The sequence below is a fragment of the Ascaphus truei genome, chromosome 11 (assembly GCF_040206685.1).
Source record: "Ascaphus truei isolate aAscTru1 chromosome 11, aAscTru1.hap1, whole genome shotgun sequence".
Classification (NCBI taxonomy): domain Eukaryota; kingdom Metazoa; phylum Chordata; class Amphibia; order Anura; family Ascaphidae; genus Ascaphus; species Ascaphus truei.
This window is the reverse complement of record NC_134493.1, coordinates 45,834,513-46,122,870: the sequence shown is the minus strand read 5'-3', so window position 1 is coordinate 46,122,870 and position 288,358 is coordinate 45,834,513. Positions and strand designations below refer to the sequence as shown.

The 288,358-nt window shown below is 44.1% G+C and overlaps 1 protein-coding gene and 1 long non-coding RNA gene across 2 annotated transcripts; one reads left to right on the top strand and one right to left on the bottom strand.

Moving 5' to 3' along the window:
* Nucleotides 1-109,761: 109,761 nt before the first annotated feature.
* On the bottom strand, nt 109,762-172,148 carry GPR139 (G protein-coupled receptor 139). The gene is made up of 2 exons (XM_075565189.1): nt 171,951-172,148; nt 109,762-110,827 (listed from the first exon to the last, which is right to left on the bottom strand). The coding sequence occupies exons 1-2, from the start codon at nt 172,060-172,062 to the stop codon at nt 109,893-109,895; spliced, it is 1,047 nt and encodes a 348-aa protein (XP_075421304.1). The 5' UTR covers nt 172,063-172,148; the 3' UTR covers nt 109,762-109,892.
* Nucleotides 172,149-173,776: 1,628 nt separating this feature from the next.
* LOC142462989 (uncharacterized) lies at nt 173,777-209,694 on the top strand. The gene is made up of 4 exons (XR_012787324.1): nt 173,777-173,984; nt 194,682-194,778; nt 208,736-208,864; nt 209,309-209,694. It is a non-coding gene; the product is annotated as an uncharacterized LOC142462989 (long non-coding RNA).
* The last annotated feature ends 78,664 nt before the right edge of the window (nt 209,695-288,358 follow it).

Genomic DNA, 288,358 nt, shown 5'->3' with positions numbered 1-288,358 from the left:
GCTCTATCCTGGATCTCCTCTTACCTCTCCCATCGTACTTTCAGTGTCTCTTCTGCTAACACCTCTTCCTCTATCGATCTCTCTGTGGGGGTGCCCCAGGGCTCTGTCCTGGGACCTCTCCTCTTTTCTCTGTACACACTATCTCTAGGTGACCTAATCACATCTCTTGGGTTCAAATATCACCTCTATGCTGACGACACAGAAATTTACTTTTCAACCCCTGACTTTATACCTGCTGTGCAGATCAAAGTTTCTGAATGTCTCCCTGCTATATCATCCTGGTTGGCCCTCTGCCGGCTTAAACTCAACATATCAAAAACATAGCTCCTTATACTTCCTCCCAAACCTGGCCCCACTACCTCCTTCCACATTACTGTTGGAAGTTCTGTCATACACCCAGTAGCGGAAGCATGTTGCCCAGGGGTCACACTCGACTCCTCTCTCATTCTCCTCTCACATTCAAAACGTATCTAAAACCTGTCGCTTTTTCCACTGCAATATTACAAAGATACGACCTTTCCTCTGTTGCTCCACTGCTAAAATTCTGACACAGGCCCTCATTCTCTCCCGATTACGGTAACCTCATGCTGTCCGGCCTTCCTGCCTCTCACCTGTCTCCCATACAATCTATCCTAAACACTGCTGCCAGAATCACTCTACTCTTTCCTAAATCTGTCTCGGCGTCTCCCCTACTGAAATCCCTCTCCTGGCTTCCTATCAAAACCCACATTTCGCACTCAATTCTCATCACTTTTAAAGCTTTACACTCTTCTGCCCCTCCTTACATCTCAGCCCTAATGTCTCGTTGTGCACCATCCCGACAATTGCATTCCGCTCAAGGATGTCTTCTCTCTACCCCTTTTGTATCTAAAGCCCTCTTCGCCTTAAACCCTTCTCACTGACTGACCCACACCTCTGGAATGCCCTTCCCCTCAATACCCGACTAGCCCCCTCTCTATCCACCTTTAAGACCCACCTTAAAACACACCGGCTTAACGAAGCATATGAGTAGCTCCGTGGCTAATACCTTACACCTGATACATAAAGCTTGCCCCCTTGCAGACGCACTTACTAGAACCCCCCACCCCCCCACAGCCATCGGCTGCACAGTGAGGGAGAGAGGCAGCAGCTGGAGAGCGGCAGGTTGCCGACCCCTGCACTAGGGACTCTAGTAAAATAAGACTCTCTCGACCGTGATAGCGCAGTTCTGTTTCCGGATGATAGCCGCACTTAGCACTGCGTTGTTGAGCTGTGAAGGTGCATGTTAACACTTAACGAGGTGTTAAATTAGGTTAATACCTCGTTAAATTAGTAAAAGACTTCTGGGGATCAGGGCTGGGACGTTGACAAGTCTTTTATGCTGCGCAGTTTGGTCTGACCTATTTCTACTTGTCTGCAGACCTGCTTGACAGCCATGAGTAAACTAGGCTTTATTTCCATCCATCTGTTTATTCAACCGAACAACCTATGACTGCAGTGCCATTTACTGGCACTGGGTTGCGATGCGTGTTAAAATGAGATTAAAAACTGCTACGAAGCTCTGTAAATCACTTAAAATGACATTAACTTAACAAAACGTCCAGCTAACACCTAACGGTGTATCTTCAAAGGACAATAACATAACCTACGTTTTCTCCCGTTACGAGCATAGCGTTAACTGTACCGGTTGTAAGAGATAATGATATGCAAATTAGGCTTTTTTTTTTTTTACATGGGATTGAAGCTTGGGGTCCCCGGAGCTGAACCCCATTAAGTTCAGCTCCGGAGACACTTGCCTTTGTACAGGATGCTGGTAGCCCTTCTGCTCGCTAGCAGGGTTCATGTAATGGCCACTTTTCAAAGCTCTCACATCCTACGGGCAAACAGGAAGCTGGGATGTCGCCCGGTGCGGCTTCCTGTTGGCTCACACGATGTAGGATCTTTAAACCTGCAGGAGATACCAGCACCCCCTTCAGAGGTAAGTATCTCTGCAAGCAGGGGGGGTCTCCGGAGTTCAGCTCCGGGGACCCCTGTTTCAATCCAACATAATGATTTTAAATGAACTGCTGCTAGGATTGCTCCTTTAAGTATACATTAGCTCAGCTATTAAACATATACAGTAATATGTTTAAATGTTAAAGTTGTCACATGGTTCCAGGCTTATACTTTATTGGAAATCCATTAGATACTGGCAGTGATACTGAGGCTGCATCTTGGGAAGAGCCAGGAGGAAGACTTTGTAGTCAGATAATGTACACGTGAAACAGTGTTGGGCTTATATTTGTTCTGAAGGCAAAGAAGGATGAATGCAGATACATTTCTGGTTCCAGAAAACACATTGGAAGACACTTATAGAAACCCTAATGTATGTTACTATAAAAACAGATCTTAATTAAATGTAATACATTTTCCCTGTAGTTCCCATGTTTCCAGTAGTAAATGCAATAGTGCAATGTTAAACATCTTCATATGTCTCCTGATAGCTATTGATGTGACATGTAGCATTGACCTAACACTTTTGATTTAAGCTGGTCAAACTGTGTGCTGATGAGGAGTGGCGTGAATTGCTGAGTACACGTGAATGTCTGCGGCAGTGCTTTTCAACCGGGGTTCTGCACCCTTCGGGGGTTCCGCGAGCACCCCTCAGGGGTTCCGTGGCTGTCAGGGGGGAGAGCTGCGAAAACGCTCCCAGCTGTCCCAGGTGGTGACGGCACCCCACACAGCAGGGACCCGGTCGGCTCCCCAGCTTAGCAGCAGCCGCCCGGTCACTGCGACCCTTCCTCTCCCTGCTCCTGTCGGCGCCGGAAGACACATTCAACTTCCGGCCGACAGGGGATCAGAGAGCTGCGGATCGGCACAGGCCCCAAGGTGTAGAGAGGCGTGTGAGCGCTTTCTGTCGCTCTCTCTGCGGTTCTCACTGCAGGGATTTGTATAGCGCACGCCGGCAGCTCCCAGACGTGTGTGTAGAAGAGGCCAGGGTGAGGGGGAGAGGGAGCGTAAGAGCTGGAGAGGGAGCATAAGGGGGAGAGGGCATAAGGGGGGGGGGGGGGGAGAGGGCATAAGGGGGAGTGAGAGAGGGAGAAGGGGGAAGTTGGGAGGAGAAAAGAGACGGTGGGAAGGGGGAGGAGAGACAGGAGAGATGTAGGGAGGGAGAGACGGGGGGAGACAAGAGATTGGGGGGAGAGGGTTGGGGTTCCCCTAGAATTTCAGAATCTAACACTAGGTAGGGCTGCTTAACCAAAAAAAGATTGATAAACACTGGTCTATAGGCTTCCCAAGCAAGACACCCTTGAGTACATTTGTTACCCTCAAAGTACCTCCTTATTTTTATGTCTGCAAGCCAACTGGTTTTGTTTCTAGACTCGAAGAAGCATTAAATGATTGAAATAGTTGTATTTTTAGGACACACGCAGCATGATCGGCTGTCGGAGACTAAGTTACTTTCTCAAGTTTGCCTCCCAAGTAATGAGACATGATTCTCTGGCTGCCGAAAAAAGACACCTTACAAACACCACTACGGGAGTTTATAGATGTGTAGTTGGTTGCCCTATAGAGAGTGTGAATCAGATCTTATATAGGGAATGGATTCTGTAGCAGGCAAAATCAATAGCTAGAGTAATACTTAACCTTCATGATTTAGTCTTTACCAAATTAATTTTTAAAATGAGCCTAATTGAAAGGTGTTTTCCTTTTAAGAGAGACATTTAAGTGTTGTTCTATTCCATCTTATCATAAATGTTATTGAAGATGTTAAATGGTTGAGTGACTAACTCATTGCAACTCCATTGTATGTTGCCCAGTAAAACGTGAATCTTTTAGCTACCAGATGGACTTGCAACTCAATTTCCTACAGTAGCTAATGACCGGGGATAGAACAAAATGACTGCCTCTGACTGAACAACTTCGGGGTCATTACTCTGAAATGCATGACTCGTCCTTCACTGAAAGAGTTCTGCATACTAAATACATATTAAATACAGATAATACTAGAAAACGTCTAAAGACTAAATCCAATTGGCGTAGAAAGGCAGGAGCAGATAAGATAATAGTACAGACTGAAAAAACCCACCTTAAACGCATGCTTGCTAATGCAAGAAGCCTGACAGATAAAATGGGGGAGCTTGAATTAATAGCTACAAGGGAGCAGTATGATATCATAGGCGTTACTGAAACATGGTGGGATGAAACTCATGACTGGGCAGTTCATTTAGAGGGTTATTCCCTTTTTCGGAAGGATCGAGCAAATAAAATAAGTGGTGGAGTATGTTTATATGTTAAACCACATATAAAACCTATTATAAGGGATGATATTTATGAAGGAATGATCAAAATGTAGAGACCTTGTGGATAGAAATTAGCAGTGGAGGTAAAAGTATAAAGAAAATGTTTTTAGGGATATGCTACAAACCACCAAATATCTGTGAGATTGAGGAAGCTAAAATACTTTTGCAAATGGAGAAGGCATCAAAACGAGGTCATGTTTGCATAATGGGCAATTTTAATTATCAAGACATAGACTGGGGCAATGAGATTAGCATTACAACAAAAGGAAACAGGTTTTTTTTTTGGGGGGGAGGCTTAAAGACAATTATATGACTCAAATTATTGAGGAACCAACCAGGAGAGGGGCAATACTGGATTTGATAATATCAAACAATGTAGAAGTAATAGAAAATATTCAATTCCTGGAACATTTGGGTCACAGTGATAATAACATGGTTTTTGGGGGTGCTTAAAGACAATTACATGACCCAATTCCTTGAAAACAAGAGGTAACTCTCAATGTATTACTTCCTGGTATAACATTTCATAAATAAATAAAATAAATAGCCTAATTGTGTTTGATTGGCAAACACTACTAGCTTCACAGAGCAGAATCAGTGCCCAAACTCGCAACTCATTCTGTATCTACCTTGTCCCAGGGTTGGCTTTATATGCTGTTAAATGCAACAGATAGAGGCTCTCGTGAATCCACATTACAAAGTGGATAAGAAGCTAAACATGGCATGCCCAATGAGTGCTCATCTGCATGCCACTACCCAGAATCGTTGCATCTTAACCACTGTATGCAGCAATGGGGACAACAAAGCAAGTTTGGGGACCTGTGGAAAACATTCAACTTCTCTCATGCTTATTTTATCTTTACTGAATAATGGAAGCAGAGATCAGTTAGTTGTGTTAAAAATGTTGCAGTAAATATCTTGGGTGAATGACCATTGTCTATGTTTGAATGATGACATTAAATCGCTATAACTTTATACAAATACTGTTCAAACCTTTAGCAAGTAGTGCATCATGCATCAAAATAGAGTACACTTGATTATAACATGCAGCAAAACGCCTCTCTATTACTCAGCTTTCACTTGATTTTTCTGAGGGTAACTAACTCACTAGTTACTTTCAATTTCTAATTTATGCTGACATGTATCAGAACCTCGTGAAATGGAATACACGGATCAGATAATATGGCCTATGTAAGACAGTAGCAGACAGCATGATAGAAGCATTTTGGCTAAAGATTAAGCAAGAACAATATTCATTGTTAAATTAGACCGCTGTTGTTGCTGTTATATGATTTCTTGGTCCTAGAAACATGCATTTACCAAAATCTGCTGACAGTAATAATTTGCAAATATGTTTTAAAGCTGTGGTTTCTTTGATCCCGTTGCTGCAGCGGATTCTGCATACCTGGGGGGTGGGGGGTGGGAGAGGGGATGTTGGAGGGTCATAGAGGAGCTCTGTTTTGATAAGATAAAAATATATAAAAATACAAATAAAGAACAGCTTTGTGGGATACTGCTTTAAAATATTTGTTGGCATGATAGGAATTGTAATCAAGATTGGCAAGTGGTTTCGTTGTACCTTCACTTCCCTGGGTGCAGCTAGGTAGGGTATCACCTTTTAACCCTAAAAGTTAATCCACATAGAAAGTGGATAAGAAGCTACAAATGACACACCCAACGAGTGCTCATTGGTATGTCACTACCCAGAATCCTTGCATCTTAACCACTGTATGACATGTAACCATGGGGAGAAGGAAACAAGTTTGGAGACCTGTGGAAAACATTCAAACGCTCTCATGGGTATTTTATCTTTGCTAAACATTGGAAGGGAAGAGATCAGTTTGTTGGGCTATGCAGATGTTGCAGTAAATATGTTGGGTGAATGACCATTGTCTAGGTTTGTAGAATGGAATGCGGCTTTAAAAGACTTGTTGGTATAAGAGGAATTGTAAGCAAGATTGGCAAGTGCTTTCATCGTATCTTCACTTCACTGGAGGCAGCTAGGTAGGGTTTCACCTTTAACCCTAAAAAAAGTGCCCTAATGATGTACGTGACACGCCAGAGGCCATTATGAGGTACCGGTTACGTCATGGACAGTTGCTCATTTTTTATGGCCAGATGTGGCTGACCGTTGGAAGGAACGCCCAGTCCTCTCCACTTCTGTTTCTGGCGTCGGTGGGTCATGTGATCACTCCAGAACGGTCACATGATGCGGTAGTGTTGGAGATCCAGTGTCACCACCAGGCACCGCAAAAGGTTAATGGAACAGTCCCTCCTAGAGTCGTTTTTTTAACGAATGGCAGTGGAAAGTTTAAATATGAGTGACAGTACCATTTAAAGTAAATAAAACATGTAGGAATAGTGTTTTGTTTTTTTAACATCTCTATAGTAACCAGACACGTTGGGGTGTTTTTACAATCTCTACCTAATTTCTTTCGTGATAACACTGTTTGTAAACTGTTGTATATAAAGACACGCTGATTATCCAATGCTATTCCCTTTCGTTGTGTTTGCCATCATTAGCCAAAGAGATAAAGGGGAGGATCAACAATTACCAGCTAAGATTAGAATTACACCGACCCGAAGAAATGAGAAACTCATTCATTCCTACGCAGGAAGTAAATAACGGCAACATTTCTATTCTAAGGAAGCACAATTCTATTGATAAGATGTTTAAACATTAAATAAATGTATTTTTGCACACTAAGTGGCACTGCGTCTTTAATGCAAAATCATTCTTTATTGCCAATGTTATTCATAATGCAATGGAATAGACCGCGTGGTAATGGCAATAACTGGGGTATTCGTTTGCGGCTAATTAATATTAACCCCTTGGCTGCCAGAAGAGCTACAAAACCTACTCTACATTACAATGACCTCCTTACTTTCTAAGATAATAGGAACTTTTAACCAAATGCAACACTCTGCTGGGGAAACATACAATAATGAGCCCTTTTCTTGTCTGTTGTACTGAGCAGCAATTAGGTAGACGTTATTGGCAGTGACAGCCGGTTTACCAGATAATTGCCTGCGATACGTTATACCCAATACTTTCTTACTGTTGCAAAGGGCAAACACAGTGGGTTTTTTTGTGGTTTTTTTTTTATCACTATAGTTATGGTAAATTGAATGATAGATTTCCATGGAAACAGCAGTTAGGAACACGTCTGGTGAGTTGACTTTCTCTCCTCCGGGTTACTAAACGATTTCTGGGGGCGGAATTGCTCGCTGTGACTTTAGCGCCTCCGGGAGTATTTGGAAGGTGCATTGTCTTAATGGTTAAAGTGAAGGATGAATGTCATGTTCTTGTACACGACAGACGTAGCAAGGCTCACTTTCCCGGGGCAGCGTCTGCCACAATCGAGGTGCAGCGCGGGGGTGGGGGTGGGTGGGAGGGGGTTACAGGGGGAATGCAATGGCAGAACTTTGCCTTAAAGGGCCTTCGGGTGACATCATGAAGTCACGGCTTCGTGACATTGCTGCGTCACATGTCGGTCGTCGCCATGTGATGTTGGGTGGCACGACGTCATGGCGGAGGGCTGCTGTGCTGCAGAGACCCTACTCTCTCCCCGGCAAACAGTTTAATTGCTGTGACACACTGGGTCCATGCTTCTGACTGGGACCCCATGCAGCATTAATCTTCTCGTGCTGGGACCACCGTGACCTGTGGCACTGAAGACAATTAGGCCCATATTCACTAAAGGGTGCAAAGCTTGAGCTTCCATCTGTTTGAATGGGAGTTAGAGCATGCTAAAGCATAGCAGATTTTAGTGACTACGGGCCTCAGTCTTTATAACACTGTATATTGAATGTGGAGCGAGTCTCGGTGGTTTTCATTTTACTGTCCGCCACTTTTTTGTGCGTGGTGTTCCCTGTATGTGTAAATATCACATGGTGAGTATCGGTCATTAGAAGAGAAACATCATCATCATTCAGAAATTATGAAAGAAAGATGATTTAAAGGTGCAATTCTACATATGAATAAATGAAACTAGCAATTGTTAATTTTTTTAACTGTTTATTTGCAATTTTGATCAGGGTGCAGAAGAATAAGACAAGATTCGATGGGGTATACACAGCATAGACGGATACAATACAGAGGTTACAGTTCGCATTTTAGTATATACCTTGTTGGAGTAAATCATAATACGAAAATATACAACACAGATGTAAATAAGGAAACAGAACTAAATGATATTAAGGGAGGGGGGTCTCCACCACCATTATTTCAACTAGTCTCTACATTTTCTATCATTTATTTATTATTATTATTTCCTAAGGGTTGGACCATGTCGTGGAGTCCTCGGCTGCAATCCCTCTGGTGGAGGAAGCCTCTTCCAACCTAGAGTAAGGCTGTTTCCCCATTTCCTCCTCGGCCACCCCCTCCAAGGCAAACCAGGGCTCCTAGATCTTGATGCGTTTATGGCATTTCTCACTCAAGAAAGCCGTGAGTTTGTGTATTAAGGAGATGTGTCAGATCCTGTGTTTCCCCGTGGCTAAGGTCGGAGTGTCTTGCTTTTTTCAAGATGCAGCAATACAGCATCTGGTAGCTGACAGGATATGAGTTATCATGTTGGCTGCTGCTCTCTGGACATCTGGAGCTGGTCTGCACAGGAGGGCCAGCCAGGGATCCGGTCTCAGATTAATGTTAAGTATTGTATTTATTAGCTGGAAAACTGTTTCCAGAGGGGAACCAGTACTGGGCATCAGGGCCTTTGACAGGAGGGGAGAGCCGGGACAAGTGTCCCGGGCCTGGTGGCTTTGGGGGGCCCGGCTGCCAGCTCTCGCCTAGCTGCAGGCCTCCCTCCTCAGTGACTGTCCCACGCCGAGCTTCTGATGCTGGGGCGCGCTGGGCCTCTCTGACGTCGGAAGCAAGCTGGGCCCAGATTCTGGTGCGTACCGGCATGAGAGGGATGCCCAGCGCATGCTGACGTCAGAAGCTCGGCATGGGACAGTCGCGTGGCACAGTCAGTGAGGGAAGCCACAGATGGGGGAGAGCCTGGCCCGGTGGCACCTAGAGGACTGGCAGCCGGGCCCCCCGCAGCCACTGGGCCCAGCAAGAGGCCTGATACCATCCCCAAGGTAAGTCTGTATTTATTTGGTGTATTTTTTTAATATGTGTAACACCTCTATCCCGCCCGGCAACCAGTGATAGGGTGTACATAAACTCTCAGTCTCTGATATTTCCTGACAGGGTTTAGACCTGTTCCGTTAGAGTGTTAGCTCAGTGGGTTACATTTGATGTCAGGGTCTCTCTCCGTCTGTGGGTTCAGGCCAAGGCTGTGAGGCGTGAATAAGTAGAACAGGGCGCCAGGAACTTTTCAAACCGACTTCTTTAGTGGGTGCACCACATCTCACATCTACATCCTCCTCCAGATTAGATCCCTGAGGGAAGAAATCCCTCCAAAGGTCTGTTCACCCACCCCCATGGGGTCTGACCCCCCTAGGGATACTCTCACCCCCAGCAGGAGTCACACATTTATACCTGGGGAGTGGCCAACCCCCTGCCTCAGTAACTGGGCAGATCTAACTGTAGCAAAGGCCACCCATCCTGGCATGTGACTCCAGCATCATCTAGACAAGCAGGTGCCTGGAAGTGCAACAATATAACAATAACTGGGGATGTGATCTCACTTGCCTAGCCTGGTGGCTGATTAACCCTGGCACTGCCTGCAACTCACCAGGGCTGACATGCAGGGCAAGGGGAAGATTATAGCAGGGTGCTACATATGTATTTTTTTCCCCCCTTCTTTATATGTATTTGGCAGGTGCTTTTTTTTAAATATGTATTTGGGGGGTGTGGTTTTTATATGTATTTGGGGTTATATGTATTTGCAGGGGGTGTTTACATTTATTGGGGGGGGGGGATTGTGTGAGGGGGAGGGAATGAGTGAGAGGGGGGATTGAGTGAGTGTGGGATAATTGACGGAAGGGGGGAGAGTGAGTGAGGAAAAGAGGGAGTAAGACGCAGGGGAAAGAAACACACGTGAGGCGGGGAGGGATTGAGGGAGAGTTCGGTAATTGATTGAGGGGGGAGAGTGAGAGGTAAGAGGGGGTGAGTAAGGAAGAGATGGAGTGAGTCGGAGGGGAGTGAAATACGTGGGAAGAGGGGGGAAATAGAGGGGGCTTGCAAGGTGTGAAATGGAGGGTCTCGCGAGACCGCCGACACGTGGGCGCCCGGTTGTAACTCTAGTCCCGGGTCCCGGGGTATCTGTCGTGGCCCTGCTGGGCATGACCAACAAATATGGGACATCAAGCCATTCTGGTCACATACTCTAAAGCAACTGGAGAATGGGAATTATATGTGGCGTGGAGTCTGACTGGGGCCATATACCAGTTTAATAATGTGTAGGAATTTTCTTTAACGATCGTGCATGTCGAGCTCTTTGTTGAGACTTCCCATATATTTACCCAATCCTCCTCATCCAGCGACTCTCCCAGCTCCTCTTCCCAATTCAACATGTAGGCACATTTGCTATCTGTCCCAAATCTTAATAGGGTGTGATATATTGCGGATATTGGGCCCTTTTTTTTTTTGGGTACCGATCGCTAAATAGAGATTAGAAATATGCAGATGTGGAGGGTTACATGACTTTGCTTTAAATTTATTCCGGGAATTGTAACATTGTAATATGAAAATAAGGGTGGGTTTCTGGATACCTACCATATCCTTTCCTTATGTTGTCTGTTTTCTAGTTGGTCTTCAGATTATCATTGGGTAGGTCAAACAAGATTGACCATCGCCCATTGCTTTCAGTGTGCATGCTAAAATTAAAACGAACGTTGAATCCAGAGGCAGCTTGATGACCTTGTGACTGCACCGGGCCCCACATTTGCAGAGGCCCTGCGCTCTCCGCCGGACCCCACCTGTGGGGTAGGAGTGGCGATGGAGGGAGCCCACCCAGGCGGTGATCATGGAAGCCAGGCCCGACTTCCTCTGGGACCCAACTTCTGTGTCAGAACTCCTCGGGTGGGCTCTCTCCAGTGCTGCCGCTGTCACCACAGCCCCACAGGTAGGGCTCCAGGAAGCGTAAGAGACCCCACACTCGGTTTGCACCGGGCCCTGCGATTTTTCCAAGCTGGTCCTGGTTGACACTTTCAGGAATGATTGCAACCAGAAGAAGTGAGTTATGGGGAGTAAAAAAAACCCTCCACCGTACAGAAAATAAAACCACCACTCGTGAGCACAATCACTTCCCAGACAGGTCCACAGCCCTGCCTTTCCCCATTATCTCTTAACATACAATGTTTCCACTGCATCCAGGGATTCTGGGTAATGACATGCAAATGAGCACTCAGGAATGGTTGAAAAATACTTATCCTAGTCTGTTTCTTGTTTTTTTTTTTTTCAATGTTTTTATTAGGCATTTTTAGAGGGTACAACATTTCTGACAAATTTTGTTGCCTAACATTTTCCAAAACATATTTTTTTTAAAGGGGGGGAAAGAAGGGCAACCTAAGTTGTCCATGAAAAAAAAAAAGGGGGGGAGCCTTCATAGAGAGAAGGTAAGGAGGGAGGGTGGAGGGGTGGTTGAGGGGGTGGGAGGAAGAAGGGGGGGGAGGGGGATGGGGGGGGGAGGGTATTGTCGTCCTACAGGGCTGATAGAGTGTGGTTGATGAGGTTCGTACTGATTTTGTCTTATGGGGGGGGAGTTAGTCTCCCACCTCCCTGGGTTGATCGGGGCGCTCTGGAAAAGTGGAACCAGGGTTCCCAGATATCCTCAAAGGCCGGGGTTTTTTGTTTGATGTTGGCTGTGAGTCTTTCCATGGTCATAACTTCCCCAATCCTTTTCTTTATTGTATTGAGCGCTGGCGTAGCTGTTTTCCTCCAGGAGGCCGCAATACAGCATCGCGCCGCAGTGAGAATGAAGGATATTAATTTCCTGGTGGGCCGAACTATATTCGGCATGGGTGCAGCCAACAGGAAGGTCAGTGGTTCAATAGGAATTTCTAGGCCTGTGACCTCTTTTATAAGAATTTGGACCTTGGCCCAGTATTTCACAATTTCTGGACAGGTCCACCAGATGTGGGCCATGTCCCCTCTATTACCACAGCCTCTCCAACATTGGTCTGATGCCAGAGGATAGATCTGGTTTAATCGTGCTGGGGTAAGATACCAGCCAAACATGATCTTATAGATGTTTTCCTTAATTGTGGTGCAAAGGGAAGTTTCTGAGGCTGCCTGCCAGATTTCCTCCCAAGTCTCTCTTTCTATATCAACGTTTCCATCGCAGCATGTAGTCGTGCTGTGTAGGGGACGTTGAGCGCATTAGGATATTATATATATCAGAGATAAGTCCCTTCTGGTAAGACTTGTCCTCACACAAGAGTTCAAACGTCGTGAGAGTGGGGTATTCTGGATGAGGGCACGTAGTTCTAACAAAGTTTCTAATTTGTAGATATTTAAAGGTGTCCAATTTTGTAATTTTAAATTTGTTCCTCAGTTCTTGGTAGCTCAGGAGCTTCCCTAGGCTCAGTACGTCGGCAATCGCCTCTATACCCCGTGTGTGAAAGTGGGCGAACAGCTTAGATCCGCATCCTGGAGGGAATTTAGGGTTATTAACGAAGGGGGTGAGTTGTGAGTTTATGGATGTGAGGTTAAATTTAAGTTTGCATCTGGACCAGGTGTCCCACGTGAATCGTGAGGCCTGTAGCTTAAGATTGTGTAAGTGGCCATCTCCTCTGTTCAGGCTCCAGAGGCAGGCTTGCAGAGAAGGCAGTTTGGCACACCGAGTTTCCATTCCCACCCAGCAACATCGGGTCGGGTCTGAGTTCCACATTACTACCTGCCTGAGCTGAGCGGCTAGATAGTATTTATATAGGTCAGGCACCCCCATCCCTCCTCTGGATCTCGTGGTCATCAGGACTGATCTGGCTACCCTGGGTCTCTTACCCTGCCAAATGAAGTGGAGTAGTCTATTCTGTATATATTTTAGATCGGCGGCCGGGACCTGGATTGGGAGCGTCTGGAATAGGTACAACATTCTTGGGAGTATATTCATTTTGGTAGAGATCATCCTCCCAATCCATGAGATCTGATAACCTTCCCACCGATCTAGATCCCTTTTGATCTGATCCCATAGTTTCGGGTAGTTATCCCTATATAGGTCCCGATAGTGCCTAGATACATTAATTCCCAGATACTTAATGCATGAGGGGCACCATCGGTAGCTGAAATTCAGCTTGAGGAGTTTGATTGTGGGGTCGGGAAGATTAATATTTAGGGCCTCAGATTTGTCGCTATTTATTTTATATCCTGAAACCTTTCCAAACTCCGTCAGTTCCATCTGGAGGTTGGGGAGGGAAGTTAGGGGTCTGGTCAAGGTCAGGATAATATCGTCAGCGAATAGGGAAATTTTGTATTGTTCCGTGGCCATAGGTATACCCTGGATGTTTGGGTTTTGTCTTATTTTGGCCGCCACTGGTTCAATCGTGAGAGCGAAAAGGAGAGGGGAGAGGGGGCAACCCTGTCGGGTACTATTTCGAATGTGGATTTGTTCCGCTCCTCCACCCGATAGTCTAACTGAGGCGGATGGAGTTTGGTAGAGCGCCTGGACACCTGTAAGAAAGGAGTCCCTGAATCCGAATTTTTAAAATGTTTGGTCTAGGAACAGCCAGTCAATTCTGTCAAATGCCTTCTCTGCGTCTAAGCTTAGTAACATAGCTTGTGAGTCTGTAAGGTGGACCTGGTCAACAAGGTTAATGATTTTACGGGTATTGTCTGAGGCCTGACGGCCCAGGACAAACCCGACCTGGTCCATGTGTACTAGTCTCGGGAGAATTGGATTAAGTCTGTTCGCCAATATTTTACTGTATAGTTTTAGATCATTGTTCAACAGTGAGATTGGTCTATAGCTACCGCATTGTGTGGGGTCCTTCCCTTCTTTAAGGATTATGGCCAAATTGGCGGACGACATTGAAGATGGGATAGGACATCCTTCTAAGAATGAGTTGAACAATTGTAAAAGGTGGGTGGACAGAGTGGGGAGAAACTTCTTATAGTAGGCATTTGTGAAACCATCAGGGCCCGGTGCTTTAGAAATTTTGGAGGCCTTAACGGCCCATTCTAGTTCTTCCGCCGTTATTTTGGCGTTCAGGAGAAGGAGTTCCTCCTCTGTTAATGAGGGGAGGTTGCAGTCAGCTAGATAATCAATGGTAGCCGATAGCTCCTTCGGGTCTGGGCTAGCAGAGTGAGCCCGTAGGTTATATAATTTAGAGTAAAATTTAGTGAATTCCTCTGCAATTTTTTTTTCATTGTATAGGAGCTCACCAGCACTATTCCGAATCGCCGTTATTTGCGATCTTTTGTGTATGCCTCGTAACTTGCTAGCAAGAAGTCTGTCGGCCTTGTTCCCTTTATCGTAATACCTCTGACCCGTCCATTTAAGAGCTTTTTCGACATTGTCCATTTGAATTATTCTTAAGTCGCTTCTGGTAGAAGTCAACTATTTATAAATTTTCCGGGAAGGGTTATTTTTATGCTGTTGTTCTAAACTTATTATTTTGTCTGTTAGCTCTTTGGTTTGTTTAAGTTTAGTTTTTTTCCTATGGGAGGCAATCGAGATGAAATGTCCTCTAATTGTCGCCTTATGGGCTTCCCACAGGCTCGCTGGAGAGGTAACAGTACCTATATTTGTCCGGAAATATTCCTTAAGGGATTTTTTGATCTCCCGTACTGTCTCTGCGTGATTCAGTAGGGAGTCGTTCAGTCTCCAGGAATACGAGGTTGTTTTCACGAATGGGATGGATAGGGTCAGGGTGATGGGAGCATGATCTGACCACGTGATTGGGCCGATGTCAGTATCTAGGGCGGCTTCTAGGATGTTCTTGGTAGCAAGAAAGTAGTCTATACGGGAATATGTCTGGTGAGGGGCCAAGTAAAAGGTATAATCCCTTTGTCCCTGGTGTTGTGTTCTCCAGATGTCTAAAAGTGAAAAGTCCCCCATTATGTCCTTGAATTTTTTCCCCAGTCTTTGTGACTGGGTGGATTGTTGTCGCCCTGGGAGGCTCGATTTATCTTCTTTAGGGTTGAGAGCCATATTTAGATCGCCTGCAATAAGTAGCGATGATAGGTATTGGGGGTCAATTTCTGCCAGAACTGTTTTTAAGAAATCTGTCTGGTTCTCGTTTGGGGCATATAGGTTAATAAGGGCGATTGCCGAGCCTGAGAGCGAACCATAGACCACAATAAATCTTCCCTCTGGATCTGCCTGGATTTTAGCAAGATTAAATGGGGTGCCCTGACGAATCAGAATGGCGACCCCTCTGCGTTTACTACTATATGAGGCAAAGTAGCTCATCGGATACACATGCTGGAATGTTTTAGGCGGCTCCTGAGATGTGAAGTGTGTCTCTTGGAGGAAAACAACATCGCCTCCCAACCTCTTAAGTTCCTGTAGGGCCAGGCGTCTTTTTCTGGTGTTGTGGAGGCCCTTGACATTTAGGGAAATAAACTTTAGAGCTTGTTGGCGTGACATTCTGCTTGGAATGAGCGTTGACTATTTGTAAGTTAAGATGGTAGCTGGACAACCAAGTGGGACGGGGGGTAGGGTGGGAGGGGAACCGCTGGGATAGGATCAGCGGAGGTAGAAAAGAGGGAAGGTAGACCCTATTGGGGTCTGTAAAGTTTGAAACCGATCTGGTTTAAAGACCGGCTGGGGTGGTTTAAGACCCTAGGGGGGCGGGTCCGACGACTGTCTCCAGTAAGGGTGGGCCGAGTAGAGACCCTTAGCTATTGGAAGTTACAGCCAAAACATGCAGACCGTGGGCGTCCTAGAAGATTGGGTTTCTCTCCTGTATGGGCACTGTGGGGAGTGGGAAGGGGAGAGGGCAGGCGCAGGGCTGCTCAGTTCTGAGGGTGGGCGGTGGGGGGGAGGTGAGTGGGTGGGGGGTTCAGGGTTAGGCTGGGTAGGGGACCGCTTCTGGGAAGAGTCCGATTAATGTGTACCTAGCTTCTGTACTGTGTTTACAGGCGGCCATATAGTGTACCTTGACCGCTCGGGTAGGTGTCTATAAGTGTTGAATGAGCCTGAGGTCTCTTGGGCCCTCCCGGGGCGGTGAGGTTCTGGTGCGTCCCCTCCGTGGAGTGGTCCTTGGTGTGAGAAGAGGGGAAAGAAAGGAGGGTGGGGGGGGTGGAGGGGAGGAGTTGGGGGAAGGTGTGGGAGGAAAAGGGGGGTGATACGGGAGGGGGGAGGGGGTTGGGGGGGGAGATAAGGGGCAGAAGGGGGGGGAGAACAGTTCTGACATATCATAAGCATAGCATTCAATACCAACGTTGCCTCCTGCTTTTAGTCCGAGCAGTGTCTCTCTCACCTGTGTATTGGTGGGAACAGTTTTAGCAGAGTGAGAGGGTAGTGAGTTGGTGAAGGCGGGGGGGGGGGGTTGGTGGTAGGGGTAGGGTGGGGGGAGGGAGAGGGGAAGAGGGGGGAGAGGGGGAGAGGGGGGAAGGGGGGGGAGGGGGGGCGGGGGTGGTGGGGGGAGGAGGGGGTGGTGGGGAGGGGGGAAGGGGAGAGGGGGGGGGAAGGGGAGAGGGGGGGGAAGGGGAGAGGGGGGGGAGGGGGGGGAAGGGGGACGAGGGGAGAGGGGGGGGGGAAGGGGAGAGGGGGGGGAGAGGGGGGAAGGGGAGGGAGAGGGGGGGAAGGGGAGAGGGGGGGGGAAAGGGGAGAGGGGGGGGGAGAGGGGGGGAAGGGAAGAGGGGGGGGGAAGGGGAGAGGGGGGGGGGAAGGGGAGAGGGGGGGCGAAGGGGGGGTAGGGAACGGGGGGGGGGGTAGGGGAACGGGGGGGGAGATACATATATCCGCATGAGCAACAATTAGTCTCAGCCTGTAAGTGAAGCGAGCATAATAACATGAGCTCCATTCGGAGCAATAACAGTAACGTTCGCAGCAGCAACAACAGAACCCTTTCATGGGGCCCTGAATCAAAATCAAAATGGGGGAACCTCTATAACGCTAACGATAAAGGAATGGGAGCTTGAGGAAAGGAGTCAATGTCTGATCCTGATAATCCTTCTAGTGGGGGATAACACAACTATAGGGTAGTGAGGGGGGTACCCAGCTGACTCTTAGGGGTGGTAGGAAGAGACTCAGAGGGGAATATATGTGGGTATCATAGTTTTACAGACCCCATCCCTGGAAGTATGACCGCGGAAGGGCTCATGTGGGGCTGTGGAGACTTGCGCTGGCAGCACTCCTCCAGGGAGGGAGAGGGAGCCCGGGATCCGGTGAGGGTATAAGATTGCCCCGGAAGGGCCCACCGGGGGGAGCGCCAAGCTGCCCCGAGCTGGGAGTATCCTGTGGTATCAGCGGTGTGTCACTCAGCCGCTGGGAGTCGCTCGGGGGGCCCGGCGCCCCGGCCCCGGTACCGCCCCCCGGACCAGGAGCAGACGAGGCCTCCGTCGGCGCCGGGCGCGGGTCGCGCACCCTGCCGACGTCATTTGCGGCTCGTCCGTGAGCCCCATGATGCTCCGTGGGCGGGGACGGCTTCCGGGTTCAGGCGGGGTCTCCGTTGGCGCCGGATGTGAGGCGCGCCTCCTGCTGATGTCAGCCGTGGCGCGCCAGCAGGTCCCACGGAGCACCGCGGGCGGGGACGTCCCCAGCGGGCGCCATTTTGTGGAGGGAGCTTGCAACTCAGCCAGGGGCGCCACGTGGACCGGTAAGTTCATTCCGGACGCCATTTTTGGGGAGAAATTTGGAGCAGGCGATGGCGTTGTCCTTGTCGAGCACCGCGAGTAGCCGCGAAGATCCGCAGTTGGTCGCGCAGTGTCCGCCCTCCGATTATTCTTGGTGGGGCTTCTGGGACCGGGGAGGAAGAAGGGCACCCCGCTGCCGCGATCCGGAGGTCTTCTCCATGGGAAGGTAAGGTCGCATCAGGCGCCATTTTGGGTGAGTTTCAGGGCTGATGCTGGCGTGGATCCGGGCGGGAGGTTGGTTTGTCTCTGAGTGTTTCTTTATTTGTCGCGGGATTGTCTTTGCTCGGCAATCCGCTCCGAGGCTCTCACAGGTTGGTCATCTTTTTCCTGGTCCCGGTTACCAGCTGGGTGGGCAGGTTGGAGGGAGTCCACGGGAAGGCCCAGGGTTTTTGCTAAGTGCATCATATCCTCAGGGTGCCGGATGGTGAGGAATTTACCCTTGTGGGGAATAATCAATTTGAAAGGGAACCCCCATCTGTAGTTTATTTCTTTCGCACGAAGGAGTAATGTTAGGGGACGTAGTGCTTTGCGTCGATCCACCGTAAGCTTGGAGAGGTCGTTATAGACCTGAAGCCGGTCGCTGCGGAACGCGATCGTGTCCCTCCCTCTGCTAGCTCCTATTAGTTTGTCTTTGGTGGAGTAGCTGTGGAGCCGCACGATCACGTCCCGCCGACGGTTGGGGTCCTCGGAGCGCGGGCCCAGGGCTCTGTGCGCCCTGTCCATTTCCAAGTCCCGGGAATCAAGGTCTGGGCATATGGAGAGGAAGAAGTCCTTCAGGTATGCGCGCAGATGCGTGGGTAGCACCGCCTCAGGGATGCCGCGGATCCGCAGGTTCTGGCGGCGATCCCTGTTTTCCTGGTCCTCCAGTCCGTCACGTAGTATATTTATTTCTTGGCCCAGGCGTATGATCTCATCATGGGCCTCTGACTGGTGGTGTAAGGCCTCATCCAGCCTGGTCTCCAGTGTGGTAGTGCGTTCCTGCAGCCCCTGGATATCATGCCTAATTTCCGCTACCGCGTCCTTTATATTAGCCTGTAGTGAACTTTGGAGCTTGGCATGGAGGTCCTCCAGGTATGCCTTTGTGATCCCCCCGTCCGGGGAAGGGGGGGTCTCAGTAAGGCTTGCTGAGTCTGAGAGGCCTTGTCTGCCTCGTGGGCCCGAAGCCTGGGGGCCATCTTGCTTTCTATTCCCTGTCTCAGCAGGCTGTTTTGCAGGAGAGAAGTAGTTCCCCACTCCCAGAGTCGGGGGATTTGTCCCCTTATTAGCCATCTCTCTGGTTTTAGAGGGTCGTCAGGGGCTTTTTTCAGGGTTTTTGCCCGGGATAAAAGGGTTTAAATCTGCGGTTATTCAGGAGGGTCTCTGGAGCTCAGCTTTTACCCGACTGTCCTGGATGACGTCATAGACACGCCCCCCGTCTGTTTCTTGTTTTTAAAGAAAGGCACCAATCACCAAGATTTAACCGGACAGTATTACAGACTCAGTTTGGTTCTACTTGGGACTGTATCATCCCAGGAGGCCCCCATTCAGCATGCGATTGAATAGCTAATGTACAATGGTCATTATCTTCAAGTCACTTCACTTGACCTTAATAATTTTTAACGATGCATTAATGACTTTACCTCCCTTTGAAAGTGAGGCTTTGCTTTAAAAGCTGTGTGAAACAGCAGGCATGAGTTGAAGGAATAAGAAGCAAAAAGTGACGTACAAACTATTTTTTGGATTTCTACATAGGCTATTCTCTCTACTGTTGTTTCAGATTCTGGTAGCTTATAAGGTTACTCATTTGCTTATTCATCAGGGGAGCTGTTTATTGTTATTGGGGTACTGGGGTAAGGGAAGTACCTCTTTGTCCCTTTGGGGACGAAAGGTAATGGGCCTGAAGAAGGGGTCTGTCCCCGAAACGTTGCCCCCCTATTTTTCCCCATTTATTGCCCCTTGTCTCCTTCCCCCCCCCCCACTTGCTCTCCACTTCTTATCCTTGGGGTTGTGTCCTTTTGCTACCTATTTTTTCATTTTGTATTTTGTATTATTGTGTCTGTGTCACATTGCTCTGTGTATTTAAATTGTGCAGATATTAAACACTTTTTTTAATTGGCATTTACCTACTCCTGAGATTAGTTCCATTAGTCAGTGAGTGCTGGAACTATTATTACTGTTTTGTAATTATTTAGGATGAATTGGTTCCTTCTTTTGTTCCTCATTTTGCACCCTGCATCTTGCATTTATTATCAGTCATTTTTTTGAGTGCTGTCTATCATTACTTTCTTTCTGTGTATTTTTTAATATGCATTGGGGAGTGGGGGTGCATTTTTTTAAATATATTTTGGGGGATGGGGAGTGTATTTTTATTATGTATTGGGGTGGGAGGTGTATTTTTATCATGTATTGGTTGTGGGTGTATTTTTATTATGTGCGAGGGTGGGGTTATATGTATTTATGGAGTGGGTTTTTTGGTATGTATTTTCTAGGGGGGAGGATTGAGTGAGAGTGGGGTAATTGACGGAAGGTGGGGGCGAGTGAGAGAAGAGAGGGGGGAGGGAGTGAGTGAGGGTAAGAGGGAGTAAGAGTGAGGCGCAGGGGAGAGAAATACATGCGAGGTGAGAGGGGGTTGAGTGAGGAATAGGGAGTGAGACGGAGAGGAGAGAAATACATGGGAAGATGGTGGGAAATTGCACTGACCGGCTTCCGGCCCCCTGCAGGCTCTCTCCCCCAGCAGCAACCAGTCCCCCGCTGCCTCCGGGCCCGACCTGAGACCATCCCCAAGGTAAGTCTTAATTTTGTATGTATTGGGTGTGGGGGGTGTATTTTTTATATGTATTGGGGTGTATTTTTTTATGTATTGGGGGTGGGTGTATTTTTTTTATATGTATTGGGGGTGGGTGTATTTTTTTATATGTATTGGGTGGGTGGATGTATTTGTTATATGTATGGGGGGTGGGTTGATGTATTTGTTATATGTATGGGGGGTAGGTGGATGTATTTGTTATATGTATGGGGGGTAGGTGGATGTATTTGTTATATGTATGGGGGGTGGGTGGATGTATTTGTTATATGTATGGGGGGTGGGTTGATGTATTTGTTATATGTATGGGGGGTGGGTGGATTTATTTGTTATATGTATGGGGGGTGGGTGGATTTATTTGTTATATGTATGGGGGGTAGGTGGATGTATTTGTTATATGTATGGGGGGTGGGTGGATGTATTTGTTATATGTATCGGGGGTGGGTGGATTTATTTGTTATATGTATGGGGGGTGGGTTGATGTATTTGTTATATGTATTGGGGGATGTATGTGTTATATCTATTGGGGGTTATATTTTTTTTATGCATTAGGGGGTGTATTTTTTATATGTATTGGGGGTGTATTTTTTTATATGTATTGGGGGGGTGGGTGTAATATTGGGCAGGGTGTATTTAAAAATAAATGTATTTGGGGAGGGGGGCCGGGGGTCGCATCTTTTACCATTGTGTGCAGTATTTGTTGGAAAGGCCACCTGGCAACTATTAGTAATAGTTATGCTGTGAAAATGATGAAACATCTGTGTTGTGAAAAATACATTTTTGGATTGATGCATAGCAACTTAATCGAACGCTAAACCGATTAGGGTCTTTTTAGGGTTGATTGATGATTTTGACTCACTTTTAATTGATCTTGTGAAATAGCCAGTGTACAGATATAAATGGTACTAAAAAAAAATATATATATATATATAGTTCTGTGTGCAAAAACAAATGAAAAAGTCATTTTTGGCGCAGATGGAGAAATATGAGCTTAGTACATAGGTGTACACAAGCGCAAATTTAAGTGAGTTTGTCATGCACCAAAAAAATCAGTTTGTAATTAGGCTCCTATGAGTGCACGTTTGCATATTATTACCCAGAATCCCTGGCTACAGTGGGAGGAAGCACTATATGCTGTGTGATTGGGGTATAAAGCAGGTTTTTGGATCTGTTTCACACATGAATGTGCTCATAAGTATTCTCTATCATCACCGTTTTGAATTGGGAGCAGTTTAAATATTTGGACAAACATATTCACTGTAAGTTAAAGGGGGCAGCAGATAAGGACCGTCAGGTCTCGTCTTCCACATACATTACTGCATAATTTCCTGCTGTGCAAACGAACAACTTGCCTTAAAACAAATATGAAAATCAGAAAACACGCAGAATAATATTGTAAAAGAAATTGAAAGAGAAAAAAAACGCAAGTTAAATCTAAGAACTATCTGACCTGACAAATACTGCCAGATTCTTAGATACAGAGATGTTGAGAACCAGATAGAAGCTAAAACATTAACCCCGTCACTGCCAGAAGGAATTGCAATGCACTTTGATGCGGCAAATGGATCCCAATTTGAAACCCATATTTAGTTTGAATAGCCCATGAGGCGTCTTCCAGCGGGAAAAAAGTATTTCGGGACAGCACTGCTTAGTAAATTCAGCCCTATGGAGGTGTCCCAAAAAGTGAAGTGCTACATGCTACATCTTCTTTCGATGTACTTGCATTTTGCATTTTTTTTCCTCATTTCTTTTTGTTGTGTGCAAACGGAATCGATCAATAACCCAATAATAACAGAGTAAATGGAACAAAGGAAACATCCAGTTCTATTCTGAAGAACAAAGAAATGTACAATCCACTCTGCCAGAGTCTAATGTGCATCTTTTTGTTAATGTTACAAATGAAGTCTGTTTACTTTGCAACGTGATTGTTCCTCTTCGTTTTTTTATTTATTTTTTTAGAGCTAGAGATTTGTTGTTGAGTCCAAAAGTGAACTAGCAACGGTAGCATTATATATTAAAGGAGCAATTCAGGTTTTTGTGGTATTACTGGTTTTTAACATAGGTTTGAAGCAGGGTGTCTTCAGAGCTGAACCCCCATTAATTTCAGCTCCCGGGGACCCCCTGCTTCCTGAGATAGAGCTTCCTGATATCACGCGGACCAATAAGAAGCCGAACCTGATGACGTCACGGCTTCCTATTGGCCCGCAGGGCGTGGGAGCTTTAAACGCCGACATTACGTGAACCCTGCAAGCGGAGTGGCTCCCTGCACCCCATATGGAGGTTTGTATCTCTGGAAGCAGGGGGTCCCCGGAGCTGAAGTGAACGAGGTTCAAGAAATCGCTGGCTTGGATTGCCACTTTAATGCCACTTCTACTATTCATTAATATGTTTGTAGGTGATTAATGTGTGTTTAAAAAAAAAAAAAAAAAATCAGATAAGGATCCATAAGCCATTAGATACCTTATGAACCCATAAAACATATTACAGGCCATTTTCTTGTGTTTCAATGCAGGAATGCATGTAATGGCATTTATTGCCATTCTGGGAGAGAAATGAATGGGTTATATAGCATTGGCACAGTCAGAAAATGAAGACTGTGAGTGTTATATCCCACTGATAACTTTTAACCCAGCTGAATGTACTTGTGACGATACGATAATGACAGAGAGCAGTGGTGGGGAAAAAAAACCATATACTGAACATGGATGATGTGATTGAACTTGTTAGACTTGGGGTTTCTTTAATAATACAGATATTATAGAGACTGTACAAGTCAGCGCCTGCCCACACTAAACCATCGCCATTTTGATAAGATAGGCAGTGCTAATACTTACCAGGGTCATGCAAATAAGATAGTAGGCCAGGATTCGCTGACATCCACTGCCATTCACGTGTGTTCCAACCCTTATTTAACAGGTTTTGCCTTTGCTGGAGAAGAAATCTGCCCCATGCAAAATTATTTTGGGCTTCCTGGTTTTTAAAATCCTCCGCCTCACCTGGGCCAATAGGAAGCTGCAGCGGATGATGTGGTGGCTACCTGTTGGGCTGCCATATTGTTTCCCCCCGGAGGGGACTGGAATGCGCTAATTTTACTGTATGTATCTCGGGGCGTAGGGCGGCCCCCGGGGCTGAGAATCTCACATTACAGCTCCGGAGACACCCCACCCTGTTACAAAAAAGGGGATTTAGAAAAAAAAATATATATAAAAAAATAATATGATAATAATAATAATAATAATAATATGCTGCTTTAAGATCCACTTTTCAGCTTGGGTCAAAAGGTTATTAATATTTTCCTCTGAAAACTGTTGAGACAAGTTGCAAGAGCTGTTACATTTTGCTACAGTTACCTTAGCATTGTGCACCTCTTTCAACTTTAGCGTTATCACATGACACACTGGTCCCTATTCACTGAGTGATGCTATCTCTCAGAACAGCTTGGGGCCCGTTGAAGTGGTAATTCTAAGGCCGCGCGTATAGTGCCCGCGACGGGCGCCGCCGCCCCAAAAACAAATACATTGCCGCTGCCGCGTGCGCTTATAGTAAGCGCGACGGCGGCAATGCGACGGAGCGACGTCGCGGACTTTGGAAACCGGGAATATTTGATTTTTCAAGGGCTGTCGCCTCATGTGACAGCCCCTGAACAAATCAAATGCCCGGCAGCCTGCGCCGCCGCCGCAAAGCGAAATATAACTTTTGCTAGCGGCGACGGGTGACGTCACCCGTCCCGTCACCGGTCGCGGTCACTATATGCGCGGCCTAAGACTTGCAGGCTCCTCCGTCATTTCTCGTGTCACCTTCCGTGCTGCATTATGGACCAGGCATGAGTGCCAGGTTATCAGAAAGGGCTCCATTTCCCAATCTGCTCTCAACACGTAAGAGGCTTGTTCTATATGTCGACGTGGCCGGTCGGTATGATTTCGGAAGCTTGGTTCTGTGCAGGGACGTTTGGCTGATGTACACCTTGGCTGCCAAACTGCCTGACTTTTTAAGTTGAGTATCCATCCATCTCTAACATGTGGGTAAGGACTTCTGCACTGAAAAGTGGGTTTCATGGAACAGCGACCCAACAGAGTTGGGAAAAATAAAAAAGCTACTCGGAAAAAGATAATGGCATCCTAAATATAACTAAATGCCATGGATTAAGGCAGGGGGGCTCAACTCCAGTCCCCAAGCCCCCCAACAGGTCAGATTTTCAGGATATCCCATCTTAAGCACAGGTGGATTAATCAGAGGCTTAGTCTAAGACTAATTGTTGCAAAACAGAGAATAGGTAGCGCTAACTAGAAAGATAAAATGATAAAACAATTAATATTGTACAACCTTAAATGGGGAATGTAGTCCACATATAAGGGGCTGCCTGAAATACAAATTCTGACCCCCTGGTCAGAATGATAGCATAGAAACAAAAGGATATGTATAACAAGGCGCCTGTGGTTAAAAGGATATATATCCAACCAGTAGAATAGCCAGGGATGGGCTCCAGACGTAGTGATGTGCGGACGATAGATGTAAACAGGCGGTGGATAAATCTGAGAGTATCCCCTCTCTGCTGCTCAGACAGCTACTGCAACCGGTCCGGTCTGTAGATAGAGCGTGGCACACGCCCGCCGGCATGTGTGAGTAGAGCTTCTATCAGCTGGTAGTGCAGGACATGCAGATAGGTTCAGAACGGCTACAGCAGATTCGCCTGATGTATAAGTATATCCGTCTGCCTGGAACAGCTGATTCGTCACCGGATCCGTTCGGGAAGGGGGGAAATCACCACAGTGCTGCAGTGGGAGTCCAAAAATGCCACCCTACGCGTTTCGAAAGCGTGCTGCTTTCTTCCCGCTTTCGAAACGCGTAGGGTGGCATTTTTGGACTCCCACTGCAGCACTGTGGTGATTTCCCCCCTTCCCGAACGGATCCGGTGACGAATCAGCTGTTCCAGGCAGACGGATATACTTATACATCAGGCGAATCTGCTGTAGCCGTTCTGAACCTATCTGCATGTCCTGCACTACCAGCTGATAGAAGCTCTACTCACACATGCCGGCGGGCGTGTGCCACGCTCTATCTACAGACCGGACCGGTTGCAGTAGCTGTCTGAGCAGCAGAGAGGGGATACTCTCAGATTTATCCACCGCCTGTTTACATCTATCGTCCGCACATCACTACGTCTGGAGCCTATCCCTGGCTATTCTACTGGTTGGATATATATCCTTTTAACCACAGGCGCCTTGTTATACATATCCTTTTGTTTCTTAGTCTAAGACTAAGCCACTAATTCAGTCCCTGCTTCAGCACAGATGGCTCATTCAGTCCCTGCTTCAGCAAAGATGGCTCAATGAGCCACCCGTGCTGAAGCAGGGATATCCTGGGGGGGAGGGGCTTGAGGACTGGAGCTGAGCATCCCCTGGTTTAAGGCCTTGTAAGAGGCATGTGCAGAGGTACAACCAGTGAGACATATTTGGGGAACCAAACCATGGCTTTTATTCAGCCCGTAGCTTTATACATTACAGTTTTAAGGAAGTACACAAATAAATAAACAGCCTGTCCCTGTGTAAGGGCTAACTCACTTTCCCCGTCCCCATCGGCAGGACTGGGAGGATAGGCTTCTTGGCAACCTATGACCCCAAAGTCAAAAGAGGTACCTGTAAGCAGGGAGCCCTTTATGTCTGTCTCTGGGTTGTGACTGTTGGGGCGGCCACCCTCTGGCGGGTTCCAGCGCCCTGGAACAGAGGGTTTGGTTTCTGGATATCTTGCAGACAGCACAGTCCTTCTTTGCTCAAGACAACTGTTCCCGTGAGTCTCTTGCTGGCAACACAGTCCCACTGTGTACAAGAGATCCCCTGCAGTTCAAGCAGGAGGCCTTTCTACTTGTCTTATGAGCCAGGTGCAGACTGGTTAATTGTCTTTAGCTGCAATTAACCAGCTCCTTGCTGGATTCCTCAGACCAATACAGGCTTTCTATTGAATCCCTTTTAGACAGGGGTTCTGCCCTGTCACAGGGCTAGATTTACTAAATGGTACTACACCTTAATACACCTAACACCCCATTCAAGTCCAGTTTACTTCTAAATGGTACTTCACCTGTAAAAGATGAATCTGTCACCAACAGTCTGATGTTGATGACACCTGAAAAGATAACTCATGCTTTAGCGCTAATGTATGGAGTCTTTGTGCCCGACCTCATGTTTATGCAATCCATTTTTTGTTGCTATTCTGAACATGAATGCCATGTGGTTATTTATTTATTCAACTGTACGGTGGCTTGTTCCCCAGCAGTCCATGGCTTGTAATGTCTTGTGAGCTGTTTTCAGTGAGATGACTTGATTCCTTAAAGACATCAGCTTCTCATAGTCAGATGAGCAACTGCAATTAGCAGCACATATTAGTTTCATCCATCCTTTTCTGCCCAGGGGAGTTGACTGTCAGAGCAAATCCAACAGCTTTAATAAAGCCTCTGCCGTCTGTCTAAAGGTTAGACGGCTAATAAATGGCATCTAGACACTGCGGGGGGTCGGACTTTGTTGGCTATCTTCATTAATTGTTTCTTTTACTGATACCCAAACAGAGACTGTACAAAAGATAGGATGTGAAGGTGCAGTCCCATTTAGGTTAAAGCTATGAAATAATGGCAAATAATGTCAGGATGTATTTTTTGGAAAATAATTTTTAAAGCCGCAAAACATGTGAAATCTTAACTGATTTATTTAAGATAATAAAACATATATGTAGTATTAGATAATAGTGACTGATTGTTTTTTTTTTTTTTTAACTCAATGCCATTTTTAATGAGTTTTAAAGAATCCTTTGATTTATGTAGCAGGTTTTCGCCCACCTCCCAAGTGCAAGATCTTTGCAACACTTTGCTGTTTGTGATAATTTGTTGCCAATGTTCCCAGCAGTTTGATCTGCAAACTGTAACATTGCAATGTTGCCTTAGTAATATCAGGATACATTGTAGCTGCTGAGTTACACTGACTGAAGGATTGATTTAAACTTAAAGGTGGCCATTATGTTAGGCACACCATCAGGAGTTTTACATATTTATAACAGGAGCACCAAACGCTGGCCAGCATAGGTAAGAATGTAGAATTATACATTGTCACATGCTGAAACATTTATCTTGGAAATGCTTGTAAAAATTGTAACCTGAAGTATATACTGCCCTTATCTCTGTTGCATAACTTTCCTTATCTAATTCCCCTTACTTAGGTGTTGTTCAGACAGGAATCGCATGGGAATACATAGGATTTATTTATAAATGGGATATAATCCCAAGTGGAAGCAAAGTGATCTAATGACAGTGTGGAAAAATGTATATCACTGGCGCCTATAAATGCATGTAAAATGAATAAATAATAAAAAATAGTATACAACCCGGACTGGTGTGGGTATCTGGAACCCGGGATGATGATATCATACACATGAAAAATAAAAATAAATACAAAACATAACGTAATACTGTAAAATTACAACAAAATAACATAACATGTAGACACTAGAGAGACTATTAGCTGGGAGCTGAGACGCACAACAGGTGTACTTCAAAAGTAAAAACACATTTATTAAAACAACAACACTAATAATATAAAAGAATACAATGTTCTCCCTATAGAAATGTCCCACAGAAAATTCCACTGAACGGCTGAATTGACCACTTACCAGATGGCAGTGGGTCACAAGCAGTGGACAGATCTGAGAGTGTCCCCTCTCTGCTGTGGCGCTGGTATTCCAAACAGGTCAGCTTAGCTGTAATGCTTTATCTCTGCAGACGCAAACTGCACCGTGCAGGTCCCCGGATAGGACACTCTGAATGGGATACCAGGGATTACGGAGCTCGCTCTCTCTCCTATAGCAATCCCTGGTATCCCATTCAGAGTGTCCTATCCGGGGACCTGCACGGTGCAGTTTGCGTCTGCAGAGATAAAGCATTACAGCTAAGCTGACCTGTTTGGAATACCAGCGCCACAGCAGAGAGGGGACACTCTCAGATCTGTCCACTGCTTGTGACCCACTGCCATCTGGTAAGTGGTCAATTCAGCCGTTCAGTGGAATTTTCTGTGGGACATTTCTATAGGGAGAACATTGTATTCTTTTATATTATTAGTGTTGTTGTTTTAATAAATGTGTTTTTACTTTTGAAGTACACCTGTTGTGCGTCTCAGCTCCAGCTAATAGTCTAGTGTCTACATGTTATGTTATTTTGTTGTAATTTTACAGTATTACGTTATGTTTTGTATTTATTTTTATTTTTCATGTGTATGATATCATCATCCCGGGTTCCAGATATCCACACCAGTCCGGGTTGTATACTATTTTTTATTATTTATTCATTTTACATGCATTTATAGGAGCCAGTGATATACATTTTTCCACATGTTCATCCATCTCTGAATAGGTGGTCAGAGTCATATCATAGGCTGCCCCTATATTCCTACTAATTGTTAGGGTAATAGGTATATACACACATTAGTGCACACATCACCTTAGAATTAGCACTTCTTTTTCTTTTTAGTTACATGATCTAATGACAGTAATATTTTTAAGAGGGCAAAACTCTGTTTTAGAGTTTGTTTTACTGCCTTTATCTTTACCTTATCCTACAGGATATCCTTACCTAATTGGTACACAGATAAACAGTGGACATGGATAGTCCCACCTTAAAACACACCTGCTTAATGAAGCATACTGTATGAGTAGCTCCGTGGCTGATACTTTACACCTCATACATAAACCTTGGCCCTTCTAGACGCACTTACCAGAACACCCTCCTACTGTGTCTGTACGTTCTTCCTACCTACCAATTAGATTGTAAGCTCTTCTGAGCAGGGACTCCTTTTCCTAAATGTCACTTTTATGCCTGGAGCACTTCTCCCCTTTATGTGTTCTTTGTATTATTTGTTATTTATATGATTGTGACATATATTACTGCTGTGAAGCGCTATGTACATTAATGGTGCTATATAAATGAAGACATTCATACATACATACATACATACATACATACATACATACATACATACATACATACATACCATACATAAATGAAAGATCAAGCAAAGTATAAGATATCCCTGGGAAGGCATTTCTTCCAAGTATTTCCTCCTCATTTCTATGTTACTTGTATTTCTTGTTTTGCATGAAAATCCTTCTATTTCCTCTCATTAAAAATCATTGCTTTGCTGTCTGTAGATTCAATGAGTATTATCTGGGGGAAACAATCTATTTATTTTATGTTGATAAAATCATTGCAGAGTCCTTTTAATCTTGCAAACATTTTGCCAATGGGACTCACCTGTAATGTTGGGTGTTTCATATCTAAATTTTGCCAGCACGGGTAAAAGCTCTATTGTAAGTCCTTGTGCCTACACATAAATCTCAGCAACACAAGGAACACATCACAGGACCTACTCAGGAGGGAAGAATAATGAGATTATTTTGGCAATAACGTTATTTCTCCGCAGCAAATTATGTTGCACTGGTGATATGTTTCTTTTGAGCGGATGCTAAATCTCCCTGCTTATTTATGGAAATTGACTTTTTGCAAGATGCACTGAGATAACAGACTTTAACGTGCATCTTTATGCCACGCAACATACTGCGGGAGGTATTTCATCATAAAATGTAAATAGTGACTAGCAATGATATATTCTAGAATGTGCATACTAGGATCCAGTCTGAAGCCTTCACCATGGGTGTATAAGCAATAGTAATAGGCAGTAAGAAGTACCACTCCATCTGTAATAAACTGTATCTTTAAATAAAAAGCTGTTATTTTTGTTTGTGGCTTCCCTGAGTGGAATTACTGCCTAGATCAGTGTTTTTCAACGAGGTTTCCTAGGAAGCATTGGGGTTCCCTGGGCATCCCTGAAGGGTTCCCTGCAATTTTCAGGTCATTTGAAAATGGTACCAAATACAGAAGAATTTACAGTGCATCTGATCTCAGACGCGCTATTAGAGAGGGTTGGGGTTCCTTACAATGCATCTGATCTCAGACGCGTTATTAGAGAGGGTTGGGGTTCCTTACAATGCATCTGATCTCAGACCAGCTATTAGAGAGGGCTGGGGTTCCTTAAAATGCATCTGATCTCAGATGCGCTATTAAAGAGGGTTGGGGTTACTAAAAATGTCAGAATTTAATTATAGGGTTCCTTAACCAAAAAAAAGTTCAAAAACATGCAAGGACTTGGGAGAGAACAGGTAATGTGTAAATGTCCTACTGTCCGAGGCTTCACTGGCTATCTCCAACCACTAGGACATTTGGGATACATATACCTTTGGGAGGGCCTGTTCTGCTGGTAGTATTACATTGCAGGGGTGTTGATTGTGGAAACCTAAAAGTTATGTGTTCTGTTCTGTGTTAGGAAAATAGGTTTTTGGGGTAACCTTACAGAATGCCAAAATTCTCTTCAAATAAGACCCTGTTTTTTTTAGAGGCACATGAGAGTTAAATCCCCGAGTCCCAAATCTGGACGGTTGATTACCATCTTCATCATATTGTCAGAAATCCTAAGCACCTCATTTTATAAATAATCGGTTGACACTTAGGAGCATGTTTTTCTAATGGCATCTTAAAAACAAATCTAATTACAAACATTATCTTATCTTGTACTTCTGAGAATTTCCGCTGCTTGCAATTTCAATCCAATTAACTTTTTGCCAAAAGGGATTCTGTGTGGTATGAGATGTGTTTTGTCGGTCTGGCTTTTGTAGCGTTATTGTTAAAGGTTTTTAAAATCTCGGGTTAACAGAACCCTAAGTCTTCCCTTTAAAGCTATGGTCTCAGAATGTGAAATGTGTAAGTGATGTATTTTGTGATCTTAGAGCAAGGGGCGCTCAACTCCAAGCCTCAAGCCCCCCTAACAGGTCAGGTTTTCAGGATACCACAGCTTCTGTACAGGTGGCTCAGTCAAAGACTGAGCCTCTGATTGAGCCACCTGTGCTGAAGCAGGAACTGATTGAGCCACCTGTGCTGAAGCAGGGATATCCTGAAAACCTGACGGTGGCCCTTGAGGACTGGAGTTGCCCTTCCCCCGAACTAAACGTCGCCAAAAAATTTTTTCGGGCATAAAATTGGCGCAGGAAAATCTCATGTTAAATTGCGCTTGCGTACGCCTATGTACAAACCTGAAATGTCTCAATCTGCGCACAAAATGACTATTTTCATTTTTTGGCCTACAGATGCTAATGGTGTGTATGAAAAGTGAAGGTGTATGTGCGCCGAAAAAGGGGCGTCAAAATCGTCTGCAAAGTTGAACTTTGCGTAAACCCTAAAACGACCGTTAGTGTTAGAGAAGAACGAAGTTACTACTGTATGTACCAACACAGTATTTTATTATGGCTATTATATCAATAATGTAACACTAATCATTTATATTTACTAACACTAGTTAAAAATAAAAAAAAATGCACTTCATTTTGTTTTAATTTAAATTGTATCAATCAGGTAGGTACTCAACATGATGTGATGAGTCAAAACTCATTTGAGACAGCATCATTTGCATCACACCAAGTTTTCACGCATATGATACACATATGATAGACATATGATACAGGTTTCTATTACTTTATACCAATGCAATTTCCCCCTTGATGTTTTAGCCTTGAGGGAAAGGACAGGTCCCAAAAATAATAGTACTCATTGCACCTCCGCCTTCCACAGTCATAAATTACATCACATATCAAAGATGGCCATCTCCGGACCCCTGAGAAGAGAATGTAACCAGCTCAGTCTATGGTAAATCAAATTAGGTACCTAGGCAGTTTTTTATTTTATTTGAGTGTTTATCTATCAACACAAACTGCACCATTTCGACTGCAAAATGTATCATATGTATTACACTTATTTACCCTCTATCTGCAATGGATTGCAGGCCCCTCTGGCAGGGAAGGGGGTTAATCGAGGCTCTAGCACAGTGGTGTTCAGCTTTGTTTTGGTTAAGGAACCCTTTAATTATATTGTGAAATTCTGAGGAACCCCCAACCCTCTCTAATAGCGCGTCTGAGATCAGATGCATTGTAAGGAACCCCAACCCTCTCTAATAGCGCGTCTGAGATCAGATGCATTGTAAGGAACCCCAACCCTCTCTAACAGCACGTCTGGGATCAGATGCATTGTAAGGAACCCCAACCCTCTCTAATAGCGCGTCTGAGATCAGATGTATTGTAAAGAACCCCAACCTTCTCTAATAGCGCGTCTGGGATCAGATGTATTGCAAGGAAGCCCAACCCTCTCTAATAGCACGTCTGAGATCAGATGCATTGTAAGGAACCCCAACCCTCTCTAATAGCGCGTCTGAGATCAGATGTATTGTAAAGAACCCCAACCTTCTCTAATAGCGCGTCTGGGATCAGATGCATTGTAAGGAACCCCAACCCTCTCTAATAGCGTGTCTGAGATCAGATACATTGTAAGGAACCCCAACCCTCTCTAATAGCGCGACTGAGATCAGATACATTGTACATTTTTCTTTTATTTGGTACAATTTTCAAATGACCTGAAAATTGCACGGAAACGCTTTAGGGAAGCCTGCGGAAACCAGGTTGTACAACCCTCATTAAGCACATAGTGTTAACCAATGAGAATTATGCTGTATTCTTTGAAGAAGCAAAGAGGGAGGACGATTATGCACAGGTGCACAAAATCTGATATATCTTATCAGCTGTGTGCCCCCAACTCTTCCATTTGACACTCCATCTGATACACGGGGTAAACTTGGGGCAAAGAGGCCCAAGATGAAAATGAGGTTCTTTGAACAATTTTGTTCTGAAACTTTATTGATAAAAATGGGTTTAAATGTTACAATGGGTGGACTAATAAAGACGTCGATGGCACTGTTAAGCTGTTTACACAATGGTTTTTGGGAGTGTAATGGGATTGCCTCAGTAAGCATTATTTAAAGGCATGCCAGTCAGAATGTCTTAGCTTTACATAAATGACCTCTGATGTAACTCTGTCATTCCAGGTAACAGATTAATATCGAACACTCCTATTAAAAAATGGTTGATGCTTCAGTTTTTCTGCGTTATGAATGTATGAGTGGGCTGGGATTAATGAATGTGCAGCAAAAATACAATATTTTTTTAACTTTATTTACAGAAAATACATTACAGCTGCCAAAGATGAACATACTGCAGTGGAAGGAGAAAGCCATACGTTAAAGACAGCAAGTAGATAAATGTGCCATGCATATCCTTCTGGAGATAGCAGTAAAATAAATAAGAGACAGACAGAAGGGACAGCAGGCATGGAGTGTTTAGCATCTCAAGAGGGAACTAGAGAGGAAAGTTGTAAATTGATTTGTTGCTCTCTGTCACCCAGGGATGAACCAGACATGCCCTCCCCACTTCAAGCAAGTAATTGTTCAAAAAAACCTCTTGGGGGCTGTAAGAGATGTGTGCAGAGGTATGCAATGGAGACCGTTTTTAAGGTGAAACTAATATAAAGCTTTATTTTCTGTTCTTTTAAACAATACAGCAAGCAGAAATATACATAAAATAATACAGGCATACCCCGCATTAACGTACGCAATGGGACCGGAGCATGTATGTAAAGTGAAAATGTACTTAAAGTGAAGCACTACCTTTTCCCCAATTATCGATGCATGTACTATACTGCAATCGTCATATATGTGCATAACTGATGTAAATAACGCATTTGTAACAGGATCTATAGTCTCCCTGCTTGCGCACAGCTTCGGTACAGGTAGGGAGCCGGTCGGTATTGCTGTTCAAGACGTGCTGACAATAAGAAAATAAAAAAAATATTAAAAAATGCAAAAATTCAAGAAACAGAACTCAGAACACTAGACACAAAACAAAACCATATACAGGCATACCCCGCTTTAAGTACACTCACTTTAAGTACACTCGCGAGTAAGGACATATCGCCCAATAGGCAAACAGCAGCTCACGCATGCGCCTGTCATCACGTCCTGAACAGCAATACCGGCTCCCTACCTGTACCAAAGCTGTGCACAAGCGGGGAGACTATAGAGCCTGTTACAAATGCGTTATTTACATCAGTTATGCACGTATATAACGATTGCAGTACAGTACATGCATCGATAAGTGGGAAAAGGTAGTGCTTCACTTTAAGTACATTTTCACTTTACATACATGCTCCGGTCCCATTGCGTACGTTAATGCGGGGTATGCCTGTATACCAGTATTCCTGTATGATATAGTTGTTCAACCTATATAATAAATTCCAAATATTGAATATGAATATCATGAATCTATGTGTTAATGAACATTGGGTAGGAAAGATGGACCCATCAATCTCGAAAGAAATGTTTCAACTCGTTTGCTCATACCCATAGGGGTAAGGGTGTCTAGAGTGAAAATCCAAAATATCTCCCGTTGGTTAAGAACGCTCAATCTTTCACCCCCACTTATGTTCCGAACCCTCAAATGTGAGGTTTCGTATATCGGTATTATGTCTCATTGAATTGTTTTTAATCTCATCATCACACATCCAGCTTCTTTTACATCGCAAGGCTGTGCACTGCCTTCTCAACTCCAGCCCTTAAGCCCCCCCCCCCACATGTCAAGTTTTCAGGATATCCCTGCTTCAGCACTATTTTATTTTAATAGCTTAGATTAATAGATAGATCAACACACACACCTTCCTTTGCTCTGCCGTCTGTCCGGGCTCTTTATGACACTGTCTTTTAGGGTAAACAAAGAACACGTCGCACAATGTTGTAACATTCAGGCTTCTGCCTGCTTTATTCTGTCTCAGCAGGGGCCTGCAAATTTAACTGGAACACATTTGTGGTACTCAGGTTTGTGCCTGTAAGATTAGTCCCAAGCAGTGGGACTGCAACACTTTGAAATACATTTGAGTTACTCAGGCGTCTTGCCTGTTAGATTCCGTCCCAGCAGGGGCCTGCAACACTTCCATAGAAATACACCACAAATAAACCCTGCTCAATCGGAGCGCTTACTTAATTTTCCCTTTCTAGGGTTGGGCGACTCATCCGCTTTCCATCTATACAAAATACAGAACATTTACAATCGGTTACAGAATTCATAAGAAGAAGGGTTTTTGTTACCTTGAAGGGGGCGTCCTCCCCTGACTGGCTGCGGGGGGGGAAGCAGCGGTGCCCCTAGCCTCCTGGAGAGAGAGTGAGGCAGCAAACCAAACTGCCATAAATTCCTATTCCTCAACTAGGAGAGCAGGTGAGAGACATTAGAACCATTGTGAACTCTGGTCTGGATTTCCCATCCACCAGCCTCAGTAACGGTGAAGCTGTGGGATGGATCACATTTACGTTGTGGCTGCACTTTCTGATCTAAGAAAGCTGCCTAATATCCGGGGACTATATCACAATACATACACACATCATTTTCAGCCCCTGTCGATCCACTGCTGGATGAAGGCCTCTCCAATGATCTTCCAGTGACAATCCAGGTACTGTGGTGGCAAGCCTATTTATAAATTGTAGAGATGAGATGAGAGACTGAGTCACTGCTGTGTCCCACACAAACTTTGCCCTTCTGCAGTTATTGGTGATCGGCGGTCTGATCGTTGAGGATCTGTCCCTTTCACTCTCCTTGCTTTCTGTCTCTCTTTGTTTCTCGCTGTCCCTTTCCTCTGCTTGTTTTGTCTCTCGCTTTTTCGCCCCCCTTTGGTTCTACAATTTAAAAAAAAGATATATAAATGCAAACCCTACAGCCTAGTCCCACTCCCATCCATACCCTTCCCCCGCTGAAGCAAAATGGCAACAAGAGAAAGGAGAGGTGTATATGTGGAGGGGAAAGCACAGCGAGAGTAGATCTGATCCTCGCAGGAAGCAGAAATGAGCTTTTGCTCTGGTTTTGATTCGGATTGCTTTAGTAGTTACAATCACGTGCTCCAGACACTTACCCGCTTCTGGAGGGATTCCAATCGTGCCCACTCTTAGTAATGAGTCAGTCACATAGACTTGGTTTTCATGCAGGAACGTTACCCGTAAAGCTACTTGGTTTCCTTGTGATGTGAAACTTCTAAAATAAATGACTTTTCATCAGCTTGCTTCCTAACTTTTATGTAAGTCATACTGAAAAGGAACATGCCAGTTGCTGCTGAACTTGGCTGCCATATCATTGGAATTTATATTGGCAGGCATCTGATAAGCATCCAGAAGCACAATCAGCTCCCATACAGATTACGTTTCCTCTTGCGCCTTTCTTATTACTCTATCTGCCTGGAATGAGAACATTAAGTCCAAGGTTCTATAAAACGGTGTATTGAATGTGACAACAGATGACAGCCCATCATTAATGGGTACAGTAAAAACGCTGTAACAATAAATGGATAATACTGCACAATACTGCACATATAATAATACTGCACATTTATTATTATAACATTAAACTAAATAGGCACGGATAGCATGGAAATGGGGAGAGAGAGAGAGAGCGCTAGCTCCCACGAATAACATCAACTTAATGGAGTTCAACCTTTAGCCCCAAGGTTGCAAAATGATAACGTGTGTAACTTTGTCATCTTGTAATTGTGTCCTCCTTATTGCGATGTTCCGCGTGCTGTGTTATCATTTTAGCGCAGGAATTCTGCTACCTGTACCGAGGCATCGTCTGCCAAATAAAGCTGTATAGGCACAGTATAGAGATGTGTCAAACTGTCCCAAAAGCGTTCATGATTTTCTTTACAGGATTTTAAAAGATTTTCACCATTTCGCCAAGTGAAACGTGGCTAAAAAAAATTGCAAAGTCAGTCTTCGATACTGCAGAAATCTGTGACATTTTGCATGAGTGAGAAATCCAGAACCTGAAATAAAGGGGGGGGGGGGAGGGGGGAGATATGGCAAGAAAACTATTGAAGGGGTAATTCATTCTTTCGTTTTTATTATTGTTTTTTAACATAGATTTGAAACAATTTGCGGTCTCACCCCACGTCACAGAATATTGTGCTGTGACATCACGATGACCAATGGCTCGTCATTCTGAACCATCTCGTATTCCATTATTGTTATGCACCTGGAGAAAAATTAGGCTATTTTTGGTCCACGGATTTCAGATCAATGTCAAAAAGGGCGATTCGCGTTTTCCATATTTTTAAAATTATTATTACCAATACACTCCGCAGTTTCAGCAATCCGTTGGCGGATCAAAGTGTGTGATTTTTAAGAACCCGCCAACGGATTGCCGAACCCGCGGATTGGATGCTACAAATCCGTCTACGGGTTGTATCCAATGGCAGATTTTGATGGATCCACGTGGATAAAAAACAGACCAAATCTGTTTGCGGATTTTTGGGGGGAAAATGTGAGAAAATACGGGAAACGGATTCGCCAATCTCTATCACTGACCCAAGTGGTGTGGGGTGGAGAGAAGGGGGGGGGGGGAGGGGGTAAATCAGAGCTGGCCAACTGGGCAAAAAAAAAAAGCATTATATTTATTGAAGCCAAGGAATAAAATATATAGTAAAGCAATGACAAACTGATGAAGCTTGCACTAGACTTTAGGAAATAGCCGCATTTGACCCAGATAATTAATTCTCGTAGCATCCATTTAACATCAAAACAGCTGTTCTTGGAGGTTGATCTACATATTCAAGTGTTTTACTAGAGATTCTTTAGGTTATATATCCATAACATTGTTATCTACCTGTAGATATAATCACAGTTAAAGTCGGCCTAATTTTATATGAAAAAAAAAAAGAATGAATATATCAAGCCCAGAAAACCAGCCTCATTATCAGCATTTTAAACAAAACACAGCCACATGAGATCTCAAAACTGCAATTTCAGGTTCTTGTTGCTGTATCTTTTATAGTTACATGATCAATTATTTAAATAATGAACACCAGTCTGAGTTAGAGAGTTAGTCATATTAGTTTTTCTCCCATAAAAATCTGATATTCTTTTAACCTTCGGCAGAACGAGACAAGTCATTTCTTCAGGATCCGTATATTGCAAAACAGAAGCATCTTCACAGGAGTACAATTGTGTTCACAGGAGTACAATTGTGTTGAACAGTACTTCTAATGTTTCGAATACACACTCTCTTCTACCCCAATATACTTTTTAACATCATATTGATAATCCATGCAGTTTAGCACTGATGAATGGTTTTAATAATTCTTGTTAAGGATGGTAAGAGCCAGACTTAATTAGCATTTAATTACTACCTGGGGTAATATGAACAGTTCAATAGTGGTTTCATTTCAACTAGGAAATCATTTCAAATACACAAAATAATCATGGCAAGAAAAATATAAACTGAAAATATTCTCACAGTTGGCATCCGTGTTTTATGAAAAGAAACTCCAAAATCAATATGAACTCTTCAGGGATATTGTATTTTAGAAATTAAGTAAATAAAATTCGGCAGATACCGGAAAAAAAAAAATCTTTACAATTCACTCTTGAATATCGACTACTTTAAATATATGAAAATAAAATCTTCAATATGTGTTTTTTTTTGTTTTTTTGTGCTTATTATATATTTTATTCAAATTTATTTTGGTGACCAATATTAGAGAGACTTCTAGCTAGTAGGTTTCTAAATATGGTCACGTGTCATTTTCTGTAATATAATAATAATATTTTCGGTTTTTATATACTGACAGTGTACACAGCACCGTACATATCATTTTGCAGACGCCACAAGTCCTTGCCCATAGAGCCTACAATCTAATTTTGGCGCCTGAGGCAGTGACTGGCCCAATGTCAAGAGAAGAGCCGATGCCGGGATTTGAACCGGTATTAATCACTTAAAAGACAGTGTTCTTACCACAGAGCTCCTCCTTCAACCCTCTCAGAACGGGTGATTTGGTCTTTCGTGGGATGTTCCTGTATTTACATTTTACGTGTGGCCCTATGTCTTTTTGGAAGCTTACGGCCGTAACATATGGGTTATACGTTGGAGTAGCATGGATATAAAGAGGGATTTCTAATCGTGAATACTTTTGCCAAGGATTTACTAAGAATTATGGCATGAATATAAAGATGGCAACTCGCAATGGTAGGAAACATGTAATGGAAAACATAGGGGTAGTGTATCAAAGTCTCTAAAATGGGTGACAAACGGGAAAAATAAATGGATTTATTCGATATTAAAACAGATGAGATAAAGAAAACTAATTTTCAAAGTAATGGTCATTATTCTTTCATAAATCAGGATATGTTCCCCACCTCCGGCCCAAAGAGACCTTAATACCTAGGAGTCTATGTATCATGGCAATTGTGGAGAAAAATCAGGGCATTTTCACCCTGCACCTATGTATCAAATCATCTTGCCCAGTCTTCCCCAGCTTGCACCTTGGACATTGGCAGTAGGGGGAGTTGGGGACAGTCTATAAGAGGAGTTGGGGAGAGCCAGCAGGAGGACTTGGGGAGAGTCAGTAGGAGGAGTTGGGGAGAGCCAGGAGGAGTAGGGGAGAACCAGGAGGAGGAGTTGGGGAGAGCCAAGAGGAGGAGTTGGGGAGAGCCAAGAGGAGGAGTTGGGGAGAGTCAGGAGAAGGAGTTGGGGAGAGCCAGGAGAAGTTGGGGAGAGCTAAGAGGAGTTGGTGAGGAGTGAAATATTGCACAAATTATAATCACATTCCGGTCTCTGTGCACCATTCCTTTTCGCTTTTATTTGCCCGCTAAAATCTTCCATATCTGGTGTAGTGTAAGTCTAACATACTGCATCAGGTGGGACCAGCTGTTCTTCCATATGCTGCAGCTCATCTCCAGAAATGGAGCAGTGCGTCAACACATACTTTTCTCTACGTCAATTCGTGGATCCCATACCCTCAAAAAGCTGTAGCCACTTCAGTGTTACTGATACTTTATGATAAAGATATGGTTTGGAGACATGTTACATTAACAAGAACTGTGATTGTTCAACACTCGTACACTAATGGTTTTCGACCTTGGAGGTTGACAGGCAGCTGGCCATTTCTCTTGGCGTGTATCCATAATGTATATTAAAGCCAAGCTTGTTCCCAGTTATTATGTAGATATTACTCTAACAATTCTTATTTCTGATTATTCTAGAGCCTCTGAAATTGAATAAAAATAGACTATTGAAAAAAGAGAGTGCTGATATCTTCTAGGAAAATAGCTATAACGTTTAGCATACACCAGATGGTTTGGAAGCGATCACGGCTCATTGTAGTCTGTTATTATAATGGGAACATTGCTAGGAATGAGGTGGATACAATATTATGCAATGGGACTTGCACAAGGCAGCCAACCAATGTGAATAGTTGCAAATGTACTGTAGGGGTATATGTATCAATGTAGAGAAAAGTGTGCTTTGATGCACTGCTTTGTTTTTTGGAGCAGAACTGTGACTTATGTAAGGACAGTTTCCTACATCCGATGAAGTATGCTAGAATTCATAATATGGGGGATTTTGCGGGGCAAATAAAAGGCAGGTTAAAAAAATGGCGCTGAGACGCAGCTTGTGATACGTCATTATATTTTGTGCACCATTAAATGCCCTGCCCCCCAACTCCTATTGACACTCCCAAAGGTGCATGCTGGGGCAAAATTGAAGCAACATGCTTTAATACATAGGTGCAGAGTGAAAATGTCTTGGTTTTGCTCCAAAGTTGCATTGATATATAGATCAAAGAGCAGTTTTCAGAGTACAATGTTCAAACTAGACAGGTATGATACGAACCTCCAACCTTGGGCACATGAAAACAGGTACATTTTAGTCTGCCGGTCATTGTGGGATACAGGAGCTTACATGGAATTTATTTTATGCAATGATCCATTTACCAAAACTCTTATATGTCTGAATTTGTATATACTAATATAGACACAACATGTGTGACATCCTCCGCCGATCGTTCATCAAGCCTGTCATTGACTTTCAAGCGGCTGTAATTAACCGAAGGTTCCAAACTGTAACCAATGGGAGACAGGCGGTGTTTCTCAGCCGTCACACATAGGCAGAAACGTACAACAAGTAGAGACAGGCGTATCCGCCCAAATCCGTTTCCAGGATACTCGAGAATTTTACCCCCCCAAATCCGTCGTGCGGTGTAAAATCCGCAAACGGATTTGGTCGGTTTCAATCCGGGCGGATTCATCAAAATCCGCCGTTGGATAAAATCCGTTGAGGATCTGCAGGATCCAATCCGTGGATTCGGCCAATCCGTTGGCGGGTTCTTAAAAATCAGCCCACGGGTTGCGGAATCCGCGGAGTGCATTGGCAATGATAATAAAAAAAATCCGCAAGACGCGAATCGCCCTTTTTGAGATTGGTCCGCCGAAATTCACGGGCCAAAGGAACCGGACGATCCGCTGCAGATCCAAACCTGCCAAAAGGTTTTGCCCATCTCTATCAATAGGTACAGCTGATTTTAATAGGTATGTGATATAAAAAAATAGGCAAAGGACCTGCTAATTAGGTGCAGTTGGAGGGTATGATGGTACAGTCAGTGTTGGGGTAACTGTGGAATTATTGACTACTGGGTAGTAAGAGCCACCACAAGCCATCTTTGTTTCACAACGCTCATGACTAAAACATGAATATTGATGCTTTTAAACATCAGCCACTGATTGAGCCACCTGTGCTGAAGCAGGGATATCCTGAAAACCGGACCTGTAGGTAGCTCTTGAGGACGGGAGTTGACTAACCCTGATTTTAAAAGCTGCCCATGTCAAATAGCTTGCATTATGACACAACATACCTGGAGAGCAAAAACAAATCGGTGACAGAAAGCATATTAAGAACTGTGTTTTACATTATTCATAACCAATTACCATGATGTGTGGCATACCACTGTCATTTATTATTCATGATCATGCCAAACTATTACACTCATTTGTTTTTACCTAGGTGCACAAATGACATTCCCACCGTCTGTGTTATCTCACGCTGTTAGGTGATAGCACAGTATTTTAGTGTGTGGGCTGCACTGTTCACTCATGGATTAATACATAGGAAACCATAGCAACTACAATAAAGATTGATCGTATTCTTGCTCCCAGAAACAGTTTCAATCTTTGATTTTATATATATATATATATATATATATTTCTACTAATCTGGGGTCCAGCGCAGTATTATGATAGTTCCTTCTGTGGCGATTTGATATATAAACCGTTTACTTTAAGAAATAGTGGCACAGTCACCTGTGCTGAAGCAGGGATATCCTGAAAACCTGACCTGTTGGTGGCCCTTGAGGACAGGAGTCCCCCCCCCCCCGCTGTAAACCAATGTGCAGAACAGAATCAGTGGAAACTCACATTTGATTGAAATGGTTGCAATTTCAGCTGATGAAACTAATGCAGACCCTAACATTGAGAGCACTTGACATTGTGTAGAAGAGAAAGGGGTGTTTATCTATTGTATATTGTTAATGTATGGTATGGATCCCAGACTAATTAAAATGCGCTGTGGGTTTGCAGTGTTAAACTCTAATACAGCCTATTCCTGTGTTAAGGAACAAAGATATGAATTAAATGGAAAGTGACATAAATTATTTACACTGAAATCCCTGCACATGGAAAGTGTTTGTAGGTCAAATCCTTTCAGTAACTGCTTACACATGCTGTATTAAGTAGGGTCTCATTTTAATATCTGTCCTAGTTATAGCTTGATAAACCACATATATACTGAAACTGAATCCCTCGTTTTAAACGTCCATTTGGTTTGGCAAGTATGGTAAAGTTGCCTTTAGAAACTTAATCGGCGTGTTTTTCATTTTCAGTGGAATCCCTGCATTTAATAACACGTAGGGCCATATAGACTATGTCATGCTAATGCAACTTATGGCTCATTCACTTAGCACCACGTGGTAAATCTTGCCCTTAATATTTTAAAGTGTAAATATTGAAGCCTTTGTTATGAGACCTCCTTTGTTACTTTGTCCTCTCTTCTTCTCCTTGGTGAGCACGTATTACCACCTTGACCAGTCTCCCTTCTCTTAGCCAGCCTAGACATTGTACAGCTCAACCCCGTTATAGCGCGATCCGTTATAACGCGAATCCGCTTATAACGCGATGCAAGCGTGGCTCCCAATTTTCGTATTTATGAATACTTTACAACACGATTATTGGTGTCTTAAATACTTTATTGTACAACACATACAATTGTACATTATTTCTAACACGATTCGCTTATAACCCAATGTGATTCTTTGGACCCCAAGCACAGCGTTATAAGGGGGTTGTGCTGTATATGTAATGGATACAAGTAAAATATGAAGACACACTATGACCACAGCAGAAGTAGACATTGATAAAGTGCATTACAATATTGTAACTCCTTGCTGACTGATCCTATTGCACCATAGAAAACAAATTACAGCGGGAGGAATAACCGTGTAAATGGCCTTGGTAAAACGGTACTAAAACAAGAAACCCCTACTTTGCCACAAGTTCATCGTTGTTCTTTTACAACAGGAGTGTATAGTATAAGGGGAAGGGGGAGTTAGAGCTCCTGCTACACAAGAAAAGGAGCGGTGCTAGGAGCGAAAGATAATAGATATACAAATACTTGCCTAGGCAAGAGAAAGAGCCCCTGTAGCTAGCACTCAATTCCTGTAATTAAATGATGTCGTTATTATAATAAAACGTAACCTTTATTAAGGTGTATTGATAAAATAATAGTGGACAAAACACACAGAAAGGAGTTATAATAAACTCCGCAATCGTCGCAAATAAAAGCTAGGATACGCTAATGAATATGGATCTCATTAACGTGTATGAAAAGCCCATATATGTAATACATGAATGTAGATCCAGTTAAGGTACATAGGTAAGGTGCCACAGCTCTTCCGACTGGTGAAGAATGGTTAGAACAGTCTCTAGGGTGTCCGAATGTCACCTGATGTCCAAATTGGTACATGACCTATGGACGTTGATAGGTATATACGTCTTGTTGATGGACCGTGTATAAAGTATAGTGTATATATTGTAACGCACTCTATAGCCTATTGGATAAAGGCAGGTAGTGCTGTTAGTATAGGACTGGTATCAGATTAAGTCTCTAACACTTCTGATCATGAAGTCTATTGCATGTATATATATAATTAAAAATAGGTACATGGCATGTGATGTGATATGCAGATGCCCCATAGTTTTTGGACTAATAACACCATGTGTGGCTACTAATGTTAGTCACTGGACTTTATATCAACTTGTTCCATATATACCATACCTAACTTGGTATGAACACTGGTGACTCCTGACGAAGCCGAATACGTGCGAAACGCGTAGAGTCGCCAGCATCACCATTTTCCTGTTCCGTTGTGCCAATGTCCAGTGCGTACCATTGCTGAAACCCTTTGCGTCCAATTGCCGGAAGGGAAGTGCCTTGGAGACCGGAAGCGCCACAAGCAGGAGGGACGGGAAAGAAGCTCTTGCTACAGTCACAGGACTAGATGGTGCCCGGGATCGAGTAATCGAAAGCAAAACAAAAGTCTTGTCAGGACAAGACAGAAAGTAGCCCTTATAAACTAGCACTCATCGGTGACGGTGAGTATGTATGTTATGATGAACATCATCATAACATACATACTTACCGTCATTGATGAGTGCTAGTTTATAGGGGCAATTACAGGAATTGGGTGCAAGCTACAGGTGCGCTTTCTCTTGCCTTGGCAAGTATTTGTATATTACAACAGAAGTGGCCAACTCCAGTCCTCAAGAGCTACCAACTAGTTAGGTTTACAGGATATCTGCCTCAGCAGATATCAGTCCAACCAGTCCAATCAGTGCAATCAGTCCCTGCTTCAGCACAGGTGGCTCAATCAGTGGCTCAGTCTTCCACTGAGCCACTGATTGAGCCACCTGTGCTGAAGCAGGGATATTCTGAAAACCTGACCTGCTGGTAGCTCTGGAGGACTGGCGTTGTCTACCCCTGTTTTAGACAATGTATTGCAGGCATCGGTTAAAGAGAGTTTGAATGATACAATGTTAACTGCATGACGAATTTTGTCTAAAATGCAGCGGCCGTTATTCGAACAAATCACGGAGCCGTTTTCGTGTGCGCTGCTGTACTCCACGCGGCATTAACGTGGCCAATTGCCCCAGGCACCCGCGCTTATCGCGGTTGCTTTATTTGAATTTCATGGATTCTGTCTCTTTGTGTTCAATGAAATGAATGAATTGTAATGTGTACAGTACTGTGCTACTGTGTCAATTTGAGGTGTTTAAAAACCAGAACACTAAAATTTCATTTTCTGCACTCGCGTCTAAAGGCGGTACGCTTGGAAGAAATCACGCGCCATGACGTGGGTATTCTGAGGTATACAACACGTGAAGTGTTCGAATAACGTCCACCGCATCTGTAAATACAGCATTATTTTACCATCTCTGCCTTGAGCAAACCCGTCAAAGTTAAATCCGATCAGTGCCAGTAGTAATATTTGTTGGGATCAGAAAGAGCTAATGTTTAGAAATGGACATTGTGACAATATATACACTGGCGACACACTTTATTCGAGCTCGGCTAGTCCCACGAATTCGGGTATACCCGGGTGTATTGAGGTTTGTGACTGTTTTCTGCCCGAGTGCATTGAGTTATTTTCCGGCAGGGATTGAAGCATTTTATTCCCGCTGGCTGCAATACTGCACAGTACATATATATATACTGCATTACAATTCATGAATTTATGCCATCTGGTAGACACGCGAAGCATTGCAGCCTATTAAATCCTAATCATTATCATTTAACAGATCAGCCGCCCATCAGCCAGGCATGAACCCAGGCTGGGAAGGCAAATGCAACGGGGCTTGTCAGAGGTGAGGAGCGGCGCATTCCAGGTATCTGCCAGGTACATACCGGGTATTTGCTCGAATAAAGTGTGTCGGTGCAGTATCCATGGAGAAAGAGTGGCTCAGTGAGTAAAGATGCTGACTGGCACAGAGTTTGAAGCAGGGGAACCTGGTTCAATTCTCGGTGTCTCCGCCTTGTGACCTTGGGCAAGTCACTTTATCTCCAGGCACCAAAAAATAGATTGAAAACTCCACGGGACAGGGACCTGTGCCTCCAAAATGTCTCTGTAAAGCGCTACGTAAAACTAGTAGCGCTATACAAGAACATGCTATTATTATTATTATTATCCATCAGTATGTCCCTAAACCATAACAGGACTTCGTTCACTCTCTGGTATTACATCTGTGGCATTGGGCCAATTCTTGTATTCATTTCGTTTGAGCTTGAGTATTGTGAGCAGGAACACGTTCATACTCTTCGGAAGTTACAGAATGTACTAGCCAACCGTATGAATGTCATATAAACCTTTAATTACAATTCCTTACCTGAGCATCTTCACAAATGTAACACATTTCAATAGGTTGGAGGCAAATGCATTGTCTTTGTATAAGCAAAACAAAGGTCTTATTATTTCTGCAGACATAGAAGTTTGCTATGGCAAGATTGTATTTTTGGGTCAAATTTGATTGAGCCATTACAAGGATCCATCCTTTGAGATGCAAACGTTGTCTCTACATTCTCTGCTATTAACCTTAATGAGCGCCGCTTAAATGACTCAGAAGTCTTCACACCCAGAGCAGCGGTCTAGGACATTTGATTGTGGCTGTTTTGCCGCGCCGGCGCTTCACCATGACTCACCCCGCTGCCGGAAGCTTCCACTACTCGCCACTTTGCTGCTAAGGTAGCCCCCTTACCCTAAAAAGCCATTACCCTAAAAAGCCCTTACCCTAAGACGTCCTCATCATAAAACACCCTACCCTAAGCCCTTACCATAAAACCCCTTACCCTAAAACCACTGACCCTAAGCCCTTACCCTAAAACTCCATAAACTAACCCCTACCCTAACCCCTAAAACCCTCTAAATGAACCCCCTAACCGCCTAGACAATTAAATGAACCCCTTCCCTAAACAGTAATTAAACTTACCTTTCAAGCAGCCGGTGATGGGGATTCCAGCGGCAGACCGGCTGCGTCAGTGTTCTGAGTTGCGGCAAAGCGGCCTCAACCAAATCTCCCATACCGCACAGCAGAATTTGTGTCTCTCCTAGCCAAACCTTGATCTGAGTGTCAATTATCACAGTGCAATATTAGTGCAAATAAAAATATTTATTTCCCGCATTTTGTAAAGTATAAAAACCTTTTCAATTGGATTTTTCTTCTTTTTATAGATCTGATGGTGTTTTGACACTGACACTTAATAAATTAGGCCCACTATTATATTATTATTATTTTATTATATTATTTTATATTATTATATAATATATTATTATTATATTATTATTTATTATATTATATTATTATAGTTCATATAAAAACAACTATCTTTGAACAGTTGTTTCGAATGTTCTCTAGTTCCTTCTTGAATAGATACATGATACCCATTGTTTAATTTATGGGTCTAAACCTCCTTTTTTCCCCCCTCATTCAGTATGGTACAAAGTGGGATTAACACACAGATACCGATGCATAGATTTTAATGGAAGTTGTCTCACTCTCTCAAATGAAAGAGAATTGATAGTTTTAGCAGTAGAGTGAGACATTTCTCTAACAAAGCCCCATATCCTCTCCTGTCTCGACTATTGTAACCTTCTGCTGTCCGGCCTTCCTGCCACCCACCTGTCTCCCCTACAATCTGTCCAAAACGCTGCTGATAGACTCACATCTGTCCATCTGAAATCCCACTCCTGGCTTCCTATTAAATTCTGTATTTCTTACCAAATTCTCCCCCTCTCTTTTAAGGCAATACACTCTTCTCCCCTCCTTACATCGCAGCCCTAATTTCTCGTTATAAACCTGCCTGACTCTCGCGTTCTGCTCAAGGATGTCTTCTGTCTACCCCCTTTTGTATGTAAAGCCCTCTCCTGCCTAAAACCCTTCTCACTCACTAACCCACACCTCTGCAATGCCCTTCCCCTCAATATCCAACAGGCACCTTCTCTCTCCAACTTCAAAACCTTTCTTAAAACCCACCTCTGTAACAAAGCATATGGGTAGCTCTTCTGTCTGATGCTATACATCTCATATGCACAGACTCTGATCCCTTGCAGAACCCCCTCCTACTGTCTCTGTGAGATCTCCCCACTTAGCACTTAGATTGTAAGCTCTATGGGGCAGGGACACCTTTTCCTAATGTTACTTTTACTTATTCCCATTATGTGTTATATTATTATGTCGTGTATTATGTATGTGGCTGTGAAGCGCTATGTATAAGGATGGCGCTATATACAGTAAATAAAGATACACATGCATGCATACATACAATACATACATACAGCGTGGGACTCTCTAGTTCCCATTTACAAATTGCATCCTAGTGTTACATCTTGTAATACAGTATACATATTATCAATTACAAGATTCTTCAATAGATAGCTGTGTAAAAAATGTTTCTTGAATTACAAGATGAAAATCATAGCAACCCCTGAGACTATCAGCAGACTTTCTGTAAGATAATAAAACATTGACAGTCTTGCCAGACAAGCCCTGTAAATAAAAGAAAGGGAAACAGCGCCAACCAGTTAACCAACGTACAATATACGCCAAGACAATAATAGCAAATGCAATAAATAAATGTATACAACCCTGTGAATGTATTCCAATATGTTAAACCTTCCGTTGCTGTCCTTTTCGTGAGCTCACGGAGACGGCCATTGCCCAATCAGCCATACAACCCGACGGACGTCTGTGCGCAACCCAGGTCCTGAGGAAAGGACAGCAATGGAAGGTTTAACCAGACTGTGCACGAGCCAGAGGAACCTTTGCTAAAACACAGACAGAAGTTTGTTTTAAAAGCGGCTGAGACGGACACCCCGCAGACACCCCACAGCAGAGGGACAGACGCGGAAAGGCTGAACCAAAACAGACAGAGCTGATGCTGGAAAGCTATTCACAAATGCCCCTGTGATTTAGCTGTTTGTGAGTGTATCTTATTTTTTTCATTCATCTGCTGTTATTAAACTTTATTACGCTATGTCCTTCTCTTCTCTACTTCTTTAAAGACACATTTGTGGGCAGTGTGGAAGACAAGCCCTGTGGGCTTCTTTATAAAGAGATGGAGAAAACATGATGTACAATATTCCATTTGACTTATTTCTGACCTGATCATTGGCTCCTAGATTTGGAGGAGGATTTTGCTTTTGAACATCAGAAACGTTTGTTGAAGTCTTAGGCTATGTACACCGTGTCTTAACATATTGAAAGATAGAGAGAAAAACTCATGTACAAGTATGATTGTCACAGGGAATCTTTGTCTTTGGCTTGTTCCATGTCGGGTTGTTCCGTTCCATCTTAGTTCAACAGATATAAATGAATCACATCCTCGGGAGGGACAAATGCCCAAGGAACAAAAATGATATACTATAATCTTTACTGAGTTTAGGAAATGACTAAACAACTGGGGTATACTGTACTATGAAAGCCAAAGTTTGTATACACAACAGTTTTTGATAATGGGTTATAGGAAAACAGCAGATTACAACAAATTACAATTCTTGATGTGGGGGCTTATTCTAGAATCACCGAAGCAGCCAATTGGGCAATTTGGGGTCCAGATTCCCCAGTGAAGTCAGTGGGGGAATTTCATCCGTTGAGTGGCACAACCGGCAACTCCGATGGACATAGAATATGCCACCAGTTTAGTTGTGATTGAAAATCTTTAGCTTCAATGAAACAGACTATAGTTTAGCAAGAGATGTATTTGAATGTGTTTCCTTCAAAGTGAAGTTATAGGATCCACTTGTTATCCCTTTTGATGACTGAGGGGCAAGCAACACATTGTGTCAATCATGCAAATTTAACCCCTTAAACATGTCACTGCTATTAGTACACTTTGGTCCCAGGAGGAATTGATCTTTAAAGAAAGAGTATTCTTCTATACTTGGACACCCAGCGTGAAACTGCAAAGCTTGGGATCACCGGGTTTGGACAGAGTCACAACTGGACGTCACACAAGAATTTGAGCTACAATAGCAATGAAACATCAAAATATATTGTGACAAACGGCTTCCTTACGTTGCTCTGCCGTCTGTCCGGGCTCTTTATGACACAGTCTTTTGGGTAAACAAACAGATAACACGTAGCACAATATTGTATCATTCAGGCTTCTGCCTGCTTTATTCCATCCCAGCAGGGGACTGCAACACTTGCATAGAAATACATACAAAATAAACCCTGCTCAATCGGAGCACTTACTAGACAGCGATTTCCCTCTCTAGGGTTGGTCGGCTCATCCGTTTTCCAACTATACCAAATACAGCACATTTATAATCGGTTACAGAATTCATAAGAAGGGTTTTTGTAACCCTGAAGGGGGTGTCCTCCCCTGACTGGATGAAAGGAGCAGCGGTGCCCCAGGCTCCATGCTCTAGTAGAGAGAGTGAAGCAGCAAACCTAACTGCCATGAGTTCCTTTTCCACAATTAGGAGAGCAGGTGGGCGAATTAGAACAACTGTGAACTCTGGTCTGGATTTCCCATCCACCAGCCTCAGTAACGGTGAAGCTGTGGGATGGATCACATTTACACGGTGGCTGCACTTTCTGATCTAAATAGGACAGAAAGCTGACTAATATCCTGGGACTATGTCACAATATGTATCAAGACAAAGACAAGATCGGGTTGCAATGCTGCACTGTTTTCTGCTTCTTGCTGTGTGAAATGTAAGGTTAGTCACATCGTGTGTTGTTAATCACGTTTCTTACATTTGACATATGTTTGGGAGGCCTCAGCCACTTTATACCTGGCAACAATTGGAAAACAAGACTACATTTATGTAATAAAAAGAGGAAAATTACAATAGCTCTAGACAGAAAAATACTTCTCATTATAATATTGTGCTAACTGCTTCCCTAACTGCTCCTTTAAGCACTCCCCAAATCACTCCCTAGCACAAGTGGAGCAAAATTAGAGCAAAGCACCCACAGATACACAGCATCAAAATGATGCCATTTGCACTCGTGTCAAGAGAATTGCTAAATATCCCCCATAGTGCTTTGCATTTTTAGATTATGCGGTTAAACAAAGTGACACACACTATCAACTCATACATTATCTAATTGATTTAACCAGACAATACGTCCTGGACCCTCCAGCACCAGCAACAAAGCTGTTTACTCTGAATTGAACAGGACAGCTGGTAATAATGAAGCTTACTACTGTGTTTCCTTTTTGTTGAAAACATCAGCTCAGATGATAGCTTGGCACAACCATAAAACCATTGGCATAGGTTGGCGTTTGCAGGCTTTCTCTTTATATTGTGTTTTGATGACTATTATGTATATTTCAGTATCAAACGATTTCATTTTTTATAACATGGACCCAGATGGTTGTTCTAACTGAGGAACGGAATAACCATATTGAAACATATTTCCCACGAGGAACCTGCTTGTCATTTTCCCTGAAAAGGCACCAACTCGGGTTTCCAGCTGGATTGAAGTTACTCAAACATGTTTTTTTCAAACACGGTTGGAGAATGTAAAATGCAGAGCGGGCTGAGGATATTTATTTATAAAATGCAGAATGGTTTCAAATATGGCCATATTAAAATCATTTTGTTATCCATTTCCAGTTTAAAATCCTGAATGGGCTGGTTAGAGGGAACTGAAGACACTTGGCTAATTCCCATATATATCCTAATGTGGTGGAAAGAAGGTGCTTTGCTTAGAGAGGGGTGCGCAAAACATTACAGGGAGAATCACAAGAGGGGTTTTCTGATCTGCCACTATTGATACAGCTCAACCCTCTTAAAAACGCTGTTCTTTGGGGTCCAAAGAATCACATGGCGTTAGAAATAATGTACAATTGTATGTATTGCACAGTAAAGTATTGAAGATACCAATAATCGTGTTGTAAAGTATTCATAAATACGAAAATTGGGAGCCGCGCCTGCATCGCGTTATAAGCGGATTCGCGTTGTAACGGATCGTGTTCTAACGGGGTTGAGCTCTATTTGTGATATACAGGAGGGCTTCAGGTATACGGCGGGTTCCGTTCCAGGGGCCCGCCGTATAGTGAAAATCGCCAGAAAGCGGCTCCGGTGATTTTCAGTTATGTGCATGCGCAGACCGGTGTTTTTGCCGTTCAGCGCATGCGCGGCCTATGGTCTGCGTGCGCAGGCTGCAGTCTGCGCATGCGTGCGCACCCGCCCGTTCTGCGCATGCACGGCGTACTGTCCAACATGGCGGCCCCCTTCTCGGTGCCGCCGTATCGGCGGATCGCCGAAAAGCGAAGCGCCGAAAAGCGGGGCCCTGCTGTATGTAATAGTAAATAAAGAAACCCCAATGTACATCCAATATACTGTAACAAATGATTTAATTCATTTCTACATGTTTTCTCATCTCACCAGTGTGGATCATTTAGTTCAATCTTTTGGCCAAAACATGTTAAACCTGCAATCACGTCATGGTCAGACCCATACAGCAGGTACCCACACGACCTATTTTCTCCTGTGTCCTTTGTATTTCCTCCACTGCATAGAGAAAAGAGGAAACAAAACAATTATATAGTCAATAGCATAGGATATGTGACGTCTGCGGTGCCTACAGGGTAACATTTAGAAGCATGGCATCGATGGCAGTTCCGCCTTCTTCAAACCGAGGTGGAAAACCATGATGAGGCATGGTTGGACCGGCGGCTGCGGGCGTTGTTCTCAGCGAGACCAGCGCGTGGCACTAGGCCGCTCCCCGCGGGAAGGCGAAGCGGCGGGCGCTGCAGTACAACGCGTCAGGCGACAGTCCTCAGTCAGCATGGCGCGCTAGACAGGCGGCAGGCAGAGAGGCCGCGCTCCGCAGGAACGGAGCGCAGAGGGTGCTGCAGCGCAAGGCGTCAGGCGAAGTTCAGCAACCGCACGCAGGGCGGCAGCCTTCGGTCACGGTACCACAAGGCAGGGCGTCACGGCGGCCAGGTCGGGCCCCAGCGATGGTGGGGAGGACTTCGACCGCTGGGACGCAGGACAAGGCGGATCGGCGCGCAGGTCGGCCCGCCAAGGAGGGGCGGCAACTTCCAGCCACCATGACGCGGAACAGGGCGTCACGGCACGCCACACAGCCGCCCGTTGCTGATGTGGGCGGTGTCACTGTCAGGATTTCGCCTGCAGAGTCGGCAGGGCCAAGGAGACCAGGACGGCCAACCGCAACTGCGGTTGGCGCCAGCGTGTTTCGGAGAGCGGAGAACCCGGCGTGGTTCGACTACGCGGAGCCGGCATCGGGCAAAGGGCGAACAAGGTCGCTGCCCAAGTCTCTTTCTCCCGGGAAGCCACAGACAGGTAAGAAACCCGCGGCGTTAAAGAGGGGGCGGTTGCACGACAGGACAAACGCTTTTAGGTGTTGGCTGGCATCACAGGTGGTCTGCACCGAGCACGAGGGCACAGGCAAGGCTGCAGGGGGGGACATTCCAGGGGGGGCAGCAGGTGTAAGGCAGGCAGTGCCAGGGCTTCCCCTAGATCCATCGATGCTTAGTGCAGCAGGGAAGGAGAGCTTCACGGCAGCCTTGGTGGGCATGCTGAAGGCTTTGGAGCCGCAGGCGTCAGTCTCCTTTGGTGCAGGGACTTCAACGGGAGCAGGAGAGGCAGGCACAGCGTTAGGAGTTTCAGCTGCATGGGGGGTGCACATCGGCGACGGGGCAGTGGCATCAAACTTCGCCACGGCAGCCTCCAGCCTGACCTCGGTGTCTCCTTCCACGGACGGGGTCGTCGGCACCACTTGTTCCCTTCCCATTGCAGCCGGGGTCCCGGGTTTATTAGGTCCCCCAGCCTCATTGACCCCGGTGTCTCTTCTCACGGCCGGGGTCTCGGACGCTGTTTCAACGCCAAAGGTAGCGCTTCCGGCAGGGGCCTTTTCAACTCCACAGTTGCGCATCACTAATGAGTTGGGCACACATTTGACAAAGGAAGAAAAGGAGACTATTTGGGCGGGGGATTTTGTGGAAATCGTGTCACTACTACCCGATTACAGGGAGGCGCTGGCGCGATCTGATAAGAAAGGGGAGGCTAGGAAAGACGACGTCGAGAAGCGTCTCTTCCCGCGCACGTACGCCAATTGGGCCCGTGCCTTTAGAATATTAGCCGCAGTAATCAGGGAGAAGTCTCCCCACTTATGTTCGACGCTGTTTAAGTATAAGGATATGATAGGGGAAGCCCATCAGAGACACGGGGGTAAGGGATGGTGGGTTTATGATGAGAGGTTTAGACAGAAGATGGCGGCGCACAAAGGGAAAGTAACTTGGGACATGAAGGAGACAGACCTCTGGATTGACTTGATTGGCTTATCAGACAAGTCGGCGCCTTTAAGGGAGGGGCGGAGGCAGGACGCGCTTCCACGAATGCGGACAAACAGGGCGATACCCACCAGAGGGTGTGCTGGGCCTTTAACGACGAGCGGTGCACATATGCAAACTGTCGTTTCAAGCACCAATGCACCACTTGTGGAGGGGCTCATCCGCAGGCAAAATGCTTTAAGAGCAGGGGGCGCGGTTCCAGTAGGGGTGGGCGGAAGGCTGGACAGCAAGGCACCTTCTCCAATAATCGTCCAAAATCTGAGCCCCTGGCTGGAAAGCTACCCTAATAGGGAGGCGGCCCGGCTGCTCCTCGACGGGTTTTCCGAGGGGTTCAGGATCCCGTTTGTGCACCAAGCGGGATCTGGGGTTGAACGGAATTTGAAATTGGCAAGGGTCTACAGCGAAGTGGCAAGGGAAAAGGTGGGTATGCAGGTGGTGTTGGGGAGGATGGCGGGTCCATTCGCCTATCCCCCTCTTCCTGATTTGAGGGTCTCACCTCTGGGTGTGGTCCCCAAGAAGGACCCAGGGGCGTTCAGGTTAATCCAGCACCTATCCTACTCTGAGGGCTCATCGGTGAACGATGGCATCGATCGCGAGTTGTGCTCAGTCAGCTATGCAAGCTTTGATCAGGCGGCAGCCCTCGTGGCTGACATGGGTAGGGGCGCATTGCTGGCAAAGGCGGATATTAAGTCCGCCTTTCGGCTGCTACCAGTGCACCCTGAGTGTTTCCACTTGCTGGGTTGCATGCTCGGCGGTCAGTACTTCATTGACTTGTGCCTCCCCATGGGCTGCGCGCTATCATGTTTTTATTTTGAAACTTTTAGCACGTTTCTCGAATGGGTGGTGCGTTGCAGGGTACAGGCCGCAGGGTGCATGCATTACCTGGATGATTTTCTTTTCGTAGGTCCGGCGGGATCAGAGCTGTGCGCTAGATGGCTATTTGAGTTTTCGGCCATGGCTCGCGAGTTCGGGGTCCCGCTGGCCGACGAAAAAACAGTTAGCCCAACAACAGTCATCAGCTTCCTCGGGATCGAGATTGACTCAGCGGGCAGGCTAGAGTATTCTGGTGGGGGGGAGGGGGCTACGGTGGGGCCAGCTGCTACCGCGTCTATTGGTGCTGGCAAGGGATAGGAAGCCACCACAGATCCTGCTCATACACACGGGAGGGAATGACGTGGCGGCGGTGCGGACGGTTGAGCTAATAGAGACCATTAAGAGGGACGTGGCGCAAATGTTCGTGCGCTGGCCAGCGGTGCAGTTTATTTGGTCAGACATTGTCTATAGGAAGGCCTGGCGCGGGGCCAGGTCGATGCGCGCGGTAGATAGGGCACGGAAAAAGGTGAATAGGGCGGTGGGCAGGTTTGTTGCGCAGTGCGGGGGCTGGGGGATAAGACACACGGATTTCGACGCTAGCGCAGGGGGGTTGTTGATGGCAGATGGGGTACACATGTCAGAGGTGGGGATAGACCTGTTTAATCTCAGTCTACAGGAGGGATTGGAGAGGGTCCTGGAGTGGTTGGCGGCACGACCCTAGTTTAAGGGGGGTTAAATATGGTCGTCGGTGGCGGCTCGTGGGGGGTAGGTGCTTGTTCTTGCCAGACTGGGAGCTGGGCCGTTTGAACCCGGGGGGAGCACGAGTGGGCGAGGTCAGATATTCATGACGTCAATAACCCGCTCACACAGACGGCAGCGGTGCGGGGGCCGGCTGACCCTCCCCTCTCCCTCCTGACGAAAGTACACTCTGGCGAGGAGTGGCATTTACCCCTCGTAGTTTAATGTATTAATAAATAGCCGCGGCCAATTTTACCTCCTGTTTACCATCTCCTGTCGTTATTTCGGTTATGTAAGGGGACATAGCGGGCGGGGGGGGGGGGGGAACCGCCTGACCGCCTCTCTGGTCAAGTCAATAGCATAGGATATGTGACATCTGCAGTGCCTACAGGGTAACATTTAGAAGCATTATATGTGCTATGTGTGAGCTACCGTGCAGCTAACACTGGGGAAAAAAACAGAAGAATAAATAATAATAAGAAAACTATAGAAATTAATCAAATAATTTGGACGTACATTTGGGTTTCTTTGTTTACTGTTGTATATTGGAGTCACTTTGCCAGTAGAACTCCAGTTGGCACAATTAAATATATAAATATAAAATTATTTGGGACTAGGTATTGAGATTGCTAAGATTGTGCATATCTAATTGATACATTTAATCATATGTTTTTTACTCATCTGTTTTATTTGCCTTAATTATTTTATATACAAAATTACTATGCCATCTCTGTTTTCTTTTAGTAAACGTTTGAGCAAATGTGAGGGAGTGAAGAGATTAACTCCCTCACTGTTCCAGGTATAGAAGACCACACTCTAGCTTTCAGGTCTGCTGGGCGTTTCAATAAACTCTTGATTTGAACTACAGGTCTATAAGACACAGCAGCCTCCCTGTCTCATTGTTCTCTAGCCTGGAAGGAAGCAGGTTTAGAAGCCTGCTAGGAACAGGGCTTCAGTTCCCAGAAGAATTGCTAGGGACTAGCTGGAACTCACGACCAGCACCAGCCCTGCTGCAGAAGCCTGCTAGGTAGCAGGGCTTCATATTCCCAGAGGGATTGCATAGGAATGACTGGGAATCACACCCAGCACCAAAGATAAGGACATTCTATGTTGTTGCAGATCTATTCTGTTTATGTTTGCTCATTTGCACTTGTTTCAGCAGTGTGTTATACCCTGTATTTCCCAGTCCGGGAAAAGAAAGGACTCTATTTGAAAGTACGTGGTGTGTGGACTCCTTACTGACACTACCTACATGGCCAATCTGTCATAGTAAAGAATACTAGACTCTAGAGCAGGGGTGTGCAAACTTGGGGGCGTGCCCCATAGGGCGGGTGCAAGGTTATTCAGGGGGGGTGCGGCGGTTGCAGAGGTCCTGCGCTCTTCCCCAAGGCATTTAAATTAAATGCCGGGGATCAAGTGAGGCTTCTGCAACTATCCTTACCTTTTCTTTGGCGACACGCCATCACGTGACCCCTGTCATGGGAGACCAGTAGTTTTAATATCGAAACCTTCTGGGTTCACTATCACTAGGTACGGGACAAAGTAATTTAACAAACAGAGTTTATTCTGGGTAAACCAGCAAATACACAAATACACAATATAACATACACTTACCACACTGGGGACTGGGGGGAAGTCTCTAGTCTCACTAGGTTCAGGGGCCCTCTTCAAATGGGTTTACCCTGTCCGCTTCTCTGTTTCAGGATATCAGGGTGCTGAACACACAGCAGCCACTCTGACATGTATCTCCAGCTCGTCACAGTCAAACTCCACACTCCTTCCCAGTGTGTCTCTCAGATGGACTAGTGCTCTGATCAGCAGTGTCCCTTACATATCCCTTGGTGGCTATCCTTTAACATTCAGCAAGGGCAGCCAGCCAAGAGAAACAGTGCCTGGGGCTCAGACCTGGTAACTGATTCTATTAATAGAGGGTGAGGGGAGGAAGAGAGGGGGAGGGGGGAAAGACAGGGGGAGAGAGGGGAAATAGAAAGATAGCATGGGAGGGGGAAAGAGGGGGGAAATAGAGAGAGCTGGGGAGAGATAGAAATAGGTAGGGGGATAGAGACAGGCAGAAGGGGGTAGAGAGACAGAGGGGGTGAGACAAACAGGAGGAGGGGGAGAGAGATAGAGGTGACAGTAACACTGACACAGGGATGGACAGGAGCCTACCTTCTGCCCTGGAGAATTGAGGGGGGCCTGTTAGAGACCTGGGGAAGGGGTCTGCAGAGCTGCCTGCTGGAAGGTGCCCAAGGAAGTGTCTGTCAGGAGAGCCTCCCTTCTACCGGCCTACAGCATGCTTCTTTAGAAAGGCACCTCTAAGGACACCTTCCAGGAGGCCCCCTCTGTTGATCAGGACACATGGTAGGTTTGCCAGCAGGGGGCCCGGACTCTTTTACCCACCGGCCCCGGGACAGGAGTCCCAGTTGTAGTCCCCCCCCCCCCTGTCGGCGGCCTTGGCCATTCTCTCAATGGTTTGAAAAGAAAGTAGAAAAAAGTTAAAAGGAAGTAGATGGCTCTGAACAATTTGTGGCATGTGCACATGGTATTCATGCATCGACAATGCCACAGCCAGTGCTACACGAGCTCCCCAACACTTAATGTTTGGCTTGCTAATCATGGTCTTTCCCAGTGTTTTATCATCTCCGATAATAGAACAGCTGTTGTCAGAGCATTTTAGATTATCTTTATCTTCTTGAATGCCAATTCTTTTAGGAGCTCAAGCAGGATATCTATTACTAGAATTTTGCATCTTAAATTAGTTGATTTAGTCTTTATTCAAAGAGCTTCACATAATATTATATCATCTATTTAGAGAATAAATGCAGAATTATGTTCATAGAAAAAATGCAGGACCCAATATAATTGGGAGGCTTCTAATCTCCTTCTTGACTAATTTAGTGAAATGACAGAAATAAGACTTTCTTTTGTGTACTTATAATACAGTCCCAAATATTGTGTCACTTAGGGGAGAGAAGGACTGAGCCACTGATTGAGCCACCTCTGCTGAAGCAGGGATATCCTGAAAGCCTGACCTCTAGGTAGCCCTTGAGGACTGGAGTTGGCCACCCCTGCTTTAGACAACACTCTGCGAGACACCAGTGCTCAAGAATTGGACACCACTGAGGTATCTGGGAAATATGTTAATAGCATATACAAATAGCTGCTCTTAGCATCTCTCTCTCTCTCTCTCTCTCTCTCTCTCTCTCTCTCTCTCTCTCTCTCTCTCTCTCTCTCTCTCTCTCTCTCCTCTCTCCTCTCTCCCCTCTCCCCTCTCCTCTCTCCTTTCTCCTTTCTCCTCTCTCCTCTCTCCTTTCTCCTCTTCTTTCAGGGTCTGAAGGGACCTTTAGGTAAGATATGAATTAACAGCAAGGTTATTTAAAGCTAACACAAGGTAGTGCAAAATAAACCTAATGTAACCCTCCTTGGATTCCTAGGTAGATTACATCGGTGTAGCTGTGTGTTTAACATCCGCATAGATTTACCTTGTGTCAGGGTGCTGAATGTTATTTATTTGTTTTTATTTATAAAATGTGTTACCAGGAAGTAATACATTGAGAGTTACCTCTCGTTTTCAATCTGTCCTGGGCACAGACTTATAATGACAAATAATACATGGTTACAAATACATAGTTACATAAGTGAACAGGGTATAAATTATATATATATATTAAGACACATTTGCTTAAAGAAGCATATGAATAGCACTGTGGATAATCCTGGACACATGATACATAAAGCTTGGCCCCCTGCAGACGCACTTACTAGAATTCCCCCCTGCTGTCTCTGTACGTTCTCCCTACCTACCAATTAGATTGCAAGCTCCTCGGAGCAGGGACTCCTCTTCCTTAATGTTACTTCTATGTCTGAAGCACTTATTCCCATGACCGGTTATTTATATTATTTGTTATTTATATGATATCTATTACTACTGTGAAGCGCTATGTACATTTATGGCGCTATATAAATAAAGACATACATACAAGACATTGCATGCAGTTAGAGATAATATATATTATAGGCGTATGTAACAGTTACAGACCAGATAAAAATGTGAGACGGCTTTAGTTTTGAAAGAACTTAGACTGGTGGCGGCAGTGAGAGTCTCCGGTAGATTGTTCCTGTTTTGGGGTGCACGGTAAGAGAAGGAGGAGCGGACGGTTAATTTGTTGAACCTTGGGACCATGAACAGTCTTTTGGAGTCAGATCTCAGATGATAAGTGCTGCAAGTGGTAGGGGTGAGGAGCTTGTTCAGATAGACGGGTAGCTTGCCCAGAAAGTATTTGAATGCAAGAAAGGAAAGATGAACTTTGGATGAGGTCGGCTGGGCGATGGAAAAGGTGGGCTCCAGGTGTTTTTATTGTACAGCTGCAATTTGTATTCATGTTCCCAGGCTTGGGAACACTGCATCCAAATTTACAATAAGACTGACATGTTTGTACCTTGTTTCATTCATACTGTTATCACTCTATACATAGTTCTTTCCTGGATGTCTTCTGTTAACACTCCTGGGAGGTGCACACACTTGTTACTGACAGGACTACCTGTACCGAACTAGGTCCCCTTTTTTGCGCTTGCTTAGCTCTGGTCTATGTGATCATTCTATTTCGAGCCCCCTCTGAGACCCTGTCCCTCTCTGGGGAGGTTATTATATCACCCTCCTTTCTCCTGCAGGAAACTGCCACTTTCTCTGGGGCTATTAACTCCGTATATGGAAATCCTCTTGTGGGGCTGATCTACGGACATCCCAGAGCCCTATATAGGCAGCTCTTTGTGACATGTCTGGATTCCCTTTCTGGAACCTGCATATACCTTCTGTGCATTGTTGTAGGGGTCATAACTATTAAGGCACTGTTGCTAACTGAAAGACAATACACAGGGGTGCCTAATCTCTCCTTTGCTAGGCGGGGAGCAACTACTCTCCGAGGCTCCTACTCTCCTCTCCTTCTGGAACCAGCCCTTGCAGAACATTTCCTCTGACTCTTACAGTATACCTCTTATCACGTAGTTCCATATGTCATGACAGAGTGGAGCCTATCATCCACTGCTTACTATTAACTCCTTAGATTACATTAGTAACCAACACAGGTGGGGAGGGGGGCGGGGGTTACACCAACATTAACCCTATGCTACTTAATTAAACGACGGCTGTTGTTTTTACATAGAATCAGTTTAAAACTAGGTGAAAATAATGTCAACTATTTTATGCAACCTCTTGTTATTTGCCCAGATTTAACGGAGCTTAGTGGACATGGGCCTATGTGAAACTACCTGTGAATCCGTTTCACATGGACTTACAGCTTCCTTGTTTAATGGGAGTATGGTATTTGTGTGATTCACTGTTATGTAGTTATACTGTAATTACTGGTAAATGACTTCATGTACACCTGTTCACACGGCAATTATTTTGCAATTCACAGGCGAGAACCTTATCTTCTTCACATGCATCTTTTCTGGTCGATTCTGTAACTTCGTGTTATGGAAGGTTGTGTCTCAAAGTCTCCAGCCGAAAACAAACTGGGCCAAAACTGCAGCATTAGCACTTGATTTATAGCAAATACAAATATCCCCTGTGAGCACATTGACACATCTCAGACAGGTCTGCAGCCCTGCTTCTCATTGTTACCTCTTAGCATACAGCGCTTCCACTGCAGCCAGAGATTCTGGGAAATTACATGCAAATGAGCACACAGGGTAACGTTTTATTTTACTTACATGTCCATTTTAACATGGGATCCCTATAAGCTTATGCTTATGTAACGGGTTTCCCCCCCCCCCCAATCTCACATTGGCCCGGGTACTTTAATAACCAACCCCCATTACGTGTGTGTTTGGTGGTGCACCTGTAGGCAACAGAACTCCTGAGTCTCCCGCTTGATGTTAGTAGGGGATATCTAACAGAACAGGTAGCTGAGGTAGTGGGTGCGAGTTCAACTTACATCATGTGCAGCGCCTCCACCTCATCAGGATCTGTGCTTCCGCAGGGAGATGGTCCTGGTGAGGAACTCCTTCTTGGTGGTGCCATCCACTTGCGAGTAATTTCACACTCACACAGTGGCGGTATCGTTAACAAGGTCATCTTTATTGTAGACGGTGATGTAGCAGACTGCCCCATGCAGCTGCCGGCTCTAGCCGCACATCCCTCCATGCTGTCCCTTCGCCAGGTACGCCCTCCTGAATTGAAGTGGGATCCCCTCTTCTCCTAGGGAGACCCTCTCTGTGCCAGGTCCCTGGACACAGAGTGGCTTAGACAGGCTGATTGGTCAACCTGGACCGCTAGTTACTGCACTAGGGTCACAAAGTGTTCCTACAATCCCTTATGCAGGAAAATACAACTTCCTAACAGCTTTCCACAGCTGCTGGAACACTGCTAGAACACACTGTAACTAACTGTGTTGTGCCTTATATACTTCAGGAGGCAGGCGCATCCCTGATGTCACTATCCAGGGACTCAGAGCATACAGCCACTCCCCTCCATACATAGGGCACCTCACCATTGGTTGAGGGAAAACCTCCATAACTACTGCTGGCATACCTGTTCTTACCAGGACTTACTGCCAACAGAGAGGAAAGCAATATACCATTATTATGCATGGCTATACTTATGTCCAGCGACACCTAGTGAACTATAAGGAATGTTTATTGGGATCATTATTCAGCTCTGAGCTATATACTACTAGAAACCTCAGCTATATATGATCCTATTCATTTATGCCTTGCAACTATCACAATCCCAACTACCGTAATATATATATATATATATATATATATATATATATATATATATATATATATATATATATATATATATATAAAAAGAAAAGGGAAAAAAAGAAGAAGAAAAAAGGCGACCAATCTTAGTGCATCTACTTCTACTATATATTTCTGAAAGCACTGTATGTCTGCATGGCCTGTGTCCCTCAGGCCAATGAGATTGCTCCCTTGGGCCGTCCGCCCCCGCACACCTCTCATTGGCCTGAGGCGGAGTGACGACACACACACACACAAACAACACACACACACACACCACCCCCAACCCCCCCCCCCCCCCCCGGCGCCGCTACAGTCAGCAGGGGAATGGAGCGAGCGCCCGGGACACAGCGGGGGACACGGCTCTCACCACCCATAGGCCACTCCCTCACCCCCCACCCGCTCACACCCCCCCCCACACACAGACCGCATGCCTCATTGGTCACACTCAGCAACGCTGCCCGCTCCTCGGTGCCGCCGCCGCCGCCTCACCTCTCCTCACATCCCCCCACCACAGCAAACCCCAGCCTGTGCACCGTGGGGCCAGCGGCGCACGCCCCTCGGCGCCACAGCCTCACCTCAAACGCCCCCCCTCCTCCACCTCACCTCTCGACACACCGAATCCCGCCGAGTAACCGACGCCGACACACTGACCGACGCCTCTCACACGTTGCCAGGCACCGCATCATCCCCCCTCTCCTCCTCCACTCCCCCCGCCTCCCCCCGCGGCCGGGCCGGGAAGACGTAACCGACGCCACCGCCTCACACAAATTGACAGGTACCTCATCAAACCCCCCCACCCCCAGCGGCCGGGAAGACGGGTAGCGCCAGCAGCTGTCACCACAACCACCACCCCCACCCGCGGTGGCGCCAGCAGGCATTGACCCCCCCGGCCGGACCAGCGGCCAGGCCGGAAAGCCAGGAGCGCGAGCAGGTATCAACAACCACCCCCCACCCCCTTCGCGACAGGGCAGAGGAAAAAGCAGAGGGGGGGGGGGGAGAAGGGACACACACACACACCACAACACATGAAGCTGTAAAGGAGGGGGGAACGGAGCTGGAAAGGGGTCGGGGGACCGGACTGGTAAATGGGGGGGGGGGGGGGACCGGACCTGTAAAGGGGGGGAGCTGGATTGATGGGAACGGGGGACAAACAGAGAGGGGGGAGACAGGGGAAGAGAGAGGGGGTAGACAGGAGAAGAGAGAGAGAGAGAGGGGGGGAGAGAGAGAGAGAGGGTGGAAGAGAGAGAGAGGGGGAGACAGGGAAAGAGAGAGAGAGGAGAGCAGGAACATTACATCCCGGGCAACGCCGGGTCTCTCAGCTAGTTACTGTATAAAAATGGATTTAATGTTCCAAAAAATTCAATGGTTAAACTCACAAACAATAAAGATAAAAAAGCATGTATGAGGCTCACGAGGACCACACTGGTCTGCGGAGCAGCTGAGCAGAGGAGAAGCTTCTTGCTGACAAATCAGAGCATGAGAATTGATCTCATACATGCTTTTTTATCTTTATTATTTGTGAGTTTAACCATTGAGTTTTTTGGAACATTAAATCCATTTTTTATACAGTAATGCACTAGGATTGGGCGCTTTTTTTCCCCTTTTCTTTTTCTATACAGGTTGAGTGGGGAGGCCGTTGGGCCCTATCAGAAGGCTGCCTGCTTCCTGTTTCAGTGTTTCTGATTTGCTGCATTGGACTTCATTTTTTGGACTCACAAGGATATTATGTTTTAAGTATTGTAATTTTTTTGTTTATATTTCTTTGTAAATTAGTATTTAATACATTTTTGGGGTTAAATAGGCATCCATAGCACTATTTTAATTGGTTTATATTATTTAATTTGGCTGGGACATACATGTGTGATATTTAGTGGAATATATATGGCTCATTAACACATTGGTGTAGATCCACTTAGATTTTATTGTTCATTACTGACTGGGCGTTGCCAGCAGCAGTCACCCAAGTGCAGTCCTTTATGTACACACACACACACACACACTACTTAGGTTTGTACATGAGGGGTACAGGAAAAGGGGGGGTTGGGTTACAGAAAGTAAAATGTTTGGGAAGGGGGGGTGGATGAATACAGAGCTACAACACAACACATGCATGCATTTATACATATGTACAATACATTTTTTTAATTCTATTTGCTCCTCTCTTTACCTCTGGATCCACGGGTCCCAGACCTTGTAGAAGCTTTTGGTGGTATGTTTCAAGTACAGTATGCTGACAGTCTTTCCATATGCAGAACCATATTTATTTTTATTAATCACCTGTCTCCTGGTTGGGGCTGCTAATTTTTTCCATGTGGCTGCAACAGAACACTGGATTAGGGTGTTTTTAAGTGTTATTTTATCTTATTGTCAACAAGTCCTCTCCCATTATCTTAGCACTATTATTAAAAGTACATTTTTAGATATCAACCATCAATTCACCTACTGTACCTGGAGGTTGAGTGCCCACAACTGGGATTGCTTTCTCTTTATTATAGGGTTTACTTTGTATTAATCCCAGTGGAGCACCTGCCCAAGTTTGCATTTGGCTGAGCGATGGTCCTCTATAGTATGGTCCCCTATAGTTATCTAATATAATGTATAACCCTGTTCATTTAATGAAACGCGGGGTAACTCTCAATGTATTTGTCACTGAGAAAACATTTGATAAATTAATACAATTCATAACCAACCACCATTATTTTACATATATTCACATAATTTATTTAAAACAGCAAGAGGACCAATACATTATTGGAACTGGGATGTAATATCTTATGCCAAATTGTAGCACGAGCAAAGTGTAGATTGAGCAAATGCAAACAATAAACTGTTGACTGGATAATCTGGATCTTAATGATACATATTAATTACCTATCTAGAAAGTAATCAATAGGGGCTCATTCAATTATAAAGGAACGCGTCATTTCTGGCAGGCTTGATAATGTTCACAGGCTTTTCCACTAGCTATTGCAGTTAAAAGGTTGATTATAAGAGGCTCGCCCATACATTGCTTTACAAAAATCAATACCTAGGCAACAAAGACATTAATCAAAGCTGTTGTGAAGTTCTGTTTTGAAAGGAAAACTCTGCTCATACGTGTTATGTAAGAGAAGAAACATCACACGTGTTTGCCTTTTTTGCAAGTAGAATCCAATTAATTGAATTTATTTTCTCGAATGTGTAAGGTAATTAGGAGTGAAGCAAGGGAAAGCAGCATTTGCGTGTTCAAAGGCCCTCTTCCCACCTGCTGTGAAAACCGATTCTCCATGTCTGGAAGGCTCTGAATTCCATACGTTGGAAAAGAACTCAGAGCTTCCCCAACACGGAGAAGCAGTTTCACATGATAATAAATAGATGTATAATAAACAGGGTGTAGGATTTGTGGCGAGGTGGATCCCCATACATTTGGTTTTTTTTTTTAGGATTACAGCCTTTAATTTGTTGTGTAAATAGGTATTTGAAAAGGATTGAAATGAGTTCCCCTTTCGTGGATATTTATCAAAACCACCTTGCTGGGATATTGTTACAATTGAGGTCAAAAACCAGCACCAGGTGTATCGGAGATAAAATAAATAGGTTTTAGATCAATTTCATTTTCTCTGCAACAATCTTCCATCATGTATATTTTAATACAACTCCTCTATAACCTATTTTATTACTAGACTCCAATCTGAGGACATTTCATATAATTCAGCTATTAAACAGGAGTTGGTTGTTATTATGTTGGTTGATAGTATAAAGGCTTTGCTAAATAACAGAAGTTGAAGGTTTGCTTTATAGAGTGCAAATAAATCTCCCACTTTTCAGTGATATATCAAGTGTCTTAAATGAACAGGTGCTTCCCCGGTATACTTCGGGTTCGAATGTGTCCGTACACTGACATCAAGGTCTGGAGGGTTACCTGGAGAGTCTTCCTTGCCATAAAGTGCACCCCCTCCCACAAGCTTCCGTGGGCTTCTGCTTTTCCCCCTCTGGATGTGTACGAGATACTGTACAGGGCTGGTTGGCTCGCCAAATAAAGATTTGCTTCATTAGATGGGTGCAAATAAACATCCCAACCTCCTTTCAGTTATATAGCAAATAGTCCACGGTCTAGTTCTTTTCTCAATTTATTCAGAGACAAATAGAACACATCTTTTGCAGCATCATTTCAGTCAGTTACATCAGGTTTTCAGGCATACATATAACATGTGGTTATAAAGTGGAGAATCCTCATCTTCGTTGATGTTAAATGATTCTGAATTCTATACATCTGTTACAATCTTTATACATCTTCCTTAACATAGCGATCACCTGTTTTGCTCACTGTCAGCCTGTCCTTCAATCATCAGCGTCAGAACAATGTTTCTTCATTTTGCAACATTTACTTTGATTTACAAAACTCCCTTGTTCTGTCAATAAGAAACTATAGGATAAATTGTGTTCCTAATCTTTAAGAACGATTTCTATTGTATTGTTTTACTAAGTAACTATTTCTAACTACCCTGTGATTCCAAACTCATAACTCAATACTATTCAACTGAGCAGACATTAAACATACCAAGTTTTATTCAAAATGGGCATTAGTAAAATAAGAGATTCTTGAGTCACATAAAAGATTTCTACACCTGCCTGTCTTCAGACTGATTCATATCTTCTTATCTTTGCAGAGCCAGCTAGCAATTTGGAAATATAATTTCTAACATAATACTACATTTCTTACTTTTACTAGTTACATTCTGAATATATATGTACGGTGTATAGACAATATAGCATAATTATTCAGGCTTGAAATCGTCCTATCTTCAGAAGGCAATATGTTTTCATAGCAGATCATATTGACCTGACAGTGAGAGCTGATTTTTCTGATATGAAACAATAGGGACCTTCTACTTATCCACACAATCTAGGAAAAACAAACACAGAGGGAGCCCATAGAAAACCCTATTTTGCATGTTTTAAAATGTAAAATACCCCCAGCAAAAGGAAAATGCAACGTTAACACTTCCGCTGCTATAGGGGATGACAAGCTTTGCACTGCTTTGTATGCCCCCCTGGATAACAAAGGGGTTGATATTAATAAACTTGCAAAGTGCAATGGCATTGTGTGAACTCATCCTCCGAAGGATACTGTAGCACAAATGCTGTGACATATTGATACCTTATCCTTTTGTATTGCCGGTGGTACGGATGCTCCAGGGTGCCATGAACCTCTGGAATTTCCGGACATATGAGCGCTACTTTGATGTTGCAGGACTGATAGTGGTGGATAGGGTACTAGGTTGTGACCGCTGGCTGTTTTGGGGATTATAAATCATCGATCTTATTTCACGCCCATAACACATGGATCGTTTCAGATAGACTCTCACTTCGCACTGAATTTCTCTCTCACTCGCCTAGACCCTGCTACTGTGGCAATGGTCACACAACCCCCTCCACCCCCCCCCCCCCCACTGTTCTATAATAGGAGTTTCTCCTGACAAAAGAAACAATGAAACTGAAAGGACCATGTTCTTGGCTTGATCCGGCCACCCTTGCGTTGTAGATGGAACAGTAACTTAAGACATAAGACACGTGACGCGGGGCATTGAAACGCATAGGAATACTGGCATCCCATAACTGGGCCTGTATCTCGGGAAGCAGGGGGTCCCCGGACCTGAAATCTATGCGGTTCTGCTCCGGAGACCCTCTGCTCATGTACACTAGTATTTAATTTTTTATTAAAACTGCTTCATTACCTTAGCACAGTGATTCCCAAACTTTTTGGTTTGGTGGAACCCTTGAAGTATTTCGAAAAATCTCGTGGAACCCCTATCTGGCTGACACATATTGGGTTCGACAGGGGTAAATCACAAAATGTTGCACCTCAAGAGCCCCCTCTATTTCCCACCCTCTCTCCCCTCCGTCTCACTCACTCTCCCCCCCTCCTGCCTCGCATGTATTTATCCCCTGCGTCTCACTCTTAGGCCAGCTCATGGTTGTGACGCAGCCACCGCACACACTCCTGCAGCCCCAGTGATGTGTGCGCTAGCTGCAGGAGATTGGTGGGGGGGGAGGGGCGGGGCAGGGCAGGGAGTGTGGCAAACGTGTCACGGAGCTGGTTCGCCTTCATTGGCTGAACCAGCTCACGTGATGCTGACGTCACGCGACTGCAGCCTGAAATATCAATTTGAGATGTGGCGGCAAAATGTAGCAGCGTCGACGCGCACAGCGCTGCGGACACTTGAGGAACTACCATAGGAAATCAGGTAAGAGTCCCGGAAGTGCGCACAGATGCAAGCGCGCACACGTAGTGACGCCGCCACCATATAAAATACAATACACTGCACGGATTCTCCAATCTGCGAATTCAGCAATCTGTTGGCGAATTCTTAAGCGTCCGCTAACGGATTGCTGAATCTGTGGATTATATTCTACAAATCTGTCCACGGATTGCATCCAATGGCGTTTTGTGATGAATCCGCATGGATTAAAACCGATCAAATCCGCCTTTGGATTTTACACAGCGGATTTTGGGTTGAAAATGCGAAATCGGGGAAACGTATTTTGGCAGGTTCGCCCATCTCTACTATTGATCTAATATGTAGAATAAAAAAAACCATGGGATCAGTGGATCAAGAGAAGGTAAGGCGGAGCATCTGCCCGATGAGGATGATAATAAACCGGGACCACTCAAATCACCGCAAACGCTTTAATGGCATAAAAAGCAACATAGACTCACTCTTACGCGTTTCGCACGGCTAACCGCGCTTTATCAAAGAGTAGCAAAGAGGATCAGTGGATCATCTTGCTTAATACAGATCGCATCCCTGTAAATAAATTGAATAAGTCACTGACCTTGCATCTTCTCAATGCTGCTAGATGCACAACACCCTTATTCTGGGGGAAAAGCAAACAATTCCTCATATGGACAACTGGTTAACAAAGATATGGGACACACAGTATACACGATGGAAAACTAACTAACTTGTCCCAGGAAAGCATGGGAAAGTTGGAAGAGACATGGCTCTCTTGGCAGAACTACTCGTCCAAGACGTAATACATCAGAGTGTAAAGCAACACATACTCAGAGTATGGGTGCTCAACTCCAGAACTCAAGCCTCCACCCCCCCCCCCAACAGTTGAGATTTTAAGGATATCCCTACTTCAGCACAGGTGGCTCAATCAGTCCCTGCTTCAGTACGGCTGCTGTTTTGGTTGCAGCTACTATTTTTTTTCTCTAGGGTCCCACTCATTAGTCTTTTCCGGCTCTGGTCACCATGACCACGCACACCATCCCCACCACCACGCCCACCATCTCCCCACCACCACGCCCACCATCCCCTCCACGACACTCACCATCCCCTCCACCACGCCCACCATCCCCTCCACCACACCCACCATCCCCTCCACGACACCCACCATCCCCACCACCACGCCCACCATCCAGACCACCATCCCCACCACCACACCCACCATCCCCACCACCACACCCACCATCCCCACCACCACGCCCACCATCCCCTCCACGACACCCACCATCCCCACCACCACGCCCACCATCCCCACCATCACGCCCACCATCCCCACCACCACGCCTATGCCCTCTTTTGCCAATTTTAGACATTATTCTTTTAATTATAAATCACCGCGTGCGCTGGATCATCCCGCGCAGGTCGCTGCCTGTAATGTGCGCGCTCCCGGAGCTCCCTCCCAGATGCACACGCAAATGAGGCTTATTTATAGACTCAACACGTCAATCGCAAAATAGCGAAAATAGGGCGAAATCTAAACGGGACATGGGCCAGGCCGACATATGTACTGCGGATCTTCTGTGAACCCTGACAGACACACATTTTTTTCCATGACCCAAAAAGCCCCAATTTCTCATGGTTTGCAACCTCATGCAGAACACAAAATGATAAAGCTGCACACCAATAGATAAAGACAAATACTTGCAACAACGGGTGCTCCTGGTTCAGGGAAAACTGCCAATAGATCCTAAGATAGTGAAGAATTGATGATCCAGGGCACAATGCGGATTTTCAAAAAGATTTAATAAATCAAATAGCGTCAAATACGACGTTTTCGTCCTTCACAGAGGACTTTCTCAAGTGACTGGCAACCTCATGCGACAGGTTCGCACTTTTCTACTAGTTAACCCTTCAGCTGCCATTTGCAGGACATCCCGGCAGCGACAGAGTGGAAACCAAGTTGCAGCAGAGGAAGCCCTACACGTGGACTTTGTCACCGGTCCCTCTGACATGGTTGTTTATAATGAGGACCTCAGGCTTTTTCCTCCTGTTCTTTTTCCCAGCGCGAGCTACAAGGGCCAAGAGATCAAGGCAAAATCCCAGGTTCATTGTCTGTGTTAGGCCGGAGAGAGCCCTGAGGTCCCTTATGCTGTTTTATTCACCGATTCTCAGGAAAGGAGAGTCTGGGACTTTCTCAGGCTCGTTCTTGCTAATGAGAGCAGCAATCTTCTGGAGTCGGCGTTCATGTATATGGATATGTTATGACAGCTGCAAGCAGTTACGCTGTATTGAAGGCTTTTGCTTTATAATTGAGTGCCAAAGTTATAATGTAACTGAACATTTCTTAATCAATGTAGGAATTGTACTTCTGTTGCTGTGTTACATTAGCTGCGGAGACCACTCGTCCATTCTCCACATGATCATGAACTTCAACAGGGGTCCTTAAGTGGTCTGGAAATAACTCAGACATGCAGTGGTGTGAAAAAGAAAGTACGCCCTCTTTGAATTCTATGGTTTTACATATTAGGACATAATAACAATCACCTGTTCCTTAGCAGGTCTTAAAATTAGGTAAATACAACCTCAGATGAACAACAACACATGACACATTACACCGTGTCATGATTTATTTAACAAAAATAAAGCCAAAATGGAGAAGCCATGTGTGAAAAACTAAGGATACTGAGGAAGGGCCTGAGGAAGGGCACATCCCCTGAAAAAACTGCATTCCTAAACAATCAATGCACAAATAAAAGTATGAAGACATTGGGATGATGAATCCTTTTTGTGTGAGTGCGGCGGTGGGAACTGTATCTTCCCTGTATGAACTTGCCGACAGCTTATGGGGTTTCCCTGCCCTATTCCTGATCCCGAAGCACCAACAGCATCAGATTTTAAAAGGATTTAACCAGACACAAAACAAATTATGATGGTTAAAGTGACACAACCCTTCATCGTACAGTGAACAGTAAATAAAAATACCACTTGAGGAGCATTCACGTCTCACACAGCTCTGCAACCCTGTCCTTCCCCATTATCTCTCTGTATACAATGCTTCCACTGCAGCCAGGGATCCTGGGTAATGACATGCAAATGAGCACACAGTGTGTCCCCTTTTGCTTCTTATGCATTTGAACATGAATCCTTGCAGCTTATGTCTGCCGTATTACCCAGCTTTTTCAGCACGGTCTGGATTAAAGAAGTGCAGAGCCCGTAAACCTACTCACAGACAGCTTTTTCGACCCTACTACAAAAGGATTGAAGAAAGACAAGTTAACAAGACAAAGTGAATGCAAATTGGGTCAACCTTTTCCCTAACTTCTTAACTCCTTCACTTCGGAGGCACCTGTAACACACAGCTTGGCATCGCATCGCCTTTCTCTCCGGCAGTGAAATGATTACTGCAGGGGTTCTTAATTCCAGTCCTCAAAACTAGAGACGGGCAAAATCCATTTTGCTGTATAAAATCCGCGAACTGATTGGGCTGGTTTTAATCCGCGCGGATTCATCAAAAAACGCCATTGGATACAACCCAAATCACGAATCCACGGATTCTTAAGAATCTTCCACCTGATTGCTGAATGCGCGGATTGGATTCTCCAAATCCGTCCAGGGGTTGCGGAATCCGCTGAGGGTATTGGTAACAATCATTTTTGAAAAATCCGCCAAAAACGAGAATCGCCCTTTTTTGAGATTGATCCACTGAAATCCACGGAAACAAACCAACTGATCCGCTGCGGATCCCAGTTCTACTCAAGACCACCCTCCCCGACCCCCCAACAGGTTAGGTTTTCAGGATATCCCAGCTTCAGCACAGGTGGCTTAATCAGTGGCCCAGTCAAAGAGCCTGATTGAGCCACCCGTGCTGGGATATCCTGAAAAACTGACCTGTTGGGGGGGGGGAGGGGGATCACGAGGACTGGATCTGAGAATCCCTGTATTACAGCATACTGAAACATGTCAACCATCCATGCGCCTAAACATGTGATGCCACACATTGCTGTACACTGCATGCACATCTATGACCTGCCGTGTCTTCTTGGTAATAGAACTATCTCAGCTCAACGTCTCTTCAATTTCTGCTGATATTCCCGGGTCCTATTTCCAATTTGTATACGAAGACAAGGTTTGTGTTCTGCAATATGAAGTGTGAAGCATCTCATTTTTTTTTTGCTGTGTAGCCCAACACCCCACATTTATTGCTATCTGCTCCTGAAAGCCATTTGCAAGCGAGTGAGAAATGGTCATTCGTCACTAGTTTTACTATATAATGTCTCTCCTCATTTCCTCCGCCTTGTACTTCAGCATCTTGGATAATATGCCCAGAACTTCCATGAATCACAGAGTAAATGTAGTTGTCAGCGGAATAAAAAAAAAAAAAGGACTTGTTGTAGGAATGAGTCGTCTCCTGTAGCACTAAATAATATTGCTGGGATTGCATTGGGATCATTTTCAATATCTTTTTTTTTGTGTGTTATGGAAAATAACACACGTTGTTGGTGAGTTATAGACTGGAATGATATTTTAGCTGGACAGCGCTAATCAAAGTTTGTTCACAAATGGTGTACGGAAATTTTCCAAAAAGAACAGTTGATATTTTTTACACGCAGCACTGTACCGGGGAGAAATATTGGAATTTCAAGTGATAATCCAAGCAGGTGGTTGTTTTTGCGAATTCTATTTTTTTTAAATGTAAGATTGAAGCTGGGAGTTTCTGGAGCTGAGCCCCATTCATTTCAGCTCCAGGGTCGCCCTGCTTTCGGAGATACTACTTACCTCTGTAGGGGGGTGCCGGTTGCCACTTAGCTAGCAGGGATCACGTACTGGCCGCTGTTCAAAGCTCCCGTGCCCTGCAGGCCAATAGGAAGCCGAGATGTCATCCGGTGCAGCTTCCTATTGGCCCACTTGATGTGGGAGCTTTAAACTTGCAGGAGATACCGGCACCCGCTTCAGAGGTAAGTATCTCGGGATGCAGGGGGGTCCCCGGAGCTGAAATGAATGGGGGTCAGCTCCAGAGACCCCCATCTTCAATCTTAATGTATAACATTTTTGCAAACAAATCGCCCGCTTGGATTGATCCTTTAAGTGGACAAATTTACACAATATCCATCCAGTCTCTCGTGCAATGGAAGAGCTACTCAAAATTAAACTCTAACAAGCAATGGGGCTTACATAGTGCGACTCATCTAATTTACAATTGCCATTTGCATTGGAGGCCCCAATTAAATATGCTGGGAAGCTACTGCCCAATACTGGAGTAGAGTTCAACCGAATTCAAATGAAAGGAGCTAAAATCTTCTCCATCGCAGGGAAGAGGATTCGCAGCATATTCATAAAGGGCCTAAAACTACAAAGATGATCTACTAGAATGAAATCTTGGGCAATGGATTTCCAACCCTCTCTTTGGAGAAACCCGATTTGAGAATGTCCTTGGTTACAGAGGAATGGAGTATGGTGGGTTATCCCAAACAGAACGGTGTGACTGGGATTCCCCGAAGGATAGTGTTGACTGATTTGATATATTGAGTTTATTTTAATAAGATAAATATTTAAACAAATACAAGGTTCAGTGTTTCCTGATAGCCAGTTCCTTCAGAGGGTTTAGATCATTCTTCTCTAACCTTTCCCAGGAGATGTGGAGCATCTTTTTCTTTTTTTAATGATAGATTGTTTTATTGTTTTCCATATGCACATTACAGGACTTCAACACAAATTCAAAATCATATCTTATACTTTAATTATATAAATCATATAAAGACTCACATAATTTGATACCTCAAATTAATTAATTAAGACTAAATTATAGACGATAAAATGATAATAGCGATGGTGTTTTCACATATTCCTGACCTATGTTTATTTTTTGTACATTACTTAGTATCTATTTCTGTTTTCAGCTATGTGCGTTTCACCTATTCCCCTCTTATCTGTCTTTCTAAACACCCGGTTGTGTGTTCGAACGCCTTCCTCGCGGTCTCTTTGTCTCTGTGTTGCAGCATTTCAATAAGCGGATCCCACCTTTGGAGAAACTTTTCGGCATTTTGTTCTTTATTGCTTTCCTCCCCCATTTTATCCGGGCTCATTAAATGCATTAGATAATTCATCATAATTTGTACTGTAGGGGCGGTCCTCTTTTATCCACTGCCCCATTAATGTTCTCCTCACGGCTAGTAATACAATTGCTACAAATGTGGGGATTGAGCATTATTTTTCAAAGGCAACATGCTTGACATAATTCTTTTTCAAAATAATTAAAATAAATATATATATATTTTTTTTTTTAAATCCCCGGGGGACAAAAAAGTGATATTGTAATATTAATGGAAAATAGTGTTTACTCTACTGGCGGAATATCTAGCACATTTTGGCACCAAGGTCATGTGATTGCTGTTCTAGTGGTCACATGACTCAGATACCTGTCCCTTTTTCACTGACAGGAAGAGGATGACAGAGACACTGGGGTGGTCAGGAATGGCACAAAATGCATGTCGTTCATACAACTGCTCATGCTGGAGCTCTATTTTGGTCTCGGAACGCCACAAAGGCTCGGAAAGGGTTAATCAAACCAGTTATATTGTTGTTCAGAATTAGTTGTTTTCCCTGTAATGTGGGCTGCTCCTTTAATGCATTCAATGCCAACTCGCAATTCTGTTCCTACATCTATCCAAAAAAAGCAATCGAGCCAACAAGCACAGAAACACCGTGCAGCTGGAGTAACACAGGCTCATATACATGTAATTAATCTAATCAAATCATTCTTGTCTGTACTTTCAAGGGCTTCCGCTCACACACCATTTAGTTAAATACAGTACATATTTCTTTTGGTTTTGTAGATTTGAGACTGGGGTGAGCTTATGAAAATAAAGAGAGGAAGAAATGGAGAAGAGAGGAAGGAGGGGAAAAAAAAGAGCGAAGAACAAAAAAAGAAAAGAAAGAAAATTCAATGGAAAATAAAAAAAGAATGTCCGACGATAGATGTTTGCTTGGCTATCTATTTGCAAAGAATCCTAGGTATACTATGCGCAGAGGCACGTTAAAAATACTAAAGCCATGAATCTAGACATGGGGTAGCCAACTCCAGTCCTCAAGAACTACCAACAGGTTGACCTTTTGGAAGCTCTTGAGGACTGGAGTTGGCTACCCTTGATCTAGGCAAATTGTCTTCTGGGGTTATATTAAGTAAATTCCAGTTTTTGGACAAACCACCAGAGTATGATGTTAAAGAAGTTGCGTGTTCCAGAAGTCATAATAAATATTAGATGTAGTGCCTCTTCTCCAAAAGGGAAGATGCAAAATGTTTCAAAGGCGAGTGGTCTCCTGGAGCATTGATTACAAATCAATGGTTTTTATTCTGGGGACCAACACATCATGTAAGAGACAAAACAAACAAAATATATTTCTAGGCTATTGAAGCACCAATGTGATCCCATAAAGTCGCCGTTTTTTTCAGACGTACTGTAGGACTTCCAGCCACCATTAATCCCACTGAAGGATACTCGGAGGACTCTTCAGTTCTAAGGCTGAGGTCCCGTTGCACGCGTCCGCACGGCTGGCTTGCTTGCCGGCGGCGCGTGCAACTTGCTGTACCGCGATCTGCGGTCTACAGGCTGCTTTTCTCGGAGCGGGGGGGGGCGTGGCCAAACGGGTCGGGGGGGCGCGGCCATGACGTGAGGGGGCGCGGCCATGACGGGAGGGGGCGCGGCCATGACGGAGGGGGGCGGGGTCCAAAACAAAGCAGGGCTCACAGCACTGCAGCAGCTCCACACACAAGCACACAATAGCTGGCTTGCCATTCGTTGAAGGGAGCCAGTCTATGATTGGCCCCTTCGCGTACCATGTGACGCGTTGCCGCAAGAGAACACCATTCTCTTGTGTCTCCTGCTGGCTACCGCGTCACAGCATGTAGCAAGTTAGAAGTGAGGAGGGACTGGGACCCGATCGTGAGTTCAAACAGGAATGGTAAGTTGAGCTCACGCCGCCGCCCGCGCACACGGGCGCAGCGGGTCCCAGCCCTAAGGTATAAATGTTCTGAGAGGTTATTGTAGTAGAGATCCATGGCTACCTAGAATAATGATTCACAGAATGGTGTGCGTGCTCTTAACCCCCCAGGAGTCAATTAGTGGTGTGAATGCCAAACGTTAACCCAGTTCCAGAGGAATGTGATAGAATTAAGGTCAGTGTGAGATACAAACAAGTTGAGATATTACATATATGTGGGACACACAGTTTTTTTTGTTGAGCATAACATATACCATGTGGGCCCTCAGCATTGCACTTTTTTCAGTCATATAATATAGGTGGAATGTACTATATATCTTCAGTTCTCTCCTTTTGTAGCTCAATTCTTTCCCCCCCCCCCCCAGGTACTGAGAAGTCACAATCTGTGGCACCTGAGACAGTGCCTGCCACCATGGGGCTGCAGGAACCCCACTGTTAATCCTCCGGGGGCTGCAGCCAGCGCAGTTGTGTTACCATGGCACTGGAGACAGTAAGGTTAGCGACATCCATTTTGTTCAGTGCTTCCCGGGTTCAACAGTGTAACAAGAAAAAAGAAACAAAAAAATCCCCTGCAGAATGTCCTTGTTAGAGATGTGCATAAAAGCGCCCGTCCAGGGTCACCCATCAGGAAAAATGTGTCCTTTTTCTGAAGCAACAAAAATGACCGTGTCAGAGTTCACAAGCGATTCACCAAGCACGAAGTCCGCGTACCTCGCAATTCGCTTGACGTGCTTATTTGCCGAATTCTCTAAACTCTCTAGATGCGCTTAATGCTGAGACGGTAAATAGGATCCACGCACCATGTTTCTGTCTGCCTGTTTCACTGAATGCTTCCTAATTCGGTGACACGATTAGCCCAATGAGGCGAAAGCGTTTAGCAAGGAATCGAATTTGTACAAGAACGCCAACAATGTTGCGACTGCATTATGGACCGATTCGCACATCTCTGCTCCTTATTCACGTAAGCACCAGAACCAGGTGGGTTTGTGCTTTACAACAAGAGAAATACTCTGGTTAAGAAGAGAGCAGAGGTAACAATCTTCAAATAAGAGGTGTATCAGTTTGACTCCATTGAAGTCAATGGACCTGCTAGCCGGCATAAGGTGGCACGCAAGCAGCGGGGCCCCCCCAGTAAAAAAAAAGGGGGGGAGGGGGACTTAGCTAGATGAGCATCCCTCCAGCAGCATCATGGCGTCACGTTATCATGGAAACGCTACAGGACACAGCTCGCTGGTGAAAAGGCGAGGAGAAAGACACGATTGCGAAAAAGTTCTGAAAATTGGCAAAATGTTTCGCAATTTGGACATTCACAAACAATCTGTAAAAAATGGGAAATGTAAGGAAGGAATCGCTATATCCCCAATACACTTTGGAAGACATATGCACGGCTCAAGTCAACACTGTGGATAAAAAAATCAGTCTAAATATGGAGAGTCATAGAAAATAGGAGCAGTACAACTCAAATTGTAGCTATAAAAAATCTCCTTAAGGAGGCCTCATATACTGTAGGAGCTTTTGGGAGTTTCTCTACGCATCCAACTGCAAGGCGCTCAAACCACACAACTTACACCATCGGACAGCACGAGCACGGTTTCCTTGTCTCTTTGCCTTCCCTGTAAGCAGGTTTGTGTGTATAGATTAATGTATTAAGAGTTGTCCTGTCGCCCTTTGTTGTTTTCAGTTAGGAACGTGCCCCTTTAAGTCAGCACCAGTTGTATGGGTACGAGATTACTGTCACTGCTGAACAGGAGGAAGCAGGCTTTTAGTAAGGAGTTGTCAGTGTTTCGAACTCTGGAGTGTGTTTGGACCGGCCCAACTAGAAGGACCCAAGTATTGTATTGTATGTCTTTATTTATATAGCGCCATAAATGTACATAGCGCTTCACAGTAGCAATACATGTTGTAATCATATAAATAACAAATAATATAAATAACAGGTCATGGGAATAAGTGCTTCAGACATAAGAGTAACATTAAGGAAGAGGAGTCCCTGCTCCGAGGAGCTTACAGTCGAATTGGTAGGTAGGGAGAACGTACAGAGACAATAGGAGGGAATACTAGTAAGTGCATCTGCAGGGGGCCAAACTTTATGTATCATGTGTCTAGGATTATACAGTGCTATTCATATGCTTCTTTAAGCAAATGTGTCTTTAGGTGGGTCTTAAATGTGGATAGAGAGGGTGCTAGTCAGGTATTGAGGGGAAGGGCATTCCAGAGGTGTGGGGAAGTCAGTGAGAAAGGTTAAAGGCGGGAGAGGGCTTTAGATACAAAGGGGGTAGAGAGAAAATATCCTTGAGCAGAACGCAAGAGTCGGGGTGGTGTATAGTGAGAAATTAGGGCTGGGATGTAAGAAGGGGCAGAAGAATGTAAAGCTTTAAAAGTGAGGAGGAGAATTGAGTGTGAGATACGGGATTTGATCGGAAGCCAGGAGAGGGATTTCAGCAGCGGAGATGCGGAGACAGATTTAGGAAAGAGTAGAGTGATTCTGGCAGCAACGTTTAGGATAGATTGTAGGCGAGACAGGTGAGAGGCAGGGAGGCCGGACAGCAGGAGGTTACAGTAATTGAGACGGGAGAGAATGCGATCCTGAACAGATACTGTAGGTGTGGAAGAAGTATGCAGGGCACAATAGCAGGTTCCTAATTCACCAACCTGAAGTGTATCCCAAAGAGGTCCATTAAACATGGCGCATCACTAACTCTATGCAAGAGACGACCAGTGTGACCCTTACTGCTGGTAACAAGCCAAGTACCTCCCCAGTGTAAGTGTGAGAGTTACAAAAGGGAGTTATTTGCCACGAGTTTCTGTCAAGGAAGTGTGTCAGTGTCTGTGGAGCATTATTGACAGATGTCCAATAAAGCCCTATATGTTTTATAAAAGTTCCTGGTGCCCATCCTTGTTACATTCAAGCATCCACGCCCAGCCTGCACCCACCCAGCACCCTGAAGAGGTATGAGAGACTTAGCACTGCCATGTATGCAGTCAATCTTATGTAAACTCCTTTGGAGCCGGGTAAGGAGGGTTACACGTACTGTACATATACCTTCAAGATTTCTTCTCATCTTAAAAACATACCACCTTGTGAAATCGCAGTGCCAGTATATGGAGTACATTCAGAGGAGGGGGTATTATTAGTGGCATTACATATGGTCTTCAAGGGTAAGTGTGCCTTTTTACAGATGACACATGCTATAGGGTTGACACTCTAGGCAGGTAAACAAAAGAATGATTCATATAGGTAATTTAGAGAACAGGTCAAGAGTCTGGCAACTATAACTTAATGCACTTGGGTCACAAGAATCCTAAAACAGAATTCAGGATTAATGGCACAATAATGTCAACAACTAAACAGGAAAGGTACCTGGGAGTCATTATTTCAGTTGACTCAAAAGTAGAAAAGCAATGTAACAAAGCACTGGGGAGAAAGCCAGCATGATGATGAAGGTTGTATAGGGAGAGGTATGGGCAACAGAAAGAGAGAGCTACAGTTGTAGCAAGAATTACTGTTTGTGTTTCTGCGGCCCGGCAACGATTGTGGTCTGGATGGATTAAAGCATGGACCACAGCGTGATCGTGGCAGACACTGTCACCAGCGACATAGCCATTCGCTTTTTCAGCCGCAGTGCTGGGGACTGTAAGTCTTGCTACATCTGGAGTGACATCACTTTATAAATTGTTGTTGGTTCCTTACGTAGAATACTGTGTTCAGTCCTGGAGACCGTATCTCCAGAAGGACATACATAAAATAGATATTGTGCAATGTTGATCTACTACGATGGCGCATGGTCGGCATAATAAAACTTGTCAGGAAAGACTGAAGGACCCTAATATATACAGCTTGGGGGATATGATTAAAATCTTCAAATACCTGGAGGGTTTCAGCAAGTACAGAAGGAAGGAATATTTCAGAGGAAGAGAAATGCAAAATAAGAGCATGGGGCAGACGCAGGGGAAATGTGAGGACGCACTTCTGCACGGAAAGGTCGCTGAACTCGTGAAATCGTTTCTGAACAGAGGTGGTAGAGAATAATACAGCAACAGGATTTTAAAATGTTTTGGATAGACATAAAGCTATCCTAAATATATAAAAAAAAGCCCAGGGATCAGATAGTGTCAGGCCCGTATCTTCCGTCACATTCTGCGTTTCTCATTTGTTTTTTTTTCTGTTTTGGAAATTGTTCATGTTGAATAACATTTTAGGCCCCCCAAGAAAATAGCCATTAATAGGAATTTAGGAATGTAGTCTTGATCAGTGTAATTTTGGATTGATGCAGAAAGGGAAAAAAAAAAACCCAATGCTACATGGCAAAGGATTAAATTAAATTCTCTCTGTTATTCTTCTCATAAGTAGGTGGTCATTAGTCAATACTTTGGTCAAACCATTATAATCCTGCAACCACGTCACGGTTAACCCTTTACTGCAGGTCCTACTCCATGCGCGTCTTCTCTTTACCTCTCTGTTGGAGGAAGAAGTCTCCCAATAGACTAGTCATCACAGGTATATATCAGGAAAGGCCAATTAGAGTGGCGTAGCTGCATCATTAAATGACCACTGCTGGTGTTATATAGTGTTAAGTAGCTTTGATCATTAGGCATTTTTTTTTAAATTATGTATTTACATTACTTAATTAGAAATCCATATCAAATTTATTAAGGATTTCAGTTCCTTTGTGCTCCATTCAATATGCTTTCCAGAGCAGATTTTTTAGATGCTGGCAAAGGATGACTTCAAACTGCTCTCAATATTTGACTCATCTTCTTCAAATTGAGTTTGAGTACTGTAGGTCATGAATATACATCAGATGCATCACGCTTTATCATTAAAGCAGCAGAGCATATAAGCAGAAAAGGCTGGACTGATTTTTATTCTTCTTCTTTCCTTGTGGCAAAATAAAATTAAAGCTTTTACATTTGCCGGTAATGTAATTCATGAAAAGTGACAACGTGTTTAACAGAGATGTATGGTTTTTAGCTTCTGAGATCAATGCTGTCCGCGTGTGACCCCCCGTCGAAATTACAGCATTGTGGTCACGTAGACTCTGTGACACACAGGGGTCCGCCTTGCCAGATACCTCCTTAAGGACATGAAATGACTGCATCTCATTTGATAGCGCTTAACAACATCTTATCTTGATAAGTGACAGCATAAGGACACCGGAGGATAATTTAGTCTTGCTAGGCTTCCAATTAACCCTTTCAGATTGCCAGACAGTTTTGTAGTGTAATAAAAGCAGCATCAGTTCAAAGCATGTCCATGTTAATCATGGGATCTGCTTGTATCTGAAGCCCATCTGCTGGCTTTCCCCAGAGAATGATGTTGTACTGTAGCTGCAGTGAACATTTTATGCATTGGAAATGGAATCTGCAACTCCTTTTCTTCACCGCAGTCTGGTGAAAACATTACCCAGTTGCTCTTAAAGTTAATTATGTTTGAGTCTGATTATTATTATTATTTATTATTATTATTTATGTAGCAAAAGGAAATGTTTCTTATGCATAATGATAATAACTTTATTTATATAGCGCTTTTTTGCCAATGGGACTCAAAGCCCTTCACAGTTATAAAAAGGTAAAAGGAAGAAAACATTTAAATTTATAAAAGAGATCGAAAACCACAAGGAAAGATACAACACAGGATCGAGCGGTAATTGTTTTATTTTAACAGGTATGAGATAACCAGTGTGGTTGTAAATATATATTTATATTGTGTATGTAATGATACACAATACAGTATTAATCGATGTCTCACGTCTCACCAGCTGTTATATTGGCAAGTGTTAGTATATTACAGTTGGACTTTGTCTTTCATCTACTAAAGTGACAGGGAGAAATATCGAGGACAAAGTAACGCACAGTGGTAATTCTGTCGCTTAGTAGATACCTCCTGAGTTGCCTAAATTTAATAGTGAAATAGTAATTTGAAGCAGCAATACAGGATTAACTTGTTCTTCTTCTTTTTCATTACAGGATTGAAGCTGAGGGTCTTCAGGTCTGGGTACCCCCTGCTTCCTGAGATACTTACCTGCAGTCTGAGAAACTGTGTGCCTAAGAAATGTCCCACAGGCCAATAGGAAGCCGTGACGTTACCCGGTGGGTCTTCCTATTGGCCAGTGTGACCGGGACATTTAAACTGAAAAGAGATACTGGCGCCCCCTACGGAGGTATGTATCTTTGGAAACAGGGGCCCCCCAAAGCTGAAATGAACACTATTCCGCTCCCCTACTTCAATCTGGTAATTAAAGAAATGTAAAATTACAAAAATAACAAAAATGAAACCTGTATTGCTGCTTTAAATGTATTTTATAATTTCTGTATAGATGACATTTAGTAACAATATGTGAACTTATTTATCACAGTCTCACTGCGAAACTGGAGTTGTTTTGTCTTAAATGCGTATATACGCAGATACAGTATATGTAAATGTGAGCACATTTACAAGTAAAAACTACCCATAACTATTAGCATACTGTAATGTAACCTCTCCCGGCCAACAAATTATGTTCATTAGTTCAGGCAGAAAATTATTGCTGCTTTTAGAACACTAAATAGAATTGTATTTTTTTTGGTTTGTTGTTTCTTGTCACCCATAAATAGTACATTTTATATCACTCTAAAGCAGGGGTGGCCAACTACAGTCCTCAAGGGCCACCAACAGGTCAGGTTTATAGTATATTCTTGCTTCAGCACAGGGGGCTCATTCAGTGTCTCAGTCTTCTGAGCCACGGATTGAACCACCTGTGTTGAGGCAGGGATATCCTGTAAACCTGACCTGTTGTTGGCCCTTGAGGACTGTAGTTGGTCACATCTGCTCTGTTTGCAACTACGATAAACGTGCCACTAGAATTCATAATGAAATTTATAGTTGCTTACTGTAAAATAGGGCAAATATCACTCTTTTCTGCTGACTACTTATACAGTATCTCTTGAAATCGCTAAAGGTTTAAACAGCTGTACAGTATAGTTCTTGTTAAATGAGCCTACTATATTATTGTATTATTGCTTTTAATCTGTGTACTTTCTACCCTTCTGTTGTGCATGCGTGATGTATCATGCTGATGGTGAATTGAGCAGAATGAGCAAATGACCTTGTTTTTACTGCCAAATCCCATCTGACCGTAAAAATAATCGCAAGCAATTAGCCCCTTGTAACCATAAGGAAAGGGGCATGATGCTAGGAAGGCAGAGGTTAAGTGTCAGAGTAAGGGGGCAGGCCTTAGAGGGTGTTGAAAGTCAATAACTCATTATATCGATCCTAGATTAAAAAAAAATCTGCATTCGGTTTCAGCACACAACTACTTGTATTGTCCGATGTTATTACTTACATATAGCAGATATATGGTATTTCACAGCAAATATGTCATATGCTTTTCAAAGATGTTGTATGTTATCTGTTGTCCCTCTTTTCCTCTCTCAATGGAATCTTTTCTTATGGGGTTATCCTATTTCTTCCTTGGTATTTTCCTTCTGTATCTTAGCTAACTAATGTATATCTATTTATGTAAGGAAAAACTACATACATCAGCATTCTATCCTGAATATAATGTCTGAATATAAAGAGAACAGGACTTCAGTCCAAAGAGGTGCAACAGATATATTAACAGGTATATTGTGTAACAAGTCCCATATGTCACAGATATATATTCTTTGCTTGAGTAATAGTGAGGAAAAAACTGCTTCTTGAGGATATATATCCAAGTCAACCTTATTAGCTGTTCGTGAGTATGTGACTGCCTATATGGCTTCCAAAAGTGGGATTTATAGGGTATTAGGGGAACATAGCGCCATAGGCTGAAAGTTCCCTGTTCTCCTACCACACTTAGGTAAGTCCCAGAACAGAAATGGTGACAATATAAGAAAGCAGTAAAAATATCATAGTCCACTCACTTTTAAAATAGTAGAATAGTGTAGATCAGCAGGGAATCCATGCAGGCGTGCCTCCAACTTGATTGCAGAGCAGGAAAAAAGCCTCTAGAGAGGAATGTGGAGCACAGCACAATATACCAATAAATTAGTTAACCCTTGGTGTGCTGGTCCTGCTGTCCGTCCCTGTGCTGTGCTCCACATTCCTCTCTAGAGGCTTTTTCCCTAATGTCTGAATATGGTCTTTTCACAAACTTGATATACGTTACATAAAGTTACACCTCCATATAAGGATCTTCAAACTATTAAGTTATTATGTCATAGTCCTTAAATGTCACATATCTTTGTCTGTTACAGCAGTTGTCTTAATAAATCCAAGTCATTTTTTGGCTTCAGATATATTTTCAACAGCCGCAATAATATTATCTACTGAAAATCTATATTTGAAACCAGCCACATTCTTTTATTTCTCATATATCTCATTTTCTTACCTGCAGCCTTCATTGTAACCTTTCCAGTCATATAGTATATACCTGTACTGCATATAAAACTTTCTAAACAAATGATGTTACATGGGTACTAATGGATGGGATGTTAAGTATGTTAGTGGCTACACCAGGGCTAGCCAACTCCAATCCTCAAGTCATTAAACTGTGTTTCATTTAGTGTTTATGCTGGATAACGATCTACACCAGGGGTATCCAACTCCCGTCCTCCAGAGCTACCAACAGGTCAGGTTTTCAGGATAACCTTGCTTCAGCACAGGTGGCTCAGTCTTTGACCGAGCCACTGATTGAGCCACCTCTGCTGAAGCAGGGATACCCTGAAAACCTGACCTGTTGGTTGCTCTGAAGGACTGGAGTTGGCCACCCCTGGGCTACACAGCAGTAAGAAGTGTGTCAATGCACCGTAGACCACTCTGGTGGGGAGTGATTTAAAGAAAAGTGATCCCATTGCTTTGAATACTATTCTTTCCTCTGATAAATGTAGTATGCGTACTGTAGATATCTATATTTCTTTGCACCAGTAGTTTTCTACTTTTACAGCTGGCCGGGTCATAAATAACCAACCCCCAACAGTTTTGAAAAGTGCAAGATAAAAGGAAAAGTGTGCTGCGATGCACAGAAATAATAGTTTCTCCTGACATGGAATTGCATCAAATGTAAAAGGTTTGATAACATAAATCACCAGCGAGTGAGGTGCACTCCGTCTAATTAAAAACAACGGGAGATTTATTTTGATAAATCAGGCAATCTTTGTCACTTACTTAAATTGTGATGTAAAACTGATAAATCCCCACATCCCCACATGGCAGTCAATTAATAATTGTCGTTGGCTTTTGGTCATAAGACTTAAAAAAGTATGTTTGCTGTACATTTACTTTGCCTTATTACAGTTTTCTGCATCCTTGCAAAGCCACAGATCCCCGGGATTTCCCCTTCAGAATATTGTGTATGACAATAATTCTGTTACAATATCACAGTTGTTGAATTACTTCTATGCAATAGATCAGTGTTTTTCAACAGGGGTTCTTAGGAAGCCTTGGGTTCCCCGAGCATCCCTAATAGGTTCCCTGCAATTGTCATGTAATATGAAAATTGTAACAAATACAGAAGAATTTACAATGCATCTGATCTCAGACACGCTTTATTTATTTATTTATAAAATATTTTACCAGGAAGTAATACATTGAGAGTTACCTCTCGTTTTCAAGTATGTCCTGGGCACAGAGTAAAACAAATAATACTTGGTTACAAATACAGTTACATAAATAAACAGGGTATACATTATATACAAGACATTGCGTGCATAGTTAAAGAAAATATATATTATGGGCGTATGAAACAGTTACAGACCAGATTAAAATGTGAGACAGAGTTAGATTTGAAAGAACTTAAACTGGTGTTGGATGTGAGAGTCTCTGGTAGGTTGTTCCAGTTTTGGGGTGCACGGTAGGAGACGGAGGAATGTCCAGATACTTTGTTGAGCCTTGGGACCATGAACAGTCTTTTGGAGTCAGATCTCAGGTGATAAGTGCTGCATGTGGTAGGGGTGAGGAGCTTGTTCAGATAGCTGGGTAGCTTGCCCATGAAGAATTTAAAGGCAAGACAGGAAAGGTGAACTTTGCGCCTAGGCTCGAGTGATGACCAATCTAGTTCTTTGAGCATGTCGCAGTGATGTGTGTTGTAGTTGCATTGGAGAACAAAACGACAAATTGAATTGTAGAGGGTGTCAAGTTTGCTAAGGTGGGTTTGAGGTGCCGAGCCATATACTATGTCTCCATAGTCAATAATTGGCATTAGCATCTGCTGTGCGATACGCTTTCTGACTAGGAGACTTAGGGAGGATTTGTTCCTGTAAAGTACCCCTAGTTTGGCATAGGTCTTGGTTGTCAGGGTATCAATGTGCATCCCGAATGTTAAGTGGGAGTCAAACCATAAGCCCAGGTATTTAAAACTAGTGACAGGGGTTAGGGTGGTGTTAGCGTTGGTTCTGATCAGGAGCTCAGTCACTGGAAGCTTTAAAAATTTAGTCTTGGTCCCAAATACCATTGTTACAGTCTTGTCAGTGTTTAAAAACAGTTTGTTTTGGGAAATCCAGTTTTCTAGTCTCAAAAAGTCAGACTGAAGTATGTGTTGAAGGTCAGAGAGGCTATGGCTGTGTGCATATTAGAGAGGGTTGGGGTTCTTTACAATGTACCTGATCTCAGACGCGCTGTTAGAGAGGGTTGGGGTTCCTTACAATGCATCTGATCTCAGACACGCTATTAGAGAGAGTTGGGGTTCCTTACAATGCATCTGATCTCAGACACGCTATTAGAGAGAGTTGGGGTTCCTTACAATGCATCTGATCTCAGATGCGCTATTAGAGAGGGTTGGGGTTCCTTACAATGCATCTGATCTCAGATGCACTATTAGAGAGGATTGGGGTTCCTTACAATGTCTTTTACTTAAAATACTTCAATTGTAACTGAATCTACAGCAGCTTTTGACATTATCCCATGTTAGAAGATCTTCAGAACTCATTCTAGTGTCAGAATAAATTAGACATATTTCCTTTTCTTCCTAAGATATCTTTCCAACAATTGTCTTATGATCATCATTCACCTTCCAAATTTTGGGGGGAAATACAATTTCTTACAGATTATAAAGACATTTTGGGAACTTTACTTATCGAAAAAGAAATGTGACCCACCAATCTGAAGATTAAGGACAAGAGATACCATATGCACCATAAAATGATTTTGTGACTTGGTGTCTCCTTTATCTTATATCACAATCAACAAAGAAATTGATACAATTGAAAGCAATGGGTTTTTTTGTTTTGATAAACCTGTCGCAGGTATATTTATGTCGTTTTGGCCCGGTTTCTGTTGGGAAAGACTTTTTGGTTTAGGGCATTCATAAAACTAGTCAAATTCAATGCCAGATTTGAAAATCTCTCTTTTCTTTCAATTTGACTTTTATTTGACAAATCTAGTGCCATTTCTGCTTCAGTTTTGCACCAAAGGATCTTTGGTTTAGACCTCTCAATTAATGTTATTTACTCTCATACCTATGACATAGTCGTCACAGCAGGACAACTACCATTGGGTTATAAGGCTCTCCCATGTTGCATGCACTGAATAAAACATGATAGACTCCTTGTGCTCAAGCAACATAAAAAACATTTACTTAGACAATACAATGTTCATGGTATTTATCACAGTTAAAAAAAGGCTTATGTCCCCTTCAAAAAGTGTTCCAGCTCACTATTTGTTTTTCTTATTGGAAACAATAGCACGTTTACATTGATAAATTTGGTGATCTTCATGCCCCTATTGCAAGAGTGAATTAAAACTGATACTGCATCATATTGTATTCAGTCAATAACTGTGGTTAACTTAATACATCAGGATATTATACAGCATCTATTCAATGGATTTTTAAATGCTGTTGTAAATATCTAGCTGATCATTGTAATGAATACAATGTACTGGCACAACTTTATAGATTAAACGGGAACATTAATTGCTTTGCTTATGTAGTTTAGATTTATAGATTATTTTCCTTTGTTTGAAAGATTGTTCTATAGTCCTTCAGGAAATCACTTTATTTTGTCTCTTTGAAAACCTTTTTTTTTTAACCAATAAGTGCAATATTTTTCCTGTTTCTCTTTTCTGTTGCTGTATATTCTTTAACCTTGAATTGAAATTTACCGCAAAGGACAGGACCTTTAAAATGCAAACTTATTTAAACTGCTTTCTACAAGTGTTCACTGGCTTCAAACACACAATTTAACTTCCTTGTTTTATTTTAATTTGCTGCATTTTGTGAATAAAACATCACAACATTTTAAACCTTCTTTGAAATCTTTACAATTTTCAGTACATCCTGTTCACATCAGTCTTTTGATTCATAGAATTCAAGATCATTATTCAAAAGTATTGCAGTCAAAACTGTTTCACTCCATTGTTTATTTCCTAGCACACTGCGGTTTCTTTTTCATATTATAATTAACACCTGCATCTGATACATTAACTATCTTATCACTTGCAATCCATTCAATAGATGAAAGTGATTTAAGTACAGCACATGCTTCATAGAAACTTATCAAGCCACTTTCACCAAGTGTTCTGTGCATGATAAAGATTGTATCTCTCCCATACACTGTACCGTTTGCACTATGAAGAGATGAACATATGATTTCTGAGTTGCAGAAAGAGACCACATCATGTGTTTCTGCAACAGCTGGTGTGTGGAAAACAATGTTACAGTTCCTAATAGCATATTTTTTCCAGATAAAGGTAATATAACACAAACAAGTCTGTAGTAAATATAATATACTACTTATATATCTATCTATTGTGATCAGTTACATCTATTCCATTTACTTCTAATTCCTTTAATCAAATAACTAGGGGGTTAGTTTAAATGTATAATCACGACTTAAATATAGCTTGTATGGTCATATAAGAAAAATAGTTATATTATATTGAGACTACAGTATGTATGCAAGCAGGCTCTATTAATATCTATTAATAACAAGCAGACCAGGCAGTTGCATAAAATGCTGTTTAAAATGTAGAGCTGGTGGTTTCAGCACCATGGACAGATACACCAGAGATATTTCCTAAGAAGTACTACTGTACTTACAGTAAAACAGTTATGCTGGAGGTCACCTTCCAGCCACATTTACTTAAATGTGCCTTAAGACGTTATATTTACTAAGCAGTATCAGAATGTTTCTTATGGAGTAGCACTAGTTAGTAAATGTGGCCCATAATGTAGCAAATGCATAGTAACACATTACCATACTTTGTATAAGGAGAAATAAAAACAGACCAACTTGTTCAGCACAAGATACATGAAGCAGTTGGTTAGTTGAGTGATATTTTTATTAAACACTGTAAATGAGTTTATAATTGGTAGTTTTAGCATAAACAAACATATGGGCCATGGAGATGTCTCAGAACTACTTTGGAAGTGGTGCTGCATTTGGAAATGTTTTCTGTCTGTTACTTTGGTAACAAATGGTGAATCTGCTCAACTGGGAGTCAAATCCTGAAAACTATTATCAATCTTTATAAGGAGAAAAAGTAATCTAACATATGGGGAAGCATCTTTGCCCTATAAATATGCATGAGTTAAAGGCTTCATTTACAGTGATTGATTAGATTGGAAATTGAAGCACCCACTACAGCCGATTTTCAGCGAGCTATATCAAACAGCTGTAGCTCTCATGTTGATCCTAGACAAGAATATGTTATTCACAGGTAGTGATACCTTTAGATCAATATGAGAGGTCCCCATAGACTAGGATTTTGCATGAGCTTTTGCAGCTATACGAGTCATCTGGTCACAATCATTTCAAAGAAAGCACATCATGGAAGCTAAATAAGTGTGCAAAGTTTCTCATAATAAAATAGAACAATGTACACTTACAGTTGAGATAAAGTTCCATGTTGCCTAAGCTGTGCTCTTTCAACATAAGACACCTTCTGGTGCTGAAAAACACCTTATGGCCATTCATTTGGTTGTGCTGGAAGGTGTCATATAATAGCATAACTTAGTAAATATGGCCAACAATCTTTATTCCCCATAGTCTTCGGTATTAGGTATAAATGGATATTTTTCTCTTTTATTGTAATACATTCTTCACATTGATTCAATTTTCCTAATGCCCTTCCTATTAAGTGGGTATTTAGATTGAAGATTTCAAGTTGGGATCCCAAAAGCATTCATTTTTGATATCATTACAGTATATTATTTTTTGATTTAAAGTTTGTTGTTTTTTTATGCACTAGTAGTGTTTGTAACATTGTAATTTGTGTATGACCATGGTTATATATTTAATATAACACGTTGTGTCTTTTATCTTGGGAGGAGACTTCTGAGGTCTCCAAAAACCCATGTCCAAACTAATCAACCACAAGTATGTTGATTAGTTATTAGGTATCCTTAAAATAATAGCAAAGAAAACAGATAACCGGCGCCTCCAATAAAAATAATAATAATAAAGCCAACCAATATTATAGTCCAATGTGGGTGGCAGGAAATCCTGAGTGAAATCTTCAATGAAGCCTCACAGATAGACACACAAACATGTAAGACAAAAACAAAAAAAGAGGCAAAAGAAAAAGATCATAGTGCAACTCATAAAACAAGACTAAAATCTAAAAAATACAAAACTAAAAAATCACTGAAAAGATGGGCAAAAGGATAAATTACAAATTTAATGCAATTAACTAAAATATAACAATAAACAAATGTCCATTGGGCTAGAGACGCTAATGAAGCTGAATCATCCGGTAGGGGTAAAATTAAAAACCTACTTACAGCAAGTCTGCTGATTAAAAATGACCTTATAGAACAACTGTCCTGAAAGTCAGACTGGAGCCTCTGCAGGAGATGGAACCGCACGAACAAGATCCACACTGCCAGGGTGATTGCCACTGCCAACACTCAGACCCTCGAGGTAGGTGAAGGTGTCACTAAGAGGAACCAGAACTCCACGCCGCTCGGAGAGACGCCGACACCATACACATAGACCAACAGGTCGCGTGACGTGCCGGTGACGTCACAATGCGGTGCGAGGGCAGGGGGAGCTCCCAGACAGGCAGCAGAGCTCGGGAAGCTAGAAAGCAGGTCTGGCAGGAACAGCGTGCAGCCAGGGATGGATGATAAATGTCAGTAGCCAAGGAGAGAACCACCCTACGCGTTTCGTGATGCTAAGTCACTTCGTCAGGGGCACGATGGGAATACAAGCATGTGGGTATATATATACCATGATGCCAAATTAGACCAATAGCTGGAATAATGGCATAATCATAATAAATCAAATTATGCCATTATTCCAGCTATTGGTCCAATTTAGCGTCATGGTATATATATACCCACATGCTTGTATTCCCATCATGCCCCTGACGAAGTGACTTAGCGTGTCGGCGTCTCTCCGAGCGGCGTGGGGTTCTGGTTCCTCTTAGTGACACCTTCACCTACCTCGAGGGTCTGAGTGTTGGCAGTGGCGATCACCCTGGCAGTGTGGATCTTCTGAGTTCGTGCGGTTCCATCTCCTGCAGAGGCTCCAGTCTGACTTTCAGGACAGTTGTTCTATAAGGTCGTTTTTAATCAGCTTTGCTGTAAGTAGGTTTTTAATTTTACCCCTACCAGATGATTCAGCTTCATTAGCGTCTCTAGCCCAATGGACATTTGTTTATTGTTATATTTTAGTTAATTGCATTAAATTTGTAATTTATCCTTTTGCCCATCTTTTCAGTGATTTTTTAGTTTTGTATTTTTTAGATTTTAGTCTTGTTTTATGAGTTACACTATGATCTTTTTCTTTTGTCTCTTTTTTTGTTTTTGTCTTACATGTTTGTGTGTCTATCTGTGAGGCTTCATTGAAGATTCCACTCAGGATTTCCTGCCACCCACATTGGACTATAATATTGGTTGGCTTTATTATTATTTTTATTGGAGGCGCCGGTTATCTGTTTTCTTTGTCCTTTTTGGTCTGTGTATACCATATTTTCCTCGGGCAGCCCCTACTTTAAGTTTAAAGTTTATTGTAATCACCTCTGTCACTTATATTGTCACAGTTCTTTATCTTAGCATTAGCGCTTATTCACTGCTCTCTCCCTTTATCTTAAAATAATAGCATTACAATTGTGTTTTTTTTGTTATGTTTCTCTTTCATGGTTCAATGCATATTTAATTATTTTTTCAGTATATCAATGTACCCAGTCTAGAATTTCAAAGCAATCATCTTGAAACCATTTACAGCGACTCTATGTTAAATTACCTATTATTGTTCCAGTTGATTGTCAAACTAGCACACAGAAGAAATCAGCAGCGGCTGTGTGCATCAAGGCAAAGCTAAATTTGTTTGACACAGTGCACCAAATGTATTGTATTCATGTTTCTTACATTGTAATGAAAATTGTCAACAAGGAAATTCAACCTTCAATTTTGTCAGGCCCTCTGGGCTCAGAGCCCATGACCTCTACTATGTAGGGGAGCAGCTCTAGCAGTGAGCTAAACCAACTACTCCCACCTGTTGCTAACAAGCCTTGTGGACACTCACCATGGTTTCTTTGATAAACTGATCACTTATATTTCCTGCTTCTCAGATCAATGTGCTTTAGCCCTTTCATCCAGCCTTGATACTAAAGCATCTGTCTAAGCTGTCTATCCCATCTTCTGCCTCTCTGACTACACCTGTGACCTCTGCCTGCTTTAACCCTGGCCTGCCTGACTAGTTTGTTGCCTTCCACTTGCCCTAATCCATGCTTGTTCAACAGTTATCCTGCCAGCTGCCTGCCCTGACCTCAGCCTGTCTGACCTTCACTTCTGCCTTCTCCATTGTCCTGGGTTTTTCTGTCGATCCTGCCCTGCAAAAACGCTGTAACGTTCACCTAGTCCCTATGGCCATTCCCTGTCCCATTCTACCTGCTCCAGCCATCGGGCCATGCTCCCTGCCATTGATCCCACCTTTGTTGATGGACAATGATGGACAAAGACATGGAATGTGATGTTCATTCAATTGTATTATGTGATGCTTCCAAATTGCCATTAACATACAATAGGAAAAATAGGTGCAATAATACATTGGGTGCTCAAATCAAGAAACAGCACTTGCTTTGTCTAAGAAATCACTGCTAACATGCTAACTGCTTTACATGCTAAAAGACGCTGGATGAAAATACCCCTCTTTGGGCTAGATCATGTTACCTAGACAGTAACAGACGGTATTATCCCTAAGGTTACCGCAAATCCACAAAGCTAATTATATGCAAACACAATGGCCATTGCATATCTCATTTATCATAGGCTTAACACCATGTTATTATAGTGCAGCATTGCATTTGCTTCAAAAAACGTGATGTGAAGTACAGTATGTCTTAATCTCGCTCCCAGCGGTTGATATAGAGAAGAGGAGGTGCAATTCCAGAATATGTATTTGCCTCGGGTGCATGCCCTGCACCTGGACGGTGCTAGTAATTGTAGATATAGTTCATTCAAAGTTAGAACGCAGCGGCACTCCAGAGGTCTTTGTTATAATAAAGTGAAACATTTTTTATTAATAGAGTATCGACGTTTCGGTTCACGACTTGAACCTTTATCGAGGTTCTGTGTCTTGATATAGGTTCAAGTCGTGAACCGAAGCATTGATCCTCTATTAATAAAAAAAAGTCATTTTATTATAACAAAGACCACATGAGTGCCGTTGTGTTCTATCTTTGCATGGACCATATCTACTATTAACCTTGTTCCCACCCAGACCCTGTTAAATCACCTAATGGAGCTGGGTCTGGCCCTGTGTCAACTTGATGCCATAATAACCAATGTGTTTAACTTCTCTGTGTATCAAAGTTTTGTCATGCAACAAAGCTACTGTAAGCAAGCTGTGGAAACACAGCGTGTCTAAACCAACAATATTATATCTATATTCCTACAGCTGGTGTGTACTTTCTGAAATTATTTCCTACGTACAAGTAATAGTGCTACCGTTTTCGAAAAAAATTGTCATTGTTTCCTTTTTGTCAAGGGACTAGCGTGGTGTTATTGATGGTCATCATAAGAGATAATCTGAACAGTTTGAAGAAACGTTAGGTATTAGATTTCTGAGCTGATGGTTTTTGTCTGGGCTGCCTGTGGGTATTGTGGGCAGGCACCCAGAAAAATGCTGTATGTTGCTTAAGATTAGTGCAGTAAATCTGTAAGATATACCACAATGATATGTTGTGAATAATAAATACTCTTTTGCTGCTGAATGCATTTCATTTTTTTTAAATTTTGTTTCAGACTTTCCTACATTTTAATTTATTTTTGTATCTATTTCCCCTGGAGTTAAGGCTGTTATTGGTGATAAGTTTTACCTTGCCAACTTTACCATTGTTTGTACAGACTCTATTCTATGCCAGTTGAGCTTGGGGATATTTAAAATCCATTTGCTGCCAAAGGATACATCGCTTTCCTTGCACAAGGGTTAACAATACATTACCAAACAAATGCATGCATGGCTTCTCAACGGTCTTTGTAATACGCAATTGTGGGTTCCTTATTAGAAACTTCTGTAATAGTTGCACACTAGCCCAGGTGAGAGTAAAATTTAATATATTTATTTTTAGTTTTCTCTGTGTCCTCGTGTTATATTATACAGGGTCTATATATTAATTAAAAGAAGGGGACTGTAGGAGATGTGTGCAGAGGTACACAATGGAGACCATTTTAAAGTGAAACTAAAATGAGGCTTTATTGCGCCTGTTCCTTTAACACGGCAAAAACATTCAAAATAAACAAAATAAAGGCCTACTCCACTTTGGAGAATATTTACACCTTTACTCCATTCCTTTCTAACTGGATGGGTATCTAAGCTTGTTACCACCCCCCAAACATATATACATATAGATATACAACATTCCAAGAAGAACGTCTCTTATCTGTTTGTTGTAGCTGTAGGGGAAGGCCTCTTTGCTCTCCTGGGTCAGCACCCTTGTGTGCTATGGGAATGTCTGTATCCAGGTATAAAGGTCTAGTCCCCTTGTCTTGTTATCAGTATACCGTCCTTCTGCAGCTCAAGACATCTATCTGTTCCTCTGGTCAGCCCTTGTTGTGGGCTAAGGAAATCTCTGTAGTCTTTCTTTTCCTTGGTCAGCTCCCTTGTGAGCTAAGGAATCTCTGCAGTCTTTTCCCTTGGTCAGCTCCCGTGTGAGCTAAGGAACCTTCTTCCTGTTCCTCAGAACAGGCTTTTTCTAACACAGTCTTAATCAGCCAGGTGGAGTCTGTTTGATTGCTGGTGTGCAATTAACCAACACACTGCTGGATTAGAGGCAAGTTTTTTTAACAGTGATAAGTCCCTGTTACAGGGACATTATTGGTTAAATGTAAGAAAGGGTTTCTTATGTCTGGTGCAGATTGTTAGACAGAAAGGTGTATTTGTGATGCAGAATAAAGGAAGAAACATTAATGATCATAGCTAAAGAAATTGATACATCCTTTTTTTTTTTTAAATATGGGCATCTGTGTAATTCCTCCCCAACTCCTCCTATTGTTGTACTCATGGCATACCATGTAGCGTGATCAAGTAATGTAAGATACACATTTTTTACTAGTTCTGAAATTGTCTTGATGCAGAGACCAATAAGAACATCCCTGCAGCACAGAGAAGGGGAGGATGGACATGATGTATATACTTATTACTGTGTCCGTGGTAGAACCTGCAATGTATGTATTTGCAAATATTTTGAAGGCAACCATAGCATTTTAGGGCTCTTTTTTATTTAGAAACAAGAATGATTCTGAACAATGCTTGGATGTGCATATGGAATATAAACTCTGTACAATGATACAGTAGGTGCTGGACAGAATACTTAATGGTTAATACAGAATACTTAATACTATGTGCTCAGTCCAGACCAGAGAAAGAGAGAGAGAGAGACCAGAGAGAGAGAGAGAGAGACCAGAGAGAGAGAGAGACCAGAGAGAGAGAAAAAAACAGAGAGAAAGAGAGAGAGACCAAAGAGAAAGAGAGAGAGAGACAGACACAGAGAGAGAGACAGAAAGACAGAGAGAGAGAGAGACAGAGAGAGACAGAGAGACACACACACACACACAGAGACACACAGAGAGAGACAGACACACACACACACACACACACACACAAACACACACAGACAGAGAGAGAGAGAGACACACGCACACAGAGAGACACACAGAGAGAGAGAGAGAGAGACACACACACAGATAGAGAGACAGACAGAGAGAGAGAGAGAGACCAGAGAGAGACCAGAGAAAGGAGAGAGGAGAGATTGAGACATTTTCATGAGTGGTGAAAGTCTAATACTGTATATGTCAGTTTTGTGAGCATGTGCGATCATTTTGCATGTCTAGTGGGAACCCCAGCCAGACCAGACGTTGGGACGAAGAGTAACCATGCACACATATATGCACTTATATGTTAATATGTGGGTTGTTGGTTATTCCCCAAAAAATTACCTAGTGGGGGTTCCCAGAGAAAAGGGTTAAGAAACACTGCAATACACTAATTATTACTAGGACATCTACTGTCACTATAGAATATTATGAACTTTTTTTAATGCTACTGTACTATCATTAATTCTTTCTCTACTAGCCTCGACACAGGTGGACATAGGCTAATTAACCTTTTCACTGTCACCAATAGTTACATGTCAACACCCCTTTACTGCTTGTGCTAGTAAGATAATTAACACATTCATTGCTATTGGTTTTACAAGGTCACTGCCACTCCTACAACTGTACTTATTAACATTACATTTTCTGTGGGTGCTGCTGTGGTAATTAACACTTTCATTTAAAGAAAGATAGAGAAAAATTAACCATTTTGCAACTTTTCATAAAATAAGGCAAACTTGACTTTATTAGCAAAGTCGTATAATTACTAATAATTACATTACAGATGGCCTGGAAGGGAAAGTATGCATTTTTGCAGATGACACAAAGATATAAAACAAGGTTCCCAGGAGGGGTAAATGATTAGTGATTCCGGTAGAATAGAGGAATGGTCAAAGTGTGGAAAAGAGGGCAAAATCGTGCCCCTGAGTCACAAAAATCGAATGGCAGAATACAGGATTAATGGCGCTATAATGTCAACTACTACAAGGGAAACGGGCATGCACGTCCTTATTTCAGCTGAATTAAAATAGACAAACAATATAACAAAGCAATGGGGAAAGCCAGCAGGATGTTAGGTTGTATAGGGAGAGGCAGGGCTGCCGACAGGAGGGGAGAGCTGGGACAAGTGTCCCGGGACCCGGCGAGTTGGTGCTGCAAGTTGGGTTTGACCAGAGATCAGGCCCAACTTGTGTGTCCAGCTGCCGTGCCTCTGCATGCCCCCGCCGGGCCCCGGCTCTCACTCAGCTCTCTTCCGCCGGTGCACACCGGAAGCTGGCTGAACCCGTTAGTCAGAGCCAGCTTCCGGCGCTCACCGGCTGGAGAGAGAGGCCTGGTGTGGGAAGAGCTGAACAGGACATGTGGTCGAACCTCCTCCTGTGCTCCACCGCCACCGTAAAACTCACCACTTGATATGTTGTCACTCCGATCCCCGCTGCCGCTGAGATACCCCCTCAGATGTCCTGCGTGGCCACCGTTCCATCTTTAAATATCCCATGCAGGTGGGGCATTTAAAAATGGAGCGGCCGCCACGCAGGTCATCTGAGTGGGGATCTCAGTGACAGCAGGAATCGGGAATCAGAGCGGCGACATGTCAAGTGGCGAGGTGTCCTGGTGGAGGTTCGGTCAATGTCCTAAACTGTGGGAAGAGGCAAGCATCAGCTGGGGAGAGCTGGGGCCTGGAGGTAAGTGGTACTTGTATCTGGGCAGTGGGGTAGTTGTTATCGTATCTGGAGGGTAGTAGTAATTGTATCTGGGGGGATAGTAGTAATTGTATCGGGGGGGGGGGGGTAGTGGTGGGGTTTGTATCTGTGGGTTGTCTATATCCAGGGGTTAGTGGTGGTGTCTGTATCTGCGGGGGGGGGGGGTGCGGTGGTGTCTGTATTTGGGGGTGTGTGGTGGTGTTTGTATCTGGGGGTTAGTGGTATCTGTATCTGGGAGGGGGGAGTGGTGTCTGTATTTCAGGGGGCTATTGTGTGTGTGTGCAGGGGGGGTTGTGTGGGCAGTGTGTGTGTATGGGGAATTATGTATGTGTGGCCAGGGGAGGAGGGGAATTTTTTTTTGAGGAGGGGGTAATTGAGTAATAGTGAGGGGGGAGAAGAGTGAAAGACAGACAGATGAGACATATACAGGTGTGAAAGGGGAGGGCTCGCAAGGCCGATGACATGGAAGGGGTGTGTGACATGGGGGGTGGCACTGACACGGGGGAGAGGGGCAATTGAAATGCTAGGCCTAAGCCCCATGAAGTTTGTGGGCAGCCCTGGGGAGAGGTATTTGCAGCAGAAACATATTGGTAGTGATGCAATTTTAAAGATCATTGATAAGATCTCACCTAGCGGGGGTCTGTGTCCAGTTCAGGAGATATAAACTCTTATTCAGGAAGCTGCGATAGCGCAGAAATATGGATTGATTGCAGCGCACTGAATAAGAGTCTATCACTCCAGAAGGGCATCAATAAATGAGAGATTGTGCAAAGAAGGGCTATAAAAAGGGGCATGGTCATACATCATAAAACACATCTTATGTCCAGCTTCTGGGAGCGAAAGGAGAGGGGGCATGATAGAAACTTTTAAATACATAAAGGGTTTCAACAAAGTACAGGAGGGAAGCATACTTCAGTGAAAGAGAAGTGTTAGAACAGCAGGTCACGCTCTGACGCTGGAGGGGGGCAGGCTCGGGGGGAAATGGGAGGCAGTACTTCTTTGCAGAAAGGGTGGTGGATTCATGAATTGCCTCCCAGCAGAGGTGGTAGAAGCTTAATCCAGTAAGGGAATTTAAAAAATGCTTGGGATAGACATATGGCTCTTCTAAGCATGAAAGAAAGCCACTGATCAAACGTGGTCTGGGGTATTGCAACAGACAGGAAAATGGGCAGAATAAGTGCGCCAGGTGCTTCTTACCTGCTGTCAAATTCCACTTACAGCTACTTTAGTCAAGTTCAATTGCCCAATTGGAGAAAAAAAGAACTTACAATCATAACCCACAGCTGCGGAAAAACATTTCCCCCAAATCCCATTCAGGACTTGCATAAGATTAAGCTCAACAGAGTAGCACAAAGGAGGACATTTACTAAGTCTCCTGGTAGCAACACTGGTGCAATATGGGATCAAGAGTCAACATCCCTAGATTTCTGCAAACAAAACAAAATCCCCTAGTGTTTTTAATAGGATTTTATTACTTTGATGAAGGACGTGCTGTTATTTGCGGCAGTTTTATATAATATAACTTGCCGACGTCAATGCGCTGCTGGCCCCTTCTACACCGAAAGGGTTCAATCGCATTGCAGGCACAGGTATGCAAAAAGGAATAAATAACGTTAGAAAATCTCAGCAGTGTTTTAACCTGATTGCCTGACTTTTTACTCAACGCCTCTTCAATGATGAATATCCCCCGGTGTATCTCTCTCTGTCTCTGTGTCACTGAAAGCGCTCACCCACAGCCACACGTGCTGTACTCAGCCTGCCCACATCCATATGACTGGGTGCTCATTATTTACAGCTCAAGGGGAAATCTTGGTTCCATTAATGAGGCGGCTGACAGTCAAGAGATTCCTTGTGCGTGGGTGCCACTGTTTAAGCTGATTAGTGAAAGTGAAGAGTCTCCATATAAATGGTTCAATGTGGGTGGTTTTAGTGCGCAGTCCTATCTCTAAATTTGCCCTGATCACCACTTCAAGTCCCACAGAAATATTTATCATACATTTCTTGAGGGTTTAGACACTGTCTATTTTTTCTATACCAAAGTACACTTAATCGTAACATTGATATTGTTCATTTATGGAGTGTATGTATACTTTTTTTTATATGGCGCCCACAACTGTTCTCAGTGCTTTACTAAGACAATACAGAACAGGGAATTATAATACAATAAGTGCAACAAACAAGATCAGACTATAGGAAAGGAAATCCCTGCCCCGGAGAGCTTACAATCTAAGTGGAATGTTGGGAGAGTTACAGAGACAGCAGGTGAGGGAATAAGTGCTGTAGGTGGCAGTGCTTGGCCACAATGGTTGGTAGGAGTGACTGTGGGTGTGGGACAGTAGCCATGAGTCCAGGCTATTGAGATGCTACATTTAAGAGGTGAGTTTTAAGGTTTGTCTTGAAGGTGGGGAGAAAATGTGCTTGGCGTATACTGAGTGTGAAGGAGTTTCACGGGTAAAGTGCAGTGAGGGGAAAAGGTTTAAGACGAGAGAGCTGTAGAGGTGAAAGGGTTGAAGAGGAGACAGTTATGGTTAGAGCGCAGTAGATGAGCAGGGGCATAGCAAGAGATCAAAGGTGATATATAAGAATGAGTAGATAAGTGGAGAGCCTTGAAGGTAAGGAGGAGAACTTTGTGAGTAATGCAAAATTTGATGGGAAGCCATGAAAGGGATTTAAGGAGGAGATGAGCATGGACTGTTTTGGGAGAAAGTAAAATTATTCTAGCAAATGTTATAGTTCTCTTCATCTACCTTGTTGCTAAAATGGGGATTGCAATGTGTCTTAAAGCTGCAAAAGCGTTTAAACAGATGTGTTTGAAACGACATAATAATTGAAAGTAATTCCATAGCAGTCTAAACTGTGGATATTGCCAGTGGTTTAGAGAAGCATAAAGCGTAGAGAAGACTTGTCACGTGTAGATGTTGATTTAGATTTCTGTTCCTTCCGTATCTAAGTCACTTTCGGAATGATCACAATGACTAAAGTTGAGCGCCAACCTTCAAGTGTAATGCTACAGCCTTCTCATGGCATTGCTTGAATATAGACATTTCAGTAATGTATTAACAATAATAATATTAGATGTCACTTATAATTTGTGAAATTTGTAGCAGTTTCAATTGACATTTTTGAATCTTTATTTGAAAGTAGAGGAGATGAGACTCACATCTGATCTGTAATTGCCATGAAGACATGCCCCTTCTCTATAATGTTTAATCATTTAGACCAGGAGTGGTCAACTGCAGTCCTCAAGGGCCGCCAACAGGTCAGCTTTGAAAGATATCCCTTCTTCAGCACAGGTGACTCAATCAGGGACTCAATCATTGACCAGGATATCCTTACAACCTGACCTGCTCGTTGCTCTTGAGGACTGGCGTTGATGAGCCCTGATTTAGACGTAGGCTAAATGCATAGTAACTTTTCACATCTTATCCCAATGCTGAATCAACACAAACTCTCTGTAATCAACAATATAGACAACATATAGACAACAATATAGACTCAATTCTACAAAACAATATATTGGCCACTCAAGCCTTTAAATGACTTTTGGCTGACTATTCATCATAATTATCGGCTGTTGGACCATTCTTGGACTTTGTTGGTTGAAAAAACTGGGACAATGCTTGGTGCTATGATGACGAATTTTACTTTTGACCAGTGTTGCAGTCTGAATATGTGATTACAGACTCCCAGAGTGTCCAAGGTTTATCAATACATATAACAGAAAAATCTAATGTATTACAATGGCGTCGTTTCATATTTTCCCATTTTGTTCCCTTCCACTAAATCTTTATTAATAAACCTATACAATTCTGTGTGTTGTCCATTAGCTCAGAACCCCCTGCCAAAATATTCTCTTTTCCTTGTCTATGTTCCAGTCTCTCTCCCACCTCATTTGCAACTTTTGACTCATCCTCTGAAATGTTACCCATTAATTAATTCCTTTATCATATCCTTCTAGATGCGTGTATGACCCCTTGTTTATAACTCACCTTTTGTTCCTTCCTTTTCTTACTTGGACTGTATCCGGTTATCCAATCTACAGCCTTTCCTACCACATTTCTGTATTAAAAGCTAAAATATTTGTTGTACTGTAACTTAGATATCTATCTATTCATTCATATCTTTATATACACAAATATTGGCTACTATAAATCATACAGACAGAGCAGATGTTTATCGCTCCCATTAAAGAGGCAAGCCAAGCACCTTTTTCTAACATTTATTTTTATTTTGCTACACAGGTTTGAAGGAGGGGGTCTCCGAAGCTGAAACCTATTATTTTCAGCTCTGGGGACCTCCTGCTTCTGGAGATACTTACCTCCGTGGGGGCTGCCGGTAGCTGCTCTGGCTGGGTAGCAGGGTTCACATAATGGCCGCTTTTCAAAGCTCCCGTGCTCTGCAGCCCAATAGGAACATGTGACATCATCTGGTGGGACTTCCTATAGGCCTACCTGATGCAGCGCTTTAAAAAGCCGAGATACCGGCACCCCCTACGGAGGTATGTATCTCTGGAAGCAGGGGGACCCCAGAGCGTAAATGAATGGGGATCAGCTCCAGAGACCCCCTGCTTCAATCCAGTGTAAAAATAAATGTAAAAAAAAAAAACACTTGGATCGCCTCTTAACACACAGTGAAAAGCAACATCGCACGATTTGTTTGGGAAATCACGCGATATCGTTAGTAGCGACTCAAGTTTCAAGAGAGCCGTCTCGTGTGAAACAGGGCGAATGCAGTAACACAACGTTGTGTGATAACCGCAGTGGTAACATCAGCTACAGCTATCGCTAAAAGCACACTGTACTTTTGTCAATGTTGGCTTTCAGAATACAATACCTCTCTTTTTGATATTCATCTACAGTACATCCTTGAATAAGACGAATTGCTAAAAAAAAAAAAAAAGTTTTGTCATCAGTTTGCTATATGTTTGTTCTAGTAATAATACATTGAAAAATGTAAAAAAGCAATGATGGTTTTTGTAATATGAAGGCAAAAGCAGACAGTTTGTTTTTGTTTATTTCGTTATGTCAATTAGGAGGTAAAAATAACATGAGTAAATCTCCCAAATAACAAATCATTGAGGGATGCTTAACAGCTAAAACATAAAAATAAGGCATACATTAGTATCATAAAATAGCAGCTTTCCAAAGACTCAAAGACAATCGGGGGCGGGCGGAGTTTATGGAAACAATTTTCTGACCTCAAAAATAACACCTACTAAAAGCCATACAAATGTAAAAAATAAGTAAATCTACATGCAAACGTGCTGAAGAGCGGCTTAGGCTTGTATTATACTAAGCGCGTGCGCGCTAGCGTGCGTGCGCATGGCAATGAAAAATACCTGTCTCCCTATGACAGTTTATCCAGTGCCGACGCGTGCGCATGGCAGACAGCGTTGGCGCGGCAGCTCAGTTGGAAATACAAAGAAATGTGTCTTTTCAAGCGGCTGCCGTGCCACGTGACACTGTGAGCCAATCACAGTGAGACCTACCCTTGTGACATCATGGCCACGCCTCCTAGCCACGAGCGCCATCGTTTTTGCTTACAGGCAAAAAAGCGCGCACCACGTGCACGCGCAACGTCATGCATGTGCCCGCCTGCGCGCAAGCGCTTGCTATAATACAAGCCTTAGCGTTAAGGACACTGTCTGTGATGTGGGTGACGTTGGTTCAAAGTCCTTGTGTTAGCTCTCCTTGTAACTTCATCTTCTGGGTCCCAGGCATCCAACATTTGATTGTACGCTCTGTCAGGCAGGAAATTATTGTGCCTGAAAATTCTATGTACAAGACTGTGTGTATGGTATTAATACTATATAAGACAAAGGTGTGTACTGTATGTGGAGCTGCTCATAGTGGCACTCAATTTCAAATGGCTCAATTCCACTATGACTCCTTAACCCTTTTTTGATGCCTGTTGGAGTAGCAGTGCTAACAGTTGCTGTTCCCACGAGCAGTGAAGGGGTTAAAACATTCCCTTAGGGGTGTAAATTATATACAGCAGTGCTAAAAACAAATGGGCATGAATCCCTAGGCAGGTATTGTTGGTAAATTACACCCAGCGTTTTATTTTTTTTGCAAACATCTTGACAAAAAAGGCAACATGTTTCTACTATTACTAGTTTAACTCCAGCAGTGCCGGCGGTCTTTAAACACAGTCGTTATGTATGAAGCTCATAGATAGGGTATTTTGGTTTTAAGTAGACACTCATAAAGATATTTTATCTATGTATCTATCTACTAAGTACTCTCTCTCTCTCTCTCTCTCTCTCTCTCTCTCTCTCTATATATATATATATCAAATGGAAATATTACTGTATGCTCATTTGCATGTCTTAGACAGGTCTGCAACCCCGCCTTTCACCATTATCACCCAGCACACAGCGCTTCCACTGTAGCAAGGGATTCTGGGAAATGACATGCAAATGAGCACACAATGCCACTTTTTGCTTCAAAACCATTTTTAACATGGTTCCCTATAGGCTTAGGCTTGCTGCATGGTCAGAGCTTTGAGCACAGCCAGGGTTAAGATGCATAGCCAGTAAACCCACCCACAGACAGACTGTTTCAACTTTAATGGGTCTCCTCAGTGTAGGGTTAGTAACACTGGCCATGCAAAAATGAAGCAATGAGGATGGGTTTTACCATACATATTTTTTTTATAGAGAGAGAGAGAGAGAGAGAGAGAGAGAGAGAGAGAGAATCTCTGCTAAAACGTCTCTACTTAACCAATTTTCTGAGACCATTTCTTGAAGATCCCCTATGAATGAGACACAGAGTGCAGGGAGGTAGGAATGGCTGGGAGTCACCAGGCCTCGCTGCTGGGAGTCGCATTCCGATTCAGTGGTAAATGCCCTCGGCGCCGATTCTGGATGAATCCCGGTCTATGTAACACATTCACCAAAAAGGAGAGGAAGATAGGCCCTCCCTTCAGAATGCCTCTGCGCTCATGGACAATGAAGCAAAGAAATCTCTGAGGCTGTGAAATATCATTGTTCATGGAGTCATTTAATTAGCTAAAATAAGTAACAAAAATAATCACTGCTCCACTCAGTTTATGAGCCTGTGTTACCTGGCAGCCTAGCTATATTCTGATTCGGGCAGGGCTGGCCAACACCGATCCTCGAGGGCCACCAACAGGTTGGGTTTTAAGGATATCCCTGCTTCAGCACAGGTGGCTCAGTCAATGACTGAGTCCCTACTTGAGCCACCTGTGGTAAAACAGGGATATAATTAAAACCTGACCTGTTGGTGGTCCTCGAGGACTGGAGTTGGCCGCCCTTGAATTAGAGGAATTGCATCAGAAAATGCACTAAATATCCCTCAGTATCTCTGGTAACCAATTGTTGCAAGTTCTGACCCTGTGAAATGCCGCGCTTATAGTGCCGGCAACGTCCGGCTGCGGCCGCTGGAAAAATCAAATTGAGATGACTTCCAGTGATCGTGACCAACCTGTCGCTCCGTTGCGCCATCGCGTCGCGCTTACTATAAGCGTATGTGGCGGCGGCAAGGCATTTGTTTTCACGAGACGTCGCTGTCGCCGGCACGATAAGCGCAGTTTAAGTCTGCTCAATGCTCACAAACCATCTTTCACCACTTGAGTAACAAAAATAACTTGGAATAATTGGTTACAACAGATACTGAGGGATAGTCAGTGTGTATTTCTGTGCCTCCACCTGACGGGTCTTGACCCCTACACTGCATTGCTGGTCCCTCTGACAGCAAACCTTCCTTCGGTTTTAATTATTTTTGTGTCAAATGTAAATCCCTGGTATCTTTTGCTCCTTTCATATCTCTTCATACATAACGCCTAATATTATTAAAGACCCCCTGGCGCTGAATAGATTAAAGCCCTAAGCTTCCCTGAAAAACCCCCATAGATAACACAAACACAGGAGTTTCTGAAAAGATGGCTTTCAAGCTCCTATAGCCGGGCTCTCCAGCTAGTTTTTAAAAGGCGCCAGAACAGAAACAAGTTACCGTAGGAGTAGAACGCCCACAACTATACTGTAATGTTATTTTGGATACATCTGTAGACTTACAAATCAATATTAAACTATTAAACATTTTGGAAGCATTTATAACATCTGTTATATATATATATATATATATATATATATATATATATATATATACGAGAGAGAAAGAGAGAGAGACCAGAGAGAGAGCGAGACCAGAGAGAGAGAGAGAGAGAGACAGACCAGAGAGAGAGAGAGAGAGAGAGACCAGAGAGAGAGAGACCAGAGAGAGAACGAGACCAGAGAGAGAGCGAGACCAGAGAGAGAGAGAGAGAGACCAGAGAGAGAGACCAGAGAGAGAGAGAGAGACAGACCAGAGAGAGAGAGAGACCAGAGAGAGAGAGAGACCAGAGAGAGAGAGAGAGAGAGAGAGAGAGACCAGAGAGAGAGACCAACGAGAGAGGGACCAGAGATAGAGAGAGACTTGAGAGAGAGAGAGAGACAAGTGAGAGACAAGTGAGTGAGAGAGAGAGAGACCAGAGAGAGAAAGACCAGGGAGAGAGAGAGACCAGAGAGAGAGACCAGAGAGAGGGACCAACGAGAGAGGGACCAGAGATAGAGAGAGACTTGAGAGAGAGAGAGAGACAAGTGAGAGACAAGTGAGTGAGAGAGAGAGAGACCAGAGAGAGAAAGACCAGGGAGAGAGAGAGAGAGAGCATTGAGAGATCAATCACAAGTGAATTTCAGTGGGAGAAAATTGCAATGATCTGCCTGGGCAACTACATTAAAATTAGCAGGGGTCGACAGTCCAAAGACCACTCTAAGGATCTCTCTGGGCCAGGTTCAGCCCGCATGCCACCTGTTGAAGAGCCCTGTTCTATAGTTTGAACAACCATTCAACTGAAACTCTTTGGACATATTAGGTACTGTACACTGTACATTTTTTATGCAATCTGTAGCAACATTTTGCTAAAGGACTCATTCCCAAAAACACATTCTGCGTCAAAAATATTGTACATCACATATTAGTAGATCACATAAGTAGATTCAGATGTTAAATGTAAAACAGTATCAGAAAAAAAGTATAGATACATCATTTTTAAATACTAGGCGCATTTTCCAAAATGGACCTTCAGTAGTGCCAACCTATATTGCACTTAATTAAACAGAGGAAAGTATTTACATTAAACTTACTTTAACATTATCAATCTAAATATATAACTATGGTTCTGAAACAATTTGATCGAATGTTTTTTGTTTTTTTCGGTGAATAGGGGGGAAAAAAACGCTTTTCTCCCTTCAGCAAATAAGATGATAACACAGGAGTGATGGCCATACACAAAGAAATGTCATATAAAATTGTTCACTAATACAGAAGATATTTTAGTGTTGCTCACCAATTAGCTGTCACCAATGGCATTAATTGTGCGGGGTTATATTTTTGCACATTATTTTATTGCAGGTACAGTATTCCTATACCATAGTATTAGACACAGCTCACAATATTCTAGCGAAGATGCACTGCTGTATTTCTGAATTATTAGAAGCCCGTAGCACAAAAGAGACGGGGCAAACTGTGCGCACCCGGTGGCTATTAATGGCCGTCAAATCCTATGTTTTGGTTTTCTGTTGCTCTTTTTCAACGCAAAACATTCAAAATAGGTTTTTCTCCAACTGCTAAAGATCAAGTGCATTTCATTGTTTTGGTTTGGAGCACATATTCTAAAGCTGTAAAGCAATTTGGCCATTACCTGACATGGCAAGCTATTCAATCATGGTAAGGTGTATTATGAACTACCTGTTGGAGCCAAGAAAAGAATACATTACACACAATGCAAGCACGTTGCTAGATATGCTGTTGCTATCACATTGGAAGTCTTTGTTTCTAAGCATTAGCTTGTGCTTGTTTTCTTATCTCCATGTAAGAAAATCTATTCTGATCTTGTTATTAAGGCATATGTTCAGAGTTCAACAACCAGTTAAAGTGGTATGGTGTATGACTAAAGGAAGCAATGGAAATAGAGTAGTACAAATAAACAGACTACACATTGCCACGGATTTCCTTTTGATGCCAATAATATTTTCACGTGTAATTTTAAAAACACTAAATGTACAAATGACTTATATAATTCTCAGCAGATTGTATGCTCATATCATTTACATTAAGCAATGGAAAGAAAATAAAGCGAGTCACAGCATATACGAGAAACACTGTTACTGTTTAATATATTGCACTATCTGTAGGAAACAATGCAGTGTTTCTGCAAAAAGCTATGTACTTTGGGATAAATGATTAAGTACTGCTTAGTCAGGAATACACAGGAAGTTTTCTTTAAGTTGTCTGTTCTATTTAACCTACAGTACTATTTTAGTTGTGACAAATCTTGTCAAACAAGTGCATATCAGCTAAATAACACATCTAAAATGCAAAATATTCACCTGGGTAAAGTTTAAGAAGAGTTACAATAGCTGCTATCTATATAGTTATTATTGATTTAATTAAGCACCATTGAGTGTCTTTAATGAGATGTTTCATCAGCTCAGTATTGCACTACTGCGTAGACATATCATATGTCAAAGTAATTCTGCTGTAAAAACTCAAGCCAAAGACCTCACAGGATATTTCAGATGAGGAAGGCAAGGCTTCAAGAGAAACTTAGAACAATCAGCATGTTAGCTGTGATTTCCAAATTGCCTCTGGCAATCACTTGGACTGGTCACGTGTGCTTTCAGTCTAGAGCGACATTAAATCAGATAACCTTGAGAAAGCGCCACGCAAGTGAGCGCAACATTAATTATCGCAACCATATCAATTAGTTGTATTCCCAAACAACTTTCAACACCTATTCATCAAGGTGAGATTTTTAGTGGTTTCCCATTCTTATCATACTGGTAAACAAACATTTTAATACAGTGAGAATTAGCAGGTGAAATCCAAGGGCTACTAGTTATAGAAAAGTTGTAGTTCGTGTAAAACTGAACCGGTTGTTTCTGGCACTTAAAAAAAGCCTTCAGCGTCCCAGCTGCCATTGTGCGAAACCTTTTACTAATAAAACAGTACAGAAAGAAATTAATTGCAGTGTTGAGTAAGGCTAACATGTTGGCAATGTCTGTTACAATATGCACTAGCCAGCTGTTATCTATAGGAGATACGTAAAGGTGATAAAGTATCATGATTATTCTCGGTGCCCAAAGAATGGCGAAGATAGATGTGATTGTAAATAAAATGGCGGTGGTTTTCCCTGTGGAGTATCCTCTCAATCGGAAATTGCTTTTTCGTCGGAGCTTGTACACAATGATTGAATTTAGAATGAAGAAAATGGAGCATGGTACCAAGTAAACAGTGAAACAATGGATCCAGATAAGGATATGATGGACCGATGTGCTTGTGTAATCCTCGATCCAAATATTTGGCCACCAGTAGTATGGGATGCTAGTCAAAAAGCAGGTGATATAAACACTTACAATTACTTTCTGTGTACGAGCTGGGAAAGACACAGTGTGATATTTAAGAGGGTGGCACACTGCTATATATCTATCGATTGTCAATGGAACAGTAATCCAGATGGATGTATGAATGGAAGAAAACTCCAAGACTTCAATAACTTTGTCTAGTATTTGAGGCATCTGCTTGTTAAGGATAAAGTCCTCCAAGAGGAAGTCAACAAATACAATGAAGAAAAGGACCATGATGTCAGCTGCAGCCAAAGCCAGGAGATAGTTATAGGAGGATTTCTGCCGGCGAGCCACCAACTGCGACAGGATGATTACTGTCAGGATATTAGCTGTGGAGACACAAAATGTTAAATATCAGAATCTGGAATTTAATAACCTAATCAACATGTCTACGCATTTGAGCAAAGCAATACATTGTGTTGTGGTCTGGCTGGAATTCGTTTTTTTTTTTGGGGGGGGATATTTACAAGATGATGGGGAAGAAAATCCTCAAAATAAGCCGGGCATTTTTTTAACAATAACATTTTTGTGAAATGTTCCAACTTTTAACTTTTTATTGTTTGCAATAACCCAAAAGTGAACCCATCTTATTAAAATAATAAAATTTAAAAAAAAAACATAAAAATTCGTCTGAAGATGAGCCGTTCTTGGGATTTGCTCGGATTTGGAAAAGTCGTTAGGAAGATCGACTCGCCCTTCTGAACAAAAACGACAAAGTACACAGTGTTAAGATGTTAAATTCTGGAAATGCCCATCCTTAAATTTAATTACACAGAGCACTTTCATGTATGTATTAAGCAAAACCCCATCACAGCTCTTTCAGCTCCTAATGCATAATATGCTAAGGCAATACAGCCAGACATGGTTCTTCAGCTTCTATCCAATTTCAGAATCTGCTTTCCTGTGTGCTGCCATCCAGAACCAGTGAAAATTTATATATATAAATAAATATATATTTTAGTTAGCCACAGAACGGTATCATCTATTTATTTTTTGATTATTGAAGCTCGGCTAACACGGTACTGATACCTCTACATGTATATATATATATATATATATATATATGTATATATATATATATATATATATATATACTGTAGATCTATTTATATATCGATACAATGTCCTATTTTACTGCATTGTATGGACAGATATTTTTTCTCTAATTTTCGAAGTTGTTGAGTTAGAAAACAAGCAGATGTGCTGCAAACTTGAATGTATTATCTAGAAAGGCTTTGCATACTATATATCTCAGTGCTACGTTTCTATGCCTTGTATTATACCTTATGGAAGACAAAGCTTTACTGTACATTTTTCAGTGTCATTCTTTCAATCTGGCTTTGCACTGGCTCTGCAGTTGCACATTTTTTCAGGTTAATAGGTCAAAGTTTTTCTTATGCAGCAATACTGGCCAAAGCTGAACCTGATTTATTTAAAAAAATAAAAACAAAATGTACTGCAGGTTTTATCTATGGCAGTAATGTATTCAATTTGCACCTGATTAGCTTTTATATCTGTTAATTCTGAATTCTAAATACTTTAGAGTCACTCATAAACTCTGATTTCTATGATCTGAAAAGAATAACCATGATTGTATCTGCATGTCTTCCAAAGGTCTCAAACCTGCTTCATGCTTTCCATTGTCATATGTCATACAGGGGTTAGGCTGCAGTGCAGACAAGGCTTCTGGGTAGTGACATGCAAATATTCACCCAGTATGCTGTAACTTTAGCTTCCAATCCAGTTTTTTATATTGATTTCCTAAAGCGTGTGAGTGCTACATTACACAGCTATGGCATAATTATGTTTTGTCTTTTCTTACTATCATTTTATACTACAGTTATTTCTCTTGACAATCCCACCATTGGCAAGGAAACAAAAATGTGACAGTGTAGGCTATAGCTGGCTTCCCTAACAATATTTAACAATGTTTATAATAAAAGGTTGTGTTGCTTTGGGTTTTTTTTTTCTGGCTGATGATGTCAGAGAAAAGGTGCATGGCTATCTGCATGGAAGTCTCCGCAGAGTCTGACAGAACCCAAATGGCTGTTGAGGCCTTTCCCGCTGCCCCTCCCTGCTACCAAATGGCCCGACACCTCCATATCCTGGATTCCCTTTGAGGCCAGATGGATAGGTAGACATCATGTCTCCTATGCAAATGCTTAGGTTGACTGCATGGATTTTTATAAATACAGTACAACACCCTCTGAACCATACTTTAATTAAGTATAAACCTTGGGGAACCTTATATACGTGTGGGAAATTAGTTGGGGATATCTGGGCTCGAAAACCAGGAGTCTGGGAGACACGGTGCAGCCCCAATGTAATTCACCCCTCGAACCCACAAATAGTGCCTGCATGCTGGGGAGAATCAGGGAACCACCAGTAGCTGGGCCCCCAGAACTCCTGTAAACAAAAGGAATACATTTTCACCACAATATCCCACCTAAAACTTACACTCCCAAAATCTGGAGTTTCTACGACACAGGGAACTCCAAACACCCCTAAACAGGTCAGGTTTTTCTATACTTTACCAGGGACTTCCATAACCGACAAACCCAATACCGGTTCTGGGCACCCTGGCACTAACTGGGGTACCCCTATGTTATCTAGGGATCCCCCGCAGCTACAGGAACACTTTTCATCCCTGTGCCTCATTTTACTGAGCACAAAGCATATGTTTTAAAACACCCAGTTCAATCAAATATACACTTGAAAAATATCCTAAGTCTGTGGGTTATGGAAAATAGAATAAGAAGCTGCACGTTACTTCTTACTAGCCATATTCCCCACACTCTATACAATAAACTTAGCACTGGACTTTTAAAAGTCCCATCACAACATTATTACATAGAGGAATGGAAGAATTGAAGAAATCTCCCACAGTAGAGCTCCAGAGAAAATGATACAAGCAGCAATCACTATTAAATCATATGCTTATAAGGTCCACGATAATCCATCCAGTGAATGATCCTATGTGAGCTAATTTAAGGGGTGTAAACCAAAGATAAATGGGTTAATCAGGGGGGACCACATGATAGACCAACCTGACTCCCAGTTGAATGGATAAACAACACCCTAGAGCTGGATCCCATGTATGATGAAAATAACGCTGTAGTACTCACTGAAACTTGATTGAAGAAGTCTGGATAGGCGTGCAACAGCTCAGCAATCGATGCAGGTAAGGAGAAATCCCAGCCAAGGGAAAAAGCGTAGGGGCACGAAACGCGTCAGAGTTCTCCTTCGTGAGGTACTTTCCTATTTTTGTATGCATTGAGGATCCAATAAATCAGTTTTAAGTGACCCAGCAGCATCCGCTTGTATTTCGGCGATTCCACGGCAGCCGTGCATGGCGCTTTCCCCCCCAGCTGGGATCTCTCCTTACCTCCATCACAACATTATAGATGATTGGAGTACCTCAGGACCCCTGGACCGGTTCTGGGTTACCTGGGTATTTACTGGGTATCCCCATTAACTTAGGGACCCCTTGACTGTTTCAGGGACACCTCACATCCGTATGCCCCTTTTACCTTTCTGGTCTGCGTTGAAACAGGGAACCAACTCATGAACCCCTATATAGGTTCTGGGTGACCTGGACATTTACTGGGGATCCCCATTAACCTAGGCACCCCCTTGACTGTTTCTGGGACACCTCACACCCTTATGCCCCAGTTACCTTTCTGGGCTGTGCTGAAGCAGGGACCTCCTAGTGGTGAGTCACATAATTACAGGTAATGCTTTTACAACAGTTGGGTCCAAGAGCCGACACTCCTGTACCCCAAAACATGGATCAGAGATAACAAACCATTTTTTTTATTTAAAGCACTGTCAAATTATTGTAAATGTTTTGTAGGTATGGCTCAAACTGGATTTTTGAATGTTTTTGCTTTGTTTCCCCAGCTGCAGAACCAGAGTATTTTAGAGTAGATGGAAAGATGCACACAGCATGGATTAAGATGTTGTCTTTTCTCTCTATAGAAAATTATCTACAGTAGGCTGGGAGCCTAGACAGAAATGATTGCTCTGGAAGGCTTATTTAATGCTTTTAGTTACTATGCTATGTGTAATACTTATTATCAAGTTGCTTTGGCTTTCTATCAACTGTAAAGCAATTAATTTTCGTTTCCAATCTCTAGCCTTTTAAATAGCTGCATTTTTACAGGCAGAACTCATTAAGTAAACACCATTTACTGGGTATTAGACCTACCAATTGGTTTGACCTTCTACTGAGTGAAGAACAGACTCTTGAGGTCTCAAAGTAATTTGCAACATTTATAAGGAATTTACAAACACGGCTAAATATTCTAAAAAACACAAAGAACATTAGTTATGTTGTTAGTTGCAGAAGCAGTAAAAAGACTATTACTACTAATAACAACCGGTATTAAAAAGGCGTGGAGGCACTGAGTTTACTTCAAATATCAGAGTTGAAAGAAAGATAACTCTTACTAGGTATATATATATATATATATATATATATATATATATATAATATATAATATATATATGATATATATATATACACAAATGTAAATACAACTGTATGCTCATCTGCATGTCTTAGGTAGGTCTGCTACCCCGCCTTTCCCCATTATCACCCAGCACACAGCACTTCCACTGCAGCAAGGGATTCTGGGAAATGACATGCAAATGAGCACACAGTGCCACTTTTTGCTTGAAAGGGTTTTTGTCACTTTTTTAACTCACCATAACTTAACTCAGTATTATATATATATATATATTGTGACAAACGGCTTACTCCGGGGCTCCGCCGTCTGTCCGGGACTGTTAGAACACGGTCTTTTAGGGTAGGTTAAATGATGAGACGTCACGTACTGTTCCTTTAAACAGGCTATGCCTGGTTTATTCAGTCCCAGGCACTGAGACTGCCACAGTTTAAACAGAAAACAAAGCCAAACAAAAAGCTGCTCGTCTGAGCGATAACTTAAACTTAGATGTCCCTGACTCAGAGTTGGAAGTGGCTTGTCCACTTCCACCAACAAAATAAGTACCTTTGCAGTCTTTAGACAAACTAACAGAATGAATGAAGCGATTTGGGAAAGAGGCTTTCTCACCCCTCTGCAGTTCAGCAGCCTTCCAGGCTCTTGGGCGGGGCTCAGAGGAAACAGGAAACAGGTCTTATATACCTGAACTCTAATCAGCATGACAGGTGACAGAAAACAGGCAGCAGACAAACTGTGGAACGGAGTGCCTATACCACGAGGCTGCCCTGTTCAGCTTAGACAGGACAGAAACTGTTCAGTATCCTGGGAGCCCTGTATATGGAGTTTATTACCAACCCCTGGTTTCTGTCACATATCCTCCCCCCCAGCTCAGACCTCGAGGGGTGAGCGACCATGGATATTAGGGAGTGCATCCTTGACAACCCGTCGGCATTGCCATGTTTGTGCCCCGACCTGTGTTCCACAGAAAATTTAAAGGGCTGTAGGCTTAGGAACCACCTGGTCACCCTAGCGTTCTTCTCCCTATTTTGACACATCCAGGTAAGGGGTGCATGATCTGTGACCAATCGGAACTTTCTCCCCAACAGATAATACTTGAGTGTCTCTACAGCCCACTTTATTGCGAGACACTCTTTCTCGACTATGGAGTAATTTTTCTCCTGGGGATTTAGTTTCCTACTTAAATAAAGGATGGGGTGCTCCTCCCCTTGAGACTCCTGGGAGAGTACCGCCCCCAGCCCTACCTCAGATGCGTCGGTTTGGACTACGAACTCTTTGGAGAAGTCAGGTGTGACCAACACTGGTTGGGCACAGAGAGCTTCTTTCAGGCTTCTAAAGGCCTGTTCGGCTTCGGGGGACCACTTTACCATTAGCGGTCCTCTTGCTTTTGTGAGGTCGGTTAGTGGGGTTGCCTTAGTTGCAAAATTGGGAATAAACCTCCTATAGTAGCCAATTAACCCCAAAAAGGTCCTTACTTGTTTTTTTGTGACTGGCCTTGGCCAATTTTGTATCGCCTCTACTTTGAGTGTTTGTGGTTTGAGTAACCCTCTACCAATAGAATACCCCAGATACTTGGCCTCCTCCAGACCAATAGTGCATTTAGCGGGGTTAGCAGTTAGTCCAGCAGACCGAACTGCGTCGAGCACAGCTTGGACCTTTGGAAGGTGGGACTGCCAATCTTCACTATGGATTACCACATCATCCAGGTAGGCGGCAGCGTACCGAACATGTGGTTTTAAAATTTTATCCATCATTCTTTGGAATGTGGCGGGAGCTCCATGTAAGCCAAAAGGCAGCACCTTATATTGAAAGAGGCCGTCTGGGGTTGAGAAGGCTGTTTTTTCTTTTGCCCTTTCTGTGAGGGGAACCTGCCAGTACCCTTTTGTTAGGTCTAGGGTTGTGAGATATCGGGCTTTGCCCAGTCTCTCTACAAGTTCATCCACCCTGGGCATAGGATAAGTATCAAATTTTGACACCGCGTTTAGTTTCCGGTAGTCATTACAAAACCTTGTTGTACCGTCTGGCTTTGGGACTAAAACTATAGGGCTGTTCCACCCACTTTGGGATTCCTCAATTACGCCTAGTTTTAGCATTTTTTTAACCTCTAAACTTATAGCCTCTCTCTTGGCCTCTGGGATTCGGTACGGTTTAAGGTTAACTCGGACCCCCGGTTCAGAGACTATGTCATGTTTAATTACGTTAGTTTTACCTGGCTGTGTAGAGAAGATTTCTTTGTTCCTTCTCACTAAACTCTGGACCTCTCGTTTCTGATGCACGGACAGTGTTTCAGCTATGCTAACCTCTGGGTCAGTTTCTTGATTCTCTGACGGACCTGGGGGTACTAGGGTTAACAAGACTTCTCTATCTTTCCAGGGCTTGAGTAGGTTTATATGGTAAATTTGCTCAGGTTTCCTCCTACCTGGCTGCCTTACCCTATAATTTACTTCTCCCACTCTTTCCAAGACCTCATATGGCCCATGCCATTTAGCAAGGAATTTACTCTCCACGGTGGGAACCAGAACTAGTACCCTATCACCTGGAAAAAAAATTCTGACCCTAGCACCCTTATTATACGTATTCCTTTGTGCTTCTTGAGCTTTCTCCATGTGTTCCCTCACTATGGGTAGGACTGCAGCAATGCGGTCCTGCATTTGGGCAACATGCTCTATTACACTTCTGTAAGGGGTAACCTCGTGTTCCCAAGTTTCTTTGGCTATATCCAGTAAGCCCCTTGGATGTCGGCCATACAATAGTTCAAACGGGGAGAAGCCTGTGGATGACTGGGGAACTTCCCTAATGGCAAATAACAGGTATGGTAACAAACAGTCCCAGTTTTTCCCATCCTTATCGACCGCCCGGCGTAACATGCTCTTTAAGGTTTTATTGAACCTTTCCACTAAACCATCTGTTTGTGGATGATAGACTGAGGTTCTGAGATGCTTGATTTTTAGGAGTTTACATAGCTCTTTTGTTACTTGGAACATAAATGGTGTTCCCTGGTCAGATAAGATCTCTTTAGGAATTCCGACCCGGGAAAACAGAAGTACTAACTCTTTTGCTATGTTTTTAGCAGAGGTGCTACGTAGGGGAACTGCCTCCGGATATCGGGTAGCATAATCTAATATTACCAATATATGCTGATGTCCCCTAGCAGACTTTATTAGGGGTCCTACTAGATCCATAGCAATCCGGTCAAATGGTACCTCTATTATGGGAAGGGGTACCAATGGGCTGCGGTATGCTTTGAACGGGGCGGTGATCTGACATTCTGGGCATGAGGAACAATAGTTTGTAATTTCTGCCAGAACCCCAGGCCAATAAAAGCTTCGGAGAACCTTTTCTTTTGTCTTTTCCACCCCTAGGTGTCCCCCCAATGGATGACTATGTGCGAGGTGTAATACTACGTTACGGAATGTCCGTGGTACCAACAATTGTTTAGTTGTAACTGATTTTCTTTTATCAACCCGATATACTAGGTCGTTCTCTACCTCGAAGTAGGGGTAAGCAAGTGACCTATCTGGTTGGCCATGAGTACTATTCTGGTCCCGTATATTTCCCCTTGCTACCGCTAATGTGGGGTCCTCCCACTGGGCCTTCTTAAAACTCCCAGGACTGACCTCTAGGTCAGCGAGGGTCTTATCCTGTACTGGGGTGGTAAGTGCCTGATCAACATCTTGATTTGGGGTATTCCCTACCAAAGTAGTGATGGGGAAGGGAATTTCACAGCACTCCTCCTTTTCCCCCTTCTTATTTGGGCCCTCGTCAACCTCCATTTCTGAAAAAGGGAAAGGATTTGTTTCTTCTAACACTTCGTTATGGTCTGCTATTGAACTCTGGGCGCTATTCTGAGCTGGGGACCACATTTTTAGAAAATGGGGAAAGTCGGTCCCTATTAACACATCATGTGCCAGTTTGGGTACAACACCCACCTTGAAATCTAAAGAACCAAATTCTGTTTAAAAAAAAACATCAACAGTGGAATATTCATGATTATCCCCATGTATACAACAAATTGCCACTCTTTGTGAACTGTTTACCTGTTTCTTCTTAATGGGCAATAGGTATTCGGACACTAGTGTGACCATACTCCCAGAGTCAAGAAGTGCCCGAACCCTCTTACCATTAACCTTTACAAATGCCCACAGATGGTTATTCAAGGGGTCCTCTGGGCTAGGGCCCATACATTGGGACAACAGCGAATAAGGTTCCACGCTGTTGCATTGCATGGGCTCATCATTTAGTGGGCAGATTTTTGCTGTGTGGCCCCTCTCATGACAATTTACACATTTAGGTACATAGTCTGTGTCCCACTTAGAGCCTTTTCCCGGCTCCCCATGTTGGCTATTGCCCTTAGTGTGCGAACCACTGTTGCTGGAGCGGCGTGAAGGTGGTCGCCGCTCTTCAGCGCCCCTTAACCCCGGTACCCTTTTACCGTCTCTGGAAGAGTCCTGGAACCTCGGATAGTGGGGTTGCTCCACGACTGTGGGTTGCGGGTGCTCTTCTGCTGCACTGTACCTTTCTACAAGGGCCACAAGCTCATCCGCATTGTGGGGGTCACTCCGACTGACCCAACGGCGTAAGGCAGAGGGAAGTTTCCTCAAGAACTGGTCCATGACCAACCGTTCCACGGTGTGGCTTGTTGAGTTGATCTCGGGTTGTAGCCACTTCCGGGCGAGGTGGATGAGGTCATACATCTGGCTTCGGGTGGCTTTATCCATCGTGAAGGACCATGCGTGAAACCTTTGGGCACGAACAGCCGTGGTTACGCCGAGGCGGGCGAGGATCTCGAACTTCAATTTTGCATAGACGTTAGCTTCGGCGGGCTCTAGATCAAAGTAAGCCTTCTGGGGTTCGCCGCTTAGGAAGGGTGCGATTAGACCAGCCCACTCAGCTTCTGGCCATCCCTCTCTCTGTGCCGTGCGTTCAAACGTGAGAAGATAGGCTTCCACATCATCCGAGGGTCCCATCTTCTGAAGGTAGTGGCTTGCCCTGGTCATTTTCGGAACTGGGGCTGCCTCTGCCAGTGGAAGGTTACTGATAGTCCCCCTCAGGATCTCGAGTTCCTGCTGTAAGCCCTGAGCGAACCGCTTTTGCTCCTCTCTCAGCAGGCGGTTTGTCTCTTGCTGGTTTGCATTAGTCTCTTGCTGGGCTATTAACAGCTGTCGCTGGGTTTCACTCGCCTGTTGCTGGGCTTCATTCGCGTCTTTCTGGACAGCGACATTGCGTACCAGCGCACTCACCACGTCTTCCATCTTGTTTGGAGAGAGAGAAAAAAAAACCTTCTTTTTTTTTTTTTTTTTTTTTAAAGTTCTTTAACCCCCAGACCTTTCAGTGTTCTGCCCGCATTCTCCACCATATGTGACAAACGGCTTACTCCGGGGCTCCGCCGTCTGTCCGGGACTGTTAGAACACGGTCTTTTAGGGTAGGTTAAATGATGAGACGTCACGTACTGTTCCTTTAAACAGGCTATGCCTGGTTTATTCAGTCCCAGGCACTGAGACTGCCACAGTTTAAACAGAAAACAAAGCCAAACAAAAAGCTGCTCGTCTGAGCGATAACTTAAACTTAGATGTCCCTGACTCAGAGTTGGAAGTGGCTTGTCCACTTCCACCAACAAAATAAGTACCTTTGCAGTCTTTAGACAAACTAACAGAATGAATGAAGCGATTTGGGAAAGAGGCTTTCTCACCCCTCTGCAGTTCAGCAGCCTTCCAGGCTCTTGGGCGGGGCTCAGAGGAAACAGGAAACAGGTCTTATATACCTGAACTCTAATCAGCATGACAGGTGACAGAAAACAGGCAGCAGACAAACTGTGGAACGGAGTGCCTGTACCACGAGGCTGCCCTGTTCAGCTTAGACAGGACAGAAACTGTTCAGTATCCTGGGAGCCCTGTATATGGAGTTTATTACCAACCCCTGGTTTCTGTCACAATATATATATATATATATATATACTTTTATATATATATATATATATATATATATATCTTATACTATATTAGTGAAAGCACTGTATGTTTGCCTGCCTGCATGCATGCCTGCCTGCTGGATGTCCGGTGTCCCTAGCGGCAATCTCATTGGTCCCTTGGCCCGCCCGCCCCCGCACACCTCTCATTGGCCTCACACACTCACACCACCCCCTTGGCCCGCCCCCCACACCTCTCATTGGCCTGAGGCGGAGTGACGGGCCAAAGGTCCAAAAAAATAAATAAAACACACACACACACACACACACACACACACACCTCTCTCCCCGCTCCAAATCACCTCTCTCCCCGCTCCAAATCACCTCTCTCCCCGCTCCAAATCACCTCTCTCCCCGCTCCAAATCACCTCTCTCCCCGCTCCAAATCACCTCTCTCCCCTCCCCAGCGGCATCACCTCTCTCCCCGCTCCAAATCACCTCTCCCCGCTCCAAATCACCTCTCCCCGCTCCAAATCACCTCTTCCCCCTCCCCAGCGGCATCACCTCTTCCCCCTCCCCAGCGGCATCACCTCTTCCCCCTCCCCAGCGGCATCACCTCTTCCCCTCCCCGCTCCAAATCACCTTTCCCCCTCCCCAGCGGCATCACCTCTCCCCCCTCACCGCTCCAAATCACCTCTCCCCGCTCCAAATCACCTCTCCCCGCTCCAAATCACCTCTCCCCGCTCCAAATCACCTCGCTTCCCGCAGCTGCCACGCGGCGCGTAAGATGGCGGACCCCCTTCCTCCCTCGCGGCGCCGAGTCAGACGGTGGCGGCGCCGGAAGTACAGGTAGGTGTCGCTCCCCACCTCCGGCGCCAAACGGAACTGAGAAAGGGCGCATCAACTGAGGTGTGTGTGTGTGTGTGTGTGTGTATGTGTGTGTGTATGTGTATGTGTATGTGTGTGTGTGTGTGTGTGTGTGTGTGTGTGTGTGTGTGTCACTGTCCACTGCCCCCCCCTCCTGTCCACTGCCCCCCCCTCCTGTCCACTGCCCCCCCCTCCTGTCCACTGCCCCCCCCTCCTGTCCACTGCCCCCCCCTCCTGTCCACTGCCCCCCCCTCCTGTCCACTGCCCCCCCCTCCTGTCCACTGCCCCCCCTCCTGTCCACTGCCCCCCCTCCTGTCCACTGCCCCCCCTCCTGTCCACTGCCCCCCCCTCCTGTCCACTGCCCCCCCCTCCTGTCCACTGCCCCCCCCTCCTGTCCACTGCGTCCCCCCTCCTGTCCACTGCGTCCCCCCTCATGCAGGGGGAGGAATCCATGCCTTTGAGGCGCCCCCCCCCCTCCCTTTGACGCCCCCCCCCCCTCCCTTTGACGCCCCCCCCCCCTCCCTTTGACGCCCCCCCCTCCCTTTGACGCCCCCCCCCCTCCCTTTGACGCCCCCCCCCTCCCTTTGACGCCCCCCCCCTCCCTTTGACGCCCCCCCCCTCCCTTTGACGCCCCCCCCCTCCCTTTGACGCCCCCCCCCTCCCTTTGACGCCCCCCCCCTCCCTTTGACGCCCCCCCCCCTCCCTTTGACGCCCCCCCCCCTCCCTTTGACGCCCCCCCCCCCTCCCTTTGACGCCCCCCCCTCCCTTTGACGCCCCCCCTCCCTTTGACGCCCCCCCCCCCTCCCTTTGACGCCCCCCCCTGCCTTTGACGCCCCCCCCTGCCTTTGACGCCCCCCCCTGCCTTTGACGCCCCGCGCGCACACACTGACTGACTGCCGCACGCACGCACACACTGACTGACGCGCACACAAAGCCTGACTGACGCACGCACACACTGACTGAGGCACACACTGACTGTGTGTGCGTCAGTCAGTCTGTGTGTGTTTGTGTTTCTGCCTCAGACTCACTGACGCGCGAGCAAACACACAGTGACTGACGCACACACGCTACATGAAGCTGTAAAGGAGGAGGGAGGGGGGGACTGGATTGATGTGAATGGGGGACAAACAGAGAGAGGGGGGAGGAGAGAGAGGAACGGGAACATTACATCCCGGGCAACGCCGGGTCTCTCAGCTAGTATATATATATATAATCAAAAAATAAATAGATGATACCGTTCTGTGGCTAACGAAATGCTTTTATTTGTGCGAGCTTTCGAGATACACTGATCTCTTCTTCCGGCGAAGTTACAATGAATGAAGCAAGCAAAAGGTATACTATAAACAGTGTCTATTGGAATGTTATCTGTGCTGGTCCTTCCCCCGGTGTGGATGTGTTTTATGGCTGGAGGTGTCAAAAGGTTCCTGAAAGCAAGTGATGAAAGAGTGTGTATGTGTATCAGTGTGAATTAACATGAATGGAGAGCCCACAGTATATACAGTGCTTTACAAAAGGTGTGTGTGGAGTGGGAGCGGCAACATCGCCGGAAGAAGAGATCAGTGTATCTCGAAAGCTCGCACAAATAAAAGCATTTCGTTAGCCACAGAACGGTATCATCTATTTATTTTTTGATTATTGAAGCTCGGCTAACACGGTACTGATACCTCTACATGTATATATATATATATATATATGTATATAAATAAAATTTCATATAGTGCTTTCTCCCAATGAGTAGAGATGGGTGAATCCGCCGCAATCCATATCCCGGATTTTCGCTGATGTTAGCCCCAAAATCGGTTTCGAGGTGTAAAATCCGCAAATAGATTTGGGGGGTTTCAATCTGCACGGATTCATTAAAAACCGCCATTGGATACAACCCGTGGAGGGATTTGTACAATCCAATCCGCGGATTCAGCAATCCATTGCCGCGGATTCATAACAATCCGCCAACGGAATGCTGAATCTGTGGATTGGAATCTACATATCTGTCCACGGGTTGGGGAATCCGCGAAATGTGTTGGTAATAATAAAAAAAAATCTGCAAAATATACATCGCCCTTTTTGATATTGAGCCGCTGACCAAAGGAACCGGACGATCTGGGGAGGCCTTCGTCCAGCAGTAGATCAACAAGGGCTGGAGATGATGATAATGTATAATGTATATGTGTGTATATATATTTATATATATATATATATATATATATATATTTATATAAATAGGCAGATGGCACACACATAAACTGGAAATGGGTGCTTGTCCCATACAAATAATGCATAGATAGGTTCCTTACCGAGTAAATCCAGGATCCCAAGATCACGAGGCAAGAAAGAGACAGCACACTCAGGAGGTACAAAAAAAGCGTGTATTCAGTAGAAAAACTGGCACATAAACCCGACGTTTCGGTCCTTGACACAGGACCTTTCTCAAGGGAGTGCTCTCTCTCTATATATATATAGTGCTCTCTATATATATATATAGACACACACAAATGCCACATTCCCAGACACACACACACACACACACACAAAAAAAAGTTAGAAGACCTGACTACTGTATGAAAGTGTTGATGAAGGGGGCTGGTAACCTTTAACAATTGGTCCTGAACATAGATACCGTAATGTCACTTTTAGGTAAAAAAAAATTGGTATAAAAAATGAATCAGAGTAAAATAACAGGTGACGAGTTTGCAAAGGACCTCTAAAATTCCTCCTAAAAAAACACCAAATATCTAGACTCAGATCTGCTGAAAAATCACCTCTATATGTCCCTTAGGGGGACGGGGGGGGGGGGGGGGGGGGGGGGCGCAGAATAGGACGTCCATCATGCTAAAGAAACTCGCATTAAAGAAAAACACGAGTAGCAGGAATCCTGTCTGTGACTCACACCGGACCATCGATCATTGTGCAGTATTTCCTTCCAGTGTTTGACCCTGATAATAGCTATGACAGCAAACCTTACCAAATTAAAATGTCAGTTGGGCCCAGTTGACAAGTTAAGTGTATCGCCGTCTTCATTTGTAGCAGCGTCTGCTCTGCCTTTTAAATCTAATGACTGTTTTGAACAAATTCCAGTCTGCTCTTCCAAGCCTGCATTTGCATTAATGCCCACACCACTTTATGGTTAAGCTGTGGCTGTTAATTCTCCATGGAAGATTAATATGGTTCCTAGTTTTGCGGGACAAGTGGAAATGTGTGGGGCGTATGGGAAGAATGACTCTACAAGCGTGTGCACTGAAAAAGTTACATGCCTAAGGCAGCGTCCATAGGACTGCAGATGTGCTGAGGCGCGCGGAGGCTGAGCGAAAGCGGGTGCTTTCCCTGGCCTTGGTCCGCGTGCCGTACGGGGCGTGTCGGTGGGCGGGCCAGTGACGTCACGAAGCTGGTTCGCACTCATTGGGCGAACCGCTCACGTGACCGGCCCCGCGCTCCCTTGAGCGCTTGAATTAAACATTTTGGTAAGACTTACACTTCCGGAAGCGTAAGCGAGCCCCTGCTAAAGCCGCTCTCATTGCGGCTGCAGGGGCTCAGTGCAGAGCGTGAGCGCGCCTCAGCATGGGTCAGCGCATAAGCGCTGCCCCTGGACGCAGCCTAAGGCTGCGCTTATAGTACTGGCTATGTGACCGGCTATTGTGATTCCTGCACTCTGCTGCAGGAGACCAAGGGAGGGCGACTGGAGGCGTGGCTATGAGCGGTTCGCCTTCATTGGCTGACCGTTCACGTGCCGCTGAAGTCACGCTGCCGCCGCTGTAAATCTCAAATTCCCTGGACTTCAGAGATTTTGGTAGCTTTGTCACTGCGCATCGCTGTCGCGCCTGCGCACACTATGAGCACCCGCGACAGACTTCAAGTACTTGCGACGCCACTGTGCGCCGTCGCCATAGCCAGTACTATAAGTGCAGCCTAAGGCCACGTCCAGGGTGGTGCTGAGTGGGCGCGCACGCTCACGCTGGACCAGTTGCGACAATGCACGTGGCCTGCATGAGCGGGCGGGTGCGCCTGCTCGGCGCTCAGCCGCTTGCCGAGCAAGCAAAATTGATTTTGCTGCTTGCAAGCGCGTCACGTGAGCGGTTTGCCCACACACACACATATATACATACATGCACGTACACGCACATATGTGTATATATACTGTATATATATGTGGGGTAGAGGTATCTGTATCGTGTTAGCCGAGCTTAATATTCAAAAACGAATAGACGATACCGTTCTGTGGCTAACGAAATGCTTTTATTTGTGCGAGCTTTCGAGATACACTGATCTCTTCTTCCGGCGATTGTTACAATGGATAAAGCAAGAAAAGATTTTATTTAAAAACAGCGCATCCTGGAATGTATCAGACTGAAGCCTATCCCTCCCCCCTGTGAAGTATGCGATTTATGACTTAAGGTGTTAAATGCTCCCTGAATGTTAGTGATGTAAGAGTGTGAGTGTGTATGTGTGAGTGTGTATGTGTGAGTGTGTGTGTGTGTGTGTGTGTATGTATGTGTGTAAATATAAGCATTTCGTTAGCCACAGAACAGTATCGTCTATTCGTTTTTGATTTGATATAAATATATATATAACCCGCACACCAAAAGTAACGAGGAAGACTCTGCATTGCAAGGTAAGTGTTCAAACAATCTGTGTATCAGGGGAACCTGATAAAGGTCGCATAGCTGGACAGAAACGTTGGATTCCTTCAATACACAGATTGTTTGAACGCTTACCTTGGAATGCTGAGTCTCCATCACCTTTGGTGTGTGGGTGAAGTATTTCTACAGTTACTTTTTATGACCCGTACACTCACATTCGTTTATGTGCCCTTGTGAAGTGTGCCTACTTTACATGTCTATTATATATACCAACGGCATTTGATGCCGCGTTGCCATGGCAATGGAACGCTAAGTGATGTCATGATGCCACGTGATGTCGCATTGCCATGGCAACGCAACGCCACATAGCGTCATGACGTCAAGTAGCATCCCGTTCCCATGGCAACGCGGTGTCAAATTAGGCAACGCAGCCATGTTCACTACAGTTGGAGGGGGAATTGAAGAAGGATACCGGCGAATGAAGGAGACGCCGCCGCACCCCGCCGCCACCCGGAGATTAACGGGCTAAACTCGGAGCTCGGAGGTAAGTGCCCGAAACCCGGAGTCTCCGGGTCAAACCCAGAGAGGTGGCAACCCTGAGTAGGGGGTGAGAGGAAGAGGAGAAGGAGGGGGTGAGAGAAGGAAGGAGGAAGAGGCGTAGCGTGAGAAAGAGGAGAAGGAAGGCGTGAGAGAAGGAGGGAGGAAGAGGAGTGGGGTGGAAGATGAAGAGGAGGGGGTGAGAGAAGGAGGGGTGACATGAGGAGGAGGAGGATTGGGGATGAGAGGAAGAGGAGGAGGGGGTGAGAGAGAAAGAGGAGGAGGGGGGAAGGAGGAAGAGGAGTAGGGTGTAAGAGAAATGGGCTATAATAACATTAAAAAAAAATCGGGGGCGGGGGAGGGGGCTAAAGTATCGAATCGGGTGCTGAATACCGTTGCACCAGCCCTGCAGTTGAGCCCCACTGGCCTAGGTAGTTCTTACATGGATCAAAGGGAAGAATGATAATAGAGTTATTTGGAACACAGAGAGGTCTATTTGCCAAAGGCTTCCTACTGCAAAAGCACTGCAAAAAATGCACAGTGTTTATCAAAGAAAAGAATCCCACTGGCAGAAAGTAGAGTTTTTTTCTTTAATAATTATTTTGCATGGGATCTACTCCATTTCCTCCCCCCCCCCCCCCAGAAGACTTTAATACATTAATACCATAGTCAAACAATTACTTTTGAATGTATATGTGAGGCTAATACAGCTTGATACATATCCCCCATAGTGTGTGGGTTTAATCACTAAACACTTATCTCACTTTCACATTTGACATATTGTGCTATAACGTGACATTATTCCCTTTCTATATAAATGACTTGCTTGTGTTCTGTAAATGTGTTTTCCTGCAGATGTTTAGGAGCCACTATGATGACTCACTGGGACCGGTAGAAGAAATTATCCAAGGTAGATAATTACAAATGTGTATACCACTGTTATGTGTAAAATAACAGGTCTTATCATGCATTTGCTGAGTATGTGGCACTGGTTTTAGTGCCCTTCTTGGCACTGTGTGTCAGTGCCTGTACTGTGTGTATCACTGTGCATGTATTGTGTGTATCAGTGTGCCTGTGTTGTGTATGTCAGTGTGTCTGTGCTGTGTGTATCAGTGTGCCTGTACTGTGTGTGTCAGTGTGCCTGTACTGTGTGTGTCAGTGTGCCTGTACTGTGTGTATCAGTGTGCCTGAACTGTGTGTGTGTCAGTGTGCCTGTGCTGTGTGTATCAGTGTGCCTGTGCTGTGTGTGTGTCAGTGTGCCTGTGCTGTGTATCAGTGTGTATGTACTGTATGTTTCAGTGTGCTTGTACTGTATGTGTCAGTGTGCCTGTACTGTGTGTATCAGTGTGCATGTACTGTATGTGTCAGTGTGCCTGTACTGTATGTGTCAGTGTGCCTGTATTGTGTGTGTTAGTGTGCATGTACTGTATGTGTCAGTGTGCCTGTACTGTGTGTGTCAGTGTGCCTGTACTGTGTGTGTCAGTGTGCCTGTAATGTGTGTGTCAGTGTGACTGTACTGTATGTGTCAGTGTGCCTGTAATGTGTGTATCAGTGTGCCTGTACTGTATGTGTCAGTGTGCCTGTACTGTGTGTGTCAGTGTGCCTGTACTGTGTGTGTCAGTGTGCCTGTACTGTGTGTGTCAGTGTGCCTGTACTGTATGTGTCAGTGTGCCTGTAATGTGTGTATCAGTGTGCCTGTAATGTGTGTATCAGTGTGCCTGTGCTGTGTGTGTCAGTGTGCCTGTGCTGTGTGTGTCAGTGTGCCTGTACTGTGTGTGTCAGTGTGCATGTACTGTGTGTGTCAGTGTGCCTGTACTGTATGTGTCAGTGTGTCTGTAATGTGTGTGTCAGTGTGCCTGTACTGTATGTGTCAGTGTGCCTGTACTGTGTGTGTCAGTGTGCATGTACTGTATGTGTCAGTGTGCCTGTAATGTGTGTGTCAGTGTGCATGTACTGTATGTGTCAGTGTGCATGTACTGTATGTGTCAGTGTGCCTGTACTGTATGTGTCAGTAATGTGTGTGTCAGTGTGCCTGTACTGTATGTTTCAGTGTGCCTGTATTGTATGTGTCAGTGTGCCTGTAATGTGTGTGTCACTGTGCATGTACTGTATGTGTCAGTGTGCCTGTACTGTGTGTGTCAGTGTGCCTGTAATGTGTGTGTCAGTGTGCCTGTACTGTGTGTGTCAGTGTGCCTGTACTGTATGTGTCAGTGTGCCTGTAATGTGTGTATCAGTGTGCCTGTAATGTGTGTATCAGTGTTCCTGTGCTGTGTGTGTCAGTGTGCCTGTGCTGTGTGTGTCAGTGTGCCTGTACTGTGTGTGTCAGTGTGCATGTACTGTATGTGTCAGTAATGTGTGTGTCAGTGTGCCTGTACTGTATGTTTCAGTGTGCCTGTATTGTATGTGTCAGTGTGCCTGTAATGTGTGTGTCACTGTGCATGTACTGTATGTGTCAGTGTGCCTGTACTGTGTGTGTCAGTGTGCCTGTAATGTGTGTGTCAGTGTGCCTGTACTGTATGTGTCAGTGTGCCTGTAATGTGTGTATCAGTGTGCCTGTAATGTGTGTATCAGTGTGCCTGTACTGTGTGTGTCAGTGTGCCTGTAATGTGTGTGTCAGTGTGCCTGTGCTGTGTGTATCAGTGTGACTGTACTGTGTGTGTCAGTGTGCCTGTACTGTGTGTGTCAGTGTGCCTGTACTGTATGTTTCAGTGTGCCTGTATTGTATGTGTCAGTGTGCCTGTAATGTGTGTGTCACTGTGCATGTACTGTATGTGTCAGTGTGCCTGTACTGTGTGTGTCAGTGTGCCTGTAATGTGTGTGTCAGTGTGCCTGTACTGTGTGTGTCAGTGTGCCTGTAATGTGTGTGTCAGTGTGCCTGTGCTGTATGTGTCAGTGTGACTGTACTGTATGTGTCAGTGTGCCTGTAATGTGTGTGTCAGTGTGCCTGTGCTGTGTGTGCCAGTGTGCCTGTACTGTATGTGTCAGTGTGCCTGTACTGTATGTGTCAGTGTGCCTGTAATGTGTGTATCAGTGTGCCTGTAATGTGTGTATCAGTGTGCCTGTGCTGTGTGTGTCAGTGTGCCTGTGCTGTGTGTGTCAGTGTGCCTGTACTGTGTGTGTCAGTGTGCATGTACTGTATGTGTCAGTGTGCCTGTACTGTATGTGTCAGTAATGTGTGTGTCAGTGTGCCTGTACTGTATGTTTCAGTGTGCCTGTATTGTATGTGTCAGTGTGCCTGTAATGTGTGTGTCACTGTGCATGTACTGTATGTGTCAGTGTGCCTGTACTGTGTGTGTCAGTGTGCCTGTAATGTGTGTGTCAGTGTGCCTGTACTGTGTGTGTCAGTGTGCCTGTACTGTATGTGTCAGTGTGCCTGTAATGTGTGTATCAGTGTGCCTGTAATGTGTGTATCAGTGTTCCTGTGCTGTGTGTGTCAGTGTGCCTGTGCTGTGTGTGTCAGTGTGCCTGTACTGTGTGTGTCAGTGTGCATGTACTGTATGTGTCAGTAATGTGTGTGTCAGTGTGCCTGTACTGTATGTTTCAGTGTGCCTGTATTGTATGTGTCAGTGTGCCTGTAATGTGTGTGTCACTGTGCATGTACTGTATGTGTCAGTGTGCCTGTACTGTGTGTGTCAGTGTGCCTGTAATGTGTGTGTCAGTGTGCCTGTACTGTATGTGTCAGTGTGCCTGTAATGTGTGTATCAGTGTGCCTGTAATGTGTGTATCAGTGTGCCTGTACTGTGTGTGTCAGTGTGCCTGTAATGTGTGTGTCAGTGTGCCTGTGCTGTGTGTATCAGTGTGACTGTACTGTGTGTGTCAGTGTGCCTGTACTGTATGTGTCAGTGTGTCTGTAATGTGTGTGTCAGTGTGCCTGTACTGTATGTTTCAGTGTGCCTGTATTGTATGTGTCAGTGTGCCTGTAATGTGTGTGTCACTGTGCATGTACTGTATGTGTCAGTGTGCCTGTACTGTGTGTGTCAGTGTGCCTGTAATGTGTGTGTCAGTGTGCCTGTACTGTATGTGTCAGTGTGCCTGTAATGTGTGTATCAGTGTGCCTGTAATGTGTGTATCAGTGTGCCTGTACTGTGTGTGTCAGTGTGCCTGTAATGTGTGTGTCAGTGTGCCTGTGCTGTATGTATCAGTGTGACTGTACTGTATGTGTCAGTGTGCCTGTAATGTGTGTATCAGTGTGCCTGTGCTGTGTGTGTCAGTGTGCCTGTACTGTGTGTGTCAGTGTGCATGTACTGTGTGTTTCAGTGTGCCTGTATTGTATGTGTCAGTGTGCCTGTAATGTGTGTATCAGTGTGCCTGTAATGTGTGTATCAGTGTGCCTGTACTGTGTGTGTCAGTGTGCCTGTAATGTGTGTGTCAGTGTGCCTGTGCTGTATGTGTCAGTGTGACTGTACTGTGTGTGTCAGTGTGCCTGTAATGTGTGTGTCAGTGTGCCTGTGCTGTATGTGTCAGTGTGACTGTACTGTATGTGTCAGTGTGCCTGTACTGTATGTATCAGTGTGCCTGTGCTGTGTGTGTCAGTGTGCCTGTGCTGTGTTTGTCAGTGTGCCTCTACTGTGTGTGTCAGTGTGCATGTACTGTGTGTGTCAGTGTGCCTGTACTGTATGTGTCAGTAATGTGTGTGTCAGTGTGCCTGTACTGTATGTTTCAGTGTGCCTGTATTGTATGTGTCAGTGTGCCTGTAATGTGCGTGTCACTGTGCATGTACTGTATGTGTCAGTGTGCCTGTACTGTGTGTGTCAGTGTGCCTGTAATGTGTGTGTCAGTGTGCCTGTACTGTATGTGTCAGTGTGCCTGTAATGTGTGTATCAGTGTGCCTGTAATGTGTGTATCAGTGTGCCTGTACTGTGTGTGTCAGTGTGCCTGTAATGTGTGTATCAGTGTGCCTGTGCTGTGTGTGTCAGTGTGCCTGTACTGTGTGTGTCAGTGTGCATGTACTGTATGTTTCAGTGTGCCTGTATTGTATGTGTCAGTGTGCCTGTAATGTGTGTGTCAGTGTGCCTTTACTGTGTGTATCAGTGTGCATGTAATATATGTGCTGTATGTGTCAGTGTGCCTGTACTGCATGTGTCAGTGTGCCTGTAATGTGTGTGTCAGTGTGCATGTACTGTGTGTATCAGTGTGTTTGTAATGTGTATATCAGTGTGCCTGTACTGTGTGTATCAGTGTGCATGTAATATATGTGTCAGTGTGCATGTACTGTATGTGTCAGTGTGCCTGTACTGTGTGTCAGTGTGCCTGTAATGTGTGTGTCAGTGTGCCTGTGCTGTATGTGTCAGTGTGACTGTACTTTATGTGTCAGTGTGCCTGTAATGTGTGTATCAGTGTGCCTGTGCTGTGTGTGTCAGTGTGCCTGTACTGTGTGTGTCAGTGTGCATGTACTGTATGTTTCAGTGTGCCTGTATTGTATGTGTCAGTGTGTCTGTAATGTGTGTATCAGTGTGCCTGTACTGTGTGTGTCAGTGTGCCTGTACTGTGTGTATCAGTGTGCCTGTACTCTGTGTATCAGTGTGCCTGTACTGTGTGTATCAGTGTGCATGTAATGTGTGTATTAGTGTGCCTGTACAGGCAATCCTCGGTTATCCGACACAATGTGTTACTCAAAATGGCGTTGGATAGCGAAACGTTGTAAAGCGAAACACGTTTTCCCATAGGAACACTGTTTAAATGAAAGGTTCCGTTCCTGAAGGCATTTTTAACACTAAAATACACCAAATATTTTATGCAGGCAATAAGATATGCAGCACACACATAAATTATATAGTGTATATACTGTATTATATATATAATATAACATAATAAATAATATATTATATAGTATAATATAATATGATATAGTATAATATAATATTATATAGTATAATATAATATTATATATGCTGTTACGACGCTTTGCAGCGTTTTTTATGTGTATGTGTGTATATATATACACACACATACACATAAACAACGTTACAAAGCATCATCAGAGCTTTGGATAAGCCGTTTTGGCGTTGTAAAATGAATATAGGTATGCATTGCATAGTGTTGGATAAGCCATTCGTTGTAAAACGAAGCGTTGTAAAACGAGGACTGCCTGTACTGTATATATCAGTGTGCCTGTACTGTGTGTATCAGTGTGCCTGTACTTTGTGTATCAGTGTGCATGTACTGTGTGTATCAGTGTGCCTGTACTGTGTGTATCAGTGTGCCTGTACTGTATGTGTCAGTGTGCCTGTACTGTGTGTATCAGTGTGCATGTACTGTGTGTATCAGTGTGCATGTACTGTATGTATCAGTGTGCCTGTACTGTGTGTGTCAGTGTGCCTGTACTGTGTGTGTCAGTGTGCCTGTACTGTGTGTATCAGTGTGCATGTACTGAATGTATCAGTGTGCCTGTACTGTGTGTGTCAGTGTGCCTGTACTGTGTGTATCAGTGTGCCTGTACTGTGTGTATCAGTGTGCATGTACTGTGTGTATTAGTGTGCCTGTACTGTATGTGTCAGTGTGCCTGTACTGTGTGTATCAGTGTGCCTGTACTGTATGTATCAGTGTGCCTGTACTGTGTGTGTCAGTGTGCCTGTACTGTGTGTATCAGTGTGCATGTACTGTGTGTATCAGTGTGCATGTACTGTATGTATCAGTGTGCCTGTACTGTGTGTGTCAGTATGCCTGTACTGTGTGTATCAGTGTGCCTGTACTGTGTGTATCAGTGTGCCTGTACTGTGTGTATCAGTGTGCATGTACTGTGTGTATCAGTGTGCATGTACTGTATATATCAGTGTGCCTGTACTGTGTGTGTCAGTGTGCCTGTACTGTGTGTATCAGTGTGCCTGTACTGTGTGTATCAGTGTGCATGTACTGTATGTATCAGTGTGCCTGTACTGTGTGTGTCAGTGTGCCTGTAATGTGTGTATCAGTGTGCATGTACTGTGTGTATCAGTGTGCATGTACTGTATGTATCACTGTGCCTGTACTGTGTGTGTCAGTGTGCCTGTACTGTGTGTATCAATGTGCCTGTACTGTGTGTATCAGTGTGCATGTACTGTATGTATCAGTGTGCCTGTACTGTATGTGTCAGTGTGCCTGTACTGTATGTGTCAGTGTGCCTGTACTGTGTGTGTCAGTGTGCCTGTACTGTGTGTATCAGTGTGCCTGTACTGTGTGTATCAGTGTGCCTGTACTGTGTGTATCAGTGTGCCTGTACTGTATGTGTCAGTGTGCCTGTACTGTATGTGTCAGTGTGCATGTACTGTATGTGTCAGTGTGCATGTACTGTGTGGGCCCGCTCAGGGCCGCCGACAGGAGGGGAGGGCCGAGACATTTGGCCCTGTCGTCTAGCCGAGGGGGCAGAGAGAGCAGGCAGCAGAGGCTGGGGGCGGAACTGAGGCAGAGAGAGCAGGCAGCAGAAGCAGGGGGCGGAACTGAGGCAGAGAGAGCAGGCAGCAGAGGCAGGGAGGGGGGAGAGAGCAGGCAGCAGAGGCAGGGAGGGGGGGGGAGAGCTGGCAGCAGAGGCAGGGAGGGGGGGGAGAGCTGGCAGCAGAGGCTGCGTACAGAAGGAGCAGAATGAAATCTGATTGAAAAAAAAAACTATTTTCTATTACAAATCGCATCTTCTATACCGCTTAAAAAAGTGACAAACAGAACGGTTTAACAGCCAAATCGCACAGCTTGTTCTTCCTTTAGAAGCGGAATGACCTGAGTTGGTGCTAACTCCATCCCCAGTCTGATTTATGGGTTTTGCTCTCTCAGCCAAACCCATATTTCAGGCTCTGGATGTAACTCGCAATACCAATCTCGCCGCCCTTGAGGTGGCGTGAAAAAAATGTGAATTTTTAGAAGCTACAACTGTATTTTTAGTAAAATAAATGCGAGTTGGAGGCTTTTTTGACGAACCAGAGTGAAACCGCTTCTAAAAAAAGTTTTTGAGACATGGATTAGACATGCGAGCAGGGTTTACACAATAGCAAAGCATGCCGATCCTCTTCTAAAGGGCACGGTAGAAGCGGATTGTCACACTTCGGAGCTGCTAGAATAGGCCCTTTAATAATTGAACCCATGTTTCCAAAAACAACATCAGTTTGATATTCAGGGTGCCGAACACAATGTACACAGGCTATGAAGGTTAAGGGGGAATCGCCTTTGCTTTGCAGACATACAGTAGGCCAAGGTAATTTATCATTTTGAAGGGATATTTCAAGAACATATTTTAAGGCGAACTAAACACTAAGGAACAGATAAATCATCTCTATGAAACATCTCAATCTATGGCAGCGATAATCTTATATTGACATTTAATCTTGATACACTTCTAGCCATCGCCTGAAATGAGAAGCAGCAGTTCTGACAATTTACCATAGTTACATAGTAGATGATGTTACATATAGTTACATAGTAGATGATGTTACATATAGTTACATAGTAGATGAGGTTGAAAAAAGACGTAGGTCCATCAAGTTCAACCTATGACATATGTGATGTTTTTTTAACTTACTCATTGGCACTGTGAGCCATATTGGGCAACTGGGAGGTCAATTGTCCTATATGCTATTTAAGTGCAGGCATTTATCTAATTTGTATTACTGAGTACCTAAGGGGTAGGAAAAAAAAAACGTACTCAAGCACATCTCAATAGAGGTGTCGGACTGAGGTATCAAGGGCCCGCAGGGGGGGAATAGATTGCCCATGTCCATTATAGGACCAATGGTCAAAAAGGTTTTTATAGAGCTTGCACTCATGTGTACTGTATTTATATATATATATATATATATATATATATATATATATATATATATATATATATATATATATATAAAGCAGAAAATAGCCGTGTTAGTCCAGTTGCGATAGTGCAGAATAAATGAGTTCTTCAGTATTAGGTGATACTTTTTTTATTGGACTAACAATTTATGTCATAGGACAAGCTTTCGAGAGTTCTCCTCTCTTCTTCAGGTCAAGCAATATTGAAAAAAGCTTGTCCTATGACATAAATTGTTAGTCCAATAAAAAAGGTATCACCTAATACTGAAGAACTTATATATATATATATATATGATAAAGAATCACTGGCACTCCAATAAAAATTCAATAATGAATAGGTGCATGTCCCATATAAATAATAAAAGTATACATTACCGCATAGCAGCAAAAAGGAGACAGCACTCAGGTGAATGAAAATAAATGTATTAAATACAGCACATAATTCCAACGTTTCGATCCCACAGGGGCACCCCCCTGAGGAAGATCCCCCTGTGGGATCGAAACGTTGGAGTTATGTGCTGTATTTAATACATTTATTTTCATTCACCTGAGTGCTGTCTCCTTTTTGCTGCTATGCGGTAATGTATACATATATATATATATATATATATATATATATTTATACACATATATATTTTTTGAATATATAGTTTTTGAAGCAAAAAGTGGCACTGTGTGCTCATTTGCATGTCATTTCCCAGAATCCCTTGCTGCAGTGGAAGTGCTGTGTGCTGGGTGATAATGGGGAAAGGCGGTGTTGCAGACCTGCCTAAGACATGCAGATGAGCATACAGTTGTATTTACATTTGCATATTTGCTTTGCTGTGGAGGGTTTTTGTCACTTTATTTACTCACCATAACTTAACTCAGTATTATGGTTGGCCCATCCTTTAGCTTCTTTGCATACCCAGTTAATCAACCCCACACTGATGAGACCCATTAAGGTCGAAACAGCTGTCTGTGGGTGGGTTTTCTGGGTATGCACCTTAACCCTGGCTGTACTCAAAGCTGTGACCATGCAGCAAGCTTAAGCCTATAGGGAACCATGTTAAAAATGGTTTTTGAAGCAAAAAGTGGCACTGTGTGCTCATTTGCATGTCATTTCCCAGAATCCCTTGCTGCAGTGGAAGTGCTGTGTGCTGGGTGATAATGGGGAAAGGCGGGGTTGCAGACCTGCCTAAGACATGCAGATGAGCATACAGTTGTATTTACATTTGTATATATATACACACACAAAGGCTCAGCCATTTATTCATACATGCATGCAAAGATATGTACACTCATACATGCATTTCAAGACATCGCTATAAGGGGAAATTATTTCTTATATTACACTAGTGAGGTTTCCATTTGTGCAAAATATGTATTTCATATTTCCAATTAAAATAATTATTGATTGCAGGTATGACCACTGAATTCTATGAATTTTATGAACGGCTCCCACATTTGCATCTATCATTACTCTTCATTCTAAGGCTTAGAGCTTTCTTTCACCCTGACCTCAATTTCTGTTCGAACTTTCACCCTTTCGAATGTAGAAGTGCGTGTTGCATTGTTCTTTAAAGCAGAGGTGCTCAACTCCAGTCCTCAAGACACCCCAACAGGTCAGGTTTTACGGATCTCCCTGCTTCAGTACAGGTGGCTTAATCAGTCAGACTGAGCCACTGATTGAGCCACCTGTGCTGAAGCTGGGATATCCTTAAAATCTGACCTGTTTGGTGGGGTCTGGAAGACTGGAGTTGAGCACCCCTGCTTTAATACACTGAGTGTCTTTCTAACACGTTCCGCTTACAGTGCGAAATACTCCAAGAGCCAGAGAGGGGTGTTGTTTTCTCTTATACTGTAAGTCTGAAATAAATGGCACAAAACTCCATCATCATTATGTACAGTATTCTTCTGTTCCATTAAGTGTTCTCCTTGTCTCCATATACCTCTGTCCTACTTTACTTGCATCCGAATTTGAAATATGGCTGATATTTTAAGGACCAGCATTTTTTTTCTCTTGATATTATACGGCTTGATATTTAGCTTTGAAAGTGACAGCAGGGAATTCAAATATGCCAAGTTGTAACACAGGACACTATTTAAAGCAGCAATACTATTTCCAACTTTTTTTTTTCCTGTTTCTTATTTGTATATGTAAAAAACGTGACAATGTATAATTCTACATTCTTACCTAAGCTGGCAATCGAGTTGTCAAAAAAAGTCACTATTATCTAATACTACAGAACTGATTTATTTTAAACAAACAAACAAACATGTAACATATCGCTGCTTTAATATGCTGCAAAGTGTGCCCTGCCTGGGAGGTACATAGCTGTGAGAGATTACTTCCCACCCTGAATATTATTCCATGTTTTATTGTCTTCTCTGCCTTTCTTTATTACAGAAGCTTGAGTGGGGCTCAGGCCTGATTGACGACAGTTAAGGCGCAGATGTAAGTAGGTGGTTTCTAGCCAAGGGAAGAAATGGGTTACAGCGAACTTGCAATTCCTCCAGGGAGTAATTAATGTGAATCTTGGCCGTATTACCTGGAGCATTTGGGGACATAGAATGACCTTCCTACTGCTGGGTATTACATCCTTACATATTATTTGTGCTGCATTCCGAGTTTAATTAAATAGATTCTGTAGAATGCACCCCAAATATATTTTGTCCTGAAAAACGTCGCTTCCACAAGCAGCAAACACAACGTGAATGTTATAAAAATCACCTAAAGCCATAAAATAAACTTTATTTTACAAAAGACACCAGAAAGCATATTTTTAGGAAAATTACCAAGAAAAAAAAAACCCCACAAGAACCAGGTGGGGAAAAGTACATTACTGTAATCACTTTCTCAATGTGGTACTTTCATTTTGGAGAGAACCGCAGCACATTTAATAGCAATTTTCTACAGGACACTGCAGTACTAAAGTGGTTCGTTAAGACCGATGAACCACTAAGCAGATTACTTCCACAGGTCACTCTCCAGCGCTGGAGGCACCTTACACACCCATTAACTTCAATAGGCTATAGGTGTCGTCCACGTCTGGAAGGTGTCTTGTAGCAGAAGACTGCACAGCAAATATGGCCCTAAATGTATTCTGTATGTCACTATTAAGCAAACAAAGTCAAAGAAGGATAGTTGGCAATTCACAATGACATATTTCAAATTTGTTCCCACTTTTTTTCTGAGCTTGATGACTTAAAATGTCCTCTCCTCTATTGTCTTGCAGTTCATGCTTCTTAATTATGACAATAAATGGTATTATTCTAAAGGTTTACACAGCCTTTACTTGGGCAAAGAAAACATTTCAATAGTATTTTGCTCCAATTCATTCCCTGATACTTATCCGTACAGAATAAATGTGGCTACAACTACTTAATGGCCTGTTTTTGTTGTCTTCTAAGGAAAGTGTCTTTGAATATAAACCAACATGCAATGTGACTGAAATATGCACAAGACGTGTATTCATTGTATGTAAGGAAAGCAGTCCAATGTCATTATGGGTTTACAAAAGCCACGGCTTGTGTCATGGCTTCTGGGCAAGTGTTACAGTAGTAACACAGGCTGTGAGTTTGTCCACATTCATAACTTGACACGCGTGTGTCATTCACAGAACCCTAAGTACCAGCTATAGCTCATCTCAAGGCATATGGTTGCTAATAAGACTGTAGAGGCCAACAACAGTGTACCCTAATTGTAAATCCTTTAATTTGTCACTGGGTACAGGTGCACCGACGAGTATTCTAAAACGTGCCTTGGAAAATCTGGGGCTATCACCAACAAGATCCAGGTACATGCTGGGTACATGCTGCAACATTTCAGTGACATTTCTGCAGAGACTAATGGCCCATCGGATTAACACAGCAGGGGTCCCTGGCAGTCCCATTCAGTTTGAATGGGACTGCCAGGGACCCCCGCTGTTAATCCGATGGGCCATTAGTCTGTCTGCAGAAATGTCACTGAAAAGTTGCAGCATGTACCCAGCATGTACCCAGCACGTACCTGGGTCTTGTTGGTGATTGCCCCAGATTTGTTTTAGAATACCCGTCGGCACTACAGTAAGTATGTTAATTTACCAAGGACACAAGTTGCAAAAATCGAGGTTGGAGGATATTCTTCCAAAATGAGATAACCAACAAATGACTGGGATGCTTATTATTCTTAGACACCACTTATAGGGCCTCATGCAGAGAGCATCGTTATTGCAAAACTCGCCATTTTTTGTTCAATTTCCCTCAGAAAACGGCATAAAATGGCGAGTTGCGAAAAACGCGCCATTTTTTTATTTCTATGTTTAAAACTCGCCTCGCGGCTGGCGAGAACCTCAATCGCGCCATTTTTAAAACTCTCCGAATGCAGAGAGGTGCGAACGGCAAGTAGCGGCTGTTCGCGCCAAAAAAAGGCGCGATTCTCGCATTTTTGCCGCGCCACGAAAATATGGCAAGATGGCGCTCGCCGCCTATAGTAAAGGGGAAAAAAAAGGCGCGAATTTGTTTTTACACGTTTCTGAAGCGCGCATCTCGCCAATTTAAACTCGCCACACGCATCCATGTTAAACATAGCAGAATTCGCACTTTTCTGCATATGGAGAATAAAACTCTCCAAAAAAGCTACTTTTTATGAAATTCGCCATTTTTACAATTCTATGCTCTCTGCATGAGGCCCATAGTATTATAGGGAAGCCCATAACTCTATCAAATTAGCATACACTGGTAGAAACTATATTCGGAAATCCTGGGATGAGAAGCTTACAATCCATAGGACAGAGGTATAGAACATGATCTGTGTTGGCACGATTACTTGCAAGAATTCAAGGTTTCTCAAGTGCCTATTTTCAGCCACGTAGGGTAAGGGTAGCAAATGAGAAAATTGATCTTTTAAGTTTAGTATCCTTCACTATTAAAGTTTGCATCATTTGGAGGCAGGAAATCGCCAAGGGATCTTGTTATTTCAAACTAAGCTTCCTAATCAAAAAAACAATGCCTCTTCTTCAAACATTTCACAAACGACAGTATTTGGGGTTTTAAGGTTATTTCAGATGTACAGTAGGAAGGTTTTGCAGGCCTCTCTGGCAGTGAAAGGGTCTATCATTTGACATAGCGAACTCAATATTATTTATTTCAATGAGTGAGATATTATCATAAAGTCCTCGTAGTATCTAAATTGAGACCCAGAGGATTTTTTTTTTACACACTTTTATAAACAAAGTCAATATTTTTTGTACATCCATCAGCCCTTTCATCGTTATAACGCACGGCATGCTGTTTTTCTGTCCATTATTTTCAGGAACTATGGTTAATACATCCTGTAAGCACATAAATAGCCAAGGATAGTGAAATGAGTACGACAGGGAGAAGGTCATCCAAAGCTATAAACTGGAGATAGAATTGGCTGTCATGCACCATTTCTTGGAGCAAAATTGCAATGAAGGATCATTACAGTACAAATGTAATCACAGCTACTTGCTGAGCTATGAATGAAACACCGAAACAAAGAAAGTGTCACTTATACCTTCACCTTATACATTACTATTGCTTAGCGTTATATTTTACATACAGTATATATATTTAAAAATGCAAAAGTTGAATACATACAGTATCCTAGTGTTCAATGTATTTTAGCATTGAGGGCCATATTTGGTAAGCTGTGCTATTCTATAAAGCCTATAGAGACTTGGCCATAAGGTGTTGTGTGGCACTAATAAGTGTTATAGGCTGAGTCCATGCTGCCGCAGACCGCGCAGAGGCGTTCGTGCGCTATCAAATCATTGATCGTGCCCATAGACCGCGTGGGCGCCCTTGCGACAGCAGGAGGGGGCGCAAATTGTGCGAGAAATCAGTTGAAACTGATTTCTCGGGGCGACGGGCAGGTCACGTGAGACCATGACACCCCTAGACACGCCCCCCACAGCGCGTGGGCATGGCCAAAAAATGCACCCACTTCACGCGGGTGATGTCACACAGGCGCACGTCTCCGCTCAGACGCAAGCTGTATGGACCCAGCCTTATGCAAGAGCAGCGCCGGATATACTGTACATGGACCTATACATTTAGCAGGGTACCTATTATTGCACCAAGTTTACATCTGACATGTAATACAGGTATTATTGCATATATATTTTTTCAGGAATACATAGGTCCCTTCTTCATATTTAAAGACGTAATTTGATTTATCGCATTTCATAACATTTAGCAGAAAACAAAACTTTGGGCTTATCTACCAAATGTTCCTATTTGCAAATGTAACGGCAAAGGTTGGAAACAAATTTATAAAAAAAATACCCTTCTGCATTTGTTGTTTTTGGACCAGTTATGATAAGTGGCCACAGTGGCCGATTAAGACCCTCGGGGGCCCCTAGGCACCAAGCCTTTGTGGGACTTTCCTCGAGGCGGCCCTCCTCCTGCAGCGTTGTGGTATCATGTGATGTTGTGTTGTCATGGCAACGTGTCGTCATGTGATGTCGCGGCGCCATTTGATGTTGTATCGCCATGACACTGCGACGCTGCAGGAGGAGGGACGCTCCGGAGAAGGTAAGACACACCTCTCTCTCTTACACACAAACACCTTACCTTGAGTGAGGTCCTGGGACTTTGCAGCTCCCTCCTCTGGCCGGGCGGAAGTAGGATCCCGGCGCTGACAGGAGGAGGGAGATTATGTCAGTGACCGCCACCGGGCTGCTGTCTGGGGAGCTGGGGAGCCGCAGTGCCATCCCATCGCAACCTACTGGGGCCCGTTATCCTTGGGGGCCCCTAGACTGGGAATCTGCACTGAGTGGCCACTATACTTAGCTGTTATTGGGTATAACACGATGCAGAAAAACACACTGAATGGAATCAGCCTCGATATATATTCCATCAATTACTACTGCAATGTGTCCCAAAAGTTCAAACACATAAATGAGTAATAGCAAATGGATTTACTTTGGGCCAATCAGTTTAAAAATAAAATAACTGCATTTTTAGTATGTGACTGTATATTGTACCTCGTTTTTATAGAGCATACCCTGTATGGACACCTTCTTTATCCAATCTAGAACAGGTGTTGTCAGATTGTCACCATGAAAAGGTCATCACACAGTACATTTGTCTGCTTAACGTAATGTATTTGTCCAACGTGACACAGGAAAGAAAATGTGTGAAATGTATAGAAGTATGTTTCTGTAATAGCAATGAGGATATATAGATGTACAAATAATACAAATATTTTCATATAACTCCATGTAGGCGTGTTGAATATTACTGTACCCACTTTGTTTGACATGTACTTTAGGATTTATGATACATAACATTCTATCAAAGACTCATCATTTTTGTTCCACCTGCATTAAATAATACTGTGCCCTTCAAAAAAGACATCATCTGTCTCCAGGTTACAGTCAGTCATTTGGAAATCTTTAAAGCCTTGTTAATCTTTACTTGGTCTTAATCTGAGTCAGTGCACCTTATCTAGCATAACGACCTAGAGATGAATCATAGCTGAATGATGGAAATGTAGACTTTTCAGTGCTAAAGAGGTTAGTGATCTCTTCTTCGTGGCTTTATTATCTCTCCTATCTTCTTTCAATTTCACCGGTAAAATGTTACATTGCATATTAACTTGTAATAAATAACAGAGCATGTACATATTAACATACAATAACAGAAAAGAATAGAGAAGTGCACATTTGTTTTATGTTTTAGGCTGTGCTACTGTGTAATCCCTTGTCAAGCACAGTTTCCAATTCTTAATTAAAAAAATCACAAATGCTATACTATATGTAGCCATACCATCTATGGCTACTAATCTGCCCTTCTCCTGGCAGTAAGCCCTGGTAAGATCAGGCTGCCAGTAGTCAATATGGGTTTTTCACACTCACTGGTGCTGCACTTGAATGACAGGGGGAGGCGGTAACATCGGGCCTGAGCATGTCCAATCATGGGACAGACCTGATGCCATCTTCCTGGCTGTACTTAAGGGCAGTTACACTACAAATTTAGCAGTGCCTCTACCCACTTGAGAGAGGCAGGTCACACCGCAAAGAGCCTGACTATTGGGCCTTCTCTGGTCCTCTTCCCTCCGGGGGAGAGTGAGTGTGTACCATACCTCTGCCTCTGCTAGAAGGGCAGGGAGGGACAGGGGCGAAGGGCGGGGGTGCGAAGGGCAGGGAGGGACGGGGGGAAGGCGAAGTGCAGGGAGGGGCGGGGGGAAGGGTGGGGGGGGCCAAGGGCTGGGAGGGGGGGCAAAGGGCTTGGAGGGGGGGCAAAGAGCAGGGAGGAGGGCAAAGGGCAGGGGAGGAGGGGCAAAGGGGAGGGGGGGCAAAGGGCAGGGGAGGGGGGGGCAAAGGGAAGGGGAGGGGGGCAAAGGGCAGGGAAGGGGGGGCAAAGGGCAGGTGAGGGTGGGGCAAAGGGCAGGTGAGGGTGGGGCAAAGGGCAGGGGAGGGTGGGGCAAAGGGCAGGGAGGGGGGCAAAGGGCAGGGAAGGGGGGGAAAAGGGCAGGGAAGGGGGGACAAAGGGCAGGGGGGCAAAGGGCAGGGAGGGGGGCAAAGGGCAGGGAGGGGGGCAGTTAGCACATCAAAGAGATTCCCCTGCGTTTCCTCACCTTGCACCCGGCCGCACTCCTCCTCCAGGTACCGGCCGCGCTCCTGCTCCACCTCGGGCTCCTCAGCAGTGTCCATGACCCCCGGCGAGGCGGAGATGCTCCGGTGAGGAGGTGCTGTGCCCCACCGTTGAACATGCCCTTCATGGGAGAGGCGGAGAGAGCCGGAGGAGCACTCTCAGGATGGGGAGCTTGGGGAGCGGCCTGGAGAGCCGGGGGGAGGTGAGAGCCGGGGAAGGGAGTGGCCTGTGGGAGGTGAGAGCCGGGGAAGGGTGAGAGCCGGGGGGAGGTGAGAGCCGGGGAAGAGTGAGAGCCGGGGGGGATGTGAGAGCCAGGGGGAGGTGAGAGCCGGGGAAGGGTGAGAGCCAGGGAAGGGTGAGAGCCAGGGAAGGGTGAGAGCCGGGGGAAGGGAGCGGCCTGTGGGAGGTGAGAGCAGGAGAGAGCGTGCTCTGGGGGGCCAATGAGAGCCGTGGGGGGGGGGGGGGGCGGGACGCAGGGGGGGCAGACACACCAGCCAATGAGAGCCGTGGGAGGGCGGGCGGACCGACGGACCAATCAAATGGTCTCCAGACACACACACAAGATTTTCAAAAATATATATATGGATATATATATATCATATACAGCTCATACTGCTTTTAGCTAGGAGCTAGTGAGGAACCTATACTGTATCTAACTAAGGTAAAATGTTAGACTGAATCCAAACTTGCATTAATCATTACTGAGCTACACAGTACAATTTAGTAATTCACACTGATGGAACATATGTCTAAAATACAATAGGAAAAACGTATGGTGAATTTCAATATGTTTGAACATTTTATAGCTTTTGTTTTCTGCATTAAAGAACAGACTTGTGCTATCTGAACATACCTCTATAATGTGCGATCATGTTTGTTCATTACAGGATATGCAGTAGCTATGTTTTTTGAATTTATTTTTAAGTAACCACCTGTTTGTTTAATTCTGATAGTGTTGCAAGGAAACTATTGTTCATAAAACATGCAGATTTATATATCAATGATAAACAATTAGCTTCAAGTTACTACTGCAACCCGTACTTCGAGCTATAATCTAGCGTAGGGATACTAGCAAAGACATACTGTAGTTTGCTAGCTGCCTTGAAATGATTCATTTGTGCGTAATGTACTATTGACAAATCCATTTATTAAAAACATTATCTTAACTATATTTTAATAATAAATATGACATCTTCACACTTACCCAATATCTCATTATTAAACCTTTAAAATAAGATAGTACTTAAATGGAGTATAATTTTAGGCATTACAACATGTCATACTTATAAATGTTAGTTCAGCTTGGATCCCTTATTATAACCTGTAGATTAATACTAATTACTATTATTAATTATTATTATTATTAATTACTAATACCAATACAATCGTCATTGTTATTTTATTTTACATTTTATTTAAGCACTGTTCTAGTTTTCATGACACCACATCTTTATTCCTGCAGTAATGTTTTGATCCATTGTTACACCCCGTAGCATTTGATACTTCCTCCGCTCCCACTGGCTTTCCCCATGGATGACACATTGCTGGCCTTAACTCTGAAGACGCGGGAAACTTTCCAAAACGCATTTGCCAACATGTTAACAGGTTTTTTTCCCCCCCACCAAATTCGATTCTTGACAAATCGGTTCACAGAACTTTTAAGGGCTAAATATTTGTCAGAAATCACGCATTTCAACCATCAATTCACTGTCTCGCCAATGAATCGCAGCTCAATCACAATTCACAAGGGATTCGCCAAGCGTTTCAATTTTGTTTAATGATGCGAACTCCCCTCCACACCCAGAAATAGGGCTTTGCTGGAAACGAGAAGAGAGATTATCGTCAAGTATTTAAATATAGTGAAAAGATTGAAATAAGCCTAATCCCAGGTATCTCGCTACATGTTGTATCAAGTAGTATTTGGAGAGGTGTATAAGTCACGACTTTTTTCCCCTGCAAATACAAAAATGCGAATTTTGCGTGGTTCGCAAGCCCGGGCGAATGCATCGCTCATCTCTACTTAACTCCACAATATTAACGAATATATTCCCTCTCCCCTTATAAAGCTTTCACTATTGGTGTCTGAAGGGCGCTGGATTTTGTTATGGAGTTAACCAGATATAATTATAGGAAAGGATCCGATAACCTCTCCAATCGTCAGCTTTTTTTTTCTCCCGAAAGGTCAGACCACCGTATTTTATTATAAGTCTAAAATCATACAGCCGCACGCCAGTGGTCTTGTGAAAAAAAGTTGTATAATCTTTATACAAAAAGGACAGGCGTTTCAGGATCTTTATCAATATAAAGGTCGAAAGCAGAACCAAAATGCCGATCCTTTTTGAATAAAAATGATACTACTTTTTCACAAGGCCCGCTGGAGGCGCTGCATGATTTTTTGATTTGGACCGGATCTACTTGAAGTGTTGGCTGGACGTGCACCCGTGGAAGATATATCTACTATACCAGGGGTGCTCAACTCCAGTCCTCGAGTTCCCCCAACAGGTCAGGTTCTCAGGATATCCCAGCTTCAACACAGGTGGCTCAAAGACTGAGCCTCTGATTGAGCCACCTGTGCTGAAGCAGGGACTGATTGAGCCACCTGTGCTGAAGCAGGGATATCTCAAAAACCTGACTGGTTTGGAGGGCTTGAGGACTGGAGTTTAGCACCCCAGTACTATACCATGAAAGCTCCTCTTTGAGACTGTGTATTTTATTATAGGCTGTGATGTACAATATTTGCTAGATAATATATTGTATTGTAAAATCATACGGTAGTAAACTGTATATGGGTAGAAGATGATTGAGCCACTCTGGTAACACCATCTAATAATGGAAGCAGATTTCAACATACACGAGGTTAGTAATAACGATCGTTATGTTTCTTTACATATCATGTAAGCACTGTCCTAATTTTAACGATACTCAACTTTTTTATTCCTGAAGTAACGCTTATTTGGCCAAAATATCATTTTACTGTCTTGCAGAATTAACACTGTGCAATGGAGGATTTATATAACCCAGCGTGGCGTGTAAAAGGAGATCAGAAAGAGGATTGACGGTTTGGCCAAGAAAAGATGACCCTGCGACACATTGGGTGGGTGGTGGCTTTGTAATGAATGTGTGTGTGTGAGTGAGGTGGCGGGTGAGTATTCCCAATAGTATCTTTAGAGAGGTAGAAGGGAAATCACAAAGCATTTGGTGGTTGTATTAATTCTAGAGATCACGTGACCCGGTGTCTTGGTTTTCATTTTGCCCCTAAAATATTTTCAGGTTCTGGTTTTTGGACCATTTGTTGGGGGGTGGGGGGGAAATCAGAATTTGAACAAATAAAGAATAACGTTATTTAACCCTTTGGGTGCCCCACAGATATAGCTTACTACATGGTGGGTTCCAGGCCCCCTGGATGTCCAATGGCGCAATCCCTGACCCGATGGGCAATGATGGCGGAACAGAAGGGGGGGGGGCTTCTCCTCCCATTTCGTTCCATCATCAGTGTCGAAGCAATCACCTGACCGCTTCAGAGAGCGGTCACGTGATCGCGAGTGCCGGAGGCTCGGCGGCACTCTGGCCCCACGACCCCACCAGCACCGAAAGAGTTAACATGGAGGTTTATTTTTCTTCTATTTAAGTATTTCAATTATTGACAATCTGTTTAGTGAAAATAATGATAATACAAATAAACTGGTTGATTCATATCTACTATATATTTCTGAAAGTACTGTATGTTTGTCTGCATGCCCTGTGTCCCTAGGGCCAATCTCATTGGTCCCTTGGTCCGCCCGCCCCCGCACACCTCTCATTGGCCTCACACACTCACACCACCCCCTTGGCCCGCCCCCCACACCTCTCATTGGCCTGAGGCGGAGTGACGGGCCAAAGGTCCAAAAAAAAAAACCACACACACACCTCCGCTCACCTCCCTCCCGCTACACTCACCTCCCTCCTGCTACACTCCCTCCCCACTCACCTCCCACTCCACTCCATTCCCTCCCGCTCCACTCCCTCCCCGGCAGGGGCACACGCGGCCACCTAATAGGCGCCCGGAAGCCGCTCCACTCACCTCCCTCCTGCTCCACTCCCTCCCGCTCCACTCACCTTCCACTCGACTCCCTCCCACTCCCTCCCCGGCGGGGGCACACGCGGCCACCTAATAGGCGCCCGGAAGCCGCTCCACTCACCTCCCTCCCGCTCCACTCACCTCCCACTCCACTCACCTCCCACTCCACTCCCTCCCACTCCCTCCCCGGCGGGGGCACACGCGGCCACCTAATAGGCGCCCGGAAGCCGCTCCACTCCCTCCCGCTCCACTCCCTCCCGCACTCACCTCCCTCCCACTCCCTCCCGCTCTCACCTCCCTCCCGCTCCACTCCCTCCCGCACTCACCTCCCTCCCACTCCCGATCCACTCCCTCCCCGGCGGGGGGACACGCGGCCATCTAAGAGGCGCCCGGAAGCCGCTCCACTCCCTCGCGCTCCACTCCCTCCCGCTCTCACCTCCCTCCCGCTCTCACCTCCCTCCCGCTCTCACCTCCCTCCCCGGCGGGGGGACACGCGGCCACCTAAGACTAACCACCTATTAGATTAACTAAGATGGCGGCGCACGGAAGGAGAGGTGACGTGTGTGTGTGTCACTGTGTGTGTGTGTCACTGTGTGTCTGTGTCTCACTGTGTGTGTGTGTCTCACTGTGTATGTGTGTGTCTCACTGTGTGTGTGTGTGTGTGTGTCAAACTGTGTGTGTGTGTGTGTGTGTGTGTGTCTCACTGTGTGTGTGTGTGTCTCTCACTGTGTGTGTGTGTCTCACTGTGTGTGTGTCTCACTGTGTGTGTGTGTGACACTGTGTGTGTGTCTCTCACTGTGTGTGTCACTGTGTGTGTGTGACACTGTGTGTGTGTGTCACTGTGTCACATGGGGGGGGCAGGAGGGGAGAGAGAGGGGGGAGCGGAGAAACATACAGGGGGAGTGGAGAGAGACCCGCAAATTTTAACCAACCCACCCCCCTCCTGTCCACTCTCCCCCCCCTCCTCCTCCCATCCGCTCTCCCCCCCCTCCTCCTCCCGTCCGCTCTCCCCCCATCTCCTCTCGTCCGCCCCCCCCCTCCTCCTCCCGTCCGCTCCCCCCCCTCCTCCCGTCCGCTCCCCCCCCTCCTCCTCCCGTCCGCTCCCCCCCTCCTCCTCCCGTCCGCTCTCCCCCCCCCTCGTCCTCCCGTCCGCTCCCCCCCCTCCTCCTCCCGTCTGCTCTCCCCCCCTCCTCCTCCCGTCCGCTCTCCCCCCCCCTCCTCCTCCCGTCCGCTCTCCCCCCCTTCCTCCTCCCGTCCGCTCTCCCCCCCCTCCTCCTCCCGTCCGTTCTCCCCCCCCTCCGCTCTCTCCCCTCCGCTCTCCCCCCCTCCGCTCTCCCCCCCTCCGCTCTCCCCCCCTCCTCCCTCCCCCCCCTCCTCCCTCCCCCCCTCCTCCCTCCCCCCCCTCCTCCCCTCCGCTCTCCCCCCGCCCTCCCCTCCGCTCTCCCCTCCGCCCTCCCCTCCGCTCTCCCCTCCGCCCTCCCCTCCGCTCTCCCCTCCGCTCTCCCCTCCGCCCTCCCCTCTGCTCTCCCCCCGCCCTCCCCTCCGCTCTCCCCCGCCCTCCCCTCTCTCCCCGCCCTCCCCTCCGCTCTCCCTCCGCCCTCCCCTCCGCTCTCCCTCCGCCCTCCCCTCTCCCTCCGCCCTCCCCTCCGCTCTCTCCCTGCCCTCCCCCCGCCCTCCCCTCCGCCCTCCCCTCCGCCCTCCCCTCCGCTCTCCGTCCGCCCTCCCCTCCGCTCTCCGTCCGCCCTCCCCTCCGCTCTCCGTCCGCCCTCCCGTCCGCTCTCCCGTCCGCCCTCCCGTCCGCTCTCCCCCTCCTCCTAGCGGGAAATTTAACTCACGGGCAACGCCGGGTCTCTCAGCTAGTAATACATAATAATATACATCATAAACTGTTAGTGAACACTGTGAGGGGCCAATCAGCAACACGGCGCCACAGTCCCGTTTTATGAATTAGGGATCACCCCCCCCCCCCCCCATCTATCTTGATCATCATCGTGGTCAGCATTGTTACGACCTAATGTAAGATCACCCCCACTGGAATCAACCGCAAAATGTTCCTTTTCAATTTAACGGTAGTTCCTTTTAATGAAATTTCAGCTGTTTTGGGCTGTACGGTAGCCTTCTGCGACGGTACCTTACAATGCTGCCAGTAGGCACTGGATGGTAGATAGCGTATGTAAACCATAGCCAGACTGTACAAAGTGATGCAGACAGTTCTCTTTTCCTCCCACACAATATATAAACTGGCTGGCCCTGATGTTAACTTCCCTGTTGAAGTCTTAGCAGCAGGATTTTGGGGCATCTCCTTTAAGCCTGATCCGATATCTTTTTCTTCTGTATCTGGTACATCAGTGTTAGATTTATTTATTTTATTTTGTTTGCTTGCTGCTGACTGGCACCAAAACAGCTTTTTAACGCACTAACAGCAGGGGACACATCACTTTCGGTAGCAGAAGCCGAAGGACAATGAGATACATGTGACATTTGGGCTGACAACAAGGAGCTCTTTGCAGGTGTTTGCATCTGTGCTTGGGAGAAGGAAAAAAAGGCTTATCGTACATGTGTGTTTAAAAAAAAAATCAGTTCTGTACTATGAGAAAATACTTGTAGCATTAAAAAAAACACTCTGAATAACATTTTTAATCTATTATAATGTAACAAGCATTTTTTCTTTCTATAGCAACCATTTGCAAAGTCACATCCCATTCCTCTGAAACAGGCTCTGCTACACCCCTTTCTGAGCCCTGCCCTCTCTCTAGCAATGCACCAATTGTATCTAGTGATTGCTTGGTCACATGATCTTCCTCACAGAACTTTGCATCTTGGGTAATATTCTGCTGCACTGACAGCCATTTAGTGAACCCCCGAGCTGAATCTTCACCGATCGATCACACGAGAATGGATCGGTCGGCAATTTAGCTAATTACTTATTATTGTGTGGATTGGATTATGCACATATTAAAGGGGAAAAATTGTAACAAAAAAAAAACACGTCAGCTTGGACTTCTGCTTGAAAGCTTTGGCCATGCACTCAATATTGAATCATTAGGGAAATAAGAAGGGCGATAGTTACATAGTAGAGGAGGTTGAAAAAAGACATACGTCCATCAAGTTTAACCTATGCTAAATTTAGACGACAGATACTTATCTTATATTTGTACTTACAGTATATTGATCCAGAGGAAGGCAAACAAAAAACCCCAGTGAAATATCATCTAATGATATAAGGGGAAAAATAAATTCCTTCCTGACTACAAATATTACTCCACATTACAGATTACTCCCCATGTTTACTTATTTGGTATATCCCTGTATACCTTTCCTTTCTAAAAAGATGTCCAACTTTTTAAAAAAAAGATAGCTATTGTATCTGCCATCACAGTCTCCATAGGTAATGAATTCCACATTGTATCTGCCCTTACTGTAAAGAACCCTTTCCTTTGTTGCAGGTGAAATCTCCTTTCCTCTAACCTAAAGGTATTTCCCCATTTCTATCTATTCTGTCTAGTTCATTATCTGTTTCTTGTCCCTGAGTGACCAATCGCTTTGGAACTGGGCATTTTAATAATATATGTAAATACTCTTTCCTTGCAACTGCATCTGGTGTATCGCAGAATGATTTTCTTTCACAACATTACCAATCTTCCTTCTCCACGCATGAAAGAGATTGTTTTGGGACTTATTAAAGGTAGCCGCCTTAGTCATCGGTTGTTGTTTTTCTACATTTTACTATCATCACTAGTATATAGTTGATGGTAGTAGTTGTTGGCGGCATCAAATGACACCACGTCACATGACCCCGCGGCATCATTTGACGCCACGTTGTCATGGAGACGCGTCACACAAGTCTTCTGAATCCCGGTAAGTTACAGAGGCTTCGCGCGGTCCCCTGGCATTTAATTTCAATGCCTTGGGGAAGAGAGCGGGGCCTCTGCAACCGTCGCGCCCCCCCAAAAGAAGTCCCACGCCCCCCAGTTTGCGCACCTCTGGTCTATAGTATAGAGATACTGTGGCACAGTATATGGACTCATATTGGGAGAAAGGACAACAAAACAGTAACAACACTAGGCTTAGCTTGGAAGCCACAGCCTGGGGACATAGGGAAAGGAAGGGGCGGCTTCTTATATTTTTTACCAAGGACACTCATTAAATAACAATGACCTTGCTATTACTAATGAAAGATGTGAATTTGTGTGTCGTCCCTGTTTTACTGTACCTCACTGCTGCTGGTAAATCTCTGTAAATTCCATTCTGTGGGAAATACAATAACAATAATAAAAAATAAAAAATAGAAAAGATTAATTGAGGCATATAATATATATATAGGTGAGCAGAGAGATACCTCCATAACTACTGGTCTCTACTGGTATAATCCGTGCCAGTTAGGTTAACACCCTAAATATACCTTGGAGATATAGTTGGGCAGAGATTATATAGCATGATATGATTACTTTCTCTGTCAGTGTCTTCTGCATGACCTAGTCAGTACCATTTGGAACATAGCCCCAAGTGTAATGTATCTGTATAATAGGTAGGCAGGGAGATACTACCATAACTACAGGTCTCTACTATTATACAAGTCAATACGTTCCTGTTAGATTAACATCTTTAGGTTACCTGGGGGGTTCATTAGAGGTTGGCATATAGATACCACCATCGGACTTGTCTCTACTTGTAGTCTCTACAAGTATATCAGTCTATATATATATATTGTGAGGCAATGAAGAGGTTAACTTCCTCACTCTTTCAGGCCCAGGAATACCACACCCTAGATCTCAGCTCTGCTAGTAACTCCTGATTGAAAGGGGTTTAAAAGGCAGGCACTAAACTTCGTGTCATAGGTTCTCAACCTGCAAGGAGGCAGTTCCACAAGCCTGTAAGGACGCAGGTCTTGCGTTGGACCTGGGACTCACACCCAGCATTGGAACCAAAGCTTCTCAATCCTGCAAGGATGCAGGGCTTCACAGAGCTTCATCAGCCTGCTAAGGAAGCAGGACTGCACTATCTGCCAGGATTTCCTGGAAATACTCACTCCGCGCACGCAAGATAAGGACAGTTTGTATGCTGTTTTTCTGTCTGATCGTTGCTCTACTGAAGAAAGTATGCTGTCATCTGTTTTTCACCAGTTCGGGAAATAAAGTCCTTTATTGGGCGAGTCAGATGGTGGAATCTCTATACCAACCTACATATAATATACCAAACAGGTAACCTGTCATCCCCTTTTCTCTCTCTGCCCTTGACTGTCTCTCTATATGTGTCCCCTCACTCCCATCTTCCATTCACTTCTTGATGCCGACTCAAAATAGCAGCGAGGGAAGGAGAGCAATAATGCGTGTTCTCGAGGCACTCCTTCCTGATCCCAGATGAGTGAATCGAAAACATGGTTTTTGTTTTTTTCTGGGTCTAGCCATGCAAGTTCAGATTAATCCAAACCGCGGGAGTTTGAAAGAGGGCTCTGATTTTGCCCCCCCCCCGAAACTTGCACCTCTCTAATTACTGTAATTCCAAAACACATTTCTGCAACCGCATGGGGAACAGCAAGTGTATTTAAGTCTCCAATGGGTCTAGGATAAGAGTGCAGACAAGACCTCCAAGGTGTAGTATGTTTAAAATGCAATTTATTACAAGTAATTAATAGGTAATGCACTCATGAATTTTAAAATGGTAGGCAATTGAAAGGCTGTCCAAGAATATGCAGTGTTGTGTCTCTTCCTGGTAGTCTCCGATGTTTACTCCGTTGCTATGGCTGCTTGCACTGGTTCCGTAGGCTTCCCACGGGATTCAGAGCAGAAAATGCGTCGCGATCTTCCAGAGTTGGATGACATCACAGGGGGAGAGGGCACAACTGCTACGGATGCCAATGAGGTCCAACAATCTCCTACGCGTTTCGCTAGCATAGCTAGCTTCCTAAGGAGATAGGACTATCTGTATGTACCAGCCAGAGGGCTGCATTAAATGCTGGCTGCTGGCATCACGTGATAGAGGGGGGACCAATGAGAGTGTCAGGAGTGGAATGCTTTGTATTGCAGGCTATGGAGTATGCTGCAAAAAAAAGGATTTAAGTGTCCTGCCGACAGTGTTTTTTTTTTTAAAAACAGGAACGAGTCTTTAGGCATGATCATGTTTAGAATTTGGCAATAAAAATATACTTTCCCTAGTGAAGTCTCTCCCTGGGCTGGACGTGCACTGTAACAAGGGTTACTTTTATTATGTAAGAGTTCTCTTCTAAAAAGAACATTAAATACATGCATGAAATATGATAGGAGAGACAGGTGTGTTCTTATATTCAGTTAAGGAGTGTTACGGTTGTATCACTTGCAAAACAGTTGTAGCCCTTTATCTGACATGCTAAAGTGACTACGGGTAACTGCACGCACCTGCGGCTCCAGGAGATCTGAGCCTCCGCTAGCTGGGAGCCTGGGGTAACACTTATAGCGCAGCGCCTCCACTTACCCAGGATCCCCGTGATGTGAGATTCCCCTGGGCAAGAAACATATACACACACATGTATGATGCAACCAACTTTACTATATGCACAATAACCTTAGCACTCTATCATATTAATACACACGCAGCATATAACCCAACACATAACCTATAATGCAATATAACCTTAACGCAGCTAAATGCTAATGTCCTTATAACTTGAGTGGCTCGGCCACGCTCTTAATGAGTATTGTCCTGTACAGTAGTGGCTCAGCCATGCTCTTAATGAGTATGTCCGGGTCCCGCCACCGCGTGCCCCACACACTGTGTCCTTGCGCTAGTAGCTAGAATAACTCAGTGTATTAGGCCTTTGGTCACTCACTAGTGTCCCCAAAGAGTTACGCCTAAGGCGGGATCAGCGCCTGTTGACCGGTGTTGGTGCACTTAACGTAAATACCTTCCAGTCACGGCAGGGACTGGTAATGCTTAGAAAAGGATCAGTCGAATCCTTGCTTGTCTTTGATGTCTGCAGTGCAGCTGTCTGGTCCCAAGCAGCTCACCAGTAAACCTGCTCCGCACGCTTGTCCCTAACTGTCTACACAGTAAGGTGAGTGATCGCTATCACTATGGGCGTCCCTGCAGCACAGCAACCTACTGTGGCTCAGGGGTTTCTCCTAAGGGCCTGCGGGGTAAAGCTAACCTATGCAGGCGGGTCACAGACACCCTGCACGCATACACCCTCCTCCTTTACCTTCCAGAACCCCTCTGGCTAGCGTGGCCTCTCCCCCACGCTTCCCTTTCCTGCCCCTTTCATCCTAGCCTTCTGATTGGTTCTTCACATCAGGTGACTGCCCAGGAGCTCATGGGAATTGTAGTTTCTCCACGGAGCCTCTCTGCCTAATCTGCACAGACACACAGCTCGGCTATTTCATCAGCCACTGCCTGTCTGACTCTGCTCTAAACACACTACAACACTGTTGCAGACACTCCACAAGCCTCTCACTGAACAGAGTCAAACACCAACTGAACACACACTGAACACACATATGAGGTTCCTACCACATCCTTACACAGTGATCAAGTGAAGTTAGTTTTTACCTACGTGGTATAAGTTTTTCTAATGGACGCCTCAAAGAAATTATATACATTTCTTGTTTAACTGCTACAGTTCTGGAGGGAGCATCAACATATTGTATTACAAAAGGAATTGCAATCTAAGGCCTCCATGGACTAAAGCAAATTTGGAACAAATATGACGCAAAAGGCATTTTCTTCTTGCTCCTCTTGGTGTCAATAAATAAAAGGTCCTTTGCTTACAATTTTGTCCCAGGTATGTCTCCTTACAATTCTGGGAGTGTCCGAAGGAGGAGTTACATGATGCACAGATTATAACAAATTGTTACTAAGAATCTAGTGGAACTTTCTTGCTTCCAACAATCTTTAGTGCGGAGCGTGAAAACACGTTTTTCTCTGCATTGATACTTTAGGGCTTATTAATTAAACTACGATAGTGCTGATCGGGGCACTATCACGGAAATGCTCATTGGCTTCTGCATTTTCTGCAGTTTAATGAATAACCCACATAGATTTGTAGCCCTGTAGTTGTAGGACTAATAATGAATGTAAGGGGTTAACAACCTTAATGGGTTAACCAGTTGGAATCACTCTGGTATTGCCCCTCTCCAACATGTGATGTAGGGTGACTGTACAGAAAGGATTGCCACCCCCCCAGGATGTCTTGTGTATTATGTATGTATGTATGCATGTATGTATGTCTTTATTTATATAGCGCCATTAATGTACATAGCGCTTCACAGTAGTAATACACGTGACAATCATATAAATAACAAATAATACAAGTAACACATAATGGGAAGAAGTACTTCAGACATAACAGTAACATTTTGGAAAGGGAGTCCCTGCTCCAAAGAGCTTACAATCTAATAGGTTGGTAGGAAGGATGTATGATGTCACCACCATGGGGAGATACAAGGGTATATACCAGCTCTGCCTGATGTTCTAGAAGCAGGTTCCTTGGAGTTCTATAGGAGGCCTTACGTGAGTCTTGTAAATATGTTTAAGTGAACAGATATGTATTTTAAGAGTGTCCTGTCCCTGTCTATTATGTTTAGTTAAGGAACATGTCCTATAAAGTTAGCACCTATAGTAATGGCCCAAGAACTTTCGCCTTTGGGAAGAGGTGTGAGCATGTGCTTAGCAGGAGTTCTCGGAGTTGTAGCTCAGGAGCATAATAGGGTCAACCCAAGCGGCGGCTCCTTAGTAAGGTATGAGGTATGCAGTACACTGTAGTCTGATACTGATCCCAGTTTGAGATTAGGCATTATTGACGCTATGCAGGAGATTGCCAATCTAACCAATACTAATAGATATAAGCATGAGTACTTCCGCAGCATGGGAGTGAGAGCTAGCAGGGGATGAAGCACAGAGTAACTTTATGATTTGCCACCAGTTTATATGTCTGACTTAAAGTCTGTCTGTTATATGGTGAGCAATATAAATAGATTTGAATAAAGCTCTTGTTTGTACTATAAAAGTTCCTGGTGCCCATCATTATCCTATCTGCATATCCACGCCCAGCCTGCACGGACCCAGCACCTTGTACAGGTATGAGAGATTCAGCCCAGCCTGCACGGACCCAGCACCTTGTACAGGTATGAGATTCAGCCCAGCCTGCACGGACCCAGCACCTTGTACAGGTATGAGAGATTCAGCCCAGCCTGCACGGACCCAGCACCTTGTACAGGTATGAGAGATTCAGCCCAGCCTGCACGGACCCAGCACCTTGTACAGGTATGAGAGATTCAGCCCAGCCTGCACGGACCCAGCACCTTGTACAGGTATGAGAGATTCAGCCCAGCCTGCACGGACCCAGCACCTTGTACAGGTATGAGAGATTCAGCCCAGTCTGCATGGACTCATCACTTTGTACAGGTATGAGAGACTGAGCACAGCCTGCACAGACCCAGCAACTTGTACAGGTATGAGAGACTGAGCACAGCCTGCACGGACCTAGCACCTTGTACAGGTATGAGAGATTCAGCCCAGCCTGCACGGACTCATCACCTTGTACAGGTATGAGAGATTCAGCCCAGCCTGCACGGACTCATCACCTTGTACAGGTATGAGAGATTCAGCCCAGCCTGCACGGACTCATCACCTTGTACAGGTATGAGAGACTGAGCATTGCTACAGTATGTACAGTATATAGTTCAACATCATGCAAACTCCTTTAGAGCCGGGCCAGGGAGGGTTACAGATTAATTATACTACACATTTACCTATGCAAGATTGAAAGGCCTAAAATATTTCTAATACCATTAATTTGATGGAGTTTCGGAGTATAAGTCAGACATGGTATTGCAATGTAATTATAGGCTGTAATTGATGCAACCAATGTGTATTGAACACCAACAATTGATAACTCTGCTATGCAAAGTCTCTTCCTTGTTGAAGAATTGTAAGAAACACTTTTAGAATCATTTATATTTTGCCTTTACTGTCAACAGTTTACTGCTCTCTTATTATCAATGGTTTGGGATTTTCATTTCTAGGCAATATAGCAATTTCTTACTGCATGTTTGTTATCTGCAGCTACAGGTGAAGGTTACAATACAAATCATAGCTAAGGAAACTGATAAGGAATATTGGAATCTAACTGTATCATATTCAGTAGCATTGCTTTAGATTTTGGCTTTGACGTGTACATTTTCTTTGAAAATTGTTATCTATCAAACCTTTAGTGAAAGTATGATGCATATGTAACTATAAGTAACCCTCCCCGCACGGCTTTTAGGGAGTTTACATTGGTGTCTGTATTATTGGTTACTCAGAATGCGTTACCTTATTCAGGGTGCAGGCTGAGCGTTGTTACACAATGCTGAGGACCAGGAACTTTATTCATTCAAACAGCAGCTTTATTATCCTTTAGACACAGTCTCACGTTTGTTTTATACAGTGCATCTTGTATATCCAAATGGATGTTCTTTGGCTATACTGTGTGTATGGCTTCCCTAGCTGGCCCTATCTCAAGCCGCTAGGAAGGTGCTAGGTTTTAATGGTTCTTATGTTACATATTGAGTCCCTCTGTTCCATAGTGCTGGTAGTGCTCTATGTCCAATGGGCCCCTGGCGGGCCTAGTTCTTTATGATCAGCCTCCCTGTCTTGGAGCAGCCTGCCACCACATGGCCTTCTAGATGAAAGCCAGCTACGGACCCTCCGATGGGGCTGGTCCAACTATACCCAGGGGCTGTGGCTTGGGGAGCCAACTCTGGACATAGGCTGTCTCTCTGTCAACCTTGAAAGTAGTACAGGATCATATCTGTCAGACACTATCTGCAAGGGTACTCTGCCTAACCAGAAAGCAATAAGAGGGAATCCTTACACTATCCTAAATATAGGAACCTATATACATATAAAGAGTAAGATCCCTCTTCTTCAACACCTCCTGGGATCTGAGTTACCTGAAGCATCCCTCTTCTATTTACAGCTTAGTTTGATGACACTGTCCACAGGCAGAAAGGTGGTGAGGCTTAACTTCTGCTGTTTGACCCCAACACCATGTGATGGGGAAGGGGCGTTATTCTGTGTGAGCCCATGCAGTTAACCCCTTTAGTAATCTCAAAGGGGGGGGGGGGGGGTTACACATAATATATAGACACAAAAAAGAAGGTGCTTGAGATATAGTATCAAGGCAATGTTGGCACAATCATCCTGCACCTATGCATCAAAGAACTTAACTCCAATTTTGTCACGTCTGCCCCAGCATGCATCTTGGGGAGAGTCAGTAGGAGGAGTTGGGGGGAGTTACATGGTGCACAGATTATAATGAGATGAATCACATTCTGCGTCTCTCTGCCCCAACTTACACCTTGGGGGGAGTCAGTAGGAGGAGCTGGGGAAGAGATACATGGTGCACAAATTATAATGAGATGTATCGCATTCTGCGTCTTCCTGCACTATTCCTTTTTACTATACTATTACAGTATTTGTCCCCCAAAATCCGCCTTTTCTGAAGTGGTGTAAGATAAAAATTCTGCCTCAGGTATGTGAAACTGCAGCTCTGCTTCAAAAAACATCTGTATTCCAAATTATTATTGTAGATAATATAACCATTTGTGAAGGCATAGCCATGCAGCATGGTACATACAGTAAATGGGGTATCATTTTTATATTACTCCATCAATTGAGTTTATGTGATACTGCAAAAATATGGATTAAAACACTAATTAGAACTGTTCTGAATATGGATTTGCATATGAATTTAAAACTAAGTATCATAATATATGCTTTGCTATCGGATCATTCAAAGCACTAATGTAGGGTGTAGGATAATCAGTACATTCATTATTATTTTTAATCAAGGTTGAAAAATGCTTTGTCAAATATGGAAAACCCAAGGAAAATAAATAGATTAATAAATACAGCAGCTAAGGCAATGTTTTTTTAACAGTGGTTCCTAGGGCATCCCTAAAGGCCCCCCTGCAATTTCTAGGTTATTTGAAAATTGTACCAAATACAGAACAATTTACAATGCATCTGATCTCAGTCGCGCTATTAGAGAGGGTTGGGGCTCCTTACAATGCATCTTATCTCAGACGCGCTATTAGAGAGGGTTGTGGTTCCTTACAATGCATCTTATCTCAGATGCTATTAGAGAGGGTTGGGGTTCCATACACTGCATCTGATCTCAGTCGCGCTATTAGAGAGGGTTGGGGTTCCATACACTGCATCTTATCTCAGACGCGCTATTAGAGAGGGTTGGGGTTCCTTACAATGCATCTTATCTCAGACGCGCTATTAGAGAGGGTTGGGGTTCCATACACTGCATCTTATCTCAGACGCGCTATTAGAGAGGGTTGGGGTTCCTTACAATGCATCTTATCTCAGACGTGCTATTAGAGAGGGTTGGGGTTCCTTACAATGCATCTTATCTCAGACGTGCTATTAGAGAGGGTTGGGGTTCCTTATAATGCATCTGATCTCAGACGCGCTATTAGAGAGGGTTGTGGTTCCTTACAATGCATCTGATCTTAGACGCGCTATTAGAGAGGGTTGGGGCTACTTACAGTGCATCTGATCACAGACGCGCTATTAGAGAGGGTTGGGGTTCCTTACAATGCATCTTATCTCAGATGCTATTAGAGAGGGTTGGGGTTCCTTACAATGCATCTGATCTCAGACGCGCTATCAGAGAGGGTTGGGGTTCCTTACAATGCATCTGATCACAAACACGCTATTAGAATAATACATTAAAAATGTATAATGCATCATTATTTCCCAAAAAAACTTTCAAACCACGTAAATAAATAAATGAGATATAACTGTTTAAAAAGAGGCTTGGTTCCCGAAAAACTAATTTATTATTCTTCTTGGCTATTCTCTATCCAATATAGAATTATAATATGAATATTGCAATTACTAGTGTGTGTGCAGATCATTTTTCTTGATGATTATTTTCATCCTGCATCAATATAAAATCGCAGAATTATTTATTAGCACCATTCTTTTTCCTGCTGAAGGTTAATTTTGCAGAAAATTCAAAAGACTTGATTAGTTTGTGATAGAAACAATGAGATGTATAGCTGATTGTCATTCCCCTTTTAAGCTATAATGATTACTGGGCACTTTGCCTATGGTTCAGACCAGGGGTGCTCAACGCCAGTCCTCAAGCCCTCCCAACAGGTCAGGTTTTCAGGATATCCCAGCTTCAGCACAGGTGGCACAATCAGAGGCTCAGTCAAAGACTGAGCCTCTGATTGAGCCACCTGTGCTGAGGCGGGGATTGATTGAGCCACCTGTGCTGAAGCACGGATATCTTGAAAGCCTAACCTGCTGACGGGTGGAAGTGGCTTGAGGACTGGTGTTGAGCACCCCGGCTCAGCCTTAATGTGAGGAAACAAGCTTCAATCCCACTGATTTGGGTTGCATATTGGAAGGCAAGTTTCACTCTGAAAAACATTGCATGTAATTTTGGCAGAATGAGCGTGTGACATCGGCCTGGGATTTTACAGCCAACATACTGTACATAAATTATTTTCAGGCACATGTGCTAGATGCAAGATAACTCCTCATCACTCATTGGCTTGCATTGGATGGAAGGTTTTTTTTCAGTGAGAAAGTAGAAAGATTCAACATTTTTCAGCGGTAGGGAGAGTTGGCCCCTGTGATCAGATAATTGAGCCCACTGTATGCAAGACGCATGCAATCTACATCAGTAGTCAAGGGCCACCAACAGGTCAGGATATCCCTGCTTCTGCAGAGGTGGCTCAATCAGTGGTCACCTGTGCTGAAGCAGGGATATCCTGAAAACCTGACCTGTTGGTGGACCTTGAGGACTGGAGTTTCCCACCCTTGCCGTATAGGGCATTTTGTATCAAGGCAAAAGTGATGCAATGCTGGTGCAAAAAATCTGCACCGTATGCATCAAATGAGAAAAAAAAAAAATCTAATTGTTATCAATAGGCTATTTTCTATAATACATATGATGCAATACTTTTGCCCTAGAATTGCTCCACTTTTGCCTTGATACACATGCCCCTGTATTTCAGCGCCAAATCTGAAATTAACTTGTTGATCAAGTTCCATAGATGTGACCCAAGGTTATTATCTAGCAAGAGAAGGATTACACCAGCACAGACTAACAAACTCAATGTGAGGAGTGGCTCAGTGAGTAACCACATGGATTTTTGATAACAATGACACTGAGTTTGAAGCAGGGTTCAATTCCTGGTGTCAGCACCTTGTGGCCTTGATCAAGACACGTTATCTTACTGGGGCCTCAGGCACCAACATCATAGATTGTAAACTGTAAAAAAAATCCCATAATTGTGAAGGTTTTTGAGTCCCATTGGGAGAAAAGCACTATATGAAATAAAGTTGTTGTTATTATAACTTATTATCATAATGGCAAAATGCAAGGAAAATGGTTGATCCTATCATCGTACTTCAAAAATTATTCCCAAGACCTTAACAGCAGAGATGTGCGAACACCTTCCAGTTTATTTTTACGCTTTTACGCATGTTCATGAACAATTACAGTCCTGTGGAGTTTGCATTTTCGAACAATAGGTACTGCTGCACACCCAAATAAGTAACGTAAAAATACTTGCAATGACCGGTAATCCTGGTTCAGGGAAACCTGTCTAAAAAAAAATCCTATACTTGAGCAAAAATAGATGATCCAGGGCACTGCGGATTTTCCGAAGAATTTATTGTGTCAGGACAGTGCTGTTCTGACACAATAAATCTTTTGGAAAATCTGCAGTGCCCTGGATCATCTATTCTTACTTGAGTTTGCATTTTCCCCAGTTTAATATCTACATTTCTTATTTTATCAAGGGATGGTCATTATTGATTGTTAATGGCCATTCACACTATATAATTCAATTCCCGGTGTCACCTCCATGACTTTGGGCAAGACTTTATCTCATTGTACCCCAGGCACCAAAATCATAGATTGTAAGCTCATCTGGTCAGGGACTGTTTGTAAAAATCCCATGTCTTATACAGTAATTGTGAAGCGCTTTCAGTCCTATTTGGAGAAACGAACTAATATGAAAAAAACAAACAAAAAAACAACACTAGGAACATGGTTCAATTCCCAGTGTCGGCTCCTTGTGACCTTGGGCAAGTCACTGTATCTCCCTGTGTCTCAGGCACCAAAATCATAGATTTTAAGATCATCTGGGCAGGGACTGTGTGTGTAAAAAAATCTTGTAATTGTGACGCGCTTTGTGTCCCATTGGGAGAAAAGCGCTTTATGAAATAAAGTCATTATTTTCATTAAGATTGTACTTCAATGGGGCAGTTACATATTTAATTGAACAGAGGTTTTGAGGATTAGTCTATAAAGAGCTATTATACTCATCCAACAAATCGGTTGGATTGGAATCACATTCATAGCTTAGATCTCCCAGACTGTTGAATAATGTAAGTCTCATCACTATATAACACTGGTTTCTCTAAATTCACCCATTGAAGACCATAAGCAGCTCACGTCTCTTCTTTTCATTACTTGCCAATTATTCTGGACACAACATTGCTTATTTACCAAACAGATAACATTGTTATACTTGTATTTGTCTGTTTCCTCCTATAACTCCTTCTGCATAGTCATTTATGTCCCCTGGGTTGAGAGTGAATGCATTTTAATATGAAATATTATTGTGCATCCTCATCGCTAACATAGTGGAATTGTGAACACCTGGTAGAAGTGCCCTCTCGAGAGATTATCATTGTACAGCGTTAAATATGTTCTATTTTGACATAAGAAATAGGTTACCAACAATATAACATGTGTATCTTCTTGACAATAATTGGCGCACTGTGCGTTCAAGATTAAAGGTTTGAAAAAACGTTTGTTCTTTTGGACCATAGGCACAAAATGCCACTGATCTTTGAACACTTGTAAAGTATCCTCTAGAACAGGGGAGCGCAAACTTTTTGTGCTGCGCCCCCCTGTCTCTCTGCCCCCGGCTCTCGCGCCCCCCTGCCTTCCTTCAGCCGCGTCAGATGACGCTGCGTGGGCGTGTGACGTCAGGTCACATGGTGCCGCGGCGTCTATTGACGCCGCGTTGCCATGGCGACGCAACACAGGCGGCTGAATCCCGGTAAGTAAACAGTTGCAGGGGCCTCACGCGATCCCCCGGCATTTAATTTAAATGCCTGGGGGAAGAGCGCGGGGCCTCTGCAACTGCCCGCGCCCCCCCAGCACAATCTCCCGCCCCCCCTGGGGGTCGCGCCCCCCACTTTGCGCAACGCTGCTCTAGAACATCAAGTTCTTATACGCAATGCTAATTCACCGTTCTTATCTCTTGAATATACTCTCTTATCTCTTTCCTCATTTTGTTGGTTAGATTCTGGCAATAGATGCAAAAATGGAGCATTGCATTTCAAAGATTAAGGTAGCCAGTATAATTCAATGAATAAGTATCGTGGAGGTTTGGTGATAGAGAAAACCCTACTGTATGATATACAGACCGTGCACAGCACTACTTTTTTGTTTAGAATTAAAGTATGCAACAACATTTTAATTTAGAATCCATCAGTTGTTCTTTATTTTATTGAAAGAAAATAGGGTTTATTTTAAAAGGACTATCTCCTGTTGTGGTCTGAGACCATTAGCATTGTACACAACTTGTTCCAAACGAGCATTGCCCTAATGTTTAATAGGTTTAACATTTCTGTACGTTATAATGAGTATCTCTACTTTTTTAAGGCAGTTTGCCTGCTGACTATTCATGTTCATGAGTCTTTCCTGCTGCTTTGCATTTAGTGCAGTGCGCCCTAGAACCATATACTGTACCAAGATCATTTCTTCATATCCTTAAATCATTTCATCCTCTTTCTTTTATTCCTAGACACATCTATTACCTACCAAATGCAGTGGTTTTAAAAATGGGTCATAAATCCTTGATTGAAACATTACTATGGTTTCCTTTACCAACAATGACCTCCTCGTCTTCCTCTGTGAAAGTGTGTTTCACAAACACTTATGGGTTATTTATTGAACTGCGATAGTGCCTTTAAAGTCAATAGTAGTTTCTGTGCGATGATGCCTCAATTGACACAATCACAGTTTATTAAACAACCACTCAAACAATTACATCATGCTATAAGTAAGAGTATGATATTTTTTTTTAAGGGGGTTTTGTGTTTTGAGCCCTACTGCTCAAAAAATGTAGGAACAGAAATATTGGTCCATTTTTATTGTCATGGAGCTGGAGGATCAACTCAATGGCGGTTCAATAAATGACATATATTTCTATGTTCTGGAAATTGTTTGATTTTTTTTTGTCAGCATAAAGTCCCCCCGGGAAGATTAAATGGATTGAGCATTTTATGACCAACTCAGCCCTAATTGCATCAATAATGCACACCTCTTTTAATTATGTGCTCGTGTGACAGATCAGAAGGCAGTATGTGTGTGACATAGAAATAAAAATTAAACCAATGTCCATTAATGGTGATGGCACATTTTGATGACATCACAAACATCTGGAACTCGCAGCAGTTTGAGCGGGGATTGATTCATGGATGATGCTGTTGGCTTAATTTTTTTGGTACCATATTAATTATTAAACTACTGTTCAAGAAATTAAAAAAAACATGAAAAACAGAAGCGCAATTTATTGTTTTGGGCGGCGTTATAGATTTTTGGTGTTTGATTGTTGTTGTGGGGTGAAGGAGTTTAAAACAAATATTTTGGAAACTTTGACTTTGCTTGTTGCGTGTGTGTTGAATTTGACGTACTAAACACCTTCACAATAACAACAAAACACATTTCCAAAGGGACAATCCCTGCTAGAACCATAGTGAACTAATTCCAGTGACGTGTTTAAGAGATCTCATCGGGGTAACTGATACCCTTTTTACCCAAATCTCACACGTTAAAGTATTTTTAAGGTATTATTTAAAGTGAGACTTGAGAGGGGTTTGATTTCCTTCTGTGTGATGTCACTGTGTGATGATGTCACTGTGTGATCAGTAAGTGCTTGTACAGCCAGGGTCCCCACCTCCCTTATCTTTATTGGTTGTCTGATAAGGACAGGAGGGGATAAGGGGAAAGAAAACACCTGCGTGACAAACACTTCTCAGTCCAGAGGCCCCTAATACATTCAACTGGTCGATTTTGTGGGGCTGCACCTTTAAAAGTCCGGCACTGTGATACAGGGAAGCATTTATCAGCATCTGGCTGATAACCCTATTAACCCTTTGAGGGCTGGAGGGGCAGCGGCACCTTGCTGAAATGTAATGAGTATAAAGCTTTAAAAGTGAGGGGAGTGAAAAAAGTGAGGGGGAAAATTGAGTGTGTGATACAGGATTTGATAGGAAGCCAGGAGAGGGATTTCAGCAGGCGCGGAGGCAGATTTAGGAAAGAGCAGAGCGATTCTGGAAGCAACGTTTAGGATAGATTGTAGGGGAGACAGGTGAGAGGCAGGAAGGCCGGACAGTAGGATGTTACAGTAGTCGAGACGGGAGAGAATGAGGGCCTGTGTCAGAGTTTTAGCAGTCGCGTAACAGAGGAAAGGGCAAATCTTTGTAATATTGCGGAGGGAAAAAACACAGGTTTTAGCTACCTTTTGAATTTGAGAGGCGAATGTGAGAAAGGAGTAGAGTGTGGCCCCTAGACAGCGTGATTATAATACTGGTTGAATGATAGTATTGCCAACAGTAAGTGGAAGGAGGTAGCTGCTACACTATACTTTGGTTATACTATATAACCAAAGATGGTTATCTAAAGGAATATGGGAGTTGAAATGGTAAATGCAGATGAGACGATTGGGTGAGCACAAAACTGCTCACCTGTGATTCCAGCAGCCATGTACTGAACTTCATAATGTATTCGCTTCAGGTCCAGTAGTATGTGCCAGAGCAGGAGGAGAAAGGGTGAGTGACCATATCATGTCATCTTGTTGTTAATGCCATTTAACTAATCTGATTAGCACCATCTCACACTCTGCATATCATACATTTGTTTGCTAGAAATGGGGCCACTATATTCAAGTTGTGAATTTAGTTTTAGACGTTTCCAAACCAACATGTTTTCTGTTGGTGAACTACAGTAAGGCCTCTTCAGTCATGCATAGTTTAATATGTATTGTGTTTTTAGGACATCCCCTGTAATTTACTTTTACTTAAATTTTACCAGGACCCAACTAAGGCAAATTTGGGGTAATACGATAACAAAAAAAGGGAAAATTTTTATTGACATTTGCAGACAGCCTAATAACATATAATATAACTACAGTATTTCTGCCACTAAAATGCATTATGTTCAATGGAATTCTGCAAAGTGTAGTTCAAAATGTTAGTGTTAATATAGTAGATTCAATTGAAACAGTTTCATATCTACAATGCATCACTGCTCTTATGGCCAGACGTCTATTAGACAGAATGCATTTCTTAACCTTATAGTAACTTGCTGCCACAGGGATGAGGAATGTAGCCTAACCTACTCTGTCCACCCCCTGCAGTATGTGTCCTTAACCATTGTAATATAGTTTTGTCTGCAGACCCGTCCCTGGGTTATGTTCTGCCCTTTATGCAAACACTATTAAGGACACCCTTTTCCTCCCCCCAAAAATGTCCCCAAATCTCCCCCTCCCCATCTAGGTAAGAAGCAAGGGGTCTCCAGAACTGAATTACATTTATTTCAGCTCTGTGGACCCCCTGCTTCCTGAGATACTTACCTCCGAAGGGGGGTGCCGGCATCTCTTGCTCAGTTTTAAATGTCCAAGCACATGGGCCAATAGGAAGCCATGGCATCATAGGCGGCTTCCTATTGGCCCAAGTGATTGGGGGCTTTAAAGCTGAGCAGGAAATACCAGCACCCCATACAGAGGTCATTATCTCAGGAAGCAGGGGGTCCCCGGAGCTGAAATTAATGTGATTGAGCTCCAGAGATCCCCTGCCTCAATCCCACATCTATTAAAAGAAAAAAGAAAGCAGGATTGCTGCTACACTTTCCCTCTTGCCGCACCCTGAGACATGCCACCCTTAGTCGCCGCCTTAACTGCTTACTGCTTAGGGACAGGCCTGCTTGTCTGCATTTTCAGCATTACACTATTGGTGATAGGGAATGCCTGGCTCTAAGTAGTTGTGTTTATATTGAACCCATGCAAAGTATCGCAGTGTGTACACAGTTCTGTATTTATTATAAAAAAAAAAATATGTGAACAGAATTTAGGCTCTTGGAAAGTGACAAAGGTTTATAAAACTAGGAATTGTGGTTTACCACGACTTGCTTTCGTACAAACTGTAGCACAATGCACAATGCTGATAGATGATATCATACTTTTAATACTACTCAAATAAATAACCCATAATTTATAACCTAAAACCAATCATTGCTACTCAGTTCAAAGATAGATTTCATTATATGGTACCTTTTGAAATTGAAGGCACTACTCTCTTGAACCATGTATCTTTGTGTTAGTTTCCATTGCTAAGAGACTAAAGTCTTAATTTCAGGAATGGAATAACATAGCTGCCGTTGATTACCATATTATTGGATACCAATAAAGACAGATGAAAAAGGAAAAAAAAAATGGGGGGATCAGTCACTACTCATTTTATTGATGAAAAAAGTGTTGGGTTGAGGGAATAAGACTGCAACAAATGATGAGCTGCTGTTTCGGCTTTGATACCTAGACCATTGAAGCGTGGGTTGCTCCAAACCATTGCCTCTTCAGCTGGGAATAGGTTACAATCCCTGTTTCCTGGCCAGTGAGCCTATCCTTGTTATTCATTAATGCAACAGTGAGCAGTGGCAGGATAACTTCTGCATCTGTTTCATTAAAAGAGATCTCTCCAACAGAAAGTGCTTAATGAGAATCCATACCCAGAATGTCATTATTACACTAAATAACATGGGCATTTGTTATACTGGATGTCGACTACATTTATTGCCTTGGAAACACCTTCCAACATACGTTCTACGGCTTTGCAGATTTTCCTTTCTGTGAGTCTACAGGAAATATTACAGTATCTCAAATTGGTACACATGTCCCTTATGAATAAGATCAGTTCAAACACCTACAGGAGCTCTGCCATGGACACTATTTACTGATACCATGCTATTTTTCTGCACTTATAAAACTTTCATCTTATCTCATCCAGCACACATCCCACTTGTAGTGGCAGATTGAAAATGACTTGGTATTTTATTTTGTGCAATTCAGCAGAAAACCAATACATTTAAAGATAGCTCTGCACATATTTTTGTAATGGAAGAAATTATTTTAATGAAGAATGTAGCCCTATTGAAACCATGACAGTTATAAAGTCATTAACTCATACACTGGAAGGGCATGTATTGGTTTGCTGGACACCATAAACGCCAAATAAGTTACTGTATACACGACATATAGCTATTTCTCTTCTCTAATGTAATTAAGAGAAGAACTATGTTGATTTTACCAGTGGCTGAGGTGTGATTTTAAGTCAATTGTATGAGAAAAACACCTCTCCCTTTCTGTTCATGTAGTATAGCTATGGATAAGCCAAAATACCTTTTACAAACAATGTTCAATGAGGTACAGTATGCCCCAATGTCAATGATATCAACAAGATAAGGAGGGAAACATGTTTTTAGAGCAACATTGGGCTCTAAAGCCGAAGGGTGGGAAGGTTGGGGGAAATGTGATGAAGTGGAAATCATGGTGAATGCATGGTAGAGCCTCTCAACAGATTGGGTAGATGTGAATACAGTAAAGGAATGTAAAACCGCTTGGTATAGACAACGAGAGAATCCTAAATATAAAAAGACACAGGATCTAATTATTTCTGCGGATTCACAAAAGGGAAATGGGCAATCTAGTTCTGCTGCCAAGTTTTAAGATTCTTTGTTCAAAAAGACTATTTTATGGTTCCCATCATTGGATTTATGTTATGTGCAGCTTTGCTTTTGCTCAATGTAAATAATGGGGTTATTTGTCATTTCAACAAATCTAAATGAAACCCTGGCAAACATATACTGGAGATAAGATAACCCTGAAGTGTGGAGGAACACATCTGGTATTAGGTCACTTAGGCCAGAGGGGTTGAGGAAGACATACTATAGAGATTTTTCTCTCTCACTTAAACACAAGGGGGTCATGCACAAATCTTCTAAAATCATACCCTAACTAATGCAAACTTGTTACTCAAGATTCTTGTGTTTGACAAAGATCTCTGGTTATGTATCATAGGCCCGGTGTACTTGATATATCCCAATATGTGTGCCTATAACACCTCTTTAATTTATCCAACTGTGCCATATAACCAACCCCAAAATTCCACAGTAACCAAAGCAAGGCAAAATAATGGATACACTGATGTCAAGACATGCCTCAAACATTTTCAAAATGCTTCCAATTTAGGTGCAATAACAACCATTTTTGAACTTTATTCATAGCCACCAAGATGTTTTCTTTAACATGTATCAATTTAACTACTTTGCTTATACATGAGTACATAACACACCTCTTAGTAATAATATTTTTTCTTGTAACTATTGCTGGTCGCTGTGGCAGTAACGGGTTACATTTTTTTAATAAAGTCTTCCATTAGGATATTGTATAATGACGAGATCTTTAGCAGAAACAAGTTATCATTCCTGGCAGATGGGACCTGGCATAACCTGCTGTTAGTAATTTTCTCGAGATTTAGGAGTTGTTTTCCTGAATCCTGTAACAAAGCGTTAATAACTACATCATTCAGACAAGGCTGAATTTCAACCTTTGTGTGTCAAATAATCAATACACCATTGAACACTAGCATTCAAATCAAAGGCAGCTGAGAGCATGCTAGCTGTGTATTTTATATGAGATTGCTTAAGTTATCACTATATCTCTGGGAAACATATCAAGGATAGTTTATATTTCTTAACTCATCTCCATAATCTCTTACAGAGCACAGAGGCAGAAAATTGAACACAGTAAAGAGTGTGGCTTGATTTTTAATCTCCATGTTATGTCTCTTGGAGAAATTCATTTAGAACACTCATTTGTTTGAATATTTATTTAAATACACTATTGCATAGTAAAGCACTTGGGTTCAGACAGTTTGTTTCCCTGCCATGAAAAAAACACCCACTTGTCAATTTAGAAATGGACTCAATAAACAAAAATAACTGGTACCCACAAATATATTGTTTGCTATCATACCAGTTCTATTTTTCAGCTAATAACTTTAAAAGAAAAAAGAATATATATATATATACTTGATTTCATCACTTAGCTTGTTAATCAAATTAAAGCACATTTCAAATGAACTATCAGAAATCTAAGCCATTGAATGTACCTTGATGCATAATTAAGGCTTAAAAGTGAATATATATATATATATTTTTAAAAATACATGCTTAAATGCCACAGTTTAGATCTGTACATACAATATGATTACTGAAAAATGAATATGAATAACTCCCCCTAAGAGCTTACAATTTATTTCTTGCAGCAGTAGCACAATTGACCTGCACAAGGTCAAGAGAATCTGGCATTAGGTTTCAAATCATCCTCTCTCACTTCAATGGCCAGTGCCTTAACCACAAGGCAACCTCGCCTCCCACATACAGTACAATAAAGATGTATCTGAGCTTTAAAATGCAGATGGTTTCTGCAGACAGAAACCACAGCAGAAAGAGTTAGACCATTTCTATGGCTCGGTGGTTGCCATAGCTGGATATTTGCTTTTGTGACAATGTCTGAGTAATGTACAGTATCCCCCTTTTACCAAGGTGGAAAAGCAGCATTGGAAAAAAAAACAACAGTTTATCAACACATACTCACCAGGTAATCCTAAGCAAAGCAGGAGGCTGTAGTATATAACAGGTACATATCCCAAGCCACAGCCATGCTTGTGAGAAAGAACAGAGCTGTTGTAGATGTGATTGTGCTCCATTTACTTGCTTTTCTCAGCTGCTGGAATCTGTTTCTTCAAAGCATAAGTGAAAGAGAAAGAAAGAAAGATGCTAGCCCCCCTCTTAAGAGAGATGTGTATCCAGGAGCAGCTTTGTCCTTTAGAGCATCCCTGCATCCCAGGACTCCCTCCACCTGCTGCTCACTGTAATAATTAAGAGAAAGTGCAGTGCTGCCACTGCTTGCTGCATGCCTTGCTCACAGGAGAAAAGAGCTGAGCTGTCCTTGTGAAGACCAATTTATAACATGAAATGTGGATGAGTGAGCAGTTATTTGCATTGGTTGGGAACACCGCTGGGGGAGAATAGTGAAGGTGTTGTACAAAGGAGTACAAAGGGAAGAGGCTATTGTCACATCCCCTCCTCTATCACTTCCAAAAAAAGAAGGTACATTGGTGACACTAAATTGTTCATTCAATCACTTCCGTCACTGATCACTGAGCAACATGACAATATAATTTATTCATGTGACCATTACAGTATTAATATTCTGTAGTATTATAACATTACCCACCGGTATGTATAGTATTTGTGTGTCTGTACAATCTACAAACACGTGTGTGTGTATGTATGTATGTATATATATATATATATATATATATATATATATATATATATATATATATATATATATATATTACACACGTATATAGTACTGCAGATCCTTTAAGGAGTTCAGAAAGTAATATATTACTTTCCACCTTTCCATCAGTACAGGGGTTAACACCAATTCACACTAGGAATGCCATGTCTGTAACTAGGAAACAGATCCAATTTATGGAGATGAAATTAAAATCTTTTTACGAGGCAGTCACTATAACGTGTCTCCCTGAAGAAGCAGTTGGTATGCAGATGACTTTATTATGGGTTTCACCAAGTCTGATTTATTTGTTACACAGATGCTTAGCTTACCTTGAGAGTCTTTGTTCTTACCTGCAGTGCCCCTTTGTGGCACAGGGATTCTGTTGAGTCAGACTCAGAATGCCAGAAGCAGATGAAGTATTTCTCTTAAAAGTCACAAAGCCTTTACTGTAACTCTTAACTACTGACCAAAAGAACCAATAAAATCATTGCAATATCGCCTCCATGTAACATTAATGTTTAATGGATTTTAATGCCATATTCCCTTGCAGATATTTGCGCAATGGCTCAGACAAACTAAAAGCAAACAAATAGGATAGGATATGATTATTCAAGTGATTTTCATAGATTCTGCGATTCGTTAGGTGAAACATTAAGGAATTAAGAATGGTATTGAGTTACAGTACAGTACATCATCCTGGCAGTATCTCAAAGATAAACAGTTTAAGCATGAAGCATATTGGAAAGGATGTTTGAACTTGGCCACATAAAAGCAGTACACCTTCATATGTGTAACAGTACAAACAAGACTAGAGGCGATATTTAGTAAGCATTGTCATACTGTAAGACCTCACAGCCTAGTGACTCTTCTATGGCTTTAATTGAGCTCTTACAAATGATTTCTGCTTTGCTTAATATTCTGGTTCAAACATCTGTCTTGGTTTAGTTATTTTTCTGCCACTCAATTGCAAGCCAACCTAGAGATGGAAAAGCATGAAGAATATATTGGGCTCTATGTATCAAAGTTAAAATGTAGGGGGAATGTCGTTATTTTGTTGCGCTGAAAAAGCCGCGCCAGGCAGTGCCGCGGTGTTAATCTTCGTTGCACTATTTTCTGGTAGGTCAGTCTGCGACGAGATGTGGGATTTGTGGAGCAAGTGGGAGGAGTTTGGGCGGGGGTACATTTGTATATTGTTTGGCGAAGGACTCGTGGCACGGCGAGCAAGGTGGTCGCTATGGCCTTCATGATCTTCTGGGGCGCCCCGCTCCCTCCTCCTGTCGGCACCGGGATCCAATTTACGACCGCTTCTCACCCCAAGATGAGGTGTGTGTGTGTGTGGTTTTCTCCCGAGTGGCCCACCTCCTGTAGCGTCGCGTTGCTATGGTGACCGACATCAAATGATGCCGCGTTGCCATGACCAATATAAGTACCCTTAACGTTTACCACAGAGGGGCCTCGCTGCCGACGAGCCGCGTTTGGCCCCGCAGACGCTAAGTCCGGCCTGGTCCCTGTATTAAGGCATATGCTGCTTGCTTTCATTTGTTGGTGGTTGTCTGCATGGATTTCTCCATCACCTTAAAGGCGTCGTACGTCTGTTTTTTTTCTTTAGCGCTGGACACTAGTGCAGGACGCGTCAAATTCTGCAATGGTAGAATGACACTTACTAAAAGACGCATGTTAGACTGAATAGACGCTAACCTTATGACGCAAATGCGTCTGCGCAGACCATTTTTTGTCACATAGACCCCATTGTTCTTCTCATTGAAGCACAGGAGCAGAAAAAACCCCCACTTTATTTAGTAAACCTCCACTAACACAACCAACTTCTAATTCTTGTCATTGGCCATTATTGTAGCCCCGCAGAGACACCGTTTCAACTCAATGGAAAATAAATCCAGTTACTGTATGACCATGTAAGCAATTCCCTTCCACACTATTATTTAAGTAGCTGGATTTTTCCATAGGCCATCTGTCACTTGTCACATGCAGTAGTGACTGTGATACCATTAGCTTAAATAAAATAAAAACAGCTACCTCTGCATGCATTACTACAGTACCATCAAATATGCTGTGTTATGCGCCCTGAACACTAATAACACCTTCATACTTGCCCCAGGAAAAAAAGCTCTCAGCTCAGCATCCTGCCTTGCAGCTCCAGTCAATCTTTGCAATGTGCATTGGGGCTGGAGCTGCAATCATTACTTAATTTACTTGGATCTGGTAATGACTGAGGGTCTCAGACATAAGCAGAATACCAACACACCTGGTGTCAGTTTCCTCATTTGCTGCACACTGTATGTGGAGAGTTTTTGGCCCCCTTTTTTTTTTTTACCCACCATAACTTATATAACGTGTGGTTGAAACCTATCCTAGCTTCAATTGCCAAAGCCAACATAACCACAATGATCAGTGGCAGATTTCTCATTAGGCCCAGGCCTAAGGGGGACAACATTTGGGGGCGGCAAAAAAATGTCCGCCTCCATTAGCATTTGTCGCGCTCTCGGGCCAATCGGACCTAATGGGAAAGCACTTGCTTACCTGTGCCAGCCGCCTCCGTTCAGCCGCCCTGCTTCTGCAAAAAAAAACAACGAGCGGACTTCAAACGGCGTCTCGTTGCCATGGCAACCGTGACCTGGCTACGTCGCGATGCCATGTTACCATGGTAACGTGACGCCATGCGCCGTCATGTTGGTGACGTCGGCGGTGTAATTTTGATGCTGGATTGGGAAGGAGAAGCAGGGCGGCGGGCACAGGCAATCGCTGACCTTGATGATACCCAAAAGGTCAAAACAACTGTCTGTGGGTAGGTTTACTGGCTATGCAAAAAACCCAGGCGGTGCTGAAAAGCTGTGTAGTACGGCAGGTATAAGCTTATAGGAGTCCATGTCAAAAATGGATTTGAAGCAGAAGGTGACACTGTGTGCTCATTTGCATGTCATTTCCCAGAATCCCTTGCTGCACTGGAAGCACTGTATGCTATTAGATAATGGGGAGAGGCAGGGTTGCAGACCTGTCTGAGACGTGTGAATGTGCTCACAAGTGATTTTCTCATTTGTTCAGAAGAATGCATATTTCTCAGCTTTTACGGATCGTTAATGGTCATTCTAGTTTGTAGTTATTTGTCCTCTGCAAGAATCAATGCCGTTTTGTTTAGTGAGTGATCACAGTATTGTGAAGCTGGCACTGTATTGTATGTCTTTATTCATACAATGCCATTAATGTACATAGCGCTTCACAGCAGTAATACATGTGACAATCTTATAAATAACAAATAATACAAATAACACATAAAGGGGAGAAGTGCTTCAGACATAAAAGTAACATTTAGGAAAAGGAGTCCCTGCCCCGAATAGCTTACAATCTAATTGGTTGGTAGGAAGAACGTACAGAGCCAGTAGGAGGGAGTTCTGGTAAGTGTGTCTGCAAGGGGCCAAGGTTAATGTATGAGGTGTTAATTATCAGCCTCGGAGCTACTCATATGCTGTTTTGAGGTGGGTCTTAAATGTGGATAGAGAGGGTGCAGGTCGGGTATTGAGGGGGAGGGCATTCCAGAGGTGTGGGGTAGCCAGTGAGAAAGGTTTAAGGTGAGAGAGGGCTTTGGATATAAAAGGGGTAGAGAGAAGACATCCTTGAGCAGAATGCAAGAGTCGGGATGGTGCATAGCGGGAAATTAGGGCTGAGATGTAAGGAGGAGCAGTAGAGTGTAAAGCTTGAAAAGTGAGGAGGAGAATTGAGTGTGTGGTACGGGATTTGATAGGAAGCCAGGAGAGGGATTTCAGCAGGGGAAACGCTGAGACAGATTTAGGAAAGAGTAAAGTAATTCTGGCAGCAGCATTTAGGATAGATTGTAGGGGACATAGGGACACTGCGAACATGATTTCTGTTGGCCAGTCCTTGTTTCTAACTGTAAACGTTGTACATTTGGGTTTGTAATAGTGTCTCCTAAAACAGGGCTGCTCAACTCCAGTCCTCAAGCCCCCATTCCCCCCCCCCCCCAACAGGACATGTTTTCAGGATAGACAGGTGGCTCATTAAGAGGCTCAGTCAAAGACTGGGCCACCTGTACTGAAGCAGGGATATCTTAAAAACCTGGCCTGTTAGAGGGGTGGGGGGGGGGGGGGACATGAGGACAGGAGTTGAGCATGCCTGTCCTAAGGTAAACTGAGACTTGGAGAGTCAGGAATGAATTAGAATATCAATACGCCGTAGAAATACTGTAATCCCTGTTATGTGTAGGGCTCCGGGTGTTATAGTACCTTTCAGACTGAGTGAGCTATATCGACATAACACACATACTGTCACCTGTAAATCAATATAGTTGGTGAAATTCTGTAACTTTGTGGGAATTTAACAGCAGGCATTTATTAATTGTTTAAGCAGACATTGTGTGATTAATTTCGAGGAGTACAGTACATTCAGAAGGTTATTGCGATGAGTACCTTCAAAGATCGGACCAATTGGTCCATCATTATCTAACATCCGGTCTCCAGCTGTAGTGGTTTTTGATGCCTGGAACCAAAATGCTTAATACATATTGCAGCTATCGATGACTTCCGAATGTTACGTATAGTGGTAAATGTTTTATTAAATCGTCCTATTGGCATTTGTTGATCCAGTGACTTCAGTGACAAGTTATTTATACAGAGCCTGTAAGCTATGGTTCCCAGGCTTTTCTTGCACAGTATACTTTATATACTACACTACAAAAAGATTCCACCATTATTGGGATCAAAGTGCATCTCAGGTGGTACTTAGGCTGCGGTCCCAGTCAGCACTGTGGCCGCGCGGGGTGGGGGGGGGGGGGCGGCACGTGCATAGCGCTAACCGCGATCTGCGGTCTTCAGGGAGAGAGGGAGATTGCGACTGGAGGGGGCGTGGTGGGGTTTTTTGCGGGGGCGTGTCCATGAGCTCACGCGGCTGTTTCACCCTCATTGGGTGAACCACCGGCGGGGGTGTGGCCACGCCTCCGTCGCAAGTTCTAAACTCAATTTTAATTTAAAAAAAACCTGGCAGTACGGCGTGGCTGCACCTTCAGAGGGAAGATGCGTACTGGGCCCAGCCCCATTGAGGGGCGGTGCTTATACGCACAGCCGAGGCGTGCGCTGTAGCAGTCACTGGGACCGCAGCCTAAGACTTCTAACACAAGCTTTTCGATATATGAAAACCGTAATCCCTACGTGCACTAAAAATCACATTATTTTTGTGTGCCTAATTACAATAAATACATTTGTGTACTTTAATATATTAACGACAAAGACGGTTTAATTGATGTGAACAAAGGATTATACACAAACTGGAGCATTTAAAGGAGCAATACACACACTTTTTTTTTAACATACATGTATTGAAGCACTGAACTCCATTCATTTTAGCTCCGGGGACCCCCTGCTTCCAGAGATACTTATCTCCGTAGGGGGTGCTGGTAGCTCCCTGCTTTTTAACACTCTGCGTCACGCGGGCCAATAGGAAGGCGCACCGGATGATGTCACAGCTTCCTATTGGCCCGCAAGACACTGGAACTTTCAAAAGCGGCCTTTGTTTGATCCTTGCTACCCAGCTGGAGCGGTCACCAGCACCCCCTGCAGAGGTAAGTATCTCCGGAAGCAGGGGTTCCCTCGGAGCTGAAATAAATGGGGTTCACCTCCGGAGACCCCCTGCTTCAATACAGTACTGTGTAAAATAAAAAAATAAAGAAATGTAAAGAAATAAAAAAGCACTTGGATTGCCTCTTTCAGAGTTTAAAATTCTGTCCGCACACGCACCTTTCCGTTGAGTTCATTATAGCCTTAAACTGCCGAGGCTTGAACAGGCTTAATGTTGTGCTGTTATCTTTTTTACTCTATGATTTCTCCAGCAATATTTACTGCACGTTTTTCATCACCACAATTTCTGCAGTAGAGTATAAGGGGGTCATGCACTAAGCTCCGTTAAGTCGTTTTTAGAGCGCAAAGTGCTCTTAGAACGTGATGTTGCGCTGAACACGATGCACTCAGCCACGCAAACAGGCACTTTGCGCTCTAAAACTGACTTTTTTCAGGAAATTTTTCTAAGGCCTGGGACCCGCTGCGCTCGGCAGCGCGGGCGGCTGCACGAGCGTTCCCCACCAGCAGGGGAATCCTCCCGAGCCGGTCCCGGTCCCCCATGGCTGCACAGCTCACTACACGCTGTGACGCGTCAGCCGCTACGGGATACAAGAGAATTGTGATCCCTAGCGTTGACGCGTCACGTGGTGTGGCTGTGAGCCAATGAGGAGGGGAGGCTTCGGGAGGAGGAGAGGCTTCGGGGAGCGGGGAGGAGTGTGGAGGGACAGCAGCGTGAGTGCCTGTCTGTGTGTGTGTATGTGTGTGTGTCTGAGTGCCTGTCTGTGTATGTGTGTGTGTGTGCCTGAGTGCGTGAGTGCCTGCCTCTGTCTGTGTGTGTGTGTGTCTGTATGAGTGCCTGCGTGCGTGTGTATGAGTGCCTGTGTGTGTTGCTTTATTTACCTTCAATCAGCAGTTCCAGCCCGAGCCCGTGGAGGGAGGGGGGGGGAGTAGTGGGTCCCTCCGCTCAAGCCACGCCCTCCCTCCCGCTCAAGCCTCCCACTCCCGCCCACCTCCCGCTCCCTACAGACCGCATATCGCGGTCTGTGTATGTCAGCGCCCCGCCTGTCTGCAGTGTGGGAGCGCTGACGGAGGGAGCGGGGCCTTAGCCCAAGTCCAACTTTGCTCGTTCGTTACCCTGTTTGCGTTAAATTCTGCCCTTAAGCGGGATGCACTAAGCTAAGTAAACTTAGCGTACGCGAAAGTTGCGTTCAACAGAACACGTCAGCTCAAGGTAGACGCAAAAAAAGCTGGAAAAATTTCTTACTTTACATTTTTGCAAGCGCAACATCCATACAACAGGCCGGCGGGTGTCCCCGGCTGACCCCGCGGGGGTCCCCGAAGGAGGTCGAGGGTCGCGTGGGTGTCCCCGGCTGACCCTGCGGCCGTCCCTGCGGGAGTCCCGGGGTACCCGCGGGCCTGCCGTACCAATGTTGTGCCTACAAAAATACTAAACATTATTTCTAACTAAATACACCCCACAAACACATACAGTACAATAATGTGCAAAATAACTATTATCCAGATATGGATAATAGATTATTTGCCCATTATTAAACACTGCATTAGCATACCTAAATAAAAACAGTAGCCAGCTAATCCAATGAATACAAGCAGTAACAACATCAACAATTATTAATTAAACCATTAACCAATGAAACCAATTAATTCCTAAACCAACTCAAAATGCGACCTCTCGCCTGACCAATCTGTCCGATAAAGCCGGGGTCCTCTGACTTGTTGCCAGACCGCTTTTCCCAGCTGCAATAAGATAAAATGCATGTTAATGAATGTCTTGACTGCCATGACCCTTCCGCCCAAATTAGTTTTTTTTTTTTATCATATACCCGCATGCCTCCCTCTGCATGCCCATCCCGCACCAGTATCTGCTAGCGATCATGCCTGAATGTACCCTTCCTCCACTGCCCCAGTATACCACCATGTCATAATCCATGTAACATGCCCTGAAACGCCACCTGGCCCGGCCACCATGACGCGTCCTTGGCCTGGCTGCCCTAGCCCCCCCCCCCATCCGCCACAGCAACCATGACGAGGGTCCTGCCCCTTCCGGGGTTATTTTCTTTTCTTTTTTTGTGGGAGGGGGCTGCATGGTCTGGGGGCAGCAGCCATTGTAATAACCGGGGGCTGTGTGGTATGCCCAAAATCTATATATGTCTACCCCCATCTAACCGCCTATAACTACCTACATATGAACCCTTATCCACGCATGACTGCGCACGCGTACCCGTATATAATAACCATGTCTATGCATCCGTATAAACGCCTACCACATGACTATGAACCGCCTGCCTATGCGCCTGCAACATATATGCCCGTTTATAATACCTATGAACGCCTAACGATCCCCGTCATCCATACGTGATTTCTGGCGTTAAGGAACCATGAAATACCGCATGGTGAACTGTTTAATATTGACAACATAACATGATGGTGAACTGTTTAATATTGATTGGCATGCATAACACTTCTCTGGCCCATATAATATTGACATACTATATAACTCATGGTGGCATTTCTAATCATAACAACCTGAAATAGCACTTTTTTTTTTTTTTTAACGCCATGCGTATCACATTCTGTGGCCCATGTTTCTACTGACGTACTATATGTAGCCCATGTTCCCCCCCCCCCCCCCCAGACACAGATCGTGCCTCTAAGGTGTATTGAGGGCTGGCTACATGTATTATGGTGGTGCATACCTGCTTGGAACAGGAGGGCCTGAGTCTCCCGCGTTGGTGTGGGGGATAACAGGGCCAGGCTTCTGGGGTATATGCCTCCATTCTTTAGTGGTTGTGGTGCAGCGCCTCCATTCTCTGGCGAAACCTAGGGAATAGGTTGGAATCTTCCCAGAGAAAGCCCTGGTCCCAGGGCGAGAGATTCCAATCTCACACAGTCTTATATAAAACAGCAATGTCTTTATTGTCTTTTCTCAGTGATGCAGCACACAGCAGCAGTTCATGGGCAGAATTAGTCACTGCAATAAACAGGTATCTGACCTCCTCTCCTCTTCCTCCAGGATTTGTACCCCTGCAGGATGGCAGTAACGGGGCCTCAATACCCCTACCTCCACCCGAGGGTAGGCCCTCTGGGTGAGGCTAGATCTCCCCCATCACCCCCTCAGCAGGGTGAGGGGCATTGGTCCACTATAGCTGTATCAGCTCTACTCAGACGGGCTCTGAGTTCTTCTCTCCTGTCTCCTCCAAATTCACTCAGCTCTCTCTCTCTGAACTGTGCAGCTCACATACTCCTCTCATCAGCTCCCAGGACAGACTGGACTATCTGTCACATTCTCCTCTCTCTTCAGACTAACGACCTCCACACTCCAGCTACTGACTCTCCAACAACTCTCACAGAACTCAACAGCAACTGACTCAGAACTCTTCTCCACAGACTGACTTCAGACACACACAGGAGCAGCCCACTAAATAGATACAGCCCTGCCCCTTATGATGTCAGCAGGACCTCCCCTCTGTCTCAGGCCTGCCACAGAGTCAGGGGCCTACCTCTATCACTCAAGGCAGGGCTTGGTGGGGGAAAAACCCATGATTACTACTGGCGCCTGCCCTTACCAGGGCTTAATCCAGTAGGAGAAGGATTGGTAGCCCACTATTTCTTACAGGGGCTACATATATAACACATACTTTCTCAGAGCACATGGTGAACTAACAACATGCATACCACATATCTGGCCCATGTTTCTAATGACTTGCTATCTAGCACATGGTGACTTCCGATAATACCAACATGAAATAACACGTCTGGCAAATATTTTTATTGACATCCTATCAATCCCACACATGGTGACTTCCGACCGAGAGGCCGGCTCCCCCACCGGTGATTGATCCCCCTAAGAAAAACTTGCCCAGTATAAGCAATTCCCCCAGTGTTGCGCTTCGCTGCGAGGGAGGGGGGGAGCGCCAGCCTTATGCCCCCAGTGGGCCCTCTCTTCCCAATGTTTCCCCCCCCCTAGCGTGCCACCGCTTGCGAGGTGTCCGCGAAGCGCCCCATCCGTTCGCACCGTTGAAGAGGCAGGGGGGGAGCTGCGCGACGAAAGGGGTTGATGCCCAGGGGAACCGCTGCCCGCTCCCATGCGGGAGCACCACGTGGGCCCCGGGGGAAGGAGGGTGCGCACAACCGCTGTCCCTCCCCTCCCGACCGTGCCACAGAGTCCCTCTCCTCCCTAAATCCCGCCTCCCCCCTCGCCGCCAATTCAAGCAGCGCGGCCATCGTGAAGGGGGGAATCCCGGGAATTGTGGTAGAGGAGAGCGTCGCCCCGACCTGCGCAACGAAGGGGCCCATCCTCCCCCACCGCCGGAGCGCCACGTGGGCACCAGGGGAAGGAGTGTGGCACACCAACGGCTGTTCCTCCGTGCGGACCGCCGCACTAGAAGCGGGGCATCCCCCGGGTGGAGCCGAGCAAGGGAACCGCACGCCCCACCGGCGGCGTAATTTCCCACCATGCCCCCAACTGCCCCGGCAGCGCGCGGATCGCTGCATGCCGCGGATCGAGACGGCCGGACGCACCACGGAGTCCCTCTCCTCCCTGAGTCCCACCTCCCCCCTCGTCGCCGATTTTAAACAGCGTGGCTATACGGGAGGGGGGAGTGCCCGGGAATGGACCCCCTTTTCGGGGCCTTACCTTGACCGCAGGAGAGGAGAGGGACGTCCGAATCCTTTGCGAGCCAGGAACAAGTGGCCGATCCTTGCTCCTGGCCGCAGGTTTTCCCCCTTCTGGCCCCTCCCCTGGCTGCCCCTGGCCACTCCTGTGGCCCACCTGGTTCGGGGAGACCGCGCCCCCCGATCACTGGCTGTGCCGCCCAATTGGGCTGGCCCGCTCTATTGTGGTGGGGTACAGAGCCAAAATTATGAAAATTGTGTCAGTGTCCAATTATTTCCGGACCTAACTGTGTGTGTATATATATATAAACCCGAATCAATAACATTCACAGTTCTCGTTTGTAATCTTCTGTTTGTGAGGCTACTATGAATATTTTATTTCTGTGCAAATATGATCAATTGACCTTGTCAATATTATGAAGCATTACCTGCAGTGCGATTTTACATCTAAAGATGTATTTAAATTTCAAGCATGTGTGAATATGATCAATGGCCGTGATTTCACGTTGTGCTTCAAGCTAAAGCATCTAAAGCATTAGATCTGAAAATGTAGTGAAAATGTAGCACATGCATTTCAATTCTAAAGTCTACTTCATCTGAATATGCATCGCATGTTGGGAGGCCAGTTCTCACGCCCCCTCAACAGGTCAGGTTTTCAGGATATACTGTACCAGCTTCAGCACAGGTGGCTCAATCAGAGGCTCAGGAACTGATTGAGCCAGCTGTGCTGAAGCAGGGACGGATCAATCCATCTGTGCTGAAGCTAGGATAACAAAACACAGAACCCCAGTAAGCTCTTTTTGGGAACCCCTGAGCCCCCACAAAATATATATATATGTATACAGTATGTGTCAAAATGGAGTGCTATTGAGCGTGGCATATGACAGAGAAGCCCAATGCTACATCCAACATGACAGAAATACACAGTAATCTCTTGAAGTAGGTTCATTTAGTTTAACCCTTTGGCCAAAGCGTTGTAAGCTTGCGAGCCACGTCAAGGCAGACACCTGTTCGCAAGTCCTAACACTACCAGATAAAATACTAATATACCTCTATTAGGATTAAAATTCTCATTTACCTCTATTAGGAGGGAGAAAGTGTTAGGACTTGCGAACAGGTGTCTGCCTTGACGTGGCTCGCAAGCTTACAACGCTTTGGCCAAAGGGTTAAACTAAATGACCCTACTTCAAGAGAATATATAAGTATTTTACTGTGTATTTCTGTCATGTTGGATGTAGCATTGGGCTTCTCTGTCGTCTGTTGTATACATATGCCACGCTCAATAGCACTCCATTTTGACACATATACATATATATATTGTGGGGGCTCAGGGGTTCCCAAAAAGAGCTTACTGGGGTTCTGTGTTTTGTTAACCCATTCTCAGCTGTTCCAGCTGGTGGAGGTTAGTGGCTCCTCCTTCCCAGGTTTTAAGCCCGCCCCTCCCCACTTCCCTAGTTTGCAAGTGCCTCATTCTGCTGGATATAGACTCACTGTGGTCTTTCTCCCTCCTAATAGAGGTAAATGAGAATTTTAATCCTAATAGAGGTATATTAGTATTTTATCTGGTAGTGTTAGGACTTGCGAACAGGTGTCTGCCTTGACGTGGCTCGCAAGCTTACAACGCTTTGGCCAAAGGGTTAAACTAAATGACCCTACTTCAAGAGAATATATAAGTATTTTACTGTGTATTTCTGTCATGTTGGATGTAGCATTGAGCTTCTCTGTCGTCTGAAGCTAGGATATCCTGAAAACCTGACCTGGTGGGGGGTGGGGGGAGGGGGGCTTGAGTACTGGATTATTTGTCTGTAATAATATGTGAATGACCGGATGCCCAGATGATAAAACCATTGAACAGTGTTCAGTCCAATGTTGAAATAGTAGCTCCTACCTAAAGAATTAGTTACACTTGTAAAACAAAAACAGAAGTTCATTGACAAATATAATTTGATACAGTATATGACGCCCACACATGCAAACAATAACAAATGCTCTATTAACAATGAAATACAACGGGAGCTGATGACGTAAACTGCGCTTTTTAGCTTGCCTCCATATTTACTCATCTTGTTAAGTTAATCTTTCATTCTTTCAATTAATTTAAGTGTGGCTGATTATTCCCCTTGATTTGTTTGGGATGACTTTTGCTGTTAATTACCTTCCCTTTTTGAATGTCGACATAGCTTGGGAATTGTAAGAGTGACATACTTAGAAAAAAGAGGTATTGCATTTTCATCACTGAAGAATTCTGATTTTTTTAAAAAAATCATAAATTGGGTTGCCAGGTGCCCAGTATTGAACCAGACTTGAGAGTAATACTGGACATGTATGTGTCCGGTATTCCCTCTCTGGACATAGTGACCTGACCGGCTAAGGGGCAGCGGGATTTCCCAGAGCAGGGAGAGAGCAGGGCTGCTTCTGGGGGGCTGGGCAGCTGGGCAGCTTCGTCTATCCTGATTGACTGCTGCTGGGTAATGCAGTCAATAAGGAGGAAGTGTCAGGAGCCTGGGGGTTGGGCCAAGGAGAGGAAGAGACAACATGGAGCGGAGAGATGTATGAAAGTGTGTCTTTTACCATTTTTGTCCTGAATTTTTGGAGAAGCCGCCTGGCAACCGTAATCAAATAAATAAGATGAATCACTTCTGTTATCTGTTTAATGACAGAGGAGAAAGCAGCAACGTGGTTAACAATAAAACTCAAGCAGAGAATGGTTGTCAATCATTCCTTGCTAAAACCTTAACACTAAAGGAAATACACGTAGAGTACTTAAATGTAACTTAAATCCTGGGATGCAGATGCTGAGATTATACATTGAGGCCTATATATTAAACTGTGAGAAAGGAAGCCATGGAACCATGAGCGCAAGAGTGGCCTGGCCGCGCGTCCGATGGACCGTTAGTCAGGGCAAAAAGGATAATATTTATTGGAGCGAAACATTCAATATCCAAGCGTGTTTTTTTTTTATTGTTAAATAAGTTAGTTCTGTAGTATTAAATAATACTTGCTCTATTGAAAAAAAAATTACATTCAATGCCATTTTTTATGAGTTAAAAAAAAATATATATATATATATATATCATCCGTTGGTTTTAGCACACCTCCAGAGCAGTTCAAGATCTTTGGCTACAAATGATCCAATACAGGAAAATGTTCCAATGTTCCCGGCAAGAGACTGTGCTGAGCTGCAAACTTTAACAATAGCCAATGTTACCTTTGTAGCACGTGGTAATGTACTACAAGCGCGCAAAACGCTTGGCAGGCGGCCATTTTTGTTTCCTCCAATCCTTTTTTTTCAATTTTATTAACTGGCGACCAGCCGTGCAGGGGCCCCGGGATGCCAGTACCCTTTGTCCCCCCCCTGGTGGCGGCCCTGATTATGTGAACCCGGGGAAGCAGGATCTTTGCTGATCGATCACGGGAGAACTATTCAATCAGCAGCGTATGTCATTAGTTTTCGTTAACGGTAATCAAGTGCTGCGAGGAATGCTGGTCAAAGGGGAAATACATTGTAGCTCAGATGTGGCTGGAGAAGTGGAAATGATGGGGTTAAGTGAAGCGATGGCTGAGTGAGGGGGGGAGTGGAACACTAAGGTAAAGGAGATGGGAGGAGGTGGAATATTTCAGTGTTCCTGGATCTGAGTCGGTGTATATATATTATTAGTATCGTTCATTTGTAAAGTGCCAGCATATTCCGCAGCGCAGTACAATGGGGCTACAGAGATTTGATAATTACATACAAACAAGGACAAATGTGCACAAAGGTAATGAGGGCCCTGCTCGTTAGCATTACAGTGTGGAGAGAGAGAGAGAGAATGCTAACAGTTCAGTACTGTACACCGACAAAGAAAATCATGCTGTGTGGTTGTATGATACAGTTTTGCTTAGTCACAGGAGCACGCTGAAGACCAGGACAACCTAACTTAAAGCAGAAGTCCAAGCTACAGTTTTTTTTTTAATTGTTTCTGTTTCCCTTTAATATGTGCATCAATACGATCCACACAATGATACGTAATTAGCCAATTTGCCGATTGATCCGTTCTCCTGTGATCGATCGGTGAAGATTCAGCTCGTGGGTTCACTAAATAGCTGTCAATGCAGAAGAGTGGACCAACGTTCTGTGGGAAGATCGTGACCAGGAAGTCACTAGGTACAATTGGTGCACTGCTAGAGAGAGGGCAGGTCTCAAAAAAGGGTGTGCCAGAGCCTGTTTCAGAAGAGGAAGGGGACGTGACTTTGTAAATGGTTGCTATAGAAATAAGAAATGTTTGTTACATTATAATACATTAAAAATGTAATTCAGAGTTGTTGAGCTGATTTATTAAGAAAACACACGTAGAATATTGCTTGATCTGCAGCTTTAATGTGTGCTTTGCTGTAGCTTTGTTAAATACTCTTATAGATGATGCACAGCTACAGTGTATATATACACCAAATGTAAGTTTGATTACGGAACACAACATGTTCCCTTGTTAGTAGCACGGGCGATGTGAGAAACAGGCTGATTTCAGAGCTTGCTGCAGTCTGCCCAGCTGAAATCCCAGTATCTGAAAAGGGACCTGTGCATTTCCCTAACTGATAAAGTCAGGACCTGTGGGGGAAAGAGGCAAATTACTTGTACAAGTCTGGGGAGAAACAATCTAATAAGAATTCAGCAATATGTTAAGGAAAGTATATACCGCATCAATATATCAGCAGATTCAATTGAATACATTAATATTAAGGATCTACAGTATGCAGCATATATGATTTACATTATGTATGGTTGCAGATTAGAAGCAGATTAATCATTGTGATTGATAAATTCATGTGGCCCGGGCATTATCTGAGCATGCTAATGAGTAGCCTGTAATACATGCTACATTACCCTTCGCAGAAAAATGTAACTGAAAACATTGCTTAAGAACTGTAGCAGATTGTCACAGACAACGCTTAAATACAGTATATTAACACTCAGCCGGATGGTATATGCAGAACGGGAGCGTTTACAGTATATGCCAAGGCATCGCCATGGTAACATGATATCACCTGACCCCGCGGCGTCATTTGATGCCGGGTTACCAGGACGACGCGTCGCTGGAAGGGAAGGTAAGTGTATTATAGAGGCCTTGCGCGGTCCCCCGGCATTTAATTTAAATACAGAAAAAAAACAGCGCAATACGCCCATGGTGAAGTATAGCAGAACAAAATTGTATTAAAAAGGGGTAAGAATTCTGCGTACATAAAGTTAGTAGATCATAAGCATGTCATGTGATTAACACATATGTTACCAAACATCGGATTGGAACACTGGTCAGGAACGGGAGCCTCAGAGGAACAGTCAAAGATGGCTTTGGGACAGCGTCTTCTCCCTCACGGATGGTGGCTTCTCTCACAAGCAGCACTAGTAATCTAATCTGGAACATGCGTCTCATCAGGGGAGTTTCCCACAGCAGGTGTAGATGGAAGTTCCACAGTATAGAGAGGTAACACTCTTTAAGCTGGTAAAGTCCCACAGTGAGCCTCGATCAGTGTTGGTAAGTCCACGGAATCATATGATCCCAAAAGCAATAAGAGTCCATAAAGCGAAACAATATTGCTACTGTAGATGTCGGAAGCTCCACATTAACAATCTCAGTGCAGTGGAATAGTCAGCGTTGTAACAGCTGTTAGAGGCGCTTGCGGGCGGATCACCAATGTACCGTAGCACTTGAATAACTGCACACACACAGTGTAAAGGCTGCAGAGTAACTACGAGGCTAAAATTTGCAAAAGCATTAAAAACAATTATCCTACGCATTTCGTACTGTAATGCTACTTCTTCAGGGAATTTTTTTTCTGTTTTTTTTTTTTTTTTCCTGAAGAATTTTCTGAATGAGTCAGCTTACTTGTAAAATTAAGATTCCGATTGTTGGAATTTAAGTACATAATAAAACGATCTAACATATGGAGAAACACCTGTGCTCAAAAAGGAGCACACCTTAGATACCTGGGAGATATGCCAATGGGATGTAGCCCCCATTTGGAACTACTATTGAGTTAAGGGGTTAATGTCCCAAACGGGTTAACTGTGTGGACTCACACAGGGTAATGTCTATCTCCCCTCATGTGGTGAAGAATCACTTGGTTGGAAAGCAGCAATTCCCACTGTATGCTTGGTGGTAAGTGATAACACTATTGGCGTGTGTATATATAGCCAGTCTGAAGTCCTAGAATTAGGTTCCTGGGAGTGATAGTTGGAGGCGGGTCACTGTTAATAATCTAAATATGTTCCCGTGTATAATGTAGATGTGTGTACTAAGATTGATCTGTCCCTGTTTGTTGTTTTATAGTTAGGGAAAGTGCCCTACCCAGATAGCGTCCCTAGCAATGGCCATGATGAACCCATTTGTTCCAATATGAGGAAGCCTGTGTCCAAAATTTCCCCAGATAGGAATTTTAGGGCATTGCCAGATCGTCCCAATCAGAAGGTTCATAGCTAACTCAGACCCAGTCTTCCCAGAAGCAGTAGTCAGTGTACAGTACTGGGTTATTGATCCAGAGGAAAGATAATGTTGGCCAATGCCCGCAAGGAGCTCACTAGTATTAGGACTTTTGGACGCTATACAGACGAGGGACGATTCAGCTAACCCAAACAGAAACAAGCCTAACTACCTCCCTAGCGTGTTAAGGTGACAGTACCTAGGGAAGAAGCAAATAGTACAAACACCGTAAATATATTTAGAACAACAACCATATCAAATCCAAAACACTTTTAAGAAGCAAATCAAAAACACATATTAATGTGCTTACCCTCAGGGGAACGTCCATGCAAATTAGATGTTATTTTTCCCATCGATGATTTGTGATGATTACAGTGATTTTTTAATTCGATAAATTGCATTCTGAACGGTTTAATACACAGATCCCATTGTATTCCCAGCTGAGTTCTATGTCCTACATTAGTCTAATAACTTATAAAATAACTGATTTCTGAAACTAATGAAAATATTTATTGCTGCCCAAAATGTGGGTTTTACTATTCACTGATGATATTGTAGAACTATTGGTTAAACAATTATATGTTTTAAAAAATATCCCTGGTAGCCAGTAGAGATGGGCGAATTATTTGGGCGAATTTGGATCCGTAGCGGATCGGCCGGTTCCTTTTGGTCTGCGGATTTCAACAGATCAATCTTAAAAAGGGCGGTTCGCGTTTTTTTGCGGATTTTTAAAAGTTTTATTACCAATACGCTCTGCGGATTCCGCAACCCGGTGGTGGGTTCCACAGAATCCACCATGGATTGCTAAATCCACGGATTGGATCCTACAAATCCGTCAACCCAATGGCGATTTTTGACGAATCCTTGTTCATTAAAACCGACCAAATTCGTTGGCGGATTTTACACTATGAATCTGATTTTGGGGGGAAAATGCAAGAAAATCCGGGTAACGGATTTGGGTGGATTCGTCCATCTCTAGTAGGGAGTGCTGGAAGAAAGTAAGGTACTGTATATGAGTGATTAATATTTTCTGTTAAAGTAATTGATTCAATCCATGCTCACACTGCCCAGTTAATGTATTGCAGAGGCAAGCAATCAGTCAAACAGAATCAAAGCTCTTAAAATCTATTACAGCTGCCTGAATTCCATTAATTTAAGTATTGCCTTTGTATACATGTAAAACAATTACTAAATACAGGCTTTTCAATCTAATATCCTTACAGTCATTTACAGTACAGAGAATATTTACCTTGTACATGTACAGTATGACAAAAGTTCGGAGATAGGGCTGATCACAGCAAGGGATAGGGCTGGAGGCAGATGTCCAATAATAAATATTTATTAATTTAAATAGACATGAAAGCAGATAGATACAAGGTCCTCTGATGCGTTTCGCCCGACAGGCTGTGATCAGCCCTATCTCCGAACTTTTGTCATACTTACCTGGGACTGAAGCACGCCTCGAGATCCAGCTGACTCTGTTATCGTGAGTTTAATCACTTATATACACACACACACACACACACACACACACACACACACACACACACACACACACACACACACTGATTAAAAGTTAACCAAAATATTTGCTCACATTTGTGAATGCTGAACATTTGCACACCCAGAAAATGAAACTGCAATGTCAACATTTGCAAAGAAAAAAACCTCAATTACAAAAATCTTCTTTAGTGATTAAAATTCACCACAAAATGTCACTCATCAAGTAACCATGTCAAATGTATTTGCAACTCTGTTACAGAATCTAGAGGAAGGGCAACATTGGAACATCTGCGAAAATGGAGAAGATAGGTGGCGTATTTTTAACTAAATAGCACTAATGCAGTAGACTAGGGGTGGTCAGTCAAAGACAGCCACCTGTGCTGAAGCAGGGATATCCTGAAAACCTGACCTGTTGGTGGCACTTGAGCACTGGAGTTGCCACACCTGGGTTTACCCTTTCATTGTCGGATGTGAGCAATTTTATTTTTTAACAGTGCTCAATTTATAAGCAAGCATAAAGGGGAGGATTTATTTGTATATCAACGTTTCAGCGCCACCATGAACCTTTAAGACAAAGGTCCAAGCTGGGACCGAAACACTGATTTTGAATGAAATGCTGCTAAGTGTTTAATGCAAAAACCCTTAGATCAGGACTGGCCAACTACAGTCCTCAAGGGCCACCAACAGGTCCGGTTTTAAGCATTTCCCTGCTTCAGCACAGGTGGCTCAGCCGAACACTCAGCCACTGATTGAGCCACCAGTGCTGAAGCAGGGATATCCTGAAAACCTGACCTGTTGGTGGCTCTTGAGGACTGGAGTTGGCTACCCCTGGTGTAGACAAATTTAGCAAGTTAGTGATTTTTCTTTCACAACTGGAGGGATCCCTTCACACATCTCTGATTATGACTCATCAACAATGATAGTAACATGATCCACAACATCAGTAGGAATTACAAAGATCAATTGAGGCTGTTGAAAATGAAGCTTATCATAACTGGGATCAAACTTTATCCCAGGCAATACAAATTGGTGACTTGTACACACTTCTCTGTTTGTATTGATTTCAATCAAAATCAATCAGTTCTGTTAGCATCTGAATCTTACTTGGTAACGTGCACTTTTCAACTGAAACTGAATACTTTAAACCAATTTACTAACCGAGCATTAGACATCGATTTGTTGTAATTATTCTTATCTGGGTGTTGCTTACATAGTTAATGATTACATTATCAATTGGATAAGATTTAAGATAAATGAGGGATAATAAGCCCGCTGACCAAGTTATGTACTATAATTTACACAAAAGCACTGTTTTGGTCATCACAATTAGCAATTGTAAGTACTTTGGGAAATGATACCATGAGCGTGTATTTTAATGTATATTTCAATTAATTTGATTTGAAAAATGCTTCAGACTATATACAGTATATTAAAAAAAATTACCAGTAAAAGTTTAGCTCATAGACTATTTTGTACATTTGAGGATGAGCTGATAAGCGAGACTGCTAACGGACCTGGTTACTTTTTAATTATTCAATATATTTGGAATTGAAATATAAAAGGACATTTTATTAGAGGCGCAAAGCTGAGAAAGATAAGCTTGGAATCTGAATGCATTGCTTCTGATTCTTACAGTGTTTAATGACATCACAGCTCCAAGATGGCTGCCTCGTGTGTCTCGGGGAGGACGAATGGTCACTGCAGCCATTTTCTTCCATATAACCCAGGTCATTTTTAATACAGTCTTTATTATTGGTAAACTATATTTTAAAAAGGGATTATACTGCATTTCCTTGGATATGTATCTAATAGCAACAGACACATCAATTTTGTGAATTGTTTTCAAATGTGTTTTTGGGTAAATTTGTATGAATCATTTTAATAGTATAAACATTGGAAGCCATGTTAAATGTATTGAAATAACATGTTTGTTTTGATGACTATTTATATATAATAGAGATGTGTGAAAAGGGCAAATATTAGACAGCTTAAGAAAATGTAATGAAATTGGGAACATTTGCAAATATGCACACATGGAATGTCTTTCTCCAAAAATACCTTTCCTTTTAGTTTAAAATGAGCGAGAGTGAGACATTCTTTCACTCTCATATACCCTAAGGCAGTAATCCTGTTTGAAATCAATATCATTGTTTTCTTTGTAACAGAATTGGAACCAATGTGTCCTCCGGTGCAGAACGACCTTAATTTCAGCTGATTCCCGAGATACAGATGTAGCGGGCATTAATGCTGCCGCTAGCGTATTGCAGCGGGACACATACAAACACGCCAGCGGGAGCAGACACCATCGAAAAAATTAGCCGGCGAGGCTAAAGCTGTACTGCACCCGCTGGGGAACTCAGCCATGTTCTGGGCCCCATGGAGTTATAGAGTGACGGAGCAATTAAAACAATCAGTGGTGGATTTCCCATTAGGCCCGGGCCTAGTGTGGCAAAATATTGGGGCGGCAAAAATGTCCACCCCCATATACGTTTGCCATATCGGGCTCGATGGGAAGGCACTTAGCTGTAGCGGCCTCCTCCTTGCTGCCGCCCGCCTCCTTTTCGAATCGCAGTTTCAAATGACGTCGCGGACGTCACCAACGTGGCATCACGTGGCATCTTGTTACCATGGCATCTCGACGCAGTGTCCGCTGCGTCATTTGACGCTGCAATTCGAAAAAAGGAGGAAGGCAGCCGCCACAACTAACTGCCTAAGGGCGGCAGACTTTGAAAAATGCAGCTCACAACAACAATGTGCTAGTCACAGGTCAGCAGCAGTAACCCGTTGAGGGGAGTGGGGGCACTCTGGAAGTATTCTCAGAAAGGGGAGAAGCATCTCTTGAGCATGGCGAGGTTCTTCCATCTCCACGGGAGTCTGCTCAGGGGACGTACAACTAGCACATGATTACTGCCCACACGTGTACATCGTCTGTAGAGAGGGGGATGGCATGATTTAGTCATGGTTTGGCCCAATGAAGTTGTGATAGAAGAGGTGTGGTGGACTTAGCTTTATATCCGGAGATCGGAGCAGAACTACAGTAGGTGCTAGTTACTGTCCTTTGGCCTTCCCCATTGGACTCAGCCATCTTGTCTACACCTTCTGGCTAAGTTGAGAATGGTATGTTTGAGAGTGGTAGGAAGTACTAATTGCAACACGATTGCTCTTATACCTGGAGGAGGGAGGATAGGGAGGCCCAGGACAAAGCCAGGGTCTGGGCCCCAGGCGAGTTGTCGAGTAGAGGAGGGAGTTGACGGGATGCAGGACATGATTTGGACCTGGGACAGTTTTTGGGAGGAGGGAGCACTCTGAAAGTACTCTCAAAGGGGAGAGAAGTATTTAGAGTACATTCGGGGTCTCCCATCTCCAGGAAGGTTTGTACAGAGGACTTGCTGACAGCATTGGGTCACTGCCACAGTACTTTGTACAGAGGGCTACAGCCAATACCTGTAAAATCTCATGCAGGAGGGAGTGGGGAGATATCACCAAGCCTATGAAGCTGAGCAGGATGGGAGAGATTGGTGTTAATGAGAAGGGTATCTGACTAGGCCTATGGTGGAGACCAATAGGAGATGTGGTCCCCGGCAAAGTGTTGAATGAGGGGAATAAGGGTTGTGCCGGCAGGCCCAATGTGCAGAGAGGGAGGAAGACTGTACCAGGTGACTTAGTGATACTGTTCTTTATTTTACCCAAGAGAGCTTAGAGAAGAGCTATTAAGAAAGCTATTCTATATTTAATCACATTTTGCGTCATCTTTCAAGTTACACCGAAAACCAAAACCTGAAAAAATGTTACAGCCAAAACACGGAATCAAGTGCACATCTCTAATTTAAATACCCTTCCAATAGGAATCCCCAACTGATGTTGCGGCAGCTTTCTATTGGTCCGCGGGACCGCCAAGATTTGGCAGCCATTTTGTTTCCTCTGGAGGGAGCAAGAACACAGGTAAGTACACCGGGAAGTCGCTCAGTAACTGGGGGGGGGGGGGGGGGGGTTTGCCGGAACTGAAAATAAAGAGGATATCTTAGTTCCAATTCTGTTACCCCTTCCACCCCCCATCCCAAACAAAAAAACTATGTTAAAAGCGAAAACGAGCCTGCGGGATTGTTGTTTTAGATACAATTTCAAAAACTACTTTCACTTAGCACACTTCTGTTACATACAGTAGTTCTGGGTGGTTATTGGCACCATTTAGCAGAACGTGTAAAATAGCTATTAGTTGGTGCAAGCAGCATGATCAAGCCAGTTTGCATCCCCAATAGCCATCTATTCATTAATAGCTGCAGTGCCACATGGCACATCACACCCAGTAGCAGGCCAGGAGCTTGCAGAGACCTTCGCAAATAGTTCTCTCTGTGTGTCCTAATAATTGAGTGCAATTATTTACAGCTCATTTAATCTTATCATATGACTACGGGATCCCATTATCCCCACAAAAATGTTGACCACCATGCTGTGCTACACTAATGTGGTACGGCCAAGGCATTGCTAAAATAGAAATGATCAGATGCAGTTATTGCTGGTACGGCCTGCCGTTTATTGCTCTTTAATGTATTTTAAATTATTTCTTTAATCTCTGTTGGTTTCTATGCATACCGCACAGTGTACCTTTCACAAAGCAAAAATGGAATGCACCCGCTGCCTTATTTCATTTTTATTTTTAAATATGTTTTTATTGAGTTTATCGGGTCTCACATATCACAACAATATATTGTCATTATGCGTTACATAGTTCTAATTGTTTAATTGTTTGTTTCTTTTTTTTGACACATATACTGTGCACCTCACAACTGGAACAATCTACCCGAGACTCTCACGGCCGCCACCAGTCTACTGTATGTTCTTTCAAAACTAAAGCGGTCTCACTTTTTAATCTGGTCTGTAACTGTTACATACGCCTATAATATATATTATCTCTACCTGTGCATGCAATGCCTTTATATATGTAGCCCTTTTTCTGAACCCTCCCAAAGGAACTACTGGTCACTGTACAACACCTGCGGCTCCAGGAGATCTGAGCCTCCGCTAGCTGGGAGCCTGGAGTAACACTCATACACTTACTTAGCGCAGCGCCTCCATTACCCAGGATCCCCGTGATGTGAGATTCCCCTGGGCAAGAAATACATACACACACATGTAATGCAAACAACTTTACTGTATTAACGATAATGCAGAGTAACCTTATCTCTCTATAATGCAACAGGTAACCTTAGTGGCCCAGCCACTCTCATCAGGAGTAACGTGTCCGTCCCCTCACCGCGTTCCCCACACACCGTGTCCATGTATGATACTATATGGTATAGCCTCAGTCTGGTAACCACTCGCTGAGTGTTCCTACAAAGAGTTTAGCCTAAGGTGGCATCAGCGCCTGATAACCGGTGTTGGTGCACTTGATGATATAGTACCTGCCGAGCACTCCAGTGCTCGGATCTGCAACTGCTTCACAAAGGATCCGTCGAGTTCCGGCCCGACATCCAGGATCCACCGTCCGGGAAGGCCCCACCAAGATGGCCTCTGCAGCCGCAACGAAGAGCAGCGCCCAACCTTCTGCACGGGTGCGCAGCGTCAATGGAGTCCCTATCTGACTAACGTGACACTCGCTGTACTACAGGCCGTCCCTACAGCACAGCAACCTTGAATGGCTTTAGGGGAAACTCGTAGGGCCTGCGGGGTAGCCTATCCTATGCAAGTGGGTCACTGACCCCCTGCACCCACACTACCTCTCCCGTACCCACCCGGGTCCCCTCTGGCTAACTTCTCCCTAACCTCTGCAGCAAACACACTGCACACACACTCAACCTGCAGCAACCCACTGCACTGCACACACTGTGCCTACTTGTCAGCGCTCACAGCACTACCAGCCGTGACACTGACAAGACTGCACCCTCACACACCTAAGGGCAGAGTCCCTAACCTATGGGCCCTCCCTCAGTACCTACCCCCTACCCTGGTGGGGATTGGGGCCTGCCTGGGATCTGGGGAATTACCTTACCTGGTGTAGCAGCCACTTGTTCCCTACACCCTTCCTCCCCCTTCCTGCTCCCAGCTTCAACTGCCAAAGGTGGTCCCTGCAACATTGTAGCATTCCTTCACAGGAGAAGCTGCAAAACCCTATTTGCTGGCTGGCTGCTCGTGATGTAGGTGAAAGGGCAATCCCCAGAGGCTGCTGGGAATTGTAGTCCACTCAGGACCTCTTTAGCATTGGGACTGCGTGCGCTACCCTTACTGCGCCTGCGTGATTAACGCACACGCACACGCTCCCGCAACCTGTCATGGCGGCCCCCGCTAGCCTGGTGTGCCGCAGAGCCTCGGAGCGCTACATGGGGGGTCTCTGGGGCTGAAAAGAGACCGGGGTTACATATATAATGTATAACCCTGTTCATATAATGTAACCGTGTATTCTCATTGTAACTCTGTGCCCAGGACATACTTGAAAACGAGAGGTAACTCTCAATGTATTATTTCCTGCTAACACATTTGACAAATAAATATATTCACATTTATTACCACAAATTGGCATGTGCACACCTTTTATATACTGTAATGACACTTCTACTATCCTCTGGGTATTTTAGAGTGATTGTCGCAGTGTACCTTTACATCCATATGGTGGTTGAGACAGACTACAGTATTTATCTAACATCTGTAAACATTCTTGGTTCTAACATAAATGTAATTACTTGTTCCAAAGGCTTGAATATATTTGCATGTCCAAAAATTGTGCATCATGTCTACTTTCTGATGTTGGTACTTAGGACATAGGATAGGTGATTGGTTGAACTTGCCTTTAATATACTATACTGTGACAAAAATGCTCTTTGTACTATTTGTAGTTGGGTTTCTCTCCATGTTACAGATTGGACGCACTTGTATACGCTTATTTAATCCCTCTCATGTATTTCAGTTACATTCGTTATGTCTTGTATATCTTTTGTCCATCTCCTGGCTACCTCCTCTGTTATTTTGGCTCTGTTCTGGCTTATTATCAAATCATATATGGTCCTTGTAACAATGGAGGAATCCCTGTACAAGTAATGTGCCTTTAATCTAGCAGTGTGGTGGTTAACTGCTGGTAGTCAATTAATAAACACCACCTGCCTGATTTAGATTGCTTACAAAGCCTGTCTTTTGAGACAGGAAATGTGTCTCCTTAGCTCATACCTGAGCTGAACTTTGGAGAGAGAGCAGAGATTGTCTTTACTCCCACAACCTGTCTTGAGCTCTGTCAGAAGACACAGCATAGCTGCTTTCAAGACACAGGGAAAACTTCTAAACCTGAATGCTGACACACCCTGAGGGAAGGGAGCTGAACCAGGAACAGAGAAGATTTTCCCTCCAAGGAACAGATTAGGCCCAGGGCATGCTTACTGCTTGCTTGCTCTCGCTTGCTCTCGCTTGCTGATGCTTCCCGCTGAGCCCCTACAGCCGCAATTAAAGCGGCTTTAGTAGGGGCTCGCGCATGCTTTCAGTTGCTTGCTGAGGCGCACTTGAACAGAGCCGACACTGAAATTTAAAATTCACGCGCTGACTCCGCTCACGTGACGCCTCAGCAACCAATGAAAGGAGAGCAGGGATATGTGGACGGGCTACTGAGTGTGTGGCGCCAGCGGGGATAATAATTCAAAAGGGTATCCTTTCTCTCTGCTCGCCCACCTCCTCCTCCTCATCATGTAAAGTCCTACTTTCTCCCCCAGCATAGCTACATGTGTGTCCCCCAGCAGCACAGCCGCTGTCTCCGGGCTGGGCAGCACTGCAGGAACTGCGTGTACCAGGGGCAGCATAGCTACGTGTGTCCCCCAGCAGCACAGCCACTGTCCCCGAGCTGGGCAGCACTGCAGGAACTGCGTGTACCAGGGGCAGCATAGCTACATGTGTCCCACCGCAGCACAGCCGCTGTTCCCGGGCTGGGCAGCACTGCAGGAACTTGCCATTGCCGTGCTCACAGCGCATGCGCGATGACGCGACATAGCCACCGCAGGAATCCCGCCTCCCACCAGCCTCGCGAGTACACTCGCTGTCTCTGAAGCAAGGCCATGAAAAATGAGCGCTGACGGCTGTCGCAGCTAAGCGTCAGCGCGCCTGAGCAAGAAAGTATAAAGTATGGACGTGGCCTAAGACATTCATTCTTAAGAGACTTCGTATATCTACTTATTTCATGCTATATGTTTTGGGGCTGGGAGACATGTTTATCTAAGGGAGTTGTGAACTGCATATTGTTTCACTAGAAATACTCCCAAATGAATAGAAGCTTTGTTTACACCTTGTTTGGATGGTGTGATGATGTTAAGGAAACAGGCGCAATAAAAAGCCTTCTTTAATTTCACAATAATCAGTCTCTCTTGCATACCTCTGTGAACGTCCGTCTACAGTCCTATTGAGAATTTATTTTGTTTTGGGGCTCATATCCGTTGATCTAGTTTACTTTCATTGAAAGTCAGAGGGTCCGTTTTTTTGTAGCGTGTTGAAAAAATGCCTGACCTAACGATACGCAAAGAATTGGATTTATGGGTTTGAAATTCTGTGCGTATTTCGTTGAACAATTTGACACATCCTGTCCTTGCATCTCTGCCGCCTGCCTTATTTGGCAGCCATTTAGGTTAGCAGTGCAGGAGTGAGATGGGAGCCGAGGGGGAGAAGGGGCGTATATTTTATTTATTTTCTGCCGTGATTCGGGCTATCTCCTCACTCGTGGGGGCTAAGGGGGAGCAGGAGGTAAGACAGGTAGGCCTTCGGCACCGTCAGTCTTGCTGTTCTGTAGCAGAACCTATCCTCCGGCCACCACTGTGATCCGCTCTCTCTGCTTCACTAACACAGCCCCCTCCGTCCCAGCCACAAGTGACTTATAGGATTGGTTCCACTATATAAAATAGGTCTTACAAACATTTATAGGAAACAACATAGTGGATGTGAACACTACAGTACACTCATAATCGTTTTTGTGTGTTTTTATTTTGCCATATATTAGCGAGCGGGTCCCTTTCACGTGAACTGTGCTACTAAAAGCCCCAGGGACTCCCTTGGTTTCCAATAAAATAGCATTTACATCTTCTGGACTATGATACCAGGAGAATAATATGGCCGCTGAGTTTAGTCTCACTTCAGTGCCCTATAGAAAGCTGGAGCATCATTAGGAGATGACCTTGCACCTTCCTACTGGGTGACTCCCTAGCCATCTTGAATCATTTTCACTTTTAAATGCTATTTCATATGTTCATGGAGAATATGTAGAGCTACAGTGTATGTACAGTAGTTCCTATAAGGGTAACAAAATATGTAAGAAGCACAGATTACTACTTTAAACTGTCTACTTCGACTGGATTTACAAACTGAGAACGGCTGCATTAATAATGTATCCAAATAATACATTCTTCATCACTGATACTGTACACTGTAAAATAGTCCATGACCTGACTTAGTTATCCCGGTAGGTGGTCAATGTGAGCAAAATTAAAAAGAACTGATGCTGTCAGACGGCTTTCTTATCCAATTTGTTCAATGTAGTTGCAAATTGAATATGCCAGTGACATTACACTCCATTAGCTTAATACAACTATGAAATCCGGTATGTCTACTGTACGTCAAACTGACACTCCAAAAATAAAGCAAATAAATAAGATGGGCATGACTTTCCTTTTATGCCTTCAGGTGTATGAATAAGTGCTGTTAGCTTTAGTGCTCGGGGTATCAGTAACGGACACATCTGCTGTTCTGTAACGAGGTATGCTGTCTTCTCTTTTCATTCATTTTACTGTGAAAAATAATAATAATAATAATGTTTTGTGTCAAAATGGCTCAGAAGAAAATAATCATACTTGAATTGATACCTAATATAAGAGGAAACTATAAAATACCGTGTAAATGAGCAAAGATATATTTTCAAGAGAGATGATTGGAACATCTTGATAAAATGCTCTTCCTCTGCCCCTAACATTTTTTATGATGGGCTTTGATGACAGACGGTAATCACTGTGTTTCATAGCCGCAGTGAAATTCATGCAAGCCATTATATTTACTAGGTCCCTAAATGAGATTGAAAATAATATATATACTGTACTGTATGTTGCTATAGTACCCAGGTGGACTTTGGGGACACATCAAATGTTTTGTTGAACGAAAGAATGGGTTACACCTTACATTAAGGCTCTATAATTAGCTTGTGCAAGAACACAGTGCACTGTAATTGTTTCTACAATATTTTTGTGTTGTCGTTATCTTAATTGGCAAAAGCACAATAGGTGCGATCTTCTCAAGTTCAACTTCAGTTAAATTGTTTTTATGTATGACACAGGTTCTCTTAATGCAGAAGAGCACCTGCGGCCTGTTCAGAAATAAACAAACCGCATTGCAAGTTAGGAAGATCAATGCTAAGTAGAAACCTCGGAGCTCATACTGTATTTGCCGCTAGTCATTACAGGATCAAACAGTACTTGTAACAAAAAGAGAGTCTTCTGCATTAAAAAAAAAAAAAAAACCTTCACAGACACCAAGAAAACTTGGTACTAGAGTGCATGTGGCTAGGACACACATCCTAAACCTACAACTAGGACATACCGAAAACATATAGGGGAACAATGAGGAACACAATAAAGGGCAGGAAACATGAACGGGAATAGTAAATCTGTCTGCCAGGGTATTGGGGTCTTTTTGCCAAGCTTTGCTTAAAAAGGAAGGTTTTTCATTCCTTTCTGAATGGAGCGATCTCTTGTAGCTTATCTTTTTTTGGCTTTATCCTTCTGTAACCATAAAATGTAAATGACCCAAATATGAACATAAAAGCGCACCAAGGTAAGTATAAAAACATATGCATTAAAAGTACAGACAATTCAATTCTCACAGTACATACAGTAGGAGTAAATACAGGCTCCAGTCATGATTTGCAAATTAAGAGAGTTCCATGAGCAAAGCTTTGACCTGTGTTGTTGGTAACAGATGCCCAGAAAAGGGAGTTCTCCGTACATGAATTGAACAAGCCTACATTTATTTTGGCACATATTTAAAATATTGGCTATGACATCTGAATGTTCCAGGAGCAAAGCAACTAACTCAACTCTGGTTCATGTCATCTTGATTCCACCTAAACCTATACATTTATGGGAATCAGTCTAGTTCAGAATACATGCAAAATCCTTGCAAGGCTGCATGCGTTAGCTGCTTTGACCTCTAATTGTTTAAACGTATCAGTGTTTTGGTTTGACTGTGACAGAAGATCTCACTTGTGGAGGAAGAAGACCTTTGCTGAACCCTACTAATGAATAGACTGACATCCTGTGGGGTAATTTTATCTCATCTGTGCTGCTTTGTCTGGTATGACTCAATAATTCCTACCCAACTTTTTCTTCATTCCGTATAGCATTCTAGGGGGAAAAAAGCATTTCTTAAAGTCGTTGTCCAGCCTAGTAAATATATTGGAATGACTGCACTTATAGATCATCAGGGGATCCCAGTTGTGGATATCCTACTACTGTATATAAAATGGTGAGGCACGTTGAGAGTGAATATCCCACAGAAATAACCTCAACATAGTAAATGGACCTTATAGTAGTGTTGTAATCAGTTGGTGTTCTGGGAACATTATTTGGGAGTTGTCAAACATGGTCATAAAATAAAATGAAGTTCAATGTTGCACTTGCTGTCGAAGAATCAGAGGAATTTACTGAAGACCTTTTCAAAGATGGATAAGGCGACAGATACCAACACAACCTGAGACTAGATGGAGGTTCCCAAAAAGTCACTTTAAGGGATGATGTCACATCCTTTTGAACTAATGTGACCAATCACATATTACAGCAACCAATGGGATTGTTTTCAATCCCATTGGCTGTAATACCATGTGATATAGCCATGTGTTTTAAGGATGTGACGTACCTCCCTTGGAAATCGCGTCACATACTTAAAAAAAAAAAAAAAAAGAGGCGGTCACATGATACAGCATCCAATCAGATTGTAGCTGTATCATCTGACCATAAAATGTGACATCACAGGCCATGTATAAGGCCTATACGTTTCATTTTACCTCAAGAAGCAGACAAGACAAGTTCCTGTTGTGGATTGACCATGGGGCTTTGGATTGACAGATGAAAAAAGAAGATTAAAGAAAAGTAGAAAATAATGACAGATGAAGAAAGAAGACGGTGATAGAAGATAAAAGAAAGAGAAGATTTTTTTTTTCTGCTGCTGGTTTTCAAGGTGGATGGCGTTGGCTTGCAGGTGATCACGTCGCGATACGAGAGCTTGCAGATACAATGGGATTCGGAGGGTGAAAACTTCTAAATGTAAAAGAAATATTGAATATATGTAAATGACATTTTTTCATTGTATTTATTTATTTTTATGTTTTTGATTGTACATTGACTGGTAATGTATTAATCTGTGCCCCTTTAGGGTACATATAAATACAGTGACAGCCAATACATTTTTTGGCAAATCCTTGTTTTCTATTGATTGTTATGTTTCGATTTCTGTTAATTGTTTGGATTCAATTGTTTGGAATTTGGATGGCTTGTTTTTAGTACATTTCAAGATTGGTTAGCGTTTTTACTTAATTGTTTTGTTTGTTGGCTAGTGGTTTAAATTAATTATTTGTTTTGTTGGCTAGTGCTTTTATTTATTTAATTGATTGTTTGGCTAGTGGTTTATTTGTTTAATAGTTTACTTGGATAGGTGTTTATTTAATTGTATTGTTTTGGAATAACATAATTGTAATAATTTTGCTATTTTGGTGATAGATAATTATTTGTGATGTGTACTATTAGGCTATTTAGTTATTTTATTGTTGGGGTGTTTAGGTGCTTGTGTATTTCTTTGATTATTGTGTATTGTTGGCCTTAATTATTTGTATTAGGTTGACCATTGACTGCTATAGTGGCTTATCAGGCCCATATTATATGGGTATGATATACCACTGTGCCAATCAATGGGTACAGGGTGGGAATAGTGTCTGGGGAGGGTGGGTAGCTGGGGACGAGAGTTAACCCCTTAATTACTATAGTGTATTTTTTCTTGTATTCTTGCTGGTATCGGAGGACAAGGACCCGGAGTGTGCTGACGAGGATGCCCTTCGTGATTGCAGGGGTAAGTAGAATGGTTTATTTACTTTATTTATGCTGCCTGGCTAATGTTTTATTTAATAATGGGCAAATGAGCTATTATCCATATCTGGATAATACAGCTCAACCTCGTTATAGCGCGATCCGTATCAACGTGGATCCGCGTATAACACGGTCTGAGTGTGGCTCCCAAGTCTGTGGTATAGTAGCTAGAGAATTGCACTAGCTATGAAAGATCATGGGTTCGATTCCTGCAGGTGTATTATATAAAATGTATTCACTGTTGGGCTGTCATTGGTCAGAGAAGGGTCATGTGACCCTCCTCTGCACTCGAAAGTTGAAAGCAAATTGAAAGCTTGGGAGAGCGTACGTAAGTGTTGCGCACAGGGACACAGCCTAATGAAGCAGGGAGAGCTGCAGAGAGGAGAGAGCTGCAGATGCCAGGCAAGTCCTTGCTGAACCCCTGATCACGGCGGCCATTTTGCGATCCCAGTTATAACGCAATCCCGGGTATAACGCAGTCTTATTATGTAGACCCTAAGCACCACATTATAACCGGGTTCAGCTGTAGTAATTTTGCCCATTACTGTACTGTATGCGTTGGGAGATGGGGGGTGTATTTATTTCAATGTATTACAGATTTTTTTTGCCACAGGATTGGTACCGCAGGCCAGCAGGGACCACCCGATTAAGGTTTATTGTGGGTAGCAGCTGTTTTAATACACATTTTAATACTAGTATAGATGAGCAGGAGATCTCCGGACCAGAATCGCGTTGATTTGAGGTCCGGGGACCCCCTGCTTCTCGAGATACAGGCCCCGTTATGGGGCGCCGGTATCTCCTATGCATTTAAATGTCTCACGTCACGTGACCGTGGGAATAAAATCGAATTCTGTCAAGATTTGCACAGGGAGAGGCAGCTCTCTCTGTGCAGCTCTCTCTGCAGCTATATCAAATCGCTGGGTTTGGCCTTTTCAGGCGAATCATCACGTCGCCGGCTACTTTTTGGGAATTTAGCTATCACAGGTAATTAAGGCTTTCTGAATACCGTGATAGCAACGCTCCAAAAACTGGCGAATTAAACAGCCCGGCGATTTTATTTATGAACGCTTATAGCGTAGGCCCCAAAGTCTTAAACCATAGCCATAGGCAAAAATCGATTGCTTCCTAACCCTGGCCTATAAGGATTAAAGAAAGTCGCCTTTTTATGCCTTTACCGAATGGTCCCACAGTGGTTTTAGCTGCGAATGCTGCAGTATATTCCATTACGTGTCAGCTCACAAGAAAAAGCGACATTGAACAAAACACTGAGTCGCTTGCCATTTCTGTCACTCAGACGTTTTTCGTGAAATACAGAATGAGACTGCTTCACTGCTGAGTGATGTTGTATTTTATTATGACAGCAACAGGAAATACAGTAAATGTCCTTTGCAAGGAAGTTTTTCTGCCCATCTATACTAAGGGTGGCCAACTCCAGTCCTCAAGGACCACCAACAGGCCAGGTTTTCAGGATATTCCTGCTTCAGCACAGGTGGCTCAATCAGTGGCTCAGTCAAAGACTGCACCACCTGTGCTGAAGCAGGGATAGCCTGAAAACCTGACATGTTGGGGGCCTTTGAGGGTTGGAGTTGGCCACTCCTGATCTATACATTACATTTTCATTGCAAATCCTCCAGTATCTTTCTGATTTGGATATATACTGTGAGCTCACTAAAATAATTTTAAAGCAGCTGGGCACCCTGTCTGTTTTTTTAACCCCCCCCCCTTTTTTTTAGTAGGCTAGGAAGCGGGAGCTAAAATACAGAAGATCCCCTGTTTCCCAAGATATTTACTGTTAAAGTAGTGTGTACCTATCCTCCGCAGGGGAAAGAAAATGGCAGTATAAATCTGCATCACACTGGCCAATAGGAAGCTGAAATAGATGACGTTGTGGCTCCCTATTGGTCCATGTGACACATTTTAAATACCAAGTACTGGCCGTACTCTGAAATGAATGTGGTTCAGCTCTGGGGACGCCTGCTTCCCATCTTTGTAACAAAACAGAGGGGGTGGGGAGGGAGAGGATTTTTTATTTAATTTTTCCACACAGGATTGAAACAGGGGGTTTCCAGAGCTGAACCCTATTAATTTCAGCTCTGGCACACCCTGCTTCAAGAGGTACTTACCTCCAGTAGGGGGTGTCGGAAGCCGCTCCAGCTGAGCTAGCTGGGTTTTAAAGTACCTGATGATGTCACGGCTTCCTATTGGCCCACAGGGAGGGAGGGTGAAATGCCGCCATTACGAAGACCCTGCTAGCCAATCAGGTACCTGTGTTCAAAAAATAAATGTAAAAAAAAAAAAACGTTTGGATTGCCGATTTAATAACTCAGCTCTTGCCATTGCAACTGTGGCGGCAATTTCATACATATTTCATACAATTTTATACATTTCATATAGTTTTAGGTGCTTGTGCACAGACAGAAGCAATGAAGTTCGCTTTGCGTGTTTAGGGTTTAAAGTTTCCTGCACACTCACAATAGGGAACAGCTCTAGGCTGCAAAACGGCTCTAAATGGCAATTTTAATCTTGAAATAAGCCACTGTAAATTACTTTTTTTTATACAGTCAAATGTTCACTTTTCTTTAATGAAAATGCATTTATCATAAAGCACCAAGCTCTCATTTTTCGCATTTGAAATTGATGGTTTGCTTGAGGATTCTTTGCAGCGGCATTTACATGTATTAGATCAGATGGCTTTTTCTATTGGGTTCTTTGTCTTTAGTCGATAACAGCGAAAATAATTTTTTCCCCCTAGTAATAGTTTTATGCATTAAATAATCACTCATGAATCTAATTAGCACCAAGATGAACTCAGTCCATTTTTAAACACAAAGGAGGAGCTGTTTAATCCTAACAATTAACTCTCCTATGAATAATCTTTGGAAAGAATCTGATTTATCACTTTTTCATTAAAAACAAATAAACCTATTTGCCGATATCATGTATTTTAGAAGAAAAAAAGAATGGTAGTTGTATTAACTGTATGTAAAATTCTTAATGGTACTAATAGTACTTAATGATTTTTCATATTTTATTTCTTGTAAAACATGATTTCTGTACAGTAGTTTTTCACATTAACATAAAAAACACACAATAGTTGAAATTCACAATGTGTCTCTTTTTGACAGAGCTAAACTTTTTGGATTTTAGTTTGATCTATTTCCTTTTTATTATTGTATTATTATAATGTTATAGTATTTCCAATCAACAAATAATATTTTATTTTTATTTATTTATTTATAAAATATTTTACCAGGAAGTAATACATTGAGAGTTACCTCTCGTTTTCAAGTATGTCCTGGGCACAGAGTTAGGACAAATAATACATGGTTACAAATACAGTTACATAAATGAACAGGGTATACATTATATACAAGACATTGCATGCACAGTTAACGAAAATATATATTATGGGCGAATGAAACAGTTACAGACCAGATTAAAATGTGAGACAGCCATAGATTTGAAAGAACTTAAACTGGTGGTGGATGTGAGAATCTCTGGTAGGTTGTTCCAGTTTTGGGGTGCACGGTAAGAGAAGGAGGAACGGCCGGATACTTTGTTGAGCCTTGGGACCATGAACAGTCTTTTGGAGTCTGATCTCAGGTGATAAGTGCTGCATGTGGTAGGGGTGAGGAGCTTGTTCAGATAGCTGGGTAGCTTGCCCATAAAGAATTTAAAGCCAAGACAGGAAAGGTGAACTTTGCGCCTAGACTCTAGTGATGACCAATCTAGGGAATACTATTTTATTAACCCCTTCAATGCCAAAGCAGTCAGCAACGGGGTTAAAATATATACAGTATGATGAGGGCTCCCTTCACCTATGAGTTTGAAATAGCGAGATATACTTTGCCCACAGGTATTGACACATGATTTTGTTATGGTGCATTAGTGACTGTGTAAATTGTATTGTTCAGATCAGTGATTCTCAACAGGGGGTTTCGAGAACGACTAGGGGTTTGTGAGGTGTCCCCAATGGGTTCGTCCCCAAAATACCTGTAATGGTGGTGGTACAGTATATTACTAATATATAGTATAAGAAATGGGAGCCCCACGCCCCCTAACGACGTTACTCAATAGAATCCAAAATTGAAAAGTTCACATATAACTGTTAAATTCTTCAATCACAATGACTGTCCCATGTGAATATAATCTCCCTCGTAGCCACGTTATAGTACAGTGGTCTGGCCTCCTCAATAGCCTCTGACCTGAGGAATATCTTGTATGAGGTAAGCCAGTATTGAAAAAGACAAATGACTCACTGTTTGTACGTAGGACAGCGTTAGCGTGCTCCAACCGGGGTAGGAAACAGAATGCAGATAGGTGAGGCGGTGCAGCTGCCTTGTGATAAAGATAGCAGACCGGGACTGCTTAGATAAGTACAAAAGCTTTAATGACACATATAGCAAAGAGAATCACTCTTACGCGTTTCGCACGGAGGGCCACTCTTTGATAAAGTGCGGACTTCCGTGCGAAACGCGTAAGAGTGAGTCTCTTTGCTATATGTACCATTGAAGCTTTTGTACTTATCTAAGAAGTCCCGGTCTGCTTTCTTTATCACAAGGCAGCTGCCCCGTCTCACCTATCTGCATTCTAATATATAGTATAATTAGGTTTCTAAAAGTAAAAAGCAGAAAACAATCAAAAATAATTTCTAAAAACAAATTACATCACTTAAAAAGAAATATTATAATGGTATGTGTGTAATATCGTTCCCAATTATGCTGTATTATTGAATTATTTCTCTCCCATCCCTCCACCCTCTGCTCTGTCCCTCTCCATCCTCTCTCTCCCCCTTCTCCTCTCTCCCCCCCAAGCCAGCGGAGAGCAAGGCAGTGCTGCCCATGCTACCAAGGACAGCGGCACAAGTTGGGAATGCGTAAGCTTCCGGGGGCGGAGGTCCCCACACCTAGGTCTTTAGGTTGTACACCAGTTACCCCAGTTGGGTGAGTTTGTGTGTGTTTTATGTACTGGAAGATTGTGGAAACTTTTTCCAATAAATTCACTTTTGTTCAACATTGCAGTTCTGTCTTGTGTACTGATCCCTGGTGTACTAGTCCTGGTATCCTGTGACAACCATTATCATAGGCGAACTCAGTAACTCACCTCCCACTCTTTCCCCCCCCTGACCCCCCACATACTGCATCATGACACAAGCATAAAATTGGTGCAAAGTAGTTTGAAACATTGATGATAACAGATGAGTATTCCAAATTCCTCACCACCATCTGCCACCAAAATGGCCAGTGTGGGAGTTTGATCAATAGCCCCGGTAATTACTATTTTGATATCCAAAAAAAACAACAGCCTTTGACACTATCAAATCCATTATTATTATTTTTTTGCTAGCAGTCGTTCAGAATGCGACCCTTTGTGTTCTTTTGTTACAGAAATTGTTTCCAGGACGTATCTCTGTACGACAGCAGAGAAATGAGGATGGGGGTGAACAAAGGAACACTTTGTACATGGATATATAATATGCGAGGGCTTATTTGTATTTAAGCTGTTATTTTCAATGCGTCAGTATACAATAGGGACGTTTTTATTGTGGTGATCCCCTTAGGTGGCCGTGGATCTTGTGGCGCTCGTTACCTCACATCACCGCCGTCCTAAAGAAATCCCATTCAGCCAAATCGATAGATTACAAGAGAAAATAATACAAGCAACAACAAAAAGCGGCTTTAGTTCTAGGAAATCTTTGATCTATGAATGTAATATAAATTGCTCAGAAATTGAGGGCCTCCGAGTACTTTTCTGCGCTGGTTTTTGTTGCGTGTGTGGCCCATCACGGTAAAATAATGATTGTGCCTATAACGTGGCTTCCCCACAACTTACAAAGCGAGTGTAGCCCACAGCGAGCAAATTAGTCTTTAGGCGACTAAGTGTAATTGGCTTCCTTAGGCCTCGGGCATGGCGCCTCGGGCCGCGCTGATCCGTGCTCCTGCTCTGCCTCGCTTGCTCAATCTGGTGCTTTTTTTGTGTCCTGGCAGGCGAGGCAGTGAGCACGCTTTGTGGGTGGGGCGGAGGCGGAATGGAGGCGTGGCGGGAGGCGGGGCTAGTCCCTCGCTCCCATTGGATGTTTGTGGTCACGTGACCGCTCCTCCGCTCCGCTGAGTGCCGAAATTTAAACTTGCTTGTCTGCTGAAATTTTCTGAGCCTCCGCACGCATGCGGAAGGGGCTGCTAAAGCCGCGCTGATCACAGATGAACGGGGTAAGTTCATCTGCTCAGCGCGGCCCAGCGAGGTCTGTTGTACTATGTCCCAGGCCTTAGAGAGATTCAGTCACCCATAAAAGGGGGTCCCCAGTGCTGAAAATAGTGAAGTTCAGCTCCGGAGAACCCTGGCTATAATCCTACGTTACAAAAAAAAAAAAAAATACTAAAAAATTTGCCCGCTTGGGTTTGCCTCTTAGTCTGGGGCCATGGTGACGCAGACTATGCGGACGCGAACAGACTGCCTTAAGGCGCGTCTGCACGGAAGCAGGAGGGGGCGCGCGTTGCTTGAGAAATAAGTTAAATTGATTTCTCAGCGCGACAGACAGGTCACGTGAGCGGTTCGTCCAAGTAGGGCGAACCAGCTCCCTGACGCCCCTAGGAACACCCCCAGGAACGACCCCCACGGCCAGTCCATCATGGCCAGGGAAAGCACCCGCTCTACACGCCTCAGCGCGGGCGAAGGCACCATGACCCCAGCCTTAAAGCCGCAGTCCAAGCTGCGTTTTTTTTTTTTACATTTTATTATTTTCCCATTTAATATGTGCATCAATACAATCCACACAATGATAAGTAATTAGCTACGTTGCCGATCGATTCCGTTCTCCTGTGATCAATTGGCGAAGAACACTAAATCAGTTCACTAACTTGCTGTCAGAGCAGCAGAAGAGGACCAAAGATGCAAAGTTCTGTGGGGAAGATCATGTGACCAGGCCTGTTTCAGAAGAGGAAGGGGATATGATTTTGTAAATGGTTGCTATAGAAACAAAAAATGCTTGTTACATTATAATAGATAAAAAACGTCATTCAGAGTTGTTTTTTCTTTAAATGCTACAATGCTACAGTCATAGTACAGTTTAAAAAAATGCTACAGTCATAGTACAGACTGATTTATTAAGAAAAAACACATGTAGGGTATTGCTTGGTCTGTAGCTTTAATGTACCCTAAACAGTAAAGAGTTCTATTACAATATATTACAATGACAGCTGTGTTGTGTGAAATGTAATGAATCAGCAACTAGAAGGAATATTGCTAATAAAGATGTGCACTTGACCCAAAGTTTTGGATCTAAAAAATATTTGCGTTTTTTGGTTTTGCCAAAACCCATCAAAAAGTTTGGTGGTTTCGGATTATGGAAAAAAATTAAATTTGATTAAAAAAGTGTTAATCTAAAACAGTTTCTGCTACCTAAGTAAGTAATTATACCATTTGCAAACAATTTAGCAAAAATAAAGATAATAATGTTAAATATGGTTTATATCTGTTCCCAAGTCCAGCAAAGAGCAGGACAAGGTCAGGGACAGGACAAGGTCAGGGACAGGACAAGGTCAGGGACAGGACAAGGTCAGGGACAGGACAAGGTCAGGGACAGGACAAGGTCAGAGACAGGACAAGGTCAGAGACAGGACAAGGTCAGAGACAGGACAAGGTCAGAGACAGGACAAGGTCAGAGACAGGACAAGGTCAGAGACAGGACAAGGTCAGACACAGGACATGGTCAAAGACAGGTCAAGTCTAATTCGAAGGAGGAGACTACTGTAGTTAAAAAGACCAGTCAAATGTTAGAGTATGTTGTGGGCACTCACTGGGCCCCGCTGCTGTTTGCACCAAAGGAAAGGAGTATGTCCTTGGGCCATCCCTCTCACCTTTGTGCCACAATACCTATAATGTATTTAGATATAAAAACAGCACCTGTTATCATATATATTACTAAAAATGCTATATACGTATATATACAGTACTTATACAACAGATAAGAATGTTAACTTAATGCAACTGGAAATCATTTTAACTGATACCATATATATATTATGAATCTATGTATATCTTTAAAACAAAGTAGGAGAGCGCGGGCTCCATAGCGCGATTCTGTAAGGTAAAAACTATTTATTGGCACCAAAGTAATCCAACTACTCACAAGTGTAGCTGCGTATGTGTATCTTTATTTATACAGTGCCATTAATGTACACAGCGCTTCACAGCAGTAATACACGTGACATAATCATATAAATAACAAATAATACAAATAACACATAAAGGGGAGAAGCGCTTCGACATAGAGATAACATTTAGGAAAAGGAGTCCCTGCCCTGAAGAGCTAACAATCTAATTGAGTAGGAGACAGGTCAGATAACACAGCAGTATATCTCACTCTGACATATACAGCTACTCAAGTATCCAACAGGAAGGATTAATTGCACCTGTTTGACTGATATATCATTAAAATATTGATTATTATTTATATCCTAGTACTGTATACTGGTGGAGAGAATTGAGAGATCAGATGGTGATTTCACAACTTCCTATATAAAAAATAAAAGATCTAATGCAGATAAAGGTGTTTAAAAACAAAACAAGTGGCATGGATTGACTGGTGGTATATACAGACAGATTTCCCGGGGCCCAGGACTACAGTTCTGACTGGGCCCCCCCCCACCGAGCCTCATTTCACACCTCGCAAGCCCCCTCTATTTCCCTCCCTCTTCCCATGAATTTCTCTCTCCTTCATCTCACCTCTCACTCTCTCTCCATTAATTACCCCACTCACTCAATCCTCCCGCATCACATGTACTTCTCTCCCCTGCATCTCACTCTTACTCCCTCTTGCCCTCACTCACCCGCTCTCTCCTCTCACTCTCCCACCCTCGGGTCGACGATGTTCAGGGGGTGTATTGATAGCAACAATCTGGACACGCTCATCTCTAATTTTCAGTTACTTTTTTCATATTTTCCAAATGTGACCATAATTCCATTTATAGCAGCAAAACACCTTGCACTGCATCTATTTATTTCTTTGTTTTGTTCTATGAATGACGCAGGGAGTCTCCGGAGCTGAACTGTGGTCATTGCAGGTCTGGGCACTCTCCTCTTCCAGAGATACTTACGTCCGCAGTTGGGCGCCTGTATCTCTGCAGCCAGGAAAATTGGATGCCTAACAAAATGCCAGAAATGTCATCCCTTGTGGCTTCCTATTGGCATGACCTGATCATTATACGGAGATACCGGCATCACCTATGGAGGTAAGGATCTCTGAAAGTAGCGGCTCCCTGGAGATGAAATGAACACCGCTCAGCTCCGGAGACCCCCTGCTTCAATCCTAAAAGTAAAAAAAAAAAACACACAAGATCTAGTGCTAGGTGTTCTCCTGCTTTAAAATACGTTTGTTCTGAGCGAAATATGTTGGCTAAATAAAAGAATGCATATGCTGTGTGCATACAATACCATGCAAGAATTAATACAACAGAAAATATTACATTGTAGCAACTCATAGAATTGAGATGAGCTGTATCGCTCTCAAGTCACTTATAAAACAGCTCTTAATATTAGCATTTAATCATCTGTATCTAATCTGGTGATTGGCCCCTACAACTCAGAAACGCCACCTTTTTGTGAATATCGCTCCTGGTGAAGTTGGCCCGCCCGGCCTAGCTACAAGGAAAAACATTTCACATGTGAATCCTAGAAAAGAAGCTACACTATTCTGACATGTTTTATTTCTGCAGAAATGGAACAGCAGGTTTTTTTGTGCTCCTGGTATATAAAAAAAAAAAATCTTTTGTCGAGGTCACCACATTGAATAAAACCTTTCCTTTTATGCTACAGTGTTCCCAAGACCTGCTTTGTAAAGTCTTTCCGCAGTGTATAAACGAGGCTGCTTTTATGTAAGATAATGGTTTGGTTGCATAATATGCGGATTAAAAGAGTTTTGTAAAGAGTCATTTCAAAAGGGAAAATATGAAAAGAGAATGTTAAATATTTCCAAGTCTGCTGTGCTCTCTCTGCTATATTCAGTGGGTTTCATGGCGTTTGGTCCAATTTACTCAGCAGTTCTATGGCATCTACATTTTTAATCATTCCAATTATTGGCACCAATAATGTACTACTTGTTGGTCTCCCAACTGCACAATGTACCAAGCAAAAAAATATTCCCATTGAAATGGGATTGACTGGAAAATTAATATTTTTTTGCTCTTTGATTAATCTGGTGCAGTAAATTTGCATCGGTTCTGCAGCTGGGAGAAAAACCATCTCCCTTTCAATGTCAAATCTCCTTTACGAAACTGCAGTAACTGTTGTATTGTATTAGGGACAGTTTCTAGATCAGAGGTAGTAAATTCCAGTCAAGAGCTACCAACAGATCAAGTTATTACCAGGATATCCCAGCTTCAGCACAGGTGGCTGTCGCGGGAGACCAGGTAATTTACACCTTTTTACCAGGATTATTAATTGAGCAAAACAAGGTAATGAAATAAATTGTAATATATTCGACATAATTTCGCTCACACATAATGATACACAAAATACAGGCAAAAAGAACCACTTACTGTGGGACTGGGGTAGAAAACTAGACTTTCCTAGGTTCAGGGAAATCTAAATAAGAGTTTTACCCTGACCGGGATTTAGCCCGGAATCTCCTGGAACCCAAATCTGCATAAAATCCAGCCGCGTCCACTACGATCGTTTCTGAGAATTTGGGCACAGATGTCGGGACTTAGTCTTTGGTGGGCAGGCTTTTCAGGCTTGAAATCGAAGCCGGTTGCTCTGCTATTCGCGCAAGAGCAACTTTCAAAAGCCCGCCTTCATTCATAAAACTCAGCAACCAATCAACGCATGGTAACTATCCCAAGCAACCAATCAGAGCCAAGCTGGCTAGAAAAGCCGGGTCAGCAGGAAATTCGAAATAGCCAAGAGACATGCGCAAGCCTGCCACCTATCTACCTGGCTATCTCAATGCCACCCGCTGGGCAGGCTCCACCAGGTCTGGCAGAACAAATGGCAGCCCGGAGGATTGCCATTGTTCTCCGGACCTTGGTACTCCACCTTTCCCCGCTGACCAAATGCTATTCACACCTCTGGGCATCCTCTGATTGCTTTGAACTCCGATGTCCAGCAGACTTACCAGCGCCTATGGGTTAGCTTGGGCAGCCTGTTTGGACATCGGTTCAGAATGTAACCAGCATATTACATTACATTATTAAAGTATATGTTTAATACACTTCTAAGTCTCTGGGTATGGGAGACAGAAGAGGAAAAATGTTGTACTTTTATTTCTGTCTTATTCCCCACACGCTTTCCCTTGGACTCAATCTGGACTCTTATACACGGATCAAGGGAAACCGAAACGGGCTTAACCTTTATTTGAGAGTCTGGTTACCCCCTACCATCCCAGTGGCTCACTGAAGACTGAGCCTCTGATTGAGGCACTTGTGCTGAAGCAGGGACTGATTTAGCCGCCTGTGCTGACGCCGGGATATTCACAAAACCTGTCCTGTTTGTATCTCTTGAGAACTGGAGTTGTGCCCCTTCCCAGTCTACATAAATCCCCCTTACCCCACCTCTTAAAGCTGAGTTGTATAAATGTCCAATTTCTTATTATTGTCCATTATGCAGTTCAAGAATATCTGTCAGAAAAGCCATTCATTTGGGTTTTTTTTTGTGGGGGGGGGGATTTCATTGTTATCGCGATGTAAGTGAATGATTTTGTAAGTGAAAAAAGTCTCACCGGCTTCCCCGATGTAGGAAACCTATTAATTCATAGCAAGTCATATTCTGTATGTGATCACATCACACACTTCCCTGTGGCTGTGCAGCAGATCGGCTAGTGTTTTAAGGAGAACACAATGCATCCTTTCTTCCTCTAGTGCGCCTGACTTGTGCCACTATTTAATTGACACCATATCAGGAGTGGGAGGTGTTGAAGCCCAGGAGTGTGATAGCAAGTTTGTTCTTGTGACTTATCGATGTGTTTCTTTTACATAATTAACCCTCCCATTGAAAGGAGCGATATAACTCTATATATTACCATTACAACCACTCTCCTTGGTCTTGTCTCTAGCAATCAAAAGGATTCTCTTTATCATACTAACCCCCAGATATATCAAGCTCCGTTATGGGTTAATTCATCTGAACGGGCGTTAACATCCATTGACTTGAATAGGAGGAACAGTAGCAGCCGTTTTGGTGCATTAACCCATAACAGAGCTTGATGAATAACCTCCTTATTTATAACAACATTTATGGAGGACCCATTATCTACGGTGCTATATATTAGTTAGTAAAACAATGGGGGAGCTACATATGGAACATGTTATGTGATGGGTATAGAGTAATTGTTAAGAAGTCTTTGTGGTGGGCAGATGTGGGAACATTATGATCGGGTTATGGGTCAGTTGCATTCAGAGCTTTCTTGGTTGGTGGGTAGGGGTGGGAACATTATGGTCGTGCTATGGTTAGGTGCATTCAGAGCTTGCTTGGTTGGTGGGTAGGGGTGGGAACATTATGGTCGGTTTATGAGTTAGGTTCATTGAGAGCTTGCTTGGTTGGTGGGTAGGGGTGGAAACATGGTCGGGTTATGGGTTAGGTGCATTGACAGCTTGCTTGGTTCGTGGGCGGCGGGTTGGGGTCAGGTCTCTGGATTTAGTCTTGTCAGTGGTATGGTGATAGGTCTGAGAGTGGAGACAGTGGAGGCGATTGGATCGGTGAGGTGGGTGACTGTGGAGGGTTTTGGAGAGACTTTAGGAAGGTTTTGGAAGGGGTGAGGATAAGGGCGTTGTGGAGGGTGGGTGAGGGAGGGGTTAAGATAGCTGGAGGTTAAAGGGAGATCATGGAATGCGATGGAGAAAAGATGAGGTTTGAGTTGTATGAAGATAGTTAAGGTGGGGGCAGGTTGGATGTGCTGGGGGAGCTTGTTCCAGTGGAGGGGGGGCGAGTAAGGAAAATGATCGGAATCTAGAGGAGGTACAAATGCTGGGGGGGGGGGGGGGAATGTAGTGAGGGTTGTGGCAGTCAGGGAGCGAATAGGGCAGGAATGTTATATTTGTGCAAGTGCAGATGGCTTGTTACCATCTACCCTTTCTCTAAATACTGTATGTCTCCTTTCACTGTTTTCCTTTCATTCTTAATTAAATCTACAACCATCCTCTCCTCCTCCAGCACTATACCCTTGTATCGGTTCTCCTTAACATTACTCACTGAGATTAAGTAAAGACAGACTCACAATATAGCAACTCCTTTCCTCAGTTTGAGTTCAATTACACCTAACTTGAAAAAACATAAAACTCCCTTTATAATAAATGTAGGGATGTGTTAGGTTGCCTTCTGTTGTTGCAATGAGTCTCCGGAGGGAATGGTGTAAGGTTCTGCGGCGGCCCGACAGTATAGGGCGCCGCCATGTTGAGTGCGCAACAGTAAGGGCACTGTCAGAACAGAGAGAGGTGGCGCATGCGCGGTGCAAGCACGCGAACGGCTGGCCAATAAGATAGAGGCTCAGCCAGTAACTACAACTCCCAGGAGCCTTAGCGGAGTCACCTGACGCCAGGGAGCCAATGGGAGGGCTGGATTCGAGGGAGGCAAGAAAGGGAAGCGTGGGGGAGAGACCACGCTAGCCAGAGGGCACCGGAGGAGCAAGGGAAGAGGTAGTGTGGGTGCAGGGGGTCCGTGACCCACCTGCATAGGTTAGATTTTCCCTGAGGGCCCTAAGAGATTCCCTGAGTCACAGTAGGTTGGGGTGCTGCAGGGACGCCCTGTAGTGCTAGCGTCATCATTCCTTACTGTATAACAGATAGGGACAAAGTGTGCAGAGTCGCGGTTGCTGCTAGTCGTCTGGGACCAGGTTGCTGAGCATTGTGACATCGGACAGACTGCGCTGGATCTCCGGATCCTTTTTGAAGTTGTCACCGGTCACCGCAGTGACCGGAAGGTATTTAATAAAGTGCACCAACACCGGTCAACAGACGCTGATCCTGCCTTAGGGAACACTCTTTGGGGACACTAAGTGGAGTGGCCAAAGGACTGAGCCTATATACAAATACAGTACATGGACACGGTGTGGGGGCACGCGGTGACGGGACAGTGACATTACTCATTAGGAGAGTGGCCGAGCCACTAGAGTTAAGGATAGTATAAGTTGGTGAATGTGTTATTGCTATGATAGTGTTATAAGGGTTAATTTATGCGTTACAGTAAACAGTTTCCATCCTATGCGTGTTGCTATTGTTCTTGCCCAGTGGAATCTTACACGATGGGCATCCTGGGTAAGTGGAGGCGCTGCCAATAAGATACTTGTTACCCCAGGCTCCCAGCTAGCGGAGGCTCAGATCTCCTGGAGCCACAGGTGTGTGTATGCAGTACCCGTAGTCACTCTAGAGCGTAAGAAAGAGGGCTATATATAGTTACATAGTTTATGAGACTGAAAAAAGACATATGTCCATCACTTCAATCTATGCTCAATTTAGACGACAGATACGTATCCTATATTTCTACTTACAGTATATTGATCCAGAGGAAGGCAAACAATAAACCCCAGTGACACATTATCCAATGATATCTCATAAGGGGAAAAATAAATTCCTTTCTGACTCCAAATATTGGCAATCAGATTACTCCCTGGATCAACATCCTTCTCATGTTTACTTATTAGGTATGTCCCTGTATACCTTTTGTTTCTAAAAAGATGTCTAACCTTTTATTAAACAAATCTATTGTATCTACCATCGCAGTCTCCATGGGTAATGAATTCCACAATTTAAATGCCCTTTATAATAGATTTCTGAAAGGGCACAAAAATCAGGTGCTGGGATTTTTGAATGGCCATGGCTAGCACTTAGCAACTTTATTTTCATTTCTAACATTATCAACAGGTAAATACATCTAAAATGTTTATGGATGCATCAAAATATATATACTTTTAATATTTATTCTCTTTCCATTCATTTGGATTTTTTTTCTGCAGGTTTGGCTCTAAAAAATTACATTAGCGCATGGGTTTTTTTTTCTGCTTCTCGCGTTCTCTCTTGGCACTGAAGGGTTAAAGCATTTTGTTGTATATTGAATTGACATGTTTGGAAGTTTTGGAGGGATAGGCTGGGGCATTTTCAGTTGCATTAAATACTTATTTGTCCGATTACATTGTGTCCATGTACATTTTGTACTTGTCACCAGCGGTAAAGTGCTGAAACACGACTGCTCAGCACTATTAGTTACATTAAATGGACCCTGAAGGCTGAATTTCCTGACTGTGACTCGGGTCTGTTACCAACTTATTGTACCCATAGCACGTCACTTCTCAAAGCCACACTCCACTGGAAATGATCAAATAGGACCTTATCAGTGTTTTTTTTAAGCAGGGGGTGGGGGGATTGTTGAACATAAATATTTTAATGCAACCACATTAATATAGGAACAAAATATGAAAACTCTTTTTATGGTAGTGTTGATATGAAAAATGGCACAATTCTTAATTTTCTATTTATATACATTAGGACCTCTTTCATGGAGGACAAAATATGCATTTATCAGCCAGTTATCAGAGAATCCCTATATATAGAGAGTTAGCCACTAGACACAATACCATCACACATTCTGATATTAAACACTGCATTATAGAAGCATTTCCAATTTAAAAAATGTCCCCCCTAGATGGCAATCAGGGGGTCTCCGCAGCTTAACCGTATTAATTTCAGCTCCGGGGACCCCCTGCTCCTCCAGATACATACATATCTCTGAAGGTGATGCCGCTATCTAATGCAGGTTTAAATGTCCCATGTCATGTGGACCAATAGGAATCTGCAACGGATGATGCTGTGGCTTTCTATTGGCCTGCGTGATACTGGACCTTTAAACAGTTCTAGTGCATGCACAGCCGGGGCTGCTACCGGCAGCCCCTTCAAAGTTATGTATCTTGGGGAGCTGAAATTAACGTGGTTCAGCTCCAGAGACCCCCTGCATCCCACCTTAGGTAAAAGAAAAAACCCAGGCAGAAATGCCGCTGTAAATATTGCAATACCCGGATTGCTTTCAAATGCATTATTTTTGAATGATAAGTATAGTGCTTTTTTTGCAGCTCTAGTAAATACCCCTGTAACAGGGACTTATCCCTGATGAATAAAATGCCTCTAAATCCAGCAGAGAGCTGGTTAAGTGCAGCCAGGCAATCAAACCGGACTCCAGCTGCCTAATCAGATCTCAGTGAAATAGTGTCATGTGAGACACAGGAAGAGGATTCCTGAGCTCACAAATGGGGCTGACCCAGGAAGGATAGACCAGAGATTCTCTATTCCACAACTGGGCTGACCTGGGGAACAACAGATGCCTTGAGCTGCATAAGGACTGCAGGCTGACAGCAAGACAAAGGGGACAAGATTTCTAAACCTGGATCCTGATATTGCCATAGCACACAAGGGTGTGGACCCAGGAGAGCAGAGAGGCCTTCCCCTACAGCTATAAGAAACAGATAAGACTTTCTTATGGGACTGTTGTATATCTGTATGTATGTATATGTATGTATACAAGATAAAAGACTATTCTACGCTCACTTGGGTATGTGGATATCAGATTGGAAATAAATATGATTAATAACAATTTTGCCTGTGTGGCCTCAAAATACAAACTACACAGAACAGAACCACAAACAAACTTTGACAAACAGACCGGGGAACACAGAAAAGGAAAAGAGTGCCCCACAAACGATTCCAATAGCAGATGGAGCCGGAACCAGTACTGTAGGGACACCGCTGCCAGTCTTCAGAAATAACCACTTTCTCCTTGTCAGGAATCAGCGTTCTCCTCGCTCCCCACACAGAGCACACCCTCCCCGCAGGGAGCCCCTGGACACACAAAACAATCCTGCCTTACCGGCCTCCACGGCTCCTCGCCCCTGCCGCCATCGCGGGATCACTCCCCTCGGCGATTCCTCTGCTCAGCGCCGGGCGCGCCCACGCCCTCCTGCACGCACACCTGCACCATCCACTGGCTCGGTTCACATGCGTACACGAGTTACGGAGCACGCTCAGTCTGCACACTCTTTTTCCTGTCCCCCGGACCTCAGGCTCCGCCCCCGCACACTGCACGGGCATACTCAGGTTACTAACAAGACTCACCTGGCCTGTTATGCCTGCACCAATCTGCAGTGTCTCCCTGTAGCTCTTCCTGTCCCGCCTCCGTTCCTAATTGGACCTTCCTGCTTTATCTAGCTCCTCTCTGCTCTCAGTCTTTGCTCGACATAGTCTCTGTATGGAAGTACTTCTGGATTCTCTCAGTGTTTTCACAGGTTCTGACACAGCTCGTACAACTACCCCCTCTGGCTCTCGATCTCGGCACTCCTTGGACAACGCTCACTCTGGTAACCCCTTGAACATGGCTTGGACTACGACCTATCTCCACTCTCCACTCCCTGACTTCGGCAAGGCATCATTCACTCTATCTCTACAACCGGTACCGGCAAGTATTGTCTACCTTACTACACCTGGCCTGGCAATGCTTCATACCACACTCCGGACACGCTCCCTTTGCTGCGGGTGCGTGTATTACCACTTCCCCCTTCAGCTCAGGGACGGGTCTGGTCTGCGGGCAGCACCGGCGTAACATTATGTCGAGCCCACAAGACGCAGACCAGACCGAACTTCAACAGTTTCTCTCCAATCTGCTTCAGCAAAACCAGGCCATGGCGGATCAAATTGTGGCACTTACACGCCAGGTCGCAGTACTCTCAGACAGGGTACCGACCGCGACCACGCTAGATGTAAGCCCCCACTCCGCAAGCGCAGTTAGCAGCTCAGATGTAAGGATTCCTCCCCCCAAGCCTTATGCAGGTGAACCGCAAGATTGTAGGGGTTTCCTAAACCAGTGTGAGGTGCAGTTTGAAATGGCCCCCCATCTCTACAATACTGATCGCAAGAAGGTAGCCTACATTTATAACCTCCTCACTGGCAGCACCCTGGCTTGGGCTTCCCCGGTTTGGGAGCGACGTTCTGACCTTACCCAAGATTACCCGGCATTTAAAGCCGAGTTTCAACAAGTATTCGATTCTCCCGCTCGTCGGGAGATGGCATCTGTTTCTCTCCTCCAGATCACTCAGGGACGGCAAATGGTGACGCAGTATGCTGTGGAATTCCGGACTCTAGCAGCCGAGACTAACTGGGGACAAGAGGCTCTCGTCTCCGTGTTCTGACAAGGCCTGGCAGATCCAATCAAGGATGAACATTCTCGCCAATCCAGGCCGGATCAATTGGAGGTCCTCATTGATTTGGCTGTCCGAGTGGATCAACGTATCCAGGTACGCCGCTCAGAGCGTCAGCGCACTCGCGTCCATAACTTTCAAGTTACGTTCTCCAGTACTCCTAGCAACACTCCTGCTTCCCCAAGTGCTACCATACCTCTTCGTCCTGCACTGGAGTTGCCAGAGCCAATGCAATTGGGGGTACAACGCATCCGCACACCGATACGGCAGTTCCGCCACGCCAGGGGATTGTATTTCTACTGCGGATCCATGCAACATCTGGTTCGGGAGTGTCCACTGCGTCCGGGAAACGGGAACACCCAGTGAGTATAGAGGGGCTCTCTCTGGGTGTAATGTCTCCACGTCCCCTTTCTAAAGGTGAACTCCCTAAGAAACTTACATTTCCAGTCTCCCTTTCAGGCGATAAGTTCAAGACTTCTACCGCCGCTTTCATTGACTCAGGAGCTGGAGGAAACTTCGTGGATCTTGAATTCGCCAGGTTAAACCGCATACCACTCGTGAGAAAGAAGGTTCCCATCGCACTCGTCGGTATCGATGGACGTCCTCTTACCCCGGCCCACATCTCCTTAGAGACGGCTCCCTTGCTTCTGTCCTCACATCTGCACAAGGAGATCTTAGTTCTCGATGCCACTCACGCTCCTGGGATACCCATCACCCTTGGTCTTCCTTGGCTACAGCTTAACACTCCTCTCATTGACTGGACTTCCCCTGCTCCCATTTCCTGGAGGCCGAGGTCAGGTGAGACTCGTCAACTGCTGGCCAATACCTCTGTTCCCGAAGTTATTCTACCTTCCGTTTACCATCAATTCCGGGACCTTTTCAATAAGGTACAGTCAGACCTCTTGCCGCCACACAGGACTTACGATTGTCCGATCAATCTAGTTCCAGGTTACTCCCTACCCAAGTCCAAGACCTACCCCTTGTCGTTACCAGAATCTCACCCTATGGATGAATATATCCAGGAGAATCTCAAGAAAGGCTTTATTCGTCACTCCAATTCCCCAGCAGGGGCTGGGTTTTTCTTCGTCAAGAAAAAGGACGCGTCGTTGAGGCCTTGCATCGACTACAAGGGGTTTAAACCACATCACTATTAAAAATCGTTACCCCCTTCCCCTTATTACCGAACTGTTCGATAAATTACAGGGGGCCAAGATTTTTTCCAAGTTGGATCTACGTGGTGCCTATAACCTGGTGCGCATCAGGAAGGGGGATGAATGGAAGACAGCCTTCAACACGCGTAGTGGACACTACGAATATCTGGTAATGCCTTTCGGCTTATGTAATGCTCCCGCTGTCTTCCAGGATTTCATCAACGACGTCTTTCGTAAGGTACTCAATATTTTTGTTATTGTATACTTGGATGATATCCTGATTTTTTCCAAAGATCTCCAGGACCATATACGCCACACCTCCTACGTCCTTTCCCGTCTCCGTGAACACCATTTGTACGCCAAACTGGAGAAGTGCACCTTTCATACGACCTCTACTCCGTTCCTGGGGTATATCATTTCCGATGAGGGGTTTATGATGGACTCCGGTAAACTTTAAGCAGTCACTGAATGGCCAAGACCCAACTCTCTCAAGGCCATACAACGTTTTTTAGGGTTCGCTAATTACTATCGTAAGTTTATACAGAGTTTTTCCACCATTGTGGCATCCCTCACTGCGCTCACCAAAAAAGGAGCTGATCCTTCTGCTTGGTCATCCGAGGCCATCTCCGCCTTCGAGACACTCAAGGAAGCCTTTATATCCGCACCTATTCTCTGTCATCCCAACATCGATCTTCCCTTCGTCCTGGAGGTCGACGCTTCTGATTGCGGCGCTGGTGCCGTTCTTTCCCAGAGACCCACGCCCCAAGATAAGTTACATCCCTGTGCATATTTTTCCTAGAAATTCTCGTCTGCCGAGAGGAACTATGACGTGGGTAACAGGGAACTTCTGGCCATGAAGATGGCTCTTCAAGAGTGGAGACACCTGCTAGAGGGGTCGAAAGAGCCGTTTACTATTCTCACGGACCACAAGAACCTTCTTTACATAGAGAGCGCTCGACGCCTTGGTCCACGACAGGCTCGTTGGGCTCTTTTTTTTTTCTCGATTCGATTTTCACCTTTCCTATATCCCCGGGACCAAGAACGTAAAGGCAGACGCACTCTCCCGAATACATTCGTCTGAAGAGAGGCCAGAGGAATCTTTGGAGACTATCCTTCCACAAGAGAGGATTCTCGCCACGTCTTCTTTCAAGAATCTTGACAAGATTTTGCACTCCCAGAAACGCATTCCCAAGGACTTGGTCGTTCCCGACAACAAACTCTTTGTACCATCCAAATTTGTTCCAGAGGTCCTGTCTTGGGGTCACTCCTCTAAATCTGCAGGTCATCCAGGTTTTAAGAAGACTACTGATCTCATTCGTCGGAATTTCTGGTGGCCAAGGATGTCTCAAGATATTCTGGAGTTTACCCGCGCATACCCCACGTGCGCTCAAAACAAGACTCTCCGTCAAAAGCCTCAGGGTTTTCTGTTATTCCTTCCAGTTCGCGACCGCCCCTGGTCCCACATTTCTATGGACTTCATCGTGGAGTTGCCCAGGTCCAGAGGAATGAACACTATCTTGGTGGTCGTGGACAGGTTCTCGAAGATGTCCCATTTCATTCCACTTAAAGGATTACCCTCCTCCCCCGCCCTTGCTGATATCTTTACGGAGCAGATTTTCCGGATTCATGGGATCCCTTCGTCCATTGTTTCTGACAGAGGTTCTCAGTTCGTATCCAAATTTTGGAGAGCTTTCACGAAGAGATTGGGCATCTCTTCTTCTTTCTCTTCCGCCTATCATCCTCAGTCCAATGGACAAACGTAGAGAATCAATCAATCCCTGGAGAAGTACCTGAGATGTTTTAAATCCGATTTCCAGGATGATTGGGCTCAACTCCTCTCTTGGGCAGAGTATGCCTTCAATTCTGCAAAAAACGAGTCCACCCGGGAGTCGCCCTTCTTTATAAATGATGGGTTCCATCCTCCCTGTCTTCCCATCCCCAAGATTCCTTCTGGAGTACCAGCCGTAGATGAACGCATTTCTTCCCTCCAAACCGCATGGTCCAGGATTCAGTCTACCCTTCTCAACTCCTCCCGCAGATCGAAACTACAGGCCGATCGTCGTCGTCGTTCGGCGCCCAGTTACAAACCAGGGGATTTGGTATGGCTATCCTCTAGGAATATCCACCTCAAGGTACCATCTCCTAAACTGGCACCTAAGTTCCTGGGTCCCTTCCCTATTTGTGAACAAATCAATCCCGTGGCATTCCGGCTCCAATTTCCACCCAGTATGAAGATTCCCAATGTCTTTCATGTGTCCCTCTTAAAACCATTTATCTCCAGTCACTTCTTTCCGGATCAGACTCGTAAACCGGATCCCATTACTGTACAAAATAACGAGGAATACGAAGTTCACTCTCTTTTGGATTCTCGCCTTTCCAGGGGTCAGCTCCAGTTCTTGGTGCAGTGGAAGGGCTTTGGCCCTGAAGAGAGATCCTGGGTACCTTCAAAGAACATTCATGCCCCGGCCCTTCTTAAGTCCTTCAGGAAAAAGTTTCCAGAGAAACCGTTCTTGGACCGTCCTGGGGCCGTTCCTGAAGAGGGGGGTACTGTCAGGAATCGGTGTTCTCCTCGCTCCCCACACAGAGCACTCCCTCCCCGCAGGGAGCCCCATGACACACAAAATAATCCTGCCTTACCGGCCTCCATGGCTCCTCGCCCCTACCGCCGTCGCGGGATCACTCCCCTCGGCGATTCCTCTGCTCAGCGCCGGGTGCACCCACGCCCTCCTGCATGCACACCTGCACCATCCACTGGCTCGGTTCACACGCGTACACGAGTTACGGAGCACGCTCAGTCTGCACACTCTTTTTCCCATCCCCCGGACCTCAGGCTCCGCCCCCGCACACTGCACGGGCATACTCAGGTTACTAACAAGACTCACCTGGCCTGTTATGCCTGCACCAATCTGCAGTGTCTCCCTGTAGCTCTTCCTGTCCCGCCTCTGTTCCTAATTGGACCTTCCTGCTTTATCTAGCTCCTCTCTGCTCTCAGTCTTTGCTCAACATAGTCTCTGTATGGAAGTACTTCTGGATTCTCTCAGTGTTTTCACAGGTTCTGACGCAGCTCGTACGACTACCCCCTCTGGCTCTCGATCTCGGCACTCCTTGGACAACGCTCACTCTGGTAACCCCTTGAACACGACTTGGACTATGACCTATCTCCACTCTCCACTCCCTGACTTCGGCAAGGCATCATTCACTCTATCTCTACAACCGGTACTGGCAAGTATTGTCTACCTTACTACACCTGGACCTGGCAACGCTTCATACCACACTCCGGACACGCTCCCTTTGCTGCGGGTGCGTGTATTACCACTTCCCCCTTCAGCTCAGGGGACGGGTCTGGTCTGCGGGCAGCACCGGCGTAACACTCCTTCACACTACAAAACAAGAAGACAGCGCGGCTCCCATAGCATAATAATGCAAATACATTTTAATAGTTGCCCAATGCTCAGATTACAGCCACTCACAATTTAAAAATTAATAACAAGCAAGGATCTCACTAAGGTGGAGACTTCACCCGTTCCTCCGTTGCATATACCAGGTCCACGTGTATGAAAACCGCCAGACCTCTGCCACAGACCGGGAGCCAAGAGCGTGCGTCCACACTAGTTCACTTCCTGGTCAAAGTCTCGCGACAAGCAGATGTACAATTATTTGAATACTCATTTTAGAGCTGTAGCACCAGGGTGTAGCCTTTTAACCAAGCAATCAATTAAGCATTGGGCTATTTAAGAAACACACTGAGTGCTGCACACCCATCCCCTGAGGAAGTCGCATGTCGCGACGAAACGCGTAGGGCAAAGCTAAGCCAAGGACTTTTTATCTATTGTGGACTTCCATACTCTCTCCAGATCAAATACACTCCTCTTGTGACGTTTCCACCACTTGGGTATGATAAACTATATGTTGCATGCTGCACACGCCCGCGACTGCTATCGCGAGACTTTGACCAGGAAGTGAACTAGTGTGGACGCACGCTCTTGGCTCCCGGTCTGTGGCAGAGGTCTGGCGGTTTTCATACACGTGGACCTGGTGTATGCAACGGAGGAACGGGTGAAGTCTCCACCTTAGTGAGATCCTTGCTTGTTATTATTTTTACATTTTGAATGGCTGTAATCTGAGCATTGAGCAACTATTAAAATGTATTTGCATTATTATGCTATGGGAGCCGCGCTGTCTTCTTGTTTTGTTATATATACACATACCAAGTGTGGTAAAAAACTTGCTTCATTTTTGCATAGCCAGTATAACCAAACCCACACTATTGAGACCCATTAAGGTCGAAACGACTGTCTGTGTGTGGGTTTACTGGCTATGCATCTTAACCCTGCTGTGCTCAAAGCTGTGACCATGCAGCACGCTTAAGCCTATAGGGAACCTTGTTAATGGTTTTGAAGCAAAAGGTGGCACTGTGTGCTCATTTGCATGTCTTTTCCCAGAATCCCTTGCTGCAGTGGAAGTGCTGTGTGCTGGGTGATAATGGTGAAAGGCGGGGTTGCAGACCTGTCTAAGACATGCAAATGAGCATACAGTAATATTTTATATATATATATATATATATATATAGAACACACAAATGAAAAGGACAAAGATAACCCCCTTGTTAGCACTCTAAATTACACCTAAAGAAAATCTACTAATAAAGATTATATTGCAAGAACCAGATGCACTGCAGAGTCAGAAAAATGAACAAGATTTTATTGGAATAACAGCAAGACACACTAACTTAAAAACATGACTATACTAAAGACAGCCTAACAAAATATATGTATCAAAAATATATTGGATAAAAGGGGGACTGTTAATCTAGTGAATGAATTCTATTTTACCTCAAAAAAACTAAAATGTGTCTAAGTGAATATAAATTGTAACACAAAAGTAGTTTAATATAACCCTTGAAGGTAATACAAAATATTATAAATCCCTACTGGCATGAATGCCTAATAGAGAGATATATGATGGATTGTGGCATGGAGGAAAAGTATATAATCAATGACCCAGTATACAGCCAGAAAAAATAATATATTACCAAAAATAAAGGGGGGAGAGAAAGGCAAACAGGGAAAAAAATGATATAAAAATAATAATCATACCCTGCCTAGCAATTCCCAAAAAAAAGAAAACAATGAGAACTGATGCAGCAAACAAAAAAATAAATAAATAAAAATTATACCTATAAATGACATGCTAACAAACAGAGTCATACAAATGGAAAATACAGCAGTGCATAGCACTGCAAGGACAAGTAATGCCCAGACAGCAAAGAGAGTTAATACTCAGCTGTAGCAGGGTTGCGTGAGGCATGTGTCCATCAGATTGTAGAAGGTTTGTTCCAATGTTTGTACATAGCAGAAATAAAGAGAATCAAAAAATGCTGCAACAGATCCTTCACAAGTCCATCCAAATAAAGATTACATGGGGGCTGTCAGAGAGTAAACACTCAACGCGTTTCACCCGTCAGTGGGCTTCTTCCCGGAGTATACATATATACAGTATATATATATATATTTGGGGCTGGTAATTAGCTTAGCTATCTACCCAGTTAGAGGGGGCTGGACTACATGTGTAGATATTCTCCAAAGCGGAGTAGGCTTTTCTTTTGCTTATTTTGAATGTTTTTGCTGTGTTAAAGAAACAGGCGCAATAAAGCCTAATTTTAGTTTCACTTTAAACGGTCTCCATTGCGTACCTCTGCACACGTCTCTTACAACCCCTTAAGATTACTTTTCAAAGTCTTGTGAGTGCCATCCAAATGAAATCAATGGGTGTTTCTTATCTAATAAATCTGCTGCATGTTTCCCCCCAGCCAATTCTGCCCTCAGTTTTGCAGCCGGGAGACTTTACAAAATAGCCCCCATGCTGTTAACGTAAAGTTAGGTTGCGTCCATGCTGCTTGCGCGTGCGAGAGAGCGAGCTGCACGATAAATCACATTAGGGTAATGTGATCATGTATAGTGCGCGCGTGCGAGAGAGCGAGCTGCACGATGAATCACGTTAGGGTAATGTGATCGTGTATAGTGCGTGCGAGAGCAAGCTGCACGATGAATCACGTTAGGGTAATGTGAACGCGTATAGTGCGCGTGTGCGAGAGAGCGAGCTGCACGATAAATCACATTAGGGTAATGTGATCATGTATAGTGCGCGCGTGCGAGAGAGCGAGCTGCACGATGAATCACGTTAGGGTAATGTGATCGTGTATAGTGCGTGCGCGTGCGAGAGCAAGCTGCACGATGAATCACGTTAGGGTAATGTGAACGCGTATAGTGCGCGTGTGCGAGAGAGCAAGCTGCACGATGAATCACGTTAGGGTAATGTGATTATGTATAGTGCGCGCGTGCGAGAGAGCGAGCTGCACGATGAATCACGTTAGGGTAATGTGATCGTATATAGTGTGCGCGCACGTGAGCGTTGGCCGGAGAGCTGCTTGCGGAGACCAACTTTTTTGTCTTTGCCGCTCAACGGCCGGGTCACATGATCGGTTCGCCCAATGAGGACGAACCAGCTCCGTGACGTCACGGCCACACCTCCCCGAAATACCCCGACACACCTCCCTTGAGTCAGTACATTATTCAGTAGAGTTTAACCCTTTAGCATATGGCCTAACCAGCGCATAGTCATTATTCATAGCCCAAAGTGTTCAGGACAATATTTATCAACTTGAAACCTTGGATACACATATTGCAATCACTTACAGTTACTTTGTCTAGCACTATAGACTTGCAATTTCTATACCTTGAGCCTATATAGCCCTCCCCATGCTGGAGGGAGTGGGTGATGCTCTCTGTTCTGCGCTTTCTTGCGGTACTTGCCACTGTTGCAGACAGAATCTTGGGCTTGATGAACAATTTGATCTGATCCAGAATTGGCAATTCTTCTGTTGTTATCCGTGATGAAGTCAGAAGTCAGGAATGCTAACGTTGGGCTCGTGCAATTTACCAATTGACTTTAATTATTAAAACAATTGTAATGATGTACATATTTCACTAAATATTGCTTAGCTCGCCCGCCCAATTTTTTAAGTGCTTTTCCATTGTTCTTGGGAAATCACTGGCTATTTTAGTTTCATGGAAGAACAAATGAATTGGCAGAAATTTGCTGACAATTCACATCCCTTCAGCAAAATGCCCTCTACTTATTCTCAAAATACTTCACCCTTTACATCAATGTGTGGCTGACAATGATCAAGCTTACTAGTAAAAATGGAAATTGCGTTGTTCAGCCTATTTATATTGCATATATTCTAATGTTTATTGTGAAATATTTTGTGATTACCACAAAAGCACAAGCTTGGAAAGGAAAATGTAATGTATTGAGGTTTTATAGCCAGTTGACGGAAAATGCAATTATTTGTTGCTCATCCATAAAACTAGAGCTTCATTATGCTCTACTAATGGCATTGGCTTCTTTGAGAAAGTTAGGCATGTATTTAGAACACTAAAACACGCACGGTACATTTTGCGTTACATGAATGCCAAAGGAGGAATTTTCATCCTCCAATGTAGCAACATAATTGATACCTATTTTCCCCCCATATGCTTGCAAATTGTCAATAAGACAAGTTAAGATACCCATGTAATAAGAGGGTACAAACTATGTATCTCTGTCCATCAAGACCACTTGATGTCATTTACCTCTCTATCTGTATCCCAAGCCAGAGCCTTGCTCAACGGGCGTTTTAAATGTGGAACAGTCGAGCAGAACACTGAATGGAGCTAAAATCTTCTTCATCTTCGGGAAGATGGCTTCACCGCATTTTGAATGGAGCCCTTGGTCTTAATCCTAGCACACAAAAGCGATGATTGTGTCTCCGGATGATATGAAGAGTTTGGATGGATTTTTCACACGGCAACTGCAGTAGGACCTTGGGAGCCTTAGGTACATTTTGCATACAAAAAATAATAAAAAAATACGGAGAACTAACCCATAGATTTCTTAAAGCTGCAGTTCCAGCAATATCCTACTATGAGAAAATACTTGTAACATTAAAAAAATAAAAAATAAATGTTATAAAGACATTTTAATGTTTCTAATGTAGGAAGCATTTCCAAAGTGACAGCCCCTTCCCCTTCCGATAGGCTCTGGCTCTTGAGACCCGCCCTCTCTCTAGCTGTGCACCAATTGTATCTAGTAACTCCCCAGTCAATCATATCCCACGAACTACATTGCCCAAAATGCTGTGCAAGAACTGAATTAAATAGGCCTGAGCAAGCAATCGATTACAGGAGAACAGATGATTAGCAGCTTAGCTAATCACTTGTCAGTGTGCAGATTGTATTGATGCACATATTGAACGGGTTAAAAAAAAAAATATATATATATTTTTTTAAAACTGCAGCTTGAACTGCAGCTTTAAAGTACATTTTCCCACGTGGGGTATGTACAAATGTTCCAACTGCAAGTTACAATTTATTTTTTATTGGATCAGCATCAGAGACACAATCTTCTCCCCCCCTACTCCCCCTAAAAAGTTATTGGGGTTTATTCATTAAAGCTCCCATTAACTTTAATTGGTGTTTCCATGATATAGTGCCCCGATCAGCACTATTGCAGTTTAAATAATAATCCAACATTGTGATTAAAACCTATCCAAACCATTCCCATAAAACTCAATGCCATCTTGTCACAGGCGATAATTTAATGCAAGGATTTCTTTGCCAATTATAAGCGTACGCCAGTGGATGGTGGAAGGAATATAAATTTATCAGTAATTCTCATCTCATTAAGAGAGGATGTTTCCTGAAAGTGATGCTGATTCGATTAATTCAGCAGCTAAAATGAAATATTGTAATGTTTTATTGCCTGGGGCAATTCTACCCTATTCATTTAATTTTGGTATCTATATTGGCAATGTATTTCCCATTCATTGATTTTATATTAAGCCGAGAACCACCCTATTATATGTTTAAGTATGTTTTTCTGTAGCTTTTAATTCTGTACATCTGATCTTTCGATTTAAGCTGTAAACAAGTGAGATTTTCCTGCCCCGGTTTTCAAGATGGGATATATATATATATTTAAACGCCTGTGACGGGAGACGCGCTTAATAACACATTTATATTTCGTGGGTCCTGATTGAGCAGAACAGGTTGAGCAAAATAAACTGAGATTTATTCCCTTGATAGGCAAACACACGCCAACTGCAGAATAAATTTAATAATTACACTCACGGGTAGAGAGACAGAGGATAATGTCCAGAAATGTGCAAAGATTGTCCTTTAAAATGTAGTCCATTTGCAAATTGCCAAATAAATAGCCAGTCCAATCCTTCTGTGAATGGGCAAAGTCTTTTCTGGTTCTCTGGGATTGGTCTGGATCCCCAGGGCTAACGAAATCCTGAATCAGGGCAAGTTTCCTTGTTGCAATGTTTTTTAACCCCTTGCGTTCTGGAATCGTAGCCGCTGTACTTAGGTTTTATCCGCTTGAAGAAATCAGGTAACAACAGCAACAGCAAAAACAGGAATAACAGCAGGAACAACACAGGAATGAGGGGTACAGGCCTTTTTAAGGACAAGGGCCTGTCAAGTGTTACATTAGCCTCATCTCATTGGCAAGGAATTATCTTCCTCCTATCAGAACCTGCCAGGTCACATGGGCAAATCATACAGCCAGCTCAGGTAACTCTGAGCATGCTCAGTAAGCAGCTTGGTAGCACTGCTAAGTTAAAAGGGGCCACTCATTTCTGGGGACGCAATGTCTGGAGTTTGGTCCCAAGGTGTGAAATAGCCTATATAGGTCCCAAGGTGTGAAATATATATATATGCAAATGTAAATACAACTGTATGCTCATTTGCATGTCTTAGGCAGGTCTGCAACCCCGCCTTTCACCATTATCACCCAGCACACAGCACTTTCACTGCAGCAAGGGATTCTGGGAAATGACATGCAAATGAGCACACAGTGCCACTTTTTGCTTCAAAAACCATTTTTAACATGGTTCCCTATAGGCTTAAGCTTGCAGCATGGTCACAGCTTTGAGCACAGCCAGGGTTAAGGTGCATACCCAGAAAACCCACCCACAGACAGCTGTTTCGACCTTAATGGGTCACATCAGTGTGGGGTTGGTAAACTGGGTATGCAGAGTAGCTAAAGGTGTATATATATATATATATATATATATATATATATATATATATATATATATATATATATATAAATATATATAATGTGTGTATGTGTGTATATATATATATATATATAATATATATATATATATATATATATATGTAGCCCTCTTTCCTGCTGATCTGGAGAGACTACTAGTGCTGCATGTACCTGTTGGCTCAGCGAGATCTGGGCCTCCGCTAACTGGGAGCCTGGGGTAATATTAGGGTCTTGGCAGCGCCTCCACTTACCCAGGTTCCCAATAAGTGAGATTCCCCGAGGTAAGAATAACGATAACACACTTCCACTTGATAACCGTTTACTAATACGTAATGGCAGAACCTTATCTTATACCTGTTAATGCTAATACACTTATAATAACACATACGAACGACTGACATGCAACAACATACATCTGTGGCTCGGCCACTCTCCTACAGAGTAATGTCACTTTCCCACCACCGCGTGCACCCCACACTGTGTCTAATATATATATGCGCAGCCCCTTGGTCACTCAACCCAGTGTCCCCAAAGAGTCCTCCCCCAAGGCGGGATCAGCACCTGATGGTACCGGTGTTGGTGCACTTATTAAATACCTTCCGGCTACTCCTGCAGCCGGCAACAGACTTCAAAAAGGATCCGCCGATCCAGCGCAGTCTCTCACGAGTTGGTGATGTCCAGCAGCTTGAGCCCAAACCACTGTTCACACACACCGCAGCTCCGCGACACTGTGTCCCTATCTGTTACTACCGTAAGGGAATAGGTGTCTATCTCTATAGGGCATTCCCTGCAGCACCACAAGCTTATGGTGACTCAGGGTCTGCACTGGGCCTGAGGGGAAATCTGGCCTACGCAGGTGCGTCACTGACCCCCTGCACACACTACCTCTCCCCTTGCTCCTCCGGTGCCCTCTGTCTAGCGTGGTCTCTCCCCCACGCTTCCCTTTCCTGCCTGCCAGCGATCCCTGCACTCCTATTCGTTCCCTGGTGTCAGGTGGTGCTGCTGAGGCTCATGGGACCTGTAGTTTACTGCAGAGCCCCCTGGTGATTGGCCAGCCGTTCACGCGCTTTACATTGCGCATGCGCGAACTCTCTCCGCTCCGGGCAGTTGCGCCTGACTATTGCGCAATGCCCAACAAACATGGTGGCGCCCTGTACTACCGGGCCACCGCGGAACCTCCGAACGCTCCCTCAATACACACTCCCTCAGGATGCGCCCTGCAGCGAGGTGAGAGGAAACCCAGGACACCCCTACATATATAAATATACTATTCCTTGTTACCGCCAGAATTCCATCTAGAGATGGGCAGATTGTTCGCCGACATTCGAATTTGCTGCAAATGCGGGAGTTCCTTTCAGTCTGCTGCAACAGTGGAGCTACAGTATGCAACAGTGGGTTTAGCTCACACTGCTGGAGCTGCTGCCCTGAGCAGCACAGGTTGTGTGTGCTTAGTCTGTTGGGCCTGACAGTACCCTCTTGCTCACAAGGGGCTAGATCCTCAGAAGTCGGTTACATTCTGCCGAGTAGAAGAAATGGGAGTCCCACGCCCCCTAGCGACGCTACTCAATAGAATCCAAACCTTTGAAAGTTCAACATATAATTCTTAAATCCTTATATCACAATGACTGTCCAATGTAGATGCAATGTCCCTCGTAGCCACGTTAATGTACAGTGGTCTGGCCCCTCAATAGCCTCTAACCGGAGGTATATCTTGTATGAGGCAAGCCAATAATAAGAAATGAATGACTCACTGTTTTTCGTCGGATCCAGACAGCGTCGGCGTGCTCCAACCGGGGAAAACAACAGGATGCAGATAGGTGAGACGGTGCAGCTGCCTTGCAATAAAGATGCAGACCGGGACTTCTTATGTAAGTACAAAAGCTTTAATGGCACATACAGTAAAGAGACACATCAAAGAGTTACATTCTGCCTACTAATGTGATGTTACCTAATTAAGTAAACTCTGTTATTTTCCCTCAGTTTAACACATATCCAACAAAGCAAACGATATGCAAAAATAGCCTCCGTTGGTGAAAGTAGGAGCAGTATTAACCGTGATTTTCATTGCGCAGACGTGTTGACCAATACACTGGACATGCGCATTGGCAAAACCTTAACGCACGGTGCAATTTGTGGATGGATTTTTTTTTACATTTGTGCAAAAGGAAAAAGATGGCAGATTCACAAGCCTTTGCTTGGAAATTTTAACTGTCAAAACCGACTACCAATATTCATATCTGAAAAGGATTTTGTTCAAGATTGTGTGTGAGAATTTTACTATTAAATAAAATGCACTTGACTAAAGTTTTCTATGCACTTAATTATTAAAAAAAGTTATGGTGGGTAAAAAAAAAGTGACAAAAAACCCTCCACCGTAGGTACAAATCCCACGTGTGAGACCACTTGCACGTCTCAGACAGGTCTGCAATGTGGTTCCCCATTATCTCTTAGCAAACAGGGCTTCCACTGCAGCCAGGGATTCTGGGTAACGACATGCAAATGAGCACAGTGTGTCACTCTTTATGAATGAGAAGTAAAGAGTGACACACTGTGCTCATTTGCATGTCATTACCCAGAATCCCTAACTGCAGTGGAAGCAATGTTTGCTAATAGATAATGGGGAAAGGCCGGGCTGCAGACCTATTTGAGATGCAAATGCATCACAAGTGGGATTTTCTTTACTGCACACTACGCACTCAAGAAACTGATGTTGAAATGACACTTAATTAAGAGAAATTGTTTAAACAAAAGCCTAGGATTTCTATCTACACTGTACCATCATTGTAACTGTGGTTACTTCTCCTATTTCTCCCTATACACAGTTCCTTTAGCAGTTGCTTTATTTGGGTGCTCATTCTTTAGAATCTCCCATCTCGAAATCCTCATTATATCAGGTTATACCTGTACAGGCAGTCCTCGTTTTACAACGCTTCGCTTTACAACGCATGGCTTATCCAACGCTCCTACAATGCTTTGCAAAGTTGTTTATGTGTATATAATAATATATATTACTAGCTGAGAGACCCGGCATTGCCCGGGATGTAAATGTGTAATAGGTATTATTATGTATAAATCGTGGAACAATAGGTTGAGTATTTGTTGGAAAGGTTGGATAATAATGTTGAAAAGAAAGATGGAAGAAAGTGTAATCCGATGTTGTTTAAAAATGGTTTATTGTAAACACACCACAGTACAATGTATATTTTGGTGACATAAGTGATATAAAAATGTGAGGCGTGTGTCCCGCTAGGATGTGAGGCGTCGGGTTGGTGTTCAGTACGGGTGGCGCGTGGGTAGTGAGTGCTGGCTGTGGGTGGGAGTCCTGCTAGTGTGAGGCGGCGGGTGTGTTGAGGGGAGGTGAAGGGGGGGTTGAGGGGAGGTGAAGGGTGGGTTGAGGGGAGGGGGTGAGGGGGGAGTGAGGGGGGGGGTGAGGAGAGGGGGTGAGGGGAGGTTGAGGGGAGGTAAGGGGGGTGAGGGGAGGTTGAGGGGAGGTAAGGGGGGTTGAGGGGAGGTAAGGGGGGTTGAGGGGAGGTAGGGGGGGTTGAGGGGAGGTAGGGGGGGTTGAGGTGAGGGGAGGTAAGGTGGGGGAAGGGGGGGAGGTAAGGGGGGGTGAGGGGAGGTAAGGGGGGTGAGGGGTGGGGGGGGTAGGTGAAGGGGTGGGGGGGGAGGTGACAATTAATGTATCCTGCGGCAGCTTGCTCCCCCGTCCGGCCGTTCCCCCGCTATCTTGGCCGGTCGTTCGTTCACCCCCCCCCCCCGGTAACTCCCCCCCGGCCTTTCCCCCCGGCCTTTCCCCCGCGGATCTGAGGCGGGAGGCAAAATGTTTGCAATTGGTGTGGTATGGGTGAGGGGTGTGGGCTGCCCGCTCCCCCTCCCGGCCGTCCGCTTCCTCACTTGGTCCCGGCCGCTCGCTCCTACTTCTACGTTCGCCCGCTCCCTCTACCAGCCATCCGTTCCGCCGCTTGGTCCCGGCCGTCCGTTTCACTGCTTGGTCCCGGCCGGTTGAGGCGGGAGGCGGTGGGAGGCACAGGGGTGTAAGGCGGCGGCCTTGCGGCAGGGGTGTGAGCTGGGAGGGGAGGCGCAGGGGTTTGAGGCCCCGGCGGCAGGGGTGTGAGCTGGGAGGGGAGGCTGGAGGCGCAGGGGTGTGAGCTGGGAGGGGAGGCTGGAGGCGCAGGGGTGTGAGGCGGCGGTTTAGTTACTTACCTGGGCGGGAGGTGGCGGCGATTGGTGCACATCGTGTGGTAGCCAGTCGCTATCCAACGCCATTTTGAGTAAAGCATTGTGTTGGATAACCGAGGTCTGCCTGTATGTGTGTCCATCTGTGAAGCTTCACACAAACACATTACCTCATCAAAAATACAACCTGGCCTTGATCACTGGCATAATGTTTTGTTCCATGGTTAACACGCCTCTTCATTTCATTGTTCAACGTTTTTAATTTTTTCTAATAGTACACTTTAAAACTAAGCACATTTTCCTTTATCCTTGATAGAGTAACCAGCAAGCATTGCAAAGCAATAGGTTAAAGTTGTTATTCTGTACCAATCTTCTCACAGAGGAGGACAAGGGATTTGAGTGTTAATTAGATAAAGCTACTTTAGAACATAACACCCCTGAGATTTTTCAGTTATTATATATATATATATATATATATATATATATATATATATATATATATATATATATATATATATATACTAGCTGAGAGACCCGGCGTTGCCCGGGATGTAAATGCGTAATAGGTAGTATTATTTATAAATGGTGGAACAATAGGTGACTATTTGTTGGAAAGGTTGGATAATAATGTTGAAAAGAAAGATGGAAGAAAATGTAATACGATGTTGTATAAAAATGGTTTATTGTAAACACACCACAGTACAATGTATATTTTGGTGACATAAGTGATGTGAAAATGTGAGGCGTGTGTGAGGCGGCAGGTGGGTGTTCAGTACGGGTGGCGCGTGGGTAGTGAGTGCTGGCTGTGGGTCGGGGTCCTGCTAGGGTGTGAGGCGGCGGGTGTGTGGCGAGTGCGGGTGACAGCTGGTCAGTGATATTGTTGCGTAGGGGCAGGATGCGGCAGGTGTGTGTCGAGTGTGTGGGGTGGGTGAGAGGCGGCGGGTGTGTGTCGAGTGGCGGGTGTCTGTTGAGTGCGTGCGGCGGCTGTGTGGCGCAGGGGTGTGAGCGGTGGGCGGGTGAAAGGCAGAAGTGCGGGTGGGCGAAAGGCAGAGGCAGGAGGGCGGACGAAAGGCATTGAAGGAGGGGAGGTGAGGTCGGAGGGGTGGTGGGGGGTGGTGAGGGGAGGTGAAGGGGGGCGGAGGGGAGGTGAGGAGGATGGGTGGTGAGGGGAGGTGAAGGGGGGGCGGAGGGGAGGTGAAGGGGGGGCGGAGGGGAGGTGAAGGGGGGGCGGAGGGGAGGTGAAGGGGGGGCGGAGGGGAGGTGAAGGCGGGGCAGAGGGGAGGTGAAGGGGGGTGGAGGGGGTAGGTGGGAAGGGTGGAGGTGGGGGGCTGGGGGGAGGTGAGGGTAGATGAAGGGGGGGTGGAGGGGAGGTGAAGGGGGGGGAGATGGTGGGAAGGGGGGGAGGAGGTGGGGAGGTGGTGGGAAGGTGGTGGGAAGGGGGGGAGGTGGTGGGAAGGGGGGGGAGGTGGTGGGAAGGTGGGAAGGTGGTGGGAAGGTGGGAAGGGGGGGGAGGTTGTGGGGAGGTGGGAGGTTGTAAGGGGGGAGTGAAGGTGGGGTGAAGGGGGGTGGGGGTGGAGGTGGGGGTGGAGGTGGGGGTGAATGGGGGTGGGGGTGGAGGTGGGGGTGAAGGGGGCGGTGAATGTGGGGGTGGAGGGGGGGGGTGAATGTGGGGGTGCAGGGGGGGGTGAAGGTGGGGGTGGAGGGGGGGGGTGAAGGTGGGGGTGGAGGGGGGGGTGAATGTGGGGGTGGAGGGGGGGGGTGAATGTGGGGGTGGAGGGGGGGGTGAAGGTGGGGGTGGAGGGGAAGTGAAGGTAGGGGTGGAGGGGAGGTGAAGCGGGGGTGGAGGGGAGGTGAAGTGGGGGTGGAGGGGAGGTGAAGGGGGGGGGAGGGGAGGTGAAGGGGGGTGGTGAAGGGGGGACGTGAAGGGGAGGGTGGAGGGGAGGTGAAGGGGGTGGTGTGGAGGGGAGGTGAAAGGGGGGGGAGTGGAGGGGAGGTGAAGGGGGTGGAGGGGAGGTGAAGGGGGGGGGGTGGAGGGGAGGTGAAGGGGGGGGGTGGAGGGGAGGTGAAGGGGGGGGTGGAGGGGAGGTGAAGGGGGGGGGTGGAGGGGAGGTGAAGGGGGGGGGTGGAGGGGAGGTGAAGGGGGGGGGGGTGGAGGGGAGGTGAAGGGGGGGGTGGAGGGGAGGTGAAGGAGGGGGTGGAGGGGAGGTGAAGGAGGGGGTGGAGGGGAGGTGAAGGGGGGGGGGTGGAGGGGAGGTGAAGGGGGGGGTGGAGGGGAGGTGAAGGGGGGGGTGGAGGGGAGGTTAAGGGGGGGGAGGGGAGGTTAAGGGGGGGTGGAGGGGAGGTTAAGGGGGGGTGGAGGGAAGGTGAAGTGGAGGGGGGGTGGAGGGAGGGGTGGGTGAGGGGAAGTGGAGGGAGGGGTGGGTGAGGGGAAGTGGAGTGAGGGGTGGGTGAGGGGAGGTGAAGGCCGCTCACTCACCCGTCCGGCCGTTCCCTCACCCGTCCGGCAGCTCCCACGTGGATCTGAGGCGGGAGGCAGCGTGTTGTGGCCGCTCCCCCGCTGTGTCCCTGGCGCGCGCTCGCTCACTCCACTCCCCCGCTGACTGTAGCGGCGCCGGGGGGGGGGGTGGAGGGGAAGTGAGTGAGGGAAGGTGAAGGGGGGCGAAGGCCGCTCACTCACCCGTCCGGCAGCTCCCTCACCCGTCCGGCAGCTCCCTCACCCGTTCGGCAGCTCCCTCACCCGTCCGGCAGCTCCCACGTGGAGGGGGGGGGGTGAAAGCGCGGGAAACAGGGAGAGGCGGAGGAAGAGGCGGAGCCTCCGGGACCGGTGGGGAAGAGAGCGGGAGATGTGCTGCTAACACTGTGAGCCCCGCTAATGTATGTAACACCGTGTGTGTGGGGGGGTTGTGTGTGTTTAGTGATGTGTGTGTGTGTGTGTGTGTGTGTGTGTGGTGATGTGTGTGTATAGTGATGTGTGTGTATGTGTGTGTGTGTGTATAGTGATGTGTGTGTGTGTGTGTGTGTGTGTGTGTATAGTGATGTGTGTGTGTGTGTGTGTGTATAGTGATGTGTGTGTGTGTGTGTGTGTGTGTGTATAGTGATGTGTGTGTGTGTGTGTGTGTGTGTGTATAGTGGTGTGTGTGTGTGTGTGTGTATAGTGGTGTGTGTGTGTGTGTGTGTGTGTGCCCTTCACTCCGCCTCAGGCCAATGAGAGGTGTGCGGGGGCGGGCGGCCCAAGGGAGCAATCTCTTTGGCCTGGCCTATGGTCCAATGAGATTGCCGCTAGGGACACGGGGAGGGGCACAGGGAGACACATACAGACCCGGACACATACTGTAGGACACTTTCAGAAATATATAGTAGATATATATATATATATATATATATATATATATATATATATATATATATATATGTATATATATATATATATATATATATATATATATATAATAACTGAAAAATCTCAGGGGTGTTTTATATATATATATATATATATATATATATATATATATATATATATATATATATATATATATAATAACTGAAAAATCTCAGGGGTGTTATGTTCTAAAGTTTATATATATATATATATTTTTTGTTTTTTTTTTGTTTTACATATACGTCTTTGCGTTCCATTTCTCATTAAGGCTCAGAACTAATAAAGATGGTTCCAGACAAAAAAGGAAAGAGATGTTACATAAACAATATAAAGGAACAGTTCGACTAAGCTCTGTTAAGTCACTTAACATGATGTTAACCTAATATTCTCTCCAAAGAATAGTTTTCTCCCGTAAATAGCATTGCCTTAACTATAACGGCCATTAGTAATAATTCTATGCAAATTATATGCAAATGAGGCATTAGCATAACAGGTCTTGAAATTCTCGTTGTCAACATTTGCATCCCCTTCTCTAAGCCCATTATTATTGCTGGCATCTACCACCACCCTAAAGCCTCACTACAATCCCTGACTGATATCATTCAATTTCTTGGCTCAATTTGCTCTCTGAATGGGAAGTGTGAGCTGGTAGTTCTTGGGGATTTCAACTTAAAATTGGCTTAACCCTAAAAACTACAACTACCAGACACAACTCAAGTCACTAAACCTAACCCAGCTAATTTCCCAACCCTCACGGACAAACCTAAAATCTCGCAACCAGTGCTTGCTAGACTGGATTCTATGCTCTAGTCCCAACAGAATGCAATCCGCTGGTATCCTGCCTGACATTTTCAGTGACCATGCAATAATGTAAGGAAAATCTGACCACCCCAATCAAGCCCTAAAGTTCAACACACTGGAACATTTAGGAACTTTAACCCAGAACAATTTGTGGTTGATCTTACCAACTGCCCTTGGTACAGAATTGACTTGATGCTTGAAAGCTTGGCCCCCTGCAGACGCACTTACTAGAATTCCCTCCTACTGTCTCTATATGTTCCCCTACCTACCAATTAGATTGTAAGCTCCTCAGAGTAGGGACTCCTTCCTTAATGTTACTTTTATGTCTGAAGCACTTATTCCCATGACCTGTTATATATATTATTTGTTATTTATATGATTACAACATGTATTACTACTGTGAAGCGCTATGTACATTTATGGCGCTATATAAATAAAGACATACAATACAATGCAATACGTGACCCCAATTCTGTGCTTGTTTATTTCCAGAGTTCTTAAATCTCTGTGATACCCATGCTATGCAGAATAAGAGTATGGGGGAGGAGAGGCACCTTCCGTGGGTTACAAGTGACATTATTGTGCTTTACCATCTCAGGGATGTCTTGTAGAGAAGCTACAAAGTAACTGGCACTACTAAGGATCTCCTTAATAACTACAGATGCCTGCGAAATACATACTCAAGGCAAAAAAGACACACAAAAGCACAATATTATTCTGACAATCTTAACCAGAATATATCAAATGCAGAAAACTTCTGGAAGGTCATAAACAATATATTCCAGCCTTCTAGTCATCATTAACCATGTAATATCATTAAGGAGGATATTAGTCTGACAAATCCCACTGACGTGGCAATCACATTTAATGCATACTTTGTGGGGTGTGCTACTTCCCCATTAGTAAAGAACAACCCAAACTACAAACATGAACCTCATTCTGGGAGAATATAAGGATCAGGGAGTCACGCCGCTCTCGGCGCGCTCCCTGCTCACCTCCGCTCCCTGCTCCCGTCTTCCCCGTTCCCACCGCCGCTCTGTCGGGGACCGCTCCATGGGCAGTTTGTGCGTGCGCACCCCGGTCCAGGCTTTATGCCTCCACAGCTGGTTTGCGTTCTCGCGCCGACGACAGGGGCACACGGTGTGTGCACGCAGCGCGTGTTTGGCGCACACAGGTCCCTCCTCCTCATCCCACCTGATTCCTGATCCGGATTCACCTATCACATTCCTCGCTGCTGACACTCCTCCACGCTACAGGTTTCTCATTGGTTGCTCTCTCCTACTTATGCTCAGCTGCCCCACTGGCAAATTGGCATAATTCAATGTTCCGTTGTGTTCATTGCTTCCTAGCCTCGCACTCTTGTTTTGAACTCTTGTTCGCAGCTCTCTGTTATTGACCCGGCTTGTTTTGAACTCCGCTCTTCTGTGCTCCTGACCCCGGCTATCTACGGCAATCCGCACCGCTCCAACCCTGACCTCGGTATCCGTACAACAACTATTTTCCTCTCTCCAACCCGGACCCCGGCTAATAGTACTGCAACGATCCGTACCTCTCCAACCCAGACTGCGGCAAGTATATCGACTATCCGTACCTCTCCAACCCAGAACAGACTACCTTGACCAACCTACACTCCAGACGCGCCCACACGGCTGTGGGTTGTGTTTATGTCCATCCCCACCTCGGCCCTGCGGTCACACCTTGTTTGTGGTGAGCTCTGGAATAGGGGAACATGCTTTGAACTGGTTTCACTCCTACCTATCAGGTAGATCCCAACATGTGTCTATCTCGGGCTCTAACTCCACTCACTACAAAATGCTCAAAGAACTAAATTGGTCATCACTTGAGTCTAGTTGCAAAGTTCATTTTTCCTGTCTTACCTTCAAATACTTTCTGCGCAAGCTAACCGCCAATCTGAACATGCTCCTCACCCCTACCCAAGGCTCAACAAAGTATCCGGCTGTTCCGCCTTCTCTTACCAAGCACCTCACAACTGGAACAATCTACCGGAGACTCTCAAAGCCGCCACCAGGCTAAATTCTTTCAAAACTAAAGCCGTCTCACATTTTAGTCTGGTCTGTAACTGTTACATACGCCTATAGCATATATTATCTAACTGTTCAGGCAATGTCTTTAAATACTGTATAATGTATAACCATGTATTGTCATTTAATGTAACCATGTACAGTATTGTCACCATACCTCTGTGCCTAGGACATACTTGAAAACGAGAGGTAACTCTCAATGTATTACTTCCTGGTAAATAAAATAAATAAATACATAAAGGTTATGGAGACTTACTGTCTTCGGCTTCACGGACAAAGAAGCAAAAGTCTGAGGCACTGGGAGCTACAGGGGGTCCATGCTTCTGAATGGGACCACCCATAGCGTTAATGCTTCAGTGCTGCAACCGCCGTGGTTGCGTGACCATACAAGACAGAGGCCACAAAGACATTAAGTTTTGCTATATCTGTAGATCCCACCTAAATTTGACAATACTCACAAACCCTGAAATAGGGCTTTCAGAGGGTCTGGATGGGTGGAACACCACAATTGGGTATGATTTCATTAATATAACTTATTTCCTGGCATTAATTTCCCCTTCCCCCTTTCTCAACTTGAGCTAAAGACTTCAAGCGTAATTCTAAGACATACGTATTGTCACATTATTGGAAGATGACACAATGTTATGCTACAACAACGTGCCGTTAGGCCTGTGTTAATGAAATATAGAACAGATATGCGTTAACCTTTGGGAAAATAACGCCCATTCCTGTTTTAGGTAACATGAGGATATGAGCCCTGACTTAACTGAGCTCTGTGAATTGTGTTTACTCTTCCCTCTGCCATACCTTCTCTAACTCATCTGCCCTAGATTGTTATCTGTGTATATCTCATCTGTGTTAACCTCCTGGAATCTCTGTAAATCAGTATTGCTGACCTGAGGAAGAGAGAATTCTCGAAAGCTCGTCTTATAATATCTATTGTTAGTCCAAATAAAAACAGGTATCACCTAATACTGAAGTACTCATTTACTCTGGATCTAGACCAAAATTCAGATGCACAACGGTTTATTTGTCCTGCTTGATAGAAACTGAGCACAATTAAAGTTTTTGTCAACAGTGTGGCTGAGGTTTTGGTTGCTAAAGGTGTTTGTCAGTGGTGAAAAACTCAGGGAATTGTATCTTATCTTGCAAAAGCCAAATGTGGAAACATACTGTATATAGTCCAACACAAATTCAAGTGGGACCTTAATTACATTTCATAGGCACAGGTAGGATTATTTTTTTATTGCATATCAATCGGACAAAATTCCCCTTTGTTGCAATGTGTTGCAGGCCATTGTGGCATCAAAGGGAGATCATAGGTTTGTTATTAACACTTGTGTAATTGTAATTTTAAGTGTAGAGTATTGGGAGATACAAAACCATCCTCATTTATTTTGTACAACATCAAATATTGCACATGCCCTAAGTAGATAAGTACTGAACATGCTACTCCCTTGACCTCAAATTAAGTAAAATGATCCTGCATTCCCCTTAGAAGCAAGTGCAGAAGGAACATTGACTGTGAGACAAATGAGGTCCATATTTCATTTTCTACCTGTCTAAATGCTCATTACTTATAAAGCCCACTGGGATTTTTTTTACTAGTCTAGATTGTCTGTCTTCTGAAGCACTCAGTTCAAATAGGTTGATATTAGCAAACGGCACTTAGGGGATTGTATATCAAAGTTTCCATGGCGTGTGCACTGTATGTTATTGCAAACTGAACAATTGTTTGGTTTTGAACCTACACAGATACTGTACTGTACTTCGGTTTATGTGTTGCTACAATGACAACCTATTGTGTTGTCAATTGCTCAACTAATTAATGGATAGGTACGTTACCAATGGACTTTGGGGGTTATCCATTAAAGTGTGATAGTGCTACTCGGGCACTACCGCATGGAAAGTCCCACTGACTTGAGTGGAAGTTTTCATGCTCTTGTGCCTTATCAGCACTATTACACTGTAATGGAAAAAAACCACAGTCCATTGGTAATGTACCTATCCAACTAAACCCCCTATGTGTTTCGTAGTAATTTTCTCTGCAGTCTGGGACTATATTTATGGGAGTTCCGGGGAGTTTATATAGGTGTTGTGTAGCAATGTGGAAGGTGAGAGATACTACACTGAGAATTAGGAGAACAATTCAGTCCTACTTTTCCATGGTAGTAAATTACAGCCTCTCCACAGATCAATCCGATGGCGAAGTGCCAGAGAAGAAGGCACCCACAATCTCTGGCTTTCTAAACTGAGACTTGGAAGGGGTTTGATTTTCTCTATTCCATTATGTGTGACATCACTTTGTGTCTACAGTACCATTAAAAAGTTCTGCTATGTTGGACCGAAAAAACATTGGATGATTAAATGCTAACTAGTAGACCACTATTTTGGAGTGGTCTTCTCACTTCATTTCTATAGGATTTATCCATTGAGTTTGAGCACCCACAAGTATCTTTAATTTTTGAGTGCACGTATAAGTCTATATATTTTATCACTGTGTGCTGAGCAGGAGCTTGCACGGATATCATTTCTGTTTATTGGGTTGACAATTATGAGACTACTGGAGAATATCTATCATTTGTGCTACTCAAGAGTAAAACTACAGTAGGTGGAAAATCACACCTGCTCCCCTCTCATTTTATAAGGGATACTGAACACGTGCAGGGGGCTATGATCATCAAATAGCAGAGAGACACAGTTCCAAGCTACATTGGAGTCTCAAAGCTCCTCACCACTAGTCCAGGCTTTTCTAAGTCTTTCCCTGCTCTTCAGGGCAGGTACTTATGGAGTCTACAAAATTGTATGTACAGCACTGTCAGTGCTATATAGGAAATATTGTTACTGTACATCATCAATTCCCTCCTTGTACCGGATAATGTGAGGTTGTCTTCATGTTATTTTTCTTATCTTTTCTTACTGTATGGCAATCCATCCACCATCTCTGAGCTAATAAATGGGGAATAAAGGATACCTGGCGCTCAAATGACAATTAGTCCATGGAATGAAAAAAGTCCCTTATGATGCCCCCCTTGATAGTCCAACATCTTGAAACAATTGGAGTGGAGGTGGTCTTGACTGGCCAAATAAGGATGTTCCTCCTACAAGAGGTTAAAAAGGACACACCATTGCGCAGTACATCAAAACTTTACACATACTCAAATGAACCATGCATAATGCCTACTTACAAGTAATCTCTTGTTAAGTTGAGGTTGGGAGAATCTGTGCTTTGTCCTCTTCTCTGCTGGTGACACGAATCCCACGTGTGATTCCTCAATCTCCTGTGACCCTGGTACTTTTGGGACTCCCAAACCGCAAATGGCCCCAATGTGGAGAGAGATGGAAGCAGAGATAGAGTAGACTGCACAACAATTTATTAAAACACGGCTGACAAAAAAGCACTCATATGCTGGCCGCAACTTGCGCAGGAGTCTCTACAACCCTATAGCCCAACCACGGCGATCTTGCCTCAGTAGCTGGCTCGCACACTCACGTTCCTGCTGCCGACCGCAGTGTGTTCCGGCGCTTGGCTGGGTGACGTCACACTCTATGCGTCGCCTGTATTGTTTTGTTGCTGGAGACTCGCCTGCCGGCGGATCCTCTAAGCTCCTCCCACCCTTAGCAGATTATTATTTTATCTTGGCCTAATTGGTAGGAGCGCAGGAATCGTTCTTTTTTTTATTATTTGTTGTACCTTCCCCAAATGTTTTATTTCTCTTCCCTTGAAAAACTGCAATAAAGATTAAGTTTAAAAAAAAAAAAACTAAAAACCAAACCATTTCTATGCACAGGAGCGCTGCAGACACTGACGGAGCTATATAGGAAACAATCTAGGAAGTCTCCATGCATGTAAATAAACACCTGCAAACCTGCTCACAGTAAACATTAAATAGCAACTGTTTTACGAAGATATATTATTATTCATGGAGTACTGTACAGACGGCCGCATCTGTTTGCTGATGAAGGGCCCATGTGGGGGACCCCAAACGTTCTGTCCTCATACTCCCCCTTGGCTACAGTAAGAATGCATCAGTTTTGTGCTTGATTTCTGAACATATTTTGTAAAAATGTTGTTTTTCGGGCTTAATCTTTGAGGTTCCGGATGTAAAATGAAACTAGTTTTTGGCAATATCATCTAGAGTGCATGGACTGTTTCTCCCCATTACAGAGTACTGTATTAAAAAAATGGAACCAATTCTAAATGATTTAGCCCTGAAATGATTGCTGCAACATTAGTTGGGTCTCACATTAGTAATTGTTGTTTGGTGCAGCATTCATAAATGCAATTGACGTCTTTAATAAAGATGGACAAATCCACTCAAATCCGTTTCCCGGATTTTTGCTGATGTTACCCCCAAAATCCGTTTCGCGGTGTAAAATCCGCAAACTGATTCGGGGGGGTTCCAATCCAACCAATGGACGTATTTGTAGAATCCAATCCGCGGATTCGAGAATCCGTTGCGCAGATTCTGAAGATTCCGCCAACGGATTACTCAATTCCGTGGATTGGATTCTACAAATCCGTCTACGGGTTGTGGAATCCGCGGCGTGTATTGGTAACAATAATAAAAAAATCCACAAAACGTGAATCGTCCTTTTTAACATTGATCCGCGGACCAAAGGAACCGGCAAAACAGCTGCGGATCCAAATTGGCGAAACATTTTTTGCCCTTCTCTACTCTTTAACAGCACATGTAGTATTAACTGAATTGACCAGTTAGCATACTAACAAGCTACATGTTTACTAGATCTTGAAGTAAGGGCCATAGGGAGATTTACATCAATTTGGTTGTTGTAGTATGCTAGTGACAATACATTTCTCAATAAAGATGTAGCAAGACTTACAGTGTGCATTGCTGCCCATGGTCCCACAATCACGATGATTGGATGGATTAGCGCCGCGGGGACGGGGGGGGGGTCCCCGATCCAAAGGCATGGACCCCCGCAGCACAATTACGGGAGACACTGTCCCCAGCGCTGCACACTTTTGCTTGTTCATATTTAAGGTTTCACACAAAGATTGCACCTCCATATTAAAATTGAATTTTGAGTGGCAGAGTGGCAGAGTGGCAGCGGACCTCCGGCACTGCCGGGTGAGGACGCGACTAGGCCACAGATGCTAGAAACAGAAGTGAAGGGGGATGGATTTCCATTTCAGCCACTCCGTCGGATCACCCCTTAGAAATTGAACAAGAGGCCATGAAGTACCTGGTCCATCATAATGGACATTGGCATTCCGGGGCCCATGCCGTACCACTGGAAATGTTTATGAAAATCGTGTAAACGTGTTTGGAAAGGGAAAATTTACTTTTCATCCAGTTTCTTAGTAATTGGAAACCAATGATGTCAGAATTAATAATGCAAATATTGGTGAAAATTACATCAGCACATCAATCAACTAAAAAATGTAGAGCTGAGTTGATGGTACAGATGTAGCAAGACTTACTGTTCTCAGCACCATGGACGAACAAGTGTCTACTGCGATGGGGTCGCGGGTGGTACATTCTTCTGAATGGGACTCCCTTCAGTGTTAATCCTTTGGCGGTGTGGCAGCAGCACAGAAGACATTAATTCTTGCTACGTCTGTATATGACCATGGCTCCTAAGCAAAACCCCTTTTTCTTTTTTGAAGTTCCCAAACGATGACACTGACATTGTTACTTTTTTATGTTTGGTTCCTGGGATGTCTGTGACAACCTCAGGCGGCCATTTTAATCCGTCTCAATGACCCAGCTCTCTGGGCTTAGTATCTCGAGACTGGAAAATGGCACAGAGACGTTGTAAAGCAGATTCAAGACATTGGGATCCAGAATGTAATATTGTACACTTTAAATGTACACATCCAAAGTTTAATTTGAATGAAGTCACCAACATCTTTTTGATGAAAGCGACTTCTTGAGTCCTGGCAGATTTTATGGTAAAGACTCCTATTGATTCAAATAATTGCGCCTCACGGTGTTCCGTGGCAAATTCATGATGCCCTCTTTAACTTTCATCCAGAATAGCTTGGGGAACAGTTTTTTGCAGTGTAATGATGAAGCTCAGCAAAAAGCACATTAAAAACCTATTTTTGTCATTTGGTGTACTGGCTTTTTATAGCCTTAAAAGCTTTGTAAGCATAGCCAATATTAAGTAAAGCGTCTATATTGATAATTGGTTATGCTCAAGGTATGTACATTTTAATACAACTATAATATTCATGAGAACAACAATTCTAGGAAACAAAGCTGTAAGCAAAATTCTAAATACGTTGATAAACAAGCTGAGACGAGTAAAACAAGACTCTTTCTGTACATAGTGTACTGCAGTCCTTTGTCATAGTGAAAGGGTTAAAACAGTGGTTATTACTTGAGACCATCCAATAATTGAACAGCCCGATGTCATCACTCTCCCATTTATTTTAGATTGGAAGGTTCTAGGAGCAACGACCTGATTACCTCTTGTTTCATTATGTTTTGTTCTTGTCCTTATAACCACATTGAATATGTTGGCACTACTGTATGTAACTTTTTTCCCCAAAAGATACTAATAATAAAGATTAACTGAATATGACCACGAGAGATGTTCACTTGACCCCGTGTTTTGGTACTGGAATATTTCAGGTTTTGTAACAAGACATATACTCGGGAGACTGGAAATACATAGAGATACCAGGATCAGTTTGAAAGGAAGGTTGGTGGGGGAAGGCTTTTCATTTGAAGATTGCCAGTGGATTAGGACAGGGCGATCGATGGGCTGAGCGCGGAATTTGGCTCCCAAGTGTTATGTGGCCCCTGCAGTGCTGTGTGGGTGTAAAAGGCCCCAACGAATACAAACCAATTCATGTAGTTTGCGTATATCAGAACACACACAGAAGAGGTTCCAAGGGACACGTTTGATCCACCACTTTTTGGAAGTAAGGTAGTCTTGATATTAAGGGCAAAGTTCTCTGATGTCAATATTTTATCAGAACAAAATTATTTTGTTCAGTGTAATTTAATAAAAATGTAGTTAACGAAGAATAAATGAGACATAAGTGTTAAGTTTCTGTTATTCTGCATCTTCTTTAAAGGAGCAATTCAAGACATGGAATTTTTGAGGGTGATTTTTTTGGATATTTTTTTTCTAACACAGTATTGAAGCAGGGGATCTCCGGAGCTGAACCCCATTAATCTCAGCTACAGGGACTCCCTGTTCCCCAAGATATTCTCCTCTAAAGGGGGTGTCGGTATATGTCTGCTTTTCAAAGCTCTCGCGTCACGCGGGCCAATAGGAAGCCGCACCTGAGGGTCCCCTCCAGGGGCGCGTGATCTCTTGTCCACTCTGGAACTGTAGCTCTTGGCTCCGGTCACCACGTGCACTCTCAGCGGACCTCCAACGAACCTGCTGTGCTTAGGTTCGCTAATCTACCATGGCTGCCTTGCCTTTTCTTAAAGGCTCCTCTCCCACTTAGTCCCGCCTCTTCCACAACTGTTATTATTGGCTGCTCTCATGTCCATCACAGTCACATTGGAGAGGAACCTGCCAGGGGGCAGTGTGACAGTGTGTGAGCTCGCACACACACAGGGGTTTACACAAACATAAAATGTGACCTTTACTAATGTTGCTGTAGGGGTTTTCACTATATGGTATGGGTCTTAATTTCTTATCAGATTATGTGTGGGAACTGCAACCATATTATAAGGATGCAGTAAGGGATCGTTCTAAATGAAACAGTGACAATAATTTATGGATCAAACAGACTTCTGGCCAGTGGTATATTGGGAATGTGTGACATGAAACCCAGTGTGGGTGACAGATTTCAGTGATTACATTACATTTGTGCCTGGTAAATGAAGCTGCAGATCAAGCAAAATTCTACGTGTGTTTTTTTTTATTTTTTATCAGTTCTGTACTATGAGAAAATACTTGTAGCATTCTTTTTAAAACAAATCTGAATTACATTATTAATGTATAGAAAAGTGGTGGGTGCTCCAGTAGTTCAGGAATAATAATTAATTAATTATTAATGTATTATAATGTAACAAGCATTTTTCATTTCTATAGCAACCAATTACAAAGTCACATCTTCTTCCTCTTCTGAAACAGGCTCTGGCACACCCCTTTTTGAGCCCTGCCCTCTCTCTAGCAGTGCACCAATTACATCTAGTGACTGCCTGGTCACATGACCTTCCCCACAGAACTTTGCATCTTTGTTCCTCCTCTGCTGCACTGATAGCCATTTAGTGAACCCCCGAGCCGAACTATTAAAAAAAAATGGCAGCTTGGACTGCGGCTTTAAATACCCGATCCTTGTCTATAAAGAAAACACTGCATCCGCCCTAATGTGAATGTGATTTGCTAGGGTCTTTGGGGTTCTGATGTTGTCACAGGATTTAGTTGAAGTTGCATATTATATGAATTGAGATGGTTTTACTGATAGAATTACCTGCAGCATGATCTTTAAAGCATCACTTACTAATGGATTTAAAACTGGTGTTCTAACTAAGACCACATTTATTAAACATATATACAAAAGACTTAATGTCTAAAATTCCACTATGTGGTTTCTGGAAACACAGAGAGAGCACCGGGGTAGTGCAGTGTTGCTATGAGAGTGATTCAATTTGTGGGAGACTGTTGTTTAGTATACTGTCGTATTGGTTCTGCTGATGTTCCCATCATAATCCCATATTAGTATCATAAAGGTATATAACCTGTGTAGTGGGTTGGGATCACAGCGTGGGAGGGTTACTAGGTAGTTATGGCTAATAGCCGTGTAAGGTGGGGCTATGTATTTCAGGGTAACGTCCCTATATGTCAGGTGATATCTAGACAGAATAGTTTAGGGACCCCTATATACTGTCCCTCTACCTTCCTTGAGTAAGGTGCCTGGAGCGCCTGATGTATGCGCCCCACTAGGCAAAACCGATAGTAGTCTGGGCGTCACTACATATAGTGTGGCTCCGTTTTTAGTTAAGAAGCCAAACAGTCAGTTATACCACTTTAAGGTGCTGTTATTGGTGCTGTCTAAATGCATGCACCAGTATGTCTGTAGCGCTACAGACATACTGGTGCATGCATTTAGACAGCACCAATAACAGCACCTTAAAGTGGTATAACTGACTGTTTGGCTTCTTAACTAAAAACGGAGCCACACTATATGTAGTGACGCCCAGACTACTATCGGTTTTGCCTAGTGGGGCGCATACATCAGGCGCTCCAGGCACCTTACTCAAGGAAGGTAGAGGGACAGTATATAGGGGTCCCTAAACTATTCTGTCTAGATATCACCTGACATATAGGGACGTTACCCTGAAATACATAGCCCCACCTTACACGGCTATTAGCCATAACTACCTAGTAACCCTCCCACGCTGTGATCCCAACCCACTACACAGGTTATATACCTTTATGATACTAATATGGGATTATGATGGGAACATCAGCAGAACCAATACGACAGTATACTAAACAACAGTCTCCCACAAATTGAATCACTCTCATAGCAACACTGCACTACCACGGTGCTCTCTCTGTGTTTCCAGAAACCACATAGTGGAATTTTAGACATTAAGTATTTTGTATATATGTTTAATAAATGTGATTTTATAATTGTACATGTATGGCTATGGAGCTATCTCCAAGGATTGAATTTTTCCTAGCCTAATTAACTGGTCTAGCGAGTGCAAATAGGAATCTTTTAGGCCACCTCTGTGACCCACCACCCCTCTTAACTTGACTATATATCCCATATGCACCCTATTATTCTCTCCCAGTAATATATTTTATTCCAATTTATGGAGAGCGGCAGCCAACCCCTGCTTTGTTCTAACTAAGACACCTGTTCAGTTTTCTCCACTGTTAAGTTAAGGGTTTAGGTAGCAATCCCTATGATACTTTAAAAAAAAAAAAAATTGTCATGCCTTTTTCTAAGTCCTATTGTGCTCCTAAACTTTTAGTACTCCAAGAATATATTTCATATTTTTTCTTTTTTTATTGTTTTGGCTTTAGAGGTTTGTATAAAATGAATGGCACCTCCTCTCCCTACGTTTGGCAATCAGAACGTCTAATAAAAGTATTTTTACGATTAGGTAGAATTTCAGCGAAAGCCCAGATTTAGTAGGTAGGGAACATATCTAATAGCGCAACAGGTGCTCAACTCCAGACTTCAAGCTTCCACCCCCCCCCCCAACAGGTCAGGTTTCCAGGGTATCCGAACTTTAGCATAGGTGGGTATCCGAACTTTAGCATAGGTGGCTCAATCAGTCCCTGCTTCAGCACAGGTGTCTCAGTTAGTTCCTGCATCAGCACAGGTGAACCAGTCAGTCCCTGCTTCAGCACAGGTGGCTCAATCAGTCCCTGCTTCAGCACAGATGGCTCAGGCTTTGATTGAGCCTCTGATTAAGCCACCTGTGCTAAAGCTGGGATATCCTGAAAACCTGACCTGTTAGAGGGAAAGGGGGAGGGGGGTGGGCTGGAGTTGAGCACAACTGTATTACCAGATAATCTTTTTCGGATGAGATTGGCTTAGCTAATTTGCTGATATAAAGAAGGGTAGACCCTTTCACCTGTGTTTTTGGTTTTGATTGAAATTTTTTTTGCCAGTTTTGGTTTTGCTGAAACTCTGTTGGTTTTGTATTTCTTAAACCAATATGGGGGGGGGGGGAGGGAAATTTCTTTGGGCGCTATTCTCGAAGTTCGAACTTTTGGCGGATTTTTTCATACAACGTGACATGCTCTTGTCTTAAAATCTACATTGTTTTCTTAACTTTGCCACCAGAATAAGCGGTTAATGTCTGCGCCAACAGGGCAATCAAAATAACCGAGTTATTTGAGACCATTATGTCCCCTAACATTATATTAATTTCCATTATGGAGCCTGACTCATAACTTCTCCATTTTCTGCTCTCGCATCTCTCATTACGTAGAGATGGGAAATATTACAGTATACCAGGCTAATGCAGCATTTCCATCAGCGTTGGGATAACCAGTGAAGTTACTGTACTTCATGATGTGCGTACTTTACATAATGTTGCATTATGATATTTTACATTTGCCCATTCTCTGCAGGAGAGAAGTCTTATTTCATTTGTAATGCGTTTGCATTTTAAACACCACCTACTTTTACAGAAGTGAACGCTGGTAGCCCCCCCCTTTTTTTTTTAATCCATGGGCTGAAGCAGGGGGCATCCAGAGCTGAACCCCATTCATTTCAGTTCCTGAGGACCCCCTGTTTCTAGAGATATAGACCTCCATTGGGGGGGCAAGTAGCCGCTCCGACAGGATAACTGTGGTTAACGTCATGACCGCTTTTCAAAGCTGCGGGCCAATAGGAAGCCGTGACGTCATCCGGTGCGGCTTCCTATTGGCCCACGTGATGCTGGAGCTTTAAACTTGCAGGAGATACCAACACCCCCTTCTGAGGTCTGTATCTCGGGAAGCAGGGGGTCCCCGAAGCTAAGATTAATGGGGTTCAGCTCCTGAGACCCCCTGCTTTATCCTTTGTAAAAAAAATGATTACAATGGTCCACTTGGATTGCTCCTTTAAAGTGGCACTCTAATGTTTAGGTTTACAGAAATGGGGGGAAGGAGACAAGAGGGAAGAGAGGACGGGTGGGACATGAGCATAGACTGCTTTAAGTTTCCCTTGGCTGTTTTGGCACTAAATTGACTGCCACATCCTTATTCAATAAGCTGCTAAGCATCTTCCCAGTTCTGGGGAAATGTTCAGTTCTGTAAAGCAGTATGGGACTAAAATCTTCTCAGCAAGAGGAAGAGGCTTTAGGACAAAGAATCATTTTAGACCTGTCAACTCTTACTGACTTGAATTCGGTCTCCCTGATTTGTAGTATCACCCTCGCATAGACTTCAATGAAGTCTCACTGAGGAAAATCAGCACATTGCCATGGAAAATTCAATTTTGGGGTGTAGACCTAATCCTATTGAGTTCAGCCCTAGAAGGTTGACATCTCTGTCATGTTGAGAACACCACATCAATTTATCAAAGTGTTGTGGGCCAATTTTGCTCCCCATGCATAAACTACAGTACGTGATAAATTGCTACTGAAATTCATACACGATGTTTAATAAAAGCAGCACGGGGGACTGACTTTTGTTCCCTTATAGACATAATAACTCAATAAACTTTAGTGAAGTTATAGTGACAGAAGTATCGTTGTTTTTTCACGATTTTATGACTACCGCGTTTTTAATATGGGTATTTATTTTGCCTAGACTGTGCTCGGTGTGAATATGAAAACAAACTTTGATTTCTATGCAGAGCACTTCAACTGCATTGAATATGGCTGGGAAAATCTCATAACATAATGTACTTTATTGCTCATTACTGGGTGCTGGTTCTTCCAGTTCCCTACTTTACATAATGGTTCTTTATGAGTTTTTCTCTGAATATAAATAGTATTCTTTCAGCGACATATTTTTCCAGATATGTAGAACCAGAGGCTCGGAGTGTGATGTTATAGGGATACCTTTTTGAGCATTTTAAACCCACACTTTCACTTCTTTTTTTAAAGTAAAGAAAGATAGGCGGTATAGTGAAGAAGAGGGCATTCAGGCATTCTTTTCCTACATACACATACACCCCTTATGATTTTGTTCTAGGTTTCCTATAGAGTAAAGAAAAAAGGGCAAGAGAAGAGAAGCTCATAGGACAGTTTTTACTTCGATAAAGTGGTATACTGTATGCTGGTTCTGCTGCTACATTGGTTGTCAAACACGTAATTAGTGTTTTTGTCACAGAAGAAATGCTATAGTTAAAAAAAATTAAACAAATAAGACTCAAGGAGTCGCTCAGTGATAATCTTTGAAGTGGGTGAACTCTCCTGGGGCAAGTCACTTTATCTCCCTGTGTCTCCTGTACCAAAAATGATATTGTAATCTCTATGTTGCCTGAAAATATTATATGTACATCGCTGCATGGACAGTTATCATTTATATAGATATTTATATATATTTTAAAAGAAGAAAAAAAGGTTCAATATTGAGAGAAAAAAAATAAATAAATATATATATATATATATATATATATAGTCATGGTATGGAGATTTGCACTCACGGTTTGGTTAGAAGGCAGATGCTTGTCCCATATGCGCATATAGACGTTTGGTAACCAGGGGATCCTGATGACCAAAGAAGACAGCACACCGCAAAGATGATATCAAAAAAGTGTATTATGAAACACAGGGCCGCCAACGTTTCGGTCCTCGCAAAGGGACCTTCCTCAGGGCACGGCCCTGAGGAAGGTCCCTTTGCGAGGACCGAAACGTTGGAGGCCCTGTGTTTCATAATACACTTTTTTGATATCATCTTTGCGGTGTGCTGTCTTCTTTGGTCATCAGGATCCCCTGGTTACCACACGTCTATATATATATATATATATATATATATATATATATATATATATATATATATATATATTTGTTGTTATAATATTTATATTTACTATTTTACTCAAGTATAATGAATACTGTATAATATATTATCCAACCAGGGGAGAAAAAAAATCATATTTTTTGTATACATTAGTACAGTAAAATAACCGACCAGAGAACAAATGCTAATTTTGTTGTATAAACTATCATTTCACTTCTATATTTTTGCAGATAATGTAGTTTAAATACTGGTAAAGTACCTCTAGTATAGTAATGCATTTTTATTGACTTTAATATGCAATATACTGTTTATATATGTATATACCTGAGCTGTTTGCCAAATGGGATGCTAATAGTGTATTATTGTACCTCCTGTCTGTAGATTGGCATCAAATCAAGAATACATTATGAAGCCCCGGTTGCCTTTTGGTCCCTCTTACCTCCGCTCATCTCCGGTGCCGGTGGGGACATGCCTCCAGTGGGGCGGTGGAGAGTATGGGGCTGCCAGAGTGGCGAGCAACTCGCCAGAGCTCCAATGGGAGCAAATGAGCACAGGGTGCCGCCATCTTGCCTTTGCGCACGCATGCGCAGTATCTTCCCCTAGTGCGGCGACCATTACAAATAGCACGCATATGCAGAAGGTCGCACAAGCGGCAGCCAATAAGGGAAAGGCTCTCTGTGGGGGCTACATGTCCCATGAGGCTCTAGGGCAGTAGTCATGTCAACCAATCGCACGACCGGATTCCCTTGCTTGCAGATAGATACATTTGGCGCGCTGTGAGCCACGCCAGTCGATGCTGGGACAGGATAGTGGTAAGAGGTATATGCAGGGGTCTGTGACTCCTGCACTAGGCCAGACATTCCCCTAGGCCCTTGCTAGGCCCCGACTCCTATACCAAGATTGTGGCTCCTACAGGGACAGGCCCTTAGGTAGGGACATTAGCTGCTTGAGTTTTGGGACACAGCTGAAAAGCTACGCAACCCTGAGGATTGTGATCTGGGACCAGATCACTCTGCAAGGGATAAGGACTATCCATACATGGGACACTCCAGCCGTATACCACCCACGCGGAGGCGGACGCATCGCGGATAGCATCGCTGGATCGGCGGATCCCATTGGTCTCCAAGTCGGCATGCCCGGGTGCTGGAGCATCCGGCAGGTACCTACATCACTAAGTGCACCAACAAAGTAACACACACCATAGTGGCAGCGCTGACCACATATAGGGGTGGGGGTTAGACTCTTGTGGATACCAGGGTGGTTGGGTGCCCGAGGGCCCCGTCAGGTATTGTGGACACGGTGTGGGGTAACACGGTGGTGGGAAAGGCCGTGCGAGGCTGTATGGTTAGCTGTAACCAGTAGTATTATTGTTATCATTGTTTGTAATTGCATATATGCCCAACAGTAAAGTGCTATTGTTTTATTGCATCAGTGTGTGTTGTACATATATGGTCCTGCACGAGGTTATCCCGCATAGTTGGGATCCCACGCAGGTGGAGGCGCTGTCACATATTGAATCAGGTACACCCCAGGCTCCCCGCGGCAGAGGTTCAGGTCTCCTACGAGCCACAGGTAACGCATACACACACCGTCGACGCCTTATCTCCCAGGGGGTGTGGGAAAGTGCGCTACAATTACATTGCCATTAAATATAAGATATGGTATGTTTATATGCGTTTATAAATTACCTTAGGGGAAAACAAGTAAAGTAAAAAACTTGTCTAACAAAATAATACAAGACATTTTCTATAGATCCCATCTAGCTTGTATATTATCAGTCCATGGTCTCCTGTTGTGAAACAGATGAATCGTGTGGTTCTCACACACAGCAGAGGTAATTTCTGGTGACAACACCATAATCATTGCTTGTCTGGCATCCAGCAGTTCCCAAAATGCTGTCAATTCTAAGAGAAGCAACAATTGATATCCACCAAACCCTGAAATGCTCCTGTTGTTTGTAACCTTAACTTACACGTTGCCTCTTTTCTTTCCGCAGTGACACCATATCTTACATTTGACATACATCTTTGCCCCCTTTATCAGCAGAAGTAAGGAAAAAATATGCCCTACTTTGAAAAGTTTAGAACTCTCAGTTTGATGCTTTAGTATATAATACAGACCACCAAGCCACTTTGAAAGTGAACAACAAAAGGGATAGAGGAATCATTTGAATGGAATAATTCTGTTTTGTAGGCTTCCGACGGAAAAGACAACCAACAGGATGATGTTCCTTGTCATGTGCAGTGGACTACATCACTGAGGACTCATTACCAGGCTGATGGACCTTGTCATGTGCCGTGGTGTAAGGACCCGCACGCAGGGACTGCGCCATTCTATACAGGCACTCGGTAGACAGCTATACTGACTACACCACCTGATTTCCCACTGCATGTATCAAGGCACTTGCCCTCCAGTGCTTCATAACAAGCTTGCTACCCTGGAGGCTGGTTGGTTTGTTCCCTGCTACTTGAAAGCTCCCAGACTTGGTGCTGGCTATTTTAAAGACCTGGTATGGATTCCGGCTAGCCCCCTTACTCTGCTGCTTGCTCCATACTCTGACCTTTGCTTGACCAACCACTCTGCAGTTTGCCGCCTGCCCTGACTTTGGATCGCCTCAATACCCCATCTGCCGGCTCCTTTCTGAACTCCGCTGACCATCGCACTGTGGATCCGGACTCTTGCTCCAGGTAACTGTGACAACCCCAGGAGAATCTGCACTGCAGACTCTCCCCGTACAAAGCAGAATTAATCTGCTCCACCTATCTCATGGCGCGATCAGGAATAAGAGACATTGTACCTGACCGGGCAACACGACAGAAGATATAGGATTGGATAAGAAGAAAAACGGATAGAATCTGGAGACCAACTGTCAGCCTGAGAGACACAGAAGGAGACCAACTGTCAGTCTGAGACAGACAGAGATAGGGAGTGACAGCCTGAGAGGCACACAGAGAGACAGTCCAGCTGACAGTGAGAGGGGCTTAAGACAGACAGCCTGACACTCACATAGGTGAAAGAGGAAGCTTGTAGGAGACTGCTGGCCAAGGACAGAGAAAGTGAGACACAGCAGTAGAAACACATCCCTACACACAGAGGGAGTGAGGAGAAGGGCCCAAAACAAGAGAGATCCAGATACTCGCCGAGCTGTTAACAGCGTAACCGGATAGCATACAGCCAGGAGGCCCTTTCCCACAACTTTTGAGTATCCTTTGTGTATCATACACACACACACACTTCACAAATGTTTCACTCTTAACAGGCCTCCTATGTGACTACACACCATTTTTAGATAAGAGCTCCAACGCAGTGCTGACAATAATATTGGCCTAAGTGGCTTCCACATTGGACACTGGGACTAATATAAGGGACAATAGCGCAGCATGCTTATTTATTGTGTATTGCATATGTGCGAATATATAAATAACAGAAATTCACACCTTCCCCCCCCCCCCCACCACCACAGCATCCCCTTCCCCCTCCATGCTGTTACTTGTCACCATTTTATTACCCTTTAAATCCATTTCTCGCCCCACCTTATCTACATCTCTGGGTTTTTTTTGTTTCTTTTTTTCTGCTTTCCTAACCTCTGTTTTAGCCATAGATTCCTGTGTATACCAGTATTGTTGACCTGAGGAAGAGAGGAGAACTCTCGAAAGCTTGTCCTATGACATAAATTGTTAGTCCAAATAAAAAAGGTATCACCTAATACTGAAGAACTCATTTATTCTGCACTATCGCAACTGGACTAACACGGCTATTTCCGGTATATATATATTGTTTTCTTTAAGGGCTGCCAGGTTAAGGTTGCCCAGGGGTCATAAAGTACTATATATATATATATATATATATATATATATATATATATATACACACACACACACACACACACACACACACACACACACACACACACACACACACACACACACACACACACACACACACACACACACACACACATATAGTGCTTTGGTTTTATTCAAGGGGTCCAATTACTGTATGGTGTACTAAGGAAGGATGGGCGCCCCCGTAGCACGTATAGACTGTGGAAATAGAGGGGTTACATAGTTACATATATAAAAGAGTGTTTACCTGATGTTCTCCGTTTACCATGTCCATTAAAATATACAATTTTTTAACCGTTTTTTGTTGGTGTTAGCCCCATTTTTTGCAGCTGTGCTCCGCTCCAATCTCTGGATTGTTTTCTCTTCTGTTACATATATAAAAGGGGAGCCTTTTCATTGATGCTGACCAAAAGGAACTGCTAACGATATAATGACGGTCCTTACACTTGATTCCTTATTTATCTTACAGTAGTTCACCTAAATCTAAGAGACAATATTTTACAATCTAATTCATGCTCAATTATAAATTCAATAGCAATGCTGGCAACAGGATAAAAAAATAGGCATTAGAAAAAAGCGCTGTATTTTCTCATATTTATTTTTTAATTATACATCACATACTTTTATCTCAGAGAACGTAAGAAGCAACCTCATTAGCTTTGTGCCAGTAACTGTTAATGAGTAGATCTGTCTTTTTTTTTTTTAAAAGCAGCCCTCTGGAAAGAGAAAAATCACATTACATGCCTTATTTAATTGTATTGTATTGTATTGTATGTCTTTATTTATATAGCGCCATAAACGTACATAGCGCTTCACAGTAGTAATACACAGTGTTCGACAATCATATACATTTACATGCCCGGGGCGAGTGGATTTAACCTCCGGGCGAGTAAATATTGGCCCAAGCAGCACACGTGTTTGTTTTTTTACATTTCCCTGCTCGCGCTGAAAAAAAAAAAAACTCCCCTACCTGACTGCTGATTGGCGCGCTGCCCCAGGCTTTGTGGGCATGCGGCCAGGCTCTATATGAGCCCGCCCCCAATGAGCGGCCATTCTTTTCCATGGAGGACACAGTACTGTAAGTACTCTCTGTGCCTTCCCCCCTGTCCCCGGCGCTCCCGCTGCCCGCAGTTATGGAGGTGGTAGCGGGGGTGTTCTCCTGTCCCCGCTTCCCCCTGTGTCAGCCCACGGGGAGGGAGATGTGAGCGGGGATGTCCCTCAGGTCCCCGCTTCCCCCTGATCCCCCCACGTGCCCGGTGCTCCCGCTGCCTGCATGGAGGTGGTAGCGGTGGGGGGGGGGGGGATTTCTTCCCCCCACATCCCCGGCGCTCCCGCTGCTTGCCATGCGGTGGTAGCGGGGGGGGGGCTTTCTTCCCCCCACGTGCCCGGTGCTCCCGCTGCATGCATGGAGGTGGTAGCGGGGGGGCCTTTCCTCTCTTCTTACCCCCCGTGTGTGTAGAGTGAGAGAGTCTGTGTGTGTGTGTGTGTGTGTGTATATGTATATGAGTGTGTGTGCATATATATGGGAGAGAAAGTGTGTGTGTGTGTGTGTGTGTGTGTGTGTGTGTGTGTGTGTGTATGGGAGTGTGTGTGTATATGGGAGTGTGTGTGTGTGTATATGGGAGTGTGTGTGTGTGTGTGTATGGCAGTGTGTGTGTGTATATGGGAGTGTGTGTCTGTGTATATGGGAGTGTGTGTGTGTGTGTGTGTGTGTGTGTGTGTGTATGGGAGTGTGTGTGTATATGGGAGTGAGTGTGTGTGTGTGTGTGTGTATATGGGAGTGAGTGTGTGTGTGTGTGTGTGTGTGTGTGTGTGTGTGTGTGTGTGTGTGTGTGTGTGTGTGTGTTTGTGTGTGTGTGTATATGAGTGTGTGTGTGTGTGTGTGTGTGTGTTTGTGTGTGTGTGTATATGAGTGTGTGTGTGTGTGTGTGTGTGTGTGTGTGTATATGGGAGTGAGTGTGTGTATGTGAGTGTGTGTGTGTGTATATGTGAGTGTGTGTGTGTATATGGGAGTGAGTGTGTGTGTGTGTGTGTATATGGGAGTGAGTGAGTGTGTGTATGTGAGTGTGTGTGTGTGTGTATATGTGAGTGTGTGTGTGTATATGGGAGTGAGTATGTGTGTATGGGAGTGCGTGTGTGTGTATATGGGAGTGAGTGTGTGTGTGTGTGTATATGGGAGTGAGTGTGTGTGTATATGGGAGTGAGTGTGTGTGTGTATATGGGAGTGAGTGTGTGTGTGTGTGTGTGTATGGGAATGAGTGTGTGTGTATATGGGAATGAGTGTGTGTGTATATGGGAGTGAGTGTGTGTGTATATGGGAGTGTGTGTGTGTGTGTGTGTGTATATGGGAGTGTGTATATATGGGAGTGTGTGTATATCGGAGTGTATGTGTGTGTATATGGGAGTGTGTGTGTGTGTGTGTATATGGGTGTGTGTGTATATGGGAGTGTGTGTGTGTATATGGGAGTGTGTGTGTGTGTGAGTGTGTGTGTGTGTGTGTGTGTGTGTGTATATGGGAGTGTGTGTGTGTTTATGGGAGTGAGTGTGTGTGTATATGGGAGTGAGTGTGTGTGTGTGTGTGTGTGTGTGTGTGTGTGTGTGTGTGTGTGTGTGTGTGTGTGTGTGTGTGTGTGTGTGTGTGTGTGTGTGTGTGTACGGGAGTGTGTGTATATGGGTGTGAGTGTGTGTGTGTTTATGTGTATATATGGGAGTGTGTGTGTTTGTGTGTATATATGGGAGTGTGTGTGTGTGTGTGTGTGTGTGTGTGTGTGTGTGTGTGTATGTGTATATATATGGGCGAGAAAGTGTGTGTGTGTGTGTGTGTGTAGGACACCAGAGGTACCCCCCAATCAGTCACCCCTCCACCTAGTCAGTCAAAGTCACCCAGTAAGTCACCATCTCCTCACCCTGTTTCCCCCATCAGTCAGCCCCCCCCATCTCCTCTCTGTCTCTCCTCTCTCTGTCTCCCCTCCCTGTCTCTCTCTCCTCCCTGTCTCTCTCCCCTCCCTGTCTCTCTCCCACACTCTGTCTGTCACTCTCCCACACTCTCTGTCTGTCTCTCTCCTACACTCTCTGTCTCTCACCCACACTCTCTGTCTCTCACCCACACTCTCTGTCTCTCACCCACACTCTTTCTCTGTCTCTCACCCACACTCTTTCTCTGTCTCTCACCCACACTCTCTCTCTGTCTCTCACCCACAGTCTCTCTCTGTCTCTCACCCACACTCTCTCTCTGTCTCTCACCCACACTCTCTCTCTGTCTCACACTCTGGATCTGGATATCTTATTTACCCCGTATATCTTAACTGCCTTATACTACACCGAAATAACTTATACTGGTTTCTTCCAGATCGGACTCAAGCTTCACACAGGAAACATCGGAAACACCCTAACCCAGAAGACAGGAAAGGAACACCTCCCCTCAAAAGTATAAGATTGCAGGAATGAAGGTATCTGGACATTGAGGGACTGAGGATCAGGCGGGATTGCTGCATTAGATATTGTGAAGCGGGGACGTCCAGACACTGGTTAAGGGGTTCAGGAAACTAGTCATTCACATCTGGCTTTTATTTCTAGATCCAACATTTGCACATGCACAAGCACACGCACACGCACACGCACACACACACACACGTAACAAAGACTAATTGTAGTATAATGTAATACAATAAATACATTTATGTCAAAAACGAAAGTTGTTCTGACTAGGAATTTATTAAATGTATTTTATTTATATATTTTATTTTAAAGCGGGGTTGGGGGCGGGACTAGGGTTGGGGGCGGGACTAGGGGCGGGGTTGGGGGCGGGACTAGGTGGCGAGTAGATTTTTTGGTTGGGTGAGTAGATTTTTGGGTGATTTGTCGAACACTGGTAATACATATATAAATAACAAATAATATAAATCAGGTCATGGGAATAAGTGCTTCAGACATAAAAGTAACATTAAGGAAGAGGAGTCCCTGCTCCGAGGAGCTTACAATCTAATTGGTAGGTAGGGAGAACATACAGAGACAGTAGGAGGGAGTTCTGGTAAGTGCATCTGCAGGGGGCCAAGCTTTATATATCATGTGTATAGTATTTGCCATGGTGCTACTCATATGCTTCTTTAAGCAAGTGTGTCTTAAGGTAGGTCTTAAAGGTGGATAGAGAGGGTGCTAGTCGGGTTTTGAGAGGAAGGGCATTCCAGAGGTGCGGGGCAGAAAGTGAGAAAGGTTTAAGGCGGGAGAGAGCTTTAGATACAAAAGGGATAGAAAAAAGACATCCTTGAGAAGAACGCAAGAGTCGGGATGGTGCATAGCGAGAAATTAGGGCTGAGATGTAAGGAGGGGTATGTAGGAGGACATGTGCAGAGGTACACAATGGAGACGGTTGTAAGGTGAAATTATAACCAGGCTTTATTGTGCCTGTCGCTTAAATCACTGCAAAAAATCAACATAAGCGAAATAGTGAGCCAAACAAAGAAAACCTATCTCTGCTTTGGAGACTATCTACACATGTAGCTCAGTCCTCTCTGACTGGGTTGGTTAGCTAGGCTCTTTACCAGCCCCAAATCATGGAGACATTTATCAATACACAGACATAGATAATAGTCTTAAACGAAAAAGTCTTATCTGTTAGCTGGGCTGCTGTAGGGGAAGCTTCTCTGCTCTCTTGGAACCGCACCCTTGTGTGCACAGGAAATGTCAGGCTCCAAGTTTAGAATCTTGTCCCCTTTGTCTTGTGGTCAGCTTGTTGCTCAAGACATCTATTTTTCCTTGCTTCAGCCCAGATGTGGACTAAGGAATCTCTCCTCTGTCTCCAAGTTCAGCTCAGCTGTGAGCTAAGGAGTCTCACTTCCTGTCTCAAAAGACAGGCTTTTCTAAGCAATCTAATCAGGCAGGTGGTGTTTGTTAATTGACTACCAGCAGTTAACCACCACACTGCTGGATTAGAGGCACATTACCTGAACAGGGATAACTCCCCTGTTAAAGGGCAGAAGAATGTACAGCTTTAAAAGTGAGGAGGAGAATTGAGTGTGAGATACGGGATTTGATCGGAAGCCAGGAGAGGGATTTCAGGAGGGGAGATGCGGAGACAGATTTAGGAAAGAGTAGAGTGATTCTGGCAGCAGCGTTTAGGATAGATTGTAGGGGAGACAGGTGAGAGGCAGGAAGGCCGGACAGCAGGAGGTTGCAGTAATCGAGACGTGAGAGAATGAGGGCCTGAGTCAGAGTTTTAGCAGTCGAGTAACAGAGGAAAGGGCGTATCTTTGTGATATTGTGGAGGAAAAAGCGACAAGTTTTAGAAACATTTTGAATATGAGAGGAGAATGAGAGAGAGGAATCAAGTGTAACCCCATGGCAGCGTGCTTGGGCTACTGGGTGAATGATCGTATTTCCAATAGTAATGTGGAAGGAGGTAGTAGGGCCAGGTTTGGGAGGAAGTATAAGGAGCTCTGTTTTTGCCATGTTAAGTTTCAGTCGGCGCATGGCCATCCAGGATGATATTCCTGAGAGACATTCAGAAACTTTGGTCTGTATAGCAGGTGTAAGGTCAGGGGTTGAAAGGTACATTTGTGTGTCGTCAGCATAGAGGTGATATTTAAATCCAAAAGATGTGATTAGGTCACCTAGAGAGAGTGTGTACAGAGAAAAGAGAAGGGGTCCCAGGACAGAGCCCTGGGGTACCCCCACAGAGAGATCAATAGAGGTCAATTTAATACATTTCCTGGCAAAGTATTGCTTCTCTGGAGGCAACATAATCAGCTTCTTTTAAAATAACATGTTGAACTGAATAACCCACTCAAAAAAAAATATTATATTAAATATTATAACCTCTGTGTTTCAATCCAGGCTCTATCCTTGCCATGGATGTATCTTGATCTTCAAATTGAGTCCATTCTTATTTATGACAGAATTATAATTTTTTTAAATAAACATTCTGTGAAGATGAGGTCCAGTCATTTTACCAGAATGACTCATTGCCATCTAAATTCAAATGTATCCTTTAACAAAACAGTGCATCTCTAATAAATAACTAGACTCAACATTATTGGCAGATAGCTGTGTGTAGCCTTCCACACTGACACAAAGTAGATGTGGTCATCAATATCCACACCAAAAACATTTTTTTGACTTTTAGGAATGCTAGGATTGAAAAATCCCATTCACAATCTCATCTGCCATGTCCGATTTCGGTTAGATAGGTAATCTAAAGATTTCTCTCTTTTTTTTCTCCTTGTCTCTTTATTTTTTAGTGGTTTTTTTTTCTCTTTCTTCTTTTATTATTGGGTCTCTGTTTTCTTATGTTTTTGTTAGTGTATGTTAGTAAAGTTTTTTTTTTTCATTGAATGATTCTCAACCAATGGGGTTTGATGCTTCTCACGACCGGGCCAGTGGGTGTGGGGTCGCCGGGTCACACCCACGGAGGGTTTAAAACAGATGATTTGTGTTGTACAGCTTAACCCCGTTATAGTGCGTTCCTCGGGGGCCACCCGCGACCACCGCGTTATAAACAGGGTCGCGGAAAAAAATGGCCGCCGAAAATGTTTTGTTTTTTTTGGTGGTGGTACCGCGTCCACCAGAGGGGGAAAGCTGAGAACTCTCCCAGCATTCCCAGACCCGGTGGGGCAGCGGCAACAGCACGCAGCACTTACCCGGCATCTGGCAGCTCTTCTCCCTGTCTCTGCTTCCTGCTTCTGCTTCCGTCTTGCGAGAGCAAGCTCCCTTAAAGACAGTGTGTCTCTGTGTGTGTGTGTGTATTTGACTGTGTGAGACTGTGTGTGTGTGTGTGTGTGTCAGTGTGTGCAGTGTGCTGTGAGTGTGTGTGTGTGTGTGTGCAGTGTGCTGTTAGTGTGTGCAGTGTGCTGTGAGTGTGTGCGGTGAGTGTATGCAGTGTGCTGTGAGTGTGTGCAGTGTGCTGTGAATGTATGCAGTGTGTGCAGTGTGCTGTGAGTGTGTGCAGTGTGCTGTGAGTGTATGCAGTGTGCAGTGAGTGTATGCAGTGTGCTGTGAATGTATGCAGTGTACTGTGAGTGTGTGCTGTGAGTGTATGCAGTGTGCTGTGTGTGTGTCAGTGTGCTTGTGCAGTGTGCTGTGAGTGTGTGTGTGTGTGCAGTGTGCTGTGAGTGTGTGCCGTGTGCTGTGTATATGCAGTGTGCTGCGAGTGTATGCAGTGTGCTGCGAGTGTATACAGTGTGCTGTGAGTGTGTGCTGTGAGTGTATGCAGTGTGCTGTGAATGTATGCAGTGTGCAGTGTGTGTGCCGTGTGTGTGCAGTGTGTGTGCAAAAAAAACTTTAAATGTATTTATTTATTTTTTAATTCGTGGTCCACGCTCAAACCGCGTTATAAGCGGATCCGCGCTATAGCGGATCGTGCCATAACGGGGTTGGGCTGTATTTCTACAACTTGAAAAAGTGCAGCAGTGTGCATGGAATGAGTAGGCGCGATTCTTACCTCTCTGTGATCACATGTGATCTAATAAATATTTTTTATTGGAGTTCCCTCTTGTACAATGAGACACGCTGGTAGTGCTTCTCAGTTCTAGTTCTATGTACTCCTGGTTCTCACTATAGCAGATATTACACACCACGGGACATCCAGAATTACTATAAGGATGGCTTATGGGCTTATATGTTAAACTTCTCAATCATTATTACATGGGCGATGTTTATTGCACCATTTCCTCTATTTGGTGATCTACTTTAGACACCATTAGGCTTTATTCTTCCCATAAGATACCTTCTTCATGTGTATTATATCTCTTTGAAAGGAGGTTTTGGACTTTATGTCTCTCATATAGGCATTTTGCACAGAGCTGTTTGTTGTGTCTGAGCACGAGATCAGATTAGAGTACCTCTACAGCGTCATGTGAACCCTGTTTGTCTTGTTCCTCAATGAAGAAGCTTATTTTTCACCTTATCTGCCACCATATTGCACCTGATCCAGCCACCGTCGTATCTTTTTTCTATATGCACCTCAAAGCAGTGCACTGCCTGCACGTCCCCTCCAGGGATACACACTTGATCATCTTGGACTTTATGTTTGCTAATAAATAGACTCAAAGGTATGGGCAAATAACTATATGCTGCGTGTAGCCTTCCACACTCACACAAAGTAGATGATAGTAGATGTGGTCATCAATATCCATGACAAAAACTTTTTTTTGACTTTTAGGAATGTTAGGATTGAAAAATCCCAGCCACAATCTTATCTGCCATGTCCGATTTCGGTTAGATAGGTAATCTAAAGATTTGTCTTATTTTTCTGTCTCTATTTTTCTTAATTTGTTAATAGAAACTGTTCTGCAGAAAAAAAAGACACCAAATTAAAACTTAAGAAAAATAAGTTGCCAACTACTGTAAAACTTCTACCTAATTATGATGACTAATGCTATCCTTATTAGTTAAGCAGGATTTTTCCTTAAATTCAACATGCACTGCCAACATCTTGTTAAGCACATCACAAGATAATTAATGTTTTCTTGAGTTATATAAAACCGAATAATTCATTTTAGCCCATTGTTTCATTTGGACAAAAATAATAATCTGATTCTATAGTGTTCTTTATCAGCGTAAAAGGAAAATGTTAGCACCAGTAATCACACAAAAGAATTCAAACATAATAAATAATGAAGGAACAATTAGCTGCAGGGAACTAATTAAAAATCTGCACTCTACTCTTTTTTTATTATTTGACAAGGTAATTTTAGTCAACCGTAGTATCTTTTTCAAATCACCCATTGTATCAGTAACAAAAACTAGAGGTGAGAGAACTTTGAATAGTCAGTGAAAACGAACATCTTTCCAGACGTCACTCTACTTTGGGAAAGTTTTCAACAACCTGTCATTTAAATTTGTTCTATTTCATAGAATTATTTTGCACGAAAATGTTAGCTAATTATTCATACATGAGAGAGATTCAAAACTGCTATTTTTTAGAAAAAAAAGTAATAATTAATGGTTTTGGTACTGTATGTATTACAAAACAGATCACATTTATTTGAAATATCTTTTTCAAAAAGGAAAAAAAAAAACTTTTATTGATGATTCAGCATTAACTTAAAATGTATCTATTCTATTGACCAGAAGTAGGTCACCCACCGTGAATATACAGGGAGTCCTCGGTTATCCAACGGAATCCGTTCTGGAAGTAGCGTTGGATAGTGAAACCGTTGTAAAGTGAGTACCATGTTAATCAGTGGCGGTGAGCGTTGGATAGAGATGGGCGAATTTTTGGGGTAGATATGGATCCGCAGCGGATTCTTAAGAACCCGCCAACGGATTGCTGAATCCATGGATTGAATTCTACAAATCCGTCTACGGATTGTATCAAATGGCAGTTTTTGCTGAATCTGCGTGGATAAAAACCGACCAAATCCGTTGGTGCATTTTACACCGCAAAATAGATTTTGGGGGGAAAATTTGAGTCAATACGGGAAACGGATTTGATCGAATTCGCCCATCTCTACTCCCATCGCACATTTTCTGTCTCTGTTGCTAACATATCTTTGTCTTCTGTTGATCTGTCTTGTTGGTTTTACCTCAGCTCTGCTATGGAACCTGTTCTCTCTCTACACACTTGGTGACCTCATCAACTCTTTTGGCCATAGGTATCATCTCTATGAAGATGATACTCAGATATATCTATCCCCCCGACCCTCACTCCTGCAATTCAGTGCCAAGTCTCAGATTGCCTCCTGGCTATATCCTCGTGGATGGCAATCCGCAGCTTAAACTTAATATGTCTAAAACTGAGCTCCTCGTAATTTCCCCCTAAATCTTGAGCTATTCTTTATTTGTTGTTTTATGTATAGTTTTTGTCTTGTTTTTTCTTTTTTCTTTTATTGCATTTTTTCTTTTCTTTTTTTATTCATTTATTTATTCATTTATTTTGTTATGTTTGTTCATTTATTTAGCAGTGTTGCACTATGCTTTCTTTTTGTGCTTGTTTCCACATGTTGTGAGACATCATTTAAGATCTTTCCGGACCCAAATTGAACATTCAGGACTGGACTATTTGGTAAGAGTTCACTTTTTGGTGTTTCATGGATTTTATATTTTCTAGGCGCCGGTTAATTGTTGTTGTTTTTATAGCTGTAACAGGGCCAAACCTGGTTACAACAGCTACAGCTATTGGGTGTTGGTCAGGCAGAGGTTAATCCCTGCCTGGAGGATGGCAGGAATACTAACGAGCCCAGCTGAGTCTAGCAAAGGGTTTAAAATGCAGGAAAGGGATCTGTATCCCTGTCTCTCCCAGGTCTGTGAACAGACTACATGTGCATATCCTTGATCTCTAGGGACACCAGGGAATGCGGGCCATATCACCGTGTCCTTGATGCCAAGGGATACCAGCTAGATATATACTGTACGATGAGGAAGCTGAGCTCTGGCCTAAAAAAATCCCTATACTGTACGTTATATATTGCTTTCCTGTCTTTTGCTGCACCTTGGCTGAAGAAAAGCCTGGTGGTTTTTTTTGTTGATGCACTTTGGCGAAATAAAAGCCTACATTATTTTCCCCCCAAACAAGTCTCCTGTCTTCACCACTGCATGCATCGCCTACAACACCCTATTCTCTAAACGCTGTTAAGATTAACTCAGGGAAATAACATTAATACAACTGCTGCTGTAATAGTAGGTTTGACTTATGACACAGTGAATTCCGACAACAGTACATAGAATAGAACATATAATAGACGATCGATGGCTTGAACAAAGGTTGACGATTGGGAATATTTTGACGAGGATGGCATCGGATTGAAATCAAGCAGTGCTCTTTCCCCACCTCCACACCTCTTTGTCTCCCTCCCACCTCCCTCCTCCCCACACCCCTACCTGTCCTTCCTCCACACTCAATAACCCCCCTTCCCCAAAACACATGAATCCCCCCAATACACATAATAACCACCACATCTCAGAAACATACTGTACTAACCCCCAGTACACACAACGCCCTCTCCCCCAATACATATATTACCCCCTCCCAATACACATAATAACCCATCTCCTCCAAAATTAAATACATTGTAGAAACCTTGTTGCTTGACAAATAACCTAAATGTTTCTGTTCGCTCCTGCCTCATTCTATTACTACAGCCATTACCAACCCCAGAAAATAAAGGGGTGCTTATTATTCTGCCAATAGTTCTTCTTTGTAAACTCCATTACTAATGGGGAGGTTTACTGATAATAACTGTAAAAGCTATGTGTATTAAAATAAAAATCTATCACCTTTGTCACATAGTAGTTTGTCTCTACCTATAGTTCTCTTTAACATTTTATATATGTACTTTATTGTACATTATTGAAAGATGTTTTTAGAGGGGGGAGGGGATTCCCAGGGAGAACACAGACAGAGAGAGAGACGCACACACACTTTACCTGGGGCAGGGCATCTGTTCAGTCTGGAGCTGCTCTGCTCAGACAGGCAGGGGCGGGGAGTGATTGGCTGTATGAAGTGATGGCCTGACCATCTCAGAAAGCAGGGGGGAAAACCAGCAGCAGGGGAAACAGAGGTGCCAGTACTGAGTACCCGACAGTATCACTACAAACAAAGCCCAGAATTTAAGTAATCAGGACAGGGCCAGGGGGGGCGCGAATGTTTATTAGGTGTGATGGGTGTGGGCTTAAGGGGGGTGGTTGATGGCGGTATGTGCCCCCGGGGTGGGTGGTTAGCTCTCCTGCGGGGTGGAATGTACAGTCACATGAAATAACATGCATATAATTGTCAGTGATTAGGGCGTTAATTTAGGAATAATAACATCCATACCGATTTTAGGTAACATTCATTTCCCTTATTTAGCGGAGCTTAGTGAATATTGGCCAATGTCAAATGCCAATAACAATGATGTGCTTGTAAAAGGATGTGCTTGTTAAAAGTGTTAATTGGGATGCCCACAGTCTTTAGGCACTTAAAAATGGGACCACTTTGGGTAGCAATCATGCGCCACCCCAGAATGTGGACAGAAATGAAGAATACTCCACCTGTTCACACGACCTTCCCCTAGGAAACAATCATGTAATGCATGTTCCCTAGAGTGCCAGTCCTTACATGCAGAGTATGTCTTGGGACACTAAATGGTTAAAAGACCAAAAGGACTTTCCACCAGAGCTAAACGTACCCCTGTTGTCAGTTGTAGGGTAGCTCTTTATGGTCTATTAGTCTAGCAATATTGTAACCAAGATCCAGTCACTTGTGTAAGGACTGAATACAGTTCAGCATCTGAGCCCACAGAAGTTTGCTCCGCATGGATTATGAACTCGATTAGAGCATTTCACAAGCTAATTCACATGGGACAAGGGCCCAGAACTAGCAGTTTATTCAACTTTTGGAATACAGGACTTTCTCCACTTAAGAAAATTTAGCAAAACCAGCAACATTCACAAAAATTACCCTGGAGTTTTGAGAGGGAGAAAGATAATCATTATTTTTTTTTTAGGTCTAACCATTTTAATCAAAAATATATTAAAATCACCAAAATTAGAAAAAAATGCGAGCAAGGGATGAGAGCAGGCAGGGGGGCGCAGGGAGAAGATTTTGCACACCCCTACAGTACAGGATGCTTTGTCATTATAACGTTTGCTTCATTTCTCATTACAACAATTCCTGGAACTGTTCTATGAACAGAAAACATGTAACAGATGTCACCTGCTAGAAACATGCCCGTTTTTAACAATGAATCTGTCCTTTTCCGTTCTCTCCTTGATTGCACTGCCGATACATTTGCAGAGAGGTTACAATTAAAACAGTTGGTTTTCCCAAATAGTTAAACAGTAACAAAGAAAGCCAAAGCCTAAGCCTGCGCTTATGGCGACGGCGACAGTGACGCAACATCGCGTCAAAACCAATGCATTTCCGACTTCGCGTGCGCTTATAATAAGGGCGGCGCGATCGAGCGACGGCTTGGTCGCGATCGCTGGAAGTCATCTCAATTTGATTTTTCCAGCGACCGCAGCTTGACGTCACCGCCGCCGGCACTATAAGCGTAGCCTAAGAAATGATTCCTCAAGGTTTGCTACAGTTAGAGATGTCTTTGCCTACAAGCTCGGCTTAGCTCTCATCTTGCCAAGATAAGACAACATGAGAAAAGATGTACATCCCAAAGCATCAATTTCAATCACAAGAAATGTTATTGGGGCCGTGTTTTGTCTACCCAAAGGCCGATATGTATAGAAGACCTAAGAGGCCATACTGAGCATGTGGTTTATTATCCAAGGACATGCTCAAATATACATTAGAAACATTTCACAAAGTGTGATACACATTTCTACAAACATTGTTTTAAGGTTCATGGCCCATATCTTCTAAGCTGTTCTATGCGATAGGACAGCTGCTGGCGGGAGCTGGAAGACACTTTATAGCCCATTCAAGTGACTGGACCACAATGGGTCTTCCAACGCCAGAAGGTGTCTTATGGAATAACACTGCTTAGTAAATATGGGCCCAAGTCTCTTGATTGCAGGTCATTTGACATGTTGGGAATGAAGAACATATACCTATAAATGTATGTCTTATTATCATGTTGCAACACCTCCACGACTGACTGGTACAGATGTAGCTAACCTTACATTCTCCGTTGCCGCCTCCACCCGGTCAGGCTACCGCGGTGGTCGCGGAGTGGCAGACACTGTCTTTTGCTTCTTCTGCCGTGGCACCGGGACAGTAAGTCTTGCTACATCTGCATTTCCAGCTTATAGTCAAACTGCTTTGCAGGGTCACATTCTTTGTCCTTCACTTCCCCAAAGTCGTCTCTTTTTTTTCATCCAATCCTCCTGTTTCACCTTCAATGCCACTTCACTCTAGTTATTTGTCTATGCCCCATCTATGCCTGCCCTTCTCTTGACCTTGAGAAGACCTTGAGAAGACACTCCTCATCTCCATCCCAATCCGGAATATTACAGTACAGTGGGAGGATTCACTGGGTTCCTCTTCTTTCATTATGTTTGTAACAAAAAGAATAATTAATGTATCATGTTTCTGTCTTCTTTACAATCATAAAATGAAAACCATCCAGGCCCTGTAACAACTGTAATTATGGCCACAAGTTGATCAAGTTCGACCTTTTCAGCTTCTTCCTTGTGACCGATTGATTTTCTGAAGTTCCTGTCCTTCATCCTAATTGTATGGCCACAAACGGGGGAGCAATGTCAGTGCATCAATAATTAAAATAACACGGGAGCTTCTACAACACATGTGCAATTATATAAAAGGTGCCTGTAGACCTCATAATGAGACCGAAAAGCTTAATAACATCATCATCGTGTTTGATGATAAATGAGTGTTTGTTATAAGCATTTCTCCCCATTTAACATTCTATAAATAACTTATATTTAGTATCGCATGCTTTCCGTATTTACAGATTTTTACTGAAAAATTACCATTTTTTATCTAATGAATTCTGTTTTTATGGTTTTACACCTTTTTTGTGTTAACAATATTTATGTGATTGTTGTGAGTGTCGTGCTGCTCTGGTCTGAGCATTTCATATAGTAAACTGTGTAAAACACACTGAAAAGAACAACAAAGTAGGTATTACATAGTTACATAGGAGATGAGGATGAAAAAAGACATGCGTCCATCAAGTTCAACCTATGATAAATTTAGACAACAGATACTTTATCCTATATCTATACTTACTTATTGATCCAGAGGAAGACAAACAAAAAAACCCAGAGTCATATCATCCAATGATATCTCATAAGGGGAAAAATAAATTCCTTCCTGACTCCAAGAATTGGCAATCGGATTACTCTCTGGATCAACATCCTTCCCATGTTTACTTATTTGGTATATCCCTGTATACCTTTCCTTTCTAAAAGGATGTCCAACCTTTTTTGAACAAATCTATTGTATCTGCCATCACAGTCTCCATGGGTAATGATTTCCACATTTTAACTGCCCTTACTGTAAAGAACTATTTCCTTTGTTACTGGTGAAATCTCCTTTCCTCCACCCTTAAGGGATGGCCCGAGTCCTTTGTACTGCCCTTGGGATGAATAGTTCTTTTGAAAGTTCCCTGTACTGACCCCAAATATATTTGTACATAGTTATCATATCCCCTCTTAGACGCCTCTATTCTAATGTAAATAAATCTAATTTAGTTAGCCTCTCCTCATAAGTAAGATTAGCCATCCCCTTTATTCATTTGGTGGCGATTATCCATCCCCTTTATTAATTTGGTGGCTCTTCTCTGCACTCTCTCTAGTTCCATAATGTCTTTTCTAAGGAGTGGTGCCCAAAATTGTACTCCATATTCAAGGTGTGGTCTTACTAATGCTTTGTAAAGGGGCATAATTATATTTACTTCCCTTCCATCCACTGCCCGTTTAATGCAATATAAGATCTTGTTAGCCTTTGCAGCTACTGCATGACATTGGGCACTATTGCTAAGCCTGTTGTCTGCAAGCACTCCTAAATCCTTCTCCATCAAAGATTCCCCCAATTAATCCCCAATTAATTTGTAAGTCTCCTGTTTTTTGTACAGTATGCATATTGTATGTATATATATTTATATAGCGCTATCCAGGTACATAGCGCTTCACAGCAGAAATACACGAGACATAATAATATAAACACACAATGGGAATAAGCACTTCATAGATAACAACATTAGCAAAAGGAGTCCCTGCCCCAAAGAGCTTACAATCTAAGTAACATTGCGCTATGATTGACTCACCTACGTCACAAGGGGATGCTGCCCAACTATTTTGTTGCTTCCAGTTCTTGTTTTAGAAATAAAAACTGAAAATGCAGAACACTACTTATATGTTGTAACATTTTTGGATTCATTTGAACACATCACACTGTTTTAATTGACATGGATAAACCTATTTGTTCCCTTTTTGTGTCATTCCATGCCACGCTCCTATGAACACCAATGCCCAAATGGTGAAATCTCATTATTTTAGGAAACACCAGTATTGTCATCAAAGTTTACAAAGACATTGCCGGACCAATGTGGGGAAAATTCGGGATGGGTGATTTTTTTTTTGGCGAATTTGGACCGGCCGGTTCCTTTGGATTTCCGTTGCTCGGTCTCAGAAAGGCAAATCCACCGATACTGATTTTTTCCTGTTATTTTACAGAGCAATCTGAAAATTGTGGGCGGATTGTTAAACATCCGGACACAGATTAATCCGAGGAATGGGGGGTGGTGGTGGGGGGAGATCTTTCTCTCCCTCTGCAGATTAATCCATGTAAGGATTTTTAACAATTGGGCCATAGATTATGGAATCCGTGGATCAGATTCCTAAAACTCCATCCGGATTGTATCCAATGGCGGATTTAGATTGATCTGCACAGATTTTGGTGGTGGGAGGGGGGGGCGGGCAGGGGGGCAGATTTGGTCTAAAATATCCACAAAATTTCGGGAACTGGTACGTCCATCCCTAGATAAAAACCACACACAAAAAGAATAAAAGTAACCAGTGAAATACATTGAATGATGTACAGTACTGCGTTCCTTATGCACAACCTCATCCTTAATATGACATGTATTCACTTATTAGCCATAATTCAGCATTTGGTCATAAAAAAAATTAGTGTGATGAAATAAGGGTATTTGCTGATCTGCAAAGTTTTTTTTTTCCCCACTGCGTTATACTGTAGGTCTTTTAATCATTAAAGGAATTGATACATATTTAAATATCCCTGGTCCCTCTGCTTCAGACCTGCACGTTTGTAGTAGTTGAAAAGTATTGAGCTTCAAAGGACATACTGTCTAAAAAATGTAAAGAATCACTAACCACTAAGCAAAATTGTAAGAAGTTCTCTGCACTCAGCAGAATTATTCTAGTCATAAAGAATAATGCTTTTGCAGATAAGGCCCCTGAGCAGTGCCTGGCAAATCAATAGTCATACTTTTTTTTTTTTTTTGCCAGCTTCCAAATACTTGAAGAAATTGCTGCAGAGGAGAGGGGAAAGAGATCATTCAATCAATGAGCGTGCTGTGCAACATCACAGAACAGACTAATAGTGTTGCTGGAGAATTTAACAGCTTGAAAAAGTATTATGCAAAGTCTGAGCTGCCGAAACTTCGAAGGGTTAATTATACAACTCAATGCTGGGGGCAAATAAAAAGGAATCTTATGAGAAGTTCATTTCAAGATGGACTTTCCCGTGAATTGCAAATGGATAATAGGTTCAGCATTTTAATTGTATTATTCACCTTGCATAGTTGAAATGCAAGTTAACCTTGTTGGCCCTTTATGTGGGGTTGTAGCGGAATGGGACATCTCGCCGCTGACACCCCGCCGCTGCCATTTAGCTGCCTCCGTCGCTAATATGGGTGCATTTAGCGTTTGTTAGTATTAGGGGTAAACGTTGGGGGTTTTAGGGTAAGGGGTAAGTTTAGGGTAAGGGGTTAAAATTAGGGGGTTCAAACAATGCTGATCAAATCCTTAGTGCAGAGTATGAGGGGTTACCTTGGTTAGGCCGCGCTTAAAGTGCCGGCGACGGCGACGCGACCGATGATGTCACCCGTCGCCACCAGCGAAAGTTATAATTGGATTTTCAGCGACTGTCGCCAGCGACGTCACTAAAGGGGGCGGGCCGCGGTCTCTGATTGGTTTAGAGACAGTCACATGTGGCGACTGTCTTTAAAAAAATCAAATAGACCCGGCTTCCAATTTCTAGCGCTCCATTGCTCCGTCGCGCTTACTATAAGCCCATGCAACGTAGTCAATTGATTTGATTCGGAGCGCCGTCGCGGGCACTATAAGCGCAGCCTTAGTTGGACTAACAATTGGTATTATAAGACAAGCTTTAGGTATCACCTAATACTAAAGTACTCATTTACTCCGCACTATCTACGAAACATGTTGGATGTAATTGGTCCAAGTGTTTTATTGCTACTCTATCCTACTAGTATGTGTGCAATTTGGGCACTTTAGAGACTTGTTTCCGCTTTTGCTGAGTACTTTTGAAATCGCCACTGTGACGTCACTCCGCAGCCAGTTCACCCCTGCTTGTGGCTGCACTAAACGGAGAGCTCTGCGAACCACCCAGGTCCTCACTGACCAATCCGGGGACCCTCCCAGTGCGTCTGCAGGCTGCAGACTGCTCGATCCGTCTGGAGCCCAGCTGACCAGAGGGGAGTTTCCCACAGAGATGGTGACCGAATGCAGAGGTGTTCCTAGGAAGGAAAACCATCGCAGCTGCTGTCCCAGACGCCTGCCAAGGGAAACATACTCCTGACTCCTGTATGAGCGGCCGCCGAGTGGTAACTTGTGTGTTTAACACACTCAATGTTTATGACCTAATACCTTGATGTACGCAGAATATTTATCCCCTATTTTAATATACACTTGTTACTTTCATACTTCACTATTTGCGTTGTGCGCTGTTTTTTTGTCTCCATATCTTCAGCACTATCGCACCTTGACTAACACGGCTATTTCTACTTAATTCATGATCAAATCCTTATCATTCGGATTAGATTCTTCAACTGGCTTTCAGCCTTTTTGCTTATGTACATTCAATGTCTGGGTTTAAAAGAGACAATCAGGTTTTCCAGGGTCAAGAATGTATTAGATTACAGTTTGGATACCGTACACAAAACAACGCATACTTGTAATGAGAAACTAAATAGAACTGGTGGGTGAAGCTGCCGCCTTATTCTGATTCCAAATCACATGCCCCCGTTTGCCCTGTGCTGCTATTTCCTATCCTTATAACAGGCGACCTGGTTCATGCTTAGAAACGGGTGTTGTAGGAAATGTGATTCAGTGCAGAATAATGTAAAACTATCACACAGCTTGTTATGTTGTAAAATCTCATTACTGAGGGAATCTACAACAAGAAGCAATGCATTGTAGGCAACTCTGGCACTGGGATTATTTCAACAAAGTCTCGGGTCTGCAAAGCAGGCTACTCTTATATACCATATTGTAAGAAATTGGGCTATTCCTTAAATCTGTTGCCGGTTTTATGTTGCTCCAATTTTGCCCCAGATTTTGCATCCCGAAGACTTTGAGGAATAGGCCTCTTTAAGAGAATTCATATTCATAAATTGCCCATTTCTTAATGATAACAGTTTTTGGTGTTGCCATCAACTTGGTTGGTATGGCATGGATCGTTATAAATAAAATTGTACGTTTAGGGGGGCAGGGGTTCTCAACTTCAGTCTTCAAGAACCCACCAACCGATCAGGTTTTCAGGATATCCCTGCTTCAGCACAGGTTGTTCAATCAGTGAGACTGAGCCACTGATTGAGCCACCTGTGTTGACGCAGGGATATAATGAAAACCTGACCGGTTGGGGGGTCATGAGGACAGGAGTGGAGAATTTCGGGTTTGGGGTGTTTTGCCAATTTGCATAATCTCATGACATGGTATGGATAATACATACACATACAGAGCGTACTGTATGTTGTATATACAGATAGTAATGAAAAAGAATGGATCAACAGAAGAAGTCAAGAAAATATTTTACCCCACACAGAGATCACTCTGTGAGCACACCAATTGAATAAAATGTCACTTTTATTTTCCCCTTTAGTATGTGCATCACTACAATCCACACAATAAGTAATTAGCTAAGTTGCCTATTGTATTGTATGTCTTTATTTATATAGCGCCATAAATGTACATTGCGCTTCACAGTAGTAATACATATCATATAAATAACAAATAATGTAAATAACAGGTCATGGGAATAAGTGCTTCAGACATAAAAGTAACATTAAGGAAGAGGAGTCCCTGCTCCGAGGAACTTACAATCTAATTGGTAGGTAGGGGAACATATAGAGACAGTAGGAGGGAATTCTAGTAAGTGCGTCTGCAGGGGGCCAAGCTTTATGTATCATGTGTCCAGGATTATCCAGCACTATTCATATGCATCTTTAAGCAGATGTGTCTTAAGGTGGGTCTTAAAGGTGGATAGAGAGGGTGCTAGTCAGGTATTGAGGGGAAGGGCATTCCAGAGGTGGGGGCAGAAAGTGAGAAAGGTTTAAGGCGGGAGAGATCTTTAGATACAAAGGGGGTAGAAAGAAGACATCCTTGAGAAGAACGAAAGAGTCGGGATGGTGCATAGCGAGAAATTAGGGATGAGATGTAAGAAGGGGCAGAAGAATGTAAAGCTTTAAAAGTGAGGAGGAGAATTGAGTGTGAGATGCGGGATTTGATTGGAAGCCAGGAGAGGGATTTCAGGAGGGGAGATGCGGAGACAGATTTAGGAAAGAGTAGAACGATCGATCCATTGATCCATTCTCCTGTGACTGATCGGTGAAGATTCGTCTCAGCTGTTCACTAAATGGCTGTCAGTGCAACAGAAGAGGACCAGAGATGCAAAGTTCTGGTGGGAAGATCATGTGACCAGGCAGTCACTAGATACAATTGGTGCGCTGCTAGAAAGAGGGCAGGGCTCAAAAATGGGTGTGCCAGAGCCTGTGTTAACATCTTAGTAACATCTTACATGTCACATATGAAGTGTCTGTTTAGTTAATTTAGGAGTTATCATCTCTGGATATTTTCTATATCTTTAAACATGGATGCATACTGAATACCTGGACTAACATTCTGATTCATTTCTTCACTCAGTTATGTCTGTCTGAGCTGGATCTTTCTATCAATTTAACCCCATTTGCAACAGAACTTATATCTAATTGACAACTCCTTGGTATGTCAGTCTGAGCTCAATAGGCAAAACCCTCCCTTAATTATTAGTCATGTGAACCTGTTTAGAGTATTTAAGTCAGTCTACCTTGGCTGTGCCATATGGCTGTGCTAACATCCTAAGTGTCACAAATAACGTGTCTGTTGAGTTAATATTGGAGTTAGAATTGGAGGTGAAGAATAGAACAACTGACTCTGCACTACAACAAAACTGTGAGAACTTGACTTTCTAAACGCTCTGACAATTTGTACACGGCTATAGACTGTTTCTAATCTGCTGCTTAATCTTCATTGCTACACTGCCCTGCCAGGCCGGATTTATACACCTGCTCTCTCATCTCCTCTCATACCTAGGACCTCTCTTCTCCTACCTCTCTCCCTGCATCTCATTATGCCCTCCCAGGCCTGATTAACACTCCTGCTCTCATCTCCTCCAATACCTGGGACCTCTATCCCTGCATCTCATTATGCCCTCCCAGGTCTGATTAATACACCTGCTCTCTCACATCCTACTCCTCATCTCCTCCCATACCTGGAACCTCTCTCCTCCTACCTCTCTCCCTGCATCTCATTATGCCCTCCCAGGCCTGATTTATACACCTGCTCTCTCACATCCTACTCCTCATCTCCTCCCATACCTGGAACCTCTCTTCTCCTACCTCTCTCCCTGCATCTCATTATGCCCTCCCAGGTCTGATTAATACACCTGCTCTCATCTCCTCCAATACCTGGGACCTCTCTCCCTGCATCTCATTATGCCCTCCCAGGCCTGATTAATACACCTGCTCTCATCTCGTCCAATACCTGGGACCTCTCTCCCTGCATCTCATTATGCCCTCCCAGGCCTGATTAATACACCTGCTCTCTCACGTCCTACTCCTCATCTCCTCCCATACCTGGAACCTCTCTCCTCCTACCTCTCTCCGTGCATCTCATTATACCCTCCCAGGCCTGATTTATACACCTGCTGTTTCAACAACTGCTATTATCCACCAATACCTGGGACCTCTCTCCTCCTACCTCTCTCCTCCTACCTCTCTCTGTACCTCTCATTATGCCCTCCCTACTTGCCCTTTTCTCACTCCTTTGTAAATTTTCTCTTCTCACCAACTTCCCCCCACCCCTCCTGTCCATATTTCTTCATCGCTCCTCCCCTCCACCTATGAATGTGCCCATACACTGCGCCACTAGTTACACAACTCTTTCCCAACAACTTCTACACCCCTAAATAAAAAGCTCCACCACAAATCCTCTATTTACCCCCTCTCACTCTCTCTATTCCTCCTTCCTGCTGCTGGGGATATCTCTCCTAATCTGGGACCCAGCCATATACGCCTCTGCTCCCAGCAACGCCTCCCTACCACCTCTTCCCCTTCTAATGGTATTAAATCTAATTTAATAGCGGCCAACCTTAAAACTCCCATTGCAAAAGAATCATCACAATAGTCTGGCCTCGTGGCTACTGTCTCACATCCACAGTCACCTCTACCAATCATTGTGGCCAAGCACTGCCACCGACTGCACTTATTCCCTCACCTGCTGTCTCTGTAACTCTCCCAATTTACCACTTAGATTGTAAGCTCTTCGGGGCAGGGATTTCCTTTCCTATTGTCTGATTTTGCTGCACTTATTGTTTTATTACAATTCCCTGTACTGTATTGTCTTTGTGAAGCGCTGAGCACACTTTTGGCACTATATAAAGAAAGATATACATACAAGAGGAAGGGGATGTGACTTTGTAAATGGTTGCTATAGAAACAAAAAATGATTGTTACATTATAATACATTAAAAATGTAATTAAGAGTTGTTTTTAAAAAAAATGCTACAAGTATTTTCTCATAGTACAAAACTGATTTATTTAAAAAAAAAACACACACATACACACATAGGATATTGCTTGGTCTGCAGCTTTAAAAGATATGGGCAATGTTTTGTATATACAAAGACAAATCACATAAGCATAAAATAAAACCAATGTAAAACTGAGAGGTCACACGGGGTGGCGGGCAGTTTAGTGAGATGGAAAGTAAGGGAAACAATATTACTGTCATAAGATGCTTATCTCAGAAGAGGTAATTTACCCTGATTATGCTGAGATAAAACATAGAAACCCCAGCATCAGGCTAACTCATCTGATCTAGACGTCAAACCTAAAAGAAAAGGCAGGAGAAACAATGTACGAGACATAATCAGAGTTGTTACAGGTTTTTTTTTCACATCAGATTATATGTAGGGCCGTTCAGTGTTCAATTTTCTCTACTTGGTGCTAAACTCTCTCTGGGTATCAATGCTGTGATATGCTTCAGTAACTTTATACCAGAAATGCGAAGGATTATGTATTTTCGCAAGGAACCTTGTACTGAGGATAATAGCAGATGTATTCCGCACAGATAAAAGTCTCTGAATGTCAAAAAGAAGACATTTACTGGGAAATCGTGTGCTTATCGTGTCAGTAAATCTGCAGAATGTGGTTGAATTAAAAATGTAACAACCTCGTTCCCTGGCGGGAGGCAGCAGATCCCACTGCTTGCTGAGGGGTTACTATACACCAGGCCTGCACAACATACGGCCCGCGGGCCGCATGCGGCCCGTCTGGCCTCTCTGTGCGGCCCGCGATGACTCTGGCCGGGCGCCAGTTAATTAAATAAATTAAAAAAAAAAAAGTTTAAAAAAATGGCGGAGATTCATCCCTCCTCCCTTCCTCCCTCTCCCTCCCAGCCCCCTCCCTCTCCCTCCCCGCCCCCAGGTTTTGCGGTGCGCGGGGGCAGCAGCAGCATGAGGAGGATGCGGCTGCCATGTGTTTTTTTTTCTTCAATAGCAGGCTGCCGGGGAGGTCAGAGCATGCCGGAAAACGGGCTGGTGGGGGGTGGGTGTGAAAAACAGGCTGGTGGGGGGGTGGGTGTGAAAAATGGGCTGGTGGGAGGGTGGGCTGCTGACATGTGAGGGGGGGGGGTGGGCTGCTGACATGTGAGGGGGGGCAGGGCTGCTGACATGTGAGGGGGGGGCTGTTGACATGTGAGGGGGGGCTGGGCTGCTGACATGTGAGGGGCAGGGGGGGGAGTGATGTGAGGTGCAGGGGGGGGGGAGAGTGATGTGAGGTGCAGGGGGGGGGGAGAGAGTGATGTGAGGTGCAGGGGGAGGAGAGAGTGATGTGAGGTGCAGGGGGGGGAGATACTTATATGAGTTGCAGGGGGGGGAGAGAGTGATGGGAGTTGCAGGGGGAGGGTGAGAGTGATGTGAGTTGAGGGGGAGGGTGTGATGTGAGTTGCAGGGGGGGAGAGAGTGTCATATTGAGGGGAGGGGGAAAGAGTGTCATATTGAGGGGAGGGAGAGAGTGTCATATTGAGGGGAGGGGGAGAGTGTCATATTGAGGGGAGTGGGAGAGTCATATTGAGGGGAGGGGGAGAGTGTCATTAAGGGGAGGGGGAGAGAGTGTCATTAAGGGGAGGGGGAAAGAATGTCATATTGACGGAAGAGAGACATGGGGTGATGCTGACTTGGGGGGGGGGGGATGCTGACATGGAATGGGCTGGGGGGATGTGGAGGGGGGTATTGTATGTTTGATGTGGAGGGGGGTATTGTGTGTTTGATGTGGAGGGGGGTATTGTGTGGGTGAGGGGGAGAGATGGGGGTATGAGAGATAGATGGGGAGTATCGTAAAGATTGATAGTGAGGGGTTCTGGGGGAGATATGAGGATGATGATGATGATGATGATGATGGGAGGTGCTGGAGGAGAGATGATGATGATGATTTAACCCGTGCGGCCCAAATTTTTTTTCCATGGAGCAGTTCGGCCCTTCTCACTTTACGAATTGGGCAGGCCTGCTATACACTATTGCATATATTTTTTTCTTATACTGTACCTACGTCTGCAGATACATGCAAATATGTTACTGCTATCCTTAGATTGGTTTGCTAAATAGGGTGATTCCAGTGAACCGCAGACATGTTGACAATCACTACATTTCAGCGCCTAATTAATCATTAGCATAAGTTGTCTTCATTAGCTGATAAAAATCAGAAGTTATCCTTATAAACTACCATTATGTGGTATTTTTGGTATGAAGGGGGATAAGCATCTAATTTTTTTTTACATTGGATTGGAGCAGGGGGTCTCCGGAGCTGAACCCCATTCGTTCTAGCTCCGGGGCCCCCCTGCTTCCGGAAATACTTACCTCCATAGGGAGTGCCGGTAGCCGCTTCGCTCTGCTACCAGGGTTCACGTAATGGCGGAGTTTCAAAGCCTGCGCGCCCTGCTAGCCAATAGGAAGCCGTGACATCATCAGCTTCGATTTCCTATTGTCCCATGTGACTTAAAGTCTTTAAAACCCAGAAAGAAGCCGGCAAACCACTGCAACGGGTCACCTGAATGAATTAAAACCAGCACAATCGCTGAAAGGGAGCCACAAGGTGCTTGGCCGTATCAAAGTTACAAACTTTTACGAAGTGTGAGCCAATGTGGAATCGGCCAAAGGTGCGGAGGCCTGTGTAGCGTGGAGCGGCCATCTTACACTGGAGTGCCACTCCAGGGTCTCTGGAGCGACTGATCTTGCTCAGCCCCGGCAGGCGCGGGCCCTCTGAAAGTTGATTGGGTCATCCCCCTTGAAGACTGAGGTAGCCGGCGACTACCTGACCGGAACGGGAGCTCACAACTTAAGACTTTAGCCCCGATCCGGCCATACATCAATAACAAATTGGCTGCCAGCGGCCTATGAGGTGGTGTGGACAAGCAGCCACGAGGGTAGAGAGAGGTGCGCGGCCTCCGGTGGTCTACCCGTTCTCCGTGGAGCTACCCCCGGTCCCGGAGTACCCAAACCGAGGTGAGCAGGGAAGGCAAAGCGGCTGCATCTTGGGCGGTGGGTGCCGTCAGTGCAGCTCGGGCCTACAACACGCAGCCTCCCGGAAGAGCACAGCAACCCTCTGACCCATACCCCAGCACTAAATCTGGGTCCCCGCAGCTCCCACCCCTGCGACTTCCACTGGCGGAGCCAAAGGATAATTAAAGAAAATAAAGTCAAGAAAATCTTGGCCTAACCTTTCTGTGGCTACCGCGCAGGGCTCGCGAAGTGAGGTGGCCATCTTCCCCCCAGGGACCCATTGACGAGATTCGAATGGCGTGCAGTCCCGGCCTGCTCCTACTCCCAAATGAAGGACTGGAGGTCGCAAAATGGTGCAGATCGACGCGTGAGGTGTCGGGCCCACCACTAAAGTAACGGCCCTTTAAGTAACGGCCCTTACTTTAAGTAACGGAACAGCTTACCCATGGCAGCCCGGTCTGGTCTGTGGTGGGAAGGAGCGCCGCAGAACCCAATAAACAAGACAGCCCCTGGAGACACTCTGCCTACCTGATCCGGCTCCTGCTTGCCACAAGTCCAATCCAAGATGGATGAAACAAAAGAAGAGATGGGGGAGCACAATGTGAGGGGGATGTAATAACTTTCGCTGACGGTCAATATGGTGTTTAAGACTCTATTGATCCCTCATAGAAAGAAAAACTCCTTGGATAGGGAGTTTGTGTGATCACAGGGTTTAGATGGAAAAATAAATAAATAAACTTACACGGCCTTGTGTAAGTTGTATCCCATCAAGGTTTCTTTTACTTCTTTTCGTGTCTTGTTTCTGAATGGTGGTACTTCTTTCTTTCTGGTCCTTTTTTTCTCCTTTGGGTCTGTGGGTTCTTGACTGTAGTTCGCCTCTCGTGCGGATGTAAGTGTAAACAATAAAAGAAGGCAATTAGGCATATGCATACACAGGTCTGCTGCGGTATGGGGGTGGAGCAATATGATATTGCATGTATCCAATACTGATAAATAATATCCCACTCACACGGCCTAATGTGAGTGATCTCTTATATCTGTATCTTGTCAGCACCAATATGATTAACAGATAACATGCAGCCAATGACCAGGGCTCAAACGTTCAAACCTGGTGGAGGAGGGAAAAAGGGATGTACCAAAATACTCACACGGGCCAGTGTGAGCGCACACTCATAAAGGTATCTTTGATACTCCAGTAGCAATGGTAGTAGGTAAACACCTAAGGGCTATACACAATCTCAAATGGACTCAGGGACACTGTACACTATGGGAGGTGAAATCTTTATTTAAACTGGCATAGGATAAGCAATAAACACCTTAAAACAATTTAAAACAATAAGGGGGTAGGGGATATAAAACAAAGAAGCCACTGCTGCTTCTTAGATAGGGAGAATAAAACAGCAAAAGGAAATGGTTGGTGGTTAGTGGGCACAAAGTCTCTTTTCTCCGCGTCCGGATGAAGAGAGTTTCCACTGCACCTCCGGTTCCTCACTGAGTGCTGCACGGTTCCAAAAGTCGATGAGGCTCATCGACTTTTGGAACCGTGCAGCACTCAGTGAGGAACCGGAGGTGCAGTGGAAACTCTCTTCATCCGGATGCGGAGAAAAGAGACTTTGTGCCCACTAACCACCAACCATTTCCTTTTGCTGTTTTATTCTCCCTATCTAAGAAGCAGCAGTGGCTTCTTTGTTTTATATCCCCTACCCCCTTATTGTTTTAAATTGTTTTAAGGTGTTTATTGCTTATCCTATGCCAGTTTAAATAAAGATTTCACCTCCCATAGTGTACAGTGTCCCTGAGTCCATTTGAGATTGTGTATAGCCCTTAGGTGTTTACCTACTACCATTGCTACTGGAGTATCAAAGATACCTTTATGAGTGTGCGCTCACACTGGCCCGTGTGAGTATTTTGGTACATCCCTTTTTCCCTCCTCCACCAGGTTTGAACGTTTGAGCCCTGGTCATTGGCTGCATGTTATCTGTTAATCATATTGGTGCTGACAAGATACA

Excerpts from the sequence above, each read along its gene's own strand:
- GPR139 (XM_075565189.1), bottom strand. The coding sequence starts at position 172,062 with ATGGAGCACAATCACATCTACAACAGCTCTGTTCTTTCTCACAAGCAT. Across the intron at positions 110,828-171,950 it reads GCTTTGCTTAGGATTACCTG|CTAATATCCTGACAGTAATC; the intron begins GTGAGTATGTGT and ends GTGTCTCCACAG.